The sequence below is a fragment of the Cryptomeria japonica genome, chromosome 10 (genome assembly GCF_030272615.1).
Source record: "Cryptomeria japonica chromosome 10, Sugi_1.0, whole genome shotgun sequence".
NCBI lineage: Eukaryota > Viridiplantae > Streptophyta > Pinopsida > Cupressales > Cupressaceae > Cryptomeria > Cryptomeria japonica.
Window position 1 is genome coordinate 360,049,732 of NC_081414.1, and position 288,358 is coordinate 360,338,089.

The following is a 288,358-nucleotide window of genomic DNA, read 5'->3' on the forward strand; positions in this document are numbered from 1 at the left end:
ATTCCCAAAACATGACAAGGGAAAAGCTAAAGCCACAGAGGATCAAACCAACTATACCAGAGCATCTTATAACTATGATTCAACTATCAATCACATCTCGATGGACAATTACGTCTCTACCATTATCATCAAGGACAAAGCGTCTGAGAATTCTACTCAGAGACCCAAGATTGTCCTAAAAGGCGTTGGATCTTCTTCTGAACCTACCTCTGAATGTCATGTTACAACCCGCCGAGGTAAAATCACTTTGCAAGGTGCTCCAGCCAAGAACATCGCTTCCTCATCAACCAAACCTGAGTATGACCTTGTAGAACAGCTAGGGAAGACACCCGCGCTCATCTCCATCCTTGAACTTTTGTGCATATCCCCCGCACATAAAGCTATTCTTGACAAAACCTTGAGAGACACTACCATTCCTATTGACCTGAATGTGGATCAGTTTCAAGCCATGGTGGGATACCTTTCCATTCCACACTCTCTTACATTCACAGAAGCTGATGGCGCCTCCGTAAGTCAGCCACATAATGCACCACTACACATTGAAGCCTTCATTCACAAACATCGAATAAAACGAGTCCTGATAGATGGAGGAGCAGGTCTAAACATTTGTACATTGAGCACAATTAAACAATTGGGATATTCTGATAAAGCTATGAATTCTACAAACAAAATTACTATCAAAGCATATGATGATGAAGAGCGTTCATCCAAGGGTACAGTCACCTTACCTCTCAGAGTTGGGCCAGTTACAAAGGATGTGGTTTGTCAAGTCCTTGATCTAGACCTCACATACAACATACTCTTGGGACGTCCATGGATTCATGAGATGAGCGCAGTCCCTTCTACATATCATCAATGTATCAAGTTTCCACACAATGGAGTTGAAGTGACCGTTAAAGCAGACCCAAATCCATTCATATATTGCAACAATTTGCGACCTAGATCAGAAATAACAATTCCAATCAATCGAGAAGCTATTCCTTCATCAGCATATGTGGATCCAGAATCCTTGAAACCTTCTACATCAAAGCAAGCAGAGCTCAAAGAAAAGTTAAAGTTTAAAGACATGGGATGTGGTGAGTATATCTTTCATGTTGATCAACTCCCACTATCTCCTAAGGTATTCAATCAACAAGAACAACCTACAAGCAATTTGCAATATCAAGGAATTGGGTGCGAAGCACCTAGTGTTGTGGCTACTAAATCTGAATGCAAATCTCCTCTAGTGGTGCAAGCATCTCTTGATATCAACAATCCTAAGAGTGGTTCCAACAAAGAATCTATTGAACGTATCGCCAACCCTCTTGAGAACTCACATAGCCTTACCATATCATCCACTCATTCCATTTCCACTCCACTTCCAGACTTGGATCAACAAGAATTACAAAAGCCCTTACTCATTGGGGATCAAAAATCAAGCTTTGAAAAGAAAAATCTAAAAGTCAAAAATAAAGAAAAGTCCTTTAGTCCAAATCAAAATCAAAAGCTATTGGACTCTGCAAAAATCAAAGTCAAGGATAAAAATCCTATGAAGCAAAAAGAACAAGAGTTGATCTCCCCTAATATCAAAATAACTGGGGGCAAAAGTTCTAAAATTTTAAGTCAAAAAGCATACTTGTTGATCCTAAGTCTCCATCATGCTATCCTACTTTCACTTCTTTTCACAATCATAAGCCTTCATAACTCTTCCACTTGTTCCACACATCCATCCCCTTCTGGTGATACATCATGGACCTTTAATGGAGCTTCCTCGAGGGACTTTGTTATCAGGGATGCCCAAACTTCTTCAGGTGACATGCATACGGGCCTATTTAGTCCACACACTAGTAATTATATCTCAATTCCTTTATCAAGGAAGACAGACACTCAAGCTACATATCATTCAGTCAAGAAACAATGCAACTACAATCACAAAGTCAAGCCTCGCACATTTGAGGTAGGTGACTTAGTTCTCAGAGAAAATCCCAAAAATCAGCAAGACAGAGAGAAGAGGGGCAAGTTCAAACTGAACTGGCTTGGTCCTTACATCATTATAGCAGCATATGGATTTGGGGCATATTAGCTCTCAACTACAGAAGGTGAACCTTTGGAGGATCCTATCAACAGCATGCACCTTCGCAGGTTCTACACATAGCTCTTCAGAGTACCCTAATTCAAAAATACAAAACAAATCAAAAAATTTAAAAATACAAAAAAAAATTATAAAACAAAAAAATCGTTACTTGGTGAAAACCTGGCAAACAAGCGCCTTGTGACACAAAAAACATTGAAAAATCGAAAAAAGTAAAGAAAAATAAATTCATCCAACGGTGAAAACCACTTTGGTGGCGCCCTGGGCAAGTACCATGGTGAAAACTGGGTCACCAGCGCCATGTGTAGAGACATTGCTCCTCCCTCCTTTAGGATTCACTTTCATCCTTTCACTTTGCACACACTCACGACCAATTCATCCATAATAAACTTACACATTCCCATCATGGCTTGTTATTGATCTACCAAAGATTGGTTAGCCATTCATAATAAACCTCCCTTTCCATCCATAATAAATCAGATCCTATCTGTGGCTAAGGCAAAATCCTACGTCTAGTAATGGGTGTGGAACTGAGAACATCACATGTTTCGAGGAGTATAGTTTCTTCTAGCTTTCTTCAGTCTATCCGCGCACAATCCGCAATAAAGCAACATTTGCATCACAGATCCGCAATAAAGTTTCATCTTCTCCGCAATAAAGTATCAGTTTCATGGATTCAGTCAGTTTCAGATGAGACATAGCAAAAACAATGGGCTTCAACAAATCAAATCTTTCAACAGACTCAGACAACATTATGGTTCAGTGCTATCTATCCTTTTTGTGAAAGTAAACATTGTTACCACAATCAAATAAGACTTATACAAGTGACAAGAAACACTAAACTTGAGGACTACAGTGGATGTTGGTGTCGAGTTTTGGTTTTATTTTGATTTTATCTTTGGTGACATGTCTTTTAGCTTTTCCAGAATGTCTTTGACTAGAGATTCTATCTCCAGGATGTCTTTGACTAGAAAGACAAGGATGGGGTATCGTCACCTATTTGTATTTGCTGTCTCTGGATTGTCTCTTAGTAATGCTATGACTTGTCCAAGGATATGAGGACACTGTGAGTCTAGTGTGAACTGGGGCATTCCTTGTTTGTGACTGTCTTATCTCCATGCAAATAGGTACAATGACTTTCTGGGTCGAACATATGCCTCGATTGTCATAACCTATCTTGCCATAATAAAGCTCAATGATGATAATGCACAAGAAGCTCTTTCACTTTCATATCTTCTGTCTTCCATCCCCCCTTTCTTGATTGACTTCCATCGTCCTTCTCGAGTCCGCGTAGCTTGCTATCACATGACTGAGTATAATGACACACCAAAAACATTTGCATTTCATGTAGCTGCACCTACATTACCACATATAAGCATTTCATACATACATATAGATATCACAACTACATCACATCCTGCACACAACACCTGTTAGCACAATTTACATTTGCATTGTCATATTCATCCACATTTGCATCATGCATACACATATAAAACATAAACGAACAAAAAAAATAAAATATATTGCATTGCATCATATACATATTTGCATCCATATCATAAGCATCACATAGGTACACATGCATATAGCTGCCGCAAAGATGAATCATCTCATATATATATATAAAGTGTCATGATACAATGATGTCAAAATCATATGGCTACAATCACTCGCAGGTGTCTACATCATTATACAAAATGGTACAAAACTGATACAGAGGAACTCACTGATCACTCTTGCCAACACTATTGGTAGTGCTAATCCTATCCATGTCATGGTATCCCATGCCACGTGTCCCACCCTCATCTCCAGTCTTGGATCCTAGAACACTCGTCTAAGGGCATCCTTGTCTCTGTCTCGATCGTACGAAATCAACTCCCCATCAATTGGTATCTACATAATCCTATATACATCCTCCAGGGTGACTATCATCTCACCCATCGGTAGATGAAACGTGCACGTCTCAGAGTGCCATCTCTCAGCCAGCGCAGTCAGCAAACCCATGTTTGCCCGAAACTCAGGCACATACAACACATGTCTCAAACCCATCTCCTCGATGGCAGCTCTATCCTCGAGCGACAACTCAGGTCGCAACCTCTGCGTCGACGGGAATCTCTCTCGTGACTCTAGCATCGGCAAATACTCCTGCAGTCAAACAAATCAATCATATCTACCCTAGTGACACTCACTATTCATCACAAAGTGTTGCTATTTATCCTAGTGGTACTCACTGTTCATCACAAAGTACTATGTGTGTGACACTCCCTGTTCATCACAAAGTGTTACTCACATTTGCACTCACTGTTCATCACAAAGTGCTGCTCATATCTTAGTACTCCCTGTTCATCACAAAGTACTCTATCTTGGTACTCACTGTTCATCACAAAGTGCCTTGATCTATCCTAGTCTTCCTAGAGGACCTGCTTGAGTGTATCCTCTCAGCAACTTATCCAATCGACAACGTATGTTCATCACAGAACTGCCGATTTGACCTAGAAGATGCAAATTCATACTTTTCAAATGCAAATGCGCTTACATGACATAAACGCGCTCAAAGACTGCATAGACGCGCCTGAACAACACAGACGCGCCTGCTTGACGCAGACGTGCCTATGCTCTGCATAGACGCGCCTAGTTGACATAGACGTGCCTTCTTGGCACAAACGCGCCTGAACAGCACAGACGCGGCCGCAATTGACGCAGACGCGGGTCCAGACATAGACGCACCTGGCACAAACACAGACATGCCTAGCAGACACAGACGCGCCTGACACCAACGCAGACGCGCCTGGACGTTTTTGACACTTTTTGGACCCTAGTCTAAGCGCATTTATTACCCTATTCGACATGCATTAATGACAAAATTAAATGCGTCAAAGTACAAGGAGGTTTGGTGGTACTTACCGGCTCTCCTGCCTCTACTGGCCTTTGAAATCGGTGAACGCGGTCGAATCTGTGAGTGAAAGCCATCGCTGCTGACTGCTCTTGGTCTATTTTCGCTCTGCAATATGCTCTTGTGAATGTGTAGATGACAATGAGGATGTATTTTCCCCCGTGGTCTATCTTATAGCCTACCCCAACCCTCGCCTTCATTTTCCGAGTCAGTCTTCATTATCCCGTGACTTTGTCACTTTACCCAGTGAGTCCATTCTAGCCTCTCTTTCTTATCGAGAGATTGTCTGCAATCTTTTCAGACATTTTCATCCAATCTCTCAAGGGGGCATATCATTCCCATTCTGGGGCAACTCTGTATCAGTTCATCTTATCTTATTTGAAACAACGCGACAAGTCGCATTGTCTCAAAGAGGGGCAAAATGTAGACAGCTAAAATTGTCCAGTCTAATTAAATAAATATTTTATTTATTTAATTATCTAAGCCTAATTCTTCTATTAATTAAATAAATCCTTATTTATTTAATTAATTCATTTATCCTCTTCTAGCCTTATTTCTCATTTAAATAAATACATTTATTTATTTAAATTATCCTTTTCCTAAATTAAATAAATATTCTTATTTATTTAATTATCCTACTTCTTCTATTAATTAAATAAATCTTTATTTATTTAATTAATTCATTAGCCTTTTCTATCTATGACACATGTCATTCATCTCTTAATTCATACACTACCTACCCCTTTCATTATTTTATTATTTCTTTTACCTACCCTCTAATCATAGCCGACCTCCTTTTACACCTCTCAATCTTATCCCTCCATTTCATATAGTGTCTTCTATATAAAGAGATGCTTCCTTCATTATCAAACCCTAATCACTCAGGCTAATGAATCATTCTAATCATTAATTTTAATCAATCATCCTAATCATTCATGCTAATCATCTTTTATGCAATTGACTACACTATGATCCTACTTGCAACCACATTCCGTTCTTTGTTGAGCTCTTGTGCATATAAAATCTGAGAGCAAATATATCAAGCAAGATCAATGGAGATAGGAAGAATGGAGATCAAAACCCTATTGGATATGTGATGGTATAATCTTTGTGATTTCATGTGATTTGCATTGTCTTAGGTAATCGTCATATGTTATGGTGGATCTTTGTTGTTGTTAGGCTAGGGTTTTGTGGTTGAATCTATTTAGCCTTTCAATATTGTTATTATTGTTATCCATTTTCACCATATACAGTTATAACAAGAGATTGCAGAGAATTGTGGAGAGTACTAATGTCAAAGTAGATGAGAGAAAAAAAAGTCAAATCAAAGTTTATGAGAAGGAACCGACAGTGGAAATGATTATATCTGAACCAATAGCACCTTTACCGGAATAGAGAGTTGAACCAGTTACTTCGACAACGTCAGAGAATTCTACAGTAATTGAAGAACATGGAAGATGAATAGAGAGTTAGAAGACTCATAGGTATGTGAGATTGAATCATTCTGAAGATCAAATCATTGGGGATAAGAGCAATGGAGTGATGACAAGAAGAAGACTGACAACTAATGAGGTATGTTTAATTTAACAAGTTTAACCGGTATTAGTAATTGAGGTATGTAAAGATGAACATTGGTTAAATGTTATGGAAGAAGAATTAGATCAGACTGAGAAAAATGGCATATGGACTTTGGTTCCTCAGCCTAAAAATAAAAATGTCATTGGAACTAAATGGGTTTTTAGTAATAAATTGAATGAGGATGGTAAATTTATAAGGAATAAGGATAGATTAGTTTGTAAAGGGTATTCTCAGAAAGAAGGAATTGATTATGGAGATACTTTTGCACCTATAGCTAGGATTGAAGCTGTAAGATTATTTCTTGCCTATGCTGCTTACAAAAATTACAAGGTTTATCAGATGGATGTTAAATGTGCATTCTTGAATGGGGATCTTGATGAAGAAGTTTATATTGAGCAACTTGATGGTTTTTCACTATCAGATGATACTAATATGGTTTGTAGGTTAAGGAAATCTTTATATGGATTGAAACAAGCACCTAGATCTTGGTATGCAACGTTGGATATATATCTTTTGAAACTTGATTTTACTAAGGGTAGTGCTGACAGTAATTTATATTATAAAATCACTGCTGATGATATATTGATTGTTGAAGTATTTGTTGATGACATTATTTTTGGAGGTGAATATAAATTATGCATAGAATTTTCTAAGAATATGGAGAAAGAATTTGAGATGTCTATGATTGGTGAGGTGATTTTTTTTTAGGTTTATAGATTACTCAGACTGACAAAGACATTTTTATCTGTCAAACTAAATATTCTAAGGAATTGTTGAAGGAGTTTGGTATGGGAGATTCTAAACCGGTAAGTACTCCTATGGTTAGAAGTGAGAAATTGACAAGAAAAGATGTTTCTGCACTGGTAAATCCTATAAGATACAAATATATGATTGAAGGTCTGCTTTATTTGACTCAGACTAGGCATGACATTATGAATGTTGTTTGTATTGTTTCAATATTTTAGAGTGATCCTAGAGAAAATCATGAGATGGCGGTGAAAAGGGTTTTTAGATACTTGCAAGGTACATCAGAATATGACTTGTGGTACCCTAAGGATGCTAACTTCACTTTATGTGCATATATAGATGCTGATTGGGATGGAGATGTTGCTGACTGGAAAATCACTTCCGGTGGAGATTTCTTTCTTGGAAAGAATTTGGTTTCATGGATCAACAAGAAACATTCATGTACTTCACTATCTACTGCTGAAGCTGAGTATGTTGCTGCTGCTACTAACTGTACACAAGTTTTATGGATGAAGCAAATGTTGAAGGATATAAAGATGGATTGTGATGCACCAGTAGTTATTCACTGTGATAACTCTGCTGCTATTGATATATCAAAGAATTCGGTTTTTCATTCTAATACAAAGCACATATCTATCAAGTATAACTTTTTGAAGGAGAAGGTGGAAGAAAATGAAGTTAGACCGGTTTATGTGAACACTAAAGAACAAATTGCATATATTTTCACTAAACCTTTATCCAAGGAATCATTTGAGTACCCGAGAGATGGATTGGGGGTATCTGCACCTTCGACAGAGACTTGATTGATGGAGTTTGGTATCAATCCGACATAGACACTATTCACTCTGGTGCTGATGCGGGATGCTACTGCTCAGAGGGAGTAGTTAGCTTTGAGATTCAGAAGCTTATGTTTTTGCTTTGATATTTCTTTCAGATTTCTGGCATTGATGTCAAAGGGGGAGAGACATTGATTTGATAAAGTTAAATAAAGAAAATGATAAATATCAAAGGGGGAGAGATATGAAAAGTAAAAGAAAGAGAAATTGAGAATTTTACAGAGATATTGATATGCGGGTGATTGTTGGTTGTCTTCCATAGGGGGAGACTTGTTTGACATTTCTTGGTACTTAGATGTTTTTCACATCTAGTGTTGCCATCAATGCCAAAGGGGGAGATTGTTGGCCATTTGGTTGAATTGATTATGTGTTGCATTTATATTTTGTCATTGATGTCAACACTATGTGTTTGGATGCTTTATCGACACCCTTCTGGTCTAGGTAGGTTGAGTGGTTTCTAGTTAAATTGGATCCGACATGATCTAAAAGATTCAGGTATAATCTGGTGATGGAATTGGCTTGTTCATGATACTTATACTCATATTTGGTCGATTGGTTTTAGTTTGGTGATCGGATGTTATCCTACTTGCTTAGAAGCTTGGTTTCTGGTTCCGATGAGGGTGTCACCGGTAGAGCTTTTGATGGAGATCTTTGATGCATTTCATAAGTGGTGTTGGTGTAACTTCTAATGGAGTTTCAGGATGCTATTGGTGATCATGTTCGAGACTTGACGTTTGGAGATCATTGCTAAAGTGTGTGGACCTATACTTGGTCCCAGTTGATCTAGGTTATGGACCGACATTAATGTAATGTGTGGATAGGACCTATTGATTTATTTTTGGGATGTCTTATGTGTTGATATTACTTTCTTGGTCTAAGGCTGACATGGTTTGTAATTATGTAATTGGTTTATTTTCTGGTGGCTGACCTGATTGTTTATGGTCTAGGGTTTGTATATATAAATGTAAGATCTCATTGTAGATCATCATGGTTAATGTAAGAGGTCATGGTCAAGGAATGTAATGTGCGAATAATGTAATATCATTCAGTCAGAGGAGTTGGTCGATCATTGGAGATCGAATTGGGTTTATGTAAGAGGATTTAGTCCTTCGGTATTGAGCTTAACCAGAACTGTACTCAGGCATAGGATATACTATCTTTTGCAGTTCAACACTTCTCCAGATTGTAGTCTGGATTTGTATGTGGTTAGTGAGACTCCTTTTGTGATGAGAAATGTGCTCTAGGATGTTGGCCTTCTTGCAAGCGTAGGCCCCTTCATTTTTATTCACATACTTACTGCAGAAGTATTATCTGGCTATGGGTAGGCTTCCCACAGTGGTTTTTCTCTTTACCAGGTTTTCCATGTACAAATATTTGTGTTGTGTGAATGAATTTTGTTCTATGATTATTGTTTATGATTAATTGGATTAACTGCTATTCTGGTATTATTGTTTTGGGTTTCAGTATTAAAGTTTAATTGTTGAATGCTTCTGGTAATATATGACAACTGATTCACCCCCCCTCTCAATTGTCTTCTGGTTATTTGAACTGTCTAACACATATAACCCGACCCAATATCATTTAACTCGACCTGGTATCATATAACCCTCATGTTATATGATTTTGCAAAACTATGAAGAAGCAGCTAACTCTATTGAGACCGATAACATGACATGTTATTGGTATTGCCTAACATGAAATGTTAGTCACAGTGAAATCCTGGATATGAATTCTGCTAAGGTTGGGACAAAAATTGCCAACAATTATTTACATTGATTGATTGCATCTTAATGTATGAAATAATGGGGATTTCAAGGATGTTAATAATATTTACCTTATTTCTTAAAGATTTCATACATATTGCATTTTGGTATATGGTGATATTTTCAAAGATGTTCATGGCATGTTTTGTTTTTCATAAAAGAGTTAGTAGATTTTTCATGTTGCACTTTTGATAATCCCCTACAAATGATATTGAGATGAATAATATTTTTACTTCTCCTAGAGTTTCCCTTATCCATGAGGAAATTTTTAATACTTTCATCAATGATCTCTCTACTAGAGATGAACTATTTAAGAGTAACGACAAGTCCTCTTCCCATAAGGATGCTTTGGTGCAAGAGGAACATGCTTTAAACATTTATAATCCAAACCTCTTCACATCTATTGACTTAGATGCCTATTATTCTCCTAGATATTACCTTAATCATCAATATGTTTTAAGAAAAGATGGTGTTACCGTTTCCTTAATGGTACATTACCTAACATTGCATGGAGTAGATATTAAACATTGAATGATGACGACACTTCCTCTCAACCCAACAAATTAATGCAAAACATTTCTCTTACCTCTCAAGTAGATATGAATGATTCCAATGAATATGTTCATCCTCATACAAGGATCCATCCTTATTAATTTATTTTTCCCTTTGGTGCTTCAAAATATGCTTACATTACCAATTTTAATGAGGTATATGATGAAATTCCTTCACCATTAGACTTAAATTAAAAAGTTGGTTTTGAAATGATTTTTAAATAAGAATATAGTGTCAAGGTCTTCGACGCACAAGAAAACCTGAGTCAAGGTCCCTATAGAACCCACATATCACTGTAATAGAGAAGGCATAGGATTCCCTACTCCTTCCTTACTAATTGTCTTATCAAAACCTAACCTTCCTCGCCCACAAGAGAAAATATTTTTTCCTTTCCGTAATATTTTAAGTAGGGAAGATAGAATATTTATGAGACTCTTAAAAGACAATTTTCTCATTCTTCCTCCTATAAGAAATAAGATTGCAACTATAAAAGGCGATTCCAATGATTTATTCTTTTGTATTTATCATTGTATGTACATGGTCATACTATTTATGATTGTAAATTATTTAGGATATGTGTGAAAAATCTTTATGACAATGTTCTCATTCCTATAACATCTTAAAGAGAATACAATATTCTCTAATTAAGTATTTTGAAGCCTTGTTCAAAGGAGATTTGTGTTTCATTTATTTAAGCTTGTTTTAAATCCTTTCCAACCTCTTTTTCTTCTAGCACATATCTTTAAGATAGATGGGTCTCTTTAGGCTTTAACCTAATTGAAACTAAGAGTGAGTCCTCTCCTATTGACATTTCAACACTCACTAAAACTACTACATTTGATCTAGGAAAATAATATGGAATGGGTTTTACAACTTAATCTAAACATGGATGCAACAGATGTGGTATAGGATGTATGCAAAAATGTATTGAGGCTCATACTAAATCTACACTTTTGTAAAGAAGGTTCAAGTTTCCAATATCCTCCTTTGTTGACATCCCCTCCCTCATTGTCTAATACTTTATGTTTTATTCTCCTTACTTTTCATCTAAGAAAAAGAGTATTTTGTTCAACCTTCTTCAAGCCAAATTAATTACTCAAGCTCTTGGCCTAAGCGAAGAAAAAAACATAAAAAAATATCAAAAGTTCTTCCATTTGTGTGCATCATCAAATGTATGGCCATTCCACAAATGACTATCAAGCTTTGTAGTGTAAAATTCAACAACTCATTGATTCTAGTATTTTTCAAATGACAAGTGTCAATTAATGACACATTTGTCATATCCCTTCTAAATAACATTTAATTCCCATTATGTTTCTCCTCACTATGTGACATTGGTACTTACCCATTGGGGGTTCATTGTCATTCATGGTGGTACAACTTCTCATGCAATCAAACCTGGCTAGAAAAATAATAGCTTATTTATTGTCATATCTGGGTTGGGGGACAAGAATAGTTTTCAATCATTCCTCTCTCTTAAGGACACACTTTCATTTTGTTGAGTTATATCTTTTATAAGAATATAATTTCTTGCATAGAATTATTTGTCCTTCATGAGGGTCTTATCCTTTCTTGGAGGTGTGTATCGTTTATTAGGAGCCATTGTTTGAAAGTGTATGTATTTATAAACGATCTCTCCTTTGCGTTGAAAGTGTGTAATCCTTCATCAAGAATCTCTCTCCTAGAAATAGGGAAGGTGGATATTCTTGATCTCCAACCCCCATCTTAGTTGAAGATGTCATTTTTATTAAATATATCCTCTCTTTTTGGAAGTAGATATCTTTAGAAAAAGATATCTTCCTCCCCCTTTTGATATTTAAGTATCCTTGATAAGGATCCATTTACACTTGTTTCAAGATATCTCTTTGACAACTATCTCTTCCTTTCTTGAAGATGGTATTATTCTTAGCTTGATTCACAGGCATTTTTGTTAAGGATATCTCCTTGGTGTAGAAGGTGTTAGTACTTGATGTGGATCTTTATCTTACTTAAGATATCAACATGGAAGTATGTTGACATCTTAAAGGGGGGCATATAAATCCTCCTTGTTGTTTGAGTTTGGTGCATGCCGCAACACCCATATTGTAATCGCATTTTTTAGATTATTTAGCAAACATAGATTTTTCTTTCTAATATTCCTTGGTGCATGTAAACTAGCATAACACACCTTACTAGATCTATTTGATTTTCCTTTCTCTAACATGTCTCACACAACATAATGTACCTTTTTGTCTAGTAGAATCTATGATTCTCTCTCTTTTTCACATATCACCTAGCATAGCACAACTTGCCAACTAGTAGAATACATGCTACAATCACGAATTTCCCAACATAGCACATATTTTTGACCAATGAAATTCATGCCTTCTCTCATCAATTGATTTATGTCCTTGATCTTTCTATGATTCTACTTGTCCACTTGCAATAACACGTCAATAATGATATCAATGGTTGAGACATTTTTGACATCAATGTCTCTTTAATTAGTTGACTTGGAATCTTTTATTTGGTTTAGTACTAATATTGTTTTCTTTGTGTATATTTAAAGGTTTATTGCATGGATTGATAGGATCCCATCTGGGGGCTTGCACATCCCTCAACTTAGTGTTATCCTATCCCTAGGTTATTTATCTCACAACTCTTTTCATCTCTATTTTACTATGAGTATGAGCATAAGTTCATACTCCCGCTAAACCGGGGGTAAATGTAGTGTCATAAATTTTAACCCCTTATAATTTAACATTCCTTTTGGGCCCTTGCTTTGATGTGACCTCTCCTAAGCAATTTTATATCCAATTTTAACTTTCAAGACATCTTATTGCACATTTTATCACCACCAGTTTAAAAAATAGCACATGATCCAGTATCATGGCCCTAATATCCCACGTCCTGCAAAAGTGAAGCCTATTTTGTCAGGACTATGGAGTGTTGCTCCATTTTTGGGGCAAAATTTCTCATAATTTTAAGGATTTAATGTGTCTTCCTTGACATTATGGAATCTAGTCTCGATTTTTTATATAGGATCATTGGAAGTTGACCTAAATGAAAAAATACCTTGAGAACCCTATATAAAGGGATGATCTATAATTAATTTGATCATATTTCATATCCATAAGTTTCATTCAAGAATTTCCTCAAGATAAGACCTTAGTACAAGGAGAAACAAGCTACAACAAATTGTCAAGTATGTTTTCATGATGGATTTTGTTATGATTTATCATGTTGTTGCATCACTTGGAAGACTTATATAAAGAGAATTGTATCACCACCATTATCAATCCAAATGTGTAATCTTGTCGATTCAACATTTCATTTTAGGTTTAGCCTCTACCCTACTAGGGGTATGCTCTATTTTCTAATCAATCATAGCTATAGTGGAGGTTAACACCTACCCTAGGTTTAAATTAGGCAAGCCCATATAAAACACAACCATTTTCCTCCCCTTTGTGCATTTGAAGGTTCAATTATAAGATTCAAACCTAGTTTATAGGTATAGGAGAATAGAGCAGACTGAGACAAAGATTATTGTACAAAAATTAATAGAAAATCCTTGGACTATGGAGCCTAGCTCCATTTTTTATTTGAAATTTAGAGGGAAAGTAGTTTGAAGGCTTCTAAAACCAGATTTGACAGTTGTTTGCACCTAGACACTTGTCTGCACTATGACACCTAGCTACATAATGTGATTTTTTCATGCCCATATTTGAAACATAGGATCCTCTTTGTACACCATTTCTAGTTGTGTACTTTTGAGTTGACTGTTAGGTATGCATCTGTTTGTTTATGATGATTATTGTCAATTTCCTATCATTCTAGATATTTCTTACATCATTTGTTGTCCCATCATATCCAATTATATCAATCTCAAAAGAGAATAATCAACCATAGTGCCTTTCTATCCTTGGAAGGGACTAAAGTTGGGCCTAATTGGTTGTCCTCCAATGAAAGAGTTTGGAACTAGTTTCCAGTTTGCATTCTTAGGATAGACTCTATTTTCATTCTATAAGGTGGTGAAATTAGGACTTCACCTACTACATTAATAAAATCACTAATTTCATGGGGCCAAATTACATTAAGGAGGATTGAATTGATTGATCGAACCTTAAAAGGATTGGATACAAATTAGACTAATCCTCCTTATTTCAGTTGAAATTTTATTTGAATTAGGTTTTAATTGCAATGCTAGATCTATGACAAACAATGAGAACTTGACATAAAATAACAATAATAGTAAGTTCCAGATGTCATGGAAAGCTATAAAGTTGAATATGAGGAGGAGAAGTAGATCAAAACCTATAATAGAAAGTTTGAGTATAATTGTTGGGACCAAGTGGTGTGGAGTGACCTGGTCCTGTAAAGATGCAAACAAACTAAATATTTTCTAGATCAAAATGAGACACAAAATATACTTTTATAAGGTCACTCAAAATTCTTAGGACTAAGAGGTGTGGATCGACCTAGTGCTCTTCTTTTTGTGCCTTCAAAAGATGAGTCTGATTACTGTTGTCTGGTTTTCTAAATTCTTCACTTGTAGATCCTAAATCAATTTCCTACACACAAAATGATGGAAACAAGTTTATTGATGAGGGTTTTCCTTAGGTCAAACCCCGGTTTTGGAATTAACCTTGAAATTGAAATAATTGAAAGATGAAAGGGAAATTTTGAAGTAAATGATGAATGTTATATCTCAGATCTACAGTGATTGGTATAAGATGATGATGCAATTCCCTTTAGATGATCACAAATGTTGACGCAAAAACATTACAACACATAAAAAACTCAAACACGAACATATGCTTGCATGAAAGCTAATGTGTTTTTCTCCATGATGCTTGCAGAATATGGTGGGATGAAATGATTCCTTGAATACTTGAGAATACTTGATGATTTATGTGAGAAGATAATGAATTCTTATGATGTAAATGGATGGCTCCCCAAATGTATTGATATGATGCCTTTATATAGGGTTACCTAGGTAATTTATTAATTAGGCTTACTAACAACGGTCAAATTGAGACGAGGGATAGAAACCATTGGGGAGGGAAAGGGAGCTGCCTTATTTAAATTAGGGCCCGTTTAAGGGGACCATGGTATCCAGAGCACCCTATTCTAGATAGGGGCGCACCAAGCACCTTTGTCCTCCCAAAATAGGGAAAATAAGCAAATGAATCAAATGACATAGTCCCAGGATTGGGTCCACTCAATCATGTAATCAAGTGACATCAGATTGGGAGTAAAAAGGGCCAAAACGGACCCAGGGGAGAACTAGGATGGGACATGCTAAAGTAGAAGAATAAAAATGAGGTGTGAATTGTACAATGTTATAATTTATGACACTACATTTAGCCCCCATTTTAATGAGAGTACGAGCCTATGCAAATAATCACTATAAAGTAGAAAGATGAGAATGAGAGAGGTATGAGAAACTAGGAGTGAGATCACAAAGAGATAAGACATCGCTAATTTTGAGGCATCAAGTCCCCAATATTAGGATCTTAACTCATATAATCATATGTAAGGTTACTCAAAACAAGACAAAGAAAAATTATAAAGCCAAAGCCAAAAGGCACACAAAAAAGAAAAGACACAAAAGGGGTTATTACTAAAATAAATGCTCCAAGTCAACTAGTTGAAGAGACCTCGATAATCAAAATGTCTCAACCACTAATCTCATTCTCAAAATTCTATTATAATAACATAAGTGGTCACAATGAAAGAGAAAGAGAATGCATCAAATGATGAACCACGATCCAACAAATAACAATGATTTGAGATCATGGGGAGGAGAATGGAGAGAACATGGATGTCATGAGCTAGCAAGTTGTGTTATGCTAGGTAACCATGACAGAGAGCAAGAGGGAACATGGATTCAACGGGCTAGGAAGCTGTGTTATGTTGGGTGTTTCATGAAAACATGAATTCTTAGAGGACAACAAGTTGTGTTATGTTATGTGATCCATGTAGGAAGGAATAGTTAAAATAGTCTAGCAAGTTGTGTTATGATAGTCAACCTACCTTAAAGAAGTTGAAAAAGGAAGAGTTGAAAGGTCTAGCAAATTGTGTTATGCCAATCAACTCATCCTAGTATATATGTCATTCTCTGGTTCAGGATTTAAACATCTTGTCTTTAAGACTTTGATTTGGTTTCGAGCATGCAACACTTGTATAAGACATGCAATTTAAAATATTTGGTTTTGGGATGAAACATCTTGTCTAAGAATTTAGTCTTGTTTCAAGCATTTACATCCCATCTAAGACATGCAATTTAGAAAAATGTTTGGTTTCGGGAATGAAATATCTTGTCTAAGTCTTTGGTCTAGTTTTGAGCCTATACATGCCATCTAATACATAAGGATAACCAAACAAAGCACACTATTTGTAAGGAAATATAACAATTTGAATTGAAAAAGGATAACTAGGAAAGACATCATGTAAGGAAATCCACAATTTGAATTTGAAAAGGATAACTAAGTAGTGCATTTTATGCAAGTAAATATACAACTTGAATTGAACATATGTTACAAGGAGGCTTTGATGTATTCTCCCCCTTAAGATGTCAGCATAGCTCTATGTTGATGTCTTAAAGAGGATAGAAATAAGTATACACACATTCATCACTAAGGAGATATCCTTTAGGCAAAAATGTACATAACTCCAAGCTAAAGAGGCATAACTCTTATAAGAAAGGAAAATATAGTTGTAAAAGAGACATCTAGCAACAAGTGTAAAGGGATCCTTTTGAGGGACGCACAAAGGAAGAGATATTTATCCAAAGATATTCAACTCCAAAAATAGAGGCGATATTTGATAAAAATAACACCTTTCAAAGGAAGAGACTAAAAATACACACCTCCCAATCCTAAGAAAACCTGGATTCTTAGTGAAGGATTGCAAACATTCACTAAGGATAGATCATTCATAAGAAGAAACACCAATGCAAACAAAGAACAAGTCCAACCAAGTGACATATATGTACTCGCATGGAGGATCACAAGTTATGAAAAATGCAACTAAAAGGAAAAGACAATATTTGAAAAAGAGAGAATTGAAATATTATTCTTACCCCACAAGGAAGAACGACTACTATGTTATTGTCCAAGTATGATTGTAAATTAATTTGTACAACCACACATGACAGAGAGCCCCAAATAAAGGTAAACTACCAATGTAATAGGGTAAGGAAAAACATAATAAGGTGAATGGAGTGCTAAGGCACTACTTCTTTACCAAGAAAGAGCATAAGATCAATTCTTAGAGTAATACAAGGTATATCATATTCATGATCATGAAAAAATTCTTTAAAATATTTACAATTTCCAAGAGAATGAGAATATATATGATGAAAGAGACAATACACATCACTATCTTTATTCTTATAATAATTGATATATCTTATGAAAGAAAAATTACTGTTCTTATCATTTTTCAATCTCAAAAAGATTCTTGTAGCTAGTTTTTATCGATTGCTAACATGCATAGGTCTTGTATCTTGGGATGTAGGGAAAGGTATACTAGTAGAGGAAGGAGGATTGTTTTCTTGTGATAAAAAAATGATAAGGAAGGAGGGCGATTGTTTGATGGAGAAGAATTTTTTGTTGGACAATAATTCCTCTTTTTTGTAAAAGACTCCTGAAGCATTTGAACCTTAATAAGGTCATCCATATATGCTAATGAATTGGGGTATCCTAAACCTTCTGTAGTGCACTATGATGGAGGATCTATAGGGACCTTGATTCCTTGTTCTTTCTTTCCAAGTTCTTGTCCACTATAGCCTTGTTTTGAAATCATATCATAGCCAACCTCATAGGACACTTTTAATTATGAAGGACTTTCATCGTGAATTTCTTTGAAATTTTTTGTGTAAGGAAAATTTGAAAGACCAAAAGGATGAATATATGAGGAAGGAATATATTTTGTAGGCAAATTCTCCCTTCTATCATCATTATTGATGTCCTCTTTGTTGGTTTGGGAAGAGGATCCTCATCATCTAAGGCTTCATCTTTTTTTAATGTTATGTTAGGAGATATATGATGAATAAAGCGCATAACATCACATTGCCTACAAATATGTTGATGATCAAGATAATCTCTAGGAGAATAAGGAGGATCTAAAGAGATTGATATACCAACACTTTTACCTTTTCCCCTTGCACTAAAGTATCTTTATGAGAAGAAGATATCATGTTGCTCTTCAATGTTACCTCTCCAACAGAGAGATCATTGATATGAATATTTATTCTATCCTCATTAACAATAGATAGCTTAGGAGAGGTATGAGATTTAATCAAAGATTCATCTCTAGAGGGAAGGTCAAGAAAATTAGGTATGGTATCATTAGGAAGGTTAGCCACAATATCATCTCCCTGCACCAACTGATCTTTATGGGTGGGACCAATTGTTGGAGAAGGTAAATCATGGCTATGGATGAGAGGAAAACATGAACTATAATCATATGCACAAAAGGGAACATCATGGAGATATTGAATTAAACTTGAAATTGAATTAGAAAAGCAAGAAAACAACTCCATTTATGAAATATACTTATGATATGCAATAAAAAAATCATTGTTCACTCAATGTATGCAATGAAATTATGAAAAATTAGATTTGTAAATACAAAATTAGAAATATGCAAAATGTTAGAATTGTTGGGTTCACCAAAATGTAAGGTGGTAAAATTAGGACTTTTCCACCTAGGTTAATAAAGTCACTAATTTAATGGGGCCAACTTACATTAAGGGGATTAAATTTTATTACTCCAACTTTAAAAGGATTTGATAAATATAAGACTAATCCTCATTTGAGTTGAAATTGTATTTGAGTTAGGTTTTAATTGCAATGCTAGATCTATGACTTGAACAATAAGAACTTGAAATAAAATAATAGTAACAATAAGTTATAGATGTCATGTAGAGTTGTAAAGTTGAATTTGAGGATGATAAGCAGATCAAAACTTGTGACATAAAGTTTGGGTAGAATTGTCAGGACTAGGAGGTGTGGAACAAACTTGTCCTGCAAATGTCAAATGTAGAAAAATTGAATTTTTTCTAGATCAGGATGAAACACAGAATCTACTGTTAGAAGGTCACTAGAAATTCCCAAGACTAGGAGGTGTGGATCGACCTTGTCCTCTGCTTTTTGCACATTCAGAAGCTGAGTTTGATTATCATCATTTTCTCTACAAAATTCTTTGTTCACAACTCCCGAGTCAATTTATTGTACATAGAATGATAAAAATAGGTTTGTTGATTGGGGTTTTCCTTAGGTCCAGCCCTGGTTTATGAATTAGCCTTAAAATTGAAATAATTAAAATATGAGGTGAAAATTTTGAAGTAAATGTTGAATGCTATAACTCAAATCTACAATGATTGATAGAATGTGATGAGATAATACCCTTTAGATACAATCACAAGTGTTGATGCAATAACATGACAACACGTAGAAAACTGAAATAATAACATATGCTTGTGTGAAAGTTGATGTGATTTGTTGCATGATACTTGAAGAATATTGTGGGATGAAACACTACCTTGAATGCTTGAGAATACTTGATGCTTGATGTGAGAAGATAATGAACACTTATGATGTGAATGGATGGATCCCCAAATGAATTGATAGGATGCCTTTATATAAGGTTTCCTAGGTAATTACTGATTAGGCCAACCACCAATGGTCAAATTGAGGCATGAGGACCAAAAGCCATGAGGGAGGGAAAGTGCACCACCCTATTTAAATTAGGGCTCATTTAAGGGAGACCATGGTGCCCAGTGTGCCTAGGTCAAGACTGGGGTGCCCCAAGCACCCTTGTCCTCCTAAAATAGGGAAAACAAGTAGATAAATAGGAGGGCATAGTCCTAGGATGGGGTTCGCTCAATCATGCAGTCAGGTGACATTAGATTTGGATTAAAAAGGGCCAAAAGGGGAGAACTAGGATGGGACACACTAAAGTAGGATCACAAAAATGAGGTGTGAATTGTACAAGGTTATTATTTAGGACATTACACATGTAGTTCATAATTTTATCATTTTGAAGTTAAAAAAAAGATTGACAAGACTACAAATAAAGGTTTATGGTAATAAAGGGGGAATAATATAGCCAGTGATGATTGTACTAGTAGATTCATAGATATGGAGCTAATATAAAGGGAGATGCTCAGAATATCTCCAAATCTTATTCAAACAAGATTAATGACAAAACACAAACACACTGTTGGCAATTGACACTCATTTGATTGATTTCATATGTTGTCATTGATGGCAAAATGTTCTGGCTTCATTCTTTGGTTTGGTACTTCACCGGTAGGAAGGATTCTATGGGTACTGGCATTGAAGGCTGACATGATTTTTAGATCAGGAAAGGATAATAACCAGCAAGCAGGGTATCGGTATAGGAGACCGATATCATTGGGAGATTCGACAATCGACAATTCATTTTGTTATTTATGTATATATGTAATGAGCCGACATGTATAATCATTTTTGTATTATCTATGTAAGCTGACATGAGTCATGAAGGACTGTAAGGGTATATAGGTCAGTTGTTAGATCATTCTGTAATATGATAGGAATGTTGATATTGCAAGATTAGATCAGTAATGCGAAGATCATGTATATGAGGTCATTTATGTATGAGATCAATTTTCTGTAATGATTTGTAGATGATTTTGGATGCAAAGGTTATTCCAATAAGGGTTTAAGGTTTTAGAACCGGAACAGTTAGAGCTTGAACCAAAACTCAATCAGGCATAGCAGATGCATTAAATGAGTTTAGTTTTGTGTTTCATTATTCAAAGTGACTGTAGTCAGTGAGACTCCTTTGTGTTGAACAGTGTGCTCTAGGTGATAAGCTTTCCTGCATATGCAGGCCCCCATATTATGTAATATCTTTTCATATGGCCAGTGGATTGATATTGTGGGTCACAAATCCCACCATGGTTTTTCCTCTTTGAGGTTTTCCACGTATAAATTCTCTATGTTATGATGTTCATTTGTGTGATTGGTTCATTGATTTCTTTACTTGTTTCAATTATATATGTACCGGTTTACCGGTTGGTGAATGCATATTATAATAATGTTAAAACTATACATTCCGCAGAACACTGATTCACCCCCCCCCCCTCCCCCCTCTCAGTGTTCTTGGATTCCAATAATTGGTATCAGAGCCTTGTGCCTTAGAGGAAGTCTAACATCTTGAGGGAGATCCTGAATCCAAAATCCATAGAAATGAGTATGGAGAAGAAACTTGAGGTAGCACTTGAAGATTATGATGCTGAAAGTATGAAGAACTTGAAGTTACAAGATGAATTAAATTCTGTAAAGGAATTCATTCTTATCCTACATGAGAGGCTGTCATCTGTTCAAGCTAGGAGGAAGGAACTTCTGCAAAATCAGGATAACGAAGAAAAAGATTCCCTTAATAAAAAATATCAGAAGTTGAGTCAGGAGAATGTTGTCACGAGGAATGAAATGCAAGCCCTAACTATGAGGATGTCAAAGGGGATTGAAGCCTGGAAGATGGATGTAGAAAACCTTGGGAGATCTTTGAAAGATAGATATGAAGAATGCATCCAGTTGGCTCATGAAAATGATGTGTTGAGAATAGAATTAGTGCAATCCCAAAGCAATGTACAAGAACTTGAAAGACAGATGATAATTCTAAGAGATGATCTGGCTATTGCAAATGAGTAGAAGGACAAATTCAAGGCTAGTTCAACACAACTTGATGAATTATTGAAAATCCAAAGATAGAACAAAGATTCCAGTGGACTTGGATTTGAACAAGGTCAAAGCTCCGTTACTGCAAATGAAGATCAAAACAAATGGAACCAGAAGACACCGGTAAGGCAACTCAATGCTTACAAATTCAATGGTAGATGCTTTGTTTGTAATAAATTTGGTCATATGGCTAGGCAATGTAGAAATAGAACAAATCAAAACTATAATTATACTCTCGGTCAATGTTCCAAATAGATGGTCATAAGAAAGAAGATTGCAGAATGAATGTAAAATGTCATGCATGTGGAAAATTTGGACATATGGCTAATCAGTATAGGTCAATCAATTATTCCGGTTATAGAAAAACAATTCAAAAGAATAATGTTACATGTTATACATGCAACAAGATAGGACACATAACTAAGTTTTGTAGAAGCAAAAATCCACGGGTTAGCAATGATGGATCTAATGATAAAGGGAAAGAAAAGATCAATGAAATCTTGCAAGATCATACCAAGAAATGGGTCAGGAAGTCAGATGATCAATCAGTAGATGGAACTGTTCCAATTATTCAACCGACAGAGAAGATTGCTCCTGCACCGGTAGGAAGCTCATCCGGTAACTGAGGCAGATGGCTTAGGGGTGGACAAATTTCATGAAAACATTGCGTAAGCCCTGGGAAGGAGATCTGGAAGAAGTTCGAGATATTGGAAAAGGTTTATTTGACATGGAGATGTTCGACTAAGATCCGGCATGTTCCTTTAAAGACAATCATATCAATGACGGATTAGGGTTTCTTGAAGGTTAAAAGGTTGAATCCACTTCTTTTTTATCACCTTTCATTCAGAGCGATTAAGAGCGATACAGTATGAGTCTAAGGCGATTCAGAGATATCAAAAATCTTCATTAGCAATTCCACCAACACTCGGAAGAATTCTCTAGGGTTATTCACCAACAACCATCTCTCGGGTATTTATCACAATCATCTTTCATCATGGAAGTTGGATCATCCTCTGCACCTAATTTCATTGCAAATACAACTGTTTTCGAGGTTAAGGATCATCCCAGGCCAATTTTCAAGCAATGCTCACATATTGCCACCTTGGATGATTCGGTTGGTGCATTTTCATGTGTTTCGAAAGAAGTTGTTTATGTGGAAGAAGTCAGAGCATATATTCACTGCTACATTGAGGATCTGGGTACCAGTGACATCAAGAATATGTACATGAATGAGTTGATGGGTGACTTAAGAAAGATCAAACCTGAATATAAGCACATTGAAGATCTAGGGTTTACTGGCATTCTTGATATCCCTGAATTTGAAGATGAGATCATCCGATATATACTGAGCAGAGTTCATTTGGTTGGACAAGCCATATAAGATCACAAAGGAAGCCATTAGGGCCATCAACGGTTTGCCACAGATTGGTTAGCGTCCAGAGAAAAAGATTTCAAATGATCAAGTTAACAAACTCACCGACACAACTTCGGACCGACAATCGATGAGGGTCACCACCATCACTAATCGAGACATCAGATTTGGCAGCATGATCATTGGGTATAAGATAACTTAATCCAATCGTCTCAATTCTGTTTCTAGCTCTTGCATATATGCTGCACATAAAATTATGAGGGAAAATGAGAAAATAGATCTTTATGGATGTATGAATGATGAGTTGATCATTAACCTTGGAAAGATTAAAGGAGAGGAAAAGGGGGTATTCCGGTATGGGAATCTTATTGTTTTGTTAATGCTATTTTTCATTAATGAAACTCCCGGTTTTGGAAAGAGATAGTGGGCATTTGACATCCCAGTAGGCAGACAATTGAAGCAATCCATTGCTAGCTTAAGAAGCCAACGAGATGATAAGGTTTGGGGTTATTTCAAGGCAATTCAGAAAGCAATGAAATCCAGAGAGAGGGTTCCCAAACACATTGTTGACAAATACTCAACTGAGATCTACTTTATGGTAAAAAAGGATGAAACCTTAATGGAAGCACTTAAACCCTGAAAGATATGGATAGCGGAGATGGGGTATGAGGTTGATGCTGAGATTTTGGATGCTTATGCCAAAATGTTGATTGATGCTCCAATTGATGAGGCTGAAAAGTCTTTTGGTATTGTAAAGAAAAAGAAGCAAGAGGTTCAAACTGAATTCAATTAGAAGAAGAGGGAGAAACAGCAAGGCAAGGCCAAAAAATTGGTGGAAAAAGTATCCCAAGACATCAAGGCCTTAATGGATGTTGTTCCGACAAAATGAAGGAAGAGGAAAGAGCCTGAAATTTTCATTGAGCCTATTCCATCAGACTCATGAACTGAAGATGATACTCCTCTAGCATTCAAGAGGGCATTGAGGAAGAAAGGTGAGGAAGCAAGGAAGAAACCAGTAAGAAAGGTCACAATCAAGGTACTGACCAACCAACTTGTAAAGAAAAGAGTTCCAAAGGAAACACCTCTTACACCTTTTGCACCATTTAGCACCGACAAAAAGAAAGAAGATGGAAGACATAGACCTTTCTATTGTAACCAATAATGTAACTATAATCCATCCCAAGACTTGTGCAGAACTGATAGATGAAGTCACCAAGGATGGAATTTTGAAAAATATATAATACTAATATGAGCACTTAGATGATGATGAGCAAAAATAAATTGAGGAAGCAATTTTGCTTTACCTAGATATATTTAAGAAAACTTTGTTGGAAACTAAAAAGAAAATCCTGACACAACTGTATAACAATCTAGATGCTAGGAGATTATTTGCTATGGAGGAGGATAAGCGCATACAAATTCAAGAGTTTTTAACTACTTGTGGTTCTATTACTCCAAATGAGTTGGATATGACCATTGAAGTTGCAGACATAACAAATTTCTGTAGCAAGCACATGATAATTAGTCTTATGGCAGGCAGGGTTAATGAAATAATCAGTGAAACTCACAAGGCATGGGTTCAATTCTTTGTTGACAACCTTGGTTTCTTCTCTTCACCGAAAGCTAAGACAAACACTACTAACATCTCGACTGAAGGGAAAGGCAAAGGTGTACAGGACAAAGAGGAGATAGCGGCAAAAGTAGATAATGTACATATATCGGTAGTTACATAAAATGTATAGGTTACAGATGTTGAGGACAATAGTCCTCCGGATCAGAATGTACAGGTTAAGGATACAGTTCATAAGGAACTAACAGTAACAGATACTGCACCAAGTGGTGAAGCCACCGGTGCAATAGAGGATGTTATTAAAGGTATTAAACCATTAGAGGAGAAGGGAGGGGAATCCGACAGGGAACTGGTAGCCATCACATCTTGTTGTCAATTGACACCTCCCACGTAGAGCAAAAGAGCATAACTGAGATGAGTTCTACTGAGCTCATGATGATAGTTGATCAAAAGATGATGAAGGAAGGATCAGTGGACAAAGGAATAACTGATCAATCAATTCCAATTTTTCACAGACTTGTCTCGGAGTGCCAGTTTGACAAAGGAGCAAGTCTATCCAGCAAGCTCAAAATAATTACTGAGCACATTTCTAAGGATTTCCAATCATTGCAGCAAATATCTAACCGACAAACATTGGAAAGATTCACTTAAGCTAAGAAAGCCACTTTTGATCAGTTGATTGAATTAGGAAAAGAAAGAGATTACTGACAAACTGAAGTTAATTGATAATTCTTTAAGGAAATGTAAAAAATATATATAGAGTATGCTATAACACTGGATTACTAACTGCAGATATAGATAAAGGGATTAAAGATTCTCGGGATAAAATTATAGTTATAGTCAATTCTTTTGATGGTTCCAATTATTTGACTACATATATTGATGGGCAAATTTTGTTATTAGAAGCTCAAATTTCAGCTCTTGAAAGGGAAAGAGACATAATCATAAGGAGAGCTAAAGGGCTCAGAGGATTGGTGAGTCCCCGTTTGGACTCCTTGAGTGTACATAAAAAGGAATTCATTGATATGGTTGGCAAGCCCACACCAACATAGCTTAAGGAGAAAGAGTCCCATGCTCATATGTTTAATGGACTTGTATCACTATTCGACACATTCAAATCTGGTTGGGACACTTATCTAGAGCTTTTGGAGAAAGCCTATTTGGAAATTTTCAAGTATATTCAGCTCCGGTAAGGTGTTTTGGGACACATTCTTTGTACAAAATTTCATTCTTTGTCTGGGTTTTTGGTGTTTTTTTTGGCATTGATGTCAAAGGGGGAGGTATAGGTGAAAAATAAATCCTTGACATCAAGAGATATGGAGTATTTTTACAGATCATGATTGCAGATGAATATTCAGCTCAGGGGGAGCAGTCTTTGGGTGAATCCGACATATGGAAACCATTATCATTTTTCACATGAGTGTTGCCATCAATGCCAAGGGGGGATTGTTGGCAATTGACACTCATTTGATTGGTTTCATATGTTTCAATTCATGGCAACATGTTCCGGCTTCATTCTTTGGTTTGGTACTTCACTGGTAGGAAGGATTCTATGGGTACCGACATTGAAGGTCGACATGATTTGTAGATCAGGCAAGGATAATAACCGACAAGCAGGGTATCGGTATAGGAGGCCGACATCATTGGGAGATCTGACAATCGGCAATTCATTTTTTTATTTATGTATATATGTAATGAGTCGACATGTATTATTATTTTTGTATTATCTATGTAAGCCGACATGAGTCATGAAGGACTGTAAGGGTATATAGGTAAGTTGTTAGATCGTTTTGTGACATGATAGGAATGTTGATATTGCAAGATTAGATCAGTAATGTGAAGATCATGTATATGAGGTTATTTATGTATGAGATCAATATTTTGTAATGATCTGTAGATGATTTTGGATGCGGAGGTTATTCCAGTAAGGAATTAAGGTTTTAGAACCGAAACAGTCAGAGCTTGAATCGAAACTCAATCAAGCATAGCAGATGCATTAAATGAGTTCAGTTTTGTGTTTCATTATTCAAAGTGTCTGTAGTCAGTGAGACTCATTTGTGTTGAGTAGCGTGCTCTAGGCGGTAAGCCTTCCTGCATGTGCAAACCCCCATATTATGTAATATCTTTTCATATGGCTAGTGGATTGATATTGTGGGTCACAAATGCCACCGTGGTTTTTCCTCTTTGAGGTTTTCCACGTATAAGTTCTCTGTCTTATGATGTTCATTTGTGTGATTGGTTCATTGATTGCTTTACTTCTTTCAATTACATATGTACCGGTTTACTGGTTGGTGAATGCATATTATGATAAGGTTAAAATTGTACATTTCGACAGAACACTGATTCACCCCCCCTCTTAGTGTTCTTGGATTCCAACACACACACAAAATAAATACTACAAGATAATTCTATGTAAATCTAACCATTAATATAATTATAGGAAATGTTAACAATTTAACTATAAAATAAAACACCCAGACGTGCATCTAACATGCGAATTGTGTGTTTACAAACTAAGAGAAAAAGATTTGATGAAGTAAAGAAAATAATGAAAATGTCATTAGAAACAGTCCAAACTTTCTCAGTTGGCGTATGGTAATTTTACTTCTAGTTTAATTATAGGTAGATCCTATAAATAGGTTGAGTTAGGTTGATTAGAGGTCCTAGGGGAATGGATGAAACTTTGTAGACTTCAAGGTCTATGGATAGTTTAAAGTTGGTTGAAGTTGTTCTAGAGAGTAGAATCAAGAAGAGGACTCCTAAAAGTGAAATATTTAATAAAGCAAGAGATTTAAGGGGTAAACAAAACATAAATTACAATAATTTTTACTCATGAAAAACCACTAGTTTTAGCATATGAGTGGTTTTGGAACTATCACGTAGTGGTAGCAAGACTATAATTTTATAAATGCAATTTTTGGAGTAATTGCGGTAATTGTCATAATGGTTTTATCCTTTTTGACAATACAAATTAAATTCAAGCATGTGTTCAAAAACATGCAAAAATGAAAAAGAGATGCAAATGATTTGAAGAAATGGTAAGGAGTAGGGGATGACCTAAGGGCATAGAAAGCTAATGGATGTATAAGAAAACAATTTAATTTAGATGGTGTACACAATACTTTTTGTGGAATGTGCAACATTGTTGGCAAAACCAATGAATCACTACAACATGGCACAAAAATGGATACTTATAAGATTCATGGAGAGTTGAAAACTATAATGGATTCATCTTATCTCATTGTACTTTGTTTCCAAATCAGGTTGGTAGTGAGAAGCATCATTTGGGAAGTTGCTTGATATGGGATTATTATTCTTTTCGTCGAGTCCCCTAGTGAAATGATGTAATGAGGATGGATTAAGGTTGAAGATAATAGGAAGCATACGTTACACCTAGAATAATGATGTAATCTAAAAATTGCATTAGAATGCTCAATAATGTTGCTATGAGTAAGGGTAAATAGACTAGGACATGCGGCGAGATTTCAAATGAATAAGTAATGTTCTCTAAATCAACAACCTACTACACAAATCCATACAAGTGTGTGCTATGTGCAGCTGCAATGTCTAGAAAATAAGTTGACAATTTTAATTAGGAAGCATGTGTGACATCTTGAATGACAACATAATTTAATAATAGAATTAGAATGCTCAATAATGTTGCTATGAGTAAGATAAATAAATTAAGACATGTGGCAAGATTTCAAATGAATAAGTAATGATCTCTAAATCAACAACCTACTACACAACCTACTACACAAATCCATACAAGTGTGTGCTATTTGCAATTGCAATGTCTACAAATTAAGTTGACAATTTTCAATAGGAAGCATATGTGACATCTAGAATGATGACATAATTTAATAATAGAATTAGAATGCTCAATAATGTTGCTATGAGTATGGGCAAATAAATTAGGGCATATGGCATGATTTCAAATGGATAGGTATGACCTCAAAATCAACAACCTAGTATACAAATCCATATAAGTGTGTGCTATGTTGAGTTTGGTGTCCAATTTTTTATGCAAGGAAATGATCTGGATCAAATCCACACTTCTAGACTTGAATCAAATAGCAATGTGCAATGTTGAGTTTGCTGTCCAATTTTGCACCCAGATAAATGATCTAAGTCAACTCCACACTTCTAGACTAGAACCAAATAGCAAATGCAAGATCTATGAGTTGAAAATGTGAAAAAAGTAAATAATAATGAAAACATACTAAAATAAAATCATGAACTAAATCTTATACAAGGAAAAACTACCTAGATCCTCATTATTACATCAAAGACATTCTAATCAAAATAGACCAAAAACATAAAAGGATAAGACATAGATATGGGATATACTGCATAGCATCCAGCAGAAACACTTGTCAAACTCTATCTGCCATCAACCAGACTGAAAACCCAGCAGCCCAGCAAGTTCATTTCAAGCAACAGACTTGTTGCTATCAAATCTATATGAATATTGAAATGGGCCTAAGAATAATTGCTTGTACTCTATCGATTAGATATATCTAGAAAATGAATACAGATAAATTCTTGAAAATAATACTTCTTTTAATTGTTTCCAGTCGATCATCCACATAATTAGAACCTATGATGTAAGAAGCCATAATTGCATGTCATCATCCCTAATGATTCCAATATAAAATTATAGGGCTTTTGAAAATAAAAAGTCGTCTAACACCTATATAACTTTATCAATGAATTTGAGAATCTATCGAGCGTTTACTTTCTATGAGATATGGATATCTTCCTGGAATCTTCAAGAGCCACAACAGTCGATTTTGCTGATATAATTCTGCTGCAATTCAATGAAATGAATGGCACCATCTTGTCATATACCAAAATCTATTCTTTTGAAATAATTATGAACATTCTACTTATAAACACGTGGAAATCTCTCCACCAGAGCCTCTATTTGAACAGTATGTTCAATGCGATCTGTCACCTCTGTGTTGGACCCTTCTATTACGGCAGAAATTTCGGGTAACAAAAAGTTATGGAGCATATTTCTGCTGGCCCAAAGACAGTATTCAACTACAATAATGTCCTGTATAAATATAACTTAACATACTTATCTGTGCAACTAGAACTAAATGTCCTGTATAAATATAACTTAACATACTTTTCTGTGCAACTAGAACTAAAGCCTTTGAATGCTTATTTAGTAGTGGTTTTAAGATTAAAGGGATTCGAATCTAAGATCTTTCATTTGTTGTTAGAGTGTTCAATCATTTGAAGTATTAATCTTTCTTTGGTCAGTTTATGATAGATATGAGCTTGACTTATTTCCAACATACTTAACATTATTTTTTAGATTAGAGTTATTAAACTAATCTTGAGATTTATCTGATCTTTCTCTGTAAGAAATCTGTTAAGATTCAAATCTAAGATCTTCCATTTGTTAATGACAGCTCTCTCGCAAGCCCATCAATAGATGGCCGCTCTCTTGCAAGCCCATCATCAATCAGGATAATGATTCAAGTCCAAGATACTTAAAATTAGCTTAAAGATTAAAGGGATTGAACTAGTCTCTGAGATTTATCTATTCTTTCTCTGTAGCAAACCCAGTTTCAAATGTCTTAAATGGGGGAAGAAGCTTTTCTGAAGCGATCACAAGGAGGCAGTTTCAGTAAACATATTGCCAAGGGTTGCTTGCCAATCTACATAGGTATTGAAGAGCAGGTACGTTTCATTGTTCGTATTGAATATCTTTACCATCCACTCTTTAAAGATTTGTTACAGAAGGCCGAGGAAGTTTATGGGTTCGAGCAAAAGGGTCCTCTTAGAATCCCATGCAAGGTGGAGAAATTCAATGAATTAATGCATGCTATTCAAGAGGATGAGAACAGAAACAATGGCAGATGTTTATGTTAACAGCAGATGGTCTTTTAATAGAATGTTATCTTCATTAAGCATCTTAGGTCAGTATAGATTGTATAGAGAAATATGCTGTGTATTTTGTGTGCACAGCCCATCCAAATGGATGAAACAAAGTATACAGCTCCCTTTTGTAGCTATCTGATATAAGGATAATTTCTTCCATGGAGGCTTCAAATGGGTGCATCAGGATTGTCTTCTCTTATGGATTTTGATAACAGGGGACTAAACTATTTAATCACTGCCTCTGCAATGAATAATTATTCTTGGAAAGGATAAAAGAAACTTGCCAAGTGAATTTTCAACATCAAATGTTCTCAATTAAGACTTCTGCATTATACACTTAATTGTTTAACTGATGAAAAGGAAAGTAAATAGCCTAATCAGACTGTTTAGGTTAATTAAATAATTAAAGAGGCCAATAAAATAATTAATCTAGATATTAGAGTTGGTAAGGACAATACACATTTGAGTGGATTTTGAAATAGAATAAAATAATAAATATTAGTTGTGTATTTTGATGTAAATGAAAAAGTGATGAATCATTTTGTGGTAATTGAGTGGTAAATAAATAAATTTTGGGTAGTAAAGCAGCAAATTGAGATGATTAAGTTATACAAATCTGAAAATTATATGTGAAATACAAACACTTTTGCAATTGTGGAATTGATCTATGTTAGTGCGGATTTGAAGATAGAACATGGAAGTGAATTTTGATGCATAGAAATGAACCTAATTGTTGTGCCTGTTTTGTTGATCCAAAAAGAAAGTCACTAAAGCTAGACCAATGGGGTCACTTGGAGAACATATTCTAAGACATTCCCCCAACCCCTTTAGAATAGTTGTAGTGCCATGGTTAGGATATTCTTTCTTGCACAAAACTATTATTTTATGATGCATGACACTTTACAAAATGGATTAGAAGGTAGTATGTATGATTTATAATATTTTTTATGTCTATTAATTCAAGTTGTAGATGTCAGCATGAAGTATAAACCATAGTTTGGTGAGTTTGACACTTCTTATAATTGAGAAAACCACTTTAATATTCTAATGAATGGTAATTTTCCCCAGAAAACTCTTAAAAAACTAGTCTATGTGTAATATCAAAAGAAAATAAGGCCATTCCTTTGTAGTTATATATTATAAAGATTGATATGGTGGTGTATTCAATTCATGTACTAACTTATAAGCATATGAAAACCAATAGACACTATAGCACCCACAAGGTGTTTGATGACCTTGGTAGGCCTTGTGTTGGGACAACCAAATAGCATCATAGATAGAAAGAATATACCATTCCCTAATGTACACCAATCAAGATAGAATATACCATGTGCTATAGTTTGATGTTTAAATGTAAGAATTTGAAGTGCAAAAATTGAATGGTGTGAAATACAAGAATTTCATTATTAAGTAGTGTAGACATGTAAAATTGCTCATACCCAACTGCACCTAATTTTAGCCTATCCTTGGACATTAATTAAGTAAATAGTCTTTACTTATTTATTTAATTTATCCATCCTTTATCCTACCCTATCATATCAATAAATTAAATAAATATTTATTATTTATTTAATTACCATACCCTTCACTTGATCTATTAATTAAATAAATATGTATTATTTATTTAATTAATTTCATAATTCACCTTTATCCCTTTATCTTTGTCTAAATTAATCCTAGTACTTAAACTTGTTCACATAGATCACAATCTAAAATTATCATCATGTGACAAGTGTCTCTTTCATATGTCTAACTAAGCCTTGTCTAGATTCATTAAATCTAGACATTTCCCAAAAGTCAAACTAACTTTACATCTCATCTATTCATTTCAAACTAAACCTCTTAATCCTAGCCATTCACATAAGAATGTTTCCCTAATGCATCTCCTAAACCCTATCTTTTATCCCTCATGTTACACTTGTCACATGACTACAACTTTGAGATTAACCCTAATTTTTATTCAATCTTAGCCATCCATCATCAATCTATCCCAGACCTTGATTTTTTCTCTTGGAAATTCTATAAATTAGAGGCTTCTCATCCCATTTGAATAACTTATTTCATCATAACTTGTTATGTTGTCTAATTTTCTATCTAAATCTTCTTCCATGTATCCTTATGCTTCAAGAATTTCTATCTAGTCTTCCATCACATCCTCGTCACATTCTTATTCTATCTATTTGATAATTCATCATATCAATCCTATCATCATTCTATTAGATTTATAAGCAACCACATTCAATCCGTCAATGAAGCACATCAAGAGAGTGTTGGGTCTAAATCTTTATCTAGCTCAATCTAAGGAGAAATGAGTAAAAAAGGTAAAAGTTTCCATATTTCTTTGAATCTTTATGTTATTTCCATTATTTTATTTTTCTTGTCTTCATTTTTGCATACCCTCCTCATCTTAATGGGTTTTCATCATATTAAGGGTATTAGACATAATTTGTTTAAGGAATTAATTCCCCATATCCTTTCATCATCATAGAAATCATTCACCCAAGAATCTCAATCCTAATCCACTATCATTCATTTTGAATCAAACCTTTCAATCAAAAATCAAGACCTTCAGTAGTTTCCATTCATAATCCAAATTAATAATGTTATTATATCTCAAGTATAGTTATCAAATCCCATCCATAATCTTAAATTCTTTAAGAACATTAGTCTATCTTAATTATAGCTATAAAATCCCATATATTAATCCAAACTTGCTTATGAATGTTACTCTATCTTAAGTATAGTCGTCAAATCCCATAAATCCATACTTAATAACTATTCTTATCTTAAGTGCCTTAAGAGCCTTGTGTAGTTTTTGTTCTCTGTTTCTTTGGTGTTGTCTCTTTCTTGTTGTTGTTCAGTGGGTCGTTACTAGTTTTTTGTTACTAGTCTGGTCTTTTGTTGGTTCTTTGGATGCCATATGTATTGTTCTTTCTTTTGCAACCTATTTTGTTTTGGGTTTTGTCTTCATGTTTTGATTCTAAACCTTTTAGAATCGTCTTTGTAAAGGGTTTCAAGGCCCCTTCAAAACCTTTTTTTTCCTTAATCCAAAACTATTCTTATCTTAAGTAGTAATTTAATCCAATTAACTCTTTCTTAAGAAAATTAGTCTATCTTAAGCATAGAGAATCACCTAGATCAAATTAAATCATTTTAAGGTCTTGATATTTGATCTCCAAACATCCATCATCCTTTATCTTCCCAAACTCATTCTAATGATCTATGGAAATGTTGGGATCGTAGAACTTAATAATAAATATTAAATATTAACTCCTAATATTCTCTTCTATTCCTAATCATCCTTTTCCATCTTGATCATTCCTCTTCATCTTAATCACTTCATCCTAGTCATCCACAATCTTCCTAATCATTCTCCTAATCATATTAATCATTCTTCTTGTCCTAATCATCACTTTCCATCCTAATCATCCCTCTTCATCTTAATCCATTCATCTTAGTCATCCTTAATATTCTTAATCATCCCCCTAATAATCCTATTCATTCTTCCCATCGTAATCATCCCAAGTATCTTATTAAGAATCCTAACAATTCATCCTATCCTAATAATTCCACTAACCCCACTAATCATCTTAACCATTCTTGTCCTAATCATCCCTAATTATCCAATCCACATCATCCCAACTATCCTAGTCACACCAATCCATCATTAGGACCCTAATTCTAATTAAATTTCATAATTCAATCAAGGTCTTAATACAAATTTAAATAATCCTTCATCCATTTTTCCTCCACGATCTGATAGTCCTGCAAAATGACCTAGCAAAAATTTGATGTTCTTGTGAAAACTTTGGTCATTTTGAATTAATAATGCTCTATTATTGCCCTCAAGCTTAGGGTTTAGGGTTTCTGTTTTTTTTTTATTAAGTCCTATTGTTAAACCCCTTAAACCTGTTATAATTTTGTGTTACTTTATTAACTTAAATCTGAGGGTCATCTTGTCGTTGAAGGGGCCATGTCATTTTCCTAGGCATTAATTTGTTTGGTTGACCCCTTGTTATTTTTCCTAAGTCTAGCGTGCTATATTTTATTAGCCCCATGGTCGGGTCCCCCTTTATTTCCTAACGTTATGTCTATCTCTATCATCCTAGGCGGGTCCCCTTTGAATTTTATTAGAGAGCGCTTTAATTCTTCCTAAGTTTGAGCCTTATATTATTTTTGCCGGTGTCTTTATGCTAAAGATAGAGATACTAAAGATTCTTATCTTTGCACATGAATTAAATGGACGGTGATGTTTTAATTGCAATCAAAAAGGTGTTCGATGGTTAAGCGGATAAAGTTGGTGGTCACCGTGGCAGGAAGATAACATTCAAGCAGATCAGACGATCCTCGCGACCCCACGGTAGAAGATGCGAGGATAATCATAGTAGCCTCACGAGATGATGCCACATATCCAAGGCGGGCCGAGGTAAGCCGATGGTGGGACCATTGATCGCGGTGAGTTAGATGTGTTATGCCATACTTTGACAGGCCCGCTTGCCACATATGATAGTCAATATCAGATTGACCAGTATGGTTTGTGCGAGTTGCCAACGTGGAAATGATCAACAGTTGAGATTCAAATTTGATTCAAATGTAGATGGAGTCATTTTCTACACTCACGCGAGTAGTAATGGTGGATAGGACAGTGACTCTTCATTCTAGAAATCAATTAAAGACATTTTTTGAGTTATTTTGAGTCACCAAAGCATTCAGAGGAGATCGAAAAGTGATTCCAGAGGCAAAGGAGATTTGAATGATTTCTTGCAGTGCGAAATTAGAGTTTTCTAGTGTGTTTAAAGCAGTAAGTTTGTCTGAGCTTTTCTCATATGTTTTAAAGAAATTAAATCTATGAATTGCATGCAAATTGTAGGTAAAGGGTTATAAATTGTTCCAGGGCTAGAGATTAGATAGAAAGAAGTGAGAAATTTCCTAAATTGTTGTTGCAATTAAGTTTTCATGCTAGCCCTAGTATTTTCCTTCCAGATTCAAAGAGTTATAGTAGAAACCCTAGCCTAAGAGATGGCACCTCAGAGAAATCATTCTAGACAAAAAAAATACTTGAAAAGAAATCTTTATGATGATTTCTTGGATCAATTGGAACCTTTCACCAATGACAGATATCAAGGACAAAGATTGGTGAATGGTAAAACCCTAGGGGAGGGTTTGGTAGATAAGGCTTTTAACATTATAGATGCTCAGGTGCCTATGTCTAGAGTTGACATGTTCAAATTGTGGTTCGGGCAAAGGAATTTAGCTTCTCCATTTTCTAGTACATGACAATATAACTTAAGCAAATTGGTGGTGCCTAATGTGTTCATGGATGTTGATCTACTCAAAGTAGTTGGAGATAGATATGACCCAATTCTGAGGGTCATAAGAGGCAATGAAGGAGAAATTATGTTGTCTATCACAAGAGAGGAATTCTAGGAGGTATTTGATTTATATGAGCCCTCTTCTCTTGGTACCAATACAATTGGAGGAGTTGAAGGCAAAATACTAGAGAATGAAATTTTTTATCAGAACTAACCTTCTTCCAACCCATTTGACAAAGGCAGGTGAAACAAAATTTTATATTGGCCCCAGTTCAGTCGAGCCATTTCCAATTGATACCTTTACCCCATATTTCAAAGCAACATTTTATTCACTGTGTCAATTCTTAGGATTCTATCCTATTATAGTTATGCCTATAACATTCATCCACATGGAAATTCAGACTCAACATCCTGATTTCATAGTGGTTTTTGACTATGCCCAATACCTTGAAGACAAGATCTATGAGGGGCTGCAGGACATTAAGAGTGGTGTGTTGGACAACCATTTCTTTTGGTATTCATTGTTGATGCACATGTTCTTATACAAGAATGCAAATTATTTTGAAGGCACCATGAATTTAAGAAGGACAGTTGGTGGTGAAGAAATGCCAGTGCAACTTTGGAGTATGGATATGTCTTGGGATAGGCCAAAAGCTAGCTTTGTCAGATTTGACAACTATTTTGCATTTATATTAAGGGGAAGACTGACAGTGAATCCACCTAGGATTCCAGTTGCATGATTTTTTAAGGCCTAATAAAAGGTTGCCACTTTTGAGAATTGAGCATAATTGGGGGGATGCTATCCCCTACCCTAACAACATAGTGATTAGAGTGTATGGTTTCCCTGGTGAGCCTCATGTGTTGCCTTTTCATGTACCTTTTAGACTAGGATTTGTAGAGGTAATTTGACAAATTGGATGCATTCATGGCAAATAATTTAAAGGGAGAGGTAAAGGAACTATTTTCCCTGATTTCACAGTCATCCCATATTTTGTGATCACTAAGGGAGGGTGGATTCATTTTGATAAATTGTTTGCACCATATCATATGGGGGTCAGCTCAGCAAGGCACACTGACCCTGAAGGTTTCTACTTTTTTTTAGGACCAGAATCAAGGGAGGTTCACTTCCCCATGAACACAATTTCCCTGAGGATATAATCAGGAATGAATTTGATTTTATGGTTTAGGATGAAAAGAAGGAAAAGTGGGTTTCTTATAGGAAACTATGGAATATTGTTCAAAGGATGGATCCAAGTTATGATCCATTAAAATATTTTAGACCATTCTTTGCTAAAATTAATTTTTTGATGAATAAATTTGAGGAGGTGATGCTTGCTCTAAAAGATAAAAGAGCTAGGCTAGAATAAATTCATGGCAAGCAAGTTGAGAGAAGAGTTCAATAGGCTCCAACACCACAAGAAGCAACCCCGCTACAAAAAATGAGAAGAAGACCATTAGGCCCACCACCTCTGCTACCACATAGAACTAATAGATTAGAAGAGGATAGACCTATCTACTCACCTTCAGCCAGTAGACCCTTTTTCAAGAGGGTAAGGAAGGAAACAAACATTGAGGAAGAAAGCAGTAGTGAGAGTGATGAAATGTTAAAGAGAAAAGGGAAGAAAATAATGAAGGAACCACCCCCTAAAATTAAAGAAAATCCACTTAAGGGGATTAAGATCATTGATCATGAGCCAAGCAGGGGTCCTAATTCTGTCTGAGTGGGATATTGTTGATGCAGTGGCCTTTGATGCCATAAAAAAATCAAAATAGAAGCCTTTCAATTCCGAAGAAGAAGCTAGGTTGGCATTAAAAGGATCTGAATTTGTGCAAGATTATACCACACTAGCCATTTGGTCATTGGAACAAGGGCCTAGAAGACCTGGTATTGGTGATATCGACCCTAATTTGAGGGGAAGCCTAATAATTAAAAGAGCTGTAGATAAATCAAATGTGGAAGCTTCAAAGTTATTTGCAGATGTGGCCAAATTGGCCCACGAGACCGCTAAGAGAGAAGAGATAGAGAAGCCAAAACTTATGAAGAAGTTTGAACACCTTTTTGGTGAATATAATAAGGTGCAACAAAGATGTGTTGAGTTGCAGTCTAAGGTTCAACTTTTGGAACAAAAACAATTGGAAGCATCCCATGTTGACCCTATAACTACTTTGGCACCTTCAACATCAAGGTCTCCTCCAATTACCCTTGTTGATGCAGCAACTTAGTGTTCTTCATCAGAGCCATTTGTTGAAGAACCAACTAGGTCAAGTGATTCAACAAAAGCTCAACTGTTGGAGAAGATCACAAAATTGGAGAATAAACTGAAGAAATCAAAGGATCAGTCTACCTTCGAGAAAATAGAAATAGTAAGCTCTATGTTAACTCATTTGAATGAAAAAGTTGATAGCAGGTTGAATAGTATTCATTGTTTATATTCTTTTTTGTTTAATATTCAAGGTCTTGATTATGATAAAGAGGTGGCAATACATCTGTTTACCAAAGGGTTCCTGATGCTCTGCAAAAAGGATTAGAAAATCTGTTTGATGGCAACACACACAAGAGCACAAGAAACAAACGTTAGTGTTAGCAACAAAAGATTATCCTAAACAGGCATATCAAGAGAGTTATTAAGCATGAAATAGAAAGCATATAAACATAGAATAAAATAGCTAATCAAGATGCTCATAGTTGCTCCTCCCTTGTTCCTCTCCTCTCCAAGTCCCAAATGAGTGTAGCTCTCAGCTTTTAGCACTAGCCATGGATGCCATATGGAGATTCAAGATAGTTGAATATGATAAGAAAATGCTATGCAAGTGTAGATAGTGATGCTATGAGAAAGCTCTATGCTAATGCCAGTATAACAACAATACTCTAATGCTTCTTCCTTTGCTTGAGGAGAAGGGTTCTATTTATAGAAGAAATGGGGAAATGAAGGGTTAAGATTGAATGGTTTAATCAAGGGCCAAGTTTGAAAGTTGGGGATCCATGTGCACAATTGGCACCAATAAAATGGTGACAAGTGTCAACATAGGATTGGGTTGAGAGAAGAGGTTGGAGGCATTAAAGGCCTGAGAAGACCTCATGGTTATCTAGAGGCTAAGGGTCAAGTCCAAATTAAGATTACCCACTGGATTAAGAGTTAATCCAAGGATAAACCTTTGTGCAAATGTTTAAGAGATAATCATGGTCAAAGCATTAATGGCCTGATGAGACCTTTGGGTTGCGTAGAGGTTGAGTCAAAACAAATGTTTTAACCATGTGGGAGGGTTTGAGGTAACCATTAATGGTTATTGGAGACTTTGGGGATTAAGTGGTTGAAGGTTGAAAGCCTTCAATGGTTATCAAAGACTTTGAGCCATTTAGTGGTTGAAGGTTGAAAGACTTTAATGGTTATCAAAGACTTTGAGGGTTTGAGAAGTGACTTCCCTTTTGCTTAGGAAAGTGACAAAGTTTAGAGAAGGGGTTAGGTTATTTAGAAGTGATTAGAAAATTCTAGAAGGGGTTTAGGCATGCAAGTGGATTTTGTAGGAAAATGCAAGTGGGAGAAATTTTGGTATTTTCAATTAAAATAAAATCATTTATTTCAATTAAATGGTGTAATTTGCATTTGGATAAATATTCAAATAAATATTAATTTATTTAAATGAGAAAAATGAAGATAAAGCATTAAAATGCTTGAAGACTTTGAGGGAAACCATTAAAGGCTTGAAGACTTTAAGGAAAACCATTAAAGTCTTAAGAAGACTATAGAAGGAAGCCATCAAGTTTGAAGACTTTAAAGCCATCAAGTTTGAATACTTTAAGGGAAACCATTAAAGGTTTCAAGTGGGTGAGGATAAATAGGATTTTAAATAAATAATTTATTTAAAATAGTTGTGCAACTTGCTTTTGTAGGAAAATACAAGTGGGTGGAGGATAAAGGTGATTTAAATAAATTATTTATTTAAAATAATTGTGCAACTTGCTTTTGTAGGAAAATACAAGTGGGGGGAGGATAAAGGTGATTTAAATAAATGTTAATTTATTTAAATGTGAGAGGTGGGATTTTGGGGGATTTAAATAAATATTAATTTATTTAAATGTGAGAGAAGATTTAATTAAATAAATATGATTTATTTATTTAATTAATGGTCTGAATTTGGTTAAGTGAATTAAATCAAATAAATTGAATAATTTATTTAATTAATAGGAGAAGAGGGTTAAGATGAATTAATTAAATATTAATTTAATTAATTATTAATTGATGGTTAAATAATCAAATAAATACTAAGTATTCATTTAATTAAGTGGACAGATCTATGTGACTACAATTCCAAAGGGAAAATGAGCTTAGAATAGTGTCAATGGCTTCTAAATATCATGTTGAGAGGCCACCTACACTTTAACCAACCTATTTGTTGGTGAAGTCAATGCAAGAAGCTCAAATCCAACCAGAAATCATAGAGAGAAAAATAAGAGAGTTGATGAGGAGTTTCAATGAGTTAAATGATACACTTTTGCTAGGGATTTTGGATGAGAATGGAGTTGTCAATCCTTTGCAGCTATAGGAGGAAGATGCAGAGAGAATCATCAACACTCAGGTGGAACTAATTTGTGAGGATTTGGATACTGATTTGATGGAGAACAATGTGGATAAAATTTTATGCACAGGGACATTCTTTGAGTCTTTTCAAAGAGAAGAAAATCAAGTTGTTGTAAAGTATACTCCATATAGGGCAAAATATGATGAAGTCATGAGTTTTAGGTGGCCATCTGATGAAGAATACAACGAATAGAGTAAGACATATTTGAACGAGGAATAAAGACTGCAAACAGTTAGCTAGCCAACTTATTGATGTGACAGCTTGGTAAATAGTTTTGTCTTCTTGTAGCGGTTGCCTTTTTGAACATGAGCAACAACAAGGTGGGCCCATATTACGATCTTTTTTGGAAATAACAAGGAAGACAGAGTTCATTAAGTGTTATGGTGAAATAGTTAAAGATATTTGGTCTTGGTTGTGACATTCCTCAAAGGAATATTTTGTAACAAGAATCATGTATGTCCAATCATTTTGATGACATGTGTCTCCTCTTGCCTGAAGCTTGTTTTCTCCCTTATTTTCTATAAAAGGGAATTCAAGGCCAAGAGAAAGGGTTCCTGTTCCAACTCTGTACCGAGTTTTCTAAATCAGAGTCATAGGTTCCATTAACAAGTTTTAGGTGAAAATGAGCAAGGTGTAAAGTCTTTTTTGCAAAGAAAAAATGGAATGAGTCTTATGTCATATTTTGTGTAGGTTTTGAATAATTGAATTGTATATTGTCTTATGACAGATATAGCATTTGAGTTAATGAAATAGAATCCAAACCTATTTCTCTCCATTGTATGATTCTACTATATTTTGAATGAAATATAATCAAGGGTTTCTTTCATCAATTGCATTGTTTTTATGTCTATGATTTGTGTTGTTGTTGTGATCTTAAGGATCAATTAAATGCTTGAACAAAACTGTATATTGGTAGGGCTTGTGCAAGGATTTTGATAAGTAGTTCATGTTTGGGTCATAGTTGAGATATATTGTAATGCAATATATTGTTGGTTCAACATGATATAAAATAAATTTTGTTGTAATTCATCTTACATTTCATGAATTTGAGTCCCCAATGGAATAAGGCACTGGTTAGAGCTTGTCTTAGTCTTTACAGTCAGTTTTGTGCTCCGTTCATCTATATTTGCTATAAATTGTTGATTATAAAAATATATTTTATATCATGTCTATTATTATATGTTTTCTCCATCTCATGCTCCAATAGGTTGAGGATCACTAAAGAATTCGCCATTCTTGAGCATTCTCCCTCTATCTTGAGCCTGTATATGAGATTATCTGCTTTGTTTTAGTGCAATTTGTGAGTATGGTGCAAAAATTATAAATTCACTAAGGGATCACCCTCCCAGGTCTTGCAGAGCCCAAAGTGTAGAAGGATATGTTGAATCCTTGTTTGTTGGTCCAATTTTTAGAGGATATTGATAGTTGGAGTTGGCATCTCCATAGATATTTGAAGAATCAACTTGGTTTCTACCTTTCACAGTGTAAACCCTTTGGGGAACCAATAGGATCCACATCAAAATCCATTTCTTCTAATCCAATTTCATCATTCATCTATCTATTATCATACTCAATCTCCATCCTTTATCATCGTCTTAATCCAATCCCCTCGTCAACCAAATCCCATTCGAAAAAAATCCTAATATATCCATCTACCAATCATCCAAACTCAATCAATAATTATCTATATACCTCAATCGAGAATTTACTTCCCAATCCTTATTAAAAAATCATGCATGAAATACTAAAATTTGGTTGAGGAATTAGTATCCTTCATCCACCATATCCTTTCATCATCATCAAAATCCTTTTCCAAAAGATCCTATTTTTAATACATTATCATCCATTTCAAAACAAAACTTCCAATCAAGAATCAAGACCTTGAGTTAAACCCGTGTTTTAATCCAAACTTGCTTAAGAATGCAAGCCTATCTTAAGTATAGTCATCAAAACCCCATCTTGAGTAGAAATAAAGTCCAATCAACTTTTTCTTAATAACTCTAGTCTATCTCAAGTATAGAGAATCATTCATCAAATTAAATCATTTTAAGGTCTTGATTTCTGATCTCCAAACATCCATCATCCTTCATCTTCCAAATCTTATTCATATCCAATCCTAATTCAACCTATCTATCCTTCATCCAATCCAATATATTCTAATCTCCTTTCATCCATGCCCATCCAATCAAACAACATGAGCACTTATCCTACCCCAACAAGACCAAAATTTGTTATTAAGGGAAACTCTAATCACTTTGATGATGATGATGATGATGATAGTCTTGTTGACCAACCTGAATATGATCCCTATGATGATAGTGAGTCTTGTGGACCACCTTGAAGCCATTGTTGGAATTAAGGACCACTGAGAGGGGGGGGGGGGGGGGTGTGAATCAGTGTTTTGAAAGTTTAACCCTTATTAACTTGTTCTTTCAACCACTTATTGTAAATGAACAAAAGAAAGATGCAGAAACACAGAGCAATCAACAACAACACCATAACACTAGATTTTATACATGTGAAACCTTGTTAAGGAAAAAATCACAGTGGGGATGAGACTCACAATATAAATACACTTTGTTAGAAGTATAAGAATATTATATTGGGAATGCACATGCATTCAGTCACACTTCCTAGAGCTCACTTCTCAATAGAAAGAAGGGAAACAACCTTGAAAGGCTCACATCCTTACAAAATATTTTACACAAGATAATTGGAATGTCTGAACTGGAAAATAGCATCTACAAATGCCAAGGTACAGTTCCGGTTAAGCACAAAACTCTTGATCTCACACTACTATGTTCTGTTGTTCTTCAATATCCTAGAGCAGAAATCCTTCACTTGCACATGTGAAACTGCGCACAATCGATTACTAACACTTTTCACACATCAACCAATACCAAAAATGATCACATCCATCAGTCTTTTATATCCGCAACATGAAATCAGGTCTTCTACATGTCGGCTTCAAGAACACTATTCAAATAATGAAACACGCCTACATAGTCGTCTCAATCCAAACTCCAATGCATATGCAAACCAAAAAGAATTGTCCACATGCTTCTTAGATGTCGGCTAAACATCCTCGAGCACAAAAAAAATCACTAAAATAGCCACAACAATTTCACACAATGATTTCTCACACATGTTGGCCATACCACATTGTTCATCTTGAAAACTTGTACACTGGATCTTCCAACTTCATGAAAATCATCATCGGAGGCTAAGATTTTGGAAAAAGGTAGTACAAACATCCAATTGTCTTTCTCTAGCTCCGCAACACAAAATATTCAGCCAAAATGAAATGCCAACCAAAATACTGCATTATGTTGGATACTCTATTGTAACTCACCAAACTCAACCAACTCTTCATTCTGACTTCTGGTAGGATTAGATCACACATTGCAGATGGAATATCTGACTTCAGTTGTCATTAATGAAAACATTGGATGACCTGTACAATGTCTCTTGCCAACAATCTCCCCCTTTGACATTGATTTAAACACTTAGTGAAAAATGACTAAGTGTTAGAATCGGTACCAACATATGTACATTGCAAAACTTCAAAAGTCCAACATTTCAAAATTTCAAAACTCCCCCTAAGATGAATACAACATTTTTCAATACTCTACACTCTCCATTTGACATCAATGGAAAAGGTAGTTATCCGGATGCCAAAATTTACACAAATTTTTTATATAAAGATCAGATATATACACAGATATAACTGCCTTACAAAAACTTGAATATATTTGCAAAAGTGTTTTTCAATGAGCCCAAATGGCTATCCCAGCTCTTCTTGAGACACACGAAAACACATATAAGACCACTGAAAAGGTAAGCTTGCATCTTAGCTGATTTCAGATCAGAGGGTTCACTGGCTGAGTATCCTAAGCATCCTTCAAGGCACTGCACAATGTGTCCAACTTAGGAGTGATATGACTCCGAAGTTCACCAACTCTACCAATAATCCTCTCCCTGTCATAGCTCAAACTCTTGATTTTGTCAAGTAAGGATATTACCTGATTTTATTGACTGCTCAGAAAAACTGACAAGGGGTCAAATGACAGAGATATTACAGCTGATTGCTTTTCATGCTCCTTGGATTTCTTCTCAATATCCTTAATGAACTTTGACAATGATAGACATGCTTTATAAATGTTTTCATATTCAGATAATGCATCTTGAACGCTCTTAATACAAGTGTCCAATGTGACTCTATCATCGACAATCATTCTTTTCAATGTTTGGAGCCTTTTTGCATTAAACTCACTGCGAACCTTTACTTCAGCTGAGTTCTCCAATGACCCAAAATGAGTATCCATTGTATGCTCATTAACCTCACAACATCATTTTGAAGTATAAGGTAGTGACTCAAGTGTATTCTTGAAGTCAATATTGGAAAACTATTATTAATGCTTTGTTTGTGTTGGTTACGAGTTGTTTCAATAGCTCACTAATATCAAAATCAGGTAGAACCATATTAGGAATTTTAATAGCAATTATTTCCTCTATATATGAAATGGTTTTGAAACAAGAAAGTAGAAAAAATTTATTTTGTTTGTGTGAAGCTCTAAAAACTAGTATGTTATCAAAGCGGTTTTACTATGTGCTGGAATCAGTCATCTCACTGAGATGCTACATAGTTTTCACATAATCCACTTGGTTGTTGAGAAATCTAGGAGATTAGGCATGAAGCTTTCCTATTTGGGCACGTCACGTGACGAGAACACTTAGCCAAAATAAATTCAACAAATGACATTTGCATCTATAGAGATGGATAGAAGATAATGGTGTGGGTAGATTTGTTGGAGGTGTTCATTTAATCAACCCAACCACATCCTCGTAAGATTAGGAAAGTTAAATTTTTTATTAAATTTTCTTTCCAATTCAATGTCTTATTATTTTTTATAGAGATATTTTATTTCATAGTCTAAAATCAAGTAAACTATTATGTAAAGTAAGTCAAAGTCAAGTTGGATAGGGTCCATTTTTTAAGTTTTGTTATCAACAGTACGTGTTAAAGTGTTATAATCAAGGTGTGTAATCGGTGGAATCTGATACTTTTGATTTTATATTAATAAAAAAGGAAGTCGTGGATAAATTAAGTTTCATTGAAAAATATGAAGGTCGTGACTTTCGTACTTAGCAAATACAGATGTAGTTACACTTGATTGAAAATGATCTTTAGGATGTTGTTAAACCCAACTTAGTCTCTCTAACTGATCCAAATGAACTCGCCAAATGGACTATCAAATATTAAAAATCATTGGGGATAATTGGCCTTGGCTTATCAAAAGCATACTTACACCTTGTGGATTTTACGAAGTCGGCAAAGGAAATTTGGGAGTCATTAAACAAGCTCTTTGAATTTGAAGCAAAAAGTTCCAAGACAAAATTGAAGTAGAGATTGTATGGATTGAAGATGGATAAAGGTACAAAAATGACAGATCATATTAGTAAGTTTCACTCTCTCTTAAATCAACTAGATGAGATTAATGAGAATGTAAAAGATGATGATGCCAAAACAATACTTATAAATAGTTTGCCTAATAATATGTCTGGAATGGTGTTTACATTAAGTAAGGTAAACATTAGTCTTAAAGGAGTAATATCCACTCTACTTGATCATAATGGAGACTCAAAATCTAAAGAGGTCTTATTTGTACATAACAAAGCAAGAAAAGGCAAGTATAAATCTAAGTATATTCCTCCAAAAAGAAAAATCAAATTCTTCTATTGTAATGAGGTAGTACATGTAATTCTCAATTGTAAGAAGAGGGCACACAACATACTAGATGATAAAATAGATCATCATGCTTCTTTGGTTGAAGAAACAAATTGGAAAGAATATGCCACATTTGATGAAGAGTTACCTTGTCCTAGTGAAGAGGAATATATGTTCTAAATAATTCAAGCTTGGAGGTAAGAGGCAACAGATGAAGGAGGACACTCAGTGTCCTCTTGTCACTAATCAACAATGGGGATTCTTATCAACTTTGGTGGCATGTTTAGATATATTATGGTGTGTGTAGATGCTAAAAATTGGTAAACACTTATGTTCTTCATTTTAACCTAATCACGCATATAGTCTTCATTATTTACACGATCCTATCTCGCTTCGCCTTTCCCATTTTTTGTCCCAATTATATAATTCTCTCCCAATTTCAAGTTTATGATATCATTTTATCCTCAACTTCAACCCCTTGATGTTAGTCTATTCTCTTTTTTACCCGGTGATGTTGATTTGTCCTTAAACATGCTTTGATTAGGTCATTTTGCTTCCTTTTTGACCTTTCCACTTCTTGCTTCACATTTTCTATTCCATTGGCAGCTTTTTCTCCCAATTCCTATTTTATAAAATCATTTTGACCTCTCCTCTCACCCCATGGTATTACATTTGTCCCTTTTCCATTCGTTGACACCCTTTGACCCAATTTACCCGCTTTTACTCAGTTTTGCTTGGTTTGACCTAATTTTCCCATTTTCGCTCAATTCTTCCCATTTTCTATTTGCACCTTCCCAATTCTTTCCATTTTCACTTAATTTGACCAAATTTGATTTAATTTGACGACATTAAGGTTTTTGGACGTCAGTTTGACAATTTTTCCCTTTTATTCATTATTTAATTAATTAAACCCCTTTATTATTAATTATTTTCCTTAATCTTTTAATCCTTTATCATTAATCATCTCCTTTTAATATTAATTGAATAATTTATATTATTTAATTAATTTCAAATTCCACACTTTAATTAAATGGTTTTAATTATTTAATTAAATGTTCAATTTCTATCTCATATAATTTAATAATTTTAAATTATTTGATTAGCTAATTATGTCATCACAATTAATAAAATATCTTTATTTAATTATTTATCTCCTAGTTTTCAAAATGAGAACAAATATTTTATTTATTTTATGCGATTGTCCCCAAATCCTCCTAATTTTCAAAAATGGGAAAGGGTTAGTGCAGGATCAAGGGGGGCCAAAAATTGGCGATGTGAAAAAAATAGCCTTCCTCACTTGCCTAAAAACGCGAAAATCCATGTTGACTTTTTGCTTGGCCTGGGTGTCAGTACACCTTGGCTTGGTAATTACCTATGCAAATCGGATATCAGATAAAATCGGATATCCGATTTTTATTTGTAATTTTAATTTAAAATATATATTATATGTTACGTATTATATAATACGTATTATATTATATATAATATAATATAATATTATATTATATTATATTATATAATATTAAATTATATTATATATTATATAATATTGTATTATATTATATATTATAATATAATATAATATTATATTATATTATAATATATAATATAATACAATATTATATAATATATAATATAATTTAATATTATATAATATAATATAATATAATATAATATTATATTATATATAATATAATACGTATTATATAATACGTATAATTATAATATAATATAACATAATATTATATTATATATTATATAATATTGTATTATATTATATATTATATAATATTGTATTATATTATATATAATATAATATAATATAATATATAATATAATATAATATAATATTATATTATATTATATTATAATATATATAATATAATACAATACATATTATATAATATAATAATATATTATATAATATATTATTATATTATATATGTTATTTAAAAATAATTTAAGTGTTGAAATCGGATATCCGATTTTCTGAGACTTTTATATTTAGACAGCGACAGTCCCGTGAGTCATTTTTAACTCACGGGTTGCACGAATTTGTCAAAATCCGATATCCGCTCCATCCAATATCCGGTTTTTTGACAAAAAATTGCTAAAAAATTGATTTAGAGGTAAGAATTTTGTCGTTTTGAATCATTTTCATTCATTTTTTGTATTTTTTGTGAATGTTTATTGGATTTTTCATTGAAAATATGGTTTTTTTTTCATGAAAACTAGGTTTTTTTAAAATCAAATACCTAATTGTTTAAATTTGTTAACTAAATTTAATTGTTTACATTCGATTAGGTTAAAAATGGGAGATAACAATGAAAACACTGACCAACCACAACTGCAACAACCAAACCCTCATTTGCCAAAACCCCCCTCAATTCAAGATTTGATTGCACAAAATTTGAATGAATTGAGGGGGATTGCAGAAGTATATCGTAGGATCCCTCATCTAAACCCATTGTTTGATCCTCTCACGTCGATCGTAAAAAGTATGGAAACCATGACTAAGGAGCACGATGCCGCCCTTTTGTGGCGAGATTCTATGAAGGAAAAATATGCCGATGGCTTGTCGTATAAGGATATCAAGGATCTTGAGATATCCAAAGCCGAAATCGCCTCATTGTTTGTCAATCCCCGTACTGGTCAGCCTGTAGATCCCCAAAAAACAAAACTTTCTATCAAATGGTGCACAAATGATGGGATTGTGAAAAACTTTTGGGATCATTGGTGGATGGTTTTCGACAAACCACCCAACAACAATCTTGATATCCCCTTCTATTTCATAAAAAAATTGTATGCTGAGTTTGTTTTACAGAAACATGTGAACTACTTTGACATCCAACCTTTCCAGGGTGTAGGTTTAGGTATGCCCAAAATAGACCTGGGGTAGTCAGAGTAGTCCAGGGCCCATATGTCCCCCCTCCTCCTGTTGATCCCCCACCTGCAGTTTAGCATCTTGATATCATTTGTGAGGCGGCTTCACGGACCATATCGACTATTCACTCTTTGAGTAGCCTTTTGGTTTCTCAGGCTGCATCAGTAGCTCAGCCTACTTTTGATGGTAGTAGTGCATCGGGTGGTGCTGACACGTCATCCTCGACTCCACACATATGCGTGCCACATAGTTGTGTCATGTGTGGGCACATATGCTTGGGTCCAGTTGGACAACCCGTTGATCCTGCTGTGGACAGTGCAGATTATGAGGTGCATGAGATGCATGATGCGCCAGAGGTTATTACACAGACTAGAGGATACCCTGGGGAGTCCTCACATGCTAGAGGCGAGGAGGCATCGTCATCATACATTGATGATGTATTGGTAAGATTTGTGTTTTCACAGTTCATGTTATATTTTAATTAAATATTTATAAATTAGATAATATTAAGTACTAATTTTTATTTACATGGTCTATTTAACAGTTGATGACCGAGGATGAGTTGAGAAAGATTCAGGAGGGCACCTTGTCGGCCATTTCATTTGGCCTCGATAGCTTGACGGTACATATATTATTGCACCTAGTCGTTTGTATTTTATTGTACATACATGCTCATCATTTATATTTGTATTAATTAGATTATGTAGTAACTTGCATGTATATCTTATTTTACTCTTGTAGGGCACAAGCAACACGAGTGCAGTGCAGTGTGATCTAGGATCTGGTAGTGCAATTGGAGACAAGGGAAAGGTAATTGAATGCAAATATGATTGAATGAATAGTTTAAATAACTTATAGTGATTATACATGTCTAGACATAGATTGATAGTTTCATATACTTGTTGTGTATATATACAGAGAATCCTTGGCTTCACATCCTTGATGACTACACCCAGTATACCTGAAGAAGAAGAAGAGATGCCTCGAGTAGATGTGTGTTTATTTTATTTTTTGATTAGTAGATATAATTTGTTATTATCAGTGACAATTATATGCTAACTTGTATCAATGTCATGTTTCTAAACATATGTAGGTTGTTTATGAAAATATTCAAAACATACCTCCTCTACCGAAGACATACATCAAGAGTCTTGCAAAGCTGAAGAGAAAACATGGAGATGAGGTAAACATGAATAGTTCAATTAAATAGTTCATTTTTATGTTAACTTTTCGAATGTGAATTATATAATATAACTAATATTAATTGTGGTTTGTTTTTCTTGTGCAGGATCCTTCAGAGCCGAGCAGTGCGGTGAAGAGGATCGATTTTGATGATCCATCAGCAACTTAGGATGTTATAGATAGTTTTGGGATGCTTACATGTCTAGTTGGCATGTATATTTTGTATATGGACATACATTCACGTATTTAGACATACATTTTGTTTCAGTTGGTGTTTATGCCATATTTGTGTATGGACATACATTTGTAATCATTCGACATTTTTATATATACAGAAGTTGATATTCGATCATATAAATTGTTGCTCATCTGTGTGTGGTGTTATCATGGAAATCTTTAATCTTCATTCCAATAATTAACAATGGTTAATAATGGCTATTTAATGAACAATACAATTCATTTCATTTCATCGTAAGTGTTGTTTTTATAATGAACAATATAATTCATTTAATGAACAATACAATACAATTTATTTAATGAACAATACAATTCATTTAATCAACAATACAATAAAATTCATTCAATGAACAATACAATTCATAAACAATACAATTCATTTAATGAACAATACCCTACACATGCTCCTGTTTTGCCCCCCCACTCGATCGAACGCTCGAGGTCATACCCTACCGGCGTCGTCCCTTGAGCGCCCTAAGTGCTCAAAATTATCAAAATTGGACGGGCCCTAACTCGGAATCTGTGGCACCTGCGAACGATCTGTTTGAACCTACGGGGCCATGAGAGGGGTCCCTACAAAAGCCTATCTCGGTTTTTCAAGTTTCCCTGCGGTTTTATTAGGGCAGCAATTTTTCGGTTGGCAAAAAATCGTCAGTCTCACTCAATGGAATGTTGTCGTGTGGCCAATTTCTCGTTCAGCTCATCGTGATGACGAACCTTCAGCTCGGACATGTCCAGTTAGGCATAATTACCCTACGCATGCTCCTGTTTTGCCCCCCCACTCGATCAAATGCTCGGGGTCATACCCTACCGGTGTCGTCCCTTGAGTGCCCTAAGTGCTCAAAATTGTCAAACTTTCACGGGCCCTAACTCGGAATCTGTGGCACCTGCGAATGATCCGTTTCAACCTACGGGGCCATGAGAGGGGTCCCTACAAAAGCCTATCTCGGTATTTCAAGTTTCCCTACGGTTTTATTAGGGCAGCAATTTTTCAGTTGGCGAAAAAATCATCAGTCTCACTCAATGGAATGTTGTCCCCTGGTCGATTTCTTGTTCAGCTCGTCGCGATGACGAACCGTCGGCTTTGACATGTCCAGTTAGGCATAATTACCCTATGCATGCTCCTGTTTTGCCCCCCCACTCGATTGAACGCTCGGGGTCATACCCTACCGACGTCGTCCCTTGAGCGCCCTAAGTGCTCAAAATTGTCAAACTTTGACGGGCCTTAACTCGGAATCTGTGGCACCTGCGAATGATCCGTTTGAACCTACGGGGCCAAGAGAGGGGTCCCTACAAAATCCTATCTCAGTATTTCAAGTTGCCCTACGGTTTTATTAGGGCAGCAATTTTTCAGTTGGCGAAAAAATCGTCAGTCTCACTCAATGGAATGTTGTCGCCTGGTCGATTTCTCGTTCAGCTCATTGCGATGACGAACCATCGGCTCCGACATGTCCAGTTAGGCATAATTACCCTACGCATGCTCCTATTTTGCCCCCCCACTCGATTGAACGCTCGGGGTCATACCCTACCGACGTCGTCCCTTGAGCGCCCTAAGTGCTCAAAATTGTCAAACTTTGACGGGCCCTAACTCAAAATCTGTGGCACCTGCGAACGATCCGTTTGAACCTATGGGGCCACGAGAGGGGTCCCTACAAAAGCCTATCTTGGTATTTCAATTTGCCCTACGGTTTTATTAGGGCAGCAATTTTTCGGTTGGCGAAAAAATCGTCAGTCTCACTCAATGGAATGTTGTCGCCTGGTCGATTTCTCGTTCAGCTCATCGCGATGACGAACCGTTGGCTCCGACATGTCCAGTTAGGCATAATTACCCTATGCATGCTCCTGTTTTGCCCCCCCACTCAATCGAACGCTCGGGGTCATACCCTACCGGCGTCGTCCCTTGAGCGCCCTAAGTGCTCAAAATTGTCAAACTTTGACGGGCCCTAACTCAGAATCTGTGGCACCTGTGAATGATCCATTTGAACCTACGGGGCCACGAGAGGGGTCCCTACAAAAGCCTATCTCGGTATTTCAATTTGCCTTACGGTTTTATTAGGGCGACAATTTTTCAGTTGGCGAAAAAATCGTCAGTCTCACTCAATGGAATGTTGTCGCCTGGTCGATTTCTCGTTCAGCTCGTCGCGATGACGAACCGTCGGCTCTGACATGTCCAGTTAGGCATAATTACCCTACGCATGCTCCTATTTTGCCCCCCCACTCGATCGATTGCTCGGGGTCATACCCTACCGACGTCGTCCCTTGAGCGCCCTAAGTGCTCAAAATTGTCAAACTTTGACGGGCCCTAACTCGAAATCTGTGGCACCTGCGAATGATCCATTTGAACCTACGGGGCTACGAGAGGGGTCCCTACCAAAGCCTATCTCGGTATTTCAAGTTGCCCTACGATTTTATTAGGGCAGCAATTTTTTGGTTGGCGAAAAAATCGTCAGTCTCACTCAATGGAATGTTGTCGCCTGGTCGATTTCTCGTGCAGCTCGTTGTGATGACGAACCGTCGGCTCTGACATGTCCAGTTAGGCATAATTACCCTATGCATGCTCCTGCTTTGCCCCCCCCACTCGATTCGACGCTCGGGGTCATACCCTACGCATGTGACATCCATGAAGGGATATGAAGGGATATTTTGTAAACAATCAGAAACCTTTAATGATAATCAAGTTGAAGCCTTGAGATTTATGCAATATGGTTCAAGTCCAAAATTGTACCCTGAGAGCATTTTGATTTTACTTATGTCTTGTGTATTATAATAAAGACCAATTTGCCAATGTGACATCTTCATATGAGAGAAAAGCTTCATTTTATCTCAATACAGTTGTACCTGTTTCATTATTAGAAAAAATAAATATACAAAGATCTATTATTAGTATCCTCTAGATTATGGATTTGAATTGATGTTCTCAATTAGTTATTATCTGTTCAGCTTTTCTTCATAAGGCACAACCATCTAGTGGTTATCATATGAGGACAACCATCCATGACTTTCAAAGTAATTGATATTTATTCCTACACCTCACACTCACAAGATTAATAATAAAATGACATTTATGATTCATCAAATGCTGACAAGTCTAATCAAAGTTCAACTTCAAGATGTATACAACATATCATATTCAACTTCAAGATGCATACAACTTACCATATTCAAGCTCATGCCAACCACCACTTGGATATTGTTATATGTCGATTAAAGTACAATATATGTAATAAAACCATATAGTCTTACAAAAAATCCATCATGCACCTGCTCCTTAATTGCTCCTTAACTAGAGCTCTCTTCAAACATGGACCTGCTCCATCATGCTCTCCCTTCCCATGCCTCGCCTCATAAAAACACCAAATATGAGGTATACGCCTCTCCACATGCATTCTACTCAACCAATAAAACATACGCGCATTCTTGAATTGACCCGTACAGTTATTTGACCATATTATATGTCGGTCAATTGCAATATCTTTCTCATGCAAGAACTCAAAAAAAATCTCGAAAGAATGTTGCACATACTCGGAGGAGTGTGATCTATCATCGCTCATATAAAAATGACACTCCCTGATTATCTTCCTGTCCTCTTCTGTACTATCAGGAGCATGTCTATATGTAATGTGAACAAAAATAGCAATCTGGACTGAATTGTAGTACTGAGACTATACCTCATTCTGTGGTTGCAATGTATAGTTCTCTGCAAAATCAACCATCGATACAATAGTGCCAATCGGGAAAGAGTTCTTACACATCCTGAACTGTTGATCCAACCACTGAGACCTATGGGTGTGCCTTGCATACTTGTAGAAAATATTTTCCTTAAAATCCAAAATAAAATCAGCAATACTCACTTCTCTTGAGACTAATTCACATCTAGAACCTTCACCTCCACTCTTCACAGTATATTTCACTGTCTTGTATCTTTTTTTCTCAACATAATTATTTCCAAACTTGTGTTCACTGCCCTCATGAAAACATGAAACAAACTTTGACAACCCACCGCATTCTGAGCACTTCTCATTCAAACAATAATTTCTATAGAAATAGCAGCCATCATCTCTAGGGCATAAAAATAGATCTTGCAAGTCTCTTGATGATCTCGGAAATAACATTGCACCACACTCCTACAACATCTCATTAGTATGCATCGTAGAACGAATATGACATAAAAGTTCATGGTACATTGAAAACTCCACATGGTACTTGCAACAACAGGTATTGCGAATCTTAAGAGGAACACAATAAAATGGTTTCAAAGATTCAAAGGCCCTTTGTGATATTTGCAAAGTTGGATGTAATTCACAAAATTTTTTGTACAACATTGTTTGGCTTGATTCCAAGAAATGTTTGGGATGCGGTGTGCGGTCTCGGTTGCCGATTCTTAATTTCAAAACGTCCTTTACATTGGGTGACACTCTAGAATTAGAGTGCCAAAATTGTTGAATCTCTTCCTTCACATTTTCAGTCAACTTTCTATCAACACATGGAAGCCTCCCACCAAATGCCCATGTATCTTGTTGAAGTGGATCGTCAAGTCTTTGTCTTCGTGCAAGTGCTCTATCCAAAGTTTTACGGTTTATGTTAAAATCAACACAAGTTTGTCTCATTTGACGAGCCTTCCTCAATTGATGGCTTACTAAGGAGGTTGTAATCACTCTTCGAGTGGCTCTCTTATCTCTTTCTTTGGTATTCTTTCCAATAGAATTGAGAGCATCAAATAGATTTTTTGCAATAATAGAATTTCTCTCCGTTTTCTTGTTCATATGAATCTTCAATTTGTTTAGCAATGGTCTCATCTTTATCATCTTTGGAAATTGAACAAAGAGTTGGCATTGCTCGGTCAATGTCTTATTGCTAAAATTTTGGTTGAAAAGTTTTGTAGCCCACAACCGACCGGTTCTTATTGACCTCTTGCCTTCAAGATTCGCAATAATGTTCTCATCGATTTCAAATAACCATTTTGGGGTTCTTGAAGGTCTTGGATTTGGAATTTGTCTTTCATCCATGAGGGGGTCTTCATTTCTAAAGTAATTAGGTGTTACATATAGTTCACTTGGTGAGGCAATTCCACCTTCAATGTTAAAGTTTTCCACATTTTCACCTCCTATGTCAAAATTTTCCACATGTTGAGCATTTTCATTATCACTTTCAACATTTTCAAAATTTTCAAAATTTTCACTTTCAAAATCTACATTTTCATTTTCAATAACTTGTGGCACATTTTCCACATGTTGAGCATTTTCATTATCACTTCCAACATTTTCAAAATTTTCAAAATTTTCACTTTCAAAATCTACATTTTCATTTTCAATAACTTGTGGCACATTTTCCACATGTTGAGCATTTTCATTATCACTTTCAACATTTTCATTTTCAATAACTTGTGGCACATTTTCAATTTCAATTTGCTCTTCAGTTGAAGTAACATTAGCAATATTTAACATACCTTGTCTTCTCCTCCTATGACATTCTCTATCTCTTTCTCTATACACTTCAACTTGGTCATTTGAAAGTTTTCTTTTGCGTTTAGACTTTCGACAACTACTACTCCCATTTCCCTCCACACATATGCTCCTTCGTGATTGACAATGTAAGTTTTCACTTTAAGAATCTCCAAAAAGCACTAATTTGTCTCTAGCTGTCTGCAACCCCGTGATCGTCGACATAAAACATAGGACCCAGACTATCGGCCCTTGGAATCAACAGAATGGCCCACAAACCCTTTTTTTTTTTGGTTTTTAGTACCAAAATCAGATATCCGATAAAATCCGATATCCAATTTTATCGGATATCCGATTTTAATACAAAAATATGTGGTCCCCAAAAAAAATTCCCGTTGCCGCCATTTACGAACTAAACTGCCACATGGCAAAAATCCGATATCTGATTAAATCGGATATCAGATTTTATTGGTCATATTTTAGAGAGAGAGAGAGGAGGAGGAGAGAGAGAGAGAGAGAGAGAGAGAGAGAGAGAGAGAGAGAGAGAGAGAGAGAGAGAGGGGGAGAGAGAGATAGAGAGAGAGAGGAGGAGAGGGAGAGGGAGAGAGGGAGAGAGAGAGAGAGAGGAGAGGGAGAGGGAGAGAGAGAGAGAGAGAGGAGGAGAGGGAGAGAGAGAGAGGAGGAGGAGGAGAGAGAGAGAGAGAGAGAGAGAGAGAGAGAGAGAGAGAGGGAGAGGGAGATAGGGAGAGAGAGACACAATATGACCCCTAACGACATGATTTGGTGTCTTAAGGGGTCTGATGGTGTCGTTAAGGGTCATATGGTGTCCCATGAACCCTTATGACCTCTTAGGACACCATATGACCCCTAATGACACCATATTGGGTCACTTTGGGTCATATTGTGTCCTAAGGGGTCATATTGTGTCTTAAGGGGTCCTATCGTGTCCCAAGACACCATATGACCCCTATGGACACCATATGACCCCTAACGACACCATAGGACCCCTTAAGACACCAAATCATGTCGCTAGGGGTCATATTGTGTCCTACGACCCCGTACGACACAATATGATCCCTAACGACATGATTTGGTGTCTTAAGGGGTCCTATGGTGTCGTTAGGGGTCATATGGTGTCCATAGGGGTCATATAGTGTCTTGGGACACCATAGGACCCCTTAAGACACAATATGACCCCTAACGACACAATATGACCCAAAGCGACCCAATATGGTGTCATTAGGGGTCATATGGTGTCCTAAGAGGTCATAAGGGTTCATGGGACACCATATGACCCCTATGGACACCATATGACCCCTAACGACACCATAGGATCCCTTAAGACACCAAATAATATCGTTAGGGATCATATTGTGTCATACGGGGTCGTAGGACACAATATGACCCCTAACGACATGATTTGGTGTCTTAAGGGGTCCTATGGTGTCGTTAGGGGTCATATGGTGTCCATAGGAGTCATATGGTGTCTTGGGACACCATAGGAGCCCTTAAGACACAATATGACCTCTTAGGACACAATATGACCCAAAGTGACCCAATATGGTGTCATTAGGGGTCATATGGTGTCCTAAGAGGTCATAAGGGTTCATGGGACACCATATGACCCCTATGGACACCATATGACCCCTAACGACACCATCGGACCCCTTAAGACACCAAATCATGTCGTTAGGGGTCATATTGTGTCCTAAGGGGTCCTATGGTGTCCCAAGACACCATATGACCCCTAACAACACCATAGGACCCCTTAAGACACCAAATCATGTCGTTAGGGGTCATATTGTGTCTTACGGGGTCGTAGGACACAATATGACTCCTAACGACACAATTTGGTGTCTTAAGGGGTCTTATGGTGTCACAAGACACCATATGATCCCTAACGACACCATAGGACCCCTTAAGACACCAAATCATAACATTAGGGGTCATATTGTGTCTTACAGGGTCGTAGGACACAATATGACCCCTAACGACATGATTTGGTGTCTTAAGGGGTCCGATGGTGTCGTTAGGGGTCATATGGTGTCCATAACGGTCATATGGTGTCCCATGAACCGTTATGACCTCTTAGGACACCATATGACCCCTAATGACACCATATTGGGTCGCTTTGGGTCATATTGTGTCCTAAGGGGTCATATTATGTCTGAAGGGGTCCTATGGTGTCCCAAGACACCATAGGACCCCTAACAACATCAAATCATGTCGTTAGGGATCATATTGTGTCGTACGGGGTCGTACGACACAATATGATCCCTAACGACATGATTTGGTGTCTTAAGGGGTCCTATGGTGTTTTTAGGGGTCATATGGTGTCCATAGGGGTCATATAGTGTCTTGGGACACCATAGGACCCCTTAAGACACAATATGACCCCTAACGACACAATATGACCCAAAGCGATCCAATATGGTGTCATTAGGGGTCATATGGTGTCTTAAGGGGTCCTATGGTGTCCCAAGACACCATATGACCCCTATGGACACCATATGACCCCTAACAACACCATAGGACCCCTTAAGACACCAAATCATATCGTTAGGGATCATATTGTGTCGTATGGGGTCGTAGGACATAATATGACCCCTAACGACATGATTTGGTGTCTTAAGGGGTCCTATGGTGTTGTTAGGGGTCATATGGTGTCCACAAGGGTCATATGGTGTCTTGGGACACCATAGGACCCCTTAAGACACAATATGACCCCTAACGACACAATATGACCCAAAGTGACCCAATATGGTGTCATTAGGGGTCATATGGTGCCTTAAGGGGTCCTATGGTGTCCCAAGACACCATATGACCCCTATGGACACCATATGACCCCTAACGACACCATATGACCCCTTAAGACACCAAATCATATCGTTAGGGATCATATTGTGTCGTACAGGGTCGTAGGACACAATATGACCCCTAACAACATGATTTGGTGTCTTAAGGGGTCCTATGGTGTCGTTAGGGGTCATATGGTGTCCATAGGGGTCATATAGTGTCTTGGGACACCATAGGACCCCTTAAGACACAATATGACCCCTAACGACACAATATGACCCAAAGCGACCCAATATGGTGTCATTAAGGGTCATATGGTGTCTTGAGGGGTCCTATGGTGTCCCAAGACACCATATGACCCCTATGGACACCATATGACCCCTAACGACACCATAGGACCCCTTAAGACACCAAATAATATCGTTAGGGATCATATTGTGTCGTACGGGGTCGTAGGACACAATATGACCCCTAACGACATGATTTGGTGTCTTAAGGGGTCATATGGTGTCGTTAGGGGTCATATGGTGTCCCAAGACACCATATGACCCCTATGGACACCATATGACCCCTAACGACACCATATGACCCAAAGCGACCCAATATGGTGTCATTAGGGGTCATATGGTGTCCTAAGAGGTCATAAGGGTTCATGGGACACCATATGACCCCTAACGACACCATTGGACCCCTTAAGACACCAAATCATGTCGTCAGGGGTCATATTGTGTCCTACGACCCCGTAAGACACAATATGACCCCTAATGTTATGATTTGGTGTCTTAAGGGGTCCTATGGTGTCGTTAGGGATCATATGGTGTCTTGTGACACCATAAGACCCCTTAAGACACCAAATTGTGTCGTTAGGGGTCATATTGTGTCCTACGACCCCATAAGACAAAATATGACCCCTAACGACATGATTTGGTGTCTTAAGGGGTCCTATGGTGTCGTTAGGGGTCATATGGTGTCCATAGGGGTCATATGGTGTCTTGGGACACCATAGGACCCCTTAGGACACAATATGACCCCTAACGACATGATTTGGTGTCTTAAGGGGTCCGATGGTGTCGTTAGGGGTCATATGGTGTCCATAGGGGTCATATGGTGTCCCATGAACCCTTATGACCTCTTAGGACACCATATGACCCCTAATGACACCATATTGGGTCACTTTGGGTCATATTGTGTCCTAAGGGGTCATATTGTGTCCTCAGGGGTCCTATGGTGTCCCAAGACACCATATGACCCCTACGGACACCATATGACTCCTAACGACACCATAAGACCCCTTAAGACACCAAATCATGTCGTTAGGGGTCATATGGTGTCTTAAGGGGTCATAGACCACAATATGACCCCTTAGGACATAATATGACCCAAAGCGACCCAATATGGTGTCATTAGGGGTCATATGGTGTCTAGAGAGGTCATAAGGGTTCATGGGACACCATATCACATAACTATCATTAGGGGTCATAGTTATGGGTCGTAAGACACAATATGACCCCTAACGACATGATTTGGTGTCTTAAGGGGTCCTATGGTGTCCCAAGACACCATATGACCCCTAACGACACCATAGGTCCACTTAAGACACCAAATTGTGTCGTTAGGGGTCATATGGTCTCTCTCTCTCTCTCTCTCTCTCTCTCTCTCTCTGTCTCTCTCTGTCTCCTCTCTGTCTCTGTCTCTGTCTCTCTCTCTGTCTCTCTGTCTCTCTCTCTCCCTCTACCTCTCTCCCTCTCTCCCTCTCCTCCTCTCTCTCCCTCTCCCTCTCTCCCCCCCCCCTCTCTCTCTCTCTCTCTCTCCCTCTTTAAAATATGACTAATAAAATCTGATATCCGATTTAATCGGATATCAGATTTCTACCATGTGGCAGTTTACTTCATAAATGGCGGCAAAGGGAAATTCATCGAGGACCACAAATTTTTGTACAAAGATTTTTGTACTCAAATTTTCAAATTTCAAATTTCAGCTCGGGAATGCTTTGGTATTAGGCTTGGAAGTTACAAGCTTGGAAAGTCAACTGAAAAAATGTGTTTTTCAGTATTCCCTGGTTTTCCAGACTTTACACTGGTGGCTGATGACTTTTTTTGTAGCCAAAATTGATAAAATGAAAAGGGTTTTTTAAGGACGTTCCCAGCTTTCCAACAATATAAGGCTTGTCTTATTTCGACTTTAGTAAATAATTATTATTTATTTTCTAATTGAATTCTGACAATAGTCCTGATTGATATACTGATTGAAAAACACTCATAACTTTCAAACGATATGACATTTTTTGAACCGAAACATGCGTCACATCCTATGCTTCGTCTACTATAGGGAAAATTTTAAAAAAATTAAATTTCATAAGGTTTTGACCAAGTTAAGGTGGTCAGACGTAGGAGTTTCTGAATTTCTGAAAAGCTGTAGTAAAAAAATCATAAATAATTATTTAATTCATAAAAAATTTTAAAAAAATATGTGTCACATCCGGACATGATTCTAATACTTATATTATAAATATTATAAAAAAATATTAATATTTGATTTTGTTTAGGGTGGTCAGACATACGTCTACTTCTTATTTTTTTCCTGAAATTTTAGTACCACTGCATTGAAATTTGAAATTTTCATCAAATAGGATTTTTTTTTTCCAAAAAACAACTAGTAGCTTAGAAACTACATTGAATTTTCTATATATTCTCTTCTTACATATTTTAAAAATAATGTTCACAACTTATTCAAATTTTCATGTCAAGTTGCATAACTCTGATTTTTCTGAAATTTCATTGCCACTTAAGGGCCTGTTTTGGCACACCATGATTCTGCACATACTCGAAACTAATATCCTCTTTGATTTTTTAAAATCCATCTTTTTGGAAATATCTCATATGTCTTAATTTTAAATTAAAAAATGAGGTATGCATCTTCAAAAAAAATCTTTTTTCTTTTTCTTTTTCTCTTCTTTTTCCTCATCACCTTCATCGTTCCTCGAATGGTAGCTCTGTCGTGCACTCAATCAGGTCCATCCATCTAATCCAAAATCTTTTCAATTTTGTCTGGTTGTCGAGTCTCGAGTTTTCTATAAATTGGGGTCTCTTTCATCAATCAATTCATCTATTTTCCTTATCATTATTCTGTTAAAATAGCTTAGCAATTTAAGTTTCATGCAATGTTACTCTGGTCAATAGTCCAATATTTAGCCTCATCATTTTGTCATTCAATCACATTCCTAGTAAATCTCTCCTATCTCATCCTTGCTTTCACTTTGTATTTGCATTTTCACGATGAGAGCAACATATCAAAATTGGAGATGAAAGGAAGAACAACAAAGTTAAATTGGAGGAGCATACACAAATGGTTTGCATCTTAGTTTAGGTTTTGTTTCAGTTGTTTTGTTGGTTATATTAGGATAGATTAGTGTGTTTCATTAATTATTTCATGATTAGCTTAGTTTTATCTTTCATGCTTTGGTTTGATTGTTCTGACCATCCTGAATCTTTTCCTCAATCTACATCTGGTGAACTCGACGTGAATCACACACCTAATTTGACATCTTTATGAGTTTCTGATTATTTGTAGGTGTTCGAGGAGCAATTTTCTATCAAAAATCAAGTTTTCCATCTTTCGAGCTCCCCAAGATCAGACATGTGCACTTGGTACCTAGAACTGTGCAGTTGGCAAACAAAACTGCGCATATGGGCCTTAAACCTATGCACTTGGTTGGACTTATCCATTTTCATCACTGAATTGTAATATGTAGGTTTTTTCCCAATTTGATGTATCACATGTAGAAATTTCATTAATTAGGGTTTGTACTTGCAGATTTCGGAAGACTTAATGTGTGGATGTGGGATTTTGAACTTTAATTTTAAGTTATAATCTTCATCTTGGTCTTAATTAGGGGTTAATGAAATTCAATATCGGTTACAATTTTCAATTAGTTCTAATTAGGGGTTAATTGAGTTTCAATTTCAAGTTACAATCTTCATTTAGACCTAATTAGAGATTAATTGAGTTTCAATTTCAAGTTACAATATTTATTTAGATCTAATTAGAGGCTAATTGAGTTTCAATTTCAAGTTACAATCTTCATTTTAGATCTAAATAGGGGTTAATTGAATTTTCATTTCAGTTTACAATCTTCATCTTACACCTAATTAGGGGCTAGTTGAGTTTCAATTTCAGTTCATAATATTCATTTAGATTTAATTGGGAGGCTAATTGAGTTTCAATTCAATTTAAAATCTTCATCTAAATCTAATTAGGAGGTCAATTCACTTTTTTTAATTCTAGTTATAATCTCGCATAGCTTAAATAGGAGGGTTTTAATTTCAAAGATGATCCAAAATGGTTTTTCCTAGTGAGATCGTTACTCTTGTACTCCAACCCAACCTAGGATTTGAAAACGACCAAGAATATATTATCACTAGATTAAACAACCTTGCATGTGCAACCAAAACTAGTTATTTTGAATAGGTGTGTACTATCTTTGTCATTTAAGAAGAGGAAAGAGTCCAACATCTTGAAGACACTATAAGAAGAGAACAATGACGACAGAGAGAACAAGAGAGAATCCAAGCCTTTCAGCCACCTCCTCCACAACCTTGATAAGATTTAAGCCTTGCCTTATTTAGTTTTAGCATCTTGCATCCTTAGTTTAGGGCTTTTGTCTCATGTCTTTGAAAATGAATAAAAAAATACAATGTCTCATAGAGTGAAGTCTAGGTTTCTAGAATATCGTCAAAGAGCAGAACACAAGAAATTGAACAAACGCTTTCAAAAAATCCAACAAGTAGAGTGATTATTCAACATACTCGGCGAGTATATTGCACTTATGATATATGGGATGCACGTTTTATCTTACACACAAAAGTAAAACATGTACTTGAAAACCTATAGATCATAATATTTTGAGGATTTGATAACTTGTGTCTTTGAAAATGAATCAAGATGGTTCTCCCTAGCGAGGAAGAGGAAGAAGCCTTTTTACTTCAACTTGACTTAGGTTTCCACGATAAGAAAGAAGACATAATCTATGAATTGCATGTTTTCGCTTGGAGAATGAATACTAATTGGGTCGAGTTTAGACAAATGATCTTTGTCTTAAAAGAAGAGGAAAAGAAAGAATGATGTCTTGAAGAAGCTTTGCAAAGAGAAAAAAGAACAACAACAACAACAACAATCTTTTCAAGTAGCTCCCACACCTCCTCAATAAGATTTCACACTTGTTTTTCATCAATTTCAAACATTTTGTGCTTAATTTGTTGTTTTACATCATCAATTTGTGAAATTGACTTTAATTTCTTTTTGATTTGTAGGAGAAGTTAAGAGCTACGTAATTGGTTCATAGGACTATGTAATTGGTAAATATAATAGTGCATTTGGTCAATAGAGTTGCGCATTTGGTCAATAGAATAATGCGTTTGGTCAATCTTGCAATGCATTTGCTAAATAGAATTGTGCAATTGGTCTCTATACATGCACAGTTGGTAGGTATAGGCAATTTGCAAATTAGGGTTTTTCATCTAATTTTTTAAAAGTTTCAATTATGCTTTGTCATAATATTTCCAATGTTACTAATCAGTTTGTGCAACATCTTGGCATTTGTAGGACAAAGAATGAAACAAATCAAAATACTAACTTGTTTGGTGTAGGATGATTGCCAAAGACTTAAAACCCAAATAAATCTATGTGTTTGATTTATTTCATTAGCTTAACTCACAATAGTTTCGTTTAAAGGAAATGAATGTGTGTCTTCTATGTTTTGAGTTCTTTCTCATTATGTAGGGTGGGCCCACTATTGCATCAAGTATCCTTTCCACTGGCCTTCAGGACCTTGAGAGAAAGACAAAGGTGATTGTAACAAGGAAATCGGGTATAAGCATCAAAGAAATAGATTAGCTAACCACACAGACTAAAATGCAATGAAAATAACCCCTAATGCAATCAATCAAAGCATAGAAACAAAGCATTGAAAGGAAATGAAAACCAAACAAATAATCCTTCCATGTTATTCCATTGTCATTCTTTCTCCTTCAAATATGTGGGTGTGACCTAAAAATGCAAGTGCAAATGAAAACAAGTTGGATTGCAAGAGATGGATTTGAAAGCGACAGTGTAAGGATACTCAAATTGTGGTTATCAAAAATGAAGAAGAATGCTCAATTTATAGGGAAATCAATTAGGATATCAATTTAGAATGAGAAATTGAAAGGGGAAATTTCATTTGAAATCATTTGAAATTGGTATTGATTGAGGGACAAGATATGATAAATTTTATGTCCATTTAATGACAACTTGCTATGTCAAGAATTATGACAAGTTACTATGCAACAATTATGACATATTGCTATGCACAATTATGACAAATTAGCCTTAAAATTTGCACATTGATTAATGACAAGTTGGAGAGAAAATAACTTTCAAAATAAGACAAATTAGCCAAAAAAAAAGGAGCCCAAATTGGTGGAGTAATTAGTGGGAAATGTTAGGGGAGAAAAATGTGGGAGAAAGCATTATTTAATAATTTTTTCATTTATTAATAAAATCACAAAAAGGGACATTTATAAAATTAAACAATTAATTTAATTGGGACATAGGATAGATGAATAAACTCATTTAACCTAAGGGAAATTGTTAATAGGATTAAATTATTAAATCATAAAACCCTAGGAGATGAACTAGAAATGAATTAAGTCAAGATGCAATTAACACAAGAAAATATATGATGATGATCGCAATCGAAGAGACAAATGACAAAGACTTGACAATTGATTGACAAAGACCAATGACAATTTGGTCAAAGATTTATGATTGATTGGGATCGATGAAAAATTGATCAAAGATTGACAAAATGTTGATTTGATAAAGATTGATAAAGACTGATGACAAATCGTTCACAAATGATAAATGGAGATTGATGATGACTGATTGAAGATTGACAAAGATCCAAAATGATTCAAATTGATTGATAATTTATTGAAGGTGATTGATATTGCAAATGACAAGATTAAGGACAAAACCCTAATTAACACCAATTAGGGTCACACCGATGTCCAATTGATATGACAGGTTGATCACGAACAATGATTAAGAATCGAAATTGATATTGACGAGACCTAATTCAAATGTGAGAGATTAGAATCAAAGGGAGAAATAAATGTAGAGGAATGACACAGTGTCGATAAATGATAAAAATTGAATGCACAATATAGAAGAAGTGTTAATAAGATGTGAAAACCCTAAAATAAGGTCGTGCCGATATGTTAAAGTATGACACCAAAAGCGTTTACCATTTTTAGATGCTGACAGTGACAACGACACTCTCTTTTCTTTTTTAGTAGAGGAATATTTTTGTAGGGATTTCATCACCTCATGAGGGTATTTTGAAATAGTAATAGATTTGGGGATTTCATCACCTTTTAGTGATTTCCATGAAATATCTCTCTTTAGGCTGATATGTAAAAGGATTTGCCAAAAGGTTGCTTGTAGTCGAAGTGCTATCTAAATTTGAGTCTTCCGATAAGGGTTGTCAAAGCTTTAAGTATCTTGCTTCGCGATATCCACATGCTAGTTGTGTTCCTCAAAAAATTACTACGAACTAGTGTTTTAGTAGCCCAAAAACCCTTTACTTGCTGGTACAAGAGGCCAGACCTCTAAAGCTGCCCCACATTGCTACTATTCATTGTAGAGACTGTTAGGATTCTCAAAGATACTGAGAGGGGGGGGGGGGAATCGGTATCTAACCAGTTAATGAATTTACTTGATTTAAAACATGTAAAGCATATCAATAGTGTGTACCGGTAAACCAGAAATAATGCAATAAACAAGAGTAACAACATCCACATGAAAAGCACACCATAACATAGTAGTTTAACGAGGAAACCCGGTGTGGGAAAAACCTCGGTGGGATTTGTGACCCACAATATCCACTTACTGGCCAATAAGGGAATATTACTATTTTACAAGAGGGGCCTGCACATGCAAGAAGGCCTAGTGCCGAGAGCTCACTTCTCAATTACAAAAGGAAGTCGCATTGACTTACAAAAATGGATTATAATAATCCAATGTCTTGTACTGCTTCAAAATAGCATATGCTATGCCAGATCCAGTACCGGTTTTATCTCTATTGCATACATAAACCCTTAACCTAAAATTCACATATTAGGTCTGCATTATTTCGCCTATCCTTCATTATCAAATGTTCTATAATGATCTCATACATATATGAGTCATCTTACAACTCGCCATGTCGGCTTACAATGATTTTACAATTAATTACAAAATATATTACAAATAAAATTCATGTCGGCCTGGGTGCCGGTATCCTTTCTTTCATTGTCGGTATTTTGTGCCAGTGTAGAGTTTGTCGTTGCCGGTGTTGGTATAATTGTCTTTCCGGTATCATATGATTGCAAGGTTGCCATCAATGACAAAACCTTCAATCACCTGCAATTTCTCATTGGAGTGTGCATTTGCCAACAATCTCCCCCTTTGGCATTGATGGCAACACTCATGAGAAAAATCCAAAATGTGTTGTCCAAAAAGAATCTGCCAAAATTGTCTTACCAAAAACCGTCTTACCAAAAACTGTGTGCCAAATCACATGTGCTCCCCCTGAGCTGATGGTGTCTTCTGCTAATCATTTTTCTCATTACCACTACTCCCCGTTTGGCATCAATGACAAAGGTTGTCAAAGTGTCAACTGAGTGTGGTTTCCAGCTTCATCCTTGTAACTGGTTGGTTACAATCTGAAAAAGGTCTGCCAATACCAAATTCAGGGTCTCAGTGAACTGTTCACTGTCCTTTAATGCAGCCTCTGTCCTTTTAATTGTACCAGTGAGGTGTTGCATTTGTTGTTCTAGTGTCTTCTGTCCTTGAACCAATGCCCCATATATCTCTTTTCTCAAGGAGGTGAGGTAGTCCAATTTTGGACTAAGTCTCCATTTCAAATATTTTGCCTTTCCTTTTATTCTTTCCTTCTCTCTTTCAAATTTCTGAAGTTCCTCCTCAAAACCTGTTATTTTCTGCTCAAAAACTGATAATGGTTCAGATGAATTAATGAAATTGTCAGCTAATTTATTTATTTGTTCCTGTACCATACTGATCTTCTTGTCTATAACTATTGTCAAAAAGTTTGTTTTACATGTATCTCTGTACAACTTTTTAAATTCTTTTAGTGTTTTACATAGTGCCGGTAAAAGAGTGTCAAATTGTCTCATGCACTTCTTTATTTCCTCTTCAAAGACTTTATGTTTTTCTTTCTCAATTTTCTCTCTGAATGCTTCCTCATTTATTTGTTCAACTATCACAATGTTGTCAGTAATATACTTAGATAATGTGTCAAGTTGATTTAAAGAATCTTTATTATCCACATTACACTTGGGTGCTATCATTTTCAAAATTGGGTTTGTATCATCAATAGCTTTGTATGTTTGTGCACTGCACTCTATTATTTTCTTGATTGAATCTAATAGAACTTCTGTCACATTTGTTGGTTTGAATTCTGCCATGGAAGAACCAACAATCTGTATTCCACCAGTGTGAGTAACTTCTTTGCTTGTAGTGACCTCTGGTAGGTCAGTTTGTGTTTACATTTCTCTAAGAAAAGGTTTGGGTTTCTCAGCTGTTGTCGGTGGCACTGTCTCTGCATGAACCTATTCTTGTGAGGGAGCCTGTTGCTCTACTTGTTTCTTTGTGTTGTCTACTACTAGTTTTTCTTCTGTGCTACCTGTTGCTGGTGACTCAGTTGGTTTTTCAATTTCAGTAGATATCGGAGGCTCAGTTGCCACATCTAATTGCTCAGTCAATTCCTTATCTACCACAATATTGACTTACTGAGTGTCAATGTTCATTGTATATAACACCTCAGAATTAGGATTTGTATCCTCATGTTGTGTGTCCATACTCTCAGTTGCCGGTTGATTGTCTGTAGTGTCTACCTGTGGAGTATCTAGAGGCAGTGGGGGTAAGTTGTCTGTTACTTTTATACATGGAGGTCCACCTACCTTACCTTTTCCTTTGTCCCTATCCTTTTGATATACCTTGAAGGTTTTAGGTTTTTGATACTCTTCTTGTTTCTCTTTTTCTACCAAGAATATGTCCCATGCATCAGCTATTTCTTCTGTTACCTCATCCACTCTACCTACCATCAGTGCTACATGTCGGTGAGCAGTTGAAAATACTGACCGGTTAGCCTCATAGATCAATTGATCTATCTCTTCAGGTGAGTTGACGGGATGTACAACAAGTAGTTTTTCAATCTTTATTTTCTTATCAAGCTCAACAATAGCTAGCCTTCTAGCTTCTAGTCTATTATACAGACCTGTCGGTATTTCATCAACAACTTGCATAAAAAATTTCTTGTAAATATCTAAGTGTAAGATTACACTGTTCTCTACTTTCTCCTTGTCATCAGCTGATAGCGTGCCATATAATTTGTTAATGTTTTTTAGCTTTCCATACTCTGTTATTTCATTGAGAAGTTTATCAATGGGCGCAATAGTTTGTTGAGTCTTCTTCTTAGGGGTCATCTTCTTTTTCTTTGGAGTCACTTTCTTTGCTGGGGGCCTCACTGCTTGTTGCTTCTGTCTTGTTTTTCTAAGAGAAGGTGAGGGTACCGGTGAAGTTTTTCTCCTTCTTTCAACTCTTTTGAATTTAGCCGGTATGTCACTCTCAGAGGAAGTTGCAATTGGTGACAGATGAACTTCTGATTGAAGTTCTTCCAGTTCACTCTCCTTAATACTGGTTTGTCTTAATACATCTTCCTTAATAGCTTTTGCCTGCCGGGTTCCTTTTCTAACAGTTGCCTCAACCTTCTTAACCCTTTTTCTTGATTGAATTTGGCTTTCTATTGTTTCAACACTGCCAAAAACTTTTTCTTCAGGTTCCTTTGGAGCTTCTAAGAGGGCTTTTGTATAAGTTTCTATTATGTTGTCATCAGTTTCATGCCCCATTTCGGTCACCCAAATGGTTCTAGGAATAACTGCCTCCATCCAAATTTCATCCTTCTTTATTACAAAACAAATTTCATCCTTATATTTGTCCACAATTGCTTGTGACAATCTAACTCTAGTTTTCATTCGAGCCTTCAATGCCTGAAAATACTCATTTATGTTCTTTTCCCTATTCTCTCTCATGTTGTTCAGTAAATATAACAATTGTTTGCCTATCAATATATCAAAACCAAAATTTCTAATACCAATACCGAGTACTTGTTTGGTTATGTACAACATCAGACAAACAAGTAGGTTTCAAAATTTGAATGTTCCCGTTTTGTCTTTCTTTATCTTTCCCAAATTATCAATCAGTTCATCTTTAAGCCATTCACACACATCGATTCTTGCATTACCTTTTACCATATCATAGGCACTTTTAATGCATAGGCTAGAGACTGAGTTTAACCTATTTGCATGTGTAGTTTTGTAGCCTAAGATCATACTGATAAATTTGACATTGATATCCGTTACATCATTTACCCTTAGTGATCTCTTGTCAAATGTTGCACTTGTTAGGTCTATCACTGTGTCATTTGAGACTCTCTTGGTTTTGTCCGGTCTGTTACCAGTGGAAGGTAACCCTGTTACAGCTTTGACAACTTCCTTAGTAATCTTGTGAATAGAGTCCAACCAAAAGAAGTCACCATGAACCCTGCTTAGCACAATTCTTATGATATCCTTGGGAAAATATGGGATACTAAGAATTTCTGTAAAACCTAGGGTTTCTATTATCTTGTGTTCAGTTTTGACATTTCCAGATTCATCACAAATTATAGATCTATACATGTTTTTTATTTCATCATCACCCAATTCATCAATATGACAATGTATATACATTCTAGGGTCTTCAGCATATACTACTCCTTTAGGGATTTGAGAGAATGCACCTATGCTATCATCTTTCTTAGCAATTTTGAGAACTAGCTGAAAAATGGGTCTAGGTCGCTTAACAATTTCAACAACAGTAGGGTTTGCAATAAATTCAGGAGTAGATGAAGAAGCCATAGTTATAAATACCTTTATCTGCCTTAAGGAATGATTGCTTAATGAATTGCTTCGCTTCTTTGCTTGGAATGTCTTCGCTCATGAATTTTCGCGCTCTCAAAGATTTGAATGCTCGGTGAATGAAACATGGAGCCAAAATACTTGCTTTATAATGTTATTTTTGTCATCTACCACATTTAATGCTTGTCGGTTAAGTCACAACTTAACTCATCTACCGGTATAGAAGTGATTTCAACTTCTCACTATCAACCGAGGGAATAATAGCATATTTTTCACTTAGTTGCTAAACCCCCAAAAGAATTTTCTTCAGTTGGATGAAGAGTCTCCTGTCGGTGGAGTGCTACTCTGTTCTGTCGGTGGAGGAGTATTTCCATCAAAATTTTGATCTGACTTTCTGATCCATTGTTTTGAGAATTCTTGCTTTACCTCTTCAACCTTTTCTTTACCTTTCAAACTATGACCTTTGTTATTTGCCGGTGAAGACTTGCTTCTACAAAATTTAGCAATATGTCCAATCTTGTTACAGACATAACAAGTCACATTGTTTTTCTGAATAGCTTTCCCATATCCTATGCCGGTATGTGTTCTGCATTGATTAGATAAATGTCCAAATCTTCCACAAACATAACATTTTACATTCAATCTGCAATTCTCTGAATTATGACCAATTTTGTTGCATTTAGAACATTGACCGATGGGTGTATTAGTGCTTTGATAATTTCTAGATCTACACTGATTTTCTTTATGACCATACTTGTTACAGTTAAGGCATTTGCCATTAAATTTATAAGCATTTGGTTGCCTTACCGGTTTTCTATGATCATGTGTGTTTGCAGTACCAGAGCTTTCACCAACTTCAAAGCCAAGGCCATTAGTGTCACCATTAGGTGTCTGATTCTTTAGCATGTCACCAAGTTCTTCTGAGCTTTTCTTGAATTTCTCCTTGTGTTGATTTGCAGTAGCCAGTTCTCTTTCCAAGATTCCTTTCTGTCTCATGAGTTCAGTTCTATCATTTTGTGTGTGCATTAAATCTGTCTTCAACATATCATTTTCATGACTAAGTCTTCTGTTCTCATTTCCAGCATCATTTAGTCTTCTGGCCAAGTCATCTTCATTCTTCTTCCTATCTTCAATTTCTTTACAATATCTCATAGTTATATCCTGCATCTCATTCTTTGTTGTACTGTTTTCTTGTCTTAGCTTGTTTACCAGATCATTAAGAGTTTCCTTATCATCATTCTCATTCTGCATCTTTTCACAAAGTTCTCCTCTTATTTCTTGCAATGGTAAGATTTTCTTGAAGCGCTTGAATAATGTCCTGAGCAACCTTCAGATCATCTTCAAGTTTGATATTTTTCAACTTTTCTGCATCATAGTTTGAAAGAGTTCTTTCCAATTGTTTCTTCAAGTTTTCCATCTCTACCGGTGTCAAGATCTTCCTCAAGCTGTTAGACTTCTGAAAATAGAGGACCAAGCTCTGATACCAATTGTTAGGATTCCCAAAGATACTAAGAGGGGGGGTTGAATTAGTATCTAACCGGTTAATGAATTTACTTGATTTAAAACATGTAAAGCATATCAATATTGGGTACTGGTAAACCGGAAATAATGCAATAAACAAGAGTAACAACATCCACATGAAAAGCACACCATAACATAGTAGTTTAACAAGGAAACCCGGTGTGGGAAAAACCTTGGTGGGATTTGTGACCCACAATATTCACTTACTGGCCAATAAGGGAATATTACTATTTTACAAGAGGGGCTTGCACATGCAGGAAGGCCAAGTGCCTAGAGCTCACTGCTCAATTACAAAAGGAAGTCACACTGACTTACAAAAAAGGATTATAATAATCCAATGTCTTGTACTACTTCAAAATAGTATCTGCTATGCCAGATCCAGTAACGGTTTTAGCTCTAATGCATACATAAACCCTTAACCTAAAATTCACATATTAGGTCTGCATTATTTCGCCTATCCTTCATTACCAAATGTTCTATAATGATCTCATACATATATGAGTCATCTTACAACTCACCATGTCGGCCTACAATGATTTTACAATTAATTACAAAATATATTACAAATAAAATTCATGTCAGCCTGGGTGTCGGTATCCTTTCTTTCACTGTCGGTGTTCTGTGTGCCGGTGTAGAGTTTGTTGTTGCTGGCGCCGGTATAATTGTCTTGCCGATATCATATGATTGCAAGGTTGCCATCAATGACAAAACCTTCAATCACCTACAATTTCTCATTGGAGTGTGCATTTGCCAACAGAGACAAAATTTTCCTCACTTTGTATCTTCGGGGAAAATATATTTGGTGTGCTCGTGTCATGGAGGGCAGCCACTGTCACCAATATCTCTAGATGTCCACTTTATTTCAACACTTGGATTTATCCAAGCGGGGGCTCAATAAGTAGTATCCTCTTTTCAGCCTAGGCAGTGCATGCTTCCAAAGTGCTTTTATCTATTAATACTAGTAAAATTTAGGATAACCTAAGCTCCTTTCTCAGCTCTGAGTATGTTTTAGAGTCAATTTGCAAAAACTCATCTCTATCTACTTTGTATTTTGTGACTCTTCATGCTAAACATTATTATTTCAAAATCAAACTTATCCAAAAGACTTCAAACATTCCCAACAATCAAACAAACAAAAAAAACTTATATGTCTAGATTCGTGAATTCGACCTCTACAAATGGGTATATTTAGATTTTTGTAAAAGAATATTCCGCTTGAAGGAAAATTGAGTAGAAGTGAAAAAAATCAGAAATACAATTTTTCACTAACAATAAAAAAAAATCAGAAACTCAATTTAGCACTAACAAAGACACTTCCTTTTGGTCTCCATTTGTCTGAAGCCCATTTCCTAACCATTTCCACGATAGGTCTGAGAGAAAAAAAAATTACCACCAAAGTGTTACTCATGTTTAGAAAAATGCGGTCCACAACTTTGTCAGGGAGCTCAATAGTCGTGCCTTCCTCAGTTTGTATGCAGATAGGAACAAGATTGGGGTCCACCTCCCCAGTAGCATTTCCAACTAGCACGTTTTTCTAGCCTTTGCTAGTCGTGCTATCAAAAAGGGTCTCTTGAACTTTAGGCTCATTCTGAGCAACAGGTTCTTTGGAGTTAGGAATGGAATCCACTGAATTGTCTGGAAACACCACGGTTTTGAGACAATCAACAGTCACTACCTTCAAGGGGGTAGTAACAAGCGGTTTATCAATTGAACCAGAGTAGGCCCCTACAGGAATCTCCTCCACCATAAGGGCAGAATGAGAAGCAACAAAAGTTGTCACAAACCTTTTTTAAATGAAAACACAAAATGTGTTTCAACCAAGAATAAAATTACATCTAATGTTGGGCATTTCATGTTAATGTGGCATTATCTTATATATTAACTAACTAATACATACAATATCAATTCAATGTTAACCTAACATATTAGTTCAAATTTTGATGTTAAAGTCATACCAAATCTAATGTAAGACATAATGCATCTTAAATTATCACAAGGATGTTAACTTCATATTTGACTTCAAACTTTTTTATATTTCATTATAGTTTTTCAGTATTAAATTGCAATATTTAAATTCATACGACCAATAAAAGAAGAAAGAAAAAAAAAGATAGCTAAAAAGACCTAGCATATTATTAAATTATCACTAAGATGTTAACCTCATATATCTCCTAACCATTTTTATATTTTATTATAAATTCTTAATCAAATTACTATGAGATTAAAAAGAAAAAAAAAAAAAGAAAAAAGATATAAAAACTACTACTAAAATCATCGTTGAGATGTCAACCTCATATTTAACTTCAAACATCTTTATATTTTATTATAATTTTCCAACTAAATTACAATATATAAATGTATGAAAGAAGAAGAAGACGACTGGTAACAATATTTCTAATATTTTATATATTAAGGCAACTTTAAATCATCACCTAAAGTGATGTTAGGCCGTCACTTGTGTTAGGGATAGACGTTTCAACATTAATACGATATTGATTTGGACAGTAATGGAGAGATCAAAGTGAAATAATGGTGATGTTATACTGACGTTGGGATGACGTCATAGTCATTTGGAATTTGTTTAAAAATCGACAATTAAATGTAACGGCTGTGAAAACGCAGGGTTTGGAAGTGTTGCTGCAAGTCTGCTTATCATTCGGAAACAAGGAAAACAAGTTCACATATATGATAATTGTTAAAATGTTTTCAGGATATTGATACTTATTATTTTATAGTTGACATAATATTTAAAGGTATTAAGTTTTTACAATCTGTATTTTTAAATCGTATATTTTTTAACTGTATGGATTTAACTACAAAATTTTTAATGAGTATTTCTGATCATATTTAAACCATTCATGAATATTTTGGAAGTTATTTGATTTGATTAAGTAAATATTTTTTATATCAATATTTAGATCATATTCTATGAATCATAAATATTTTCAATATTTTATACTTGACAAAGTTTTCAACAATTTTATTTATTTATTTATTTATTTTTATTTTTTTGATGGAGGTCCAGACCACTACAGCCCATCAAGGGCATGAAGTCCGTGAGCTGCCAGCCCAGCGAGGGCCTTCACAAAGTATTTTTTGCCACCCGATATGAAAACATTAGTCAATAGGCTGAACCTCTTTCAACAATATTTAGACTCAATATAAAAATAAGAAAAACAAATCTATAAACTATATTCGCAATGCTTAAATTCCAACGCAGTAGACATGCAAAACCTCCCATCAAAACACTGATTGAGTAGAGAAGCACTTGAAAAAAACTGGGTGGTCATGGAAATGATTGTGAAAGTTAGGCACTGTAGAAATTCTATTGCAGTCACTGATTATTAATCTCCTATCTCATAAAAATTATTTAACTGCTGAAAATAAATTTACAGCTGAATATCGAAAAATAACACAACTGCAACTTCACTAAAAATACGGAAAGAAATAAGCAACACAAGGACACAATATTTTTGGACAATCATCCCTGGAAAAACCCCTAAGGGAAAACCAGTTCTACAAATGGAAAATATATTAATCTTCAGCAATATAAGAATTACAAAAGAATTCCTTGCCTCTTACTGGCAGAACTCCGACAAACTCCTAATATCTCCTGCTGATATCCTCCATTGCTATATCAACGCTATCACTGCGCCTCTTGCTAACACTGCAAGACTATTTGCTATCACTGCAAATTCTTCTCAAGACTTCTCTTATTTTCCAAATGACCCATGACCACTTTTTATACTACTCTGTTGGAAAACCAACGATCGAGATTAATTCAAACCAACGGCTGAGATTAAGACAACTCAATAACCAATAACTAATTTTGGCTATGAGGTGTCACCTAAAAAGAGCCACTATTAAATAACAATTGTTTTTATCCTAACAATACTTGTTTGACAAAAACAACCATTTTCTAATTCTAGGTCAGGACGAACAGCTGTCCAAAACTACCCATAACTAATGTTGTTATTTCTGGGTAAAGACGAACAGCTGTCCAAGCTACCCATAATTAACACTCCCTCTTAGCGAGGAAGCTGTTCTGCACGACACCCATCTTATCTCTAAAGAAGATGAATTTTGCCTTCCCCAATGCTTTTGTCAGAATGTCTGCTACCTGCTCCTCTGTAGGTATGTAGTGTAGCTGAACAATCCCCCTCTGTACACAATCCCTGATGAAGTGATACCTGATGTCTATATGTTTCGATCTATCGTGAAACACTGGATTCTCAGTCAACTTGATGCAACTCTGATTGTCGCAGTGTATCACTGTAGTCTCGACCTTCTAACCAAACAAGGCTACTAGCAACTTCCGAAGCCATATAGCTTCACACGTCGCCATGCTGGCTGCTATGTATTCTGCTTCTGATGAACTCAAGGCCACAGATTTTTGCTTCCTGTTGAACCAAGAAACAACTCCTGATCCCAAGCTAAAACAACATCCTGAAGTACCCCTTTTTTCCGTTGTACTGCCTGCCCAATCTGCGTCAGTATAGCCTATCAACTTGATACCTTCACCTCGAATATATTTGATCCCGTACTCAACTGTACCATGAAGATAATGCAACACATGCTTAGCCGCCATCCAATGCACTCTCTTTGGCTCTACCATGAACTGACTAAGAGAGTTTACTGCAAAGGCTATATCTGGCCTGGTGTTGACCAAATACATGAGCGAACCAATCAGCTGCCTGTATACGGTGGGATCAACATCCTTTTCCTTGGATGCATCTACCTTCCTCCAATTAGTGATCATGGGTGTAGACATGGCTTTGCAATCTTCCATCTCGAATCTCTTCAAGATTTCAATGCAATATTTCCCTTGACCAAGGAAAATCTCTCCATCAGTCTGCCACACCTCCATGCCTAGAAAGTAGTGCATAAGTCCCAAATTCTTCATCTCAAACTCTTCTGCAAGGTCCCTCTTGCAATCCTCTATGAGCCCTAGCGCACCAGTAAGAAACAAGTCATCCACATATAGAACAAGAATGAGAACCTCACCCCCAACCACCAAGTAGTAGAGGTTCGCATCAGCCTCACTCTTCACAAAGCCCATTTCCTGCAAGTATGTATCAATGCACTCATACCACGCTCTGGGAGCCTGCTTGAGTCCGTATAAGGCTTTCTTTAATCTGCACACGTGGGTCTCTTTGCTGTGTGCTACAAAGCCTTCTGGTTGTTCTATGTATACCTCCTCCTTCAATTCTCCATTAAGGAATGCTGTCTTGACATCCATTTGATGGATCTGCCATCACATCTGTGCTGCAAATGAGACTACAGCTCGTATAGAAGTATACCTGGCCACAGGAGCAAATGTCTCCTCATAGTCTATTCCCTCCTTCTGAGAGAACCCCTTGGCCACAAACCTCGCCTTATATTTCTCGATGCTACCATCTGCACCATGCTTTATCTTGAAGATCCAACGCGATCCAACTACTGCTCTATTAGTTGGTCTAGGCACTACCTCCCATACATCATTCTGCATTATTGAGTTATATTCCTCAACCATAGCATCTCGCCATACCTGATGCTTTGCAGCTTCCTGATAGTTGGAAGGTTCACTATCTACCAACTGGCTAACTAATGCCACATACTCATTGAACTTGGTTGGTTGTCTCCTATGTCTTGTACTCTTCCTAGGAGATCCCACAGACTCCTGAGTATCCCTTTGTATGTCTTGAACCTCATGGTTCCTACTGCCAACTGTAGAGGATGAAATATCAACCTCTATATCATCTAGATGCATATCTTGCTGCACCAGTTGCTCCATACTCTGTGAATCTTCACTACCTGAGTCTATGCTTGTACTAGTAACTGTACTTGAGCTTTGTTGTCCTTGACTTAGACTTGGAGCTTTCGTTGGCTGCTCACTCCGATCATCTGCTGGCAAATCTTTGGACCTTCTAAACGCCTTGTCCTCCATGAACTTGACATCACGTCTGACAATAATTCTTCTGGTCCCTGGAATGAACATCCTATATGCCTTTGAAGTTTCACTATACCCAACAAAGTACCCCTTCTCTGCAGTCTGATCTAACTTGGTATGTGTGTCTCTAGGAATAAGGCAATATGCCAAACTCCCAAATATCCTGAAGTGACCAACATCTGGCTTCTTCCCCGTGAAAGCCTCCTATGGTGTCATTTTCCCTAGTACCTCGTGTGGAACCCTATTCTGAATGTAGACTGCTGTACTACATGCTTCTGCCCATAAGTAGCGGGGCATGTCCTGGTCATGTAGCATAGCCCTTGCTGCCTCCGAAATAGAACCATTCTTCCTTTCAACAACTCCATTCTATTGTGGATTGTAAGGAACAGTCCACTCTCTCTTGATTCCTTCTCTGGTACAGAAATCCTAGAAGTCATTTCCTTTGTACTTGCCTCCATTGTCTGATCGAAGAACCTTTATCTTCCTTCCTGTTGAGTTCTCCACAAGAGCCTTGAACTCTTGGAAGCGACTGAAAACCTCATCCTTGGTCTTCAAGAAGTATATCCAGGTCTTCCTGGAGAAATCATCAATAAAGGTAACATAATACTCATATCCTCTGAGAGACTTTGTCGACATTGGTCCACATACATCTAAATGTACTAGATCAAGAACACTCGTAGATCTGGTGTCACTCCTTGGAAAAGATGCTTTCGCAAACTTTCCCAACACACATCCCTTACATACATCATCATGCTCCGTGCTCACCTCTGGAACACCTGTCACCATCTCACGAAGCAATCTAAGTGCTCCATGATGAATATGGCCCATCCTCCTATGCCATAGCTCTCCAAGATCTCTAGGGTTACTGCTACTCATGAGTGCGTTAGGAGTATCAAACTGCAACCTATAAAGGCGACTACTCCTAACTCCAATAGATACAGGTGATTTCCAATCTTTATGCTTAATCAAAACATGCATCCCTCTAAAGAGAACATTATACCCTTTATCCTGAAGGACAGATACAGAAACCAAATTCATACCTAAGCCTGGCACATGCAACACATCATGAAGAGGAATTACCTTTCCATTCTCCCTCTGAAGCTGAACAGTCCCTTTCCCAACTGAGTTGAGCTTGGACAAGTTCCCCATAGAGATCTGGATTCTGGTGTTCTCCTCCTTGTAGCTGGAGAAGTACTCTTGAACTCCTGTCATATGAAATGACGCCCCACTATCTATATACCAAACACTCTGTGAGGTTGAGCTAATCATAAAAGCTATGAGTGCAAACTCATCCTCCAATCTACTAGAGAGCTCCTCTGCACTTGCTGAAGCTGCCACTTGGTTCTTGCCCTTCTTATCTTTCTTCCTTTGTGGGCAATCGCTGACATAGTGGCCAAACTCCTGACAACCAAAGCACTTTACCTTAGATAGGTCCTTCTTCTTCTTTTCAATTTGTGAATTTTCTCCTTTGCTAGATCCCTTCTTTGTTTTCCCCTTTCCCGCTAGGGCAACATTTTCTTGTTCTACCTCACTTTTCTAACTCTTGTTGTTGGCTCCATTGACAAGACTTAGTCTAAGCTCCTCTTGAGTGAAATCACTCCATAGTCGATCCCAGCTAGGTAAGGTGTCTCGTCCATTAATAACTTGAACAAAGACATCCCATTGCTTAGTAAACCCATTTAGGGCTATTCTTACTAGCTCGTCTTCATTTGGCTTATCTCCAACAGCTGCTAACTCGTCCTTAACAAGTCTAAGCCTGGTGAGGTAACTTGTAACATCTTCTCCCTTGTTCATCTGGGTATTCCTCAATTTTTCTCTGAGAATCAGCTTCCGGTTAGTGGTAGCATTCTGGTACAGATTCAGAATGGCGTCCCACATCTTCTTCGTTGTATCTAACTCTGCGATATGTGGAACAACATGGTCCTTGACACCATCAAGGATTATCCTCCTCGCCTTGGCATCATCCTTCTTGTATGCTGCAAGTTGTACTGGATCTGTAGGTACAGCTACAGTACTAGTAACATATTCCTTGATACCATTCTCTTCCAGCAATAAAGAAATTCTGGCTTTCCAGACACCAAAATTTGAGGCACCATCCAATCTGTCCTGATCTCTCAAACCTGTTGAGGCCATCTCAAAGAAATAAAGGAAAACAATTACTCGAAAGAGGTCAAACTCAAATTTCTTTCCTTTGCTTAGGGTAAACCTTTTCTACCCTCAACAAAGCTCTGATACCATGTAGAAATTCTATTGCAGTCACTGATTATTAATCTCCTATCTCATAAAAATTATTTAACTGCTGAAAATAAATTTACAGCTGAATATCGAAAAATAACACAACTGCAACTTCACTAAAAATACGGAAAGAAATAAGCAACACAAGGACACAATATTTTTGGACAATCATCCCTGGAAAAACCCCTAAGGGAAAACCAGTTCTACAAATGGAAAATATATTAATCTTCAGCAATATAAGAATTACAAAAGAATTCCTTGCCTCTTACTGGCAGAACTTCGACAAACTCCTAATATCTCCTGTTGATATCCTCCATTGCTATATCAACGCTATCACTACGCCTCTTGCTAACACTGCAAGACTATTTGCTATCACTGCAAATTCTTCTCAAGACTTCTCTTATTTTCCAAATGACCCATGACCACTTTTTATACTACTCTGTTGGAAAACCAACGATCGAGATTAATTCAAACCAACGGCTGAGATTAAGACAACTCAATAACCAATAACTAATTTTGGCTATGAGGTGTCACCTAAAAAGAGCCACTATTAAATAAAAATTGTTTTTATCCTAACAATACTTGTTTGACAAAAACAACCATTTTCTAATTCTAGGTCAGGACGAACAGCTATCCAAAACTACCCATAACTAATGCTGTTATTTCTGGGTAAGGACGAACAGCTGTCCAAGCTACCCATAATTAACAGGCACCATCTTGGGATTTCCTTCAAATTGATATTCCTTCAAATATTGTTTCTTGGGATATATTTCTAGCTTTTTCTATGGAGGTGGCAATGCAAATGACTTTTATTCGTGTGTGATATGAAGTTTAAGGCAACTGATGTGATCTTTTTGTTTTATATTTTGTTGCATTTTATCTTCACTTATCTTACCCAAATGCCTACGTAACGCCACCTTAGCTTCCCTTTACAATAATTAATGCAATTATAGAAGATGAATCATATGAGTTCGTCACCTTGCACGATCTTATAATGTTACTGCTCAAATCCATTGTAGCTATGATGGTCATTTACTCATTAGCTAAGTCAAAATTATTTTATTTGAAAAATTGATCAAAATGTCATGCCTTTTTAACAAAATGATATGATAGTGGGTAACTCTCCCTTTTGTTTTATCTTATTCATTTATTTATTTATTTTCTTTAATATTTAAAAATTAGCGATGCTTACAAATCTTTTGGAAGTATCATCTGTGTGTAGGAAGGGGATATGTTTTCTTATTTTAACAGATATTTTATAAATCTTTTCGAAGCATTATCAGTATGTTCTAATTTAACCCAAAAAATTATGTGTAAATGATCAATTAGTCATGCAAATGCTTCTAGAATGAATGTGAAGATCTAGATTTCTTTCGTATAACAATAAAATATTTTCACATCTTAGTATGAATGATATTTTTTGGAATGCCTAGATGAGAGAGGATGAGATTGGGTGTGAAGTCAATGCCTTAAGATAGTAATGCATAGCATCATATTGCACAAATTTGTGTATAGTCGTCCCTTTACAATAAATGGATGGGCAAAAGTTAGCTAGATTGTGAATTTGAAAGGGTGAATCTCATGACTACAAGATCAACCCTATGACTAAAAAAATAACAAGTCTTAAACATAGAACTATTATATTAGGGTGAATAATAGGTACAGGCATACATAGATGTAATTAATATGTGGATAAATTGAATATATCAAGATATGTGTATGTATGTGAATAGCTAAATGGTATGGGAGAAGCAACTTAACTTTAAACAAAAATATGCTATTTGTTAATGTGTAATGTATTAATATACTATCCTCGAAAAGAGCTCAAAACTAAATAGAAAATGACATTAGTATGCAAATTTCACCATTACATTCTGTGCACATATAGGTCCATGTGATTCCTAAAATGATTGTGCATCTCAAATTATGTAGCACTCACAAACATACATGTAAAGCATTAAAAAAAAAATGATATAGAGAAGGAGACCATTTAAAGTAATATGTTTTAGAAGATGTCAAGTTAAGTAGGTTTTATCCTTTGCAATGTACTCTCGGACAATTATAAAATAGATGAAAAACCTATAGCTTTCCTAAAGCATGTAGGAACAACTAAAAAAATATCACTATCAATAGGATTCATACGAGGGAGAGGTGAAATTCTACCTATATGAAAAATAGTAATGACCTACCTCACTTGGAAATCATTAGGTGACAAGGTGCATGGGGTGTAAGGCATGTCAATGCTAAATATGAGTCTCTTTAAAAGATTCTATGACCACCTATAAAACTTATCATGAGAGTGGTAGTGATCAATATGTCCTTGTACCATTGTTTTCACCATATGATACAAGGGATTATAAGAGAGATAAAAATAAGACGATAAAAGTAATATTTTAAGGATGTAATCATTCAAAAAAAATATAAATGGATACAATATGTAATTGTTGTCAAATTAGTGTACCCATGAGAAAGCTTATAAACTAACTCTCACCAATTGGCAAGCATGGAAATACTTCAATGTTGTGGGTGATCTATGGCTGAAGTGAATCTCTATATAACAACTAGCTCCCTTGCTACTATCAACTAAAATTGTCCTAAACTACTAATTTTATAGAGGAAAAGAGGTAAGAGATTCTTAAAATAAAAAATTATCCTATGAGGTGGTACAAAGTCAATACTATTTAATGGAGTTCGCATAGATGTTTTAACACAATTTTCTTCAATGGGTCAAATATTTCAATGTACAACTCAATTTTTAACATGTTTATACATCCATATTTCATAAGAAAGCTGATATTCACATAGTTAAAAGAAGGAAATCACATGATTCACAATTAAAGACTTCCAAAACTAGTAGCATAACTTATGGCCTACATAAACTATATTTATATTTGTATAAAGGTGTTTGTGAGTGAGACATAATTCAAGGATTTTATATATAGTCATAAAAATTCATATCAATTACTCATAGTAGCACACAAGAAGGAAAATTTGAGGAGAGTGTGTGCAATGTCTAAAAATGGACTGATATTGCTTTAAATAATTGAAAGTACCTGGTGTTTCAGTCACAAATGACTAATTGTTTGAGTTATAAATAGTGTATTTTGAAAGCAAGAGGTTAAAAGGCTACAATACTTATATATTTTTTGAAAGAAATTTCTCTAATTACTCCTAGTCATAGATATCCTCCTAGATCAGACTCCTAAAGCCTTACAACATAGAATCCACTCAGGAAAATACATGAATCAAGGAGTTAATGACATGGTCAACCATCTTTAGGCGCTGAAAATTGTCGTATTTCTTACTTTGTTGCTAGCTTCTCATGTCGTGTTAACCTATTCCTCCTTTATCTCTACCTTAGATAGCCTCGTATATCTTCTCTTAGCTTGCCATAACTCCCAAACTGATCCTTAGATGCTTGAAAGTTGTCTCCAAGTCTCTTGAAAGAAGCAACAATTGCTCATTTAATATTTCATTTATCTTCCATCTCATCCAACTTCATCCTAAATAATTTCCACTATCTATAACTACCTTTTGATTCCTATAAACTACCACGACTCTCTTTCTCATAATTTTAAGACGTGAAAGACATGGTTCATGGTGATTGAAATCCCTAAGGAAGGTGTTGGATATCCTTAAGAATATGAACTTGTCACTTGTCTTACCCATTAAAATTATTTTTATCTTCATATCCTTAGTCATTACAAGTTACATACATTTCTACTCTATTTGCATATGACTATCCTCTTGTGCTTTAAGATTACCACTTTTCATATATTATGATCACTATGAACATGGAAACCTATGTTCCCTTGCATGATTGTCCTCATACTCCTCATCTATCATCGAGATCCAAACTCTAAAAATAGTCATCACAATTTTAGCAAGCCTTCATGTGGTTCTTTTACTATCATTTCTATCATTTCCCATCTAGTTAGCATTATCTTTGTTATTGTGTCAAGGTTATTATCTATTCATGCCTATTTTAATAACGATTCTCCCTCTTGATCCTATAGTCATTGTGGAGTTTTTACTCTTTACTAACCACTAACTATAAGTTATGCTCATCTTTGTAATCTCTATGACGTTTTTTTGAAGATGGGTCTCATAGGTCTAGCTTTGCCACTTCCCAAGAATCAAAACTTCTTAGAAACACTTAACAATTGTGATCTTGATTTGTATCTTCTGCCAAGTATGGTACTTTTGTCCTTAGTACTCTTGATGGAATCAATGATGGCACTCTTCTTTTCTATCCTTTAACTTGATAGGCCTAAAATTATTGCTAAACCTTTTGAAACTCTCAAAGCTTCCATTATGATGTCCTCTCCCTTTAGATGAAACTTAAACAATGTTGTGCATGACATAGTTTATTGTGGACCCTCATGGTCATGTCATGTTTCAGAGGATCTTGTTGCTCCATAATGTTGAACTCTTCCACTATCTATTGACTAACCACAATAATGTCATGTATATCACCTACCATACCTTTTATTCATTTTTCTTTTCCCCTTCAGCTATTGGTTTGTAGAATAGTAGAGGGATTGTGTCTCATCTCACGACACTTTCTTCTTCACAGATTTGATACTATGCCTTTTGAACTCCTTTCATTTCGTATTGGAGTATATTTTCATTTTCTTTATAAAAAATTTCATCTAGCTCTCCTACTGTAAACTTCAATCACCCTTCTTGTCTTATTGCCTCTAGAATCCACTCACTTCTTCATGCGCTTCCAACTCCTATCTAAAATCTTGTCTTCTTTGTTCACTATTGCCATGTTTTTTTACTATGAGGTCTTTGCTATGACAATTCTTGTCATGAAATGTTCTTTCATCTTAATATTCCATCCATTCTTTTGTAAGCCCTATTCCCTTAATCTTCCATGTCATAATACTGGTTACTAAGTCTACCACTACCATGACTATCATCAAAAGAGCTTTTAGCAGTTATAGCCATAAAGTGCATAAGGATTAGGGTCATTGTTTGAAGACCTTATGAATGAAAAATTATATGGAGAATATATAGGACTTTAAGAGGAATAGGACTCATGCACTTCTTGCAGAGGACGAGTTGGGCACAAAGTATGATGGATAGAAAAATATAGTAGAATCTCCTTCTATACATGGGCCATCTTGGTTAAGGCTTGCATCCTCATTGTAATATTATTGTTATTTTTCTATGCATAAGTATGTCATGTTTGTTGCAAAACAACAAAAAGGCCTTGCAGTTTCTTCACTGGCCCTACTTACATGTGCCTAAACTTAGTTTGATTGAACCTACTCAGTGTATTTTCCTTTAAGCCTCCTCACTGTCTATCATTTTGTCTCAATCTCTAAAAGTGATCTGAATCCTTATCTTTCTTTTTCATCTCCAAGGAAGCATCTGCAACTTTGTAGCTCACTTTCATCTGGCACCATGAACTCTACTCTATACTTTCATGGTGCTAGAACTTCAATGCTCTAGGCCTGCAAAACCGCCCATCAAATCACTGAGTGAGCAGGGAAGGAGATTTATTTAAATTGTTTAAGCAGAAAAGTCTATAAGGAGATTGGCCATGGAAATGATTCTCGATTTTAGGCACTGTCTTCTATTAAGATTGATATTCTTTCAAATACTTTTTCTTTCCTTTTGCTGTGGATATATTTCTAGCTTTTTATATGGAGGTGGCAATGCAAATGACTTTTATTTGTGCGTCATATAAGTTTAGTCAATTGATATGATCTCTTGTTTAATGTTTTGTTGCATTTAACCTTCACTTATCTTACCTATATGCCTACGTAACGCCACCTTAGTTTCGCTTTACAATAATTGATGCAAAATTATAGAAGATGAATCATCTGAGATCGTCACCTTGCACGATATTGTAATGTTACTGCTCAAATCCAGTGTAGCCATGATGCTCATTTACTCATTAAGTCATAATTATTTTGCCATTTGAAAAATTGATCAAAATGTCATGCTTTTTTTTAAGAAATGATATGATAGTGGGTACCCAACTCTGCCTTTTTGTTTTATATTATGACTTTTGTTGTTTCTTTTTTTATTTTTTCTTCGTTTTTACAAATTTTTTGGAAGCATTATCAATGTGTAGGAAGGGGATATGTTTTCTTATTTTAATACATATTATATAAATCATTTCGAAGCATTATCAGAATGCATTCTAATTTAACCTACAAAAATGTATGTAAATGATTAAAGATAATATTTATTAGTCATGTAAATAGGTGACAAATAGGTACATAGGCATGCATAGGTGACATATTATATATATTAGGGTGACAAATAGGTACATAGGCATGCATAGGTGTAATTATTATGTAGATAAAATGAATATATCAAGATATGTGTACATATGGATGATATATTGGAATGTGTGCATGTGAATAGATAAATGGTATGGGAGAAGTGATCTTTAAACTGTGCACAAAATTATGCTATTTGCCAATGTGCACATGTATTAAGGTACCCTCCTAGAAAAGAACTCAAAAGTAAATAGAATGTGTACATGCATGCAAATTTCACCATTACTTTTTGTGCCCGCATTGAGGTGCATGTGAATCCTAAAATAATCATGCATCTTAAAGAATAGAGCACTCACAAACATGCATGTAAACATTAAAATAAAATTACATAGAGGAGACAATTTAAAGTAATAGAATTTATAAGATGTCACTATGTAGGTTTAATCCTTTGCCATGTACTATCCATGGACAATTCTAAAATAGATGAAAAACTTGTAGCTTTTGAAAAGCATGTAAGAACAACTAAAAATATAATTATAGATCACTATCAATATGATTCATAAGAGGGAGAGGTGAAATTCTACCTATATGAAAAATAGTAAATATCTACCTCGCTTGAAAATCAATGGATGACAAGGTGCATGAGATGTAAGGTATGCCATTGCTAAGGACAAGTATCTTTACGAATCTATGACCAGCTATAAAACATAGCATGCAAGTGGTAGTGATACAATATGTCCTTGTACAATTGATTGCACCACATAATACAAGGGATTATAAGAGAGGTAAAAATAATTTTTTTAAAGCATGTAATCATTTAAATGACTATAAATGGATACATTATGTAATTGTCGTAAAATGTTTGCATCCATTACAAAGCTTATTCACTAACTGTCTCACCAATTAAATAGCATGGAAACACTTCAAGGTTGTGGGTGGCCAATGGCTAAAGTGAATCTCTAGGTGAGAGTTGGCTCCCTTGCTGCTATTACCTAAAATCGACCTTTTGTAGAAGAAAAGAGGTAAGAGTTGCTGAAAATATAAACTAATTCTATGAGGTGATGCACAACCAATATTATTTAATGAGGTTTGCGTAGATGTTTTAACATAAAATTTGTTTCAATGAGTAAGAATTTTTAATCAACAACTTGATTTTTAGCATGTTTATACATCAGTTTTTCATAAGAAAGCTAATATACTCATAGTCAAAAGAAGGAAAACACATGATTTCACAATTAAGGATTTCCAAAACTAGTAACATAACTTATGACTAGCATAAACTGTGTGTATCATTGAATGAAGGTGTTTGTGAGTGAGACAAAATTCAAGGATTCTATATATATATTGTCATAAAATTCATATCAATCACTTTTAGTAGCACACAACAAAGAAAAAAAATTATTAAGGAGGAAAACCACTTATTTTATTGATAAGAAGATGATTATAGTGTTTACAATGCCTAAAAATGTATTGATGTTTCTTTAAATAATTCAAAATACATGTTGTTTTAGTCACAAATGACTTATTGTTGGAGTCATAAATAGTGCATATTTTTGCAAGAAAGAGCTTGGAAGGCTCTAATACTTCTATAAAACTAAAAGAACTCTTTCTCTAATTGCTCCTAGTCATAAATATCCTCCTAGAGCGGACCTCTAAATCCTTACAACATAGAATCCACTCAAGAAAATACATGGTCCAAGGAGTTAATGACATGGTTAACCATCTTTAAATGCTAAAAAAACATTGGCTTCCCTACTTTGATGCTAGCTTCTCTTGTGGCATAAAGCATGATGAAGGTTGACCTTTTCCTCATAATTTCCTTGCTAACCCGTATACCTTCTCTAAAGTTTCCATAACTCCCAAACGGATCCCTAGACGCTTGAAATTTGTCTTCATGTGTCTTGAAATAAACCACAATTGCTCATTTAATATTCCATATATATCTTCAATCTCATCCAACTTCCCCCTAAATACTTTTCATTGTCTATTATTTCTCTCATCGTCTCTAAAGAACAAAGAGGTTTTATCTCGAGTAGAGAAACCTAAGATGGAGCAAATATGGTGCACAAGCTCCTTCACACCATCTAAGAAGAAAAAAAGTCTTCCATGGTTATCAAACTATATATGGTGAACGCCTAACACAGAGTTAATTGGAGCTTCTTACATGTTGCCCTTATGAAATTTGGCTTCCATAAGAAATGGTACAAATGGATCCAATCTACTATCTTAGGTGCCAATTTATTGGTTCTAATTAATGTTTCCCCGTGTGGATTTTTTCACTCTTCCCAAGGCATCAAACAAAAAGACCCATTCTCCCCTTTTCTATTCAATCTAATGTATGGAGCTCTAAGAAGATAAATCATAATCCTCAAAGTTCAACAAAGATGGAAATGTATCCTGATATAGGATTTCCCAATAATCCATTCACTTTTTGCAGATGACTAGTTTATCTTCAGTAAAGAAAATATGGAACAGGTAGCAACCATCAAACAAGCAGTTTAGACCTATTGCTTTACCCCAGGCCAGAAAGTTAATGTGAGCAAATAAAAATATTTTCTTCCATCACATCCCAATTAGAGTTTTAAATCTAGATTAGAATATTCTAGCACTCTTTGGTTACCCTACAAAAGACCTCCCCCGGCACTACCTTGGAATCCTTTTCTTCTTAGGAAAAGATAATAAATAAATGTGGCTAAAGGTTGCATCCACTATCTCTTAAAGGGTCAACTCTTTGAAAGGAAATTGGCTAACTATGGCTGGTAAGTTTAATCTTATAAAATCCATCTTGAATGCTATTCCCATACACATGATGTAGTCCTAAAGAGTCTTAAAAAATGGATTCTCTCTCAAGAAACTTCTAAGATCCTTTCTATGGATAGACAACCTCCACAATAAGGTAAATTTTCTCTTCTCATGGGATCACATATGTCAACCAAAGAAACTTGGTGGTGTTAGCATTCAGAATATACAAGCAAAAAATATTGCCCTAGGGGATAACTTAGTATGGAGAATCTACAAAAACCTAACTGTCCTTGATGAAACAAAAATATATTGACTTTGAGGAACCTAATAGAATATTCACTCTCTCCAATCCTCCTAAATGTTCACAGGTGTGGAACTTCCATATTACCTCTAGAGATCTTATCCTTCCAAACCTATTGTGGGATGTCCACAATGGAAAACAAGTACTATTTTGGGAAGAATATTGGAACATATTTGAGCCACTAGAAAACATCTCAGAGCTCTTAGAAACCAAAGAAGTTTTGGTCAGCATTTGAGGAAAAATAGTAGAAAAGTACTTCCTATTGGAGCCTACCGAAGAACACTTGCATAAAGATAGCTAAAAATTAATTGATTATTTACCCTTCACCCAATTTCAAAAAGATAGATTCACAGCTGAATTGATTACAATATAGATTAACTACACAAATTTTTCAGATGGATTAAGTTGGATTGTATCAAATTTAGGAGAACAACTAATCAATTGATCATCTCCCCTTCACCCAATTCCAAAAGGATAGATTCTCAACAAAATTAGCTAAAATCTAGATTAACTACTCAAATTTTTCAAATAAGTTAAGATGAATTGTATCAAATTCAAGAGAATACAATGTTAAATATGGCTATAATTTTCTATTTTCTAATTCTAGCAAATTAGAATGGTCAACAAAACTGTGTTAGGGACTATACTGCCTCTCGAAAGTTGGAGCTTTCTTATGGTTGGTTAAAAACTACAAACTTCTTATTTCTTACATATTGGACATTCTAGGTATTTATCACTTCTTTCATTGTGTTCTGTGTGGAGAAGCATATGAAGATACAAACCATCTTCTACTCCAATGGTCCTTTGCAATCAACTATTGGAATTGGTTAAAAAAAGGGTTGGTATAGTTCACTTCCTAAAAAATTAAACCAAGTTTTTTTTCTTTACGACCTCTCCTTTATTAAAATCCAACTTATTCAGCCCTATGGGAGGTTGTTCAATCAATCCTAATATGGAACATCTCCTTGGAAATAAACAAAGGAATTTTCAAAAAGAAGGTGATAAAATTGACTATAGTGTTGCAAAAGATTGAAATCTCCAACTCCAAAAATGTGATGTCAACTCCTATTCATAAACCATTCTCCTCTTGGGATGAATTCAGCCTAAAATATTGGAATCTTCTTAAACCTCTACCTTCTAACGAATCATAACCCCCAAAGATCAACAAAAACCTAGTGCAATGGACCCCTCCCCCATTAAACTCTTTCAAGATGGATTTTGATGGGGTTGTGAAAGGTAACCCAAGGATAGTGGGTACTAGAGTAATCATCAAAGACCATCTAGGAAATGTAGTCATCGATACCTTCAAAAAACTCCCAAAGTCAACCAACAACATTGTTGAAGCCAATGGACTAATCCTAGGCCTTGAACTATCAATTAAAAAGAAGATGAATGTCTTTTAGATTGAAGGAGATGTCATGATCATAATCAATCTAGTAGCTAAAAATTCATCAATAACCTTGAAGTTGGATTATATTTCCTCAGTTTTTGAGCTACTAAAAAATTTAACTACTTTGAGATCTCATTTCTATAGGGAAGCCAACACCTATGTAGACCGCCTTTCCAACCTTGAAACTTCCTACAACCTACCCTGCCTTGAATGAGATGATGAGTTTTTTCAAAACCCTTAATTTGCATTTCCATCATTAATAATTCATGATTTTTCCATCCTTTCCTTCTTTGAAATCTATAGTAAAATTTTGAATTGAAGTCCTCTCCAAGCTTTGCAACCATCCAAGCATTCAACCATTCTCCTTCATCAAATTGGTCACATCCCAATTTGCATCCAACCAAGAAATTGACAATATTTCACCTATACATCATCCATATCCCCATTTGGTGGTGGGTGACATTTAATGCAAATGCCACTTCCATTTATCTCCCTCTCAAAATTTATTGTCTACTAATCTAACGGTCCCCTTTCTATTAATGTATAGGATAGTTGGGTGGAATAAGAATCTTTCTTACAATCTTACTCAATCAGCTCCTTAACACAGAGTGTGTGGGCTACTCTTCCTATGCACAAGCCCAACTCAATATGTGCTAGGTTATAGATGTTTAAATAAATTAATTTTTTTAAACTTAAAGGTGACAAATGAAACATTTCATACTTCAATTCAATACATATGGCTAATTGAGAGGAAGAAAGAGGACCCAAAGGTTCACAAGTTAATCCCACAAATTTTGGATCTAAATTTGGGTAAATAAAAAAATTGAAAGAAATGGTTCTTAAGAATGCATACAAAAAAGTTCAAGTTATGTTTGAACTTTTTATGTCACTTGTACATTTTCATTGCATAAAGAACAACATGATCAACATGGATCAAAAAAAGGAGGAAAAGTGCAAGGTATGTAGCTTTCATCATTGCAACAAGAAAACATACAATGTAAATTTATATTCTTTCTATTTTTGATGAATTAGTGTTTATATATATATATATATATTAAGTGTAAGACAACCTCGACCGCTCCTTGATCACCGCTTCATCGAATCATGTAACTCATCACGCGGCTTCTTCTTCATGCAATGTACTCGCTCATTCCCAAGATAAAACCGTTATCTCTACACACCAAAAACCACTTGAAACTTATCACATACAACATGCATACGTGACATAATCATTACCATTCACCATTTGATCATAAACCAATACAATCGATTCACCAAGCTCCATCGGTTAGGGTTTGACACATCAACAGGTAGGGTTACCGGTTGATCTCACTGCTTCTAAAGTAATACCGGTTTCCTTCACTTGCTCTCCTATCGGTTGCAAAACAACATCATTACTAGTTACAATTGACATCAATGATAACACAATGGTTCATCAATGCAATCTTCAATCAAATGCCAACAACTTGGACTCTTGGCCCTTCTTTTATTCTTTGGCATATATGGTTGGAGAGGAACCGTCAGATTTTTCAAGATGTGGTGCTAGGAACCCACCCCTTGTGGTGGAAAATTTTCCACTCCTTGGGAGAAACTATTTCAGCAAAATGCGACTTGTCTGAGGCTGTGGATTCAGGTGATGTTATGTTCTACAATCGGCTCCATTGTCCTCCTCCACAACGCCAACTCATGAGAAATAGATGTAGACACCCTTTTTAGAAGATAGATCGGGTGGGGAGGTGGTGTCCTCCTCCACAGGGTATTTTGAAAATCAACACGAACGGGTCTTCTCGAGGTAACCTTGGTCCTGCTGGCATTGGTGGCATTGGTAGAGATAGCTCGAGAACTGTTCTGTTTCTCTTTTCTATTTATAAAGGTTGTTATACTAACAATTTGATGGAGGATCTTGCCATTTTATTTGTTGTGGAGTGTGCTTGTGCTCTTGGATGGAGCAAGCTCATTTGTGAATCAGATTCTCAGGTGGTGGTGAATTTGTTGACTCGGCAGCATTCTGCAGATGGTAGTTGGCAGTTAAGTTCAATTGTTAACCAGATTCTTCATTTGAGTGATTCTTTGATTTATGTTTCTTTCAAGCATATCCCTAGGGAGTGGAATGGTGTTGCCGATTGTCTAGCCAAATGGGTCTCTGAGCACATCCATAATTGGTATATCATGGATAAGGGTCAATTACCCTTGGCTTTGTCTCATCAGTTGGATCACTTATTGGATCTTGACAGGGTTGTTTGATGCCCTTGCTTTGTTATTCTTCTGCTTTGAATAAATTTTAACCCGTCCTTTATTTCAAAAAAAAAAGAAAAAGATATCCATATTGTTATAAAAAGAAATTATTAATCTGCATTTATATGTTGCAAATAAAAGTAGAAAGAAGACAAAATCAAGATCTTCAAATTTTTGAATTTGAAATTTTTTTAAACCAAAATTTAATTCTTCTTAAAAGACAATTTTTAATTTAGATATGGACAAAGATATTAATTTACTTTATTTTTTATTAGATTTTTAATTAAAAAATTAATTAATAAAAATGATGATATAATAGAATATTATGTAGATTTTAAGATATCGATTACTATATAATGATTAATATTAATCTGCACATACCAGTTGCAAAAAAAAGTACGGGAAGAGGGCAAAATCGAGATCTTGAAATCTTTTTTTGAGATGTGTGCCAATAGACGCCAAACAAAGAATTGTTGCAGAAAGCAAAGGCGGTGGTGGAGTGGAATAAAATCTGTTTTAATTTTATACACGTTTGGTGCTTCCCGTCTATGAAATGTCTCCTTGCTTTTTGTGGTTCGCCTGTGGTCTTCTCTTTGATTTTTTAAGCTTTTTGCTCAAACTTTATACTCCAAATAAAGTAGAATTTGATTGCTAGTGATAAGGTCCGGACATTTGTAAGGTATATGCCATATTTTTCATTGTTTAGAATATTTGCATAATAATAATAAGAGAAGAGTGGAGTTTAAGTTTTTTATAGTTTCCTTCACAATATATAGGCAAGGATAATGTTGATTTGTATAAATCAATGGTCCATGTTGTTTTACTTTGAGATTTATGGTACTAGCTAGACATTGAAAGTAAAGAAGTAAAGATTGCATTTTGTTGTTCAATTATAAGGGTTTAAATTTCTTGTTAAATAGTGTACATATGTATTATTCAGAAAAAACGGATGATACATTTATCCATCATTCTTTTATTGGATATGTATCTCTTAAATGCTTTATAATATTCAAGAGGCTCGAGCATAAAATAAGATGCCTTAGGTATGCATTTGATATTTCTTTTGTTTATTATAGCTCGTAAAGAAGCAATGGTATAGGCCACCATAGACCTACTAAAGGTCAAGGACCAAATGTGTCCATTGCGTCTAAGGGCCTTGTTATTGGTCATGAAAAAAGTTATCATAAAAAGATCTGCTTATCATTTGGCTAGAGCAAAGTAGCTTTATTAAAGGTCACGACATTCTTGATAACACCATTACTAATTGCGAACATATAGAATGGGATATGAATTCTTAGCAACATGCAATCTTTATCAAGAGTGATTTTACCAAAGCCTACAATTGCATTCAATGACCTTTCATTCTAGACATGTTTCAAGTTTTGGGTTTTGGTCCAATCTTTATTTGATCAATTAAGATGATATTTATAGATGCTTTTTCTGGCGTCACTATATCAATGGTTTGTAATGCCCCAAGTTTATGCACCTAGGATGAAACCTGTCAATTTTTTTATTTTTATTTTTAAAACAATGACATCGTTGAAGATGCGACAACATGTTGCACCTATGAAACAATGTGCACACAAGTGTCATATAAACATGACATCACAAGGGCACTAACCAAAAAAAGACCTACTATTAGTACAAGCAAGGTGGAAACAATGAAATTCTTGCCAATTGTGGGATATGAATCCACCATGAAAAAATCATGAGAGGAGGAAATGACACCCAAATGACAATTAGGTACCAACCTACAATCACCTTCTTTTGCAACACCACACAAGTATGGAATGAGGTAAAAATCAGCCTTGAATCCACACCAAGGCGCACTTAGGAACTCTTACAACACCAAAAAAAGCCTAGATAGGTGGTGGGACAACTAGAAGCTAACACCCCTTGACTAGATGGCCAACCATCAATTTTCAAAACAAGGATTGCAAGGAGTAGGATGAGGGTAATATATTCACCTCTTATAAACTCAACAAAATCCTAAAACAACACCTAAACACAAGGAAACACCTTCACAAAATGTTTTCTTACTAGGAGGTACAAACTCTCTAACAATTGGAATGATGATGAGTTGCTTCCAAACAATGATATGCTTCCAAAATAAAAGAGTTTCCATAAAACATAAGGTATGCAACTTATTGATAATATGAAAACATGGGGAAACTCTCAAGACCAAGGGGAACAACTTTCATATACAAAATTTCCCCAAGGAATGGTTGAAAGACCCAACTAGATAACAAAATAATGAAACATGGCTCTAGGGGACACTAGTGCAAGTGCTTAGGTGTCTTGATTTGGCACTAGAGTCTCTATCAAGTGTTGTAGTCTTATTATAGTGCTAGGGTCTTGATTAGTGAGAAAGTCCAAGGTAGGGTTTTCTCCCCAAAACATGCCTAACACTTAGGAACTATAAGGATATGACTACAAAGAAGAATGCACTTTAAAATGTCAAAAATGATCAAGGAACAAAGAAGGTCCTAGAAACCCAATCTCGCTTCACAATAGCCCACAAAAGGAGATCACTCCCAAGGGTTGGGGAGACCATAAGTGACTCCAACATGAGGAAAATGGCATCAAGGGTGAAAGGGAAAGGTTTTTAAAACCTCTTGAACACACCAAGACCACTCAAAGAACTCAAATTGTCCCATTATGAGGCAATTCTCACCAACTCACAACCCCTACCTTGGGAGACGAGCAAACAATATTCCAATCAGGATGAAATATTTTTTACATAAGATAACCATTTTAAAACCCAAATCAAAATATGCTTTATGTTCATTTTACTACAATACCAAAAAGATAAACTACATTTAAAAAATAACAATGGCATTCAACACTGCCCAATCAAATATTAAGAAAATGCATAATAAGATACACTATTCACTTCTTATGTGGGAGTTATATAATCCATTCAATAGAAGGATCCATAATCAAATAGTACTATTACAAAATAGGACTCAAGTTCCTAATTTATACATTTTACATCATAACATCAAAATTCAAGAAAACAAACTGTTAGGAGATAACCTCCAGTTGCATGCTAATCCAAGGTCCTCCAAAATAATCCTCCAAGGACTCTAAACCCCATTGGTGGTATCCATGGCACCCAACCATGTGGTGCCCTTATATCCACTCCCATCGTGCTAGAAGATATTCACTTGGGTACAATCACATCATTCACATAAAACAAGGAGCATAGCCTCCAAAAATGCTAATCATTATATATACACATGACATCAAGCATCATCATAAAATACACATGAAAAAAATGATCACAATGAATGCATATAGGCCAATAGAATGATCATCAAAACATAATACACACATTCTCAAGGGAATACATCACCAACAAGGAGTACTGAGGATAAACCATATAACAAAAAATATAACATTAACATAAACATGTGCAACCATGATCTCATATCATAAAGACATCCTCACATATTATTGAGTCTCTTCCAATCCAACACGATAAGAGATGGGTCTCTCATTGAACATAAAGTCCAACAACATCAAGCATCTGGGGAAGCCATAAGATCTAGGGATAGTGTGTCATCACAATAGGTTGAAGAGATGGCTACGTGGAGTTGCGTATGATCAAATCACCCCACAAGGAACCCAATGCTCCCTAAGTGGGCATGCCTTCTATGCTAATACCAAGCTTGTGCTAATGCTTTAAATATGGCATAGGAATCGTTATCTTGGTTGATTTTATTTTCGTAATGTCATTAGTTTTCACTTATTAAGAAAACTCCCCAATTTTATTATAGTTTTTTGAGTTGTTGCAAGAAAAAGATATTGAAAGAAGATCAACATCTCATATGCTCAGATAATTGCATAGGTCAATTCAAGAATGCTTATATATTTTATTGGTTGAGTAGAATGCATGTAGAGAGGGGTGTACCTCATATTTTGAGGTTATTTTTAATCTAGGCATGGGAAAGTGGAGCATGATGGAGCAGGTGCATGTGTGAAGAGAGCTCTAATTGGGAGTAGTTTAGGATTTCAAGTGCTACATTCAATGATGCCCGTTCTACTTTTGATTGGTGTAGTTCTATATTATATATTATATAATAATATAGATTATAATATTAAAACATATATATATGTTTTAATATTATAATCTATATTAATATATAATATATATACATATGCATATATATGTTTTAATATTATAATGCATATTAATATATATATTATATAATATAATATATAATAATATATAATATAGATATTAATATTATCTTTTTTATTTATTTTATTGTGTGATAGCTAATAGATATATGTTTTGCTTTGGTTGTTGTCGTGTTCTATTACCCAACCCAAGTAAAAAGTCAAAAGTGCATCATCACATTTTTGGGCAAATGAAAAACACAATTTTTTTCACCTCGCCACTTTTTGGCCCCTGAATGTCCTACACACTCAAGCTCCTATTTTGCTCACTAGTGGGTTTCGATAGATAAGGGTCTTGCGACGTGGCTTTGAATGATGATAGCCACTCTTTGAGGAACAACTCTCGCTCTCCCTCGTTTATATACGCCACTAGAAAATATGCTTGATATCAAATCTTAGGGTGATAAACTCCCAAGAAGGCCTCCTACTATAAAAAGGAAGAGTTGGTATTTCTCTTGCACTCAAGTTTGCACTAACATGTGAAGGGAGACGATATGCACACAACGACTTTATGATTCAGCTTAAGCTATGTTTGCATGGTCGATGTACCTAAGCATGCTTTGTGGGGGACTTATTGCTCCATTGAAACTGGAAGAAGGTGCCTGTCATTATCAGCTGGAATGGTAATATTTTTATCAGGCCGCCATAACCCATTTCCTTCCTTTATGCTTATCTGGTACGGATGAGGACACTGAAAAGTGTTCTAATTCACTTTTTCCTGCCCTTAGGTTAAAAAGGTTCTTATCACTACTTTGAATCAGAGTCACAAATTTTGTTCCTCATTGGTTACTTTCACCGGCTTATTCACAAAGGATTCGGTTCATATCAAATCCATGGTGGACGAGGATTCCTACTGCACATTCACCTCACCTTTATAAACAAGTCATAGGTACTAATAAAAGCAGGAAACCCAGAGGCAAATTGCATACAAAAATCTCTGTACTTTGGTCTACAACAAATCTCTGTTCTTTGGTCTACAAAAAATCTTTGTACTTGACCTAAAAGATGGAATTGGACCCTCTGATCTGCCATAGCTATATGTTTGAAAGGAGGGGCAAGACTAAAGTGGCTCCTAAAGGTTGTTTCACAGTCTATGTAGGAGAAGATCAGGAGCGTTTTGTTGTTCCTGTAAGTTATTTGCAGAGTGCTTACTTTGTTGAATTGCTCAAGGAGGCAGGGGAAGTTTATGGGTTTGATCAGAAAGGGCCTCTTAAGCTCCCCTGTAGTGTGGATCGTTTTCAGAAGGTTTTGCAGTCAATCCAGAAAGAGAAAGAGAATTTGTTAGGCCGAGTTTCATGCCTGTGGGAGTCATAGAAAACCAGGCAATTTACAGAGAACGTCTCAGCTGAATTGTTTAAAGCCAGTTAGCAGAAACTGCAAACTGCCTTGTAAGCATTTGTCTGAGATTGTGCATTAAGGATTTTGGTTGAGAAGGTGGTTATGCACTTGCTGTGTTTTTCAGAGTTTCTTCTGTAGACTCAAGACTTTTGTGTAAGTGGGTTTTAATCTCACTGGTTTTGTATGTGGGTGTTTGATAAAATCTAGTGTTATGTATGCAGAATTAAGTGTAAAGACTGGAAAAGGTCTTTGAATGGACTGTATATGTAGATACAGGGTGTGAAGTCTACACCTGGGATAGACTTTATATCAGTCATAAGATCATTTTGTTATTCGATAGGGGAGCAGAGTTTTATGATAATTCATCAAACTTCTCTGATTGAGATGGACTATTCTAATCATAATTTCTTTGAAAAATGGATGGATTTAACTGCATATGTATTTTGAGCATACAATCATTCTAAAAATAAAATGAAAGTATAATCAAGGAAATGGCCCTTTGAAGTTCTGAGATTCAACAAGAAATATGTCTATGATTTTGAGAATATTGGACAGTTTTATTTCAAAATCAAATGTCAAAGAAGGGTTCATTAGTGGAAGTTTCTACAGACAATTATGTATTTCTCTCTTCTTTGACTATCTCCATTCTGATGATGGTTCAGAAAATATGATCCAAAAAAATCATTAAAGAGAAAATACCTAAATGACCAAATTCAAAAATTAAAACTAATAAAAATCCATTAAATCAATATCTATGATTGATAAATGCTTTTCCTCTAGGAAAATCTGCAAGCCCTGTGTTTATAGACCTTAGTTCAATCATTATGTGGTTCTTGTATGCACACAATGAAAGATAGAAATCTCTTTAGAAGCGAACAGGAAAGCTTTGCATTCTTCAACTTTTAAATTGTCAGAAGATAGAATAATTCTGAATCTCCATTGTGAAGTTACACTGAAAATAATCATGTATGGGCTACAATTCAGTGTCTGAGTGTCCATATATGCATTAACTGTTTGTAATAACTTCAATTAAGAAAATCCTAGCCAATTTATTTTCAACTATCTTCTATTCAAATCCACATCAACTTTTAATCTCAACCATTCACTTGAAAAAATCAATCTCAACCCTCCATACACCAACTACTCACTTTAAATGTCTCCCTTTCAAAATCAAAATCGAAAATTCTCTTATTCAATCATAGCCTTCCATTCTAAATCAATCTCAATCATCCATTCCTTTCACCCGTTACCAATAATTCAATACTTATTCCTCAACCAAATTAATAAGGAATGATGATAATGCTAAAGAATTATTTGAAATAGATATATGCTGCCATATTGAAGACTCCCAAGAGCAACCCAACATCAAGCATATCAAAATCATATCCATACATACTAGGTTTGCATTGGTTTGTACTTTTCTAATTAAGTTGCATTCTTAGTTGTTGAATTGAAAGTAGTGGTTTCTATTATTTTCTTTTGTTTTCTCCCTTCTACATTTTCAATACACTCCATAAAATCCACGTCCCAAACTAATTTGTATTTATAAATTTATCTCACATAATTTATATTTATAAACTTATTTAACATGTTTTCCATAAATTTTTGAGTGCCCAACACAGATAAATGATACATTGATGTCTTTGTTAAGACATGCATTTCCCTTATAATGAATCTGTGTATAATCTAGCTCTTTGCTATATCCATCCCTATCAAAAATTAACCCATCTATCAAACTTTGTAGATTTTTTTAATGTCTAGAAATAACTGGAAGTGGGCATTATAACTTGAGTGGGCATTAAACTATAGCAGGGAAACTCAGCAACAAGCGAAGTGGTTTGCTAAGTGGCAAAGAATGTACAGGAGGCATATTCCAATTATTAAGAGAGTTGAAATCACAAAAAAATATCTTACTCTGTCAATATAACAAATCTGCACCAGCAAAAAGTTAAAAACCTTTGTTGGCAAGCACCATGGCTCATAACTTTATTAGTAAATTTGATTGATTGTGCTAGTTTCAGATTTACACAATCATAAGACCTTTAAGAAATCCATCATATTCGAAAGTTTCTAGGTAAAAATTGCAATCAAAGTTCGTAAAAATAAATAAATATTTGTACAATATTTTAAGAGAACGTCTATATTTTCTAATTAGAAAAAAATTAGTCAATAGAATAAAATAATTTTTTATCATTTTATAAGAATAAGTGTGATCTTTAAACAAAGTGGTAGTTACTAGTGTGCTAATCATATTATTAGTGTAGATATTTAAAATCCATCATGACATTTTAATAAAGTGCTCTATCTTCAATATTATATGACTTTCATTAATAAATAAATTATCTAGTTAGTTAGATTTCCTTTTCAATATCAATTAATTAAATAACATACAATAGTAATATTAGTTAGTTAAATAAATAGTTTATTTAATTAATTATGTTTTTGATATTAAAAGCAGTAAAACAGGGTGCTGATCCCAAATACAATAGCCCGGAGGGCGAAAAGATAAACATAATTAGTAGCAGCACATTAACAACACATTAATCGCAAGCTATGAAGATCAAAACAACAGAGAAAAAGAGACTAGCCAAAGTGGCACTTCCATAGAAATTTTTATTAATTATGTGAATGTCCATCATTCCCACCATTATTTTTAAAATAAAATATTCATCCTTTAATCTAAAATCTATATTATTTATTTACTTAATTTAAAATTTCTAAAAATGTCAAATACAATGAACATTTAATCTACCATCCAATTCCAAATTTTCCCCTTTATTTAAATATATATATATATTTATCCTTTAACCCAAAGTCTATATTATTGTAAGATCCGCCCTTCCGCCACCACAATTTTTTTTTTCCCAATACAATTAACATTGATTAACAACTTCATTGACCAAGCTACCTCCATCTCAATCAGAATTGTTGGTACCGAAACTCCTTCAATCTTCATGGTGGTGACAACTCAACGATACAATATATTATATACTTATGACTGGAGTATTAGTCTTCTACTAATAGGGTCATCCCTAGACCGAACCTAAGCCTCAAGGGTTCATGCCTAATGACCCAACCTACTTATCTTCTCGGGGAAAATCAGAGGCTCTCAGGTCACGTCTAGGAGACTACTCTCTCCTCTTGATGAGATCTTGATCTCTCTCTAATCCTAACAATTAATTAAGTGATCCTATTAGCTTAGCCTCATTGCAAGAAGAGCTACACATTGCCATCCAATGTTGATTCCATATTCAAGAGCATACAAACATTAGTGTTTGATGTAGACATATACATAAGGGTCATATCACATCTCCTACACTCAATGATTATCACAATCACGTATACACAAGGAAATATTTCCTAGACATTACAAGTTCACATGATGGCTAGCTCCAACATACATCACATACCTAATGAGTAGCTCACACAACATCACATAAACATTAGTGATTTTCTCATATAGGCATTACAGATGACGATGACTGTCTCATATATATACATCATAAGATATAAGTGATTGGCTCATTTACAAGCTTCACGGATAAGTGATTGGTTCATATTCCTGCATCACAAGTTAATAGTGATTAGCTCTTGTACATGCAACAGTAGATAATAGTGATTGACTCAAGTACAAACACCACATAAAATAGCGACTGGATCTTATAGGCATCATAGAGAAAACATGATTGACTCATCCTCAATGGTTAACTATCACCTGACCATAGTGCATCCTAGATAGAGAAGGAATGTCGATGCATTGCGCACTACACCGTGGGTCCCACTCTTCTCCCTGGTCATTTGCACCACAAATTTGGGTAGAGGATTCAATGCATCTCATACTACATTGTGGGTCCATCCTCAACCCAACAGGGTTAGGTATACCATCCGACTACTTGGAAGAGGATTCGGTGCATCCCATACTACACTGCGGGTCCATCCTTAGTCCCAAGGATTTCCACAAGCAGTGAACCAACCTAGCCCAATGGATTCTAATTTCAATCGCCTATAGGTCACTAACGACAAGTCGGTCCATCCAGGAAGAAGTAGCTTCCAACCTATACCACTTAGTGACCTTAGTGATGTTGTCAGCTATCTTCTTCACAATCTTAGGTAACACCTGGCTGGCATCGATCACCCCCATGCTAGGTGACTTCCAGTGAACCCTCCTAATACAATGGTTAGCTTCGGTTACCTCTACCCGCATGGTAAGGCAACTACCAATGCAACGTTACCGTATCAAATCCTGGATAGCCCTTAGCAATCCTTCACCTCCATGAACCAGGTGAGTGTTGGCTAATCCAACCTACATCAGCTCTAGTCTCCACCATTGGCATGGTCTAATGACTCATTCTGCTATCTGTTACCGTATCATGTCTAGGGTAGTCTAGGCAACATCACCTCTGTGAACCAAGTGATTTTCGATCATTGACATGGTCCAACGACTGCCTGTCTCTACATAAATATTGTGGCGGTTCACTCTTGTGGGAGGGTCATACACATCAAGATTCACAATACTAGACAATTAGGTAAGTGCAACACAATCAAGTATTTGAGGAGTTTATAAATCTAGGGTTTAACTTCAAAAACACATGATACAATTATAAAGAACCAACACAAGATTACCTCATCTCATCCTATACCCTTAAGCCATTACCGACTGTATGGTAGTCAACCCATGTTCAATTCCTTGAACTTTCTATTCGATCGCATATTACATAATATTATGCTTATTTGATTTTCTTAAGTTCTTAATCTTTTAATGCCTAACCAACCTCATCTGAAGCCTACTAGAGAGGTAAGTTCAAAACGTTAGGAATCACTCCGAACCTTAGAGTTATTCCCCCCAGTCACTACCCCTACAGACTTGAGGTCATAGGGGCATCCTTCACCCAAAGACCGCCTACATTCCCACTTCCAAACGGGTCAAAGTCACACGTAGTTCTCCTTATAGGGTCTCTCAAGGGATGCCTATGCACACATTCCCATAACCAAGGTTTCATCAAAATTTCCCTTCCATTCTTAACATTTAGCATTACATAGAAAATCATAATTAAACTTTCATAATTTAGTAACTGGTATTACATACCACTTCTCCTTTAAATATATCAAGGTTTGACTCAGAGTCCTCCATTATTATTCATTCCAATTTGAATGTCCCACGGTTGTTTCATCAACCTAGGGGCCAACCTTAATACTCAACTAGATTTACCTTAGTTCACATAAAACCACAAGATAACAATTTACCAATCAAAATTCACTTAATAGGTTTAGCATGGAGATTTGTCTACCCAAGGGGATATATATATATATATATATATATATATATATATATATATATATATATATATATATATATATATATACTTTTAATGTCACAAGTATTTGAAACCTCATAGGACTTACGACATAGGTGTATCCTACCTAGGCCATGATTCCTACACATACATACAATCTTTCAACATAACTATGTTACCCTTCCTTGGTTCCCATGATAATCCTCTATCATTTTTATTTTACTTAAGAGATCAAGATTCATTGTCAAGTCTTATTATCGATATGATACATGAATGTCACAAAAGCCTCGATAAGCCTTTGAATGGATATCCACTTCTATATGGTTCAATGGTATTTAAGCCACAAAAATTTCTTCTTGATCCACAAGACATGTCCAAAGTTTACAAACTTGCTTCAAGCATGATTAGTGTTTGTGTCACACTCGAGGCAATTGAAACAGTATGCTTTGTGTATTTTCATATAAGGTATTCACTCCCTAATATTATTTTTAATAATATTCTTGACGTTCTAATTTTGTTTTCTTGATTGAGTAATCCATTGTCATGATATTTGAAACTAATGTCTTCAAGAAAGGCATGTCATGTATGTGGTAGCGAGTTATCCAACTATATATAGAAGCATACATCAAGAATGATAAAATTTCTTTAAGTGTAATTATTACCAACACTATGCATAGGATATGTTGAGACACTATATTTGTTACGGCCTCATATAAAGATGCACCCATGACAATGATAATACTTTATACTTATGATTTAATTACTAATGGTGCATATCAATGATTACCATATCCCACTACTAGGTTCTATTAGATAAGGTTTAACGAACAATAGTTGTAGAGTTATTAATAAGATAAGGGTAGATCATAATATTAAATAACATTTTAGTTAACGCCAAGACCACTGGAATCTCTTCACTATAGTTTGATCTAATTTCATGATAGGGGATTTAGGTCCAAGACACTCCTTAACCATGGAGTAAGAACACAATAATTTTACACAAGCATCTTATTGGTTGTAGTATTTTGAGTTGATTATGACCCATATACTTAGTACACCTGATTTGAAAGGTGGTTATCAACAAGGAATTTATTATAGTAATGTCATGTATGAGTATGGATGTGCATGCATATTCATCAAGACCAAGATCCTTAGTTGAAATATCTTTGTTTTTGTTTTTTTACAATCTAGAAGTATTTAAATGTTAAAGAAAACATATAAGGGACTACTTCTAAGAGGATAAAAATCCTACTTATGAAAGTTAGCAACACTAAATCCATTGGACCAACATAACCCCGGTATCCTTACCTTACCTTCCACGATAGTTTCCCTACTGAAGCTAATATTATTAAGAGGTTAATAGCATCTTCTAATCATATAAAACTCTACCCTTGAATTTGAATTGGGTTACCAAAAGTATCAATTTGCAACATTAATAACTTGTTCAACAGGGTATGGTTTTGCTGCCATTATATGATTTCCTTATCACTCACATTATTGTACAACCATAAATTTAAAGCTCCTACAATATCTCAACTTATCTTATGCATCATATACATATTTATATTCAAATTTATTTTTGTCAACTTTCACGTAGGTCACATTAATATAGCCATGTTGCTTCCAATGTAAGTTACAACACATATCATAGTGTCTTATTAAATCAATACTAATAATACTCTAAACTAAGCAAACTATTTGATTATTAAATAGTATAGTTTATTAAATAGTTATCACAAAATTCCAAGCAATTTTCCTCACATTTTAAGTTCATATCCATCCATATTTATATGTAAGGATTCTCAATACCCTTATCATGTCATTATGAAGAGTATAATGAAGATTATTCAACACTTTTATGGGCTAATATCCTTATTTCTCACATACCCAAATCAACTATATCAACTTTATTTGAATTGTGGAAGTAGATATTGGTGATTTAGCTGCTAGTTCAAGGCAACGATAGAGAAGAAGTGTACTTAGCTCAAGGGATGATCTTGAAAATGTTTGAAGCGGCATTGAATCTACCCCATTGCCTCGTATCACATTTCTCCTTCAGCTAGCTCATCGCAAGTTGCCCTTACCTCTACTTCTCAGGGTGCTACAGACACATGCCCTTTTTCATACTCGATAATCCTCTTTAATATGTCCAAGAGATCTCCTTATGGTGCGCAGGTATGAGGTAAGGTTGTCGAGTTTGGCATTCATCACCTTTGTCGTTCACATTCTACCCTGCTCCCTGATTACATCTCCCCTCTCTTTTGCTTTGGCATTGATCCATTCCCTGTTCCAAAACTCCCATTTTAACATATGCAAGGAGATTGTGGCATCGCTTTGGAGTTGGAGTTGGGATTTGCATCTGCCAATACTAATTGCACGATAGTTTCTAAATCCTTTTCAACAAAACTCCCATTTGTGCATATCCCGCAACCATTGCAGTCCATGAACCACACTTCATTCAAGCATTTTGTAAAGCAGATCACATGCTTTGTCTAACCTTCGACGTTTTGCATACATGCCAACTCATGAAGTTGCAGCTACAACATTTGGCGAAACTCCTCCCTTCTTCCTGTGCACCTGATCCTCTCCCTGCCCTAAGAGCGAGCTCTCTGTTCTCTTTTTGTTTTGGTGGGTTGTGAGAGATATTTTTATGACTACTTGTGCACCACACGATGCGCTCTAGCACAGGGGAGCCATGCTTATTAATGGTGTTTTCCCTTTTCATTTCACTTCTACCATACTTTTCCCCGCCAACATGAGGTCATGGGTGTGAATAGGAGAGGCTGAAGCTATTCTAGCTTCAAAACAGACTTTTCGTACAACGTGTTAGTGACAGGTTAGTCAATCGCAACAGTTAATTGCGAAATCGATCGACGGTGTAAAACACACAACTAACACGCGTGTTAGTCACTCCGTACTGTCTTTTTGGACCCAGAATAGACTCGTCCAATAGGAGATGCCATACTCCTTAATGGTGCAACAATAATAGTCAATTCGTAGTTACTGAGCACTTACTTCCCGCAATCTGCCCTTCTTGTGTTGTCAGCGTGCCTCTTCACTCTTTCTTTAATTTATATTCCCCTCAGTCATCCACAGTGGAAGTTGCTGACGTGGGGGATGGGACAATTATCTTTTTTCTTAACTTAAGATTTTTTTAAATGTCAAATACAATCAACAATTAATCTTAACCATACGAGAGTTGCTAACAAATTATTATATATTTTTTACATCTGAATCCTATCCATCATTTCAATCAAGAAAATCCTAACCATTCATTTTCAATAATCTTCTATCCAAATCCAAATAAACTTTTAATGTCAACACACCATATACTAACTACTAAGTACTAATTTTTAATGTCTCCTTCCTTTCAAATTCAAAATTCCTCTCATTCAATTATAACCATACATTCTAATCAACCTTGATAATCCATTCCTTTCATTCCTCACTTATAAATCAATCTTAATTCCTCAAACAATCTAATGAAAGAATGATGATAATGAAAAGAATCCACTACAATAGCTATATGCTACCATATTAAGAACTCCCAAGAACTACCCAAAATCGCATAAGCCCACACATTAGGTTTGTATTGGCTTGTAGTTTTCTAATTTAAGTTTGCATTCTTAGTTGCTCAATCAAAGGTAGTGGTAGGTAGGTAATAGTAGGATTCTAGGTCAGATTCAATTTTACTTTTGTTTTTTTCCTTCTTCATTTTTAATACATTATAATGAACCCAAGTCCCAAACTGATTTGTGTTTGTAGACTTGTTTGACATGTTTTAGTTGCTCAATCAAAGGTAGTGGTAGGTAGGTAATAGTAGGATTCTAGGTCGGATTCAATTTTACTTTTGTTTTTTTCCTTCTTCATTTTTAATACATTATAATGAACCCAAGTCCCAAACTGATTTGAATGAACCCAAGTCCCAAACTGATTTGTGTTTGTAGACTTGTTTGACATGTTTTTTCATAGATTTTTGAATGTTCAATATAGTTTCTATGGAATGACACATCTATTGTCTATGTTAACACACATTTTGCTTGTGCATATCCATCCTAATATATAATGCATTTGTCCATTTTGATGCATCCATCTTCATAAAAAATTATCTTATCTATCAAATTTGGTAAAAAAAAAAATGTTTAATGCATGCAGCTAGTATCAGAAAGGTAAAGGCAGACGTTTTGTTGAAGAATAAGGTATGAATTCGGGTGTTTATTCTGATTTTGATAGACTATGTTAGTGGGAAGTCAAATTTGATACTTTAAATATTATGAATGGTAGAAGAGGAATGAAAATGGAAGGGGATAATATTACGAAATTGGAAAAAGAAATGAAAAAGTTGGGTGGACAAAAAAGAAAGATGGATCCAACAAATATTTCTGAACTCAACTCAACAACCATAGATGCCTGATGCAGGGCATCCATGTGGAGTGAACTCCTATAGGAATTAGATTTTGAATAGTGGAGTTTCGTAAAGACTATATTTTTGTTTTCTAAGTTTTCTGTCCTCTCCATCTCCCAAATGAATCAGCATATATGTTTGGGCTTCAGTATCTCTATTGCAATTTTTTAGCACATCTGTTCTACAATGATACATTTGCATCATCGATTTATTCCCCCTTCTTAACATTTTATCTTATACTACATATTTGTTTTATCCTTAAGTGCATACGTTGTTTGATTCAATGTTTCTATTTTGTTTCTGTGTAATTCTTGCTTTTTCTTGGGTTTAGTACTTTCTAAATGTTTTCTTAACCTTGGTCTGAAATTTAGTTATTGTGCAGCAAAATTTGAAATTACTTACATAGGTTTTTGTGGCCAACACATCTTTTCTATGGAACGATTGCTTCTATCGTCTATGTTAAAGTATACATTATCCTTGTGCATGTCCATCCTATTTCATAATGCATCCGTCCAATAGAATGTATAAGGACGGATGTATAAGCCAGCATTGTGATGCATTAATCTCTCAAAAATTAACTTATTAATCAAATTTAATAGGCTTTTTTTTTGTGTGTCTAATGCAGCATTTGTGTCTCATATATAAGTTTTTGGACACTCTGAGCTGCCATAGCTATATGTTTGAAAGGAGGGGCAACACTAAAGTGGCTCCTAAAGGTTGCTTCACAGTCTACATAGGAGAAGATCATGAACGTTTTGTTGTTCGTGTAAATTATTTGCAGAGAGATTATGAACGTTTTGTTGTTCCTGTAAATTATTTGCAGAGTGCTTACTTTGTTGAATTGCTCAAAGAATCAGGGGAGGTTTATAGGTTTGATCAGAAAGGGCCTCTCAAGCTCCCCTGTAGCGTGGATCGTTTTCAAAAGGTTTTGCACTTGCAGTCAATCCAGAAGGAGAAAGAAAATTTGTTGGGCCAATCATAGTAAACCAGGCAATTTACAGAACTTGCAGACTGCCTTGCAAGCATTGTCTGAGATTATGTGTGAGAGATTTCGGTTGAGAAGATGGTTATCCAGTTGCACTTGGTCTGCTTTTCACAGTTTCTTCTGTAGACTCAAGGCTTTTGTGTAAGTAGGTTTTAATATCGCTGGTTTTGTATGTGTGTGTTTGATAAAATTTAGTAAGGGCCAAAGAGTTAAGTCATCATCAAAGATTAGAAATAACTGAGCAACTAGTGAAGTGGTTTGCCGAGTAGCAAACAATGTAGATGACGCATATTTCAACTACTAATAGAGTTGAATTCACTATAATATATTTGTCGATACAACAAATTTGCACCAGCAAAAAGGCTAAAAAAGCTTTGTTGGCAAGCACCATAGCTTATAACTTTTTTGTAAAATTTTATTGATTGCGCTTGTTTCAGAACTCTGAGTAATCCATCATATTTGGAAGTTTATGGGAAAAAGTGGGATGCAAGTCCTAAAAAGTACATGCTCATAATTATTTTTAAAAAGTTTTCAACTTTCAGTATGATGAGTATTAATACTTCGGTCAATGAAAGAAAGATAAATCTTTTTTTTTGGGTCAATAAACGGTAGAACTAGAAGTATTAATATTAAGAAGAAAATGTTTCAAATTTACACATAGGTTAACATTTTGTCGGCCCTTCCAAGCCTTCCCTAGAACTGGAAAATACAAGATGAGAACATTATCCGTGATTGAAGCTATTTTTCATCCCACAAAAATCTAAGAAAGTTCATCATGACGTCTTCAGACATATTTTCTTAAAGTCTAATAAAAAAATATAAGATCAAAGTAGTAAAAAATTAATATCTTTCCTTTTTCTAATGTAAAATTCTACCCCTAGGCAGGAGACCTGTGGAGGGAACTGTGCAGAGTACTACCACAACCACGACCACTTTCCCGACCCCGACCCCTGCCTCGACCATGACCTCGCTCGCGTCCAAGGCTTCTTAATGGGCTAGCTGCTTCATCTCCACTGGACGAGGGACGAAGCCATTTAAAATGGCAAAATCCCTGAACTCTTCATCCTTGTTTGAATCTTCAGCAACATCTGATAAGAGCTTCCTTTTTAGGAACCTGTACACCTCAACAACAATGGCCTTGTGTCTCAGAAGGGTTGGTCCCTTGAGATCCAAGATGAAGGGCTAGAAGGTAATTGGTTCTCCCGAGTCTGTTATTAAAACCAGGTCTCCAAGCCGTGGAATCCCAGTCCCATTTAGTGCATACTTTAAGACTTTTTCTAGGCCAACCAGTAAATCCTGGTCAAACAAGTGGGAAGCCATCTCTTTAACCTCTTCCTTGGAGACATTATTGTCCAACAATGAGGCCACAAATCTTGAAGAAATTTGAGTATTGTCCCTATAATACTCATTTTGGTCCAAATGACTCTGACCTGAGACCATTTTACTGCCAATATCACCAGAGGCTCAGTGTTGTGGATAAGTCGCTTCAGTATCTAGTCTGAGATTTCCTTGAAAGAGGCTTGACTGTTTGGACTGGCTAATGACACTGGAGTATCCACTCCGAAACAAGAGACTGGATCTAGGAATGCCCTAACGATAAATCTCGAAGGGCCAACCATTAGCGACTTTCAAGAGCAAAATTAAACTGTTCACTCTCCCAGGAAGAAACCAGGCATCTAATTTGAGAAAACACGACCCAGAAAGAAAGGATGAACGAAGAAAATGAGGAGACAGACCCTAATTAATTTGTAGTTTTGAAAAGACTACCATCTTTAATGCAATCCTCTGTCACCCCGATATTTGCCCACCACTTTAATGATAGTGTTTTCCATGAAAATAACTACCCGTCAGGAGAAAAAAGGTGGTGCTAAATCATCCTCCCGGTCAGATTTGGAGTAGCTTCATTCAAACTCTATGCCAAGTGGCCAATATTAATGCCTTGAAGTTGGAAATAGGAAAACTTACTGAATTTTGAGATACTTGCTTAGATTGCATGATATCCTGGTCAGCTACCTTGATGCCAGTTGTACCCTTGCCATTTAATTATGCCTTACTAAAGTAATTAAGGCTGGGGAACAATCGATGCCACCAAATTTGGAATAGTCATCAGCCACCTTTATTTTAGCTAAGTTTTTGTCAAAATAAAGCTGGAAGAGGACAAAAATGACTGACCATCGCTAACTGGCCTCAGGGGAAGAAAGGAAGAATGATTGTCTTGGATCTCATGGAAAATTTCTGACATTTTCTAGTACTTACCCAAGAGGCGCCTGTCATGATTAACGTGGGTTGAATATGAAGTGACCTTACCTTCAATCTCAACATAGAATAGACCACGTCGACGTGAAGAAAGAGCTATCTTCATAGTTGGATTTACTATGGGCAGTCATTAGAAGTACTCAACGGTAGAAAAATTCAAATTTAAAATCAAAATTGGAGGAACCCTCTAGAAAGGTTTCGCTGAGATCCCTTACTACCCATTGGAATTTTTTGATCTTTGTAAATGAAAGATGTGGCAGGAAATATTACCCCTTGTGATCTCTGATTATGTGATGCAGGAGCACCAAAGTAGTTCAAACTAGCACTTTGGATTTGATCCCGGTGAGACATTGATCTCGGTAATTGTCCGGTATTGGTGTGCTCTTACCGGTTGGTTTTGCAATGTATGGAACAAAGATGAATTGGGTTACAGATGATTTCCATAACTTGCGGATTGTTGAGCGATGTTGTTTTGGGCCTTGTCCAATGTTCTCGGAGGATCGCGTGAAGTTTTATACATTTGAAAATGTTCTTGGTGATTTGGGCCGACATGTTATCGTTTGCACGTTTCATCGTGAACAGGTTGGTCTTTGGTCGACTTGATCGATTTGTTAATGCTTGCGGATGGTATAAAGGGAAATCTTAGAGATCCATTTTAGAAGACATAGGTCGAAGAAAGTAGAGATCGAGCGAAGATGTAGTTTTCGAAAAGATTCTGGTCCGGGGGGACTGAAGTCCGAATCAGTGCAGAACAGTGCAGGGTGTTACCAGAGGCTTAGTTGTCGAGAAGAAGATCCGCGGATCTTAGATTTGTGTTGTATGGATTGTTTTGTAATCCTAGGTTGTGGTCCAGCATGTGTAGCCGTTGAAGGCTTATGCAATTCACTAACTGATTATAATGATTGATCTATCAGGTTATTGGTTGTATCGTGTGTTGTTTCTATCGGTTAGGTTGCTCTTTATCTGTTTACTGGTTAGACCTTGTGTTTTGTTACCGGTTGCCGGTATCTTGCATAGTGTTTTATGTTATGTTGGTATCTTGCATGGTGTTTTGTGTTACAAGCTGCAAGGCAGGGATGTCCTTTATTGGATCTCCCTACCTTGACTGCATCAAGCGGTATCAGAGCTAGTTTGTGAATCTGTTGATCAAAGAAGACCTGGTTATGTATCGGTTGGTTGGAAAGGAAGTTGAGGCAGCTTGTAGACTTGTTTAGATCGCCGAACGTGAGGCAGTGCAAGGCTTGCAAGCAGACCGCCAAACCTAGAGCTTGAGCTTGAGGCAGTTAGTGGGTGGAGACTTCAACAGATTGCCGAACCGAGGCAAGCTGCAGGGTGGACCGGTAGATCGTCGAGGAGAGGCAACCATAATCTGTAGTCAGACTATCGAACCCCAGAGGTAGTTGCAAGTACCTACTGACATATCGTCAAACTAGATCAAGTGATGGGACTCACTTTTCAATTAACCTCGAGAGTCTGATACAAGAGCACCAAAGTAGTTCAAACCGACACCTTGGATTTGATCCTGGTGAGACATCGATCCTGGTATTGGCTCGGTAGTGGTATGTTCTTACCGGTTGGTTTTGCAGTGTATGGAACGAAGATCAGTTGGGTTGTGGGTGGTTTATGTAACTTGCAAATCATTGAGCAATGTTGTTTTGGGCCTTGTCCAATGTTCCCAGAGGACTACATGAAGTTTTATGCATTTCAAGATGTTCTTTGTGATTTGGGCCAACATGTTATCATTTGCACGTTTCATCATGAACCGGCTGGTCTTTGGCCGACTTGATCGAGTTGTTATTGCTTGCGGATGGTATAAAGGGAAATCTTAGAGATCCATTTTAGAGGACAGAGGTCGGAGAAAGTAGAGACCGAGCGAAGATGTAGTTTTCGAGAAGATTTTGGTCCGGGGGGACTGAAGTTCAGATCAGTACAGAACAGTGCAGGTTGTTACCGAAGGCTTATTTGTCGAGCAGAAGATCTGCGGATCTTAGATTTGTGTTGTATGGACTATTTTGTAATCATGGGTTGCAGTCCCACATGTGTAGCCATTGAAGGCTTTTGTAATTCACTAACTGATTATAATGATTGATCTATCAGGTTACTGGTTATATCATGTGTTGTTTCTATCGATAAGGTTGCTCTTTATCTATTTACCGGTTAGACCTTACGTTCTGCTACCAGTTGACGGTATCTTGCATAGTGTTTTTTGTTATGTCGGTATCTTGGATGGTGTTTTGTGTTATGAGCTGCAAGGCGGGGATGTCCTTCGTTCGATCTCCCTACCTTGACTGCATCACTATGACAGGAGAAGAAAAAAACAGAAAGACTACCTTCGAATTAAAAAGTCAAGTTAAATAGTGCTAGGACAGTCAGACAAGAGTCATCATTGATTACTATTTTCCTTAAATTCATCCACCCACCATCTCAATTCCAACCCTTCTGATGTTGATTTGGAAAGAAAATATTCTTCCAAGTTTGCTTCCCTGTATATATGCCTACAAGTAAAATTTTCAAATATTTCTAAAGTTGATAAAATTTTATCCAACAATGCTTGCAATCTCCGGTTGGGGGATCTTGTTGATCTAATAGCATTTATAGCAATCGCAGAGTCCCCTTCAATTTCAAGATTCTTAATTCCTCTCTTGGAGCATTCGATGAGACCCAACAAGAGAGCATTGAATTTTGCAATGTTGTTGGTATAAGGTAAAGTAGGGATAGATAATTTGCCTTTAATGATTCCTTTGTGATCCCTGATAACACATCCAACACCAGAAGGGTTGGGGTTGCCTTTTGATGTACCATCAAAGTTTAGTTTTAACCAACCTATCTTAGGAGGGGACCAAACAACACTGTTTCTTTCAAGATCCTTCTTCCCTATAAATGGAGGGACTTTAATGTCATTCCATCTGAATCTTGTCCTGCCATCCCAGTTTGCGAATTCTTTTTGGTGTTGGAATAAAAAACCAACTTGCAATTGATGTTCTCCACAATCAAGCTTTTAATGGAATTGAGAACTGATTCTAATTTCCTTGCTTTGTTATAAAAAATTCTCCTGTTGCGCTCTTTCCATATTTCCCATAGAGGACTGAGTAGACCATCCTTTGGTCTAATTGGCCAACCTTGAAAGAGGGAGACAATATCACTGGAAAGAGTGGTGATCCACCCTAGCTTGGCACATAACCATCTCCAACACTTGGTTAGGGTATGTTCAGGATCATGGTGTGCCAAAACAGGCCCTTAAGTGGCAATGAAATTTCAAAAAATCAGAGTTATGCAACTTGACATGAAAAATTGAATAAGTTATGAACATTTTTAAAAAAAAAATTAAGAAGAGAATCTATAGGAAATTGAATGTAGTTTCTAAGCTACTAGTTGTTTTTTGAAAAAAAAAATCCTATTTGATGAAAATTTCAAATTTCAATGCAGTGGTACAAAAATTTCATGAAAAAGATAAGAAGTAGGTGTATGTTTGACCACCCTAATCACAATCAAATCATAATATTTTTTTATAAGATTTATAATATAAGTATTAGACTCATGTTCGGATGTGACACATATTTTTTTATAATTATTTATAATGTCAATAATTATTTATGAATTTTTTACTACAGCTTTTTAGAAATTCAGAAACTCCTACGTCTGACCACCTTAACTTGGTCAAAACCTAATGAAATTCAATTTTTTTTTAATTTTTCCCTATAGTAGACAAAGCATAGGATGTAATGCATGTTTCAGATTCAAAAAATGTTATGCGGTTTGAAAGTTATGAGTATTTTTCAATCAGTCTATCAATCAGGACTTTTGTCAGAATTCAATTAGAAAATAAATAATAAATATTTATTAAAGTCGAAATAAGACAAGCCTTATATTGTTGGAACGTTGAGAACGTCCTTAAAAAACCCTCTTCGTTTTATCAATTTTGGCTATAAAAAAAGTCGTCAACCACTAGTGTAAAGTCTGGAAAATCAAGAAATACTGAAAAACACATTTTTTCAGTTGACTTTCCAGGCTTGTCACTTCCAATCCAAATCCCAAAGCAAACCCGAACTAAAAGATGGAGGGAAAAATTTATGTTTTAAAATCAGATATCCGTTTTTGAAAAAAATAATTTTTTTTTTAGTAATTTGGGCATAACTTTTGTGTTTTATATCAAAATTTTGATTTTTTACAGGTGTTGGAAAGGTAATTAAGAGCTCTATGATATGGAATAGGAGATTTTAAATTATTTGTTTTAAAAAATAATTATAATTCATTTAAATTCATCCTTCATTTTTAAAACATAAAAAACTCATGACTTTTTCATATGATTTCCCTATTGCACGAATTTTTGTAACAATAATCTCAAAATAAACTAAATAAGTAATTAATTAATAATAGAAAATTTATAAATTTTATTGAGTTCAATAAATTTTGATAAACCATGTTATTTATGTTTGTTCCTTTCTCCACCTCTCTCTCCTAAACCTATCGCTCCACCTATTTGTTTCTTCCTCCCTCTCTTTTGTCCATATTTATACATCTCTCTCCATACCTATATCTCTAACTGTCAATGAATACCTCATTCAATCTCTCAATCTCTACAAGGTGCTTATATTTCTACCTCTTCATAATTTCCTCCTCTATGTCACTCTCTCTTCCCTAAGATTTAGACTAGTCTCTCTGCATTTCCTTCTCATCTCTAGCAACAAAATTCAGAGGGAACAAGGAGAGGTGTAGGGAAGTATCAAAAAAAGGAGAGGGGAGAGAGGTGAGAAGGAGAGATTAATTGGGGGAAGAGAGAGTGTGAGAGAGAGAGAGCTATAGGTAAATAGGTGGACAGCAAAGAGAGAGAGAGGGAGGGGGTGATTGGGGTGAAGAGAGAATGAGAGGGAGAGTTTGAGATTATTAAGGGGTAGGAGGAGAGGGGGAGAGGGAAAAGTATCAACAAAGAGAGAAGAGAGATGGGGACAAAGGTGAAGAGAGACATAGAGATTAATTAGGGGGTGGGGAGAGGGGGAGAGGGAAGTATCTATAAACCCATAGGAGGAGAGAGGTGATCGAGGGTAATTGAGGGAAAGAAATAATGTGAGAGAGAGTTGGGTGTAATTATCGGATAAGAAGAGAGGGAGAAGAGTAAGCATCAACAAAAGGAGAGAGGGAGAGATGTGGAGAGAGGTGAAGAGAGTGATAGAGAGAGGATAATTAGCGGGAGTAGAGGGGAAGAGGGAAGTATTGACAAAGAGATGGACTAGAGAGAGGGTAATCAGGGGGCTCTCTCCCCATCTCTCCCCCCTCTTTCTTTGTTGATACTCCCTCCCTCCCTCTCCCCCTTCCCCTTCCCCTAATTACCTCTCTCAGACCTCTCTCTTTGAACCTCTCTCCTCATCTCTCCTTCTCTCCCTTTGTTGATACTTTCCCATCCCCCCTCTCCTCCCAACACCTAATTACCCCCAACTCTCTCTACTTCTCTCTTCCCCAAATGTCATCTCTCTATCATACCTATCCTTACCTCTAACTTTACCATATGACCCCTTAGGTGTCGTTAGGGGTAATATTGTGTCTTAATGAGTCATATGGTGTCCTATGAACCCTTAGGACACCACATGATGTTGTTAGGGGTCATATGGTGTGCTAAGGGTTCATATTGTCTTAAAGGGTCATATGGTGTCCTATGACCTCTTAGGACACCATATGACTCCTTAAAACACTATATGGTGTTATTATGGGTCGCATGGTGTCCTAAGGGGTCATATGTTATTCTATGACCCCTTAGGACACCATATCGTGTCGTTAGGGTTCGTATGGTGTGCTAAGGGGTCATAATATATCATATGACCACTAAGGACGCCATATGACCCCTAAGGTGTCTTTAGGGGTCATATTGTGTCCTAAGGGGTCATGTATGGTGTCATATGACCCCTTAGGACACCATTTGGTGTCATCATGGATTATATGGTGTCCTAAGGGATCATATGGTGTCCTATGACCCCTTAGGACAACATATGATCCTTTAGGTGTCGTTTGGGGTTATAGTATGTCCTAACGGGTCATGTGGTGTCCTATGACCCCTTAGGACACCATATGGCATCGTTAGGGGTTGTATGGTGTGCTAAGGGGTCATATTGTGTCTTAAGGGATCATAGGACGTCATATGACCACTTAGGACACCATATGACCCATTAGGTGTCGTTGGGGGTTATATTATGTCCTAAGAGTTCATATGGTGTCCTATGACCCCTTAGGTGTTATTAGGGGTCATATTGTGTCCTAATGGGTCATATGGTATCTTATAACACCTTTTGATACCATATGACATCTTATAAACCCTTAGGATACCATATGGCATCGTTAAGGGTTATATGGTGTTCTAAGGGGTCATATTGTATCTTAAAGGGTCATAGGACATCATATGACTCATTAGGACACCATATGACCCCTTAGATGTTGTTAGGGGTCATATTGTGTCCTAAAGGGTCATATGGTGTCTCATGAACCTTTAGGACACCATATGATGTTGTTATAAGTCTTATGGTGTCCTAAGGGGTCATATGGTGTTCTATGAGCCTTTAGGACACCATATGGTGTCGTTAGGGGTCGTATGGTGTGTTAAGGGGTTATATGGTATCCTATGACCCCTTAGGACACCATATGACCCCTTAGGTATTGTTAGGGGTCATATTGTGTCCGAACGGGTCATATGGTGTCCTATGACCCCTTAGGACACCATATGGTGTCATTGGGGGTTCTATGGTGTGCTAAGGGGTCATATTGTGTCCTAAGGGGTCACAAGACATTGTATGACCCCTTAGACACCATATGCTCCATTACGTTTTGTTAGGGGTCATACTATGTCCTAAGAGGTCATATGGTGTCTCGTGACCCTTTAGGACACCAGATGACCCCTTAGGACATTATATGGTGTCGTTATGGGTTTTATGGTGTCCTAAGGGGTCATATGGTGTTCTATAACCCCTTAGGACACCATATGACCCCTTAGGACACTATATGACGTTGTTAGGGGTCATATTGTGTCATAAGGGGTCATATGGTGTCTTATGACCCCTTAGGACACTATATGATGTCATTAGGGGTCATATTGTGTTCTAAGGGGTCATATGGTGTGTTATGATCCCTTAGGACACCATATGGTATCATTATGGGTCATATAGTGTCCTAAGGGGTCATATGGTGTTCTATGACCCCTTAGGACACCATATGGTGTTGTTATGGGTCATATGGTCTCCTAAGGGGTCATATGGTGTCCTATGACCCCTTAGGACACCATTTGGTGTTGTTATGTGTTGTATGGTGTCCTAAGGGGTCACATGGTGTTCTATGACCCCTTAGAACACCATATGACCCATTAGGACACCATATGGTGTCATTAGGGGTCGTATGGTGTGCTAAGAAGTCATATGGTGTCCTATGGTCCCTTAGGAAACTATATGACCCCTTAGGCATCCTTAGGGTTTATTTTGTGTCCTAAGGGGTCGTATTATGTCCTAAGGGGTCAAATGGTGTCCTATGAACCCTTAGGACACCATTTGGTGTTGTTATGCGTTGTATGGTGTCCTAAGGGGTAATATGGTGTTCTATGACCCCTTGGGACACCATATGGTGTCGTTAGGGGTCGTATAGTGTGCTAAGGAGTAATATGGTGTCCTATGACCCCTTAGGAAACTATATTGCCCCTTAGTTTTTGTTAGGGTTTATTTTGTGTCCTAAGGGGTCGTATTGTGTCCTAAGGGGTCATATGGTGTCCTATGACCCCTTAGGACACTATATGATGTCGTTAGGGGTCATATTGTGTCTTATGACCCCTTAGGACACCACATGGTGTCGTTATGGATCGTATGGTGTTCTAAGGGGTCATATGGTGTTCTATGACCCCTTAGGACACCATTTTTATGTTGTTATGGGTTGTATGGTCTCCTAAGGGGTCATATGGTGTCCTATGACCCCTTAGGACACCATATGGTGTCATTATGCATCGTATGGTGTATTAAGGGGTCATATGGTGTTCTATGACCCCTTAGGACACCATATGGTGTCATTAAGGGTCGTATGGTGTGCTAAGGGGTCCTATGGTGTCTTATGACCCCTTAGAACACCATATGACCCCTTAGGTATTGCTAGGCATCATTTTGTATCGTTAGGGGTCATATGGTGTCCTATGACTCCTTAGGACACAATATGACTCCTTATGACACCAAACAATGTTGTTAGGCATCATATGGTGCGTTATGACCCCTTAGGATACAATATGACCCCTTAGGTGTCGTTAGGGGTCATATTGTGTCCTAACGGGTCATATAGTGTCCTACAACCCCTTAGGACACCATATGGTGTCGTTCGAGGTTGTATGGTGTGCTAAGGGCTCATATTGTGTCCTAACGATTCCTAGGACATCATATAACCTCTTAGGACACCATATGACCCCTTAGATGTCGTTAAGGGTCATATTATGTCCTAAGGGGTCATATGGTGTCTTGTGACACCATATGACCCCTTAGGACACCATATCGTGTCGTTATGGGTCTTTTTGTGTTCTAAGGGGTCATATAAGGATACCATATGACCCCTTAGGACACCATATGGTTTTGGAAAGGGTCGTATGGTGTTCTAAGGGGTCATATGGTGTTCTATGGGGTCATATAGTTTTGTATGACCCCTTAGGACACTATATGACATAGTTAGGGGTCATATTATGTCCTACTGGGTCATATTGTGTCTTATGACCCCTTAGGACACCACATAGCGTCGTTATGGGTCGTATGGTGTTCTATGACCCTCTAGGACACCATATTATGTTGTTATGGGTCGTATGGTTTCCTAAGGGGTCATATGGTGTCCTATGACCCCTTAGGACACCATATGGTGTCATTATGTGTCGTATGGTGTCCTAAGGGGTCATATGGTGTTATATGACCCCTTAGGACACCATATGATCCCTTAGGATACCATACCGTGTCATTAGGGGTCGTATTGTGTGCTAAGGGGTCATATGGTGTCCCATGACCCCTTAGGACACAATATGACCCCTTAGTACACCATACAGTGTCCTTAGGGGTCATATGGTGTCCTATGACCCCTTAGGACATAATATGACCCCTTAGGTGTTGTTAGGGGTCATATTGTGTCCTAACGGGTTATATGGTGTCCTACGACCCCTTAGGACACCATATGGTGTCGTTAGGGGTTGTATGGTGTGATAAGGGGTCATATTGTGTTCTAAAGGTTCCTAGGACATCATATAACCCCTTAGGACACCATATGATCCCTTAGGTATTGTTAGGGGTCATATTGTGTCCTAAGGGGTCATATGGTGTCATGAGACACCATATTACTCCTTAGGACACCATATCATGTCGTTATGGGTCTTCTTGTGTTCTAAGGGGTCGTATGGTGTTATATGACCCCTTAAGATACCATATGACCCCTTAGGAAACCATATAGTGTCGTAAAGGGTGGTATGGTGTCGTAAGGGGTTGTATGGTGTCCTAAGGGGTCATATGGTGTCCTATGACCCCTTAGGACACTATATGATGTTGTTAGGGATCTTATTATGTCCTAAGGGGTAATGTTGTGTCTTATGAGCCCTTAAAACACCACATGGTGTCGTTATGGGTCATATGGTGTTCTATGACCCTCTAAGACACCATATTATGTTTATATGGGTTGTATGGTCCTCTAAGGGGTCATATGGTGTCATATGACCCCTTAGGACACCATATAGTGTCATTATGCGTCGTATGGTGTCCTAAGGGGTCATATGGTGTTCTATGACCCCTTAGGACACCATATGACCCCTTAGGACACCATATGGTGTCATTAAGGGTTGTATGGTGTGCTAAGGTGTCATATGGTGTCCTATGACCCCTTAGAACACCATATGACCCCTTAGGTATCGTTAGGTGTCATTTTGCATTGTTAGGGGTCATATGGTGTCCTATGACCCCTTAGGACACAATATGACCCCTTAAGACACCATGTAGTGTCGTTAGGGGTCATATGCTGTCCTATAACCCCTTAGGACACAATATGACCCCTTAGGTGTTGTTAGGGGTCATATTGTGTCCTAACGGGTCATACGGTGTCCTACGACCCCTTAGGACACCATATGGTGTCGTTAGGGGTTGTATGGTGTGCTAAGGGGTCATATTGTGTCCTAAAGGTTCCTAGGACATCATATAACCCCTTAGGACACCATAGGACCCCTTAGGTATCATTAGGGGTCATATGGTGTCTTGTGACACCATATGACCCCTTAGGACACCATATCGTGTCATTACGGATCTTCTTGTGTTATAAGGGGTCATATGGTGTTATATGACCCCTTAGGATACCATGTGACCCCTTAGGACACCATATGGTGTCGTAAGGGGTTGTATCGTGTTCTAAGGGGTCATATGGTGTCCTATGACCCCTTAGGTGTCATCATGGGTCGTATTATGTCCTAATGGGTCATATTGCATTCTATGACCCCTTAGGACACCATATGACCCCTTGGGACACTCTATGGTGCTATGGGTCATATGGTGTCCTAAGGGTTCATATGGTGTCCTATGATCCCTTAGGACACCATATGACCCTTTAGGATGCCACATTGTGTCATTAGGGGTCGTATGGTGTCCTAAGGGGTCACTTGGTGTCTTAGGACCCCTTAGGACACCATATGGTGTCATTAGGGGTCTTATTGTGTCTTAAGGGGTCATATGGTGTTTTATGACCCCTTAAGACACCATATGACCCCTTAGGTGACCATATGGCGTCGTTGGGGGACATATTGTGTCTTAAGGACTCATATGATGTTCTATGACCCCTTAGGACACGATATAACCCATTAGGAAACCATATATACTAAGTTTCAAATAAGGAGAGATATAAGGGTGAAGAGAGATGAAGAAAGTAAAGAGAGGGAAAAGAACTAAAGGACAAGGACATAAATAGAGATATAGATATTAAGGATTATGAAGTGAGAGGGAGAAAAACTAAAGGACAAGGATGGATAGAAAGAGGTATACATATCTAGATATTAAAAAGGAGAGAGGATGATAGAGATAAATAAATGAAGATAAAGGGAGAGGGAGATGAATAGGTATAGAGAAAGAGAGAGGTAAAGAAAAGATAAATATATGAAGAGATGGAGAAAAATGGATAGAGAGGGGTAAAGAGAGAGATAAAAAAAAAAGGAAGAGATAGAGAGATATAAAGGAAGAGAAATATCGATAGATAGAGAGATGTAGATAGTGCAAGAGAGTGAGAAAGAGAGATAGAGATTATAGATAGGGATAGATAGAGAGGGAGAGAGAGAAAGAGGAAGATATAGAGATATATAAAGGCACTATAGAGAAGGATGTGGGGAGAGAGCCAGATATATATAAAGATGGAGAAAATAAAGAGATAATGGTAGAGAAAGGGAAAGATACTTCAAGAGGGCGATAGAGGAAGAGACAGAGAAGTAGATTAATCATGTCTAGAGGAAGATATATAAATTTAGAGGAACATGTAAAAATAGAGATTGATAGGGAAAAAGATGGAGATGTGAAGATGGAGATAGAGATAGATATGGATAGAAAGTGATAGAGAGAGTAAGACAAATGGAGGGAGAGATGGATTGAATAAGTGAGATTTAGAGATAATGAGATATAAATATACATGAAGACAGATCTATAGGGATATAGAGATAGAGGGGACAAGATAGGGAGAGAAAGGAGGTGATAGAGAAAAGTAATATATAAGTATAGGTAGGATAAGGTAGAGGAGGGAGATAAATAGAGAGGAGAGATTATTATAGAGAAGTATAGAAATAAGGAGTGGGAGAGGGAGAGATAGGAATAGAAAGATGGAGATATATGTAGAGATGCATGTAACTTGGGAATTTATTTATCTAGATGGGATGAGAAAATAAGTGACATAAGTAGAAAATAAAGAGATAGATAAAATATATTATATAAGTATAGATAGACAAGTGATAGATAAAGGAGGTGATAGGAAAAAAATGAGACTTTGTATGCAAAATTTGTGAGTATTTAAAGTTTTAAAATAGAAGGACTAACTTGAAATGATTATAATTGATTTTTGTTATATAATATCATCAAACTACTTCATGCATTTGATAGGTCTCTGAATTACCTTTCCAATGCTTGTAAACAATCAAAATTTTGATAAGAAATGCAAACATTATGCCCATTTTACTAAACGTTATTTTTTATGTTGAGAAAAACGGATATCCGATTTGGAAAAGTATGACATCACAATAGTGAAATCAAAAACCGGATATGATTTGGTTTGGTATTACCAAACCAAATTCAAATTTTGGCCGGCCCAAACAAAAAGTCAAAGCGAATTTTGGCATGTTTGGAAAGGTTTAAAATGCATTTTTTCCATTGCCACTTTTTGGCCCCCCATGATCTTGCACATACCCGCTAAGAAAGGGCAGTTGAGAAGGAGGTGATCTACATTTTCCTCCTATGCTTTGTAGAGGACGCATCTTGAAGGGCCCTCAAAACCCATTTTCTTGAATTTCTCAGCTATTAATATTTTCTTTTTAGTTGCTATCCAAGTGAAAACCCCAACTTTTGGTATTAGTTTACTACTCCAAAAGAGATTTTGCGGGATTCTTAGGTCATTGAGTTCTGCTTGGTTGGCAAGAAGATTATAACTTTCCTTGGCATTGTATTGACCTGATTTAGAGGGAGTCCATATAAGTGAGTTCTTACCATTTCTAAAGACCAATTGTTTGTTCTTAATAGTCTCTAGGAGCTGATCAATTTCATTAGAAGGGAGAGGGAGACCTTCAAAATCCTTCCAGGATCATCCAAAAGTAGAATCCTCCTCTAAGAATACTACACAATCTCTGACGTGGATACCCCAATTTTGTTTTAGCTAAGTTCTAGTGTTTTGAATTAAAATTAAGCTATCTAAACTTGGGTAACCACCCCAGGAATCTTCCTAGAATAGGCATGAAGAGGCATCATGAACATCCCAAGAAATATAATCTGACACTAGAGACCTACTCTTGAGTATAAAATTCTAGATACTAGATCCATTAGGCAGATTGCTAACGCTCATGAAATTTGTAGGTTCTCCATCTGCAATGTATTTAGCTTGCATTAATCTTACCCATCTTACTTTTGGATCCTTTATCATTTTTCAGACAAATTTAGCCCTAAAGCTTGATTTTGAAGTTGTTGATTACAGATCCCTAAACCACCTAAAGCCTTTGGTTTACAAATTTTATCCCAAGCTATTAGAGCTATTATGTACTTCTCCTCTGTGTTTTGCTAGATAAAATTTCACATTTTATGAATAATGAAAGCATTCATCCCTGTTGATAATGCTAGATATGACAAGAGATAAATGGGAAGTGCTGATATAACCGCCTATAGCATAACCAATCTAAATTCTATTTTGATATTTTAAACAATTCCCACCTTCAATCACATACTACCTCTAGTATTCATTAATTAAACAAATTATCTAATTAATTAGGCTTCTTTTCTATTGCCAACCAATTAAATAATATGCTGTAATAATATTAACTAATGAAATTATAAATTATTCTATTTAAATTAACTGTGCTAATGCCCATCATCCCCCTCTTTATTCAAAAAAATAGAACTTTTATTCCTTAATCCAAAATCAACATTATCTATTTGCTTAATTTAAAATTTCTAAAAGTCTCAAATGCAATTAACATTCAATCCTATCCATCCAAATCATCAAATCAGTCCTAATTATCCAATTCTAACTAATAATAATTTACTACTACTATTATTATTTTATCTACATTGTTACATCCTCAATGAAGTCAATCCTAAATCCTAGCCATTGTTTCAATCAAGCAAATCATAGCCATTCATTTTCAACCATCCACTTACAAATCAATCTCAACCCTCTATACACCAACTAAAAGCTTTTAACTTATCCTCCCTTTCAAATTTAAATTCAAAATTACTCTTAATTCAATCATAGCCATCTATTCTAAATCAATCTCAATCATCCATTACTTTCATCCCTCACCTATAAATGAATCCTCATCCTTTAACCAAACTAATGAAGAAATGATGACAATGAGAAGAATCTATAAAAGTAGGTATGTGCTACCATATATTGAAGACTAGCAACCCCAAGCATATCACAATCATACTAGGTTTGCATTGATTTGTAATTTTTCAATTTAAGTTTGCATTCCTAATTACTGAATTAGAAGTAGTGTTAGGATTGAAAGTTAGATTCAATTTTACTTTCATTTCTTTTATTTTCCTTTGTTTTCTTCCTTCTACTTTTTTCACATGCTTGATGCTTCTAAGCTAAATTTTTTTTGTAGTCTTGTTTGACACATTATTCGTTGGTTTTTGAGTGACCAATGCATAATTTTTGTGGAATGATGCATTTGTCATCTATTACAACACATGCAATTTCCTTGTTTGTATCCATTCTATTTCATAGTAAATTTTGTAGACGTCTAAACTTGTCTATATAGTTTACCACACTTTATTTTATCTCATTCTAGTCAATTGATCTTAAATAAATTTAACTCATCCTTTATCTTTACCCTTCACTATTAATTAAATAAATTTATATTTATTTAATTAAGTCTAAACCTTTCCCCCATGACCCTCTAACTAAATTAATTAATTAATATCTACTTAATTAATTGATTTAGGCTAATTAACCTCTATTATCATTTTACATAATATTAAATTCCACATCACCCTTAATCCTTCTCCACTCAATCCTAGCCATTGAATCCATCTACATGGATCAAGATCTTAAATCATCATCATGTGACAACTCTCCCTACCCTCCTCTTGCTCACTCATGTGTGAGCATGCAAAGGTCACCTCAAGCCGCCCTACATGTTACACATCTCTTTCATGAGCTTCATCATATATGCTTGTTGAGAAATAAGGTGAAGAAAGCTTGAAATATTAACTTTCTTATGTGATTACAAATCTACAAAGATGACCAAAATCAAAATTAAATTCGAAATGAAAATGTAGTTGCATCATTCAACATAAATAGAAAAAAAACATGCCAAAAGTGACACCAAGTTTATGTGGAGAAATTCTTTCAGGAAAAAACTCCAATAGAGAACGAGGGCAAGTACATTATTATTCTTCAAAAGAGAGAACACCACAATAATACACTTCACTAGACTTATCCAAATGATCTTGGAACTACTTGGAAACAATGACCAACTTATTGGCACCTTCAAATTTTTGCAATTTGAAGTACCATTTTATATTCAGTTTGCATCTACACACTCTTGAGCACACCTGCAAATTCTTTGAGTTGCCTACTTTGAGGGTTAATAACTTGAAGCCAAATAATCATCATGAGAAATGGCTTGGTGCTGGCAATCATGGGATATGCGGGAATGTCCATGCACATTTTTAGATCCCAAAAATCAAATTTGACATGTCTTCAAATTACCAAGTTGAAGGGGTTTGGAAAAGGTTTGTTGCTTGCACTTTGTTGTATTTGCCTAAGTGGCCCACTTCGAAGACTGATATTTTAGAAATTGATGATTATCAAGAGAATTTGATTGTTCCTCATGATTATGTGCTCATGTGTCCATTTGTAGAGACCTAGGTTCTTGTTTGGTATTTTTCCCAAACCAAAAACAAATGCAATTTATTGAGATTTGTTGTCTACACAATGTTAAGTTTGTTATAGGTATTACTTTTGAGAATCGATATTTCAAATCCAATTGACCTTTATGCTAAAAGTATTTGTTCTTCTGATCTTTATCATACTCATGTACTTCTTTGCTTCGTTGCAAAACCTCAAGACTCAATTTGGTATTTTTTCAAAGCCAAAACCAAATGGAATTTATAAAGGTTTGTTGATTGCATTTTCAGAAAGTTTCAGAGGTCAACTTTGACGATTGATATTTTGCAAACATGATTGGGTCATGAAAATTTCTTTTACACGTGTAATTATTGTACCTAAATGAACTAATTCACATAGTGGCAGGTTCCCAAAATGAAGTTTGATATTTTTTAAAGGATGAAGCTAGCAGGGTTTAGAAGGGTTCTGGCATGTGCAGTTTCGGAAAATGCTTAAGCGACTCACTTTGATGTTTAAAATCTCACCATTCAGATAGCATCATGCAAACCGATTCAGTGATTTGATTCACATATCACTAGTGAGCATGTTTGTGCATTTTCATTGCTCCAGGTGAATGTTTGGTCAATTTTTAGAGGTGATTTCAAAAGCCACCTAGCTCATTTTGAGCACTCAACAGAAATGTCAGGAATAAGATTTTATTGGTTGTCCACTTCATGTTTTGTTGCCAGATGCACACAAACTCGATTTCAGTTCTAGTTTGAGGATGTTGTGAGGTCAATTGTCCAAAAACAAGAATTTTTAGGGTGGGCCCACAAGGCGACCCAACATACACTATAGTGATATAAGGTCAATATAAATTTGATATTAAAATATTTTCAGTAATTAAGTCACTTCATGATTTAATTAATAGTTTTCATGATCATTTGAGAAGCAAGGGCATATTTGTAATTTATTGATTCTCGAGGATTAGAGAAAAGCAATAAATAACAATTGAAAGTAAAATCATTTATATCGTATTTTATGATTTAAACGTATTTTACAATAAACTGAAAAGTTACATCATTGCATGAAATTTAATTTTAATGGTCGGACATATGTTATAAAACTCGCATATGTAGAAATATGTGACTTCCATTGTTGAGTTGATGGAGCCAAAAAGGGGCTCCACCAATGAACTATACCTCTACCGGTGATGTAAAGAGCCTCCATTGGTGGGTTGATGGGAGCCAAAAGGGGCTCCAACGACAATTATGTTATCAACAATGACCATTTTTTGGAGGGGTAAAGTGTAGTGGTTGACAGGGAAAGAAGAAAGGTTTGAACATTTCATTGGGTCGTTGGGAGCCCCAAAAAAAGGACGCGTCTATTTTGGTTCCAAAATGGCAGTACAGATTGACTAACATGCGCGTTTTACACCTTTGATTTTGCAATAAACGGCTGCGATTTACTAACACATCGCTATCACGCTGTACAAAATATCCGTTTTGAAGCCAGAATAGCTTTGGCCCAAAAAAAGGGGCTCCAATGACTCACACATCCTCGAGCGATGTATAAATAGTTTGCCCTAAGTCGCTACAGGGAAAGGAAGCGAGGATTTCAAATTCATTTGATTTTGTATTCTTCATTGGCACTAATTGAGGGTGATGACATCGGTATTTGCAAATCTTGAGATTCACAAAGTATGGAATGTTTTGTATAAATTTCTACATATACAATTTTAATGGTGATGTATCGGGGGTCGATTGACTGCATATTGTAAGAGACTAATTATATGACAACGATGTTGTTGTTTAAAGATATGAAATCTCACATTCTGCAAGCAATGAGATGTTGGGCATAAATAATGAAGCTGGGACAACGAGGGGCGATGATACAAAATCGATTGTGTGATTTTGGTATTTGTTCATGTGGACAAATCCATATAGAAAATTTGTCTCTCCCTTGTTATTTGTTGTTGCCTTTGATCTGGAAATGTTTGTCTGATACTCCAGAAATGTTTGTCTGATACTCCAGAATAACGTCATGCTTCTTTTTCTGATGTTCCAGGGCGTTCACATGTGCATGAACAGTTGCAGTGAAAGGGCGAAAGAGAGCAAGTGATCATCAAACACTAGAAATAACTGAGCAAGTAGTGAAGTGGTTTGCTGAGTGGCAAAGAATGTAGATGACGCATATTTCAACTATTAATAGAGTTGAATTCACAATAATATCTTTGTCGATATAGCAAATCTGCACCAGCAAAAAGGCTGAAAAAAAAAGGAGCTTTGTTGGCAAGCACCATAGCTTATAACTTTTTAGTAAATTTTATTGATTGCACTTGTTTCAGGATAATACAATCTCAAGACCTTTGAGTAATCCGTCATATTTGGAAGTTCAGGAAAAAAGTTGCATTGAAAGTCCTAAAAAGTACATGCTCATAATCATTTAAAAAAGTTTTCAAGTTTCAGTATGATGGACATTAGTTTGTTTAGGTCAATGGGAAAAGATGGATTTTGATTAATAGAAATAAGATAATTATTTATCGTTTTGGTAGGAATGAATATATATTTAAATAAAGTGATCTATTACTGCATTAATCATATTGTTACTGTACACATCTAAACTCTATCTTGATATATTAATCGATTCTCACCTTCAATTTCATACTATTTCTATTACTAATTAATTAAACAAATTATCTAATTAATCAGTTTTCTCTTCTACCGTAATAATATAATAATATTGATCTATATTGAACTACCAATGTTGGACATGAATGTGATCTCGCATAATAAAATGCGTCTTCAAATGGATTATTAGTTCCTGCCTGCAGGGACTATAGTGGAGGCCTCTTTTGTTAACTGGTAATTAATCCAATTGCAATGGGCGAATTAGAAACTAGTATTTGCAAATTTTTTTGTCTTGCCTAATGTCCGGTTGTTCAACTTGCATATTATTTAAGCAAAATGTTTTAAGTAGATTTTGTGGCAATCTCTGATTGGCATTGCACGCGGATGAGAGAGGCATTCAGAGCTATTCACAGGTTCCCATAAGAGAGAATGCACAATTAACGAAGGTTGGCAGATCTTGGGGTATTCGCTTCTGAAAATTGCAGGGCAGGGAAGATTTGAATTATTTTAAGCATACTCCTATTGGATAGGTTTACGGTTGTAGGCTGTCAGGACAGGGTTGCAGGACATCAAGTAAGGGTTGACATCGTCTGATTGGCGTTTCAGATTACTTGCAGATGTATTCTGCAATATCAATGCTAGAGAACACACTTCTCCCAATGCACTGCTCTGAGTGCTTTGGAGGATTGCAGAGGTTTCAAGGCAAAAGTTATTTGCATATTTTTCGATTTGTGTAGGGAGTGCAGCGAGGGAGAAATTTTAGTCAACATTTAACTAACAATTAAAATTTAACAGTTTAACCAATCAAAATTCTAAATTTCCTCACTTAAATTTTATCTGCAATATTTAGTATATCTAAATTATTAACATTTTAACCGTTTATCATGATAATTTTATTTTATTGAATGTTAATGATTCATTAATAAAATTTAATATTCATAGGTTCTGATTTGACAATACATAGGCATTCGCATCTATCACCGTTTGTGCACGAGTTTGCAGATAGAATGGTTGAAATGAACAGTTGGCAACTAAGGTTTTATGTTTTGCATGCAGGTGACATGTGGCCATTGATGATGGTGCTAGTTGTAGTCTATGCCATACCGATAGGTAAAGCAGTTTGCAAAATAATAGGAAATTTATTAATGTATTGGGCCACTAGTTCCGATATTTTATTGGTTCAGGACAATCTTATGCAACTGATATTTGGTTCTACATTTTTTTTTGGTTGTTCATCAAGTGCAGTTTGAGTATCTTTCGGGGAAAATTTTCCTTTCAATTACCACTTTAAACATTCACAATTCTGAAGGTTTGAATTTATTTTTATTTCTCTATCACTCGGTGCTCTCATGCGAATTTCTTTTCAATCAACTTATGGTAATTTTGGGTGCTTTCTCACTCTATGCCAATTTGTTGTATATTATAGTGAGCGCTTTACAAATACAGAGATTTAGTTGGCCATGTATTTGGTGAGCACTTACATGTTTACCCTTATAATATAGATCATATACATAACTATATTTATTATTTATTCAAATGTATTGATCATGCAGGGAAGAAAATGTAGTATATAACCTGCTCTCTACAGTTTGCACATTTCATACTCTGCAATATGGAATTCCTACTACTTTCTAGGAGATCTCTCAAGGTACTCTATTTCATTCGCCTTTTCACCTATATAAATCCAACAGTAAGGTAGAACTTTCAATTAAAGTTTCCCTCCACTTGTCTGACAATGTGAGGATAACAACTTGTATGATTCGAAGGTTTTTGTCTTTTATATAGTTTCAGAGGGTATGAAAGTTAATTAGTATCACATGGATAAACTGAATCATAACAAAAGCCTTTGTGGAAATAAAAATCTACAGTTTCTTTTAAGCATTGAAATATGACATTATCAATCCTGCTGCTGTCAACAATGTTGAAAGCTTAACCCTTATTTGTTGATGATACAGGAAGAAAACAACAAATGGAAGACACTAAAAGCGCTTTTACTACTCATAAGACCTATTTGCTCCATAAAATACAAATTTCCAATATGACGAAAATGTTCAAATGTTTTTAAAATAATATCTTTTGAGTTATGTGCACAATATCATAAGCTTCCCAGATACATACAACAACATGCTTTGCAATGAAGATACAACATACAACCAAAGGTGCTCACCCATGCTTCAGTGCACTTGGATGGATCTGTGAATACAGTAAGAATAACTCGAGCTCAATAGAGACCAATTTAAATGAATCATTCAAAAAAGGTTACCTGGTACAATTAACTTACCAAGTAAAATTGTCATTAGGTTTGATTATTACAATAACAAATAAACATCGGCTTGGATATTATTTCATTGTGGCTCAAATGATGTAGAGCTCAAAAAGAAAACAAGTCATGTAGTGTAGAGTTTGATGAAATTGTAGCTATTGAAGAGATGGAAGTCTAAGCATTGTTATAATTGTGCTTGGTATTAAAGTAGCATTGGAGGTTACTGGATGCTGACAACCCTAATCCAAATCGCTATTTTTGTTGAATCCTCTTCTAATTAGCCTTTTGGAATTTGCTAGCTAAACTATCCTATAACAAGTAAAATAATACAATTGTAAATAACTTAACCTGCAAAATGGCTAGGCATTTTTCATCCTCAACTGCTGCTACAACGACTGCAACTGCGTAAGATTGTATACACTGAATGCCCGTATAGTATATTGACGTCTTTCAGCTTCCTGAAGAAATAAGTTAGCATTTTTGAGTAAATATAGTCTTATATTTTAACAGAAATCCATGCAATGATTATGAGCTCTTACCAGAAGGAGATCTTTCATAGAAATCAAACCACTTAGATGGTTGCAATCAATAGACAGTGATAAATATTAAATTATATTGAACTGAGTTTGCTGATTTTAATTAGCACATATTAAACTCTTTCCAAAGTATATTGTATCTACTTTTCCACCAATTTATCCAAATGTATCATCTCTTACAATTTTCAGCTAAACATAAAATTCATTTCACCGTTCAAAATATCCTTGGGAATGACATCAACATACGAAGATGATTTGGCCTCCATGATGCAGTTTAGAAAAAAACCCAATTATTGTTTCCCGAGCCCAAAGTATATTACCGTGTGTATTCTGAAATCAATTTCATGAATTTTATATTGTCTGACATTGTGGGTCTCTCTATAATCATAAGGGATAAGTTTGAAGACAATGCTGCAGGAAAACACAAAATGTTTGACATTATCAAAATTACACAAAAGATTCTAGAAATTTCACTAAACCTAATTAGTTGAAGATTGTAGATTAAATGTAATTGTTGTCTTGGGGCATTTTGGGGGTATGGAAACTATATCGGTGGCATCTTTCCACCAAACCTATTAATCTACCACAAAACCAAAACTGTTCTTCCAAGCATTGGCAGGAACTACGCTGCTTGCAACCCTTGTTACTAAACTGTCTGGAAGATAGAATTTCGGATGCAATATTTATTTGATTTCCTTTCACCTCATGATAGGTTTAGAAAATGAAATGACTTATGGGCAAGAGAAAACAATGAAGCAGCGTGAGAGTTATATATAATTCAAAATGACCATATCTTTGTGGAGGATATTAGTGTTGGGGTTCTAAGAATGTTCTGGTGACTGCTCTGCCGTGGGGTTTGGTTGAGCCTTTTGTTGTGGAATACATGGGAGTTGATGCCATAGCTTTGTAAAACCTCCCAGCTACGAGCTTAGTGGTTTTCGAAAGATGAGGTGGTTAGACTGGTTTCCGAAAGATGATTGAGGGAGTTAGACGTGAGAGGATTGTTGATGTGATTACTCAAAGCCGCTTCCCCTGCACATTCTTCATCGATTTGCAAGATTAGATCAAAGAGCAGGGTCATGTATCAAGATAAGGAAGGCATCTGATTGGAGGGCAGAGCATCAAACTAGTACTATCGACAGAGGTAAATAAAAGTCAAAATTACAACTGCATAATCTGTGTTACTATTTTTTTCAACTAGAGTTGATCGAGACAGGAGATCGTGTAATAATTAAAAGTGCTCTGCAATTTCTCGCTCGGTATGGGCGAAACTAGGGTTATTGGCGTGTGGGATGATGTGGGTTGGGATGATTCGCCGCATGTCCCATAGCTGGTCTTCATGAAGGGCAAATGGGTAGATATGGTGGCGTAGAACTGGTTGAGGGCAGACTTATGAAATTTCAGACCAGTCTCTAAGTATTTTTTGGGGTTTTTTCAGAGGTCCAAGTAGTGGAAATCGGCAGAGTATGGACAGATCTGGTGAAGGGCATCAACGATTTTTGGATCGTAGGCATTTTGGTCAGGGCCTGTGGAAAAGGTTTATCCCAAATCATTTCAAGGGGCTTCTGGGTAAACGATCTACAGAGATAGGAGGAAAACCCTCCTATGTGAAAGTTGTGAAGTTTTCATCTATAAATGAGGCAATTAGGGTTTCTTAGCTGAACGTTGCTGAAAAGATGATGGACAAACAATCTAACAGTAACCCGCTTGAGTTATCTTCATCACATCAAAGGGGGGATAAGGTAAGGGAATCTTCAAAATCAGGAAAAGATGATAAGGTAAGTGAAAATCAAACCGGCTCTGATTTAGGAGGTGGGTCTTCGCAGGTATGGGCTCCTGTTCCATGCATTGATTTACTTGATTTTGTTGTGGATTTGAAAGCTCGTTGTTTGCATACACATGCTATTTCTGGGGAAATATGGGGGGATGCAACTAGTTTATCTAAATTTCATCATAAATTGCATAAAAAGTGGTCTGATGTGCGTTATTTTCAATTACTCTTTGCAAATGCATTTATTATTGTTTTCAACTCTTCTTCTGTTAGGGATGAAGTTTTAAAATCTTCACATTATTGGTTTGGTAAAAATTTAGTGTTTGTTTCAGCTTGGAAACCATTTTATGTCCCCGCTTGGTCAAGCTTTAAATTAGTTCCTTTCTGGTTTGGCTTGCCCAAATTACCATTTGAATTTATGGACCTAGAGGTTTTGGAACAAATTGGTAATACTTGTAGTTCTTTCTTATCATCAAGACTTGATTTTGTGGAGGGGGAGGTTCTGGTAAAAATCTGTGTCCTGACTAACCCTAATAATGTTTGCCCTCGGACCTGTATCATTAAATCTCATGAGGGTATCTGGAAACAACCAATTAATAAGTTGGAGAAAGACTTTGGTAAAACTTCCTTGCAATTGGATGCTCCTTTGCTTATGGATTTTTCGAAATCCTTTGTTCTGGATAAGGCAGAACATTGCTTGGGTAGTAACGATAATCCATTTCTGGATAAACTATTAGTTAATGGTTCCACTGGGAAACCTCCCACTACTTTTGAGGTTAACCAGGCTATGAGGGATGTTGGGAAGTGAGAGGTTTATGTTGTGTCTCACGATTTGGATTCTGTAGGGTTATTTACAAGTAAGGATAAGACAATAGCTCACCAAAATATTGTGGTTTCGGGGGACAATAATATGGATGATCTGCTTCCAAATCTCACTACCTCGAATTCCTTGGATAAGTCACTAAATGATGGTTGTGGGAATCTTGTGTGTCCTGTGAATTCAAAAGAATACTTAGAAGGTTGTCAGGGGATTGGTCAGATTTTTGCAAAGAATGATGGGGTTTCTTCTCTAGGGTTTCCTGATGATGCTATCTTTGCTCAAGAAGTCAAAGAATTGGTGTCTAATTCTTCGCAGCATGTTGATGTGGATGTGGATAATAATGCCACCTTAGGAAATAATATTCCATTGGGGGACATTCCTGTTATTTTGCCAGATGAAAATCTGGTTCACCAAGTAAATGATCTTTTTAAAGATCATGAGCATCAGATGGATGAGGACATTACGAATAGGGTTATTTGTTCTAGTGAGAATGACTTGGGGGGAATTAAATCGACCCTTCCTATTTCTGCATCTGCTAACCCTTTTGAGGTTTTGGCCTCATCAAAAGTGGGCATCATAGATAATTTAGCCATGACTTCTCCTAAGAAGTAATAGTTTACCAATTGTTCAAACTACTCTAATTAGGGCTTCATCTGTGGTTTCTCCTGGTAGGGGTAGGCCTCCAAAGAATCGAAAGACAATTGGAAATTGATGCTGGGATTCAACAGACTTTTTCTCTTTCTCCTGGTGTTGGGAAAGGGAAGAATTCGGTTTCTCTTAGTGACGCTATGAAAGGAAGTGGTACTCCTAAGGGTAAGAGGAGTAAGAGGTCTATTATCAGTCCTCCTGTGACTAGGTTGGGGGATGTGAAGCGTAATCTTCAAAGTAGTTTTGGAGAAGGAAAGTCTTCTCTGTCTAAAGGAAAGAGGGGAGCCTCAGTCTCCCCTCGAGAGCAATGAGAATTATATCTTGGAATGTTAGGTGCTTAAATGCCCCTAACAAGAGGCGCTTAATTAAGTCCCAGATGGACTTAGTTAAGTGTGATATTTTCATGTTGCAAGAGACAAAATTGTCAAAGGAGTCTGCTGATTTGGTTTTTTCTTCTTGGAGAAAGTGGGAATTCCTCTCCTCTCCATCTTGTGGTGCGTCAGGGGGTTTGGCATTGCATTGGAATAACTATAACATTAGGTTGAGCTAGTTGCTTCTACTGTAAACTAGATGTTGGCCTTAGTTATAAGCAAGATTTCGAAGGTTAAGTTTTGGCTTTTTAATATTTATGCTCCTTCTGGTATTCAAAGGAAGACTAAATTATGGGGAGAACTTAAGAGGATTTCCTCCCCTTTAAGGCATGGTCCCTATATAATCTTCGGGGGGGATTTTAATGCTATCATTGACTTGGGAGAAAAGAAAGGAGGTATTCTTCCTAATAAAAAAATTATGGAAGACTTTGGGATGTTCATTAAGGACATGGGTCTTTTTGATTGTCAGTTTCAGAATGGGATTTTCACATGGACAAATATGCGAAGAGATTTTTCTCAGATTGCAGAAAGGTTAGACCGGTTTTTGTTATCAGATGTTTGGATTGATTCAGAGTTCGAATTTTTTTCCTCTATTCTTCCAGTTTCAGGGTCAGATCATTTTCCAATTTCCCTATCAATTTTGGAAGATAAATCTCCTTTTAAGTCACCTTTTAAATTTGAACCTATGTGGCTTAGAGATTCTTCCTTTTTGCCTTTGCTCAAAAAATGGTGGAGTTCTGCTCCTTATTGCTCTGGATCCCGAATGTTTCAGATTGCTAAGAAGTTGAGATTTTTGAAATTTAATATTAGAGAATGAAATATCTTGCATTTTAAGAACATCTTTTAGGAAAAGAAGAGGATTCAAGATATGATTGAATGTCTTAATTCACTTGTGATTCAACATGGTATGGTGCCTCTTGTTTTTTATGAACTAAAATTGCTAAAAGCAGAACTTGAAGAAGTTTTGTCCAGAGAAGAAATCTATTGGAGACAGAAATCGAGGGAGATCTGGCTTTCAGATGGTGATAGAAATACAAATTTTTTTCACTCTTCAACAATAATTAAGAGAAGTAGAAATAGGATATCTTGTATTGAGTGTCCAAATGGCAGACTTTTAACAGAACAAGAGGATATTGCTTCAGAGGCAGTTAGGTTTTTTAAGTCACTATTGTCTTAGGAGCATGGAGATCTTCATAATAACATTTCTTCTAATATTCCTTCTTTGGTATCTTCGGAAGATAATAAAATGTTGATGTCTCCTTTTTCTTTGGATGAAGTTAAGAATGTTGTTTTTGCAATGAACCCTGATAAGGCTCCGGGACTGGATGGCTTTACTCCTTTAGTTTTTTAGAAATACTGGGATTTTGTGGGAAATGATGTTTTATTTTCCCTTGAGGAAGCTAGAAGGAATAGGTCTATTTTGAAAAATCTTAATACTGCAATGATTGCAATTATTCCTAAAAAAAAGGTTACTAAGACATTTGTTGATTTTCTCTCTATTGCTTTATGTAATACTTTGTACAAGATTTTTACCAAGGATATTTCTTTAAGGTTGGCTAAAATTCTGCCTAGGATCATTTCTTTAGAACAAGGTGGTTTTGTTCTAGGAAGGGAGACGAAGAGGGAGCTATAGTGGTGCATGAGGTTCTGCATTCTATTTCTACTTAGAGAATCCCAACCATGATCCTGAAATTAGATATGATGAAAGCATATGATAGAGTAGAATGCAGGGCGTTGTGTGTTGTTCTACTTAAATTGGGCTTCTCTAAGGCATGGGTCAAATGGATTTGTGCTTGTATTTCTTCTGCAAGGTTTTCGATTTTAATTAATGGCTCCCCTTGTGGTTTTTTCTCCTCTTCTAGGGGTTTGAGGCAGGGGGATCTCCTATCTCCTTTCTTGTTCATTCTTCTAGTTGAAACGTTCAGTTGGGCTATAAGAGTCGCTAAGCTGGGAGGGCTTTGGAAGGGAATTAGGATTCCAAATGTTCCACAAAGAATTTTGCATTGCTTGTTTGCAGATGATACCTTGTTATTTGGTCAGGCCTCTTTGGGTGAGGCAAGAGTGATAAAGGGGATAATATAGAATTATGCATCCTTTTTTGGTCAGAGAGTCAATGTTGATAAGTCAAAGATTTTTTTCCTTCATGCTTCACAATTGGTTCAGGATAGATTGAAGATTTTTTGGGGATTTGCATCTGGAAATCTTCCTTGTTCTTATCTTGGTATACCTTTCTTCATTAAGCAGGATAGAGTTGAGTTTTGGGATAAGATCATTTCAGTTATCTCTAGAAGGATCCTATCCTAGAATCATAGATGGTTATCTTTGGCTGGTAAGATTGTTCTTATTAAGTCTGTCTTGAATGATGTTCCTATTTATCTCATGTCTGTTTTGCAGTCTCCAAAAGCGGCTCTTGTTAGTTTGCAAGATACTCTTAGGTCCTTCCTTTGGAGTAATAATAAAGACGGTAAGAAGAAACTCCCTCTGGTAGCATGGGATAAAGTTTGTTTGCCTAAAAACCTTGGGGGCACAGGCATTAAGAGTCTGGAAAGTCAGAATTTAGCCTTAGGTGCTAAGTTGGTTTGGAAATTGTATGAGAGACCATTCTCCTTTTGGGCACAAATTATGTTTGCTAAATATTTAAATAACGGACCAAGAGAGTATGTTTTTCAAGTTTCTAATTTACCGTATGGTTCAGCTATTTGGAATTTTTTATGTAAATGTAGATCAGTGATTTTGCCTCATCTCTCATGGATTGTTCATAATGGTAGAAAGGTCAGGTTTTGGGAGGAAGTTTGGAATGGACATCCCCCTCTGGTGAACTCGAGGGATTGGTCTCCTTTAATTTCCACTCTTTCTTCCCTTTGGGGTGTCTTTGTGGCTGATTATTTTGAAATTGAGTATAGTGGGAATCTTAAGGTGGCAATATGGAAATCAATTGAGTTTTTAGATATTGATCAAAATGTGAAATTGGAATATGAAAAGATGTTGGGAGAGAGAGTAATAATTCTTTTTGATGTTGACGATGAACTTATCTGGACAAGGAATATCTCTGGTAAGTACACGGTTAAGGATGGCTATAATTCTCTCTTGGTTGCTAAAGATTTATCTACTTGGCCATACAAGTTGTTTTGGCATATGGCTTGCCTCCCAAAGGCTGGTGCTTTTTCTTGGTTAGCAATGCAGGACAGGGTCTAGGAATGAGGTTGGACAGGTTGGGTATTACTGCAGTATTTTTTTGTGTCTTTTGTAATAAAAATTTAGAATCCTCTGCACACTTGTTTCTTCACTGTGATTTTGCCTATGCTTGCTGGCAGTGGTTGTTTGAAAAGCTTAATTGTCATGCCCAAACTTTTGGGCACAAACGGAATAATTTTTTTTTTAAAACTACTTAACTTAGTACGACTAACTTAATTAAAATAATGCAACTAGTTTGGTCTTAACTATGTTTTGGGTGAATCAACACAACTAAATTAATTTGGCAATAATTATCTAAGTTATAAGCGAGCTACTATTTCTCCAAAAGAGTTATCACTAAACTTCCATTAATAAATAATTAAACTCTCTTAGCAATTAATCTCAAATTTAATATATGATCTATAAATTAATTGATCAATAGTCTCTTATAGTTCTTAAATTACCTAGGATCTATTAAATTATCCTAGTCATTAGATTAAACAAGCCTATTAAACAAAACTTCCATAAATTAAAATACCTTATAAATTCAAAATTTAAAAGGGCCAACTTGACCCTACACATATCATTATATTTTGTTTTTCCCAAGGGTTTATCCTACCCAAGGTTTTTTGTTTTTTTTTTAAAAACTTTTTTTTTTTTTAGAATGCTCCTACATTCATTTAATAATTCAAAGTGCATTACTTAGTTTTATAACTAACTAATTTTGATTTCAAATAAATATAGAAGTTAAACTACTTTTTTTTTTGTTTTATATATATATATATATATTCTAAAGAGAAACGGGGGGGGTTTATTTTATTTTATTAATTTACCCCTTTTAAAAAAAAAAAAAACCTACAAAGTCACATGTTAATCCTAACCTCTTCTTTATCACTCCCACACACACACATCTTATTTTAAAATCTAAATGTGTTTGCCCTAACCCGAAACTAGGGTTAGGGCAAATATGTTATAACATTTATAAATTTTTTTTTGAGTGTTGTGTGTGTGTGTGAAAGACTCTTTATTTTTCTTTGTGTGTGTGTGTGCAGGTGTGGGCGCGACGGCCCGAGCTTCATTCTTTTTTTTTTTTTTTTGTGGAGCCGAAGAGGGAAATGGCGAGGGAAACCGAGCGGCGAGCGGCGAGTATGGAGATTGGCGGGTGGAGGGAGCTTTGTGCATAGGGCGCCGGGCGGAGGTACCCCCGGACGCCATTGTGTTTCTCCACAGTGACGACTGAGCACCGCCCACTGTGGGTGAACACAGTGGCGGTCGGGCGCCTCCCGCGCCACCACTGTGGTTGCCCACAGTGACGGTTCCTGTGCCGTCCACTGTGGGAAACCACAGTGGCGGCCCGAGCCGCGCCGGCCACTGTGTTTTTACACAGCGGTTCGGCTCTTCCCAAACCCTAGTTTTTTGCAAGATGTTTTCTTTTTTTTTAACAGAAAAATATATATTTTTTTAAAAATATGTTCATCGTTATATATATATATATATATATATAGATATATATATATATATATATATATATATATATAGATATATATATATCTATATCATTTTGCTTAGGAGGTACATAAGTTTCCAGTTTAATATTTTTAAATGTGTAAAATATATATATATATATATATATATATATTTATAAAACATGCAGAAAACTAATAAATGACTTGTAGTATAAAATAGATATAATATACATTTCTAGTTTGTCAATAAATAGATCTTAAATTTTGCCCTTATCTTTTTATTTACAAAACTCAAACTAATTATTTCCTTAGCATATTAGACCTAGTTTAGAGGAAAGAGGAGAACTAATTTTGTTTATTTGCTTAAAGGATTCTGTACTATTAATGCATTCTAAACAACAATCTTAAAACATAATCTTTTTTGGTAAATAAATTAAAACTAAAACTAAATGCTATTTTTTTGATAAAATAAGCTACTACAATAAGATTTACTTTCTGAATTAAATGGAAAAATACTTGCTGCATTAAATGGAAAAATAAATGACAGATTTCTTTTATTTGCAACAACATTAATATACATAAATGAACATATAGAAAAAAAATTAATTTATTTATAGAATAAACATAAATGCAACAACATCATTTCTTTTTTTTTTTTTTTAAAAAAGAAGATTTAAATACAAGTTCATATATTCCATCTCTTTTTTTTTTTGCAAAACTAACCAAAGTAGGAAAAATATATTTCTTTAGCAATTTCAAATACAAGGTAAATAAGAATACAATGGGTTTGAAATCCAACTAATATTTCCTTTCCATAGGAACAATGATAAAATAAATACACCTCTTTTCTTTTGGAAATTAAATACAGCAATAGCTCCCCTTTTTTTTTTTTTTTATACAAGCTACAATATTAAATACATTTTCTTTCAAATTTTTTTGCAACACAAAATAGCAACAAAGCCCTTCCTCTTTTCTTTTCCCATCCTAAGCAACCTACAATAAAAAATGCAACTTGACCATGGAGAGCTCACCTCCCAGCCTAGGCTTACTAGAAGCCACCCCCGAGCTTGGAGAACCAAGTACTAGACGGGTCACAAACAAACAAACAACACAACAACAAAAGTAAACACTTAACATGCATTTTCCCATCCAAGCTACACTCTCACCACAACTTGTGATGAACTTTCCATGGGTGGAAGTGGACCAAGTACCATTGGGGAGATTGCAAGCATAATACAACTCAAGCCACCTCATGGCAATACAAAATACAATAAGAATTCATCTCCACACCTTATGCCCCCCAAAGGCATAAAAGCCATATTTTCTCCCCTTATGACCCCCAAATGCATACACAAGGCTATGCATCAAGGGTCACAAAGGACACCCTTGAGATCACTCTCCATAAGGAGAGCCTCTCACCCAAGGCTGTCATGCTTCTTCCACCCCAAGACCATCCTACTCTCCCAAGAGTAGGAGGCCTTGGACACTCCCAAAACAAGAACACATAAGCAAAGAACAAGGAAATGAAAATTTACATTTTTCTCCTACAAACATTTCACATATACACATCTCTTCATACAAGCATTTCTCTCTTTAAAAAAAACAACATAAACAACATAAACAAAAGGAAGTAAAACCAACCTTAATCTGCCAATAGGTATGTTAGACTTAGTTGGGGATGAGCTGCCCAAATCCACACAAACTTTCCACCAACCCTTCACCAAAATTCTATCCTACAACTAAAATTTCAAAAATTGCATAATCTCCAACAATGGAGAGTGGGTGATTACTCACTAAGTCCCTAATTCTTGCCTAAGAAGGCCTCTCACACACTTCCCAACCCCTTGGGTGAGGTGAGAGTTCCCATTGGTTGCTCTTCCCAACCTCTTACACATTACTAAAACTGGAAAGGGAAAAGGTGAGAGAGGATGGGGAAGAGAGTTTGACATCAAAAGGGAAGGTTGTCTATCCTAGGAGGAACCTTCTAAGTTGAATTTTCGCTCACCTTGGGAAAACCACTTTTTGAGGTGACTAAACAGTCACATGGGAGTAGTCACATGTTTCAAAATACCCCTAACCCATAGGTATACCCTTTGGACCTTTGGAAAAGCCTTAAAACTGACCCTAGGAGCCCATTTGACCCCTTAGAAACCCAACTGAAGTTAACCTACGGGTCAAACCTGAGTTGACCACTCCCAAGACTCCCTACCCAAGGCAAATTTGGGACCACACTCTTTTGTTTGAATGGCTTTGGTAGAAACAAAACTCCCTCCAAGAGACAAGTCAAAATCAATGACACTAATCAGCACATGTGTCAAGTGACACAATAAAATATAATATAAAAATCACACATGGAATTTGTCTCTTGTAGGTTTACACAATTAAATAAAAATCAAATTAACACACATGCATAATTTACTTTCACAAATAAAATACATTACAAATGGGGTGTTGTCTCTCCAAATAGACAACCCCTGGCTTAACAAACGTACATTGGTCTAGGTTTGGTTCTCCATATTTATTCCATGGTCACATGGATAATTTTCCTGCGCATCTCAATTAACACATTAGTAATTCCAAATAATCACAATTATACATAATTAAATACATAGATTTCATTGCACACCAAACACTCATACATTTGACAATAATAATTCAATATCTCATTCATTCAAATTCGATTCCACATAAGCAATTATCATAATTCTCAAAATTGAACCATTCATAAAATAAGCATCATTTTTCTATCATCAAAATGAAGTCCTGCAAATTCCAATAATGACATTCACCATTTCAAAGTAATTCTATTCTAGCAACATATAAAGTTTCATAATCAAAATGCATAAAATGAAGCATCAATATACGTCAAGGTGATCCGAATCATGGAGTCATATAGGTTCTAAATCCATAAAGCATAAAATAAAGCATCCATAATAGTCTCAATATGCATATAACTGAAAATGTCAAGCTAAGTCAGGGTACGGCCTCACACCCTCCCCCTCTAGGCATGAACTTCCTCCCGGAGTTCATCAAAAAGGTGGGGGTACTGTGATCTCATACGTGCTGCATCCTCCCATGAGGCTGTGACCTCATCATAGCAATCCCACTGGACCCTAACCTGGTCCAGCTCTCGACCTCGAAGGCCCAGCGTCCGGCGTGCCAAAATGCGAATGGGCTCCAAAGCTAGCTGCCTGTCCGACTCCACCTGCAAGGCATCCCAATCTAGAATATGAGACTCATCATAGATATACTTCCTCAAAAATGAAACATGAAACACATCGTGGATGCGCGACAGGCTAGGTGGCAATGCTAAATGGTAGGCAACTGGCCCTATTCTCTCAAGGATCTCAAATGGTCCTACAAATCGAGGTGCGAGCTTAGAACCCTTTCCATATCGGATTGGACTCTTATGCGGTCGCACTCTCAAGAAGACTCTGTCTCCAACCAAGTAGCTACGATCTATCCTCTTTGCATCTGCATATTTCTTTTGTCTATCCTGTGCCTCTCTAAGATGCTGCCTAATCAAATCCACCTGCTGCTCCATATCCTGAACTATCTCAGGACCAATAGCAACTTTGTCCTCTATGCGGTCCCAACTCAACGGTGTCCTACAAGGTCTGCCATATAATGCCTGATAGGGTGGCATCCCCAAGGACGTGTGATGCCCATTGTTATAGGCAAACTCCACTAAGGGGAGGTACTCTTCCCATCTGGTCTGGTGATCCATGACCTACATGCAAAGCATATCCTCTAACACCTGATTAACCCTCTCTATCTGGCCATCCGTTTCTGGATGATAAGCTGTACTGAAATTGAGCTTGGTACCCATAGCTGCCTGTAATGCCTTCCAAAAGGAAGAATTGAAGAGGGAATCCCTATCGGAAATGATCTTGCGTGGAACGCCATGAAGTCTGACAATGTCTCGCAGAAACACCTGTGCTACTGCTGGTGCTGTGAAGGTGGTACGAACTAGTGAAAAGTGGGCCACTTTGGTCAACTTGTCAACCGTCACCAAGATGGCATCATGGCGACGAGATGACATGGGGAGACCAATGATGAAATCCATGGATATAGTATCCCACTCCCACTCTGGTATAGCATGAGATTGGAGCAACCCACTTGGATGGTGGTGCTCCGCCTTGACTCTCTGACACTCAAGGCATCGGGCTACCAACTCAGCAATAAGCTGTCACATTCCTGGCCAATGGTACAATTCCTTCAAGTCTGCATGCATCTTCTTAACCCTAGGATGTGCTGCATAAGGAGCTCTATGAGCCTCTATGATAATGAACTCTCGCAATCCCCCGGAAGAAGGTACATAGATGCGCCCTCTATGGTGTAATAAACCATTGGACTCTAAGGAATAATCCACATATTTTCCTTCTAAAGTTTCCTGAGATCGAATAGCCTGACAAACCTCTAAATACCATCCGTCCTCTGGCAACTGCTGCATGATCCGATCTCTCAAATCCGTGCTCATAGATACGGTGTATACCTCATGATGTCTCCTACTCAGCATCTGCAACTACGTTTTCTTTCCCTTTGATGTAGTGGACGTCAAAATCGTACTCGCACAAGAATTCCATCCATCTCCTCTGACGTGCATTAAGGTTCGGCTGAGTGAATATGTACTGAAGGCTCTGATGGTCTGAGTGCAACTCAAAATGATGACCCAAAAGGAAATGTCTCCACCTCACAAGTGCATGCACTACTGCTGCAAGCTCAAGGTCATGAGTAGGGTAATTAAGCTCATGAGTCTTGAGTTTCCTAGAGTCAAAAGCTATAGCTCTGCCACCCTGCATAAGGACTGCTCCTAAACCCTCTAGGGAAGCATCTGTGCAAACCATGAAATCAGCTGAAGGATCTGGTACTACAAGGATAGGTGCGGTAGTAAGTGCCTTTTTAAGTTCCTGAAAGGCCTTCTCGCACTTTTCCATCAACTCAAACTTCTTCCCTTTGCGCTAAAGAGAAGTAATAGGATGAGCGACTCTAGAGAATCCCTCAACAAAACGTCGATAATAACCTGCTAAGCCCATGAAGCTCCTAACCTCTGTCACACTGGTAGGCGCTGGCCAATCCATAATGGCTCTGATCTTCGATGGGTCTACTGAGATCCCATCACCGGATATAACATGACCAAGGTACTTGACCTCTGTTCTAAAGAAAGCACACTTCGACAAACTGCCATATAACTGATTATCCCTCAAACACTGCAAAACCTATCTCAAGTGCTCCTCATGCTCCTCCTCATTCCGTGAATATATCAATATGTCATCGAGAAATACAATCACAAAATGGTCAAGGAATGTGCGGAATACTCCATCCATGAGACTCATGAAAACTGCTGGGGCAATCGTAAGACCGAATGGGACCACAGTGAACTCATAGTGGCCATATCTAGTGCGAAATGCGGTCTTGTGGATATCGCTATCCACTATCCTCAACTGATGGTACCCTGACTTTAGATCAATCTTGGAAAATACTTTGGCACCCTGAAGTTGGTCAAATAAATCGTCGATCCTGGGCAACGAATATTGATTCTTGATGGTTACTTTGTTCAACTGACGGTAATCCATGCACAATCAGAGAGATCCATCCTCCTTCTTCACGAAGATGACTGGTGCACCCCAAGGGGATACACTAGGGTGAATGTGGCCCTTCTCTAGGAGTTCCTCAAGCTGCATCTTGAGCTCATTAAGCTCATTTGTGGTCATTCTATATGGTGCTCTTGAAACTGGTTCGGCTCCTGGAACAAGGTCTATATGAAAATCAATCTCTCTATGGGGCGGCATACCGGGTAACTCTGAAGGAAATACGTCTGAAAATCCCTTAAGGATAGGATGGTCATCAATAGATGGTTCCTTTTCCTCTTCTTCTTCTTTATCACTAATGGTGATGGCAAATAACTGACATCCCTTTCGCATGCTCCGCTTAAGCTGCATGGCGGAGATCATATGAAGAGATACGGGTCTCTGAATTCTAGTGATCACTATGGGATAACCATGATCATCCTCACACTCGATCCTTTTTAGGCAAAAATCCATCTTGGCTCTGTGGGCATAAAGCCAATCCATGCCAAGTACGATGCCGTATGATCCGAGTGGTGTAACTCTAAGGTCTACTAAGGTGGTGGTATTACCAATCTGAAGCTGACAACCCCTAACCTCTGATTCCACTGACACTCTAGCCCCTGAAGCTAATTCCACTTCCCAACTGACCTCTTGTCTAATTGCCACTAGCCCGCAATGCTCCACAACCAATGGAGATATAAAAGAGTTAGTAGCTCCTGAATCAAATAATATAGATACACTGCTACCTCTGATCATACCTGCTACCTCAATAACCATGGCCTGATGCTCTGCCTGGCAGTTGTCAACCACTGCGAAGACCCTATGGGACTTGCCCATATCCCCAACTGTCGGCTCTGATGCTGCCATCCTCTGATTGCCTGCCATCTGACCCTGAGGACACTCTCTCACCATGTTTCCCATGGCTCCACATGTGAAGCAAGCGCCACGTGCCTGAAACTGCACTCCCTGTGGTCTGGAGAAAGACTGTCCCCCTGTCTTGCTAGAACCACTATACCCACCTCTGGAGGACTGCTGAGTCCTCGCCGGAGGTGTGTAAGGAGCTTGAGATCTCTGATCTCGCCTCTGATCCTGTGACTGCCACTGCTTGGGCTTCACGCCTTGCTGACTCTGCAGAGGCCTTTGCCTCTAGTTTTGTTGTGACTGCTGCGGAGGAGGGGGTTTGGAGAACCCTGATGTGTGCTTGTTGTTACCCTTCCAATGGGGTTTAGAAACCCCGTAAGTCTGTGGTGTAGGGTTACGGTTCTGGAACCGATCCCTCGAGTCCTGGGGCCTGACTTGAATCTCCTCAGCTATCAAAGCCTTCTCCACAGCAACCCGAAGGCTCCTTGGAGCGGCCATCCTCACTGGTCCTGCTATGCCGGAATTCAATCCTCTGATAAATCGGTTGACGAGAAGCTTCTCATCTTTCAGGTAGTCTACGTATGGTAAGAGTTCAAAAAACTTGTTCTCGTACTGGGTCACTGAAAGACCCTTCTGCTGGAGGTCATGAAACTCATCCACCCTACGCTGTCTAAAATGCTTTGATAAGTACCTCTCCCTGAATCTTTTTGTGAAAATCTCCCAAGTGAGGGTTTCTATCTCTAAGCCACACTTATATTCTTCCTGTCTCCACCATGTGGAGGCTGTTCCTCACAATAGGTGAACCGCTGCATGTGCTTTTAGATTACTCTCATAAGAGTGCAATGCAAAGCACCTATCTAGGCTCAAAAGCCATGCCTCTGCTTCTACCCCATCGGTAGATCCCCCAAAAGATGGTGGCTGAAGATGCATAACCTCTCTGATAAGATCCCCTAGATCCCGACGTGCCCTCTCATAATACACTGGTGCTACGACTGGAGGTGGTGCTGGTAGGTGAATGGACTCAGGCTCATGCCCAACCTGACTCTCTACGGGATTAGGAGGTGGAATCCTACTCCGTTCTCGTTCCACTATTCTACGGCTTCCTGAGTTCTGGTTCTCAACATTATGATCTACTGCCGGGAGCCTATCCTATACTATGCCAATTAGGTTCTATAGAGCTACCAAGATGTCTCGGTTTGGGTCAGCTGATCATTCGGGAGGGGCTTCTGGGTTCACTTCCAGAACTGATTCCTCCCTAATGACCTCTTCGCATGCCATGCGTTCACGCCTAGGGCCTCTACCACGTTTGCGAGTTTGTCGCGTAGTTGGAGGCATCCTTTTTAAGAAAATAAAATAAAATGAAATAAATAAATATTTTAGCTAATTTAAAAATAACATAATAAAAATAAATATAATTTAACTAATTAAATACTTATAGCGAAACGTAATGGAGTAAGGTTCCTAGTGTTGGCAACCTTGCTCTGATACCAAAATGTCATGCCCAAACTTTTGGGCTTCCTTTATGTCTAATGCGGCTTATGTAATTGGGATGGGTTTTTTGATGTACTATGCCAATGGGCATTTGGTATTGGGTAGAATAGGCTTGCGTTACTTAAGCAATACTAAAGGGTTTTCTTACTGGTTCTTTCCCTTCAGTGCTTTTTGAACTAGACACTGTAAAAACTTTTAAAAATTAATATAGTTCAGTGGTTCTATCCACTTTTATAAAAAAAAATAAAATAAAATAATATAATAATATATATTATAAAAATATTAGTTAATTAAATAAATTATTTTATTTAATTATCTATGCTAATGCCCATTACAAATCAAATAAATTATTCTAATGCCCATTGCCCCCCTCTTTATTTAAAATATAAAACTTTTATCCCTTAATCCAAAATAGATACATCATCTATTTGCTTAATTTAAAATTTCAAAAAGTCTCAAATGCAATCAACATTCAATATTCTCCATCCATATCATCAAATCAATCCTAATTATCCAATTCCATCTAATAATAAATTAAAAAATATTTTTTAATCTAAATTATCATATCCTAAATGAAGTTGATCGTAAATTCTAGCCACCATTTCAATCAAGCAAATTCTAGTCACCATTTCAATCAAGCAAATCCTAGCCATTCATTTCCAACTACCTTCTATCAAAATTCAAATCAGCTTTTAAATCTCAACCATCCATTTAAACAAATCAATCTCAATCCTCTATACACCAACTACTAGCTTTTAATTTATCCTCTCCTTCAAATTTAAATTAAAAATTTCTCTAGTTCAATCATCTATTCTAAATCGATCTCAACCATCCATTACTTTCATCCCTCACCTATAAATCAATCCTCATCCCTCAACCAAATTAATGAAGAAATGATGTTAATGAAAATAATCCATCAAAGTAGGTATATGCTACCATATATTGAGGACTAGCAAGAGCAACCCACCATCAAGCATCTCACAAGCATACTATGTTTGCATTGGTTTTTAATTTTTCAATTTAAGTTTGTGTTCCTAGTTGCTCAACTAGAGTTAGTGGTAGGATTGAAATTTAGATTCAATTTTAGTTTTGTTTCCTCTATTTCCTTTGTTTTCTTCCTTCTACTTTTTTCAAATGTTTGATGGTCCCAAGGTAATTTTTTTTGCAGTCTTGTTTGTGTGTAGGGGAAATAGTGAGACTAAGTATGGAAATCCTAATCCCACTCTCATACACACTCATGGAATACGAAAGAGCCTAGGGAGGTAACACACTTTGGCTACTTCTTATGAGAAAGAGAGAGTCATGGATAATCTCTTAGGTTTTCTATTCCTTTGTTGTAAATGAGAGAGAGGAATGATGCAAAAATCCAATCTAACCTAGAAATGCAAGTAAGCAAACCCTAATATGAGAATGCATATCAAAGGACAACTGATATACTGTTGAAAAGTATAGATTAGAAGGCAAAATCAGAGGTGCACATGTGCCTGAAATCTGAGCAAAAATGTGAAAGACCAGGGTGCCACACCACTGTCCTGATTCTGCAATTCTGGAGCTGCAACTGACAAGATGGATTCTGGAGCCTGCAAGTCACTGTTTTGCCAAATCCTACTGACAAAGGGTAGGACCATGGCGCCATGCCATTGTCTTGGGTAGGACCAGAGTGCCACAACCCTATCCTTAGGGTTTTTGTTGAGATCTACAACCAAGAATTGTCACTGTGTGCTCTTTTGGTCCCAAAACTTCCAGCGGCGCTCGGACCCAAACCTGTACCTGAAGCTAAAAAATAGGGTTTGGGTGACTATATAGTGTTTTGCCTTAGTCAAACCCCTGTGTTTTTTATTTCCACCTCCACAAATAGCCGATAATGTACTGAAAATATGTGTGCAAGAACCTTGTGTGTGTGCAAGATCCTAAAATGAAAGCAAACAAACTAGAGCAACCCTAAAGAGTAAACCCTAATTGCTTATAATTGACAAAGTAAATGCTTTAAATCCACAATGCAACGTGATCTAAAGCATGATTATGAATCAAAATGAAGCTTATGCAAAGACATGAAAACAACATGAAACCATACCCAACCCCAAGGGAGATGTACAAGCCAATCGTCAGTCGGGTGATCTCCTATTGTTCTTCTACATCTTCAAAAGCCCCCAATTGATGAAATGATGATTGAGGAATGTTTGATGGATGAATGTTGAATGTTGTTGAAGACTTCAAAGATCTACTCTTTTGCTACAAAGAAGGCTCTAATGCTCCAAAAATAGCTCTTAGATTCTTAGAAGAAGACCCCTTCAAATGAAGAAAGAGAGCTCTTAATTATGAAACCCTAGATCTTAATTTCATGTTTAGGCCGACCTAGGATTTGAATTTCCCGCTGATCTTTTGGGGTTAAGCATTATTATATCATAGGATTGTGCTCCCAAAATTTCGGGGAAAAAGTCGAGGACCATGTGCATTCCCGCCACGATCCGACCAAATTTTCACCAAATTTTTGGGGCCATTAGATATGATGATATTAGAGTGCAACCGAAAGTTACAGCTAATTTCGAGATGTTTTGATATGCGAAATCGGGCCTAAACGGTCAAAATAAGACATAATTAGGGTTTATGATTAAATGATTCATTGGAGGAATAAAATGAAAAGGGGCACGCTTAGGGTAAAGGGCCTAGCTTTATAACATGTAAAGTGATGAAACATGACCTTAGATTTAATTAAATTAATTAATTAAATGCTTAAAGGGGAATTAGAAATGCAAGATGCAAGACACACTAAGGTAGGTGCTAACCTAGGTGTGAAATTGTACCACCCTAACAAGGGTGTACAATTTACGACACTACATTTAGCCCCCACTTTAGTAGTCATATGACACTACGTGCATATGCAAACTAAAGTACAAAAAAATAAACATCATTTAAAAAAGGATATAGCCATAAGTTGTCGGACGAAGTCCCCAACGGTATCTACAGTACACAATTAGAAACCACACCCTACAAAACCACATGTTAGATCACAAAATCACCTAATGCTTACTAAGGAAGGTGATGAAATTTGCGGGTAGCTATATGCCCCCCCTATTTCGGCTTGCTTATTAGTGAGGTGAAACAGGGTATCATGTTTACCGCAACGAATTGTGATAAAGACTTTGATGAAGCAAGTTCGCAAAAAGGCTTGATTACTCATCCAAGAACGTTATGGAACTAATGCAGAGCGATAGGACGAACTCAAGATTCCAACGTCATCGACGGTGCTAGAATCAAAGCTTCCTAGCTCAATATATGATAGATTGAAGAAAAAGTGCATAAATTAGGGTTTTAACTTAAAAACATAAAGTAAAAAAGTTCATAATGCATAAATATGAAAGTGACACCTTCATTTATCACTTTTTAACTTTTTGGCACTATTCACAACAAAGGAGCCCACATATTAGCCATCATGCCTCAATGCTGACCTGAGTGACCTATGCGGATGGAGATCCTGCACCAGTCCGTACTCGCCGACCAACCACTCGACAAGGTGAGTTGACCTTCCATTGACTCCATTTGACTTTTTTATGCTTTCACTGATGATGGGATGGTGATGTCATCACCACTACTGGGTCCTGGCCCTGTCTTCGAGCATCTTGGAGTCCTAGGATGCCTTGGTCCCCCTAGGGTACCCTGGTCCTCCTAGGGCGCCCTTGTCCCATCTGGCTACCCTAGTCCCAGTAGGGTGCCCTGGTCCACTTAGGGCGCCCTAGTCCCTATTCAGGGCGACCAGTGGCAACACAAGATCAGGCGATTGAATGTTAAAATAGATAGAATGATTGCATTGATTAGATATAATGGTGATGATCAATTACTGATGATAGAATTTTTTTCTTTTTACAGACACTGCCATACATCCGTGAGAATACTATCGGGCTCACCTTCTGGAGCCTTCGAGAGTAGATCCCAAGGCTGATAGCGGGGGAGAGGGAGTTGCTACATGAAGTGGGCTTGTGTTATGCGATGACTATGTCGGCCATCAGATTCCATTATGCAATGCTGATGGCGTTGATGGAGAGGTGGGATGTAGACACCTCAATGTTCTTGTTACCTGTGGGGGAGATGACAATCACCCTTGAAGATGTATACCACATTCTGCGCCTTCCCATCAGGGGGGAGATCATGAGATATCGATCTGGCCGTACAAAGGAGGATTATAGGAGAGAGTAGGTGTATGCTATGGGGAGAGTGATACTTGGTGAGATGAGCAGCCGTATCATGGTCAATTGGCTCCTACGCCCTACCGGCGAGGTTCCATTAGTGAGGCAACTCATGATCGTGACCCTTGCATTAGCCATGTGCCCTAATGGGCGTGACACACATATGCATGGACGACTCATCTACAATATTTGAGAAATGGAGAGACATAGGAGGGTATACTCTTGGGGTCAGAGCATGCTTGCACATCTCTATCACGACCTTGGGGAGTATGTATTTGGGCAGGGATGCAACCTGATGACATGCACGCTACTACAGGTGTGGATGTTCGAGCATATTACCTGCACTAGGCCTGCTGGAGCCCCTATAGACTTAGTCCCAGAGTAGCCTAGGGTATTTTCTTATCCACTTACCCACGAGTGGCGATTCAGTGATCTCTTGAATTGGAGGTTGAGCTTAGATAGATTGACAACAGACATAGTCATATGGAGACCCTACCTCAGGATGTACATGTGGGTACGGATACACAAGCAGATGTTCAGCATGTAGAGGAACCGTCTACTAGAGGGGCAGTACAGCCACATAGTCATTCCCTTATACTTCGACCGAGTTTGATGACAATTCAGTTTCGAGTAGTGCATTCCTATTGATGTGCCTATGTACATCTGACACTCATGCGTGATGCTGAGTCTAGGAGCCATTCCTAGGCCTACCGATGATGAGATCGACATCATAGATTCAGACGAGTCAGATCAGGACATTGCGATAGAATATAGAGATGATTCAAGCACACACCGACGGTACATCACATTGTGGGGGAGGACATACTCTGGAGCCATCTTCCCAACAGACTTCCTTGGAGGGAACCCCAGACCATAGAGACAGACAGGCAATGGAGAGGGATCTGATACATTCGAGAAGGGCTCAGATGATCAGGCCGACGACATAGGACAGTAGGAGGCAGGCAAAGATAGAGATGATCTTGTCACCAGAGAGGGAAATTAGGATGGAGATGATGAGGAAGACAGAGATGAAGAGGAGAAGGAGGAGGAGGAGGAGGAGGAGAAGGATGATGAGGAGGATGAGGAGGAGGATGAATCAGATGTAGTTCCTCATCACTCCAAGGAGGATACCATAGCCCTAGATCCACTGAGCTTCCCATTATAGGCAGAGAAGGACCCTATAAGGGGTCCTAATCCTATTCCCCATTAGCCTATACCCACTATACAGAGACAGTAAGAGCGTGGAGAGGCTAGCGGGTCCCAGTCTTAGGCGGTCTCTTTCCACAATCCCTACTGGCGAGAGGGAGATCCAGATAAGGTGTCCTGTTATTGATTAACTTATGTATCTTACTTGTTTAGTTTTGATGATATAGAATGTTACTGATAAAAAAATTTCTCTTTCTTGTAGCTACCGTCCAGGAGTGGCATTCTCTTATTTAGAATGCAGTGACAAACCTCATCATGACTGCCCACATTCCTAGTTCCTCACAGATATCTCACAGATCCCAGAGGAGTGCAGGATGAAATGAGGACCTTTTCTCCCCTATTCGGACAGAGATGGAGGTCCTACGAGAGAGATTACGACAGACAGAGCGTGACCTAGAAACATCACAAATAGAGGTAGCCACATACCATGGGATTATGATGGAGAGGGATCGTAGGAGCTCCTCGCAAAGTCACCCATGATCCATATCATTATACACCCCCATGGGGCCACCCCCACAGCCAGATCAGGAGGGGGCATCCAACCACCATCCTCCAACTACTAGTCTGAGGGATAGGAGATGATCTTGATGTATATATTATGATACTCATGGATATGTATCTATTTATGCCTATGTTATCTCAAACATGCTATTTTAATGCTTAAATAATATATGCTTAAACATATTATTTCCATGTGGTTGATTTCTCAGTGCTTCATGATTAAATTCATACATGTGTGATTTAATTAAATAACTAGGTGTTTAATTAAATGCTACTTTGACGATGTAAAAGAAGAACATATTAAGCCTAAGAACTATATGACTAATGTGATTTAATTAACTCTAATTAAACACAACATGATATAATTCTCACTTAACACAAAATAAATTGTATAACATGCTAGCACGTATGAAATGTAAATCTATTACAATTTACATAAAAGAATCCAACACAAACAATAAAGTAAAGAAAAATGCTTGTCAAGAATGAAGTAATGTAGACCAAACAATATAACATCATTTAATCTTACATACTTTAATGAAGACATGCTAACATATTACCCAATTTTGAAGAAAGAAAAGATATAGAGAGAGAACAAAAAGTAGACTAGAGAGAGAGAGAGAGAGAGAGAGAGAGAGAGAGAGAGAGAGATAGAACTAGGCATAGTATCTACTAAGGTGCATAGCATTTATGGGTTCCTTGAGAGGCGTACCTTCCACATCTTCTATCTTGTAAGCACTTGATCCATAGGCCTTGACAACAATATATGGTCCAAGCCAATTAGGGCTGAATTTTCCTTTCTCCCCAGGTAAGGCATTCACGTTGCACTGATTCTCGTAAAGGACTAAATCACCTACTGAGAAGGAATGTTGAATAAATTTATCATCATAGCTTCATTGTAAAGTTTTATGATATGCTTGAATACGCTCAAGGGCATTTATACGCTGTTCATCAAGCATCTTGAGTTGTTGAAGTCTTTGCTCTTTATAGGAATCATCATCCACTATACCCCTAAGAGAAACTCTCAAAGAAGGGATTTCTAACTCCCAAGGCATAATGGCTTCAATGTCATAAATAAGATTATAAGGAGTACAACCCATAGCAACACATACACTCGTGCGATAGGCCCAAAGAGCATAGGTTAATTGAGTGCCAATCCTTACCATGCTTGTTTACAATCTTTCAAAGAATTTGTTCAATTATCCTATTAGAAGACTCAACTTGACCATTTGATTGAGGATAATAAGGTGTAGAAAATTTATGTTGAATATGATATTCTCGAGAAACTTCTTCACATCCTTATTTTTAATGACGTTCCATTATCCGAAACTAAGGCGGAAGGTATCCCGAATCGGGAAATAATATTTTCCAAAATGAATTGACAAGATACTTCAGCGGTAGTAGACCAAAGAGAAACGATTTCCACCCACTTCGTAAAGTAATCAATGGCAGTTATGATGAATGTATGTCCTTGAGATGAAGGAGGAGATATTTTACCAATGATATCCAAACCCCATGTAGAAAAGGGCCAAGATGCCACTTGAGATCGAAGTTCTTGGGCAGGGGTGTGGATCAAATTGCTATGTTGCTGACATTGATGACATTTTTTAACAAATGCAAAGGCATCATTTTCCATGGTTTTCCAATAATATCCCATTTGGAGCAATCTTTGAACTAAAGATCTACCCCCAAAATGCCCCCCACAAGCACCCAAATGTGCTTCCTCAAGAGCAATAGGGATTTCAGCCTTGTTTAGGCATCGAAGGAGAAGACCATTATAATCCCTCCTATAAAGAACATTAGAAAGGATAATGTATCTAGCATCCAATTTGCGAATCCTAGCCCTAGTATTCTTATTCGCAGAGTCAGGAAAGGTACCATCACTCAAATATCTCACGATATGCGAGTACCATTCATCAAATCTATAATGCAACAATATGCTACATCACTAGGATTATCAACAATAGTCGGGGTAGTGAGGTTGTGAATAGTGAATTTAAGATCTACCAAGGGGTCCTCTAGAGACACAAGAGAGGCAACACATGCCATCGCATCAACATGTCGATTATATTTTTGAGGAACGGGCTCCATAGTATAAGAATCAAATTTTTGCAACAAAGATATAGCTAGATCCCTATATTGTGATAATTTGTCTTGCTTAGCTTGATAAACTCTTGTCACTTGTCTTATGATTAGTTGAGAATCTCCATAAATATGTAGATGTTTCACATTCAACGCCAAGGCTGCTTTGATTCCAGCTATAAGATCCTCATATTCAACAATGTTGTTGGTACATAAGAAATTGAGACGATATGATAAATGAATATGCTTCTTTTTAGGAGAGATTAAGACCACCCCTGCCCCTAATCGACACTTAGAGCCATCAAAGTACAATTCCCAAGTCTCATCAGGGTATGTGCACAAAGATGGTGGTCAGAAAAGTGGACACCACCCAAAAAAACATGGAAAAACAAGCAGCGTGTACACAGTTATAAAATTTGAAATCACCGCGTACGCGCTTAGGTTCGTTGTTCCTGAGCCTAGAAAATGTAGTGTGTGCGCGCCGCTTTTAGGAAAGTGAGCGTGTACACGCTACCTTTAGGAAAATGAGCACGTATGTGCTACTTTTAGGAAAATGAGCGCGTAAGCGCTAATAAGCCCCAAAGGACTGTGTACGTGGTACCTGTCAAAAAAAGTTTTTTTTAAAAAATGGGTTTTATTTTCCCGTGACAGCCACTTTTTTTCCCCATTTTCTCTGCCAAACCGCAAACGGGGTGCCTCATTTCTCCTTGAGACACTATGGATCAAGGTTAGTTTTTGTTAATTTTTATTTCTTTCTCGTTTGTTCAATTTGTTTTACATTTTGAATTTAATTTCATTAATTTTGATTAGGTTTTTTCATTTTTTGTGTCAAAAACTAGATTCTTATAATCCACAACAAGAACAACAAAATGCACCTCCTGAAAACCCACAAGATACACCCCCAATTCCTCCTTTTGACCGCACACCTAAAACACAAGAGCAATTAATTAATCAGTTAGGGCAAAATATGTCTAAAATCAATAGACTGATTGATAAATTGAAAACATCCAAGCTTGAGCATCATAAATCCCTTGCCACTAGCCTAGAAACATTAGCTAGTGGTGCCATAGTTGTTTCCACACAAATTACAAAATGGGGAAACTTTAGGGATAGGTTTCGTCAATACTATCCTGATGGGTTATCATATGAGGGAGTGAAAACCAAAAATATTAGTAAACAACAGATATGTGCCCTTTTTGTTGATCCTAAAACTGGCCAGTTGTTACCTCTTAATGAAAAGAGGTTTCCCATACATTGGTGTACCAATGTGCAGATGAAGAATCTTTTTTGGCAGAGGTGGTGGATGGTCTTTGATGACCCACCTTGTAATAATTATGAGGTGCCATTTTAGTTTTTGAGAAAAATATACTATGAGTTTGTGCTCAATGTGTGGCCAAACTATTTTGACATGAGAGAGTTCTATGGTAGAGGTGGTGGCTCTGCCCAAGATAGACCTGGAGCCCATAGGCGAGTAGCTCTGGAGAGTCGTCGCCCCCTAGCACCCAAACCCAAGGTGCATCAAGTTGTCCCAGTAGAGCTGAAAGAGTCGATGGAGCTACAGACTCTTCAAGTTGTCCCAGTAGAGTTGATATTCACCGAGTGAAACATCTTACCAGATACATTGAACCTGGACATGCACATGAAAATGTGTTACAACATCGAGGCACATCTAACTATTTTTTGCATTGGGAATTGCACTATGAGATTGTGTATGATTACAAGGTCAATCTAACTAATGAGATATTTTGTTTAGTTATTCATTCGAAGAATCTTTTGTAAGATCGAAGCAATGAATTAGATCACCGCTGTAAGAGATCTATTTATATAGCATGATTCTAGGGTTAGATATATGAGATGCAATAAGAGATAACAGAGTGTATGCATGAAGGAAGACTGTTACAGAGACACAGAGAGGTCACCGAGAAGGTTATCGATGAACAGTCAAAGAATAGAGTAAACAGAAGGGTTTACCGAGTTTCATTATGGGTTACCGAGGTATGTTACAAGCTAGGTAATCTTATTCAGAGCACATAGAATCTGCTTCAGCATTTCAGATGTAAAGTTGCAGATATTTGTAATGATTTTATTGTAATATTTTGAAGTTGTAAGAGGAACCTTTAACAGGGTAAAAAGACTCTAACCAAGCCTAAATTGTAAATCCTTTAACCAGGTGCTACACTTATATAGTGTTGTAAAAATCCTTCAGTAAGGTAGATCTAACTGATCTTGATACTCGTAATAGGGTAAGCTATCAGAAATAGCTAAATGTAGCTCTAACCGAGCATTCTTTATTATTGTAGTAGTGAAGTTGTGGGTGCCATCCCCATCGCAGTTTTTCTCTCTAACCAAGAGTTTCTGCGTGACCAAAATATATGTGTTATGGAGTGAATCATGTATGATTGTTATCTGTTGATTATAGTTTTATTTTATGTTACTGCACCATTCTGTCTATGCATAACAATAAGGTTATTATCAGAGAAAATTTTTTGGAGTACTGATTCACCCCTCCCCTCTCAGTACATTAGCTTTCTATATTGGGCCTAACAGTATAAATTTTGTAACATGTTAAAATACAATAGTACACTTTAAATTCAAAAATATTACAAGATATACTAACTATCTTTGATGCTTGGTCCAATTTTTGGTTTGTAGGTGTTGACAGGGGACCAAATATCTCAGATTGATGACATCACACTCTCAGCGATCGATTTTGGCCTACAAGGCTATACGGTATCATATTTTGTACAACCTTTTTTACGTATTGTTTTGATGGAATATGCAAGTCATTTTATTTTAGATTTTTAAAATTATGTTTAATATATTATTTGTACTAATATCTCATGTTAATTTTGTTTTTTTAGGGTACCCCCTCTGAGTCTAGGCCTCATCCTAAGAAAAAGAATTCCTCGAAGATGCCAAAACGTGGGAAGAAGGTAATTGAACACATTTTTAGTTGTAAACTTGTTTGAAAATGTTGAAATCAAGTATTAGTTGGGGTTTGTAGATTGATTAGTGTTTTTTGTCTATTTTACATGTACAATGACCATTGAGCTATGTGGATTTTTTGAATGCACCTGATTTGCCTGTGGATCAAGAGAGGGCGGAGGTATGTATCTCTACTTTATTTTCTTGATTTCATGATTATATGCACGCATACATGTGAACTTGTGATATATTATAATCTTATAATTTTTTCATACAGGAAATGTCCATAGCTATTTCATCAATGGTGAACCCTCCTCCATGCACTGGAGAAGCATCTCAGGATCTAGTACACTTTTGTTTGATATATTACATTAATTTTTTTTAACCTACAATAATTATCATTATATTAATTGTATTTAATCTTTGATCATTTTTTGTATAGGTAATAGCGAGAGTTTCTCCATCAATGGTGAGCCATCCTCACTCCATTGGAGAAGCATCTCAAGCACGGGTACGCCATTAATCTCTATATTATAGCTTTTAAGTGTTTTTTATATATTTATGTTAGTACATTGTATTAATTGTACATTTAATCTACAATAGACCCCTTCACGGTACGACCATAACGTGGATCCTTTTAAGTATGTCTTCAAGAAAGCTCCTAAGAGTGACAAGGAGAGGAGAGCGAAGACATTAGCTCCTAGATCAGCCGATGAGGTAATCTACATTTCAATTGCAAAGGAATTATAGTTAAATGCATAGTTATGTTGTTAATTGTGAACTATTTTCTACAAAAGAATTCTAACTTGGCTTTTGAATTGTGGTTTTGCAGCCATCTACAGAGTCGTGTACTGCATCGAAGAGGCTTGATTTTGATGATCCACCACAATTTTAGGATCATATAGTGTTAGTTTTGGTCATAGAATGACCAATACATGTAGATATATTCTATATTTTTATTGTATATCGATTTGGACATGGCATATGCCACATTTTTGTAATAATTGTATTGACTTGGCAGACATGCCTTTTTTGATATATATAAATGTTGATATTCGATCCAATAAATGTGTACTGAGTTCATTATTTTGTATTCGTTGTATTTCATGGCTGTCATTTTATAAAGTCAATTGATCATTTGCCTATGTAATCAACAATATGAATATAAACAACAAAAATTTATGATATAAAACATTGCAATCATGGAATATGATTTGATAAAATTTCTAAATTGTTGAATTAACCCTACAAAACTCCTTGTATTCAGTTCATTATTATGTATTCGCTGTATTTGGTGGCTGCCCTTTTATAAATTTAAATGAATATTTGCCTATGTAATCAACAATATGAATATAAGCAACAAAAAATGACAATATGAATATAAACAACAATATGTGTTTGGTGTGAGAGCACCCTCACACTCGCAATGGCCAAATTTTGGTTGTCGTGTGCACAAACCAACATTATGAGCGCGTCCGGGTGGGTAGGTTTATGCTAGGCATGCTCCTCTCATGCATCCCAAAGCGTCGAAACGTCAAGAGTCATATCCTACCGGCGTGATCTCTCAAGTGCCCTGAGTCCAAAAAATTATCAAACTTTGATGAACTATTTCTTCCACTACAGAACACATATGATCAATCCATTTGAACCTATGGGGCCGCGTGAGGCTCCTCTACAATGACCTATCTCGGTTTTTGATGAATCAGAGCCATTTTCAATTGGTATCATTTTTTTGCCTGCTGCAAAAACCATCAGTTGCATGCAATGCAAAGTTGCAGGATTGGCTAGAATTGATTCGGTTCATCGTGTGCACAAACCGACGTAACGAGCGCATCTAGGTGGGCAAGTTTACTCTAGGCATTCTCCTCTCATGCATCCCAAAGCGCCGGAACATCGAGAGTCATACCCTACCAGCGCAATCTCTCAAGTGCCTTGAGTCCAAAAAATTATCAAACTTTGACGGACTATTTCTTCCAATCCATGACACATATAATCGATCTGTTTGAACATGTGGGGTCTCGTGAGGCTTCTCTACAATAGCCTATCTCATTTTTTCATGACTTGGAGCCATTTTTAATTGGTAGCATTTTTTTGCCTGCTAAAAAAACCGTCAGTTGCATTCGGGTGGACAGGTTTATGCTAGGCATGCTCCTCTTGTGCATCCCAAAGCGCTGAAATGTCGAGAGTCATACCCTACCAACGCGATCTCTCAAGTGCCCTGAGTCCAAAAATATGTCAAAATTTGACAGACTATTTCTTCCAATCTAGGACACATATGATCGATCCGTTTGAACATATGGGGTCGTGTGAGGCTCCTCTACAATGGCCTATCTCAATTTTTGACGACTCGGAGCCATTTTCAATTGGTAGCATTTTTTTGCTTGCTGCAAAAACTGTAAGTTGCATGTAATGCAAAGTTGCAGGATTGGCTAAAATTGATTCGGTTTGTCGTGTGCACAAACCAACATCATGAGAACGTTCGAGTGGGCAGGTTTATGCTAGGTATGCTCCTGTCATGCATCCCAAAGCACCAGAACGTCGAGAGTCATACCCTACCAACACGATCTCTCAAGTGCCCTGAGTTCAAAAAATTGTCAAACTTTGACAAACTGTTTCTTCCAATCCAAGACACATATAATCGATCTGTTTAAACATGTGGGATCGCGTGAGGCTCCTCTACAATGGCCTATTTCAGTTTTTTACGACTCGAAGCAATTTTCAATTGGTTGCATTTTTTCGCCTGCTGCAAAAACCGTCAGTTGCATGCAATGCAAAGTTGCAGGATTGGCTAGAATTTATTCAGTTCATCGTGTGCACAAACCGACGTCACGAGCACATCCGGGTGGGAAGGTTTACACTAGGCATGCCCCTCTCATGTATCCCAAAGCGGCGAAACGTCGAGAATCATACCCTACCGACACGATGTACAAGTTGCTTGACAACTTTTTTGATAATTTTTTTGACAATAATGACAATTTTTGCTCAAATTGTATCTAGACTCAATCTATGACCCCTATGACCGATAATGACTCAAATAATTCTCCATGATTATACAAGAGTCAAGAATGCTCATGATTGACCTTATCACATCACATAAACTCAAAACATAGTCACAAAACATAGACACAAAAAATAGTCACAAAACATTGTCACATATTATTAAAAAATTTGCCTCTAAATATGGTCAAATCAGCTCTTGGCTATTTGGATATACAAAAAAATATCTTACAAATCATTTCATGGGCTTTTATACAAAATTTGGCATTACAATATGTACAATTCATCTCATCACCATTTTAATATACAAAATTTGGCATCTACTTATGTACAAATCAGTTCAATGCCATTTAAATATACAAAATTATGCCCCTAAACATGTAAAAATCAGCTCATGGGCATTTATATATACAAAAAATGAATATAGAATAATTCGTCAATGATATATACAAAATTCTCAAAATCATTCTACTTTGAACCATAGAATCAATCAAGTGAGCCTTCAGGATCATCTCTAACCCGTATTGTGTCAAGTATTGCCTTATGGTCAAATTCATGAACTTTCCATAAAATCTTGTTATGAGGTCTACCATGATACTTCATCAAATGAATATTTGTTGCAACAACAAGGTTAGAGAAATGAAGATATGTCTGTGTGTTTCAAAGTCCTCGAACAACCAAACATCAAAATTCTTGATAGGGTATCTCCTAAGCCATGTTCATGTCATGACAATAGACCCTATTGGGTACTCAATACCCTCTCCTTCAATGATTTTGGTTGTCAATTTTTTTTTTGGCTCAACACAACGACACAAATAGTAATATGTTCCTTTTTCATTGTTCTCTTCTGCAACAACTGGATACACATGACCTAAATTTTATAAAGTGTTAATTAATACCAAAACAAAGGTATGATGTACAACAAAATAAACCAAAAAGAATACTTGCAAAAAAATTAACTCAAAAAATCACCTGAATCCACTAGGTCGGATACATGGTCAAAATCCACTGATATGTCCGTTTGGCTCAATTGTAGTGCTTTGGGAATTTAATATGTATCAATGGGAACCAATGGTCCACAAGAACATTTGTCAACCCAATCTTGTGATTCACATTCTTCCCACAAACAATACATGCATGAAGAGAAAAAACATACCATCGGTCTCGTATAAATTACTAGTGAACTTGAGTTTGAACTCATAAATGAGTGCATGTCACTTGATCCTGCAGCTGTACAATAATCTAGATAGTTTTCAATGTTAGATTCAGTGATCAACCAAAAATATCTATGAACCATTGACATACCTGGATTACCTAGACCCATCGCAGACTTACAACATCGCACAATTGTTTCTGCATCTATCAACTTAGCACCATCTTCGTACTTCAATTCTTCTCTAGCTAGGGCTCTTTTTACACATGCTCCTACACCATCATTCTCTCCCTTACCATGTCCAGCTTCAGTGAAATTCCAAAAATGTTGTACACCGCTTGTCATATGCATCCTTGTCAACCAATAAAACATCCTTGCATTCTTGAATTATGCGGTGCAATTATCTGACCATATTAAGTGCCAGTTGTATCATATGTTCCTTTCCCTTAAGCTATCATAGAAAAATTTAAAGCATCCTTGTACAAACTCCAATGAATGAGTATGATCATCACTTATGTAGAAGTGATACTCTCTTACAACCTTTCTATCCTCCTTTGTGCTATCATCTACATGCATGAATGCTATGTGTACAAAAATAGAAACTTGTGTAGAATGATAATACATAGATTGCACTTCATTTTGAGGTTGTAGTGTATAATTTTCAGCAAAATCAATGATAGAGACAATGGTGCCAAGAGGAAATTTGTCCTTACATAACTTGAATTTCTCATCTAACCATCAAGCTCTATGTGTATGCATTATGTACTCATAAACTAGTTTCTCTTGAAACATTTTCATAAATTTAGTTACACATATATCATTTTTCACTAGCTCACATCTCTTCAAATATTTTCCATATTTAACTCCATATGTGATTGTCTTGTATTTTCCAAAAGAAACTAGTTTCCTACTAATTTCATGTGTGCTCTTCAAATGTACGCATCTTGGTAAATGTTGCAAACCACTACATATAGCACAAAAACCTTCCAAACAAGGCATCTTATAATAAATGCAACCATCATGTCTATTACATAGAACATTTGAAATAAATTCTCTTACCGATTTAGGAGGTGCTTGTATATTGCATTCCTACAAAACATTGTTAGTGTGCAAAGTAGAACAAATATGATGAAAAAATATCATAGTGCATGGAAAATTCAATATGCATCCTACAACAACATGTGGTTTGTACATGATTAATCTTAATATAAAAAGGTTTTGTCATTTCAAAAAATATTTGAGAAATTCTTATTTGAGGAAACTTTTGAGGGAATCTTTCATAAAATTTAGTTTGAGTCATATCCAAATAGTTTTTAGCATGTGGCTCATGATTTGTAGGCCCGATTCGCCTTCTAACAACATCTCTTTGGTTGGGCGAAACTCTTGTGTTGTCATGCCAAACATTTTCAATTAATGTTCTTAGTGCATCAACAACAACCTTGTCTTTGTGTGGTAGTCTACCCGAGAATGCCCAAAGAGAATTATTGTTAGGTTCCTCTATTTTTTATTGCCTCTTTAATGCTTTACTTAGTGTTGTTCTACTAACATTTAATGACTTACTTGTTTTTCTTATCAATGATGAACAATTAGTACCAAACCGGTACTGAGAGGGGGGGAGGTGAATCAGTACTGAGAAAAATACTTTTCCTTGAACCGGTTTGACTGAGAACACTGCACTTGACTGGCAAGCAATAACACTGGCCTAAACCAGATTACTACCAGTTAAACATAGTGAAAGACATAAACCGGTAACTCAGCTTTCCACACAATCTAACATCTTATTTTCACTTCACCCATATGCATACACTAGTAATACTTTCAACAGAAATGTAAAGACTTACTGGTTCAACATGCTTTACCGCTTAATAGAGAATAACAAAGCATCACATGAAAAGCATCACACATAACACACATATTTTTCACGTGGAAACCCAACTGGGAAAAACCACAGTGGGGATGAATAACCACAAGCTGTTCTTTGAACCCTTTTGAAGTCCGCTCTATTAGGAGCCTAGTCCGGTTAAAGACTTTATAATAAGTTCTGTTAGGAACCGATCCTGCTAGGGATCACCCAGAAGGGTTAAACCCTATTAAAGGTTACCTTGTTAGAGGATTTTAAGAACTCAATGATTTTGAGTCACCCTGTTAAAGGATTTACAACAAGCCGGTTAAAGCTACCCTGTTAAGGGATTTTCCAACTATTGAAGTGGTTAGAGGTCAACAGGTATTACAATGATCTGGTAACAACACTCAATGCCAATGCAGATCCTCTTTAGTTCCTTCCTTCTGCAATCACACTCTGCAGGTATCTATTCTCTTATCTGGTCTGGCAAGAATCACGTATCTCTGCACTTGGATACACACACAACATTTGCCAACAACCTCAACATGAAAAACAACATCGACCTTATAGGAAACAGATAGGTCGGTAGCATAAACACTAAAACCTAAACATTTAGGTTAAGCAATTCAGTCGGTTCAATCCCAACCGTTGATCATATTACATTGATTACAATAGTCTTGAACAGATCTCAAGATGTTCTCCAACGTTTGTTCTTCACCACTTCTTGGAGGCTGATAACCCATCATGCGTTCTCCACCGATTACAGAGACTTCGCATATTCCCGAGGTAGATAGGATCAATTTCCTTCATGCAAGATCCTTCACGTGCACAAGGCTAATGTGGCAACACAATCCGTTCTTCATTACAATGCTAACTCATCCCACGATGTCATCGGTTGAATCACACAGGCATAGAACACTTCAACCGAAAACCTTGAAGCTAAGACTAGCAACCGGTAGTCATCCCATATGAAACCTTGATACAAAACATTCCATATACCGGTTCACTTTGACAAACATACCGCTTCACTTTTTCACATATATTGTTTCACATTTCAACATACCGGTTCACTTGGACAGACATACCACTTCACTTTTTTCACATATACCGGTTCACAACATCATACTGGTTCTCTTGCAAGTGCTTACTTCAATATACCGGTTCACTCTTCATCATATTGACATCAATGACAACATACAATATCATCATGTCAACATACTCTGCACATATGCCAATAATCAAACAATCTTTTTTATTTTCTTGCTCATTATGGTTGATGTAATGACACGTCGAGTAGCATTAGAATCTTTAGTACGTGATTTTGAACCAATAGCTTGATATGCATCAAATACATTTCTCACAATAGTTCTTTCACTGTTACTTTCAGATGATCTTAGGCCTAGAATTTTCATTGTCTCTCTAAAATTCAAATTTTTAATCATTTGAACAATTAATTAACATCTTGCGATTTGATTTAAGTTTTTAAAATAGTTTTGCCATATTCTTTTAACCATTCTCCTAAAAATTCATTCATTCATTTTATCGAGCATTGGCTTCAATATATTCTCATCAATGTCAATTAGATACTTTGGTTTCCTATGAATGATTCTAGGAGGTGTTAACATCGATACATTATGTATATTCAATTCGTCAAATAGAGAAGGTGTATGTTCATCATTTAATTGATTATTCAATGTGGTATCTTCTTAAATTACATTAGGTTCATACGGTAAATCAAATGTCTCTTCTTCAATTGCATTAGGTGCATTATGTTCGTTTGGTAAATTGAATTGAGATGTTGAGGATGACACACCTTCTTCTCCCATTGTCCTTATGTCACGTAATTTATTCATACGTTGCCTTTGTCTTTCCTTTTCAACCTCTCGTTGTTCCATCATTTCTCGCTTGTCCTAAATAGAATCATATTACATATATATGTAAACAAAAGTTCATAAACAAACAAATAACCATAAATATGCATCTTATCATTATTATTTTGAATCAAAACTATTAAACAATCACAATAATATTGACAAAACTAATAAGAACAACAATTCAATCATTTGAAATCATGCAAAAACAAAAAATTCATTTACTTCTATGTATAAAATAGTGATAGAAGTGAAAACACAGTTGCAGTGGGGCCTTCAACAACCTCAAAAACTTCTTTTGAGGCCGTTGAGGCTCTTGGGAAAATAAAACTATGTCTAAGTACCCCGTACGTGCTATATTAATAACCGCATGCACGTTGTTAATCCATAAAATGTTGGCAAGCCCAACTGTATTATTTTTTTTTAACTCTGTACTAATAAGTAGTGCATACACACTCCTAAGTATTAAAAAATGTTATGACAGGGCAGCGAAGTAATAGGCTCAGTACCCCATATGCACTTACAAGTAATAAGTATTGCGTACGCGCTCCTACGCCTTAAAAATGTTATGGCAGGGCAATGAACTAATAGGTTCAGTACCCTGTACACGCTATTTGTAGTAGAGAAAATGTGAAGGAAAAGGGAGGGAGAGAGAGAGGGAGAGAGAGAGAGGGAGAGGGGGGATAGTAGGGGGGATGGAGAGAGAAGGAAGGGGGGGAGGGGGAGAGGAGGGAGGGAGGGAGAGAAGAAGAGGTATGGAGGAAGGGAGAAGGGGAGAGATGGAGAGAGGAAGAGAGAGAGAGAGAGAGAGAGAGAGAGAGAGAGAGAGAGAGAGAGAGAGAGAGAGAGAGAGAGAGAGAGAGAGAGAACAAGGGGTATGGAGGAAGGGGGAAGGGAGAGAGAGAGAGAGAGAGAGAGAGAGAGAGAGAGAGAGAGAGAGAGAGAGAGAGAGAACAAGGGGTATGGAGGAAGGGGGAAGGGAGAGAGAGAGAGAGAGAGAGAGAGAGAGAGAGAGAGAGAGAGAGAGAGAGAGAGAGAGAGAGAGAGCAGAGAGAGAGAGAGAGAAAACAAGGGGTATGGAGGACAGGGGGAAGGGAGAGAGAGAGAGAGAGAGAGAGAGAGAGAGAGGAGAGAGAGAGAGAGAGAGAGAGAGAGAGAGAGAGAGAGAGAGAGAGAGAGGGGGGGAGAGATGGGAGGGGGGAGGGAGGGAGAGAACAAGGGGTATGTAGGAAGGGAGGGAGGGAGAGAGAGAGAGAGAGAGAGAGAGAGAGAGAGAGAGAGAGAGAAGAGAGAGGAGAGAGAGAGAGAGAGAGAGAAGAGAGAGAGAGAAGAAGGAGGGAGAGAGAGAGAGAGAGAGAGAGAGAGAGAGAGAGAGAGAGAGAGAGAGGGAAGGAGGGAGAGAAGGAGGAGGGAGGGGAGAGAAGAAGGGGTATGAGGAAGAGAGAAGGGGAGAGAATCAAGTCTCTATTTATCACTTAAGTCTCTCTCTCTCTCATTCTTTATCTCTGAAGTCTCTTCCTCTCATCCTCTATCTCTTTATCTCTTAAGTCTCTTCATCTCATCCTCTATCTCTCTATCTCACTCTCCCCTTCTCTCAGGTGTATCTCTCTCTCATTCTCTTTCTCTCTCCTCCCCTCTCTCTCTCCCTTTCTCATTACCTCTCTTTCTCACTCTCTCCCTCTCTCCCTCTCTTCACACCTCTCTCTCTCTAGTTTCTTGTACTCTCATTCCATCCCTTCCTCCCACTCACTCAGACTGTCTCTATCTCTCACCCTCTCTCTCCTTCCCTCCCTCCACCTCTTGGGTCTCTCTTTCTCTCCCAATCCCTCTATCCACCTCTTAGATCTCTCTATATCTCCCCCACTCCCTATCTCTCTCTCTCACATTCTCTTGGGTATCTCTATCCCACTCTCTCTCTCTCTCTCTATCTCTTCCTCTATTTCCCTCTCTCTCTCTCCATCTCTCTCTCCCCCTCCCTTTGTTGGCATTTGCATGAAGATTGCATTAATGATATTTTATGTTGTCATTGATGTCAATTAACTAGTAATGACACTGTTGTAATATTGTTTTGTAACCAGTAAGATGAGATAGTGAAGGAAACTATAACCGGTAGGAAGAATTTGTGGAGTGAACCAATATTGCTATATATTGGAGAGTTGAACTGGTAACCGGTAAACCCTACCTGTTGTTTTTGATAAACCCTAATCGATTAAGTTTGGTGAATTGGTTATATTGGTTTATGATCTGATGATGAGCGGTAATGATTATGACACATATGATTATTGTATGAAGACAATTTCAAGTGATTTTGGCAAGTTGATGTAACGGTTTTTGTCTAGGGAATGAACAAGTATTCTGCATATAATGCAAAGCGCATGATGAATTACTAAGATCGATGAAGTGGTGATCAAGGAGAAATCGAGGTTTTATTGATTGATGTGAAAATATTGCTATGTAATCCAACGGTCATACTTGAACTGACTTGTTTGTAATCTCTATGAGAATTAGGTTTTTGTTGTGTTACCGACCTAATTGATTTTTTTATAAGGCCGATGAGTTTTTGTGTTTTAGAGAGTTGGCAAAGATCAGTTGAGTGTGTGGTTGCCGAACCGGATAATGTATCTACAGTTTGAGTAAAGGAAGATAGGAGCATAAAAAGGATATAATCAAGCAAGTGTAGTGCTATTCAAACATATCATCAAACTCCTATTGTTTTCTAACAATTATAGCAGAATTGAAATCCCCTAATCGGGTAAGCTCTAACCAGCTTGGTGCTATTTAAATCCTCTAACAAGGTGATCCATTAGCTTAGATTTTCAAATCCTCTACCAAGGTTATTCCTTACATGGTATTGCTTCTAAAAAGGCATTGTAGTCAATCCCTTAATTGGTTGGTCCCTAATAGGATATGTTCTTGACAGTTTTTTGTAAAGCTTTAACAGGCTAGGCTCTTAACAGGGCGAACTTCAGAAGGGTTCAGATAGTTATCTTGTGAGTCTCATCTCACTGTGGTTTTTCCCATTTGGGTTTCCACATCAAAAATATTGTGTCAAGTGGTGAATGTTTTTGTGGTTATGTTCTTATGGTTGATTTCCTTGACTACATAATCCACTTTGATAAGTCATGATAACCAAAAGCATTGAGAAATGAAGTCTGTTGACATATGAAAAGCATTTGGATGTTTATGAGTTTGAAGTTGTTTACTGTTAATTTGTTGTAATAGTCAACCAGTTTATCTTGAGATTTTTTATCTTGACAGTGATATTGCATTGATAGTTCTAAGTTTACTTTGAGAGATTGATTTTGAGATTGGTGAAGTTAGTATCGGTTTTTCTATCTACTGATTCACCCCCCCTCTAAGTAGTTGACCACATTCTTATTATTTTATCATACCATCAATTTGTATCAGAGCATATCAGGTCCCCTAAGGTCTAAGCCTAACAGCTTGAGGTAAAGATCTTGCAGATCATGATGAAGAAGGAAGGTTCGAAGTTTAATAGAGAGAACTATAGGATATGGAGTGACAGAATGAAAATTTATATCAAGAGTTTGGGAAGCCAGTATTGGGAACATGTCAATACTGAATATGTTGCACCTACTGGGACTTTGACTGATGATCAGAACAAAGAGAAACAAGAAAATCATCAAGCATTAGAGGCTATTATCAGTTCTTTGTCTGATGCATAATATGTAGACATTCATGGTCTAGAGACTGCATATGAGGTATGTAAAAAACTTGAAGAGATTTATAGTGGTGATGAACATGTTAAGATTGCTAAAGAAGAGAGTCTAAGAGGAAAGTTTGATGTCATGCGAATGGCTGAAGGTGAGAATACCCAACAGTATGGTCAAGGGATAAAAGAGATAGTCGGTGAAATTAAGAGTGCAAGAGGTAAAGTGGAAGATGCCATAGTGATTAGTAAGGTACTGAGAACCTTGCTACGGGTCTATGCTATCTGAGTTGCAGCCATTTAGGAGCTAAAGTCCATTGACAAAACTAAGGTAACGCTTGACTCCATCATTGGCAAACTTACTACTTTTGAATTAAATGGTTATGATGGTAGTGTACAGAAATCCGAGTCTACATTTAGAGCTTCTCTTTCTAACCCATATGTGATAAAAAGTAGAGATGCCAGTCACAGTTATGAATCCAGATCCAACAGAGAAGCTGATGATGAAGACAGTTTAGTTGAGCTTGAAGCATTGTTGGTCAAGCAGTTGCCCAGAGGTACAGGTAAATATAGAGGTAAATTACCTTTGAAATGTTTTGCGTGCAACAAGATTGGACACATAACTGCTAACTGTCTTAATGGTGATAATGAGAACAAATGAGAGAAATTCAAGAAGTACAAGGGTAAAAGCAAAAGAGATTGTCTTATTGTTGTTAATGGTGTTATTACTGATGAAGAATCTGATGGTGATGCTAATGAAGACATTGTGTTTGTAGCTATTAAAGAAGATATATCAGACTAGAAGGCATTAGTATCCAGGATGGATAACTCTGATGATTGGATCATTGATAGTGGTTGTTCACATCACATGGCCAGTGATCGGAGCAAATTTATTTCTTTGAAGGAATTTGATGGCAGAATCGTAAGATTTGGTAATGACTCACCCTACATGGTTAAAGGTAAGGGAACTATTTCTTGTAATGGAAAGAGCAGTGCAGATGATGTCTATTGGATTGAAGGTTTAAAGAACAATATTTTGAGTGTGGCACAACTCAATGACAGAGGATACCCATTGGAGTTTAAGAATGCCATGTGCAAAATCTATGGCAGCAAAGGTGAATCGATTGCAACTGGGAAGAAAACTAAAGGTAACCTGTTTCATCTTAATCCTAAAGTCAGCAACTATTTAATTGCAAAGATAGATGATAGTTGGCTTTGGCATAGGAGATTTTGTCCTATAAACTTTGATAACATTGTTAAAGTGAGTAAGTCCAAGACAGTGAGAGGTTTGCCTCAGTTGGACAAACCAATTAATGCTCTATGTAAAGAATGTCAGTTGGGAAAGATGGCATCCTCAACTTTCAAGAGCACATATTTTTCAGCGGAACATTTATTAGATTTGGTTCATATAGATTTGTGTGGACCAATAAGGACAAAAAGTATTCAAGGTGACAGATATTTTATGATCTTCACTAATGATTGCTCAAGGATGACGTGGGTCACATTCTTGAAGGATAAGACTGAAGCTTTTCGTAAGTTCAAGGCATTCATGGCCTTAGCTAAGAAGGAGAGCGGTAAGAAGATAAAGTGCCTAAGGACAGATCAAGGCGGTGAATTTACTTCTAAGGAATTCACTAGGTATTGTGAAGAAAATGGTATCAAACGAAAACTTTCTACACCGAGGACACCATAGAAAAATGGTATCGCAGAGAGAAACAACTGGTTAGTTGTTGAAGCTGCTAGGACAATGTTGATACAAGGAGGTGTAGCAAAAAAGGTTTGGAGAGAAGTTGTCAGCACAACTGTATACACTATAAACCAGATTCTGGTAAAGAGAGGTAAGGACAAGACTCCTTATGAATACTGGTATGGTAGATCACCTAATGTTAGTTATTTCAAGATATTTGGTAGGAAATGTTTTATTAAAAGAGGTGATTATGTTAAAAAATTTGTCGCTAAAAGTGATGAAGGTATATTTCTCGGCTATTCCACAAAGAGTAAGGCCTACAAGTGTTTTAACAACCAGGCACAAAGAATTATTAAGAGTGTTGATGTTCGAGTGGATGAATGTCCTAAAGTCTTAGAGGAAACCAATTTGGAGAGAAAGGATGAAGATCCTTGCATTTTGTTTTTGGAACCAGAAACTATGAAATTTGAAACTGACAGAGCAAATACTAATGTACTAGTTCAACCAGAATAGATAAATTTAGAAGAAGATGATGATAATGAAGAAGCTGAACCTAAAGATAATGATCATGTTATTCCAAGATATGTGAGACTGGATCACAATCCTGAACAAATTATTGGGGATAAGGATGCTGGAGTACTAACCAGAAGAAGAATAAGAGAGAATTCTTGCATGATCTCCACTATTGAACCAAGAACTGCTAAGGAATCATATGGTGATGATCATTGGGTTAAAGCTATGGAGGAGGAACTAGATCAAATTGAGAAAAAACAACACATGGACCCTAGTACCCCGACTAGTAAATAAAAATGTGATAGGTACTAAGTGGATATTTAGGAACAAGTTGAATGAAGATAGTGTTGTAGTTCACAACAAAGCTAGGTTAGTTTGCAAAGGTTATACACAAGAGGAAGGAGAGGATTATGGTGATACTTTTTCACCAGTGGTAAGACTGGAAGGTGTCAGAACTTTACTTTTATTTGCAACACATAAGAAATTCAAGGTATACTAGATGGATGTTAAGTCAACATTTTTGAATGGGATATAGGTAGAAGAAGTATACATTGAGCAGCTAGATGGTTATGCTTTGACTGATGAGAAAGACATGGTATGCAGATTTCATAAGGCTTTATATGGATTAAAGAAAGCACCAAGAGCATGGTATGAAAGGTTTCGTACACATCTGACGAAGATAGGCTTTCTAAGAACCAATGATGATAGTAACATATATCTCAAATCCGAAGGAGATAAAATACTGGTCAACGAAGTTTTTGTAGATGATATCATATTTGGAGGTAATGATGACATGAAAAATGATTTTGCAGATGAAATGAAAAATGAGTTTGAAATATCTCTAGTGGGAGAAATAAAAATTTTCATAGGCTTGCAAATACATCAAATGATGAGTGGTATTTTCATCACATAGTCTAAGTATGTGAAAGAGGTCTTGAAGACATTTGGTACGAGTTATTGTAAGCTAGTTGGGACACCAATGGTTATAGGTTGTAAGTTGTCTAAGGAAGATGAATCCACATCTGTTGATGAGAAGGAATACAGGTCAATGATTGGAAAATTGCACTATATTATTTACAGCAAACCGGATATAGCTCATGCAATTGGCATAGTTGCTAGATTCCAAAAGAATCCTAAGGAAACACATTTGATAGCAACCAAGAGAATTTTTAGATACTTGAAAGGTACTGTTGACTATGGATTATGGTATCCATATGGAGGAAATTTTGACTTGAAAGTGTACACAGATGCAGATTGGGCAGGAAATGTTGATGACCAGAAAAGCACAACTGGTGGAGCATTTTTTATTGGAGGAAGACTTGTTTCAGAGTTGTACTTGAAAATCTACTGCTGAAGCTGAGTATGTTGCAGCTTACATGAAGTGTACTCAAGCTATTTGGATGAGGCACATTTTGGAAGGTTTTAAGATGAAGATTTTAGAACTTGTAAAGATCTTATGTGACAATACAAGTGCCATAAATATTTCCAAGAACCCTGTTTTGCACGCATGAACCAAACATATTGAATTGAAGTATCATTTCTTAAGGGAAAAAGTGTAGAGTAAAGATGTGATCTTGGAGCATGTTTCTACCAAGGAGCAGCTTGCAGATATCTTTACTAAACCTCTTCCTAAGACTTCTTTTGAGTATCTTAGAAGTTTGCTAGGGGTTGCAGCCCTTCATGAGGTCAGTTAAGCATGATGTAGATTACACCAGTCTTGGAGCTACTTGTAGAATTTTACAGAAGGATTGGTGTAGAAGTGGAGTTATTCCATAGGGGTAGCATCAAGGTCAGGTTATTGATGTTGCACAGTAAAATTTGACATTACATGTTTTACTTTCAATTTGGCATTGTTGTCAAAGGGGGAGAAGAATTATATGATTATGGGGAGAAGAACCAGTGACAAGATGAAGACATGAAGATCATGGTGAATAATTGGTAATGTAAACCGGGATTCCTATTCACAATCACAACAGCAATCAATGGTATTGATATTTGTATTGCCATCAATGCCAAAGGGGGAGATTGTTGGCATTTGCATGAAGATTTCATTAATGATATGTTATGTTGTCATTGATGTCAATTAATCGGTAATGATATTGTTGATATTGTTGTAATATTGTTTTGTAACCGATAGGATGAGCTAGTGAAGGAAACTATAATCGGTAGGAAGAATTTGTGGAGTGAACTGATATTGCTATATATTGGAGAGTTGAATCGGTAACCGGTAAACCTTACCTTTTTTTTTTGATAAACCCTAACTGATTAAGTTTGGTGAATTGGTTATATTAGTTTATGATCTGATGATGAGCGGTAATGATTGTGACATGTATGATTATTGTATGAAGATAATTTCAAGTTATTTTGGCGCGTTGATGTAACGGTTTTTGTCTAGGGAATGAGCTAGTATACTGCATATAATGCAAAGCGTGTGATGAGTTACTAAGATCAATGAAGCGGTGATCAAGGAGCAAACGTGGTTTTCTTGATTGATGTGCAGAGATTGCTATGTAATCCAATGGTCATAATTGAACTGAATTGTTTGTAATCTTTATGAGAATTAGGTTTTTGTTGTGTTACCGACCTAATTGATTTATTTATAAGGTCGATGAGTTGTTTTGTTTTAGAGAGTTGGCAAAGATCAGTTGAGTGTGTGGTTTCCGAACTAGATGATGTATCTGCAGTTTGAGTAAAGGCAGATAGGAGCATCAAAAGGATCTGATCAAGCAAGTGTAGTTATATTCAAATAGATCAAAAAACTCTTGTTGTTTTCTAACAATTACAATAGAATTGACATCCCTTAACCGGGTAAGCTCGAACAAGCTTGGTGCTATCCAAATCCTCTACCAAGGTTACTCCTTACAGGGTATTACTTCTAAAAAGGCATTGTAGTCAATCCCTTAACCGAGTGGTCCCTAACATGATGTGTTCTTAACAAGACTTTTATAAAGCTTTAAAAGGCTAGGCTCCTAACAGGGTAAACTTCAAAAGAGTTCAGATAGTTATCTTGTGAGTCTCATCTCACTGTGGTTTTTCCCATTTGGGTTTCCACGTCAAAAATATTATGTCAAGTGGTGAATATTTTTGTGGTTATGTTCTATGGTTGATTTGCTTAACTACTTAATCCACTTTGATAAGTGATGATAACCAGAAGCATTGAGAAATAAAGTTTGATGACATATGAAAAAGCATTTGGATGTTTATGATTTTGAAGTTGTTTACTGTTAATTTGTTGTAACAGTCAATTGGTTTATCTTGAGAGTTTTTATCTTGAAAGTGATATTGCATTGATAGTTCTAAGTTTACTTTGAGAGATTGATTTTGAGATTGGTGAACTTAGTATCAGTTTTTCTATCTACTGATTCACGCCCCCTCTCAGTAGTTGATTAGATTCTTATTCTTTCATCATACCATCACCCTTTCCCTTTCTCTATCTCTATCTCCCCCCCTCTCTCTCTCTCCATCTCTCTTTCTCTCATTTATCTCTTGTCTATCCCTCTTAGTCTCTATCTATCTATCTCACTCTCCTCCTCTCTTAGGTGTATCTCTCTCCCATTCCATCCCTCTCCTCCCCCTCTCTCCCTCTCTAGGGTCATATGGTATTCTTAGGGGTCATAGGGTATCCTATGGATCCATGCATGTGTCCTAAGGGGTCATAGGACACCATATGACTCCTTAGGACACTATATGACAGATAACGACACATAAGAGGTCATATGGAGTCCTAAGGGGTCATAGGACACCATATGACCCCTTACCACATCATACGACCCATAATGAGACCAAATGATGTCCTAAGGGGTCATATAACACTATATGACCTTTTAGGACATCATACAACCTATAACGGCACCATATGGAGTCCTAAGAGGACAAATGGTGTCCTAAGGGGTTGTTGGAGACCATATGACCCCTTAGGACACCAAATGACTCGTAACGACACCATATGGTATCCTAAGGGTCATAAGGTGTCCTAGGGGTCATAAGACACCATATGACACATAACGACACCAAATGGTGTCGTAAGGGGTCATAGGACACCATATGATCCTTAGAACACAATATAAACCTAACAACATCTAAGGGCTCATAGGGTGTCCTAAGGGGTCATAGGACACTATATGATCCCTTAGCATACCATAGGACTTATAACGACATCAAATAGTGTCCTAAGGGGCCATAGAACAACATATGACCCTTTAGGACACCATATGGTGTTGTTATGGTTCGAATGGTGTCCTGAGGGGTCATATGGCATCCTATGTCCCCTTAGGACACTATATGGTGTTGTTATGGGTCATATTGTGTCTTAAGGGGTCATATGGTGTCCTAAGGGGTCATAGGACACCATATGACCTCTTAGGAAACAATTTGACCTCTAGGCTAATAAAATGATCTATTATTTAAAGCTATGAATAGAATATCATACAATAGAGCATCGGTAGTTTAGTTTTGGTATAGCTAAGTTAGACTATTGTTAGCTTAAGAGAGACTCCAAGTGAACAAACAATGAGTCTTTGCTAAAAAGAAAGTGTAAGAGCTTGACCTAACCCTAAGAGTACTGCCTTTCTAAAACATATGATGCTATTAAATTTGCAAGGTTATAGGACTGATCTCGATCGTGACTATAGGAATTACCCACTTGATTTATTTCTTGGGTATGTACCCTTCCAAGCCTTTTGACAAGTGATGATCATCATATACTACCACTTCCATGCTTACAACAAACTTTAATTTCTTTAGGTGTCAGGCATTGTGTAACAGCATGGGAACTCTCACATACCCACCGCTATCATTCTCTATGACACAATCTGTGTTACTATCCCTCTTTCTCTTCCTACCGGTTGTTTCCTTCTGAAAAACATATTGCAGGTAGTCTGACTCATCATTTTGCCTTGTTAACACTATTTTCCACATCTGCTCTACTCATTAAAAACACATTCGAGAAGAATATTGCTGTAGGTTTCCTTGTTTGTCACGGTAATGCACCCATGGTTCAATTTCAAACCCTTCTTCCTCCTATTCAATATACACACACAAATCCATTAGTCAATTTTCTTAGGAAAGCATACATGATAAAAATCAAAGAGGAAGTTGCAGACAAGAAATAAATTCACTTACTTCTATAGAAGTGCAGACACATTTGCAGTGGGGTATGGAGGGAGGGAGGGAGAGAAGAAGAGATAGAGGGATGGGGTATGGAGGAAGGGAGAAGGGGAGAGAGGGAGAGAGAGAGGGATGGGGTATGGAGGAAGGGAGAAGGGGAGAGAGGGAGAGGGAGAGGGAGAGGGAGAGGGAGAGGGAGGGGGAGAGTGTTGGCATTTGCATGAAGATTGCATTAATGATATGTTATGTTGACATTGACGTCAATTAAATTGGTAATGATATTGTTGATATTGTTGTAATATTGTTGTAATATTGTTACTATAATTGGTATGAAGAATTTGTGAGGAGAACTGATAACCGATGTAATATTTTAAACCTTATCTATTGTTGTAAACGGTAAACCCTACCTATTGGTTTTGATAAACCCTAACCGATTAAGTTTGGTGAATTGGTTATATTGGTTTATGATCTGATGATGAGTGGTAATGATGATGACACACATGATTATTGTATGAAGACAATTCCATGAGATTTTGGTGAGTTGTTGTAATGGTTTTTGTCTAGGGAATGAGCAAATGTATTGCATCTAATTCAAAGCACGTGATGAGTTACTAAGTTCAATGAAGCGGTGATCAAGGAGCGATCAAGGTTTTCTTGATTGATGTGAAGAGATTGCTATGTAATCCAATGGTCATTTAATAGTCACACTTGAACCAAATTTGTTTTCTCGATGAGAGTTAAGTTTTTGTTGTGTTACCAACCTGTTTGATTTGTATTTAAGGTTGATGAAGTTTTTTTAATTTTAAGAGAGTTGGCAAAGAGATAGACATAGTTTAATTGAGTGTGTGGTTGCCGAACTAGATGATGTATCTGTAGTTTGAGTAAAGGCAGATAGGAGAATGAAATGGATTTGATCAAGCAAGTGTAGTGCTATTCAGATAGATCAACAAACTCCTGTTGTTTTCTAACAGTTACATCAGAATTGAAATCCCCTAACCGGGTAAGCTCTAACAAGCTTGGTGTTATTGAAATCCTCTAACAAGGTGGTCCATTATATTGGATTTTCAAATCCTCTACCGAGGTTACTCCTTACAGGGTATTGCTTCTAACAAGGCATTTGTAGTCAATCCCTTAACTGAGTGATTCCTAACATGATCATTTCTTAACAGGACTTTTTGTAAAGCTTTAATAGGCTAGGCTCCTAACAGGGCGAACTTCAGAACAATTCAGATATTATCTTGTGAGTCTCATCTCATCGTAGTTTTGACCTATTTGGGTTTCCACATCAAAAATATTTTTGTCAAGTGGTGAATGTTTTTGTGGTTATGTTTTCATGGTTGATTTACTTAACTACTTAACTATTTTTGATAAGTCATGATAACCGGAAGCATTGGGATATGAAGAAGTTGTTTACTATTAATTTGTTGCAACAGACAACCAGTTTATTTTATGAGTTTTTATCTTGACAAAGTTATTTTTCTAAGTTTACTTTGAGAGATTGATTGGTGAATTTTATTTTCAATTTTTCTATCTACTGATTCACCCCCCCTTTCAGTAGTTGACCAGATACTTATTCTTTCATCATACCATCAGTCAGAGAGAGAGAGAGAGAGAGAGAGAGAGAGAGAGAGAGAGAGAGAGAGAGAGAGAGAGAGAGAGAGAGGCACCTTGTAGGCGCTTGAGAGGGGGTTACAATACTCTTATATGTGTGTATATATATACTTAATATATTATATATATATATATACATATATATTATATATTATATATATATATATACATATATATTATATATTATATATAAAAATTATATAGTATATATTTATACACATATTATATATACAATATCATATTATACACACACCCAAAATTTAAACAAACATAGTGCGTACGCACTGTTTATAGTAAATATATCACGTACATGTACGCATTGTTTATAGTAAACATAGCGCGTACACGTTGTTTATAGTTAAGATAGAGTGTACACGCTTATTACACCATAAGTACCCCGTACGCGCTTTTTATACCATAAGTACCATGTACACGCTTTTGATTGTCTAGGCTTGGAAATAGGCATGGATGACAAAGATACGGTTTGGAAGTTTGATTTCCCTCCATTTCCCTCCTTTTTGATGTGTTTTATTTTATCAACTTGGTTTCTCAACTTTATCATCATTAGGTTTACACTTCATCAAGTGGGTATTTCTAAAATTTCCACCATATTTTCACTCATCTTTTGAGCTTTCTATCCTTATAATTTTTTTAAAATTTGGACAACAAAAACATATTATTATTGAATTTCTTTTACCAATGTCTCCATAGTTCTCACAGACATAGGTGCACCATTTTTTTAATAACTTTTGATATACTTATCCAAATTTTAAAAAATTTATATGTTATTGTAGTCCACTTTATTCTTTACAATTTAAAAAAAAAACAAATTGTATTTTCAATTTGTTTAGTGCAACTTATTCTTCGCACATGAATAGGTACCTAATTTTGAGGATGTGCTCGATTGGAAAAATCATAAAAACAAAAATACTCAACAAAAAATTACAAAAAAATACACATCTTCTAGTGCTCACTATTAACTATCTTTCTGCCAAAGGATTTTTTCAAAATACTAAATCTAACTATGACATTTTTGATGCGCATGTTAGACACTGTTATGTTTTTCAGAAAAAATCAGGGTCTGTTTTTTGTGTGCGAAGGATTTGACCCCCTTAATCGTATCCAATTTTGAAAAAGTTTAGTAGTTTGGAAACTAGATTGAGAGTACTACAATATTTGTTCTTTGATTATCTTCATATTTGAGTGGATGAATTTCAAATTTTGCCTCCAAGTTCAGGTTCACCTGTTTTTAGAAAAAAAGTGTGCACTTATACCCCCCTTTTTGACCACCATCTTTGTGCACTTACCCATCAACCTTAGTGGAAAAAATGTATTCGTTGAGAAAGGACTCTAGATTAGGTAGGGAGAAGGGTGAAGGAGCATCAACTAAGTGGTCAGTCAACGCTTGACCCTTTATTACCTTTTGTGAGACAAACTTAAGGTCAAACTCAGTCAACATCATAACCCACTTAGCTAAGCGTCCAGAAAGGTCATTTTTGGAGAAAAGATGTTTATGAGGATCAAATTTAATGATAACATGGACCTCAACATTCAAGAGATAATGCCTCAAATTTTGGGTTGCAAAGACTAAAGCAAGACACTATCTTTCTATTGCAGAATATCGGACTTCGTAATCGAGTAGAGTGCAACTTATGTAATAAACCGGGCATCCTCTACCATCCTTATCACATTGTTCCAATAGGGCTGCAAGAGATTGAGGGGAATCAATGATGTACAGAAGGAAAGGATGAGTAGGATCAATAGGTTGAAGAATAGGAGGATTGGCCAAATAGGTTTTTAGGTCTTCAAATGCTTGACGACAATCCTCATTCCATTGGAAAGTGATATTATTTTTAAGCAATTGTGTGAAGGGAAAGGTAAGATCCGCAAGTTGAGAAATGAACCTACGAATAGCTTGGATCTTTCCTTGCAAAATTTTTAGTTGGGAGACATTCTTAAGAGGTGGCATGTTAACAATAGCATCTATCTTCTTAGTATCTACCTCAACGCCACGATGTGAAACTATGAATCCTAATAGTTTTCCACTATCCACACCAAAAACACATTTTCGGCGATTCAAACACATGTTATACTTACGAATTCTCTCAAAGATTTGACGAAGGATCTTAAGATGATGTGTATGAAGAAAAAATTTGGCTAAGATGTTATCAACGTAATCTTCTAAGGTTTTATGCATATAGTCATGGAATATAAGAGTCATAGCACACTGATAGGTTGCACATGTGTTTTTCAATCCAAAAGGAATCACAATCCAACAAAACATACCCCAAGGGGTGGTAAAAGCAGTTTTATATTGATCTTGAGGATTAATGAAGATTTGATTATATCCTAAGAAACCATTGATAAAGGATTATAAAACATGCCTTGCTACCGAATTTACAATCATATCAAAATTTGGGAGAGGAAAGTCGTCCTTTAAAGAGGCCTTGTTTAAATCACGAAAATCCGTACACATCCTAATCTTATTTTCAGCCTTAGCCATAGCTACAATGTTTGAAATCCATGCGGAATAATCGATAGGATAAGTGAATCTAGCATCCAACAATTTTTCAATCTCAACTTTAACAAGTAATGCCACCTTAGGGTGAATCTTTTGAATCTTTTTCTTCACAGGTTTAGCATCAAGAATTAGGACAATGTTATGAGTGACAATCTTAGGATCTTTGCCAGGCATGTTAGAATATATCCAAGCAAAGATCTCAGTGAATTCATATAACAACTCGACATACTGTTTTTGCTTTTCTTCGTCAAGACATTTCCTTATCTTGATGATTTTATCTTCAACACAATGATCCATCTTGATATCAATGGTGTCATCCATCTTGATATCAATGGTGTCATTTATTATGAGATTGCTTTGTTGAGGAAATTCTTTAACTATCTCATCATTATTTCTTTCTTTTCCAAAGTAAGCTTCTGCATTTAGACAATAGGGAAAAATGTGGTTATGGTGATAATGAGGAAGGTTGTCATAAGCTCCCAAGAATTCAGCTAAGGAATTATCGATAGAAAAAACATCCAAAGAGAAGACACAAGAAGGGTCACAGTCAATATATTCTGGATATTTTAGTGAGAGAGAAGAAGAAATGACATTAACACTAATAGATGGTCTCTTAGAGGCTTTAGTACGCTTGAAAGGATCATAATCAATCTCAAATGTCATATCACAAAAGCTTTTTTCCAAGGGAACCTTAATCCCTTGTTCTTGAGCACCACATCCATTTCCATTATATCCACACCTAGCTAGGATGTGAAAACCAGGACCATAAAGGTTAGTCATTTCCGAAGAAGAAGGAGGATTTTCAAAAAGTGAAGAATCAAAATCCTCTAGACCAGAAATTAAGGGAGATGAAGTCTGAGAAGCCGCCACAAAGTTATTACTCAATGGCCCAAACAAAGTGGATTTCTTTTTAGGTTCTTCTTCTTCTTTCTTCTTTTTGACCTTAGGTTATCTAGGGGGGATTCTGTATTCCTCTACAAAAGTAGGATTGAAATCAAGGGATCCCCAATCATCTTCTACAAGAACCTTTTCAGGAGAGAAAGTGTTCTCAATAATAGAGTCGAGCTGAGAAGACTCTTCCTTAAGAACCGTGGGTCCACTTGAGGAAGTATTGGGAATCAATTCAGATATAAGAGATAGGTTTCATGAAGTGGTCACACTAATCGGAGTAGAAGCTTTAGAGGAATTATCTAAGATAGTTGGGGAATAATTGGTTGAAGAGGATTTAGAACTTGATGTTTGTAAACAATCTTGGAATCTTGTGTCACCTAACAAGGTATATGTTGTATTGTTGTAAATAAACTTAATTTTCCTATGCAATGTAGAGGGAACAACTTGCATGCTATGAATCCAAGGTCTCCCTAGCAAAATTTTTTATGTCAACTCTCAAGACATGACATGGATAGGTGTGGGTAAAGTAACAAGACCTACCTTAATAGGTAAGGTGATGATACCTAGTGAAGATTTAGCAACATTATCAAAGCCACAGATGGTGAGTGAATCGGGCTTAATAAGAGATGTATCAACATTGATCCTATGCAACAAGTTAATGCTACAAACATTAAGGCTAAAACCATTGTCCACTAGTGTTACTCTTATCGCACTATCATTTATAATAACCACAATCATTAAGGGATCATATTGTTGTTGAATTTCACTAGAGGGCAGCTCATCTTGTGTAAACACAATCTGAGCCTTGGGTGTTGTAATAGAGTTAATCAAGGAAACCATATTATTGGATGTCATTGCGGATGGGACATTCAATGTTTTCAAGGCATCTTGTAGCATTCCTGATGAGTCAAGGATGTTTTAATCAAATCCCAAAGGGATATCTTGGTAGGAGTAGCTTTAAGTTATTCGACAAGATCATATTCCTTACCAAGGGTTTGTGAAATACGAGGTGATTGAGGAAGAATGGGTTGAGGATCAAGTAGAGGAGTCAAAACAACCAAAGGAGGATTAGGTTGCCTATTGTTTCTCATGTTATAGGTATGGTAAAATGCACTATAACTGTCCTTAGTTAGTTATCTAGCATAGCTATAAGGACTCTTAGTGGGATTCCTTCCTTGAATCGTAATGATAGGTTTGTTTGGAGTGCTAAAGGAACCATGACTATATCCACCTTGAACTGTGAAAAGAGGTTGATTAGGAAGAGGTGAAGTTGGAGAAAGACAAGCACCTTGGGCAACAAAAAGTGGTTTGCTATGTTAATTCACATCGATCATATTGATTAACCTTTTAGATGCATTATTCTTGTTTGAAAGTTTAGGCAAAGACATAAAGTCATCAAGGGCATCATCCAATAAAGCATGATCATAGTGATTGAAAGGATTATATTTGGACTCAAAAGGAAACACAAATTCATAGAGGGAATCATGGGAGTCAACCATGTTGCTATATCTAGTGGAGTAGTTTATAGGAATGTACCCATGAGAGGAATCATTCAACTTATCCTTCTCATCACCACGAAATGGCATAGTAACAAGGTTGATTAATTTTTGGCAAAATGATGGTTTAGAAGGCTTAGGGTTCAAAAAATCATCTAGAGCTTCATCTAATTCATCCTTACTAAACTCATAATCAACAAAATTGCATACATCATCAAAAGAATGAACATCTTGCAAATAAAAATCTGACATTTTGAAATAAAAATTGCATGAAACTCAAACACACAATGCAAGGAAAATGAAAGAAACCTATCTTTTTTTCTTTTTTTTCTTTTTCTATGTTTTGAAAGAAAATGAAATAAACTAGATCTAGATATAACAATGAAATGCAATGAAAATGAAATTGGGTTCACGTCGGGTTCACAAAAAATGTGTAGGGGAAAAAGTGAGACTAAGTATGGAAACCCTAATCCCACTTTCATACACACTCATGGAATACGAAAGAGCCTAGGGAGGTAATGCACTTCGACTAATTCTTATGAGAAAGAGAAATTCATGGATTACCTCTTAGGTTTTTGATTCATTTTTTGCAAATGAGAGAGAGGAATGATGCAAAAATGCAATCTAACCTAGAAATGCAAGTAAGCAAGCAAACCCTAATCTGAGAATGCAGATCAAAGGACAACTGATATACTGCTAAAAAGTATAGATCAGAAGGAAAAATTAGAGGTACACCTATGTTTGAAATATCAGCAAAAATTTCTGGGACCAGGGTGCCATGCCACTGTCCTAATTCTGCAATTCTGGAGCTGCAACTGACAAAATGGATTCTGGAGCTTGCAAGATACTGTTCTACCAAATCTTGCTGATAGAGGGCAGAACCATGGTGCCACACCACTGTCCTGGGTAGGACTAGGGTGCCACACCCATGTCCTTAGGGTTTTTGCTAAGATCTACAACCAAGAGTTGTCCCTGTGTGCTCTTCCGGTCTTGAAACTTCTAGCGACGCTTAGATCTGAACCTATACCTGAAGCTGAAAAATAGGGTTTAGGGTGGCTATATAGGGTTTTGCCTTAGTCAAACCCCTATTTTGGTGATTTCCACCTCCACAAATAGCTAATAATGTACTGAAAATGTGTGTGCAACAACCTTGTGTTTGTGCAAGATCCTAAAATAAAAGCAAACAAACTAGAGCAACCCTAAAGAGTAAACCCTAATTTCTTATAATTGACAAAGTAAATGCTCTAAATCCACAATGCAACGTGATCTAAAGCATGAATATGAATCAAAATGAATCTTACGCAAATAAATGAAAATAAAATGAAACCATACCCAACCCAAGGGAGAGGTACAAGCCAATCGTCAGTTAGTGATCTCCTATTGTTCTTCTACATCTTCAAAAGCCCCCAATTGATGAATGTTTGATGGATGAATGTTAAATGTTGTTGAATACTTCAAAGATCTAATCTTTCACTACAAAGAAGGTTCTAATTCTCCAAAAACCTACTCTTAGATTCTTAGAAGAAGACCCCTTCAAATGAAGAAAGAGAGATCTTAAGTATGAAACCCTAGATCTTAATTTCATGTTTAGGCTGACCTAGGATTTGAATTTCTCGCTGATCTTTTGGAGTTAAGCATTATTATATCATAGGATTGTGCTCCCAAAATTTTTGGGAAAAAGTCGAGGACCATGTGCATTCCCACCACAGTCCGACCAACTTTTCACCAAATTTTTTGGGGCTGTTAGATATGATGGTATTATAGCGCATCCCAAAGTTACAGCTGATTTCTAGATGTTTTGATATCCAAAATCAGGCCTAAATGGTCAAAATAAGACATAATTAGGGTTTATGATTAAATGATTCATTGGAGGAATAAAATGAAAAGGGGCACACTTAGGGTAAAGGGCCCAACTTTATAATATGTAAAGTGATGAAACATGACCTTAGATTTAATTAAATTAATTAATTAAATGCTTAAAGGGGAATTAGAAATGCAATATGCAAGACACACTAAGGCGGGTGCTAACCTAAGTGTGAAATTGTACCACCCTAACAAGGGTGTACAATTTACGACACTACAATTTGACATATTATTCATTGGTTTTTGAGTCTCCAATGCATGTTTTCTATGGAATGATGCATTTGTCATCTATGTCAACAGATGAAATTTCCTTGTGTATATCTATCCTATTCATAGTACATTTTGTAGACATCTAAAATTGTGTTACATTAGTGTCCCTACACCAAGCACTAGCAACCAAACCATCATCACCATATCATGCCTATTAAAGAAAGCAACACTCTAGTAGTTGAGGTACCTCAACCTCTTATGCCACAAATGACTAAAATCATCATTGATCTCCTAAAACCTATCAAATATCCACCAATTACCCTACAAAGTATTAGTTTAAGAAACAAATAATTTGTTCTTTTGATCCTTAAGGGTATATGTAGGCTCATGGTGGGCCAAAAGAGGCCCTTAAGTGGCAATGAAATTTCAAAAAATTTGAGTTATGCAACTTGACACATGAAATTTTGAATAATTTATGATCATTATTTTAAAAATATGTAAGAAGAGAATATGTAGAAAATTGAATGTATTTTCTAAGCTAGTAGTTGTTTTTTGGAAATTTTTTTTTTCTATTTGATGAAAATTTGAAATTTCAATGCAGTAGTACTAAAATTTCAGGAAAAAGCTAAGAAGTAGGTGTATGTCTGACCACCCTAACCACAATAAAATCATAATATTTTTAATATAAGTAGTAGACTCATGTTCAGATGTGATGCATATTTTTTTATAATTTTTTGAAGTAAACAATTAATTATGAATTTTTACAACTTTTCAAAATTCAAAAACTCGTACATCTGACCACCTTAACTTGGTCTAAACTTTATGAAATGCAATTTTTTTTTAATCCTATAGTAGACGAAGCATAGAATGTGATGCATGTTTCATATTCAAAAACTGTGATGTCATTTGAAAGTTATGGGTGTTTTTTCAATTAGCCTATCAATCAGGACTTTAGTCAAAATTCAATTAGAAAATAAATAATAATTATTTATTAAAGTCAAAATAAGGCAACCTTATATTGTTGAAAAGTTGAGAATGTCCTTAAAAAACCCATTTTGTTTTATCAATTTTGGCTAAAAAAATAGTCGTCAAGCACCAGGACAAAGTCTGGAAAAACAAGGAATACTCAAAAACATGTTTTCTCTGTTGACTTTCCAGGCTTAGCATTTCCTAGCCAAAACCCAAAGCAATCCCTAGCCAAATACCAAAATTTCAAATTTTTGTCAAAGAAATCAGATATCCGATTTGCATAATTTTTTATTATAAATAAAATCAATAATATTTTGTATGATATTATATATTAATATATCAATATACAATATATTAGTATACAATATATTAATATATAATAAACATGTTATATATTAATACTATAAGATATAAATCTCTATATTAAAATATATTATTAATATTTTTATTAATATATTAATAATAAAAGATATCATATATTGAATAATATTCGATATCCAATACTTTGTTTAAGATAGGGAGAGAGGGAGAGGGAGAGAGGGAGAGAATGGGGTGAGAGAGAGAGAGAGAGAGAGAGAGAGAGAGAGAGAGAGAGAGAGAGAGAGAGAGAGAGAGAGAGAGAGAGAGAGAGAGAGAGAGAGAGAGAGATGGTTGGCAAGGGATAAGGGGAAAGTGATCTAGATAAGGAGAGAGAGAGAGATAGGGAGAGAAGGGTAAGGCAGACGAAGAGATTGGGAGAGAAGGGTAAAGGGTTTTAGAGAGAGATGAGGGGAGATGGAAAGAAATATCTAATAACTTGTTTAGGAGAGAGAGAGAGAGAGAGAGAGAGAGAGAGAGAGAGAGAGATTCTTGGGGAGAGTGAAATTATAGATGTCCTAAGGGGTCATATGGTGTCCTAAGGGGTCATACGGTGTCATTAGGAGTCATATGGGGTCCTAAGCGGCTACACACATGTGTTAGAACACCATATGACCCCTTAGGACACCATATGACCCATTAGGACATCATATTATCGTTAGAGGTCATATGGTGTCGTAAGGGCTCATATGTTGTCATAAGGGGTCACATGGTGTCATTAGGTGTCATATGGGGTCGTAAGGGGCAACACATGATTTAAAACATCTTATGACTCCTTAGGACACCATATGGATATCATATAGTCCTAAGGGGTCATATAGTGTCGTTAGGGGTTATATGATGTTCTAAAGGCCCACACATGTGTTAGAACAAGATATGACCCCTTAGGACACCATATGAATTATTTGGACATCATATTGTCCTAAGGGGTCATATGGTGTCATAAGGCGTCATGTCATGTACTAGGATGTTAAAAGGGGTCATATGGTGTCCTAAGGGGTCATACGATGTCGTTAGGGGTCATATGGGGTCCTAAGGGCCCACACATGTTTTAGAACACCACATGACCCCTTAGGACACCATAAGACCCCTAACGACACCATATGACCCCTTAGGACACCATATGACCCATTAGGAGATCATATTGTCCTAAGGGGTCATATGTTGTCATAAGGGGTCATGTCATGTACTAGGATTTTAAAAGGGGTCATATGGTATCATTAGGGATCATATGGCTAAGGGTCCACACATGTGTTAGAACATTGTATGACTATTGGAATCAATGAACACTAAGAGGGTGGGGGGGGGTGAGGGGGGGGTGAATTAGTGTTCTACCAGTTATCTGATTTTCCAATTTAACTTTAAGCCACCAGAAGCATAAGCATAAAACTAAAATGTAGAAACTTAATATAACCAACCACAAAATCATAACACCAAGATTTTTACATGGAAACCCAAATGGGAAAAACCATGGTGGGATTTGAACCCACAATATTATTCCACTATGGCCAGTAGAAAAACAGTATTACATGAGGGGGAATGCACAGGCATTCAAGCACATTGCCTAGAGCTCACTACTCAATTACAATAAGGGCTACAACCCTGGAAGGCTCACTGCCTTACCGATCAATTACAAAAATGGATTACAATGAAAGAAATCTAAAATAGAATCTACAATGCCTGTATGAGTTCCGGTTAAGTGCCAAATACTCTGACTGTATCACCTCAGTTGTTCTTCTCTATTTCTGTCTCAGTCAGCTACCAGATAAAAAATGCGCAAGTGAAACTACACCAAAATAGATTCTCGATCACCACTTTTCTCGCATACAATTATACCATACACCAAAAAGATCTTTTGCATCGGTCTTATACATCTACAATTACAAAATAGATCATTCACCAAGTCGGCCTACTAATGTAACGTGTAGTCATATGTTGGCTTGACCGGATCACCAAAGATAAATGTGGATCACCAAAACGATGATAAAATGATGTCTCTATGTTGGTCCAATCATCCTATACATGATTCACAACACCACAATCACTGGAAAGCTTCCAGACCAAAACTGCTATGTTCAACATGAAATACCGGTTAATTGGCTACTGGTTGATGTCCACTTCCAGATATCAAGATCCGTGATTACCGGATGAGAATCTCAAAAAGAGTTGCCATCAATGAAAACCCTAAACCATTAATCAAGCATCAACAACCACCAGATGAGTGTCAATTTCCAACAATCTCCCCCTTTGGCATTGATGGCAACACTTGTGAAAAATGGCTAATTGTTGGAAAACCTGTACACCAGATCAAAAGAATTTATAAGGCTCTTCCTTAGACAAATAATTTTGAAATGTGTAATTACACTCTTCTACTATACATTTTTCACCTTTACTCTCCCCTTTTGACAACAATGCCAAACATGGGGTGTTGTCCAAAACTTATATACAAAGATATTTACTAGGGACTTTACAAGTACTTGAAGATGTCAGCAAAAATATTCTTCAAAAATCCTAAGTGAGTGTCCCACCCACTCTTTAGGTTACCCAAGACTGTGATGAATGCACTGAATACATATGCATGAATTTCTACATCCTTCAGGTCAGATGGAACTGGTTGTCCCATAGCCTTCAAACAGTCTACCTTATTGCTCAACATGGTGTCCAACCGGGGGGCAATCAAATTTTGGAGTTCACCAACTCTCCTCAAAATTTTGTCCTCATCCACATTAAGGCTTGAGATATGATTATTTAGAGCCAATACCTATCATTCTATACTACTGGTAAGGGATACATTAGGATCAAAAGACTATGAAATACCAACAAGTTTACCATGGCAAACACTTATTTGCTTGTCTATGTCTACTTTGAACTTTGGAAAAATTAGACAAGACTTATATATTTTATCACCTTCTGATAATGCATACGAAATAGTATGCAGACCTTTATTCAATCTGACTCTATCATCTTTTATCATTTTCCAAAATGTTTGCATCCTTACCTCCTTAAATCTATCCAAAACTCGCTTAGTAGTAGTCTTCTCCAAAGAATCAAAATTTGTATTTACATTATTAATCAATTGAAGTAATTTACTGAAAGGGGCTAGAATTAGGATCTAACCTTACACCTAGAGCCACCTTCTATAACACATCAACAGACATCAAAATGAGTTTTTTTGTCTTCGGACTCAGATTTTACCAGATCCTGGCTGACCTGAGCTTGTATAGCTACTACAAGCATCAACTTCTCTATCGAAGACATTTGTCCAAGATTTAGAGGACCATCAAGATTGATGGAGATTTGGGGTGGGGTCCTTGTGATTGGAGGAGTGTCAATTGTTGAATCAAAAACTCCTTTTCCTTTATCTACCTCTGCGTCCTGCACTTCTGTTTTCTCAGGCTCCTTTTCCTCTACTCCATCCCTTTATCTAGTGCATCGGTGTTGCCACTTGGTGCAGTATTATCCTTTTGAATCTCAGGGACCTCAAAAATATCTACCACCAAAGGATTCACACTGGTCTCAACATCAATGGTTACATTGCCTTGGTTTTCCAGATGCCCATTAGTCTGAGTTTCATCTTTTTGGTCACCAGAGACAGCTTCCTTTACTTTCAGATGGGAAGTCTAAACTGCATCACTATATACAAAGGATTGTTATTCATGATTCTTCTCCAAATATCCTTAGTCTCCTTTCTCACCTCTTCAACCCTTCCAATCATCAACTTGTTCACCCTGTTTCTGCTTCTGAATTCTTTCTTATTAGCTTCCTTAATGAGCCTTTTGGCTTCATCTTGGGAGACACAGGTGCAGACATTAATCAACTTTCTTTCTTTCATTTCCTTATCATTATTAATAGTTGTTAGCCTCCTTGCATCAATAATGTTATATAGATCCTTAGGGATCCCATGCTCCAATTCAATCAAATCTCTTCTAAAGTTATGTAAATACAAAACAACAACTTCTTCAACTTTTATTTGATTTGCTTCATCCATATTTTCATAATATACTCCAATATTCTTCAAATTTTCATCAACAATCATCTCATCAATCAATTGATCTATTGTCAATGGAGGAACAAATGTGTATTTACCTTGCTGATCACTGGACTCAAGATCTTTATCTAGTTGAGTTCTAATCTTTCTTCCTCTCTTGGGTCTTCCGGTAATGGCAGGTTCAAATTTGGCTTTCTTTCTTTTCTGGGCTCCACCGGATTGCGACTCCCTCACCACCCTTACAAATTCACCTTTCTTCTTAGCCTTATCTGCCTCTTCATTAGATTCTATCTTAGAGGGCACTGAAGATACAACAACATAAGTTCTCTTAGACTTCTCTTTTTGCTTGAAAATTCCTTTTCTGGATGAGCTCTATCATGTAGATGGTGCAACCGGAGCAGGGGTAGACTTTGTCTCTTTAGGCTTAGCTTTAGAGGGAATTGGCTCGGCCTTAGGCTTCTTGTTTTCCTCTTTAGCCTCCATCTGTGCATGTTTCTCTCTATCTTGCTTCACCTCCTCCCGGGTGAATCCCATATGAACAACTACTTCTTCAGCCATCTTGGAAACTTTCCTCTTTCTTGTAGGGGCTGTGAACTGTTTATGCAACTCTAGGTCTTTTTATTTAAACATACCAAACCTTCCTTCTTTCTTATCAACCGGCTGACTCAACATATGTTGAGCATAAGCATCTAGGGTAGCAACATCAAATTCTTAACCCATAGGAAGAATCCACACATCCCTTAGCTCAACTATTTCCATTAGGCATTGATCCTTATCAACCATGAAGGAAATTATTTTCTCATACTTCTCCACTATCTCTTTTGGGATTCTTTCTTTGCTCTTCATTGTGGCCTAATTTTTTTTGAAATAACCCCACAGAGTAGATATCCTCATTGTGGCATCACCAATTCCCATAATCTCTTCCTAGATTTGCATTGCAACTGGATTGTCATAGGCCCATTGGACCTTTCCTTGAACACCGAGGATTTCATCATGAAGTATAGAGCCAAATAGATAATAAGGGTGCCAAACTTAAAGATGTGCTTCTTGTCTTTTCTAATTTTCTTCAAATTTCTTAGCAACTCATTCAAGAGAACTGTACACAAGTCATACCTCTTATCTTCCTTCAACATTAGATAGGCAGAGTATATTGTTGTACCAGAGACAAATTTTTGTTTGCTTGACTGGTAAAATTTATATCCAACCATCATTGATGCAAACTTGACATCATGCTCTAGAATGCAATTAATTGTCAAAGCTTTGTTGTCAAATTGAGAACCAATGGCGACAATCACAGTGTTGTTTGATATTTTCCCCAGGCTAGGAACTTCATTGGATGCACTCAAACAAGTCATGGACTAGATTTCTTGCTTATTGATCTTATGAGGCTTATCCAACCACATAAATTCATCATGAATTATGTTGGGTATGAACTAGGCGAAACCCTTGGCCTACAAATGCTGATATTTTGCTTGAGATTCCCCAAGTTGTTCACCAGATGCTTGTTGTACATGGTCAACATGTTAGCACTCCTGAGTTCATCAAGATCATAGTGGATATATGCCCTTATGTCCTCATTATGAAGAACGTCGTAGGGTACAGAGGAAAATGCTCCTTTGAGATCATCCTCGATAGATTTGAAAGGATGTTTATGTTGGCCATTTGGAGGAATTGATTATGTGTTGCATTGATGTTTTGTCATTGATTCCAACACTAGCTATTTGGATACTTTATCGGCACCCTTGTGGTCTTGGTAGGATGAGTGGTTTTCTGGTTGGTTTGGATCGGGCATGATCTGGTAGGCTTTGGTATAGTTTAGTTATTGAATTGTCTTATTCATGATACTCATGCTCATATTCAGTAAGTTGGTTTTGATCTGGTGATCGAATGCTATCCTGTTTGCTTAGAAGCTTGGCTTCTGGTTCTGGTGAGGGTTTCACCGCTAGATCTTTTGATGAAATGCATAAGTGGTGTTGGTGCAACTTCTGGTGGAGTTTCAAAATGCTGATGGTGATCATGTTTGAGACTTGGCGGATGGAGATCATTGTTGTAGCATGTGGACCTATACTGGGTCCCGGTTGATCTAGTTTATGGACCGACTTTAATGTAACATGTGGATTGGACCTCTCGATGTGTTTTCAAGATGTCTTATGTGTTAAATATTATTTGTTTGGTTGAAGGTTGACATGTTTTGTAATTATGTAATTGGTTAATTGTCTGGTGGCTGACCTGATTGTTTATGGTCGAGGGTTTGTATATATAGATGTAGATCTCATTGTAGATCATATGGTAGAGATTATGGTTATGGAAAGGGATGTAATGTGGGAATAATGTAATATCATTCAAGCAGAGGATTTGGTTGATCATTGGAGATCGAATTGGGTTTATGTAAGAGGATTTAGTCCTCCGGTATTGTGCTTAACCGGAACTGTACTCAGGCATAGGAGATGCTATCTTTTGCAGTTCAACACTTCTTCGGATTGTAGTTTGGATTTATATGTAGTCAGTGAGGCTCCTTTTGTGATGAGCAGTGCATTCTAGGTTGTTGGCCTTCCTGCAAGTGCAGGCTCCTCAATTGTAATTCACATACTTACTACAAAAGTATTATTTGACTGTGGGTAGGTTTCCCAATGTGGTTTTTCCCTTTACAAGGTTTCCATGTATAAATATGTGTGTCATGTGGATGGTATTTATTCTATGATTATTATTTATGCTTAATTGGTTTAACTTCTATTCCAGTATTTGGTTTAAGCATTCTGGTATTAAAGTTTTAATTGCAAATGCTTCTGGTAATCTATGACAATTGGTTCACCCCCCCCCCCCTCTCAATTGTCTTCTAGTTATTTGAACTATCTAACATTTGGTATCAGAGCTTTGGTCCTCTCTGTAGAAAGCTTAACCGCTTGAGGAAGATCCTATGGCAACTAATAGTTCAAGTTCATCTAGTTCATCTGGAGCTATCTTTCAGAGAGATATTTCGAGGCTTGATGGAAGAAATTACATAGTATGGAAGATTCAGATGGAGACTCATCTGAGATGTCTTGGCAAGGAGATTTGGGAGATCACACATAATGGTGTCACACATTATAATCCAGCATCTGGAAATCCTCCTTTGGCAAACCTGGATAAGGAGCTTGAGAATGATTGTAGCGAAAAAGAAGCCCTCTTTTGTGCACTTTATGATCAACACATAATGGGATTAACCAACAAATCATTTGGAAAGGTTGTATAGGATAAGTTGGAGACTCTTAATGAAGGTGACCGTATAGTGAAGATTGCTAAACTTGATGGTTACCGGGTGAATTCAATGTTGTGGTGGAACTCTGAGCGAAGATGAAATTGTTTCTAAATTTCTGAGAGCCCTACCACTAGCTTACAAGATGAAGGCTACTATTATTAATGAGTTGAGAACAATGGCCAATACATCTGTCAATAGAGATACCTTGGTTGGGAAACTATCTGCTTTTGAGCTTGAAGAATTTGGACCTTCTGGAGGTGTGAAGACTGAACCTACTTTTGATGCATCTACATCTACAACTGGTAAGAAATATTGGAAAGCTTTATATGCAAAGGAATTAGAAGATATGAAGAGAGAAGATGATGAGTTTGAGAAACTTGAAGCACTATTTTCTATAAAAGTACCTAAAGGACCGGTAGGAAATAAGTATGAAGGAAAAGCACCTTTTAAATGTTTTGCATGTAATAAGATTGGCCATTTTGCATCTAGATGTCCTAAAAGGAATTCAAGATTTGAAGAAAGAGTTAGAAGATCATTTAAGCCTAACCCTGGATATCAAAACACGTATAAGTACAGGAAAAATAGAGACAAATCATGCTACAAAGTGGATGAGGAAGGCATTACTGATTCTGATGATGAACCGATAGAAGACTCTGCTAGTGGTTCCGACAATGGGAAGGAATTTGTGCTCCTGGCTATCAACGAAGATGTTACGACACTGGAAGAGAATGTACCTGAAGAGAAGGCACTTGTTGCTAAAATTGAAGACAAAGATGAATGGGTAATTGATAGTGGTTGTTCACATCATATGACTCGAGATAAAGGGAAGTTTCTATCTTTGCAAGAATTTTATGGCGGTCTAGTTAGATTTGGAGATGACAAAGCATGTATGATTAAAGGAAAAGGAGCTATATCATTGGATGGTAAGAACAATACTGACAATGTTTATTATGTTGAAGGTTTGAGGCATAATATTTTGAGTGTACGATAATTAGGGGATAAGGGATTTCAATTACAGTTCAAGGATGAAAAATGCAAAATCATTAGTAGATCTGGTTTGGAGATTGCAACCGATACACAGACTAAAGGTAATATATTTCACTTGAACTCCGATGAGAAGATATGTTTGATTATACAAATTGATGAGAGTTGGCTATGGCACAAAAGGTTGTGTCATGTGAATTTTGATTGCATTGTGAAGATAAGTTTAACTAAGGCAGTTAGGGATATACCTAATATTATGAAGCCCTATAAGCCGGTATGTAAAGAATGTCAAATGGGTAAACAGGTCAGAACCTCTTTTAGGAGTATACAAATTAAATCAAATGATGTTCTTGATCTTATTCATACTGATTTGTGTGACCCTGCTAGAGTTAAAAGTTTTCAAGGTGATAGATATTTCATGCTAATCATTGATGATTATTCTAGAATGATGTGGGTTACTTTTCTAAAAGAAAAATTTGAAGCATTTGAAAAGTTTAAAATCTTAAATGCTAAACTGGAAATTGAGACAGGATTGAAGATTAAATGTTTGAGGTTAGATCATGGTGGAGAGTTCACATCCGGTGAGTTTAATGATTTTTGTGAGAAGCATGGTATAAAAAGACAATTTTATGCTCCCTGAACACATCAACAGAATGAAGTTGTGGAAAGGAAGAACAAAACTATCTTGGATGCTGCTAGAACAATGATGATGGAAGCTAGTCTACGTAATATCTACTGGAGAGAAGTAGTGAGCACAGAGGTTTATAAATTCGACAGAGTACATATCAAAGGAGAAACCGGTAAGACACCTTATGAATTATGGTTTAGCAATAGACCTACAGTTAATTATTTTAGAATCTTTTGTACTAAATGCTATATCAAGAGAGATAATATCATTGGAAAATTTGATCCTAGATGTGATGAAGGCATATTTCTTGGTTATTCTAATGAAAGTAAGGCATATAGATGTTATAACAAGAGATTACAAAGAATTATGGAGAGTGCTAATGTCAAAGTAGATGAGCTAAACATAAGTCAAATCAGAGTTTATGAGAAGGAACTGGTTGTGGAAATGATTACGTGTGAACTGGTAGCACCTTTATCAGAACAGAGTGTCGAACCAATTACTCCAGTAATATTAGAGAATTCTACAGTAACTGAAGAACCAGGAAGAGGAACAAAGAGGTAGAGGACTCCTAGGTATGTGAGATTGAATCATTTAGAAGATCAGATAATTGGGGATAAGAACAATGGAGTAATGACAAGAACAAGACTGGCAACTAATGAGGTATGTTTAATTTCACAAGTTGAACCGGTATCAGTAATTGAGGCATGTAAAGATGAATATTGGTTGAAAGCTATGGAAGAAGAATTAGATCAGATTGAGAAAAATAACACATGGACTTTGGTTCCCCGGCCTAAAAATAAGAATGTTATTGGAACTAAATGGGTTTTTAGGAATAAATTGAATGAGGATGGTCAAGTTATAAGAAATAAGGCTTGATTGGTTTGTAAAGGATATTCTTAGAAGGAAGGAATTGATTATGGAGATACTTTTGCACTTGTATCTAGGATTGAAGCTGTAAGATTATTTCTTGCCTATGTTGCTTATAAAAACTATAAGGTTTATTAGATGGAAATGAAACGTGCATTTTTGAATGGGAATCTTGATGAGGAATTTTATATTGAGCAACCTGATGGTTTTTCACTATCAGATGATACAAACATGGTTTGCTGGTTAAGGAAAGCTTTATATGGATTGAAACAAGCACCTAGAGCTTGGTATGCAAGGTTGGATAAATATATTTTGAAGCTTGGTTATACTAAGGGTAATGCTGACAGTAAATTATATTATAAGATCACTGATGATGATATACTGATTATTGAAGTATTTGTTGATGACATTATTTTTGGAGGTGAAGATAAGTTATGCATAGAATTTTCTAAGAATATGGAGAAAGAGTTTGAGATGTCTATGAATGGAGAGATGAAATTTTTCTTAGGTTTATAGATTACTCAGATTGACAAAGGTATTTTCATCTCTCAAACTAAGTATGCTAAAAAATTGTTGAAGAAATTTGGTATGGGAGATTCTAAACCGGTAAGTACTCCTATGGTTACAAGTGAGAAATTGACAAGTAAAGATGTTTCTGCATCGGTAAATCCTACAAGATACAATTCTATAATTGGAGGTCTACTTTATTTGACTCAAACTAGGCCTGACATAATGAATGTTGTTTGTATTATTTGAAGATTTCAGAGTGATCCTAGAGAAAATCATGAGAGTGCGATGAAAAGTATTTTTAGATACTTACAAGGTACATCAGAATATGGTTTGTGGTACCCTAAGAAAGGTGACTTTACTTTATGTACATATACAGATGTTGATTGGGCTGGAGATGTTGATGACCGGAAAAGTACTTCCGGTGGAGCTTTCTTTCTTGGAAAGAAGTTGGTTTCATGGATTAGCAAGAAACAGTCATATACTTCTTTATCTACTGCTGAAGCTGAGAATGTTGCTGCTACTACTAACTGTACACAAGTTCTATGGATGAAGAAAATGTTGAAGGATATAAAGGTGGATTATGATGCACTGGTAGTTATTCACTGTGATAACTTTGCTGCTATTGATATATCAAATAATCTGGTATTTCATTCTAAAACAAAGCACATATCTATTAAGTACAACTTTTTAAAGTAAAAAGTGCAAGCAAATGAAGTTAGACTAGTTTATGTGAACACTAAAGAGCGGATTGCAGATATTTTCACTAAACCTTTGCCTAAGGAATCATTTGAGTACCTAAGAGACAGATTGGGAGTTTTTCCCCCTCCGGTAGAGACTTGACTGATGCGGTTTGGCATTAGTCTGATATGAATTATCAGAGATAATATTCATTTTGACACTGATGTGGGGATGCTACTGCTTAGGGGAAGTAGTCAGCTTTGTGGTTCAGTGGTTTGTGTTTTTGCTTTTATATTTATGTCAGATTTCTGGCATTGATGTCAAAGGGGGAAAGATATTGATGTGAAAAAGAAAAAGTAAAGGGGAGAGATATTGATAGGGGGAGAGATTCATATATTTACATAGATATTATTCACAGGGGATATTTGGTCTTTATTTTAGAACTATATGTGGGAGATTGTTGGTTCTCTTCCATTGGGGGAGACTTGTTTGGCATTTCTTGGTACTTAGATGTTTTTCACATCTAGTGTTGCCATCAATGCCAAAGGGGGAGATTGTTGGCCATTTGGAGGAATTGATTATGTGTTGCATTGATGTTTTGTCATTGATGCCAACACTAGTTGTTTGGATGCTTTACTGACACCCTTCTGGTCTCGGTAGGATGAGTGGTTTTCTGGTTGGTTTGGATCCAGCATGATCTGGTAGGCTCTGGTATAGTTTGGTTATGGAATTGGATTATTCATGATACTCATGCTCATATTCAGTAAGTTGGTTTTGATCTGGTGATTAGATGCTATCTTGTTTGCTTAGAAGCTTGGCTTCTAGTTCCGGCGAGGGTTTCACCAGTAGATATTTTGATGAAGATCTTTGATGAAATGCATAAGTGGTGTTGGTGCATCTTTTGGTGGAGTTTTAGAATGATGATGGTGATCATGTTCAAGACCTGGTGGATAGAGATCATCGTTGTAGTGTGTAGACCTATACCGGGTCTCGGTTGATCTAGGTTATGGACCGACTTTAATGTAACATTTGGATTGGACCTATTGATGTGTTTCTGAGATTTCTTATGTGTTGGATATTATTTGTTTGGTCTAAGGCTGACATGTTTTATAATTATATAATTGGTTTATTGTCTGGTGGCCGACCTGATTGTTTATGGTCGAGGGTTTGTATATATAGATGTAAGATTTCATTATAGATCATATGGTAGAAATTATGGTTATGGAAAGGGATGTAATGTGTGAGTAATGTAATATCATTTAGGCAGAGGATTTGTTCGATCATTGGAGATCGAATTGGGTTTATGTAAGAGGATTTAGTCCTTCGGTATTGATCTTAACCGAAACTATACTCAGGCATAGGAGATGCTATCTTTTGCAGTTCAACACTTCTCTGGATTGTAGTTTGGATTTCTATGTAGTCAGTGAGGCTCCTTTTGTGATGAGTAGTGCACTCTAGGCCGTTGGCCTTCCTGCAAGAGTAGACCCCTCAATTGTAATTCACATACTTACTGCAGAAGTATTATCTGACTGTGGGTAGGCTTCCCATTGTGGTTTTTCCCTTTGTTGGGATTCCACGTATAAATATTGGTGTCATGTGGATGGTATTTATTTTGTTATTATTGTTTATGCTTAATTGGTTTAACTGCTATTTCGGTATTTGGTTTAAGCATTCTGGTATTAAAGTTTTAATTACAAATGGTTCTGGTAATCTATGACAATTGATTCACCCCCCCCTCTCAGTTGTTTTCTAGTTATTTGAACTATCTAATAGTTTCTTGAAAATGGGTCAAGCTCTATCCTTAATTTCCACAACCAGCGGGGTAGAAATTCCAAAAGCTGAAGCCATTTCGAACTTAAATTTTTCAAAAAATGATAGCTTGAAATGGATAAATACCTCAATTCACAACTGGGAATAGATATTTGCCTTAGGATCACTAAAATCGTTGTCTAGATCGCCAAATACTTTTCTCTTCTACTCTGCACTTATCTCTTGATCCTATTGTAAAAAATAAATATTTCAAATGTCTTTTTATCCATTGAAAACCTAATTCTTCATTGTAATAAATTTTGCAACTAGTTACCTTGATTTTTCATGGAGTTTCTTACCGGAGCATCAAATATTCACTAAAACTCCTGAATAACATTTGCATATATGATTTAAGCCTTCTGAAACCTTCTGGAATTGATTGCAGATCACCAAAGAAGGGGGTTCTTAGAATCTCCATGAAAATTCCCCCCTATTGCAAAGAGCCCTAGTTACCGAATGAAGATCTTGCATCAGATTCGGGTGTAGATCCATTGTCTGCTTTGGATTCATCTTTTCTGACCCACATCTTCTCATGTTCGTCTCCGATCTCCTCTACCTTTGTCTTTCCCTTTTCATCTGATTTGTTTTTGTCTATCGAAGCACTCTTTTTGCTTCTATAGTATTTTACAATGTGACCGATTTATTGCATGCACGACAAATAACATTTTACATAGGTCTAAAATTCATTTAATTTGGTCTCATCTTTAATTGGTTAGAAATATGTCCAAACATGCCACAGGCATATCATCTCTTGTTTTGAAATTTATTCATTATTGCTCTGCACATGTTTGACTTTTGACCAAAAGCATTGCATATGAAACACTGACCAATAAAGGTAGGAGAATTGTTCACACTATTCATTCCATTATTCACCCTACTTTTGCATTGATTCACCATATGACCAAATTTATTGCAAGTAAAAATCTACCATTGAATTTATGAGCATTAGGTTGTCTTACCAGAGGATGTTTTTTCTTCTTCTGATTAGGTTTTGCATTGCTTTTTCTAGATCCGGAGGATTCACCTTTCTGAAATCCAAGTCTTCTCATGTCCTTTCCATGTCTCTGACTTTCCAGCATCTCATTAAGCCTTGTTGAGCTAGCATTTATTTTTTCTTTGTATTCATTTGTAGTAGCAAGTTCATCTCTTAGGGCAGAAATTTGTCTTCCAAGTTCTTGACCATTATTCTTTGATTGTGTCAACTCAAGCTTCAATTGATCATTCTCATAGGTAAGCCCGAAGCACTCATCTACTCTTTCCTTCAATGTCTAAGTCAAATTCTCTTCATTTTTCTTTTGGTCCTCAATCTCCTTGGTCACCCTCATCACAATGGATTGCATCTCATTCTTCAAGACAACATTCTCTCTCCCAAGCTTGTCAACTTTGTCTTGATTCTCCATGCACGGATCTTCTTTTTCCTTCATCTTGTCCATGATTTCTTTCCTCTTGTCTCTTGTAGAGTTCACTTGATCCTTCAAGTCATTAATGAAGTATTTAGCTGCATTCAGGTTTCTCTTCAAGGTACTGATCTCATTTCTTACTGCATCAAGATCCTGAAGTTCCACACTAAGCTATCTCTGAAAATCGGAATCCATTGATTCAATCTCCTGGACCTTTCTCAAGCGGTTAGGCTTCCTTAGAGGAACTAGGCTCTGATACTAATTGTTGGAATCAAGGAGCACTGAGAGGGGGGGTGAATCATTGTTCTACTGGTTATCTAATTTTCCAATTTAACTTTAAGCCACTAGAAGCATAAGCATAAAATTGAAATGCAAAATCTTAAAATAACCAACCACAAAATCATAACAATGATATTTTTACGTGGAAACCCAAATGGGAAAATCATGGTGGGATTTGAACCCACAATATTATTCCACTATGGCCAGTAGAAAAACAATATTGCATTTAGGCACACTGCCTAGAGCTCACTGCTCAATTACAATAAGGGCTACAATCCCAAAAGATTCACTGCCTTACTGATCAATGACAAAGATGGATTATGATGAAAGAACTCTTAAATAGCATCTACAATGCCGAGATGAGTTTTGGTTAAGTGCCAAATACTCTGACTGTATCACCTCTATTTTTTTGCTCTGTTTCTATCTCAGCTAGCTACTGGATCAAAAATGCACACATGAAACTACACCAAAAGGGATTCTTGATCACCACTTCACTCGCATATAATCAGACCATACACCAAAAAGATCTTCTCCACCGGTTTTATAAATCTGCAATCACAAAATAGATCATTCACCAAGGTGGCCTGCTAATGTAATGTGGTCATATGTCGGCTTGACCAAATCACCAAAGATAAATGCGGATCACCAAAAGGATGATAAAATGATGTCTCTATGTCAGCCCAATCATCCTATACACGATTAATAGCACCACAATCACTAAAAAGCTTCTAAACCAAAACTGCTATGTTCAACTTGAAATACCGGTTAACTGGCTATCGGTTGATGTCCGCTTCCACATATCAAGATCCGTGATTACCGAATGAGAACCTCAAGAAGAGTTGCCATCAATGAAAACCCTAAACCATTAATCAAGTATCAACAACCACCGGATGAGTGTCAATTTCCAACAATGACCCCTTAGGACACCATATGACCCATATTATGTCCTAATGGGTCATATGGTGTCCTAACACATGTGTGGGCCCTTAGGACCCCATATGACCCCTAATGAAACTGTATGACCCCTTAGGATACCATATAACCCCTTTTAACATCCTAGTACATGACATGACCCCTTATGACACTATATGACCCCTTAGGACAATATGATTTCCTAATAGGTTAGATGATGTCCTTGTTGGACATTGTTGCTTCTAGGATATGTTGTTGTCATTGATGTCAACATATTCCTGCTCTAGTGATTGCAGATTGGATCATTGTGATTATGGTTTGGTGTGTGGAGTATCCTTAGTATAAATATATTATTTTGGACTGGTGTTGGTGATCTGGGAAGCTTAATTGATCATATCATATGATCCGGTTTTATAGTTTATTTATCTAATCAGTGCTTTGCAGAGTTCAGTATTTCCTCTGATATATTTCAGTGTGATAAGATCTTGATTTGAGTTTTCAGGATATTACTTGGGATGGTCTTGTGTATCTTCATTTCAGATGGTTCGTGATTTGGTGCTCCACAAGATATCTTTCTTTGTGACAGTTGTTGTTTGAGTATTCTTGAGTTGTAGACGTTGAGAGATGAAGATTTGATAAGTGGTGTTGGTGCAGTTGTTACTGATGATTCTAATGTTCTTGATGGTGTTTCCTAATTATGTCCTATTTGTCTTGATGATCTGCATTGATCATTGTGTGAGTTTTTGGTGATTTTGCTGAACCGATGATGTTTTTCATGTTATGCGGTTTTTCCAGGTGGTGTAGCATGTTGCAATTGATCTTGGCATGATTTCCGATGGTGTTGAGAATTTGGGAATCTTAATTAGGTCCATGTTATGTCATGGAAATCATTATATTGGTCTGGTGGTCGATCTTTGTATCATGTAATGTAATTTTTTAATTGTGAATTGAGGGTTTAGCCGACCTTGTTGTCAAGGTTGATGAATTGTATAGATAGATGATATTGTCATGTAATTTGGGTGTCGAGGTTGTGTTTGCATTATCAGAGAGTGGTGTATGTGCAAACAAGGATTCATCTTTTGGTGTAGTGTATTTAGGAGATATTGGCGTTGCAGAGTAGATAATTGTACTTAACCAAAACTGTCATCAGGCATTTGGAGATGTATTATTGCAGTTCATTTCTTTTAGATTGTAGTCCAAATCTTGTTGTAAGTCATTGAAACTTCCCTGAGGGTTGTAGCGTTCCGAGTCACTATCATTGAGTAGTGATCTCTAGGCGGTGTGTCTGAATGCATGGGCATTCCCCATTGTAATATTTTTAAATAATACTACATAGTAGCATCTTATTGTGGGTAGGTTCCCACCGTGGTTTTTCCTTTAACCGGGTTTTCCATGTCAAAATCTTGGTGTCGTGTGTTGTGCTGCTTATCTCTGTTATTGCTACAGTTTATCAGATTTATTTTGTGGTTAAGTTTATAATCCGATGAAAAGTGATTCACCCCCCACCCTCTCATTTTTCTTCTATTGCTACTAACAATTGGTATCAGAGCTAGATCCTCTGGAAGAATCTTAACCGCTTGAGGAGGTCTGGGATGACATCTACAACATGAGGTATTATTTTTAAGGAGAGTCCGAGATTTGATGACAGTAACTATGCTATATAGAAGAACTGGATGGAAGTGCATTTGAGATGTCTTGGAGAAGATTACCAAAAGATTACAAAGAATGTCTATTTTGTTCCTCTGAATGGACCGATTACTACAGATGAGATCAAGGAAGATGAACACAACATTAGAGTGAATGAAGCATTGCTAAGTGTTCCGACTGATTCAGAAATGAAAAATGTAATGGGACTTCAGAATACACATGAGATCTAGGAGAAGCTTGAGGTCCCCTGTATGAAGCAGATAAACAAGTCAAAGTTGCCAAGTTGCAGAGTTTGAAAGGGAAATATGAGATGTTGAAGATGGGAGAAGAGAACATAAATACCTTTATGCCTAATGTGAATGACTTTGTCCTAGGTATCAGATGTGCCGATGGAACCCTTGAAGAAGATTAAATTTTTGCTAAGGTGTTGAGATCTTTGCCTCCTTCTTATAAACATAAGGTAGCTACTATTGATGAGATCCGAAGTGTGACTACAGTGACAAGAGATACGTTGGTTGGAAAGATTGTTGCATTTTAGCTCAGCGAATTTGGTGAATCACATGGAAAGTCTGAGACAACAATTAGAGCATCTGTATCTGGTAAAGAAGAAGTATGAACCTGAAGAATGCAAAATATCCAGATATGAAAGAGAAAGGAGAGAGATGGAATTGCGAGAAAGAGAGCTTGATGAGCTTGAAGCATTGATTGCCCAGAGATTGCCAAAGGGAGCCGATAAGTTAGGGAATTTTTCTTCTAGATGCCTGGAGAGAATGACTAAATATGATAGGCATGATAAATTTGATAAGCGCATAAGGAATGATAGATATGAAAAGCATGAGGAGTATGACGAGCCTTACAAGTCTAACTGGAAGTATAGGAATCAAAAGAACTGCTATTATGCTACTGATGAAAGTGTTACAGATGAAGAATTAGAAGGAAATGAAGTTGTATTTCTTGTCATTAAGGAAGATTGACCTGTACCTATTGATCCCACTAGCTACACTATTGAGGAGAAATATTTAGCTACAAAAGTTGAGGAGAGAGATGAATGGGTAATAGATAGTGGTTGTTCACATCATATGACCGGTGATAAAAGAAAATTTGTGAGTATGGAAAAGTATGATGGTGGAATAGTTATATTTGGAAATGACAAAGCCTGTGTGATCCGTGTTAGTGGTTCTATATCCTTTGATGGTAATCATAATACTGATGATGTTTTGTATGTTGAAGGTTTGAAGCATAATCTTTTGAGTGTTGGACAAATGGTTGACAAAGGTTATGATTTACAATTCAATAATGGTAAATGCAAGGTCCTATATGCCTCTGGTATAGAGATTTCATATGAGACTAAGACTGAAGGTAAAATTTTTCACTTGAATGCTGGTGAGAAAAATTGTTTGATTGCTCGGATTGATGAAAGTTGGTTGTATCATAGGAGAATGTGTCATGTCAACTTTGATTTAATGATTAAGATTAGTTCTATTCAAATTGTTAGAGATCTGCCTAAAATTGTTAATCTTTCCAATCCGTTGTGTAAAGAATGCCAATTGGGTAAGCAAACAAGGATTTCTTTCAAAAGAAAATAGTATAAATCTGATGGATTGCTAGATCTTGTGCATACTAACCTATGTGTACCAACAAATGTTATAAGTGTGCAGGGAGATAGATATTTAATGTTGCTAATTGATGATTATTCTAGGATGATGTGGGTTGTCTTTTTTTAAGGAGAAATCAGAAGCATTAGACAAGCTAAAGATATTCAAAGCAAAGGTTGAGATTGGGTTAGGATTGAAGGTGAAATGTTTAAGATCTGACATAGGTGGAGAATTTTGTTCCGATGAGTTTGATTCATTCTTTGAGAAGCATGGGATTAGAAGACAATTATCTGCTCCTAGAACCCCTCAATAGAATGGAGTTGTTGAAAGGAAGAACAAGATTGTTTTGGATGTTGTCAGGACTATGCTGATTGAAGGGAATGTTCTGAATATCTATTGGAGAGAAGCTGATAGGGAGGCTACCTAATTAACCATTAATTAGTCTTCTTTGATGGTTTGCTTCTATCCCTTCCCAGGTTTCAAGTCTACTCCACTAGACTCCTAAGGGCTTCCCTACCATTTTTTTGCTTATCTCACCTTCCTCAAGCTCATAAAGTAAGCTTGCTCACTACATCCTTTTAGGGGTGCAGGACACACACACATATGTTCTCCTATTGCAAAACCACCCATCTTGTTTGGTTTAGCAAACTTTTCCTTATTGAATTCTCAATGTCATTGTTTCAGGCTTGTAGCCTTCTAGATCTTCTTCCAGTTCTCAACAGATCCCGTCCCTGCAAGTTATCTTCTTTACGTTACTAAAACCTAGCCAGACTACTTCCAAGATCACCTAGGCTCAGTATGCAAAAATGGCGATTACCATTTCCTGGTTTCCTCCTATTGCTATTTTACTCATACTGTACATTTTTGGCTCTTCCTGAAGTGCTCCAATGGCTGTGTGGATCCCATGGTGGAGTTTCAAGACAGAGCCACATTTACAATGTGGATTCAAAACAAAGAACGAACAACAAAAAGGAAACTCTAGTTATAGAACTGTAATGAAAAACTTAGCAAAACAATACAGAACAATACTTCAGTGATAAAAACCAGAAAATAGACTTTTGTATTTCTTTTTGTTTGTCCAAACAATCCAACCCTTTACAAATGCCTGTTGGGTCTTTTATACATTTTCTCTTCTGTTAGGAACTTCTCCAATTGGATGAGATAAATATCATTATGAATGGTTTCCATTTGCAACTGTCTCACAAGTTCCATCAGGTTGTCGGGGTGACAACAAATCCTGGCTTCCGATAGCCAATGGCGACTTTTTGTGCTCCGCATTTCCTATCAGGATTTGACATAACATCAATTCCTATTTTTTGATGGCCAATGGCGACTTTCCACGCTGCGCATTTCCATCGGGTCATCGAGACCCTCCAAGCAAGTTAAACCGATGGTCGATGCTCCACTCTATGATGTTCTATCAGGCATCGAGATAACAAGAAATCCCTTCGTCTGATGCTCCTCTTCTTGTGCTTTGTCATCGAGCCATCGGTGTAACACGGGAGCATTTCTCCCGATGATCGATGAACCTCCTCCAGTCCATCCAATTTCCTATTGGGTGTTGGCGTAGGTGATAACCTTGCCTGCCGATACCCGATACAACCCGGTTCGCGCCTATGCTTTCCCGTCGGGTCATCGGGGTAGCTAAAAACTACTCCTTCTGATACCTGATGACTATACTCCGAGGCACTCCACTTTGAATGCTAACTCATCGGGTTATCGGGGTAGCATAAACCCGCTCCTTTCGATACCCGATAACTCCACTCCAAACTCTGGCGACCTCATCGGGATAAGTCCTGCCGATTGGGGTAGGTCTTGTCGATAAGGCGAAATTTCAAAAACTGCAAGCAAATGGACTTAGAGCCAGTCCTTATGTATGTACGTGCCAAAATTGGTTAAGGGCATTTCAACCCTTAGGTGCTCCTGCACCATACCCCCCCAAAAATAAAGAATTCAAGTGACTACGTGCAACAACAGGGAGAGATCAATTCCTGACTTGACAAAGTCGGATTCAGGGACCTAGGTCGCTTCAAATTTAGGTTTATTCATCCATTTGACCAAATGTTCCATGTAGACCTGGTGTCTAGTCTTCTTGAAAATGCAGGAATCCAACACTTTCTCAGCCTGAAGCATGGTAGAAGAAGGTAAGGGCAGATCAGCAAGTGCCTGCTGAACATCTAGAACTCGTGCATCCTCCTTGGGAAGTTGCCCCTTGTAGGCAACCAAATCTGCAACATTGAAAATAGGAGACAAAGCAATATCAAATGGCAAATCGATCTTATAGGCATTAGAGCCATACTTGGCTAAAAATTTACATGGGCCTAGTCTCCTCATTTGTAGATTGCTAGAAATCCCTTTTTGAAGTCAATTCTTGTTTAAATGTTACCATCAATAAATCTCCAATAGAAAATCACACATCTCTCCATGTGGCATCAACATTGGCTTTAACTTTTTGTGAAGAATCTTGGAGAGCTCATCTGACTTGGTCATGAACCTCCTTCATAGATTGAGCGACATCATTAGCTTGACCACTTCTATAAGTTAGATCACCAAGATCCCATAATTCCATAACACCTTGTGGGTGCATACCATACACTATCTCAAAAGGACTCTTCCCAGTTGACCTATTGACACTGTCATTGTAGGCAAACTCTGTCTGGTGAAGAACTTGATCCCAACTCTGTCCATATTCCTTCGTCAAACACTTTAAAAGGTTTCCAAGTTTCCTATTTACCACCTCTATTTGACCATCTGTTTGGGGATGATAGGCTGAACCAAAAGACAAATTAGTTCTTAGTCTTCTCCAAAGAGTTTTCCAAAAATGTCCAAGGAATTTGACATCTCTATCTGAAACAATACTAACTGTAAATCCATGGATTCTTATAACCTCTTTGAAAAACAAGTATGCAATGTGACTGGCATCATGAGTAGTTATGCAATGAACAAAATGTTCCATCTTACTGAATTTGTCAACAACAACAAAAACGCTATCACAGCCAAGCTTCGTTTTAGGTAATCCAACCACAAAATCCATACTAACACATTCCCATGGACTGGTAGGAACAGGTAATGGCTAATAAAGTCTAGCATTAGTAGTTGTACCTTTAGCTTTCTGATAAACCATACATTGCTCAACATACCTTCTAATATCCCTCTGCATTCTGGACCAATAGTAAAACCCTTGAACAAGTTCCAATGTCTTATTAAGGCCAAAATGACCACTCAAACATCCATTGTGCTTTTCTTGGATTAGATTTTCCCTCATCAATCCTTTGGTAGCACATAACTGTCCACCTTTAAACAACAAAGCATTCTGCAAAGTAAAGTCAGCATATTCACTATGAAAGTGATTATGAAATTCTTGACAAACCTTGTAAATGGCTGCAAAATCTTCATCATTGGGGTACAAATCTTTGAAGTAATCAACTCCAATACTCCAAATCTACACTTCTTGCATTGTTAGTAGCCTTCTACTCAAAGCATCTGCTACTTTATTACACTGTCCTTTCTTATCCTTAATAGAAAAAGTATATGACTGCAAATACTCAACTTATCCTGTGAACAAGTAGTGCCTCCACTTCCTAAGAGCTTGGACAAGAGCATACAGCTTGAGATCATAGGATGAATACTTCTTCTTGGCATCATTGAGCTTCTCACTAAAGAAAGCTACAGGTCTATTCTCTTGACTTAAAACAACACCAATTGCTATATTACTTGCATCACACTCAATTGTGAACAACTTATCAAAACTAGGAAGAATGAGTACTGGTTGTGTAGCTACCTTTTGTTTCAAAAGTTCAAACCCTTTGTTAGTTGCATTGGTCCACTTAACTCCTCCTTTTATGGTATCCAACATGGGTACACAAATCTCGCTGAACCCTCTGATAAACTTCCTGTAGAATTGTGCCAAACCATGAAAACTTCTTACTTCACTTGTTGTCTTGGGTGTTGGCCAATTTGTGATGGCTTCCACCTTTGATGTATCCATCTTCAAATCTCCTCCTGAAACTACAAATCTGAGATAGACAAGTTCCTACTTCATAAACTCACACTTCTCCAAGTTTATTGTTAGTTGCTCATCATACAATTTTTGCAATACAATACTAAGATGCTCTAGATGTTCCTCTTTAATTCTACTGAAAATCAAGATGTCATCTAGGTATACAACAACAAATTTACCAATAAAATATTTAAGCACTTCATTCATGAGTCTCATGAATGTACTAGGAGCATTACTAAGACCGAATGGAATAACAAGTCACTCATAAAGTCCTTCATTGGTTTTGAAGGCTGTTTTCCATTCATCAGCTTCCTTTATCCTAATTTGGTGCTATCCACTTTTGAGATCAATCTTAGTGAAGTACTTTGCACCTCCCAAGCAATCCATCAAGTCTTCAATTCTTAGGATAGGAAATCTGTATCTGATAGTGATTTTATTTATGGCACTTGAATCTGTGCATAGCCTCCATGTTCCTCTTTTCTTGGGTGCTAATACTATAGGTACGACACAAGGACTTATGCTCTTCTTTATCAACCCTTGGTCCAACAATTATTGGACTTGTCTAGCCACTTCCTTGTTCTGTTCTGGAGTCATCTTATGTTAGGATTAATGAAAATCCCAAAGATACTGAGAGGGGGGGGGGGGGGGTGAATCAGAATCTAACCAGTTGGTAGAATATTTAAACTTATTAATAACTTTGCATCCCAAAATAGTGTACTAGTAAGTAAGAATTAATGCAATAAATAGGAACAATAAAGAAAACATAGAAAACACACCATAACATAAGATGTTTAACGAGGAAACCCGGTGTGGGAAAAACTTCAGTGGGATTTGTGACCCACAATATTCATTCACTGGCCAATGAATAAATATTACTTACAATGAGGGGCCTGCACATGCAGGGAGGCCAACTACCTAGAGCTCACTGCTCAATAAAAGTCACACTGACTAAAAAAGTGGATTATGAAATCCACTACAATGTACTGCTTCAAATCAACATCAACTATGCCAGGTTTAGTACCAGTTTAAACTCAATCTATGACCAAAACCTTCGTTGTCAACTATATCTCCTTATACACAATTTCATCCATATATTCTCTCCATGCATACTACTAGTCTTTTACAATATGCCATGTCGGCTTTACAAAAGATAATTACATTTAAATACAATAAACAAAAGTTTATTCCCTGTCGGCTGGGGTGTCGGTATGCATTGTTGCTGGTGCTGGTGAAGTGCCTGCCAGTGCCAGTAACTGCCAATGGCTTACCAAATGGTTGCCAGATGGTTGCCATCAATGACAACACCAACTATTCTCATAAGAGTGTAGAATGCCAACATCTTATAGGCTGCTTTGTTGGGTAACGATGCCCCTGGAATGAAACCAATCTGGTGACTTACGACTCTAATAGGAAGTAGGGTTGCTGGTGATCCATCAGTTATAATCTCCTTGAACTGGTTTAGTATCTACTGCACTTCATGAGGTATTTGAACCTTCTTTTCTTGCTTTGCTTCCTTTGGTTTCACTAGAAGAGAAAATCCCACTCCTTCTCCTTCCTTGAGAGTGTTAATGAACTCTTTTTCACTCACCAATAACACGTTTGGGACTTTAGATTTGCTGCTCTCTCCTTCATCACTTAGGGACTGAATATGGTATGTAACTCCATCCTTTTGAAAAGAATAAGAGTTATTCTCTCCATTATGAATGGCCTTTCTGTCAAACTGCCATGGTCTACCAAGAAGTAGATGGTAAGAATCCATAGGCAGGATGTCAAACAAGACTTTATCCTTATAAGTACCTATATTGAACTCAACCGATGTTTGTTCATTCACTACCACATGCTGCTCCTTGTTGAGCCAAGTGAACCTTATGGATTACTATGTGGAATTATTTTCAACTTCAGTTTACTTACTGCTTCCTCTGACATAATGTTTTCAGTAGACCTTGAGTCTCTCACCATTCTACACACCTTACCAAGGACCTTGCATTTGATTCTAAACAAAGATCTTCTTTGAGTTGGTTCTTCTTTGATTGGCTCCTTAATCAAGACTCTTCTCATCATTAAATTTTCTCCATCTTCAGGAGCTAAGCTCACATCTTGTGCCTTGTTGTTTTCTGCATCCTCTTGTGCATATTTCACTCTTCTTTCACTTCCTTGAGATGAAGAGGATTTCTCTGGACATCTATAGGCAGGGTGACCTAGCTTTTGGCAATTGTAACACTTCATGGTGGAGAAGTAGGACCCTCTTCCTGGTCCACTAGATCAACCTCTTCTTGGGTTGCTAGATGATCCCCTTCCTCTATAGCTGCTCTTGCTATGTGAATCCTCACTTTTCTCTATACGTTTGGACTCTCCTTGAGACCTTTGATCTACTCCTCTTCCACCCAAGCTGCCTCTTTGGCCTGTACCATCTTTTTCTCTACCTCTTCCTCTGTTGCTTTGTTCTTGCTTCTTTTTGCTCTTTTCCTCCACCTTTAGTGCCAACTGATAGCACTTATGCATGGTGTTAGGACTAACAAACTCAAATCCTCTTGAATATTCCATCTCAAGCCATTCAAGTAAATGGCTACCTTGATACTCTCATCCTGAACCACCTTGGATCTTAGACACAACTTATGAAATTCCTCAGTGTAGCTGCTCACATCCAAGTCTCTTTGTCTCAGATTTTGTCTCTTTTTGTGTAATTGGATCTCACAATCTTCAGGAATATAGGCTTCCCTCACCTTGGCTACCATTCCTGCCAAACTGGCTATCTGGTTCTTACCCTCTTTTTGCCTTTCTTCTTGGATAAATTTCCACCAAGTCAAGGCTGCTCCTCTCAATCTAGACTTAGCTACCTTCACCTTTTGGGCTTCACTAACTCCATTGCAATCAAAGTGATTCTTCAATCCTTCAATCCATTCCATGACTATTTCAGGCTCCATTTTCCCATAGAAAAGTGACAATCCTTCCAAGGATTTTCCTCCTAAGGCTTTAATGGCTTTCAGGAAAGGTCCTTCAAGTAGAACAAGGTCTAGGGAAGGTATCCTATCCTCTTCTACTGATTCTTTTCCCTTCCCTTCATTGACCCGGATTGCTACTTTCTCAGTTTTATCCTCAATAGTGTCTAGTTTTCTCTCCAGTTGCATTAATCTTTCTCTCAGGAGTCTATTCTCTTCCTCTTGGTCTTCTACCTTCTTAGCTAACTCTGCATTGGTCACCATTCTGGAACTATTTTCTCCCACTAACTCAATGTCTGACATCAACCACTTTCTTCCCAAGTCTAAACTTGCTCTGATACCAATATGATAGGGAGGCTACCTAATTTACCATCAATTAGTCTTCTTTGATGGTTTGCTTCTATCCCTTCTCGAGTTTCAAGTCTACTCCAATAGACTCGTAAGGCCTTCCCTACCATTTATTTTCTTATCTCACCTTCCTCAAGCTCACAAAGTAAGCTTGCTCACTACATCCTTGCAGGAGTGTAGCACACACACACATATGTTCTCCTATTGCAAAACCACCCATCTTGTTTGGTTTAGAAAACTTTTCCTTATTGAATTCTCAATATCACGGTTTCAGGCTTGTATCCTTCTGGATCTTCTTCTAGTTCTCAACAGATCTCATCTCTGCAAGTTATCTTCTTTACATTACTGAAACCTAGCCAAACTACTTCGAAGCCTACCTAGGCTCAGTATTGCCATTTCCTGGTTTCCTCCTACTACTATTTTACTCATACTGTACATTTTTGGCTCTTCCTAAAGTGCTCCAATTGCCACGTGGATCCCACGGTGGAATTTCAAGATAGAGCCATATTTACAATGTGAATTCAAAACAAAGAAAGAACAACAAAAAGGAAACTCTAGTTATAGAACTGTAATGAAAAACTTAGCAATACAATATAGAACAGTACTTCAATGATTGAAACGAGAAAAAAAACTTTTGTATTTCTTTTTGTTTATCCAAACAATCCAACCCTTTACAAATGCATGTTGGGTCTTTTATACATTTTCTCTTTTGTTAGGAACTTCTCCTATTGGACGAGATAAATCTCGTTACCAATGGTTTCCATTCATAACTGTCTCACAGGTTCCATCAAGTTATCGGGGTGACAACAAATCCTGGCTTTCGATGGCCGATGGCGACTTTCCGCGCTCCACATTTCCTATCGAGCTTCGACATAACATCAATTCCTATTTTCTAATGGTCGATGGAGACTTTCCATGCTCCAAATTTCCATCAGGTCATCTGGTCCCTCCAAGCAGGTTAACTCGATGGTCGATGCTCCACTTTGTGATGTTCCATTGGGAGTCGGGATAAGAAGAAATCCCTTCATCTGATGCTCCTCCACTTGTGCTTTGTCATCGAGTCGTCGGTGTAACACGGAAGCATTCCTCCCGATGGCCGATAAAACTCCTTCAGTCCATCCACTTTCCTATTGGGCATCAGCATAGGTGAGAACCTTGCCTGCCGATACCCGATACAACCCGGTCCACGCCTATTCTTTCCCATCGAGTCATTGGGGTAGCTGAAAACTACTCCTTCCGATACCTGATGACTATACTCCAAGGCACTCCGCTTCGAATGCTAACTCATCGGGTTATCAGGGTAGCATAAACCCGCTCCTTTCGATACTTGATAACTCCACTCCAAACTCTAGCGACCTCATTGGGATAAGTCCTGACGATCGGGGTAGGTCTTGCCGATAAGGCAAAATTTCAAAAACTGCAAGCAAATGGACTTAGATCCAGTCCTTATGTATGTACATGGAAAAATTGGTTAAGGGCATTTGAACCCTTAGGTGCTCCTGCACTTGAAGCTAGTATGACTATTGTTTACACATTCAACCGATTTCATATCAAAGGTGATACCGGTAAGACTCCTTATGAGTTATGGTTTGGTCATGTTCCTACTATGAGATATTTCAAAGTATTTGGAAGAAAATGTTATATCAAGAGAGATGACGACATTGGAAATTTTGATGCAAGAAGTGATGAAGGAATTTTCTTGGGATATTCAACAAAGAGAAAATCCTACCGGTGCTACAATAAGAGACTGAGAAAGATAATGGAAAGTGCAAATGTGAAGGTAGATGAAAACCTTGGGAAGGAGATCAGAGCATGTCAATATGATGATGGTTGACATATTGTTCTGAACCCCATTCAAACTAAAGAATTGAAGCAGATTGATCTAGTAGAAATTGTTAATCTTGATGTTGCTGCTACCGGTGGAGAGGTGTAGGAACCTAAAAAATCAGAACAACTAGAAGACTCTAAGGTATGTAAGACAATCATTCAAAAAATCAGATTATTGCAGATAAAAATAAAGGTGTGATGACTAGAAGAAGGTTAGATACTGAAGAGGTGTGTTTGATTTCTTAAATTGAACCTAAAGATGTTGTTGAAGCTTGCAAAGATATAAATTGGATGAGAGTTATGGAGAAGAATTAGATCAGATTAAGAAGAATAACACATTGGAGCTTGTGCCTAGACCTAAACATAAGAATGTGATTGGTACTAAATGGGTATTCAGAAATAAATTTAATGAAGCATGTGAAGTTGTCAGAAATAAAGCAAGATTGGTATGTAAAGGATATTCATAAAAAGAAGGATTTGATTATGAGGAGACTTTTTCTCTGGGAGCCAAACTTGAATCTATTAGACTGTTGCTTTCATATGTTGCCTATAAAGATTTCAAGGTATATCAGATGGATGTCAAATCTACCGTTTTGAACGGTGATCTTGAGGAAGAAGTCTACATTGAGCAACCTGAGGGATTTTCATTATCAGATGATGGAGACATGGTATGTAAACTAAAGAAATCTCTTTATGGATTGAAACAAGTCCCTAGAGCTTGGTATGCTAGATTTGATAAGTACTTGTTGAAATTAGGATTTAATAAAGGGATTATTGATAGTAATTTGTACTTTAAGATTGAAAATGATAACATCTTAATTGTTGAAGTATTTGTTGATGATATTATATTTGGAGGTGATGATGGCTTGAGCATGAAGTTTTTTGGTGATATGCAGAAGGACTTTGAGATGTCTATGATAGGAGATGAAATTTTTCTTAGGTTTTTCTTGGTGGTGTAGCGCGTTGCGGTTGATCTTAGTGTTATTTCTGTTAATCCTATGAGGATCCGGTTAATACTGAGAGGGGAGGGGTGAATTAGTATTAAGAACAATTCAAACCTTAACTCAAAATCAAACTTATCTCAGATTTGAAACCATTTAACAAATATCTCAACTTCTGTAATTAGATCTAATAACCTCTTTATCAGATTTGCTTAACACATTAATCAAATCATTTACCAATACTTTCAACATCAAAGAAATCATATAAAATTGATCATTTACTAACTCATTAACCTTATCAATAATATCGAATACTTTCTCAAACAACTTCTTATCAATACCGGCAACCTCTGATAAAGTTCTGATAAAACATCATAACCGATGTCTCAGAAATAATGTATGAAATGAAATATAAACAAGAACATCACAAGAAAAATATTCCACACATGAACACCATAATTTTTTGACGTGGAAACCCATATAGGGAAAAACCACGGTGGGAATTGGCATCCACATATTTGTACTTTTTTGAAGTACATCATGTTAGGAGCTTACAATAAGCCCGATTAAGAGAAGGCCCTGTTAGGAGTCACCCGGTTAGGGGATTTTCCTTGAAGCCCGGTTAGGATCTTGATGTTCTGTTAGGATCAACCTCATGAGAGGATTTAAAACTCTTTTGAGAGTTGCCCTGTTAGGGGACTTAAATATTTAAGGCCTGTTATGACCTACCCAGTCAAGGGATTTAACCTACTGCAACTGTTAGGGAACAACAGTGAAAGAATGATCTGTTACTTGTACTTCTCTTCTTGCTTGATCAGATCTAGTTATACTCAACACTCTACAACTCTTAGGAATATCTCACACTTCACTTGGAAATCTTAACACATTCTCTAAGACCACTGACACAATAAAAATCAACTGTGTCAACCTAAATAGCCATCTCAACTAGGTAGACCACAAAAATTAATTACATCATGAATTTACAATTAGATCATCATAGATCACTATACAAATCATTACAACAAATTACAATGCAATATCAGCCATTGGTTGATCATAACCCATCACGAAAATCCGATCTGTATCCTCAAAACACTCTACTAAGCATTTCGTTGATTTCCAAGAAAATCTTCTTTGAATCACACCAAAACAACTATCAAATCTTTCATGCAGGTTGTGTCATGTTACCAACTTCATGTAGACTTACTGTTGATCACCGTCATAACAGAAATCATTACCGGTTTGATAATTTCTTCATCGGTCGTTAAACCCTACTAAAACCTTAGCAAAACCTCATCAGAAATTTGAAACATGCCTTCCGGTAATCTCCACAAGTTCCAGATCTAGTCATATACACCTTTCCATGATACAAGCTTACCATCCAAACCACAAATCACCAATCATCGCCGATCAACTAATCCAATCAAAACAATTCTACTTTACTAGTTAAAGTCCTATTTCACAAACTTTAGTTCACTGGCAGTAAACCCTATCTTCCGGTAAATGAAATCACTTAGATGACAAAACAAAACATCAGGAGCATCAGTTTCCAGCAATGACAACATAAATTATTGATCATGTCATTTATTCATAGAATCTCAGTCTCTTCATCACAAATAGACTTCTATCCTTTACCGGTGCAGTCATCCAACTTCAACTGCATCACCTGATCTACATCAGTTATGCCAAATGCCAACAATATCCCCCTTTGACATTGATGGAAACACTAATCAGATATACAATCAGAATAACATCATCATCTGCAATTTGCTTGCCAATATCATATCTCTGTTGGTTCTCCTTTTGTCATCTCCCCCTTAACTAATGCTTCACTCAATCTGATCTTCAACTTCTCACATGTCTGCCATATCTAATTTCAATTCTTTTCTTCTCCCCCTTTGACAACAATGCCAAAGATGTAAATGCATCACTTGTCTTTAATTCTACTACTGCCTCTTTCATCATCTCTGCTACATAAATTAGAAAAATTATAACAGAGCATTAAATCAGAACTTTATATCAGACTTGCTCCCCAAATGAGTAGCTTGTACCTTCATCAATCCTTAGTGAAAAATAAACATGAAATCCACATGATTGATGGATCTCCATCATTTTATCTCTTCCAGTGTAAGTGTCTAACCCCTAGTTTACCTCTAAGAAACTCAAAGGTAGCCTTTGGTAAGGGCTTAGTAAAGATATCAGCTAATTGATCTTTACTCTTCACATATTCCATCTCCACCTCCTTATCTTGAACTCTTTCCCGTAGGAAGTGATACTTCAATTCAATGTGCTTGGTTCTAGCATGAAGTACATGATTCTTAGAAATGTTGGTTGCACTTGTATTATCACAATAGATAGTCACTGGTTCTGACATATCTATCTTGAATCCTTCTAGCACATGTCTCATCCATATTGCCTGCGTACAATTCATGGATGCAACTACATACTCAGCTTCAGTTGTAGATTGAGAAACACAATTTTGTTTCTTTCTCGTCCATGCCTCTAATCTTCCTCCAAGTATAAAAGCTCCACCGGATGTGCTTTTTCGATCATCCACATTACCTGCCCAATCAACATTAGTAAAGACATCTAAAGTAAAATCACCTTTATAGGGATACCATAAACCATAGTCTATTGTGCCTTTGAGATACTGGAAAATTATCTTCACAGCCACCATGTGACTTTCTTTAGGCTTTTTTTGAAATCTAGCCACTAATCCAACAACATGAGCAATGTCGGGTCTGCTATGGATAACATAGTGTAGCTTGTCAATCATAGATCTGTACTCTTTTTCACTAACATCAGGGGAATCATTTTCCTTTGACAACTTGCAACCAGTCACCAATGGTGTCCCTACTGGTTTGCAGTATTCCATACCGAAAGTCTTCAACACCTCTTTGTTATACTTGGTCTGACAAATAAAGATCTTAATATGTTACCATCATTATGACATAATGGGAGTGGAAATGAGCTCTACTAGGGTTTGAGGTTGCGTATTACGTATTGCTTTCTTCAAACTGCATTTACTATGGGATTTTTGTGTTTATTATGGCTCCGACCAACTTTAGCCCAGCAGTTGATGTTGGTGCTAGAGTTTCTACGACGGACCCTCATGGTGCCTTAGAACAAGCACCCTCGCAAATTTGTTCTGAAAGTGTTTTACGAGGTATGTCCTTGCCTGATGTTGTATTTCATGTTCAGGATTTTGATAATGCCTATGAATGGCTTGAAAAATGTACTTTGATAGGATATTTTGTGGGTAGGATCCCTCTTGAGAGCATGCTTCATGATTGGGTCGCCAAAGCCTGGTCTCCTCATGGAGTCCAACTTGATGGCATCCAAAGTCTCATGAAAGGATTTTTTTTGTTTCGCTTTTCAAACCCTTCTCATGTTGAGGCTATCCTCTCCCATGGGCCTTGGACCGTTCGGTCTTCCCTCTTGCTTTTTCAGTGCTGGTCTTGCAAATTTTCTGTCTTAGATGACAAGAAATTGTGGGTACCAGTTTGGGTTGAGTTCCCTGGTCTTCCTTTACCTTGTTATCCTTTCATGCAAATCATTGCTCAGTCTATTGGCAAAGTGGTTTGCCTTGAGCTAGATCATTTTTTTAATGGTCGCCCTCAAAAGAGGGTTTGTGTTGAGGTCGACCTTTCTCGTGACTTGAAATAAACTGTTGATATCCAAGTGGGAGGCAATACCTTCACCCAACAATTGTTATCGGTGCCGGTCGACGGAACACAAGATCAGGGATTGTCCCTTGGCTACTCCGAAAATAAAACCCCCTGTTAAGGAGTCCAACTCTCGACCTGTGGAGGGAGATAAGAAGGATGAATGAACCATTGTAGTTTGTAAAGGTAAAAACTCCATATCTTTGGCCTAAAATACTCCCATTGGTTCCAGTTCTTAGTCGACGACAAAACCTCCTACGCAGACACCATCTTCCCAAGCGGTTTCTACTTCAGTTTCAAACCCTGACCAATAGGGGAAGGACTCTTTTGAGGGTACTCCTCGCCCACCTTGGGTGCACACTCCTCAGGCTGCATCTGCAATTTTTGCTCCACAATCTCTACGTCACTCTCGCAGTTCTTCTAGGCATGCTGAGATTGTAGATGGTGGTTCAAAAAATGATGAGTTATCTCCGGTGGGGACCCAGATTTTTTGCGCAATAGCTTCCCCTCTCTTGGGGACGAGGAAGATATGCAAGTTTTGTCATGAATTACATCTCATGGAATGTTCAAGGTCTTACAGACCTCACCAGAAAGTATTATGTTCGATATTCTCATCAACGTGTTGTAGGCATGGATGCTCTTTACCTCCTGGAAGTCAAAATTGTTGGTTTCATGCTCAATACTACATGCCATGTTATTTGGTTAGATATCCTTGTTTTTGCCTCCCAGCATGAAACTGGTCAAGGTGGAGTTGTTACACTCATTTCACCTCATTAGCTCTCTCTAGTTATTTCTCATGGTTTTGATCCCATGCAGTGCACCGTCTGGGTTTTGTTGTCAAATGATAATCATTTCATTGGGATTGTTAATGTTTATTCTCCCAATGATGTGGTTGATAGATCATATCTCTAGCACTGGATTGTGGACAATCTGCCACCTGCAACTTGGGTCATGTGTGGGGACTTCAATATGGTTGAGGTGGCATCTGATAAGGATGAAATTTTGCCTTTTTGTTAGACAACTGGTGAGCGGGAAGCCTGGTACTATATGTGCAATAAATTGGGTCTTTTTGATCCAACACCAACCGCCGCCACCCTAGTAGGGTCTAGCACACTTGGTCTAATTTTAGAGCTAGCTTTGACAAAATTATTAAAAGGCTTGATCATGCTATGATAACTGTGCAATCTTTTTTTTCCTTTTCTGAAGATCATGATCTACTCGTCACTCCTCTTGTTGATGTGACACTGTCTGATCACTTCCCCATAAAATTTAGCATTGAATGGTAGCCAGCTAGGCAATGTCCTTCCAAAATGTAGATCTACCTCAACATGTCTCTCCGACATCATCAAACCATGATGGCCCACATTCAAAGGGTTTGGAATTTAGAGCCAAGGCCCCATCATCACACTGGTTGGATTGTGTGGTGGTATAAGGCCATCACCTGCTCTGCGAGGTTTTTGCGCATTTATGGTAGACAACTTGCCATGTACCGCAGGCGGTCATATGATATGACCACAAATGCTCTTTGTGCTACCACAAAAGCTTTGGCCTTGAATCCTTTTGATTCTAACCTGCAACTTTATTTAGCCTAGCTCCGCCATCATAAATAAGTTGCAGATAGCCACTCTGCCAGAGGAGCTCAAATCAAAGCCAGGCTACACTGGTTCAAGGTGGGAAATAGGGCCTCTAAGGAAATTTTTCTAGCTTTGCGTGCCTATCATACCTCTATAGTGAAGTGATCAATAAAATCAAAGAGGGGTAGGCTCTTCATATCGAGCTTCTTAACATTCTGCAAGCCTTTGTCCGTCATTGTGAGAAGGTGTTCACAGCGCAGGGAGACTCTCCAGCTAGAGCCCAAGCTTTGCAAGACTTCTTAGTTGTTGTTCCCAAATGGGTCTCCGAATCTGAAAAAGCCTTTTTTGATCTCTTATTGACCATTGATGATGTCAAGGAATCTTCTTTTTCTATGGAAGATGATAAAGCCCCTGGTTGTGATGGCTTCCCATGCAAATTCTACAAATCTCTTTGGCCTTGTATTGGTCCTGACATCCATAAGGTCTATCTGGAAGCTTTTCATTCCCAATCCCTTGGAAAAATGATTAACTGAGGCAACATCAAATTTATCCCTAAGGCTGGGGATCTAGAGGATATTTGCAATTGGAGGCCTATTACCTTGCTCAATGTCTGATATAAGATCATTTCCAAAGCCTTGGCTCTCAAGATTCGCCATCTCCTGCCTCTTGTTGTTCATCCTGAGTAGACTAGATTTATAAAGTCTAGGTTTATTCTGGACAATATTATTGTCGTTTGGGAAGGGATGGACTAGTCCAGATGCTCTAAGTAGTGGGAAATCTTCCTTAAGATTGACTTCACTAAGGCATATGACCGCATTGAGTGGCCTTTTATCTTGGCTATGCTCAAAGCCCTTGGCTTTGGTCCCTGATTCATCCAGTCTGTCCAGATGTTATTTGGAGATTCCTTGGCCTGTATCACCATTAATGGTCGGTAGTCTAAGGCTTTTGGCCTTTTCAGATCCATTCGCTAGGGATGTCCTCTGGCTTCTGCTTTATATGTTCTTGCGGCGAAAGTGTTTGGTTACTTACTTGCTAATGCTATCTCTGCTAAGTGTGTCCGTGGTATCTCCCTGCCTGAGTCACCTTCTCAACTTGTCAATGACCACTTTGCGGATGATTTTCTCACTCTCATTAAGGAAGAAGACAATCTGCAGGCTGCTCTTCATTGTCCTAACACCTTTTGCTTGGCTTCTGGTTCAACCATTCAATGGCACAAGACGCAATGTTATAGGTAGTCTTTTCTGCCCACCCCACCTTGGATTCTCCAATATGACTGGAAATGACTTCACCATGGAAAAAAATTTCACTTTCTGGGCATTCCTATTGCCTTTCAAGCTTTGCCTATGGATCTTTGGAATGTTTTTTTAGCCAGGATTGAGAAAAAGTTGGTCTACTGGATTACCAAGCCTCTCTCTTTGGCTAGTAAATTCCAAATTTTCTCCAAGGTGTTGGCTGCCACCCATGTCTATTATTCCTCATGTTGGTCTCCTTCCAAGGCCTCTTACATGAAGCTGGAAAGAATTTTGTGGGCCTTTCTTTGGGCCTCTTGGTCTGACCATCAAGGATTCCATAGGGTCGCCTAGGAATACTGTTGTCTTCCCAAGGAATCTGGAGGGCTTGGCCTTATTTCTACCCAGAAACAAGGGCTTGCCTTATGTGTTAAATGGATTATCAGAGCCTTTTCTAGCGACGAGGCCTAGAAAATTCTTCTTTGGCATTGCATTTCTTCAGGCTTTCCTACCACACTAGTACATTCGGTGCTAATTTTTTACGACCTATTGTCAGAATTCCGACCACTTTCCATCGGACTACCGACAAATAAAGTCATAAAAAAATTGTCATCGGACTTCCCGATGATGCCATTGAAGGTCGACATTCTGACGATACCATGAACTCTTCTGACGGCGTCCATGATCGCTCCTCCAACCAAAAATATCATCGAACGGATGTCGGAATGCCAACGTGCCCCCACTACTATGCATCGACGACCGTCCAACAAGGAAGTGTCATTGAACATACAACATCCTTGTCAGATGTTTCTTTAGTTGGTATCGGACGTCCGCTGGATACCAGAAACTTTGCACCAATGAGAATGTTGTTGGTCTGATGGTTCGGTTGTTGGTGCAAAGTTTAGATCCCGTCGAAATTCCGACATCAATTTATTTTGTTTAAAAAAATGATTATTCCATACTATGACTGGTTCTCTTTATCTAGATGTAAAGCACACCTCATTGATATGTACAACAAATTGTATTCTATCCCCATCAGCTACCAATAGGGGGCATAGGTTTCAAGCTAATATGAGGGGCACTGGTTTCAAGCTAATATGAGGTGCACCATTGTTGAGATGGTCCAACTCCTAAGAGGATTGTATGAACCACTGAGTATTGGTAAACCTATTAAAAATGGGATCAAAGGGAGAAGCTCTAGTGCTGATAGGGATTAGCTAACCCAAATACAAGAGCCTTTAAAGCCAATTTTTTGTAAAAGGAAGGGACAACCCAATCAGGGAGATGAAATGACTTTATCTACTTTATCTAAGTTAGTTTTTCTTGTTCTTCTTTGTTCTTTTCATAAGTTAGTTGTATGAGTCACATTTGGTTTGAAATGACTTTATCTACATGAAACCTACTTTGGATATTTTTCTTAAGCTTGTAGCCTTTGACTCCTTTGCATGTTTTCAACATTGCCCCCCATCAGGTTTCCGTTTTAGGTTATCAACCTGATGGGAATGGTACAACTCTATCTTAGTAGAAAAATCCATTTGCCTTCAAAATATTCTCCCCAAGTTTGGTATCTAGCTCGAATGACCATTTATCATATCCTATAAAAACTCTAGTACCATAAAAATTTCATAGCACCAGTCACATAGAAGTTCACATTCACTAGAATCAAGAGCTTATTCACATACCAATTGTTCATATCCAACACCTCCTAAATTCCAAATAGATGTGAACACCTTCACAAAACACTTTACAATAAGTTTTTTCATATATGATATTTTCTAGAGATGTAAGAGGTTACTTCTTTAAGGTATACTTACACCATGTTCAATGAATAGAGATTAATTCACCTTGTGTTTGGTGATAGAGAGATGTGTGGGGGCCCTAAGCATCCAATTAACAAGGTTGGAGATCATGTTCTAAAGGAAGAACACAAGCACTATTGACTATCCTAGAAGGACAGACTGTGACAAATTAAAATTACTAGTGTCATTGCTGCAAAACAGAGTCTTGTTGGAGGGTTTGGGAGGTTGGAAGTCCAAGAGACTGGTCCTAGTTCTTGTGTGGGTTCTGCAAGTCAGTTTCAAGGGGGGTTTTTTAAAGGCATAGATGTGTTGATTTGGCCTTTGGCCATCAATGTTGACAGTCCTAATTGCAAAGGACTAGTAACCATCAATGATAGTATGTGTGGCATTGTTGAGATGCACTTGTTATGATGTCACAAGCCCAAGACTAGTTTACCATGATGTTTATATTTCCTTGTAATGTTGGATCAAACCTTGAAAGGGTGATCAAAGTCTAGTGGCCAATAGGTGTGTCCAAGGGTACCCATAAAAGATGGGATATGAAACCATTGTCATTGTGAATTTTTAAATTGTGAATTCTTATGTTATGCATTTGTTGATTATTGTTATCCAGTGAATGAAATTTTGGCCATTTCCTTATATTAAGTTCATTTCTATATCTTCTTAAGCATATTTGTTTATTTTTCTTCTCCCTGGAAAAGTGAATGCAAAGAACCTATTGAAGATCTTATACTTAGTTCTCATAATCACAAGATGATTGTGCTTGATCAAGTATTAGAGTGAGACATATCTACACACCAACAATACTACAGGTAGACTAAAATTAAATAACAATTAACAAAATAGTGGAAGAACGTTAAATTTATAGAGAACTACTATCATACTTACAAACTTACAATAATGTCTTGAAAGTTATTTTCTTTGTCTATCATGTCTCTCAACTATCTTCAATTTCTATTTGTTAGCTCTATTAGTTTATCTCAATTTATATATACCGACGAGCATGCTAACATGATTACAAGGATCATGTGACAAACACGATCGCTTGCCAATTCTAGGGTTTCTACATATAATCAATCTATACAGAATGAATTGGTCCCTAAGGAACCCTTGTAAGGTCTTTCTATTAATGGGTAGATAAAAGTGACGAAGTTTGCCTGCCTATTGAACCATGGCCTACACTCCATTGTCTAGATCTTTGCCCCATGATCACTATAATTAGTGGGAAGATATTGACAAGGGTATATGGATGCTTTCATTAAAGGAGTTGTTGCATATCCTTCCTCAATTGTGTAAACTACTTTATGTAAAACTCCATTGGATTTATATCTTAAGACTAAAACCTAAACTTAATTATTATTATAATGACATCAAGCAAACGATGAGGTAAAGAAAAATTGAAGCCAAGAAAAACCTTAGACAAAAGACCTTTGTTGATTAGATGCAAAAGAAATAATTGAAATATTACAAACAACCATTTAACTTATGAAATGGGATGATTATCGATGGAATCCACTACACATTGCTTAATAGAGAAAGTGGAATAGCAACATAGAGAAAGTGGAATATAAGATAGGTGAGAGTGAAGTGCCTTGGATGGAATGTTGGAAGAGATGTGTGGGACCCCTGCACACCCCATAGAAGCATTTAGAAGCCATAAAAAAGTGCCATAGACCAAATATTAATGATTGTCCTAAGGGTACCAATTGTGACAATCACAATTTACTAGTGATACTGCCTACTCAAACAAGTTGTTTTTGGAAACCTCAGGTGTGGATATGTAAGGGTAATGAAATGTCCTAAGAGTAGCCCTTACACCAGTATGCACAAACCTTGGTGTCACAACGGTGTTGGTGTGGCCTTGGGACAATGCTGATTGATTGTTACAATTAGGACAATGATCTCAAACACAATTTATGTTGTTTATAACTCTAATTTCCCAATCTACTTGTATATATTTTCACAAAATAATGAACAGCCCAACCATAGCTATTAATAATATTTCCCCATAAAATGCATGCAAATTGTATCATCATTGATAGGATAACGAACTTCCATTCAGTAAGAGACCTCAATGAGTGGAGTTTCATGCTGAAAAGAGTACTTGCAACAAAGATATTGAAATCAACGAGACATTATGCATTCAAAAATCCAAAAGGAAGATCTAATATTTACGAATGAAATATCAAATCAATCTAAGTTACATGTTTGATATCTTACTTATATCATGGCAACATAAAATGTATATATGCACTCAACATACCTCTTTTCTTGTTTATTTGAGAATGTTGCTAGGAATTAATACGTGAATGATACATTGATCTACACATGAATCACTTGTACTTTCCTGATACTTTCATCCCTTGATCAAGGCCGTGTACCCTCTAACACTTGAAGATTATTTCCACCCTCTTGATTACTTGAAGTCCATGCTCAAGTCACACTAAATCACAATAGTTATTATAAAATAGTGACCACAGCCAATGAAGCCCAAATTTACTCATACTCAACATAATAAGAAATAACTAAATCATCTAGACCATTATTCATAACATTATCTCTTTTAATATAATGGAAGGCCAAAATTACAAGGATCGGGCTTCTTCAAAGGAGTCATTGTTCAGAGCCACCAAACTATCAACAAGAGTATCTAATTTATTTTGGTATGTGATAAAGAAGGGACTTTTCTTTTCTAGAGCTTAGGTGATAAAGAAGGGACTTTGGTCCCAAAACTATTGCTCCACATCTTAGAGTGAAATTCCACTCACAAGACCAGGGTTGTCATCATGTAAGTGAAACTAGCTCACCAAAAAAACATGGAGGGTTAAAGGTCAACTCTACAAGAGTGGGTTATACCCAAACCTAACTGCACTCTTGACCCCAAATATTGTCCCTAGTTGAAGGAAGACTGACTGCATAAAACCCCTATATAGCTGATATAGCTTGGTGTGCATAACACACATAGAATATATCTACTAAATCCTCACTTAAGAATAATTCCTTGGTCGTATCAATAGTCATGGATGCACAAGAAGGACCGACTTATTACTAAACTATTTATTTATGTTTTGAATAATGTGAGATTGGTGTATGGTCTTAGATCATTGCTTATTCATTAGGCAACAGAGTCACAACGCATTGTGAAACAAATAAATTGGAATAAAAGATGGAGCTATGTATTTGCAATTTTGCACACAACTAAGATCATGAAATTTTATAGAAAAACATACCTATTAATCCATTCAACTACATATGTTAATATATAAAATGAGAGGATCATTACAATACTTGCATTGTTCTTAGAATGTTGTTACATTCATTTGACCTAAGCTTACACTCATGCCAACAAATGTGACATGGGAAAATGCTTGGTTATGGCCAATAAATCTTCTTGAATATACACCTAATGCCATGGAGATATTCTACAATAGAAGCTACTTACAATACTACTCTTCTTTGATTTCACAGGTTTGTAATCTTTCAACAAATTGCATGTGGAGTCTATGGCTGCCCTATGATTTCTTTGGTGTTTAGAGACCATAGCTGAACTAACCTCTTCCAAAATGGATTCTAAAACATTACTTAGTCAATGATGGGCATGAAACCTAACCCGCAATACTGTAGTAGTGCCAAATCTAAGGGCAGGGGAGAATCTCAACCAAAAAGGGCATCTTAGATCAAATAACGGGTTGAGCATGTTGGAAAATGCACACTCCAATGAGATATTGTAGGTGGTTGAAGGTTTTGTCATTGATGGCAACCTTACAATCCTATGACACCGGCAAGGTAATTTATCGACACTAGCAAGGGCAGACTCTACACCGACACATAGACCACCTACACTGGTAGTGAAAGGAAGCATACTGGCACAGAAGCCAACAGGAATTTTGTTTGTAATATATTTTGTTAATTATTGTAAAATCATTGTAAGCCAACTTGGCAAGTTGTAAAATGACTCATATATATAAGAGATCATTATAGAACATTTAATAATAGATGGAAGGAAATATATAGGAGAAATAAGGCAGACCTATTATGTGAATTATAGGTTAAGGGTTTATATATGAAGCAGAGCTATAAACCGGTACTGGATCTGGCATAGCAGATGTTATTTTGAAGTAGTACAAGACATTGGATTTATATAATCCATTTTGTAAGTCAGTGAGACTTCCCATTTTGTAATTGAGCAGTGAGCTCTAGGCACTTGGCCTTCCTACATGTGCAGGCCCCTATTGTAGCAGTAATATTCTCTTATTGGCCAGTAAGTGAATATTGTGGGTCACAAATCCCATCGAGGTTTTTCCCACACTGGGTTTCCTCATTAAACTACTATGTTATGGTGTGTTTTTCATGTGGTTGTTGTTATCTCTGTTTATTGCATTATTTCTTGTTTACCAGTATACAGTATTGATATGCTTTACATGTTTTAAGTTAAGAAAATCATTTAACCGGTCAGATACTGATTCACCCCCCCCTCTCAATATCTTTGGGAATCCTAACAATTGGTATCAGAGCTTGGTCCTCTATTTTCATAAGCCTAATGGTCCTCTATTTTCATAAGCCTAATAGCTTGAGGAAGATCTTGACACCGATAGAGATGGAAAACTTGATGAAGCAATTAGAAGGAGCTCTCTCAGCCTATGATGCAGAAAAGTTGAAAAATATCAAAATTGAAGATGATCTAAAGGCTGTACAGGATATTATTCAAGCACTTCAAGAAAATCTTACCATTGCAAGGAACAAGAGAAGAGAACTTTGTGGAAAGATGCAAAATGAGAATGATGAAAAGGAAACTCTTAGTGATTTGATAAATAAGCTAAAACAAGAAAACATGAAAACAAAGAATGAGATGCAGGATATGACTATGAGATTTTGTAAAGAAATTGAAGATAGAAAGAAGAATGAAGAAGATTTGACTAGAAGACTAAGTGATGCTGCAAATGAGAACACGAGACTTATCTATGAAAATGATTTGTTGAAGACAGATCTGATGCATAGACAGAATGACTCAAATGAACTTATGAGACAGAAAGAAATCTTAGAAAGAGAACTGACTACTACAAATCAACATAAAGAAAAATTCAAGAAAAGCTCAGAAGAACTTGGTGACTTGCTGAAGAATCAGAAACCAAATGGTGACACTAATGGCCTTGGCTTTGAAGCAGGTGAAAGCTCTGGTACTGCAAACACACAGGATCATGGAAAATTAGTAAGACAACCTACTGCTTATAAATTTAATGGAAAATGCTTTAATTGTAACAAGTATGGTCATAGAGAAAATCAATGTAGATCTAGAAATTATCAAAGTACAAATACACCCACCGATCAATGTTCCAAATGCAACAAAGTTGGTCATAATTCAGAGAATTGTAGAATGAATGTAAGATGTTATGTTTGTGGAAGATTTGGACACTTATCTAATCAATGCAGAACACATATTGGCATAGGATATGGGAAAGCTATTCAGAAAAATAATGTGACTTGTTATGTCTTTAACTAGGTTGGACATATTACTAAATTTTGTAGAAGCAAGTCCTCACCGGTAAATAACAAAGCTCCTAGTTTGAAAGGTAAAGAAAAGGTTGAAGAAGTAAAGCAAGAATTCTCAAAACAATGGATCAGGAAATCAAATCTAAATGGTGATAGGAACACTCCTCCACCGGCAGAATAGAGTAACACTCCACTGGCAGAACAGAGTAACACTCCACCGACAGGAGACTCTTCATCTAACTAAAGATAATTCATTTGAGGGTTTTGCAATTAAATGTGAAACATGCTATAATTCCCTCGGTTGATGGTAAGAAGTTAAAATTACTTCTATACCGACAGATAAGTTAAGTGATTACTTAACTGACAAGCATTAAATGTGGTGGTTGGCAAAAATAACATTATAAATCAAGTGTTTTGGCTCCATTTTCATTTCACCGAGCATTCAAACATTCGAAGAGCGCGAAAATTCTTGAGCGAAGGCATTCCAAGCAAAGAAGAGAAGAAATTCATCAAGCAATCATCCTTAAGGCAGATAAAGGTATTTATATCCATGGCTTCTTCATATGTTCCTGAATTCATAGCAAACCCTACTGTAGTCGAAGTGATTAAATGCCCTAGACCCGTATTCCAGTTAGTTCCCGAGATTGCCAAGAAAGATGATAATGTTGGTGCATTTTCTCAAATCCCCAAAGGAGTAGTTTTTGCTGAAGACCCTAGAATGTACATACATTGTCACATAGAAGAATTAGGTGATGAGAAAATCAAGAACATGTATAAATCAGTAATTTGTGATGAAACCGGTAATATTAAACCTGAGCAGAAGATAGTGGAAACCCTAGGTTTCACTGAAATTCTCAGTATTCCGAATTTCCCTAAGGATGTTATAAGGATAGTTCTAAGCAGGGTTCATGGTGAATTCTTCTGGTTGGACTCAGTTCACAAAATTATAAAAGAGGTAGTAAAAGCTGTGACAGGGTTACCTTCCACTGGTAACAGGCCTGATAAAACAAAGAAGGTCTCAAATGACCTAGTGATTAACCTAACAGGTGCAACATCTGATAAGAGATCTTTAAGAGTAAATGATGCAAACAAGTTAAATTCAGTCTCTAGCCTATGCATAAAGAGTGCCTATGATATGATTAAAGATAATGCAAAAATAGATGTGTATGAATGGTTGAAAGATGAACTTATTGACAATCTTGGTAAGATAAAGTAAGACAAAAAGGGGACATTTAGATTTGGAAACCTACTTGTCTGTTTAATGCTACACATAACAAAATAAATGCTTGGTATCGGTAATAAAAATATTGGTTTTGATATACCAGTAGGCAAACAATTGTTTGACTTACTAAATAACATGGGTGAAAACAGAGAAAAGAATATAAATGAGTACTTTCAGGCATTGAAGGCCCGGATGAATACCAGAGTCAGATTATTATAAGCAATTGTAAATAAGTATAAGGATGAAATATGCTTTGTTATTAAGAAGGATGAGATTTGGATGGAGGCAGTTATCCCAAGAACCATTTGGGTTACTGAAATGGGTTATGAAACTAATGACCACATAATTGAAACATATGCAAAAGCCCTCCTGGAAGCACCCAAGGAACCTAAAGAAGAGGTATTTGGTAGTCCTGAGACTATTGAAAATCAAATCCAATCAAAGAAAAGAGTAGAGAAGGTGGAAGCAACAGTTACAAGAGGATCTAGACAAGCTAAAGCTATCAAAGAAGATGTACTTAAACAAACTAGTATTACTGAAGATGAGTTAGAAATACTTCAACCAGAAACTCACCTTTCACTGGTTGCAACTTCTTTAGAAAGTGATATGCCAGTTGCATTTAAAAGAGTTGTGAGAAAAAGGGAACCTTCACCGGTATCTACACCTTCTCCTAGAAGAACCAGACAGAAAAAATGGGTAGTAAGGCCCCCAGCTAGAAAAGTAACTCCAAAGAAGAAGTTAACACCCAAGAAGAAGACTCAACAAACCATTGCTCCAATTGACAAACTTCTAGATGAAATTATAGAGGATGGAAAGCTGAAAAACATCAATAAATTATATGATTCATTATCAGTTGATGACAAGGATAAAGTTGAAAACAGTGTAATTCTACACTTGGACATTTACAAGAAATTTTTAATGCAAGTTGTAGATGAATTACGAGCATAACTGTTTAAAAGACTTGAAGCTAGAAGGCAAGGTCTTGTAGAGCTTGATAAGAAAATAAAAGTTGAAAAACTTCTTGTTGTATATCCAGTCAACTCACCAAAAGAGATAGATGACCTGATCTCTGAGGCTAACCGGTCAGTATTTTCAACTGCACCGACATGTAGCACTTATGGTTGGTAGAGTGAATGAGGTAGCAGAGGAAACTGCTAATGCATGGGACATATTCCTTGTAGAGAAGGAAAAGAAGGAAGAATATAGAAACCCTAAACCCATCAAAGTATATCAGAAGGATAAGGATAAGGGAAAAGGCAAGGTTGGTGGACCACCTAGCATAAAAATAGCAGATAACTTATCCCCACCGCCTCTGGATACTCCACTGATAGTTACCACTGACAATCAACCGGCTAGTGAGAGTATGGACATACCACAAGAGGACACAAATCCCAATTCTGAGGTGTTATATACAGTTGACATTGACACACAAAAATTCAATATTGTGGTAGATAAGGATTCAACTGGGAAAACAGATATGGCTAGTGAGCCACCAGTAATAGATGGTACAGAAGGTAAACTGGCAGATGATAACACTGAGCAATAGGCAGAGCAACAGGCTCCATTACAGCAACAAGTTCACACAGAGACAGTACCACCGACAACAACTGAGCAATCCAAACCTTTGCTTAAAGAAATGGAAACACAAACTGACCTACTAGAGGTCACCACAAGCAAGGAAATTGCTCCCACCGGCGAGATACAGAGTGTTGGCTCTTCAAATGTAGAATTCAACTCAACTAATGTAACAAAAGTTCTTTTGGATTCCATAAAGAAGATAACAGATTGTAGCTCACAAACATACAAGGCAATAGATAATACCATTCCAATTTTGAAAATGATAGCACCTAAATGTAATGTAGATAATAAAGATTCTTTGAGTCAACTTGACACTTTGTCTAAGTATATTACTGACAACACTATGACAATTGAACAAATAAAAGAGGAAGCATTCAAGGAGAGATTAGAGAAAGAAAAACTCAAATTCTTTGAGAAAGAAATAAAGAAGTGTACAAGGCAATTTGACACACTTTTATCGGAACTGTGTAGTACATTGAAGGAATTTAAAACTTTGTACAGGGATACATGTAAAACTAACTTTTTGACAGTTGATATCAACAAGATACAAGAGGAAATAAATCAACTAGCTGATAATTTCATTAATTCATCTGATTCATTATCAGTTTTTGAGCAGAAAATAATAAGTTTTGAGGAAGAACTACTAAAGTTGGAAAGAGAAAAAGAGAGAATAAAAGGAAAGGATAAAGATCTAAAATAGAGACTTAGTCCAAAATTGGACTACCTCGCCTCCTTAAGAAAAGATATATCTGATGCTTTGATTCAAGGACAGAAAACACCGGCACAACAAATGCAACACCTCACTGGTACAATTCAGAGGACAGAGGCCACAATAAAAGACAACAAAAAGTTCATAGAAAGCCTGAATCTGGTTTTGGCAGATCTTTTTCAGATTGTAACCAATCGGTTACTAGGGTGAAACTAGAAACCACACTCAATTGACACTTTGACAACTTTGTCATTGATGTGAAAGGGGGAGTAGTGGAAGAGAAAAATATATTCAGTAAATGACTCAACTCAGGGGGAGTACACATTCTTTTCGTACTCAATTTTTGGTAAGACAATTTCGACAGATTCCTTTTGGATGACAGTTTTTGGATTTTTCTCATGAGTGTTGCCATCAATGCCAAAGGGGGAGATTATTGGCAAATGCACACTCCAATGAGATATTGTAGGTGATTGAAGGTTTTGTCATTGATGGAAACCTTACAATCCTATGACACCGGCAAGGTAATTTACCGGCACTAGCAAGGGCAGACTCTACACCGACACATAGACCACCGGCACCGGCAGTGAAAAGAAGCATACTGACACAGAAGCTGACAAGAATTTTGTTTCTAATATATTTTGTTAATTATTATAAAATTATTGTAAGCCGACTTGGCAAGTTGTAAAATGACTCATATATATAAGAGGCCATTATAGAACATTTAATAATAGATGGAAGAAAATATATAGGCGAAATAAGGCAGACCTATTATTCGAATTATAGGTTAAGGGTTTATGTATGAAGCAGAGCTATAAACCAGTACTGGATTTGGCATAGTAGTTGCTATTTTGAAGTAGTACAGGAAATCGGATTTATATAATTCATTTTGTAAGTCAGTGAGACTTACCATTTTGTAATTGAGCAGTGAGCTCTAGGCACTTGGCAGCCCCTATTGTAGCAATAATATTCTCTTCTTGGCCAGTAAGTGAATATTATGGGTCACAAATCCCACCAAGGTTTTTCCCACACCAGGTTTCCTCATTAAAATACTATGTTATGGTGTGTTTTTCATGTGGTTGTTGTTATCTCTGTTTATTGCATTATTTCTTGTTTACCGGTATACAATATTGATATGCTTTACATGTTTTAAGTTAAGAAAATCATTTAACTGGTTAGATACTGATTCACCCCCCCTGTCAGTATCTATGGGAATCCTAACAGAGCATTGAATTCTGCTAGTTGGGAGACCGTCTACATGCATGGCGGTAGTTGAGAGAAAAACTAGATGTTTATTTTGGTGCCCAAACTCAATTGAAAAAATATGCTTTTGGTTCCAAGCGAGGCCCTAGGCTTGGGAAGTAACTACAGGTTGGGGATTTGGGAGTGGAAGTGGACCTAGAACCAAAACCTAAAGGTTATGGGTTCCAAGTCCCTTCCGGGCTCTAGAAAAAGGGAAGTGATAAAGAAGGGAGGAAGAAAATAGGGAAGAAACTGAGGAAATAAAGAGGGAGATCTAATTTATTTTGGTATGTAGCCTCTACTACTCTTTTTCTTGTTGAATGATTTTGCAATATTTTGAGAAGGCTGCAAGGCATGATGTAATGCTCATAAGGCATGAAGGAGATATGTAAAGCACAAACCATACATATGAATACATGCAAGGCATGAATCATAAATGTAAACCAAGAAGTAATACATAAATACACATTAGGTACAAACATATATGAGAAATATTTTCATGGAGTGGGCATGCTGAAGACACATCGATCATGAAGCATGCAAGAGAGAGGTATACATGGAATAGACATCTGAAAACATCTCATTCATGAAGTATCAAAATGCTAAAGAAAATGTCAAGTAATAAAAAAACTTACAAGGATGAGGCATATTCATAACTTTTGCAGTCCCGCCATGGATATCAACACTAGAAGCAACTCATATTGTTAGTGTACATACAAGACAATATGGGAGTTTGTTATAACCAACAACTTGTGGTGTTGTTGTTCGTGTTGGCTTTGTTGGACCCTGCAATTAAGATTCAATATACATTATTCAATAAGATTAATTGTGCAGCATAATGAAATATTGAATAGTGTGTTAACTTATTGAGCTTCGCTTGGTTGTGTACTCGGATCATGCTCCACTTGGTCACCACCAACTACATGCTCTAAAATATTAACAAAAAAGGTTACATTAATTACTACTCTAATTAAAAATTAAGATGTTTAATTGTATTAATAATTACATAAATAAATTTGAATAGAAAATGAATACCTCCACTACTGGGATGCACATCCAGACCTTCATTTGCAGGTGGTGTTTCACGATTAGCAGGCTGCATTCCAATGTCATGCACATTGTTATCATTGCTTGATTATTTAAAACAAATATAGTCACTTTATGTTGGAACTCAACATCAATTAGGTTATTGGTAAAGTATTCAATTTGAAAAAAAATTCATTTAGCTTATTTACCTATTTGACGGATCCACCAAAATCTTGTGTTTGCCCACTCAATTCTCGTAGCCGATCAGCCATGACTGTATAGCCTTGTTGGTAGGCAATTCTTTTGTCATCTTCTATGGGCGGTCTATTGAATTTAGAGCCTTGCATTTTTGCTTGGTATCGTGAATTTTGCTTGCATTGTTTGATAAAAAAAAATCGTTTGCAATTTATGAATATTTTGATGTGATATTTCATTTACGGATACTTACAATTCATACGGAAAGTTTCATATAACCACCAGAGCCGATTTTATGTTTCCCATGCTTTTCTTGTCTTGCCTTGGTTTCCTTTGACGTGTCACTTAGTCTTTGAAAATTTTGAAATATGTTAGATTATATAAATATAAAGAGTAATTAATTAGTACATAATTACATTCTTAATAATATCCCACGCCTTCTTTTGGCATCTGGTGGTGTATTTCTTTTTTTCCTTTCAATTCTCTCCTTGGCATCCAAAATCAGGTCCTTCCACACCCTCTTTGGAATCATGGGGGAGGCTCATACTTTACGTTGTTCTCTAAATGGGTCTTGTATTGGTCCCTCACATACTTTAGATATGTGCCAGCTTTTTCAAGGAGCTTGGTTTTGTCAAAGGTGTCATTTCCAAACCTCTCAACCATATGGTTTGTCAATTCCTGGTCATTCCACCTTTTAAAGAAAAAACAAACCTGTTAGATTCAGAAATGAACTGAAGCTACATTTATTATAGTTCAAGAAATGGATCAAAGGAAAACTATTCTAGCAATGATATGAAATTAAAATAGTGGATTAGGGTTAGTTCACATATGATGTTCCACCTTTTACGTATGGTGGGCCCAAATATCTGCAATGCAATGTCACTAAGATTTTTATAAAAAAATATCATTTCCTGCAAAAAATTCATGGGATCATTAGTCCAAAATGAGTGATCAGTAAGTAAATTATAATTAGACTATATATAATAATAATTTTAAAGTACCTAGAACCTTTTGTATCTTTAAGGGAATCATTTCTTCATCACTCACCACCAATGTGGCATGCAACGTTCCCGTACTAGCAATATGAGAAGATCCAAGAAATGATGGTATGTTATCACCAGTAGTCACCTATGGCGCATCCTCATGTGCATCTCCTACTGTAGAAAATGAATCCACTATGAAATGCCCCCCAAGAAAGAACGCTTGAAGGGAAATAAACACATAACAGAAGATAGAGCAAAAGAGGGATCTACCAACAGTAGGCGGGCCAATATGATGTGCAGTAGAGGATGTCTGCATGCTACGTGTTGTCGACATTGCAGTCATAAATACGGGTGGGTCTAACCTCTGATGAGGCACCGACGACATTTGCACAGGAACATTGGCAGCACCTGAAGAATAATACATTAAATATATGAAAAGTGCAAGAATTGTAAACAAGGATGAAACTTTATTATGAACATTGACAGTATCAAGTATGATGTATTTTGGGTACTCAAAGTGATAAGCCAAGAAAATTGTCATCACTTGAACTACCTGCAACACCCTGATCATGGCCATGAGTCTCATGACACAAAAATTGTTGTAAAAACAACACGTACATATTTTGGTTAATGACATAAAAGAGTATAAAATATAAACCATTATTGACCTTTTGTTATAATTAAAGCTTTTATTACTACTTACTTGCAAGTTGTCTGCCACCGAATCAATGTTTGCACCCTTACTCATATCTCAGCAGTCTGAGGCTCCATGGATGCCAAAGCAATAATCTCTCTACTAATTTTTCTAATAGACTTTCTTAACAATTCCATAGGGTTTGTGGAATTTCCAGGGTCATCATCACTCAATCCTATTGATTTCACATCCCTAGAGAGGTGCTTAGGTACTGCAGCCTCCTTTCCCTTTCCCTGAACATCTGTCTGTGACAAGAATATCATTAATAATTACAAAATTAGTCTAAAACACTCAAAAAAGAACATAATAATGTAACAGTTTGCTTCTATCTAATTTGTACAATTACAATGAGGTTTACCTGCTCGGTAGAAGTTTCGTGACCTACATCCCTGTCTACGCTATGTGATGGATCCATGTCGCCCTGTGACAAAGAAAAAATATAAAAACGTTAGCGAAATTAAACCAATAGACTTAGCGAAAAAAATTCATAATAAAATGGTATATTGGAGTCATTAATTGGAGGTTGGTTAATTTAAATAGTATATAATACGTACCACCCCCATGATAGTAACTTTGTTTGTATCTATACGATTCAAATTGTAATCGATTAGCAGCTCTTCCTTTGCACTTATTGATTTGATCACACATACGAACACATGATTTCCCTCGCGCGCCTCAAATATGCAATTGGGTTGTTTATTAGTTGACCTAGGTCATGTACTATTTATAAAACCTGCAATATTCCTTGTTGGTTTTGGCCTTCCATCAATGTATATAGCCACTTATTTACTTTGATCGTTATCTTTCTGTTGTATATAATTTGCTGACAGTGCATACCTACGCAAACTTTTTTTATATCGAACAATCTACATCCAATTATTGTAATTGTAACAAGGTCTAACAAACTCCATCAATTCAACAACTTTTTTGTAACAGACCTTTATGTCATCCATGGAAAATAGGCCCAAACCATGTAACGACGAAGGTGCTATGCGATATATCCTATCGTTAACACAAAAATTGGTGTTTATTGGAGGAAGTTCCTTAGGTACCCATTGTTTCTGTAGATGTTTATACCTCAAGGGCACCTCAATGTCTCCTTTGGTTTCATCATCATAAGAACATGACCCCCCTTGAGCAAGGAAAAATTTCATGCGTTTATTGAATTTTCTTCTAATATTTTGACCTCTAGTTGATCTCCCTATTGTAGACCTACTACATGTCTCACTTTTATTTTCTATTCATGCATTTCCCTCACTCGAGGAAGACACATCTAACAAATACCTATTTGGTGGTACTTGCACTCCATCAAATGAGAGAGTTAGTTGGTAATGAGAGATATTTTGCAAATGACGGTAATGATGATGAAGAAGTCGGCCCTAAAGTTGATGTTGAGATTAAAATTTGAATAAGTCCAATTGGGGCCTCAAGTGTTGATAGTTGTATTATATTTGTTGTGCATGTCAAGGTTTGAAAAACTAAGGAAGTTTGTTTTCCAAGTAATTTTTAAAAAATAAATTGTTTCTATAGGGTGTATTGACTTATACCTATCGATCCATGAGACTGTGCAGGATCCTCGTCAAAGGGGTTCAGGTTCCTACAAATGTAATTCAATTATCTTATGTTTGCTAAAAATTACATAGTACACAACATGAACAACATGAACTTTGTAGACAAAAAGAGTATTAAAAAAAAAAAAATGTTGTCATCATAATCATTGTAAAATTTCAATTCCTTACCTTTACTATATGTAGACTATGCAGGATCCTCAACTAAAGGGTTGACAATGTTTGTAGTCAATGACCTGTTCCCACCAAGGGTGACAACATCAAACAGGGACTATACATGAAATCAACACCATCAATTGAGCATCATAAGCATTACATTTGTAAGTTAATAAACAATAAATACATATGTATCATAAGCATCACATGATGTATCATCATATATGTAATTGAGCATCATAATTAGCATCACATACATGTCATCATAAACATGTAATCCATCACATATGTATCATAAATCACCATCCATCACATAGGTAATAAACAATCCACATTCTATAAATAAACACAAAGTTCAAAAAATGTCACATGTATCATCATAAACATGTAATCCATCACATATGTATTTTAAATCAACATCCATCACATAGCTAATAAACAATCCAAATTCCATAAATAAACACAAAGTTTTAAAAATGTCACCTAAATAGTCACTCTCCCTATCTCCATCTCCTAAGGGTGGCATAGTTCTACTATAAGGACCTGCTAGAGGTCATGGAACATGAATTAAAAACACTAAAAGATGCATCATGAATTAATTATGTAATGGCATTAGATTTCAAAACATAATGAATTAATTATGTAACCATATAAGTCAGAAAAAATTCTATCAAAAAATCAATATTAAATAGAAAATACTAAATTTCTACCATACATTTCATTCATCATCATGACCATCATGATCATTATCGCCATCATCATCATCATCATCATCATCATCATCATCATCATCACCACCACCATGACCACCACCATCCTCGTCTTCATCATCACCATCACCATCACCATCACCATCACCATCACCATCACCATCACCATCACCATCATCATCATCATCATGATCATCATCATCAACTTTTTCTTCTTCATCATCATCGAGTAACTGTCAATTGTGATCATCATCTACATCATCTTCAACTTCTTCGGTATCTTCTTCTTCAATCAAATTATACTTTATCGATAGACCTCTTGGATCATGTCTAACAACAAATGATCAACCCTATTTATGTGGAACCTCTGAGTAAAATACCTACTCACATTGGCTTGGAAGAACATAGGGCTCATCCCCAACTGGTTCAAATGACCTTGTATTAACCATTGTAAAATGATTATCATGTTCAATAACAGTTCTATCAGGATCATTTTTATTCAATCGTAGCATGTACCATTTGACGACGAAAAAAACTAATTTGAAGGAATTAAAGTCACACTCAAGTATATCATCCAAAATGCCTTAGTATCGATTTTGAGACTCTTGAGGATGTATGTCATTTCTCGATGAAATATTTGTCACCTCAAAGATTGCAGTTATCCCAGAATCACAAGTTTTCTTCGTGTCATCCAATTTTTTGATGTGAAATTTATGACCATTGCAGCACATATCATTGTTGTGTTTGACTTGCGATATGTCAAACATGTAAAAACCATTGCATCGTGAGTTGATAAACATATGGGTGATTGATAAATTTATACGTACCTGTTTATCTCTTAAACCATATGCTAAATCAATTTCCCTTTGCATAACATTGGAATCTCCATTATGATGAGCTTCTTTAACCAATGAAGCCACACCTTCCCATGTTAATGTGCGAGAAGAATGGTGACAATGTTCAATCCATACCGTCATCCAATCAAGATTGTTTGCAATATACAAATGTAGTTCATCCCACTCTCGACCAACTATACAAAAAATAAATAGACGTCTTAAAACCGATTTATTTTGAAGATTAAGGATTAGTTAACTACAATAACATCTTATAATTACCTCTCACTTTCCTCAATCTACCTTTCCCCGTCAAGTACTTCCCTTCGAATTTGTTAATGGGGTTGGGATCCTAAATGCAATCCACGTGGATCTTTGCTACAACTTAGGAAGATATTCAGTAATGTACACCATAGTCTGGTATACCATATATCCCTCCACCATATAACCCTTGGGATGTGCTATTTGCCGAACCAAAGCCTTCAAAAATTTCAAGTGCCTCTCAACCATCCACATTGACCTAGTGTGTATAGGTCCACACAATTCAATCTCCTCAACCTGGTGTATGAGGTAGTGTTCTTGTGCATTGAAAAAAGATGAAGGTAGACACTTTTGCATTTCACACATTAGATGAGGAATTTTTCTCTTCCAATATTTTATATCTTCTTTATGGATTTCTTTACATGGCAACCACCTACAAGATATTCAAGACGCAAAAAAATTTATTACATAACAAGTAAAACAAATCGCAAATATAATATCTATACAATGAACTGAACAAATATCACTACTTACCTCATTTATTTTCCAAGATCATATATGACTTGCTTGACATTATTGTCGAAGTTGTCTGGGAGAGATAGAGGTAGAACATACTGCAACAATTATAAAATTATCTTTTCATTTTTTCTAACAATGAAAAGTACATGCGCAGTATACAAATATATAGTAAAAACACAAGAACATGAATTAGCTTAATGAAGGTATGCCAATCATGCGTTTTCATCCCTGGCCCAAATTCACTTTTCTTTGATATGAGATTATTTATGTTTGCAGCAAATCCCATGGGAAATCGATTTTTTCGTATGACTTCTTTTATAGCATTGCTTTGCTGGTCCGTTAATAACCAAGGAAGGTCACTTATATTAATCTAGTCTCCCTAGCTATTTGATTGAATGACATTTTTCTTTGCATGATTGGAATCTTGAATGTCGCTAAAAATTTTGACAATTTTTTCTTTGTCACGCCTTCCATCCAATATTTTCCATAATGTCTCTGTTATATTCTTTCCAATATGCGTAGTATCAAACAAATGCACAATTTGCAACTGCTCATAGTAGGGCAACCTAGTAAATTGTTGGGGATAACTTTTTAGTCCCTTAGGAAGGTGGTTATTTATGCCTTGATGACCTTCACAATCATCAATCACATCACTAGTAAACGAAACACAATAGAAAAGATGATTTATGACATAAACCATTAGATGGAATGGTATTACCTTGACGATTAATTCTATTATATTCCAACTTCCACATGTGAGGTGTCATTCTTCGTGGCTTTGATGTATTCTCTTATTTCCCATTGCAAAGATTTTTTTCAGTATTTCGTTACTTATGATTTTTGTGGAGAAAGTGCCTATACTCATCAAACACCTGCTTTCCTAAACTTTTTGAATGATGAGATTTCATCTTTGGACCACAAACTAGGCATGCAAATTTTCCCTTTGTTTGAAGACCTGCAAGATAATGTATAATTGGATTAAATATGTTAATTTTTGTAATTATAATTATCATGTGCAACTTGAACACTATAAAATACCACAAAAATGTGTTAGCCCTGGGGCATCGTGTATTGTCCATACAAGCATCACATGGAATTGAATTGTCTTTGTCCTATTGGTCTAGAGACGTCATACATAGTGACACCATTCCATAACTCCAGCAACTCATCGATAAGAGGCTCGATATATACATTCTTATCTTTAAATTGGTACTTACCTAATCGAATGAACAAAAACATTACATAATTATTATGACCATTTTACTACAATATTTATAATTAAATGTAAACGACTATTAAATGATAAAATACCTGGAACAATCATTGCCAACATTATGTGCTCCCTCTTTATTAACATCCATGGAGGAATGTTATTGTTGATAACAAAAATAGGCCACACTGAGTAAACAGATCTCATATCTCCAAATGGATTGACACTGTTCGCTACCAATGAAAGCCTGAGATTATGAGGTTCTTCTTTAAAGTGTGGCCACTTTTCCTCTATGTCCATAAATGTTGAACCATCCGCAAGCATTCGAATAATGTCATCTTGACTTCTATTGCATGCATGGTAATCCATAAATTGTGCCAAGATAGTGCACTTGAATAATCATTGCATACGTGGAATAATGGGAATATAGCGAAGAACCTTGCGAGGAACCCTTTTTGTTATTTGATCTATTCGATAACTACTGATATGACATTCAGGGCATTCTGTTTAAAATTCATGTTGTTTGTGATATATAATATGATCATTGGGACAAGCATCTATTGCTTGATAATCCATTCCAATATCTTTCATAATGGCAAATAATTATCGGTATGAGCGAGGTAGAATATTTGATGGTGGTAACAAAAAGTCACCTATCAATCTACAACAAAAAAATATAATTTGTTAATATAAAGAATATTAATGGTACAGCATGATTCACCATTTATTCTGACATATATGACATACCTTAACATACGTGAGATTGTTATGTTGGATAAACCATTTATAACCTTCAAGTTCACCAACAATAATACAATGGAGAGAAGAGTTGTTTGGGACCCTTCGTAAAGGGCCTTAGACGCCTTCTCAAGTAGAGGGACATCATGAACAACATCAAGGTCATCTTCATCATCATGATCAGCTGCGCCAGTACTAAATGTGTCGTGGATTAATGTATTTGTACCATCATCTTCAATTGTGTTTTGTGGCTCATGATCGTCATCTTCCATGGGATCATAGCTTTAGCTTCGATATTCACACCTCCATGTTCCTCCACTTCGAAAACCATATTGTTCGAGTTGTGTTGATCCATATCATGTGCTCCGGGGTGCTCGACCTATATAAAATTGATAAACATAAATAAACCATGATCATGATCTCATCATCAAGTGATTTCTTATGTATATAAATTGTTAAAATGATATAATGAAAAACTTACTAATGGATGATAATCATGTCCACCTTCAATGTGACCATGCAACCTACAATGTTTCTTAGTTGTTTTGATTAGAAGTCTTCTAGTCTTTAAACCCTTACAAATTTTGCAGGGACAATAACATTTTCCATCACCTTTTCTTTTCAAGTTAGACCCCAATCTAGCAACTGTCTCCTTATTTTTTTGTTCGCCGATATTGTCTGACATGGTCTTTCTTCAGAGGCAAAAAAATCAGGCTATAAAACTAGTTATATAGAATTTGAAATCACGTTTCAGTATAATAAACCAACTTAAATTACTTGAACATATAAATTATGCAAATTGAACCTAAACCATTTAACACTCAGTAATGGCCACAAGGCCAAATTAATGTATCTACAATTCAAACTCCTTACTCTAGGCTTGGAGGACCCTACAACAGGTCTATTAATTTTACCATTATAATTATTTTTTAGTGGATGAGGATCTATATTATCATTTCCAAAATTGTGTTATGCATATTCACAAAAGAAAGGTAAGTGGAAAGAGTGACATCTTGTTGTGATGTATTCACACATCACCCCATTGCAAATGGGGACCCCCACTTTTTTGCTTTCTAGTTTAGTTGTCTTAGATTAGTTGGTTGTTGTCGAGTCTTTGTTGTTAACCTTTTGTTCGTAGTTGCTCAAGAGCTGGCCAATTATTTCTCTTTGAAATGAAGTGAGGTTTAACATTCCCTTTTCCCAGCCAAGGCATAATCCCTTCCACTTCTATCGATCATGTCAGTGGGTGCCCAAACCCAATCACTCCCATTTCCATTTCCTCCCATTTACACCTCCCCTAACACTCTTCACTTCCATTTACCATACCTTCTAACTCACCTACCTTGCTATCCTCTATCCTTTATCCACCTTTCATACCCCATGCCTTAACCTCCTTCACATCTTAACTTAAACCTATCCTTCCATTTTACACCCTCACCTCCCTCCACTAACTTCCTTTCCACCTTACCCGTACCCATATTCTATCCTAGCATCTCCCTTCCCCTCATACCTTATATCTCACACTCCCCTCCACAATACCTACCCCTTTACCCCTTTATTCCCCTAAAATCACCTATTCTAACGCACATCCCAATAAGTTTCACTTCCTTTATTTCCCTAAGCTTACCTCTACCACACACCTATTAATCTACCCTTTCCATCTTATCACCTACCCCCATCCTATCCTACCCATATCCTATCCCTATCCTAAACTACCACCCTACCCCCTCACCCTTTTTCCTTTGCCCTTATAACTCCCATTATAACCTACATCCCCTTTACCCTTTCATTACACCCTTATACCTCCCACTCCACTTTATTCCCCAACATATCCTAACTCCAACCCCTTCTACCTCCCACATCCTAAACCTCTTTCCACCCCATGTATCTCCTTCTTCCATCATTTATATCCCTTATGTCCCCCTTTCCCCACACATCCCATTCCCTCCTCTTTCTCCACGTAGCAGCTACCCTTAACATTTCCTACCACTCCCCCCTCATATTTCTCTCCACCGTATCATATCATCCTTTTGGGCAAGAGCACCTAGCACAAGATGGCCACCATGAATCCAATTTAGTAATAGGTCAAGGTTTTTGATTTTGGTTATGAATAAGGTCTTAGAAGACCATATTTCATGTAATAAATGTAATTAAGACCATTAGATGGTGTATTGAGTCCTAGTGGGGATCATGATGATCAATATTGTCAAAATTGTCACTATGTTGCAAATATGTCTCAATGGGTCAAATGTGATGTTTAATGATATTTAAAGGTATTATAGACCTATTTTAACCTACTTCTATCTTTTTTGAGTCATAGTGGTCTTGGGTTGAGTCTAAGAATAATTTTTGGCAAAGTTGCTAATGTTTTCAACATTGTTAAAGCAACGTTTTGTGCATTTTATGAGCAATTAGGTGTTAATTTGTTCGGACAAGTTTAAAAGGTGGTTATAACCATTGAGGTAGGATTTGGATTTGTTTAATAAGGAACTCTCCATGACCAAGGGTCAGTTGAGCATTGGAACTAAGAACAATTAATGAATATCTCAGTTTTACCCTGCAATTTCTAAGTTCTTTAACGTTGCAAACTGCTATATTGGAGTTTGGAATTCCTTGTCATGTTATTTTGATTTAAAAATATCTTGAATATTTTATAGGGGTAAATCCTCTTCAATCTCCCTTTGGTTTCATCTTGTTTCGTTCTGTATTGCAAAAGTTATAGCCAAATTGGGGAAAATTGTCAAAAACCTAGTCTAGGGTAACCCGAGGCAAACTAAAATGCATTAGGGGTCATTTCCATGTTGATAAATACATTTAAAGGCATGGGATGACCCATAAAATCATTTTTTTTTTCTTAATCATTGCAGGGTCTCATGAGCATTTTGGCACATGCAAATATGTGGAAGGTGTTGAGTTTTGTGTCTTTATCTGAGAACACAGTGTATGCATGGAGTTTGGATGGTGTAAATGACATAGGTGTCCTTTGTTTCTCTTGTTAAGGGATTGGGGAATTTTTGAGGGAGTTATAAACATAATCCAAGTGTTTGGTGACCAAAAAAGACCATCAATCCATGAGGGTGTATGACTGTCCTAAACCTTGCATTGACTGTCACAATTTGATAGTGAGTTGCGTTAGTCCATTAGCGAGATTGGGAAGGAGTTTGACATTGAGTTTTGTGTTGGTGGAAGGTTTAATGAGGTACACTATCATCATAATTAATGTTATAGAGTGTTGTGAAGAAGAATGACCATGAAAGGAGTGACTATCTTAAGTGCTTGAGACTGTCACCAAAAGTGATTGTTGTAGTAGCGAATCTTCCTTTGACCTTTGGGTGGTTGGGAGGGTACAAACCCATGGTGGTATATGTTGAGTGGTCCTTGTAAGAGTGTCTGAAAGTACATTGGTTTTTGGATATCTAATACATTTTGTGATTTGAGTACCAGGGGGATTAGAAGACCCAGTTGAAGGAGGATTTGTATGAATAAGGGTTGAGGGTGTTGGTGGTGATTGAATGTTGGAGAGTTGGATTGTGACTTAGACATGTTTATTTATCCTATTTGAGTGTGATTCAATGTTTGGGTAAGGGTTGGTGAGTATGGGTGTATTTTGGGGTATTGAATCCTTTTGAGTAACTTGTGGCCTTGTGAGGGGTCTTGTGAGTAAGTGAAGGGTTGACACCTAATTGAATAGGTGAGTTGGGAGAAATATCTCCCTAGTTGGCTGATTTTATTGGATTCTCTGCATCACCATGCCTTTTCTCTATCAATCCATTCAAACTTCCACCCAAAGATTCAATCTTGTCAAAGTTCAAAATAAATTTACTTGTTGTCCTTACTATCTTGCATCAACTTTCATATCACTAGGTAGTCTTTTGCTTAGAACTATCATTTTTCATGGTAGAATACAATCTCAGTCCCTTGAGTTAAATTAGCTTACCTTTAGAATTTATCATTTCCTAATCAATTTGTTCAAGGGGAAAATGTCACTAATCAAGTTGAAATGTCGATTTCTCAATCTGCCTAAGCTAAAAGGTTAAAATAAATTGCAAAAGATAGAACAAGGCTATGAGAAAATGAATCATCAGTATTACCTAAACCCATATTATCAACAAAATATAGAAATAACCTTGTATGTAAATAATTTATCATGCCAAAATTGCCAATTCTAACATGAAAATGAGACCAGGGAAAGCTCTAGAACAACTACTACTATTCATTCACATGTTCCTTATTAACCTCAATCACCACGAAAGATGCACAAATTGATTATAACAAAGAAGATGTTTCATAAATGTAAATATTAATTCAGGACTAAGGAAAATGAAAGAAATAGAAGAATAACGAGCAATCAAAAAAGACTACCAATACTGTTTCAAACTATGAACATTTCCATTAATTCTTCAAAATATACCAGCAAAGCACAAGTATTCAATCTATAGCCTATTGCTAAATTTCTTTTGAAACAAAAAAACTAAGTAGTGTTACTAAACTTGGACCTTAAATAATCAATTCTTAGACCCTCAAAATGAATTTTAAAATTAAATTTATAGGGAAACTTTTTCCACAAAATTAGAGATTAAAATCCGCCCAAAACCTTATCAAACTAAGAGGTACAATCAACACACAAGATACTAGCCTAAAACTGAATTAAGAACTATAAGTTGACTCATAAAAATGAAATATAAGTCAGAAGGAACTTAGAATATGGAGTCAAAGAAGCATGGAGAACAAGAAAAAGAGGATCTATCTAGGCCCCCACCCCCAAGATGACTCCTCCAAAATTTTAAACTTAGGTGCACAAGCAACAAGATGAAGAACAAAGGCCAAAGTAGGTTGTAACTACCATGAACCCATCCATCCAAAGTGATGAGAATCTAGATGTTCCTAAGTGGCTACAATTCAACTTTGAAAGGATAAAGAAGAGAGTATTGAAGAAAGTAAGTTTGCAAAAGATGATCGTTGAGGTTGAGGCCACAAGGAAGCCAAAGAAGGCAATGACTTTGTATGCCACCTAAAACTATGCAAAAGAAGAGATAGTTTCCAATACCCTAAACTAGAGAAGATTTAGTAAAAACTGCCAATACCCTAAACTATGGTAACCCGAGAGAGTAAGAAAATGGTTTGGGGGTCATATAGACTAGCTTTATGCTGTATGTTAATTACAAAGTGATAAGTTGTGTGGTTGGAGATTTTCAGTCCACCCCTTCTAGGTTGGGATTGTGTTGAACCGAACACAATCGTATCTCCCTAGGGCTTCCGGATCAGGTGTGTTAGGCTAGTTGGCAAGAGAAAGAAAGGCTTGCCTGAACAAAACTGAATGAAGGTTGCAATTGAATAATATTCATTCCCATTGTTTTCTTGTGCACTGGTTTGATCTCCATCGATTTAGCAGCCAGACGCAGACACTGCCCTATCTATTAGCTCGTAGAATAATGATCAATCAACACGTATACGGGAAGAAGGGATTTCTCTGACAAACTTGAATGCTCACTCCTCAATCACATTTCTATGGTTTTATGAGGAGTAGATTCCTATAGGGATTACGCATTCAGGGAACCACACCTTTGACCAGGAGCCATTCGGCCTGAGATTGGATAATCAATATGAATATATATGAGATTGACCAATTTGTATCTAAACCTTGGGCAATTAACCACCACATGTCTCATTTCCTAACATCTTTTGTATAAAAAAGGAATCTCTCATAATCCAAGAGGTGCTTCCATAATCGGTCAATATCCCACAAGAATGCAGGCATAGCTAGCATGTATAAAAGAAAAAGTTGTAGAATCTCTTGAATAATGTAATTTTTTGCAACATGAAATTAAGGTGAAGAATCTACCTCCTGCGTGGGATTGCAATGCACAAATGTCTTTGATGCGGGTTTGATCTTGTTGGGGGTTGAAGTCAACACGGATGCCTGCGCGGGATTGCAATGCACAAATGACTTGCCCTCTTCTTTTTTTTAAGTAATGCCCATTGTCATTGAAATTCCGACGAACGCGAGCACTTTTTTGAAAAAAAATAAAAATTCATTGCTAATGCCTTCTTCGTCGAAACAAAATGTCATATTACCATCAAAATTCTGACGAATTCAGACATTTAAAAAAAACAAAACCAAATTTGGTCACAATATACCTTCTCCATCGGAAACCTCCGTCGGAAATCTAGACCAAATGTATTAGTGCCAACAGGCCAGTTTGGAAGGGGATTGGTTTTCAAACCTTGTTCAGATCCAGGGTACTTTTGTGGTTAAAAGCATCTAGCGTACTTGAGAAGCTATCAAGCCTTGGCTTCAATGGGCCAGTGATGGTTTTCAGGATAGGTTATCCATGAATCAACACAACCTCTGGTGTTCACCTCTTTTTCAGGTGCAAGGGCTACCACTAGCCAAAATCCAGGGTGTTAGTGCTTTGCATTTTCACAAAGATGGCATTAGAACACCTAAGGATTTGTTTTCTAGAGATTCTATGAGCCTCCGGTCATGGGAGGACCTCTAGGTCTAGTTTCATCTGTCTCGGCCAAATCGACAGACTTATGATCTTCTGGTCTCGGTCTTACCCTCAAATTTGTTACATAAGCTTGGCATTTGGTCTGTTAGACCTTGGTGGAAAGATTGGAAATGGTATCCTTAGACTCCTTTCATCAACTACAAACCAAAAATGGGTTATCTCTAGTTGGTGCCTCATTTTCCTATCGTCCATATTCTCAATCAGCGGTGGCACTTGCAGTCTTCTCAAACTTCCCAGAGATTCAGGTTTCTTACTATCTGGTCTGCCACCCTTGAACCCAAGATTGCACACTTTTCTTGGTGTTTTCTTTTCCAAGGGTTGCCTTTGGGTTCCAGACTTAATCATTTGGGGGTTCCTGATCCTCGATGCCCTTTTTATGGTCACCCATAAACTTTTATGCACATTTTGGGGTTCTATAGAAGAGCTCAACAGTATTGGAGCTAGATTCATTATTTCTTTTGGCCTTTTCGGCTTGAGCCATTTTCTTGGCATATGGCTCTTCTGGGAGATTCACCTAGAGTCCCCTTTAAATTTTCCTAGATATGGTATTCTTTCAGAATGGAGATCCTATTCACTCTTTGGAAGGATAGAAATGCAATTATTTTCCTCACAGCTTTTTGGATATTAATGTCTCCCTTTACACTAAAGCTTACATTTGTAATAATGTATTAATGTAGATTCAGGTATAAGCTGACAAAGTGGCTCTGGAGGTGGGAAACCTTTAGGAGCTCCTCCAGCACTGGGGCAGTTCCCCTTGTGTGGTTGTTAGAGTGCCACCAGATTCTATCTCTGCTGACTGTACTCTATCCTGTGGTCACCATTGTGGTCACAGTTCCTCTGCCCGCCGCTCTTAGACCCTGCAATCCTAGGCTCCTCGCTGCTCCTTGAGAGAGAGATGATTCTTGGAGGCATCGCTTGACTTCTCCTCTACACCATAGCTCTACCTCGGGGTGGCCCTTTGCTTCTCCTATGACTTTTTCTCCTCCTGCTGGTGATGGTTTTGGGTGGCCCTCTACCACCACTTACAAGTTTCCTCGCCTAGCTCTAGCGATTTCACCTCCTAGGCAGGAGGAAGGAGAAATTGATAAAGATTCTACAGATGGGTGGTTCGTGATGGACCCAAATCTTGACCCCGCTGATGTATGGAGCAAGAAATATGATCCTGATCCTCCTCCCTCGGTTGCCTTTGCTTTGGCTGCTTGAGGAAGTTTTTTTATGAATAGCTTATTTTTTTGCTTCCGGTCGCTAGCCATGTGACTCTCGCAGGGTGATCTTGTATCCCTTGGCCTTTTTTGTGAATATGTACTTTAATATTTTTAATTTAATAGAGAAGGCCTATTCATCAAAAATATTCCTTTTTCATTATTTCAACAAAGTCCATACACATATCATCATTGCCACCAAAAATTATGTCATCAACAAACACTTCTGCTATCAGCATCTTGTCTCCATCAGTCTTCAAATAAATTTTGTCCCTACTGGTATGTTGGAATCCAATCTTGATCAAATGTGCATGTAATCTCTCATACCATGCTCTTGGTTCCTGCTTAAGACCATACAAAGCTTTGTGTAATTTACACACCATGTCTTTATCATTAGTCAAGGAAAATCCATTTGGTTGTTCAATGTATACTTCTTCTAGAATCCCATTTAGAAAGGCTGACTTGACATCCATTTGGTAAAATTTGAATCCTTTATATGCAACAAATGCCAGTAGCATTCTTACACCTTCTAATCTAGCAATAGGTGAAAATGTTTCACCATAATCCTCACCTTCCTCTTGAGCATACCCTTTGCAGACTAACCTTTCCTTGTATCTTACAATCCTTCCTTCTTCATCCAATTTATTCCTGAAGACCCATTTTGTTCCAATTACATTCTTATCCTCCGGTTTAGGAATAAGTGACCATGTCTGATTCTTCTCAATTTAGTCTAATTCTTCATTCATTTCCTTAACCCAATCATCATCCTTTAGTGTTCCTTAACTATCTTGGGTTCAATTGTAGATATCAAACATGAGTTCTCTCAGATCTTTCTCCTGGTTTGCACACTTGCATTCTTATCACCAATTATCTGCTCTTGTGAATGATTTAATCTGAAATATCTAGGTATTGCTTGTGTCAGTTCTGCATCTTCTTCATCTGGTTCTTCATCTTCTTCCTCATTGTCATCACTCACTGGTTGAGCACCTAGTTCTTCATTTGCCGGTTCTTCATTATTCTTTGTGTTTGATTTAATGATCACAAGCTTTTCCTCATTATCATCCTTTTTAGGTTCAGATCTTCTTGTACCTTTAAACTTATCAGATAAATCATCAACTTTTACATTAGCACTTTCAACAATTTTCTTAGTTCTCTTATTGTAACATTTATATGCTTTACTCTTAGAAGAGTAACCAAGAAAAATTCCCTCATCAGTTTTGCATCAAACTTCTCAGTGTAGTTATCTCTCTTGATAAAACATTGACTTCCAAAGATTTTAAAATAACTAGCACAAGGACTTTTTCCATACCATATCTCATAGGGTATTTTATTGTTACCTTTTTTTACCAGTACCTGGTTTAAAGTGTATACAACAATATTGATCACTTCTCTCCAAATTTTTTTGGATACATCACCCTATAATAACATGGTTCTTGCAGCTTTGACTATTGTTTTGTTCATCCTTTCTACTATGCCATTCTATTGTGGTGTCCTCGGAGCAGACATATGTGTCTTTATACCATGTTCATCACAATATTTAACAAATTCATCATATGTGAATTCACCGCCTCAGTTTGATCTTAAACACTTCAAGTTCTTACTAGTTTCCTTCTCAACCAGAGCTTTAAATTGTTTAAATTTATTAAATGCTTATGATTTCTCTCTTAAAAATGTTACCCATGTCATTTTAGAATAGTCATCAGTGAAGATCATGAAATATTTATCACCATAATAACTCTTTATTCTCATAGGGCCATAGAGATCAGTATGTACCAAATCTAAAACATTCTCAGAAATACCATTCTTGCACTTGAAAGAAATAGAGGTCATCTTACCGATTTGACAATCTTTGCATATCACACTATTTGGTTTGACAAGTTGGGGTATTTTAATCAAATTATCAAAATTAACATAACAACATCTTTTATGCCATAACCAACTATCTTCCATTCTTGCAACTAGACAATCATTAACATTACTATTGAAATGGAATAAGTTACCTCTAGTTTGATTTCTGATAGCAATAAGTTCACCATTACCTCCAAGAATTCTGCAAACTCCACTCTTAAACTCAAGCAAATGACCTTTATCATTGAGCTGATCATCACTTAAAAGATTATGGTTAAGACCATCAACCCAAAATACATCATCAACATTACTCTTTGCATTTAGAGAGATTGAACATTTACCTTTCACCATGCAAGGAGAGTTGTTTCCAAATCTAACAACACCTCCATCAAATTCATTAAGGGTTATGAACTTACTTTTGTCTTTGGTCATGTGGTGTAAGCAGCCATTGTATATACTCCACTCATCACTATTCTCCATATGAGATACTAGTGCCTTTTTATCAGATAGTTCCTCCTTCACAACTACAAACACAATTTCTTCATTGTCATCTTCTTATTCCGACTCCTCATCAGTCACACCTTCATCTATTGCAACATAATAATTTTTCTTTCCCTTTCCTTTGAATCTTCTAGACTTTTCTTTCTTATCAGTGTTAGGGTAGTTAGCAGCAATATGACCAATTTTATTACAAGAGAAACACTTCAAAGGTAGCTTTCCTTTATACTTACCAATGCATCTTGGAAATCTCTTTGCTAACAATGCCTCAAGTTCCATCACTTGATCTTCATTGTCTTCATTTCCCCGGTTACTTCCATCCTTTTCTAGCAGATGAACCGGTAACAAAATATTTAAAGGTAGATTCAGTAGATTTTGTCACAATATTGTCAAAACTATTTAACTCAAAAGTTGTAAGCTTACCAATCAATGAATCAACAGTCACCTTATCCTTTGAAATAGATCTAATTTCTTGGATTTCCTATACTCTTATAGCATACTGAGGTTGAAGAGTTCTGAGCATTTTTCCTCTGACACTCTTAATGCCACCAACAACTTCTTTGATTCTCTAACCATATTGTCCAATATTCTCTCCTTCAAGCATTCTCATGTCATCGAACTTTCCTCTCAATCTTTCCTCTTTTTCTATTTGAACATACTCATCTCCTCCATAGATTGTCTCTAAATTTTCCCAAACCTCACCTATAGTTTCCAATCCTTGAACATCAATATATTCTGAATCAAATAAAGTACTTACAATAGCTTCTAGGGCTTGCATGTTATCTTGTTGTTCTCTGAGTTCATTCGGTGTCAAGGGAGTAGTGGTAGGAGCAACATATGTTGTTTCAACTTGCTTCCAGTATTGTGCACCAAGACCTTTGATGTAGATCTTCATTCCATCTTTCCAGATCTTGTAGTTATCCTTGTTGAACTTGGGACCCTCTTTCTTCATCATCTTGAATTCCTTAGAATCTTTTCCTCAAGTGGTTAGGCTTTCTGAACATAGAGGGCCAATGTCCTGATACCATTTGTTAATCCTATGAGGATCCAGTTAATACTGAGAGGGGGGGTGAATCAGTATTAAGACAAATTCAAAATTTAAATCAAAATCAAACTTATGTTAGATCTGAAACCATTTAACAAATATCTCAACTTCTGTAATAAGATCTAATGACCTCTTTATCAGATTTTCTTAACACATTAATCAAATCATTTACAAATACTTTCACCACCAAAGCAACCATATAAACTTGATCATTTACCAACTCATTAACCTTATCAATAAGATCAAATACTTTTTCAAACAACTTATTATCAGTACCGGTAACCTCTGATAAACTTATGATAAAACATCATAACCGGTGTCTCAGAACTAATGCATGAAATGAAATATAAACAAGCACAACACATGAAAAAAATTCCACACATGAACACCATAAGTGTTTGATGTGGAATCCTAGATAGGGAAAAACCACGGTGGGAGTTGGCACCCACAAATATTTGTTCTTATTTTAAGTACCCCCTATTAGGAGCTTACAATATGCCTGGTTAAGAGAAGACCCTATTAGGAGTCACCCGATTAGGGGATTTGTCTTGCAGCCCAATTAGGAGCTTGATGATCTGTTAGGATCAACCTCATAAGAGGATTTAAAACTCTTTTGAGAGCTTCCCTGTTAGGGGAATTAAATGTTTAAGACCTGTTAGGACCTACCCGATCAAGGGATTTAACCCATTGCAACTGTTAGGGAACAATAGTGAAAGAATGATCTGTTACTTGCAATTCTCTAATTGCTTGATTAGATCGAATTATACTCAACACTCTGCGAATCTTAGGAAGATCTCACACTTCACTTGGATGACTTAACACATTCTCTAAGACCACCGACACAATAAACATCAACTGTGTCAACCTAAATAGCCATCTCATCTAGGTCGGCCACAAAACTTAATTACATCATGAATTAACAATTAGATCACAAGAAATCATCATAGATCATTATACATCATTACAACAAATTGCAATGCAATATCAATTGTTGGTTGATCATAACCCATCATGAAAATCCGATCTGTATCCTCAAAACACTCTACTAAGAATTTCGCTGATTCCCAAGAAAATATTCCTTGAATCGTGCCAAAACAGCTATCAAATCTTTCACGCGAGTTGTGCCATGTTACCAACTTCATGTAGACTTGTTGTCAATCACTGTCATAACAGAAATCATTACTGGTTTGATGATTTCTTCACCGATCCTTAAACCCTCCTAAAACCTTATCAAAACTTCATCAGAAATTTGAAACATGCCTTCTGGTAATCTCCACAAGTTCCGGTTCTGGTCATATACACCTTACCATGATACAAGTTCGCCATCAAAACCGCAAATCACCAATCATTGTCGATCAACCGATCCAATCAAAAAAATTATGCTTTACCAGTTAAAGTCCTATTTCACAGAATTTAGTTCATTGCCGGTAAACCCTGTCTTCCGGTAAACCAAATCACTTAGATGACAAAATAAAACATCAGGGACATCAAGAACATCAGTTGCCAGCAATGATAACACAAATAACTGATCATGTCATCTATTCATAGAATCTCAATCTCTTCATCACAAATAGACTTCTATCCTTTACAAGTGCAGTCATCCAACTTCAACTGCATCACCTGATCTGCATTAGTTATGCCAAATGCCAACAATTTCTGGTGGTGTTGAGCATTTGGGAATTTGAATTAGGTCCATGTTATGTCATGGAAATCATTATATTGGTCGGGTGGTCGATCCTTGTATCGTATGATGTAATTTTGTAATTGTGAGTTGAGGGTTTAGTTGACCATGTTGTCAAGGTTGATGAAATTTGGTTGTCGAGATTGTGTCCGCATTATCAGAGAGTGGTGTATGTGCGAACAAGGATTCATCTTTTGGTGTAGTGTATTGAGGAGATATTGGTGTTGCAGAGCAAACAATTGTACTTAATCAAGACTGTCATCAGGTGTTTGGAGATATGTTATTGCAGTTCATTTCTTTCGGATTGTAGTTTAAATCTTGTTGTAAGTCAGTGAGACTTCCCTGAGGGATGTAGCCTTCCGGGTCACTATCATTGAGCAGTGAGCTCTAGGCAATGTGCCTGAAAGCATGTGCATTCCCCATTGTAATATTTTCACATACTACTGCAGAGTATCATCTTATTGTGGTAGGTTCCCACCGTGGTTTTTCCCTTAACCGGACTTTCCATGTCAAAATCTTGGTGTTGTGTGTTGTGTTGCTTATGTTTGTTATTACTGCAATTTATCAGATCTATTTTATAGTTAAGTTTATAATCTGGTGAAAATTGATTCAACCCCCCCTCTCAGTTTTCCTCCATTGTTGTTAATAGTCCTAAGGGGTCATGTGGTGTTCTAACACATGTGTGGGACCTTAGGACCCCATATGACCCCTAACGACATCGTATGACCCCTTAGGACACCATATGACCCCTTTTAACATCCTAGTACATGACATGACCCCTTATGAGACCTTATGACCCCTTAGGATAATATGATGTCCAAATCATTCATATGGTGTCCTAAGGGGTCATTTGTTGTTCTAACACATGTGTGGGCCCTTAGGACAAAATATTGTCCTAAGGGGTCATATGGTGTCATAAGGGCTCATGCCATGTGCTAGGATGTTAAAAGGGGTCACATGGTGTCCTAAGGGGTCATACACTATTGTTAGGGGTCATATGGGCTCCTAAGAACCCACACGTGTTAGAACACCATATGACCCCTTAGGACACCATATGACCCCTTAGGACATCATATTGTCCTAAGGGGTCATATGGGGTCCTAAGGGCCCACACATGTGTTAGAACACTATATGACCCCTTAAGACACCATATGACCCCTTAGGACACCATATAACCCATTAGGACATCATATTGTCCTAAGGGGTCATATGGTGTCATAAGGGGTCATGTCATGTACTGAGATGTTAAAAGGAGTCATATAGTGTCCTTAGGGGTCATATGGGGTCTTGAGGGCCCACATATGTGTTAGAACACCATATGATCCCTTAGGACACCATATGACCCATTAGGACATCATATTGTCCTAAGGGGTTGTATGGTTTCATAAGGGGTCATGTCATGTACTAGGGTGCTAAAAGGGGCCATATGGTGTCCTAAAGAGTCATACAATGTTGTTAGGGGTCATATGGGGTCCTAAGGGTCCACATATGTGTTAGAACACCATATGACCCCTTAGGACAATATGTTGTCCTAAGGGGTCATATGGTGTCATACATGGTGTTGTTAGGGGTCTTATGGTGTCTAGAGAGAGAGAGAGGGGAGAGAGAGGAGGGGAAGGGGAGAGAGAGTGAGAGAGAGGGTCATATGGTGTTCTAACACATGTATGGGCTCTAGGACCTCATATGACCCCTACTAATACCATATGATCCCTTAGGACACCATAAGGCCCCTAAGGATGCCATATGACACCTTAGGACACCATATGGCCCATTAGGATATCATATTATCCTAAGTGGGCATATGGCGTCATAAGGGGTGATTTTGTGTACTAGGATGTTAAAAGGGGTCATATGGTGTCCTAAGGGGTCATATGGGGTCCTAAGGGCCCACACATGTGTTAGAACACCATATGACCCCTTAGATCTCTCTCTCTCTCTCTCTCTCTCTCTCTCTCTCTCTCTCTCTCTCTCTCTCTCTTTGTTTGCATTTGGACACCAACACAAAATTTTGTGAACATATAAAAAATATGATTTGAATCAGATATTCGATATGTGGACCACAAAAAATAGGTTTATGGGTCATTTTATTCATTCCACTGGTCTCTACATTCATGTTCTAGGCGACAATCGTAGGTTTTTAGACATATAATGACAATTTTTTTCTTTTCTGAGATTTTCTTAGACAAATTTGTCATTGGCAATCATTTTAGAGCATCTTTATGGAGGTATAATGGGAAGCAACAGTCCTTGAAAGAATAAACATAAAAGAAAGCTTTCAAATGAGAAAATTGAAGTATATAGACAAAGAGATAGAGAAGGTCATAGGAGGAGAATACAAGGTATGCCAAATATTGGTGAATCCTTTGCACATGTTACTTCAAGTGAAGAGGAAATTGAATTTGAAAATGTTGAGCAAGTTATTGAAAATGACAATGAAAATGTAGATTTTGATATTGGAAATGTTGAACATTATATTTAAATTGGGAATGAAAATGTTGAAATAGATATTGAAAATGTTCAACATGATATTGAATTTAGGAATGAAAATGTGGGGATTGAAAGTGAAAATGTGGGAATTGACAATAAAGGTGAAAATTTGGGTATTGACATGGAAGGTGAAAATTTGGGAATTGACATTGGAGGTGTAAATTTGGGAAAATTTGACATTGAAGGTGGAATTGTTCAGCCAAGTGAACATTATGTAACACCAAATTACATGAGAAATGAATACCCTCTCATGGACGAAAGAAAAATTCCAAATTCAAGACCTTCATGAACACCAAAATGGTTACTTGAAATTGATGAGAACATTATTGCCAAACTTCAAGGCAAGAGGTCAACACAAACCATTCGATTGTGGGCTACACAACTTTTCAACCAATATTTAAGCAATAAGACTTTGACCGAGCAATGCCAAATTTTTGTTCAATTGCTAAAGATGCAAAACATGAGACCATTGCTAGCCAAATTAAAGATTCGTGCAAAAATGAAGATGGAGAAAAATTCTATTATTGTCAAAAATCTTTTTAATGCTCTCAATTCTATTGAAAAGAATAGCAAGGAAAAAGATAAGAGAGCCGCTTGGAGAGTGATTACAACCTCCTTAGTAAGCCATCATTTGAGGAAGGCTCTCTTTATGAGAAAAACTTGTGTTGATTTGAACATAATTCATAAAACTTTGGATATAGCACTTTCAAGAAGAGAAAGACTCGATGATCCCCTTCAAGATGATATATGGGCTTTTGGTGGGAGGCTTCCATGTGTTGACAAGAAGTTGTCCGACAATGTGAAGGAGGAAATTCAACAATTTTGGCACTCTAATTATAGAGTATCACCCAACGTAAAGGATGTTTTAAAGTTAAGAATTGGCAACTGAGACCGCACACCGCATCCTAAACATTTCTTGGAATCAAGCCAAACAATGTTGTACAATTTTTTTTGTGAAACACATACAACTTTGCAAATATCGTAAAGGGCCTTTGAATCTTTGAAGCCATTTTATTGTGTACCTCTTAAGATTCGTAATGCTTATTGTTGCAAATGAAATGTGGAGTTTTTAATGTATCATGGGGTGAACTCACAATAATGGTTCCCACTTTTTTGCCACTTTTGACAGTGAGATGAACATTTTTAAAATAATCTTCAACTTCTGACAACTATAAATTTTAAACTATTAAGAATTTGGAGATGATGTAAATTAGTGATTTGTAGCATTTTGTTTGCAGATTCTAAACATATTTTTTTCAATTTTTTTTAATGTTTTTTTAAAAAAAATTTCCATCTCCCTCGAAAAGTAATTTTTTACAGCAAACTACATTTTTTAAAAGCGATGTGCCTCCCGAAACGCATAACTTTTTTTCTATAAATGATAAAAATTCAATTCTTTTGAATTTTTGTTTGTAACATCAATATCTAGAGCTTGTTGTCGGTTTGATAGTGATATGTTGAATATTTTTCATTTTATTAAGTTTTGAAGTCCGAATAGTTATAATTTAGAAATAGGTTTAGGTTTGAGCACATAACTTATTCTATATAAATCGAAATTCATTTTATTGTTTGCTAGAAAGGAGACATCAATACCTGGGGCATAGATATTTTTTCAAAAAATTTTTGAATTAGTTTTATATTTTTCCTAATGCGTTGAACATAGAAGTTCATGTTCGGTGAAAACCCAATATTTTATAAAATTAAAAAAACAAGAACATAATAAATTCACAATTTAATAAAATTATACTCGTTGGAAAGCTTGATCCGAGCACTACCATCTTATATTTTTGGGTTATCAAGATTCCTTTATTTGAGCCTTGAACCAGAGGTTTGAAGGCCAATATTTCTTAGAATTCTGAAGAATTTGAGGAGAGATCTCAAAAAAGGTGGTTCGTACGAACATGGGTTCAAACGAAGGGGTTTCAATCAAACCCCCTAGGAAAAATAATGGCACGAACTTTCACGTAACTACTTGGTTCAAACAACCCAACCTTTTGTAAAGGTTGGCGTTCGTTCTAACCCAAGCTGACCCAAATTTCTATTTTTTTGTAACAATTTAGTATGTCATATAAATATACATATTTTTTTTCATTTTTTTACACACAAATGATCAAAATAATTCGCATTTTTGGATGAAAGAAGACATTTGAAATTTATTTTGAGGGAAATAATTTGAACATATTTGAAGGTTATTTTAAAAGCATGGGGAACAACAAGAGAAGGCAAAATAAGACTTCAAGGAATTATTCATCCGAAAGAGAACAAAGATATCGAGAACAAAGAAGGCAAAGATATCATGATGCAAGTATGTATTTTTATTTAATTTCTATTTAATTTTATATGTATTATGTATCAAAAATTGTGTTTATTTTTTAGTATTAGTTAAATATTTTTTATATTATATTTTAAATAATATTAATTTAATTTATATAATAATTCTATCTTAATTAATTCTAAATGATGTTATTTTTATTAAATCAATTGGAAATGGTAGGATTAAAAATAATCTTGTTTTAATTAAAAATAATTTTGTTTTAATTTGAAATAATATGTGTATTTGCATTTCAAATTCCATTAACTTGCTTGTTGTGTAATTGAAATTTTCTCCCCGCCCCCTTAATTCCATTTATAATAGATCATGGTTTTAATTTAAAATTTAGATCTTTAGGACCCCTCTCTTTCCCATTTATAATTTATAATTTAATTTAGATAGTCCATAGATATATAATTTAATATAGATTTTGAAACCAAGTGTCTTTATAGTTTAGCAAACACTTCAATTGGTGCTCTAAAATTAACAAACTTGTCTTTTGTATTGATTAAAAAAGGTATACATACATACATACATACATACATACATACATACATACATACACACATACATACACACATACATACATACATACATACATACATACATACATATATATATATATATATTTCCTTTAAAAAATGTTGCGTATATAAATTCTAAGTTTTTAATCGAGTACATTTTAAATTTATAACTTGTTTCGAATTTTGCAGGCGATATTTTTGCAGTCATAGTAGAAGATGGAAATATAGAAGGTGTTAGTTATAATTTATTGCATTGCACAGAAGAGAGAAAGAAGTTAACAAAATCTGAAATGAGCGATGGAATGTCCTTTCCCACAGGTTTGAACTGATTTGAATGTTTAAATTAATTAATTTATTTTAAACATGCAACTGTTTTAATTTTTATATGTACACAACTTACACAAATTTTTAATTTCTCGTTTCTTATACATGTACATGCAGGCTCAGTTTTAGTGCAAGGGACATATTTCAAACAAGTTAAAATTCTTCAACATGGGATTCATTTCACTGAATACCAAATTGACAAAAAGGTATATCAATATAGCCACTTGGTCATTGTTGTTGGCCTAATTCTTCATATAGTTCCACATTGCAGGCGGTCTCAAAAGTGGAGACTAGATAGTGAAGATCATGAGAAAATATTAAGTGTTATTGAAGAGCGATCTAAACCACTCGATGTGGTATGAACTATTTAGTACACCTAAGTAAATGTGTTTGAACCTATGAATTTTTAATTTAATACTTTAGAATGTTCAATTCTACTTAACTTGTTCCAGTTGAAACTTATAGAATAAATTATTGAATATGTATTAACTCGAGTTTGTTCATTTGATATGAACAAGTGTGATTTTTATATTGTTCATGGCTTGTGTGGAGTGGATATATTAAATTATGATGTGTTTTATATATGCCTTGTGATGTTAAATAATAGTATGCATGTACATGTACAAAGTGTTGGTAATTTGGAGGAATTGATTATGTGTTGCATTGATGTTTGTCTTTGATGTCAACACTAGATTTTTTGGTTGTCTATTGGGTTCCGGTAGAGTGGCTAGATTGTGATGTTGATCTGGAGACCATCTCCGGTATTCTCCAGTACATTCAAATTGGTGGAATTGGTTCGGTTCGGTCATTCATGTGCGTGTCACATTCAGTTGGTTCGGGATTTGCTGATCTGGAAGCTATCATATGTTCTAGTAATCCTTTTGGTTACCGATAAGGGTTTTACCGACAAAGCTTTGTTGAAGATCTTTTGATGGATTCAATAAGTGGTGTGGGTGTAGCTTCTAGAAGGTTCTCAGGATGCTAATGGTTATCATGTTCATATTCCAGTTGATTGGTGGTGTTGCATTTGGCTTATGGTGACCTATTTTAGGTCCAGTGCTATTCTGTGTTATTCTCCTAGGTTATGGATGGGTTTATGTAACGTGTTGGTGGATGCTCCCAATGCGTTACCGGTTGGATTTATTGTTTGCTTAATGTTGTTTTGATCTCTGGCCGACTTGGGTTATCATTGTTTTGTGGTTTTATGTAATGGATTTATTGTATTATCTTTTATGTGGATGACCTAATTGTTTAGGTCCCGGGTTTTTATAAATATGATGTAAGATCTCTTTGTAGATCATGGGTTATGGGATTATCTATGTACGAATAAAATTGTAATCATATGCTGGTTTTGGTGGATCATAGGTGGTTGAATTGGGTTTGAGTAAGAAGTTTAATACCTTTGGTATTGAGCTTAACTAGAATTGTACTCAGGCATATGAGATGTTATTCTTGCAGTTCACTCTTCTTTCTGGATTGTAGTCCGAATATTTCTATAGTCAGTGAGTCTCTTTTGTGATGAGTAGTGCGCTCTAGGCAGTGTGCCTTCCTGCATGTGTAGGCCCTTTTATTGTAATCACATACTTACTACAGAAGTATCATATGACTGTGGGTAGGGTTTCCCACTGTGGTTTTTCCCTTTACTGGGTTTTTCACGTACAAATCTTGGTGTTATGTGTTGTGGATGCATGGTATTTGGTTTATGATCTATGTTTGTGCTTAATTGATATATCTACTATTCTGGTAAAAGGTTTTGTGTGCTTAAATTTTCATACTATGTTGACAACTGATTCACCCCCACCATCTCAGTTGTCCACTGGTTATCCTAACAATTGGTATTAGAGCCTAGTCCTCTTTGGAGAAGCTTAATCACTTGACGAAGATCCTATGGCGAGTAATCATTCAAATTCAATTGCTTACTTGAAGGACAACCCTAGGCTTGAATGAACAAATTACAGGGTATGGAAACTTCAGATGGAGACTCATCTGAGATGTCTTAGCAAAGAGATTTGGGAGATCATTGAGAAAGGATACACTCCTTATGATCTGGCATCTAGTAATCATCCTCCAACATAATTGGATAAGAACACTTAAATGACTCTAGAGCTAGAGAATCCCTTTTGAGCGCCCTTTCAAATCAGCAAGTAATGGGATTAATGAATAAATCATCTGCAAAAGCTATATGTGATAAGTTGGAGACTCTGAATGAAGGTGACCCTATTGTTAAAATTTCTAAACTTGATGGTTACCGGGTGAGATATGAGAACCTAGGAATGGAGGAAGATGAAATAATTGCTTCTTTTATAGAAATAGTCAATGAAATTATCTTGGGAATTCAATGTTGTGGTGGATCTCTGAGTGAAGATGAGACAGTTTCGAAAGTATTGAGAGATTTCCCACCAGCTTACAAAACGAAGGCTATTACAATCAATGAGCTGAGAACAATGTCTAACTCTTCTATCAATATGGATATTTTGGTTGGAAAGTTATCTTCTTTTGAGCTTGAAGAATTTGGTCCTCAAGAAGCTTCAAAGACTAAATCTTCTTTCAATGCATCTACATCATCAACCGACAAGAAGGATTGGAAAGCATTATACGCAAAGGAACTAGAGGATATGAAGAAAGAAGATAAAGAACTTGAGAAACTTGAAGCACTATTTGATAGAAGGGTACCTAAAGGTCCGACAAGAAGTGAGTATGAAGGAAAATCACCTTTCAAATGTTTCACATGTAATAAGATAGGTCATTTTGCATCTAGATGTCCTGAGAGGAATTCAAGATTTGAAGAAAAAGATAGAAGATCTGTTAAGAGTAACCATAAATATCAGAACAAGCGTAAGTACAGGAGGAACAATGACAAATCATGCTACTATGCTGATGAGGAAGGTGTAACTGATGATTCTGATGATGAACTGGCAAAAGATTCAGCTAGTGGATTCGGAAATGGAAAGGAATGGGTATTCTTAGCTATCAAGGAAGATGCTCTGGAACTTGTCATTAAAAATAAAGAGAAGGCCCTTGCTACTAAATTTGAAGACAAGGATGAATGGGTGATAAACAATGGATGTTCACATCATATGACTGGAGATAAAAGGAAGTTTCTATCTTTGCAAGAATTTGATGGAGGTTTGGTCAGATTTGGAGTTGACAAAGCATGCATGATAAGAGGAAGAGGAACTATATCATTGGATGGTAAGCATAACACTGATAGAAGGATTAAGGTATAATCTTCTGAGTGTAGGACAATTGGTAGATAAGGGATTTCAATTACAGTTCAAGGATGGAAAATGTAAAATCATCAACAGAACTGGATTGGAGATTACAACCGGTACTCAGACTAGAGGTAACATCTTTCATTTGAACTTCGGTGAGAAGACATGTTTGATTGCACATATTGATGAGATTTGGATATGGCATAAGAGGTTGTATCATGTGAATTTTGATTACACTATAAAGATCAGTTCAACTAAGGCAGTTAGAGATATACCTAAGATTGTGAAGCCTTATCATCTGGTATGTAAGGAATGTCAAATGGGTAAGCAAGTCAGAACTTCTTTTAAGAGTATACAAGCCAAATATAATTATATTATTTATCTTATTCATACTGCTTTGTGTGGTCCTTCTAGAATAAGAAGCTTTCAGGGTGATAGATATTTCATTCTAATCATTGACGATTATTCTAGAATGATGTGGGATACTTTTATAAGGGATAAATATAAGCCTTTGAAAAGTTCAAGATCTTCAAAGATATGGTTGAGACAGAGACAAAGTTAAAGATCAAATCTTTAAGATCCGATTAGGGTGGTGAATTCACATCTCATGAATTTAATAGTTATTGTGAGAAACATGGCATAAGGAGATAGTTGTTTGCACCTCAGACACCTCAGCAGAATGGTGTTGTGTAAAGAAAGAACATAACAATCCTAGATGGAGCTAGATATATGATTATGGAAGCCAATTTGCCTCATATCTATTGGAGAGAAGTTGTGAGCATGGCAGTATACACATTCAACAGAGTTCATACAAAACGAGACACCAATAAGACACCTTATGAGTTATGGTTTGGTTATACACCTATTGTTAAGTACTTCAGAATCTTTGGTAGCAAATGCTATATCAAAAGAGAAGATTCCATTGGAAAGTTTGATCCTAGATGTGATGAAGGGATATTTCTTGGTTATTCAAATTAAAGAAAAGCATATAGATGTTACAACAAAATATTGCAGAGAATTGTGGAGAGTGCTAATGTCAAGGTAGATGAGCAGTACGAAGGTCAAATCAAAAATTATGAAAGAGAACGGAAGTGAAAATGATCATAATTGATCCGGTAGTGCCTGCACCGGAACATAATGTTGAACTAGTTACCCTGACAGTATTAGAAAATTCAATAGTAACTGAAGATTAGAGCAGAGAAACAAAAAGTTAGAAGACTCCTAGGTACCTAAAGTTGAATCATTCAGAAGATCAGATCATTGGAGATAAGGGCAAAGGAGTGATGAAAAGGAGAAGGTTGGAAGCTGAAGAGGTATGCTTAATTTCTCAAATTGAACCAACATCAGTATTTGAGGCATGTGATGAATGTTGGATGAAAGCCATGGAAGAGGAATTGGATCAGATAGAAAAGAACAACACATGGACTTTAGTTTCCTGACCTAAAAATAAGAATGTTATTGGAACTAAATGGGTTCTTAGGAATAAAATGAATGAAGATGGACAAGTTGTGAGAAACAAGGATAGATTGGTCTAAAAAGGATATTCTTAGAAGGAAGGAATTGATTATGATGAAACTTTTTCTCTGGTAGCAAGGATTGAATCTGTGAGATTATTTCTTGGTTATGTTGCCCATAAGAAATACAAGGTTTATCAGATGGATGTTAAGTGTGCATTTCTAAATGGAGATATTGAAGAGGAAGTCTACATTGAGCAGCTTGATGGATTTTCACTTTCAGATGACAAAAACATGGTTTGGAGATTGAGGAAAGATTTATATGGATTAAAGCAAGCCCCTAGAGCTTGGCATGCTAGATTGGACAAATGTATTTTGAAGCTTGGTTTCACTAAAGGTAATGCTAACAGTAACTTGTATTATAAGATCACTAATGATGACATATTGATTGTTGAGGTCTTTGTTGATGATATCATTTTTGGAGATGAAGAAAAGTTATGTATGGAATTCTCTGATAATATGAAGAATGAATTTGAGATGTCTATGATTGGAGAAATGCGATTTTTCTTAGGTTTGCAGATTACTCAGACTAATAAATGTATTTTCATCTGTCAAACTAAGTATGCTAGAGAGTTGTTGAAGAAATTTGGTATGGAAAATTCTAAACCAGTTGGTACTCCTATGGTTACAAGTGATAAATTGACAAAGAAAGATGTATCAGCTCTGGTAAATCCTACAAGGTATAAATATATGATTGGAGATCTGTTATATTTGACTCAAACTAGACTAGATATAATGAATCCTATTTATATTTCATCAAGATATCAAAGTGATCCAAGAGAGAATCATGAGAGTGCAGTGAAAAGGATTTTCAAATATTTACAAGGAACAACTGAATATGGTTTGTGTGATATCCTAAAGATGATGACTTTATACTATGTGTATATACTGATGCAGATTGGGCTGGAGATATAAATTATCAAAAAAGAACATCCGGTGAAGCTTTCTTTCTTGGAAAGAAACTTGTTTCATGGATCATCAAGAAGAAATCATGTACTTCTTTATCTACTGCTGAAGTTGAGTATGTTTTTACTGCTACTAGCTATACACAAGTTCTATGGATGAAGCAAATGTTGAAAGATATAAGGGTAGGTTGTGATGAACTGGTAGTTATTCACTATGATAACTCTAGGGCTATTGACATATCAAAGAATCCGGTATTTCATTCTAAGACAAAACACATATCAATCAAGTATAACTTTTTGAAGGAAAAGGTAGAAGCAAATGAAGTCAAATTGGTTTATGTGAACACTAAAGAGCAAATTGTAGATATCTTCACTAAACCTTTGCCCAAGGAATCATTTGAGAACTTTAGATATAAATTGGGGGTCCTAGCCCCTCTGGTAGAGACTTAAGTGATGTTGATTGGCATCAGTCTGGTATGCATTATCAGAACTATCATTTATTCCAGATTGATGAGTTGGTGCTACTACTAAGGGGAAGTAGTCAGTTGTGTGTTTTAGAGGATCTGTGGTTTTTCTTTGATGTTTATGTCAGATTTCTGGCATTGATGTCAAATGGGGAGAGATATACATGTGAAAAATAGAGGTTAATAGAGATCAGTCATAGGGGGATCTTGGTCTATGGATGGTTAATTGGTTCAAAATTTCATTGATATATCATTTGTTGGGTGTCTTCCATTGGAAGAGACTTGTTTGGCAATTGGATGTTTTTCACATCTAGTGTTGCCATCAATGCCAAAGGGGGAAATTGTTGGCACTTTGGAGGAATTGATTATGTGTTGCGTTGATGTTTTTCATTGATGTCAACACTAGCTTGTTTTGTTGTCTACTGGTTTCCAGTAGAGTGGTTGGATTGTGATGTTGATTTGGAGACCATCTTTGGTATTCTCAGGTACATTCATATTGGTGGAATTGGTTTGGTTCGGTCATTCATGTGCGTGTCACATTCAGTTGGTCTAGGATTTGGTGATCCGGAAGCTATCATATGTTCTAGTAAGCCTTTTGGTTACCGGTAAGGGTTTAACGACAGAGATTTGTTGAAGATCTTTTCATGGATTCGATAAGTGGTTTTGGTGTAGCTTCTAGAAGGTTATCAAGATGTTGATGGTTATCATGTTCATGTTCCAGTGGATTGGTGGTGCCACATTTGGCTTATGACGACCTATTTTAGGTCTGGTACTATTATGTGTTATTCTCCTAGGTTATGGACTGGTTTATGTAACAAGTTGGTGGATTCTCTCGATGCATTATTGGTTGAATTTATTGTTTGGTTAATGTTGTTTCAATCTCTGGCCAACTTGGGTTATCATTGGTTTGTGGGTTTATGTAATGGATTTATTGTATTATCTTTTAGGTGACTGAACTAAATTTTTAGGTCTTGGGTTTGTATAAATATGATGTAGGATCTCTTTGTAGATCACGGGCTACGGGATTGTCTATGTGAGAATAAAGTTATCATATGCAAAGGTTTTGGTCAATCATAGGTGATCGAATTGGGTTTGAGTAAGAGGTTTAAGACCTCCGATATTGAGCTTATCTAGAACTGTACTCAGTCATATGAGATGTTATTCTTACAGTTCACTCTTCTTTCTGGATTGTAGTCTGAAGATTTTTGTAGTTAGTGAGGCTCTTTTGTGATGAGTAGTGTGCTCTAGGCAGTGTGCCTTCCTGCATGTGCAGACCCCTTTATTGCAATCACATACCTACTGCAGAAGTATCATCTGACTATGGGTAGGGTTTCCCTCCGTGGTTTTTCCCTTTACTGGGTTTTCCACGTACAAATCTTGGTGTTATGTGTTATTGATGCATGGTATTTGGTTTATGATTTATGTTTGTGCTTAATTGATATATCTGCTATTCTGGTAAAAGGTTTTGTGTGCTTAAAGTTTCATAATCTGTTGACAATTGATTCACCCCCGCTCAGTTGTCCACCAGTTATCCTAACACAAAGTAATTGTGATGTGGATTCAAGTTGAAAAATGTCTTAAAGGGGATGTATGCACAATTAGGATGTATGAAATTAGGACGTGTGTGTTTAACATAAACTCATTTAATAATTAAAAATGCAAAATTTGATTGATATTTGATTTAAATTAGGACATGTGTGTGTGTGTACATTTACAAAGTTATAAAATTTAATATATATTAAATTATTACTCAAGATGTATATGCATGTATATATATTCCAAAATTTATTTAAATTCAATGCATATATGTACATTACATGTAGTCAAATTTAAAATATAAACATGATCTTTTTAATCTATCCATGTACACAAATTCAATCACAGATATATATTTGAAGGTTTTTGAGTTCTTAAACATTTTTTAAATTTCAAACACCAATGATCTAGATCTATATATTTAAAAGAATAATCAAACATGCATACATGTACACATGTGATAATAAGTAACATATAATCAAACACATCAAACTTATATTTAAAGTATATAATCAAACATGCAAACATGATCAAACACAAACTGTACATATATATAAAGTGTATGTAATCTAACATGTGCGTGATCATATATAATATGATCAAACGCAAACTGTATAAAGTATAATCTAACATACATGAATGATATATATAATCTGATTAAACACAAACTGTATAAAGTATAATCTAACATACATGCATGAAATATATAATCTGATCAAACACAAATTGTATAAAGTATAATCTAGCATACGTGCATGAATATATAATATGAAAGTCTGAAATGTACATATAAAAAGATAAACAAATGATCTATAAAGTGGCAAAACAAGCATCATGTCGGCCACGAATAGAGCGACCCTTTGAGGGAGAGTCTTGGTGAAAGCTTGGATGTCCAATAGACCCCTGCAAAAGTAGAATTTATTTAAATATTAAATATATATCTACACATACATATGCATGTTATTTAAATAATCAAATCCGACTAGTTTTAATTAAAATATAAATTGTAACGCACATGAACATGTATATACAAAATCCATAACTAACTTGTCCACTAGCAGGTGTAGCATTGAAAGATTCTCTCCTATGCACACGCTCAGAGCTCAAGCTAGGACTGACATGAGCTAACTATTGTACATACATGTGTATTTTAGGATTAGTCTGAACTATAAATGATACTTAACTTCTATTATATATTAAATGATATAGAAATTGTACATTACAACATACATCTTTTAAAAATAAATGCACATATATACATGTGTATCAAGAGTAGGCTATATAGTTTGATCATGTCCTGTGACCATATCAACCACATCACAGGTACCTACATGTATCTCTTTGGTTGTACGTATGACTAAGGAGTGTAAGGGGCTAACTAGATGACTAGGCATCGAGGATGAAGTGTCTAACTCTAGTGGCATATCCATAAATCCAATCTGGCTCAAACCTCGCGGTTGATCCTCAAATAAAATCAATCCCTCATCTGTGATATGGACCTGATCAGCTTGTATCTCCTCCTCTGCAGAAATAGAGTGATCTGTATGTGGATCAGTGCCCGGAGCATGCATAGAGTGATGAGAATGTTGTGACTGTCCTGAGGTATGTGACGATGCGGTAGCCTGCATGTCTCTGAGAATCTCCTCTCTAATAGTAGCCAATGGTATCCCAAGTCAATATGAAATAAAGTTGTAAGAATGTAGCAGGTCCTCAGATAAATATTGCGACATTTGTACATGTCTACCACCTCCTGCTATAGCCGCTACCTCATCTAGCGAGGGGATGCCAACAACAATATACTGATCTAAATCTGAAGCCACCCTATGACTAGAAGATGCATATGTGGATGATCTAGAACGTGGTCGGCTCATCATATATCTTCCCATCCTATCAGATGATATGGTGGCTATTGTTGGTGCAATCTCTCCAATCCTATCAATTGCTTCTCTCTGAGAAGCAATCACAACCTGATCCGTTGTGGGGGTGAGGGCTAGGACTATCATCAAAAATATCTCTCCAACAAGGTCCTTGTGTCTTGGCGGAGCTCTATCATGCCTACGGTATGCATCTCTGTCATAAATCATGCCCCTCCCCTATCCATAATATCCTAGAATATCAAGGTAGTTGGGTTTCAACCCACAATGAACCTCGGCATAGACCTGTTGTGCAAAGTATAATGGAATCTGGTCATTATTAGAATAATGACCATGGGTAGCTAAGAAGCGTGGGCAAATCAATGATGCAACCCATGGATCAATACATCTTGTAACCTGATATCCTCTCACCTACTCTTCTCCTGATCCTATGGAAAACATCTCCTCGATGGTCGCCTTCGAGACCACCCTGACCACATCAACAAAAGAATGATTACCCCTCACCTGACTCCTCAACTATCTATAGATATAGGCTATAACCTTTGGTGAAAATGAGGTGTGACTAACTAGACGGTCCCTCAATGTCTGCAAACTATGAAAAAAGGATTGGCATGTACTCTTGGACATGCCATCTATCAGTGGGTCATCTAATATAACTCTCAATCTTTGTAACTCACAGTCACTATAATGAAAGATGGTACCGATATCAGGCAACTGAGGATCCTTCTATGGAGGATCTACATGATGTGGCTCCTGATCAGAAGCCTGTGGAGGTGGATCTTGATTGGGTACATCATGGGGAATCTCCTAGGATGCCATCTATCTAGGTAGATCATAAAGTTACAATTTACGTAAGCATACACACGTGAAGTGCATTCAATTTAAAACATTAAATTAAAATCAGTTAAATTCTAGAGAGAGAGAGAGAGAGATCGTTAATCTTAATCTCTTTAAATTAAAATTCACATGTGAAGTTCTCGCATAATTCAAATTTCAATAAATTATTTTAAAGAGAGCGAGAGGGATCGATCATTAAAAATATATAAGTTTATCTATATATCACATACACACATTTTAAATTATTAAAACATTAATGAGAGAGAGAGGGAGGTCATTTTCATGACAGAGAGAGAGAGATATCATTAATTTCACAGAGAGAGAGAGAGAGAGATCATTAAAGATATATACATGTACTAAATTAAAACATAATTTAAAAAAATTAAAATACATGCTGAGCAAATTAAGGGAAGAGAGCTCAAAAGCCTAAATCATGTACATGTATATACTAATTCAAACACATGATGAGTTAATTAAGGGACTTGAGAGAAAAAGACTAAATCACAATGTGATTTAAGTATGTGGTCAAATTGGGTCCTAAGGGGTACATTATAAACATTAGGATGTTATAAGGGGTCATAAGTGGTCTTAAGGGGTCACACATGTGTTAGAACACATGCGTGACCCCTTAGGCGCACATATGACCCCTTAGGACAGTTTGTGATGGACTAAGGGGCATGTCGTAAACACTAGGATGTTATAAGGGGCCGATAATATGTGGTCTTAAGGGGTCATGCATGTGTTATAACACATGCATGACCCGTTATGACCACATATGACCCCTTAAGACACTATGCGATCTTAAGGGATATTTCGTACACACTAGGATGTTATAAGGGGTCATATGTGGTCCTAAAGGGTCACACATGTGTTAGAACACATGTGTGACCCCTTAGGACACTATGTGATCCTAAGGGGTATGTTGTACATGCTAGGATGTTATAAGAGGTCATATGTGGTCGTAAGGGGTCACACATGTGTTAGAACACATGCGTGACACCTTAGGACCCGTTAGCAGTCATATGTGGTCCTAAGGGTTCACGCATATGTTAACACATGTGTGACCCCTTAGGACCACATATGAACCCTTAAGACACTATGTGATGGACTAAGGGGTATGTCGTACACACGGATTTTATAAGGGGTCATATGTGGTTCTAAGGGGTCACATATGTGTTAGAACACATGTGTGACCCCTTAAGACCACATATGACCCCTTATAACATCCTAGTGTGTATGACATACCCCTTAAGATCACATACCACATATGACCCCTTAGGACACTATGTGATCTTAAGGGTTATATCGTACACATTAGGATGTTATAAGGGTTCATATGTGGTCCTAAGGGATCACACATGTGTGACCCCTTAGGACCACTAATGACCCCTTAGGACACTATGTGATGGACTAAGGAGTATGTCATACACACTAGGATTTTATAAGGGGTCATATGCGGTTATAGGGGCTCACGCATGTGTTAGAACACATGTGTGACCCCTTAGGACTACATATGACCCCTTAGGACATTATGTGATCTTAAGGGGTATGTCGTACACATTAGGATGTTATAAGGGGTCATATGTGGTCCTAAGGGGTCATGCATGTCTTAGAACACATGTGTGACCCCTTATGACCACATATGACCCCTTAGGACACTGTGATCATAAGGGGTATGTTGTACACATTAAGATGTTATAAGGGGTCATATGCGGTTGTAAGGGGTCATGCATGTGTTAGAACACATGCGTGACCCCTTAGGACCACATATGACCCCTTAGGACACTATGTGATCTTAAGGGGTATGTCGTACACACTATGATGTTATAAGGGGTCATATGTGGTCCTAAGGGGCCATGCATGTGTTAGAACACATGCGTGACCCCTTATGACCACATATGACCTCTTAGGACACTATGTGATCCTAAGGGGTATGTTGTGCACACTAGGATGTTATAAGGGGTCACACATGTGTTAGAACACATGCGTGACCCCTTAGGACCACATATGACCCCTTAAGACACTATGTGATCCTAAAGGGTATGTTGTATACACTAAGATGTTATAAGGGGTCCTATGTGGTCCTCAGGGGTCATGCATGTGTTAACACATGTGTGACCCTTTAGGATCACATATGACCCCTTAGGACACTATGTGATCCTCTATGGTCCTAAGGGGTCATATAGTGTCGTCAGGGGCATATGTGGTCTTAAGGGGTTCTAAGGGGTCATGTTGTGTGTGCAATAGGATGTGAAAAGGGGTCATAGAGGTTTTATTTTGTCTAATTTGTTTAAATTTATTATCTAACTTTTATAATGTTTTTCTAAGTTTTAATTTATTATTTAATTTTCTAACGTTTTAATTTAATATATTTAGTTTTCTAACATTTTTCTAATTTTTAATTTTAATAATGTTTTTCTTAACATTTTCTAAGTTTTAATTTACTACCTTAGTTTTTTAAGTTTTTCATAACATTCTTTAAAAAAGTTGAAAAAAATAATACATATATAGTTATTTATTTAAAAAAAGAAAATTGACGTTAAATTAAAACATTAAATTAAGTTTTCTAACATTTTTCTAAGTTTTAAAATTTTAGTATAGATATGTTTTCTAAGTTTTTGTTAACGTTTTTCTAAAATACAGAAAAAACAATAAATATACAATTATTTAATTTAAAAAACAAATTATTTACTAATGTTTAAATAAATTTAATAAAAATAAAATAAAAACATTATTAAACAAAAAAAAAGGTTATTTTGTGCACCTGAAATAATGTAGGTCGAAAGTTGAAAGATTAGAAGCGATGGTTGTTGCTGACAGGGCACAGTGGTGTTGTTGATGTCTAACCCCCTCTTCACAGTAAACTCCAAACTTGAAAATGAGCGGTTCGATTGAACAGGGGTTTCAATCGAACCCTATTAAAATAAATATTTTGTTGGGTTCGATCGAGCCCCCATATCCATCTGGGGCTCGATTGGACCTGGATCCAATGGTTGGTTTGATCAAACCCTCGGGGGTGGTTTGCTCGAACACCCCTAGATCGTTCGAATCCCCGCAAAAAAAATTTCCCCACCTCCACCAATTTTGCTCCTTGGCAAAAGTGGGAACTATTATTGTGAGTTTAACCCATGAAATTTTATTCTATATCCGTTCTATGATGCATACTAATGATATGTTGCAGGAGTGTGGTGCAATGCAATTTATGAGATCATCAAGAGATTTACTAGATCTATTTTTTATGTCCTGGAGATGATGGATGTTTTTTCTATAGAAATTATTGTTCGAATGAGAAGTGCTCACAATATGGTGGGTTGTCAAAGTTTGTTTCATGTTTTCATGAGGGCAGTGAAACGAGTTTGGAAAGAATATTGTTAAGAAAAAAAGATACGAGACAGTGAAATATACTTTGAAGAGTGGAGGTGAAGGTTCTAGATGTGAGTTGGTCTCTGTTAGGATTTTCAAAGATATTGAGAGGGGGGGGGGGTGAATCAGTATCTTGTCGGTTAATAGATTTTCTAATCTTATTAAACAAATTGCTTTCCAAAACAGTGTACCGGTAAACCAGAAATAATGCATTAAATAAGATCAATAACCACAACATAGAAAGCACACCATAGCACAATATTTTTAATGAGGAAACCTGGTGTGGGAAAAACCTTAGTGGGATTTGTGACCCACAATATTCACTCACTAGCCAATAAATGAATATTACTTACAATAGGGGCCTGCACATGCAGGAAGACCAACTGCCTAAAGTTCACTGCTTAATTACAAAAAGGGAAGTCTCACTGACTTACAAAATGGATTATGCAAATCCAATATCATGTACTGCTTTGGTTCAGCATCTGCTATGCCAGGTTCAATACCAGTTTAAGCTCATACAACTTCCATAAACCTTATTCCAAAATCTGCCTTAATATTCACATGTTTGCATTTGCTTATTACATTCCATACATAAATGATCTTTCAAGATCTCATACTTATATAAGTCCTATTACAGTTCTCCTTGTTGGCTTACAAAAAGATTTTACAATTAAATGCAAAATATAATAAACAAAATCTTGTCGACTGGGGTGTCGGTAATCATCTTTGTCGTTGTCGCTACCGCTGCCTGTGTCGGTGCCATAGGATTGTAAGGTTGCCATCAATGACAATACCTTCAATCGCCTACAATTTCTCATTGGAGTGTGCATTTGCCAACAGTCTCTAGAGAAGTTAGTGTTGCTGATTTTTTTTTGGATTATAAGGAAAACATTTTCTAGAAGTATGCAAAGCATACCCAAAGGTCTCAGTGGTTGGATCAGCAGTTGAGGATGTGTAAGGACTCTTTCCCGATTGGCATTATTATATTGATGGTTGATTTTGCATAAAACTATACATTGCAACAACAAATTGAGGTACAAGCTCAGTATTAAAATTCAATTCATATTGCTATTTTTGTTCACATAATATATAGACATGCCCCTGATAGTACATAAGAGGATAGGAAGATAATCTTGGAGTATCATTTTTATATGAGTGATGAAAGATCTCACTCCTTTGAGTATGTGCAACCTTGTTTCGAGAATTTTTTTGAGTTCTTGCAGGAGAAAGGTATTGCAATAGATCAAAATCTCATATGGTCAGATAATTGCATTGGTCAATTCAAGAATTCTCGTATGTTTTATTGATTGAGTAGAATGGATGTAGAGAGGTGTGTACCTCATATTTGGATTTCTTTTTAAGAAGAGCATGGGAAGGGGAGCATGATGGAGCAGGTGCATGTTTGAAGAGAGCTCTAGTTAAGGAGAAATTGGAGATTTCAAGTGCAAAATTCTCTAATGCACGTTCTATTGTTGATTGGTGTAGTTCAACAATGTCACAGGGAGGGACTCTTGATTCATCTTTGTGAAAATTATTTTGGTTGGTTGAGGGCACACTAGGAGATAGATTGGATTGTCAAACAATTAAAGATTCTTCAAAGATGCATTCATTTCACAGCTCAGATGCAAGTACATGGACCATTTGGAAATGAGAATTGGCTTGTTTTTGTTAGAGTTGTGTTCAATGTGATTGGGATTAGTGCGAGTCAAGTGAGTGGGTTGAAATGTGGGTTCCAAAATATCTAACTTCTTTATCTCAAACAATATCTATGTTAAATTATTACATGGAAAGTTTAGTTGAGTATGACCGTCTTTTGGATGTTCTATAGCCAGGACATGTTTTTGCAGTGGTTGCATCAAAGGGGAATGAAGAGAGATCAAACTATTGGTTGGCATGGTGTGTACAGGGAAAGCAGAAGCTAACGCAGCTGGTGGCAGATGATGATGGGTTCATGTATCCTATAGGTTCAGTTGTTGTTGTTGTAGGAACTTGGTTGTTAACATACATGAGTAGAAAGAATGTCATACTCGTATTTGAAGACTATGAGAGACACAAAACCATTCTCATGTATTTGCACCTTAAATTATAGCTACAAATGTCAAGTTGTTGAAGCATCAATCAAGATCGAAGACAAAAGAACTATGGATAGTGACTAGTGGTTATCATGAAGCAATACTGGATACTCTTAAGCAAAGAGATAACCCTTCAGGAACACTTGAGTAGCAAGTATTTATTATCTCTGTTGGGCCCATATAAAATTTTCATTCCATATGCGTCCCTATATGAAGTAATGCTTGTCTAATTCATCGGTCAAGAACTTGCCTAAATTTTTGCTTATGTCATTCGGTCCTTGTTAGGTTCCACTACCTTGAACTTGAACCTTGAACTTGAACTTGAACCTCTTTGGTTCAAGGTTCAAAGTTCAATGGGCATTGATTCGAATATTTTTCTTCCCGTGCAAATTTAAGCTTTGCTAGTACTTGTCGACATTTTGCATTCTTTGAACCTTTTTGGTTCAAGGTTCAAGGTTCAAGATTTGTCATGTTAATATCATTTTGTGATGGTTCCGCAAGGCTCTAAGTTTTATGTATAGGTTCTTTGAAAGACATGCGACTTGCCACGTGGTGACGACGCGAACTTTTAGAACATGATAGATGGCCACCGATGGAAGGGATATTATTTCTCTAATAATTTGAAATCTGTCATTTATGGCAAGTATGTGTGAGGATCTGCTATGTCAGAGGGGAAGTGAGTTAATGGTTAAGGTGTACCTTAGCGCAATTATTTCAAAGTAAGGTCACACGAACAAGGAGTTATGAAGGCAGCTTTAGTAATTATGGGTAAGATTTTCTCATCTTTAAAACTGAGTAGATGTCTCATCGGGATTATTATTTTTTGGAGAAGATTTTGAGAAGGAGTTTTCAGAGCGGGAAAAATAGGCTGTGATAGGGGTTTTCAGAGGGCAGAGGAAGGTATCTTAAAAATTTTTCTAAATTGCTGCAATTTGTTTTAAAAGATCTGGGTGTTCTTTAGCTACTTGTTTTTGTTTTCACTTTCCTTCTTCGCCTAGGATTGATTTGGGAAAACCACAAACCAAAACATGAGGTCTATTTTGCCCAAATTGATGATCTTGTCTCCCCTCGTAAGCTCTTTACCGGAGTTGGGTGATACAACACTGGTTCAACTAGATTTAGATTTCTTTCTAGAGAAAGTAACGAATTCAACCGTAGACCCCATGATGAGAGATGTGGCTCAGAGCGGATTATTAGAAGCCGCTACCTTTCCCATAGCTGCTCCCCGCCCTGAATTAGTCTTAGAATGTATGAATCATTACGACAAGGGAAATAGGTGCATAAGGAAAAACAATGGTGAAGTCTTGTTGTCTATAGATAGACAGATGGTAATGGTAGCCATGGGTATTCCACATGGGGAACCCTATGAAGACTAGACCATTGGTAAATCCTACGGGATTTTATCGGAGAAGAAGCAATATTATAGAATTGTGATTGCACGGAATTGGCTCTTAAGATTCAAAAAAGGGGCCTGAGGCTGCCAAGACCTTTAACTCGTGAACATTTAATTCCAGCAATCCAAGAATTGGTCATACTACTGAGTAGGGTGAAGGGTAATTCTCATTCTTTTTATTGGGAAGACTGAATGTATTTCTTCATTCAGGTCACTCTGGATAGAAGCCAGTTAATTGACTGGGGAACTGTTATTGCGGAAAGGTTACATCAAGGCCTAAGTAATTATCTTGGAATGCCTAATTTTTATATGTCATCCTATCTATTATATATGCTTGCCTATGTGAGAGAATGGTCGGGGTTGTCTCATGTAAAATGGGTTCAAGGCATGAGGATTTATGAGTATCATCCTAATTTGACTTTGAAAGGGCATGTTGATGATTATCTCCGTTGGAATGATGTTTTTGCTAGAAGGCTGACCTTTGAATTACAGGGTAATTTGCATAGAAGAATTTCTCCAGAAGCAGTTGAGCTTGTTAACATATATGGCAGTTTCTTTATACAATTCATCCATTTCACTTATTCAAGAGTCAGAGGATTTAAGGGTGAACCCTTTAGACTTCCCAAGTACATTTTAGATTCCTGCATTTTGATCGAAGTATCTAGATAGTTCGCTTATGTCTCAAAAGATTATGGTGAGGACTTCGACACAAGTGGAATTTTTCCCATCGATTTAGGCCATTATAGTTGTAGGTCTATTTTTGATGCATTGAATCTTGAACTTGAATTTAAAAGGTTTCATTTGAAGTCCTTTGTAAAAAGGGATAACTTTGATAGCAAGGGTTTCATCGCTCAGTATGTAAAGAAAGTGGTACTTGATCAACATGTTCCTCAGTTGGAAGATTATTGGGAGGGTTGTCATGATGAATTTGAAGTACGGAGAAGGAGTTGGTCTAGACTAACTTTGAGGCAAATTCATGACATGAAATTGCCCATGGATACCTCGGGTGTCACCACCGATGATGAAGACATACTTGACTCAGAGTTTATGAAACGGGTCCATGATGAACCTCTTCTGGAAGTAGATTGGAGCAAGAAGATGGCGGATAGTATTCAGACTCGCACATTCAGTGTAACCCACCGGATGGAGAATTGGCTTAGGAATTGTCGATTTCATCTAACACAAGCAATCGGTTCAAGAAGCAAAAGTGGGAAGAGGAGTACTGCAAGTAAAACTTTTGTTGTGACTAACATTCCCGTTTCTGATGCAAGAAAAGCACAGGCAAGGATTAAAGAAGAGAAACTTGACCTTGGGATTGAGCTTTCTATTGCTGGCCGAGTTACCAGATCGAGATCCAAGAAGGGTTTCAAGCCACCAGTTTCTCACCTCATTCTAGATTTGGACCCAAAGGAAACACCGAGCAAGATCACATCCCCTGTTTTCGAAGCAAACAAGGTTTCAATTGACATAGATGTTATCTTTAAGGACTTAGGAGCACTATAAATCCAGTCCCATATAAACCATGCTACGCTGCCACCTTCAGCAGGGTGTCCACTCATGCGTTCAAAAGAATTGACCTTAGCACCAAAATGGCTAAGTGATTCAATCACGAAGAAAAGGAATGTATTTTTGATTTCAGTATCGATGGAGGATGTCGTGAGCAAATATCTGGGAAGGTCTACAAAACCCCAAAAGTTAAAAACAGAGGCAATGATTGACTTTGATGAAAACACGAAGCATTGGACAATAGACATTGCTAGACCCAAGCCTAACAAAGATGCTGCTACGGCTTCAGAAGCAGACTATGTTGTTGAACGAATAGATTTGGGCATCGGAACTTGAGCCGTGGATGTGAAGCACTTGGAGACTTCCACCAAGCGAATTATCTCCCGTACCTGGAAGGATGAGAGGGACAAGGCTGAGTTGAAACAAAGTTTGATGCAAATGGCCTAGTATATCCATGCTTTGCAGAACACCCCCTTTCCATTGTCCCAACATTTAGGTCCATTTATTCTAAAATCACCTACCAAACAAAAATTCTTGGATTAAGTTCAATGAAATAGGATGATTGCTGAGGTTTTCTCAGAGTTGCTCACCTCGATCATGCACTAGGGAACTAATTACATAATGGACTTGGTCCAGATTTTTAAGGATGCCAATGAGGTCACCAAAGCCTTGGATTCCGACTTGGTCTCGTGGTAGAAGGATAAATCTAAGTGGGTAGTGATTTCGTAGCAGATGCGGTATTTTCAGCGTTATGGTCTAATGAACTTTCTTGCTGAAAACCAAGTATCAGGACTAAATGAAGATATAATGTTCATTTGCAAGGAGAGTATTGAGTGGCACAACCAAATAATTGAGCAGGGTTATAATGAGTCAGCCAGTCTACGTAGTGAGTTAACAGCCTTGAGGGCGACCATGCAAAAGGACTTACATTGTGTGGATGTTCAATTACTTAAAAAGGGAAGTGAAACTCTGGAAGACACTATGGAGATGATTAACCAGTTCGGAAGCCACATCAGACAGATCAAGATGGAGAAATCCTTGTCCGTGCAAGACTTTATGAAGATCTCTAAAGTGGAATCGATGCTCACTATTTGCCTCGATCATTTGGATTCACACAGAGATAAAGTGCAAATGGTAAAGAGGAAAAAGGAGCTCTGGAAGCAAAGAGTTATTTATATCAGTTTGCCGCACGTAACTATAATCTAGGAGTTTTCAAAAGTGCATCGAGAGTGGAGTGCGGCCAAGGCGGTGATGGTGTCTGTCCAAGACACCAACCCGAGCGATCGCACCGAAACTGAGCAAACTGCATGACTAGCACTGCTGGCAGTTGTTTGCTAGCGTGTCTAGTTATTTTCTTTAAATTTCGGTTATACAGTTAGGGTTGCTTTCTATTAACTTTGACGAGTTATTTTTACTTGGGTTAAAAAGAACTATTGGGTCTGGTGACCTATAAATATCTTATGTAATGACTTTGAAAGGGTTCACTAAGTTTTTGGAAAAGACTATCTTTTAGATTAGCTAAAAATATTTTTTGTGTATGTAGGAAGTGGATGACCATCGGTGAATGCAAATCTTATTAACAATTATTTCCGATTTCAAATCTATGTGTTTGATTGTGAAGTTTGATTTCTGTGTAAATCTATTTCAAAGAAGGTGTTGTTATGCTTACTATGTGTGCAGAAAAATATTGGCTAAATTCATCTCAATAAGCTTTTTCATTTTGTTTTAGTGTTCGTATAAAGTCTATCGACTGTATATAAAAAGTTATATATGGATCAGTGCTTGCATTCATTTTGTATTGACTGGTGTATGCAATTTCCTTTAAGTGCTTTTTGGTGAAAAGCATTCTATTGATTGTATGTAATTTGGAGCCGAATGAATATTTACTAGAGGGAGTTTTACCTTAATTCAGAGGTTAATCAATTAAATGATTTTCCAACTTTTTCGGTAGAAAGTTTGTCTGTTTTCTTATGATTCACAATGCTTAAAGATTAAACAAGTAAGAAAGGACAAATCTATTTACCAACAGATTTTTGGCGACTCTACTGGGGATCGAAGAGAATAACTGATTATAAAACTAGATCGTCATTATAAGTGTACTCTGTTTTCCATAAATGGTATTGCCTCTAGAAGGGTTTTTGCCTTTCTTGCAACCATATCTAAACTGGGTACAAGAGGAACAAAGTAACATTACCTCAGAGATGGATACTCTAGCCTGGAGGCATAGAAGAAGCTGAGTAGAATATGATAGAATCAACGCTCTTCTTACCGAGATAGAAAGATAATCGGATCAGCCTATGTTAGTCATTGAATGGATAGTAGTCCCTAGGGTTTTCTTTATCTGCGTCCCTGATAATCAATTCTAGATTCCCAGACATTTGTTGCCCTGATTGTTCCACACTGGACTCCAGACCATATACTAGATCCCAGAGGAGAGGAGGGGTTTCTGATCCTATTTTTCAAGAATTGCAGAATCTGAATTTCCAATCCACCTTTTCGCCCCAACGAAGGGAAAGGAGTAGACCTACATCTCCTTTGTCATCATCACCTACGTCCCCAGTTTGTCAAGTATTGATCCTGCACGGTGTTGCCATACCCATTTCATTCAACCCTACTCCCCTTAATATTATACTTCCAATGGCAGCTAATAACCCTTGAGGGGTAGCTGTAGGCCCGTTGAACCTAGGCTTGAACCTTAACCCCTTGCCAAAGGCTGTCAGGGATCATTTGCCTAAATTTAGCAGGGATGGGACGGTCACTATAGATGAGCATTTGAATGCTTTCAGTGTAGCCTGTGGAGTAATAGTTGTTCAACATGAAGATGTGGCTGTCAGGTTGTTTATCCAGAGATTGACAGGGGTAGCGGCTAATTGGTTTTATCATTTGCCGAATAGTGTGATAACGACTTGGCAAGATTTGAAGACAAGGTTTGAAGCTAGATTCAAGGTAGCTAAAGATGAACACTCCCTTCTAGCTCAATTATCCTAGTTGAAAAAGGAACTACCTGGATCCATGAGGGACTTCATAGCAAGATTTGATAAGATTCTTCACAAGATTCCGATTAACCAAAAACCTTCAGACGATAATCTCAAATGTTTTTTTATTAATTCAATGCCCTCGAAAATAAATTTCTTGATTCATAGGCAAAGGGTTGCTGATTTGAATGCCGCTAAAACTCTCGCAGTTGAATTAGAGGATGATTTGATCACTGCGGGCAAATGGAAACGAGAGGTACAAACATCCAATGCTCAACCCACTACTTCCTCAGATCCTTTTATTCAACGGTTAATGAATGATGTAATTTCCCTAAAGAGGCAGACTCCTAAAGAAAGTACTTCCTATTCCCAACCATATCAAGATGTTCCTAGGAGATATCCTAATCAACAGGGAGGAGGTGGAGGAAGACAATTACAATTGCCCCCTATTCAACAAAGACTTGCTATTGAAGCACCACCACTTAAGACAAATTCTTGTGTGTTTCATTTAACTGATGAACATGATGGATCTTTGTGCCCAGAGATGGTTCATTTTTCTCAAATGGTCAGTAAAGGAGAAACAATCTTAGAAGCAGATGAAGTAGGCTCCCAAGGTATGCCTGGCAACTTTGAAATTCATTAATTTGGAATATGTCTCTGACTCAGAGGGGGGAGGAAACATGTTGGTATCTTTGGAAGATTTCTCATACGCAATTCCTACAAGAACTCAACAAAATTTGAAATCTCAAGATGCTACAACACCCATACACAGTTCTGAGAAAGGAAAAGAAATCTTAACCCGTCATGGAGGTATGTCAAAAGTGGTTCCAGGTGTTGCTCCTTCAAGTTTTGATTCTTTTACTAACCCTTTTGATATCATTGAGTTTTGCAAAACATCTTGTGTTCAGATTTCTCCGGCTGAGTATTTGAAGTTAAACTCAAGAGAACTAGATAGATTGGTCAAATTTGTTAAGGGGGATGATGCTCATGCCTTAGCAAGTGAAACCCAGACACCCATGAGTACTGATTCACCAGCACATGCTAATGTCAGTCCTGCCCAAGTAACTCCTGAGAGCTTATCAAGGTCTGTACCTTTGCAAGATGATCTCTTTGAACCTAACCTTGAAAATAAACCAGAACCTTTCTATGTGTCCTTATATATTAACGGGCATAAGTTGAGTAATTGCATAATTGACTCGGGAGCATCCGATAATATCATGCCTTCAGCTATAGCAAAAGCTTTAGGTTTAACCCTAACAAAGACCTTTGGAAAATGTTACTCCATGGACTCGAAGCAGGTTCCTTTATTAGAGCAAATTAAAGATGCTCAGGTTGCCTTGGTAGCACATCTTGCCAAGAGAATCAAGTTGACAATCCTAGTGGCTGACATTCTTGCTAGCTATGGTATGTTGTTGAGTCACACTTTTTGTAAGGACATGGGAGGGGAAATTAAGATGGACTAGTCTCAGGTGGTGATCACAGTTGGAAAATAAAGAGTCCTTTTGCACCCTAAAATGAAGGCTAAGTACACAGTCTTTCCTTCTGATGATCTGAAAGCTCAAATTTTGTATCAAGATTGTGGCTTTGGTAATTACATGATAACAACTGACCCTCAGGATGAGAGTATGTTATTGGATGCAAGGAAGTCAAATGAACTTTGGTCTATGGAATTTGATGGGAGTTGCTCAGCTTTTGGGTCAGGGGTTGGGGTCATTTTGATACCTCCCTGTGGAAAGGTCATTCCTTATTCCTTCAAGTTGGAATTCCAAAACACAAATAATACGGCCGAATATGAGGCCTTTCTATTAGGTCTGGCTGAAGCAAGGAAGTTGCAGATCAAAATGTTAAAGGTAAGAGGTGACGTAGAACTTATTGTTAAGTAGGTAAGGGGCTTGTTTGCGGTCAAAAATGAGAGATTAAGACACTATAGGAATTGTGTTTGGGATGAGATTGAAGCTTTTAATGCTTTTTCAATTGAAGCTATTCCTAGGGAATTTAATTTGAAGGCAGATTCTTTGGTGGTATCTGCAGCCTTGCTGGTTCCACACCCAGATTTCACAACCGACACTTACAGGGTTGAACTAGTTTATAGACCTAGTGTGCCAGATAATTTTGAATCCTGGTAGGTGTTTGAGAATGATAAACAGATTTAGAACTTTCTGCATTGTGCTGATATTTTTACATCCTTGTTTTATGAAGGGTCGGAGGTGAATTGTAAAGAGTTTTCTCCTAATTCGCAAGAGGAAGTACATGATGGGATGCTGTAGTTAAACGGAAATAAAATTCCAAAGGGTTTAGTATCTCTTGAATGTCTTTTTGACAGGAAAGATGGATATGTTAAGCAAAGAGATAAGGAAGCTCTTGCAATTTAGAGCTCTGGGGAGTATGAGCAAATTAACATTGGTACCAATGAGGATCCTAAATTTGTTAATTTGGGAAAATGTTGTTCTGAAGTGGAAAGAAAGAAGTTTATTGATTTTCTAGTTGAGTTTAGAGATGTTTTTGCGTGGAGTTATGATGATTTGAAGAACTTTAGGGATGGTAAGTTTCAACATCAAATTCCTTTGAAACCAGGTGTTAATCCTTTCCGACAAAAGTTAAGAAACTTTAATCCAAAGGTAGCAGAAGCGATTTTTCATGAGGTTGACAAAATGTTGAAGGCCCGAATTATTTATCCTTTACACCATTCTACCTGGATTGCGAACATAGTTCATGTTCGGAAGAAGAATGATGAGATACGAATCTGTGTTGATTTTAGAAACTTAAACCAAGCAAGTCTGAAAGATAATTATCCCCTACCCGCAATGGATCATATTTTACAAACTGTTTCTGGGTCAGAGATGATGTCTATGTTGGACGGTTTCTCTGGGTATAATCAGATTAGTGTCACGGAGTAGGATCAATAGAAGACAACCTTTATAACTCCCTGGGGCACCTTTGCTTATAATAGGATGCCTTTTGGTTTGATTAACGTAGGAGCAACTTTTCAAAGAGCAATGGATCTTTCCTTTGGACACTTGAGAGATAAGATTATTGTGGTGTATTTAGATGATTTAACTGTATTCTCCAGAAAAAGGAAGCATCATGTGCGGGACTTGAGAAAAGTTCTAATGAGATGTAGAGAGCATGGGGTATCCCTAAACCCCAAAAAGTTTATCTTTGGTGTCATGGAAGGAAAACTTCTGGGACACATTGTTTCACAAGAAGTAAAAGTTGATCCATAGAGAGTAAAGGTGATACAACAACTTAGTCTCCCCTCAAATAGAAATGGAGTGAGGTCTTTCTTTGGACAG